General features: G+C 44.1%; 1 protein-coding gene across 1 annotated transcript; it reads right to left on the reverse strand.

The window, feature by feature from the left end:
- Positions 1-8,162: 8,162 nt before the first annotated feature.
- Positions 8,163-156,791, reverse strand: LOC146790040 (alpha-N-acetylgalactosaminidase-like). The gene is made up of 8 exons (XM_085628372.1): positions 156,639-156,791; positions 135,081-135,251; positions 113,063-113,237; positions 80,791-80,968; positions 66,033-66,127; positions 54,404-54,565; positions 43,386-43,583; positions 8,163-10,291 (listed from the first exon to the last, which is right to left on the reverse strand). The coding sequence occupies exons 2-8, from the start codon at positions 135,233-135,235 to the stop codon at positions 10,031-10,033; spliced, it is 1,224 nt and encodes a 407-aa protein (XP_085484498.1). The 5' UTR covers positions 135,236-135,251; positions 156,639-156,791; the 3' UTR covers positions 8,163-10,030.
- Positions 156,792-288,358: the final 131,567 nt, after the last annotated feature.

The following is a 288,358-nucleotide window of genomic DNA, read 5'->3' on the forward strand; positions in this document are numbered from 1 at the left end:
GTCGAAGCCTGTGGGGGTCGTCCGGGGGTTGAAACTGTCATGGATGTCGGTGATCTTTCGGTGAAAGAAGGTGGCAAGGGAGTCGCACAGGGCTTGTGATGGCGGGATGTCGTTGGCGCTGGAGCTGGGGTTGGAGAGTTCCTTCACGATGTTGAAGAGCTCCTTGCTGTTGTGTGCGTTGTTGTCAAGGCGATCTTTGAAGGAGGTCCTTTTGGCGGTCCTGATGAGGTGGTGGTGGTTGCGGATGGCATCTCTGTGGGCAGTGTGGCTGTCCGGCGTTTTGTCGCTGTGCCATTTGTTCTCCAATATCCGGCAGGTGCGCTTTGAAGCTAGGAGTTCCGGGGTGAACCAGCTGGCTCTTTTGCTGGTGTCTCTGTTGGTGGGATTTTTCAGCGGGGCTAAGGTGTTGGCGCAGTCGTCCATCCAGCGTCTCAATAAAACAGCAATTTACAATTAAAACCTGAAACATTTTAAAAAGGGAGTGAAAGAGAATGAGGAAAAAGAGGCATGCGCCTTTATTAAATAACATTTATCGTTCCAGCTCTTTAAAATGTCTGTCAGTAACTTAAAAATATTTTACTACCCTTGATAAAATCATGTTTTTCGCTATTAAGACAAATATTGACCACTTCTTGTTATGCGTGTGTCCCTTACTATAAAACAAAAAGAGGCCTAGGCTAAAATCATCATGCAGCTTCAAGCGGCTTACAAAAACAAAGTACATGGCAAACTTCAGCACATATTAAAATACATCCTATATTTTACTTTTTCCTTATCGGGCTGAAGATTGCATTTCTTAAATTTGGGAAAACCCAATGAAAATTATTTTGCTTTCATTACCTGACTTAATTTCCTTGGTAAATATCTCTGCTGAATCCTGACCTCACAAGAAGAGATCACATAGGAAGCTGCTCTATTTTTGCTCAATTCCATGTAAACCATTTACCTTGAACAAATTAATCACTAGTCTGTTGAACAGCATTTGAGTTGCGAAACACTAGTAACGAAGGACTAGCAAGATCCCTTCTAGTTCAAGTTGTGATTCAACTGATGCTAAATATTTGGCCTAAGAGTTCAGTGCAGCAGAACTGTCCTGTTGTAACTCCAGACTAGAGCTCTTACCATTGCTGTTGTCTTCCTTAAACAGCAATATATTATATGTTTTACCACATTTGCAATATTCTTTTTGAAAAGGCTAAACTCCAGTCTGACTTGTTTGTCACTAGTACGTTCAGGATGATGAAAACATTTCCTGTAGAGATTACATTGTGATGTGTCCAACCATGCATCAAATTTATCAGGAAAGGATATAAGCACATAGGTAAGAGAGTAGAGACATTATAAATGTGTCTTTATTTACTTTCATTATTGGAAGAGCTGTAGGGCTCTCATGATTGGCAACCAGTTGGAACCAAGAGTAAGTCAATGAAGATCTTTTTATTTGTTACTCAGCTTTGTGAAATCAATGGTGGCGGGTGAGAGGGCATAAGATCTGAAATTATTAATATAACTGCAGGTTGTATTAATCAACTCCTGGCCAATAGGCCAATAGCCCCAATTGCAAATTTTCTGGGAAAAATAGAACATTTTATTACAGCTCAGAGGTAACTTATTGGTATCAATATAGACAAGCAGGTCATCTAATGATCTTTGAAATCCAATGTGTTTACCATCAAGAATTGTTGTGTAATCTATTTCCTGAAACAAGTAAAGAACATGGCCTGACTTTTTCACTGGAGACACCTTGGCTTGGCCCAAAGATACACCCATGTCTGCAGCATGAAGACTAAAATGCAAAGGTGCTAAGATGCACCTCTGCGGTGGATCTTTTGTTGGTGAAGATGCGATTGGACAATTGATCTCAATGTCTGTATTTTATTTGAATCAATGTTATGACATGGAGTCTTGATTGCTCTAAGCAGCACTTTCATTCCCCAGGTCAATGGTTTAGGCCATGATAATCATCTGCCCATGCCCTCGAAAGATGCACTGTAGTCAATGAAACAGACAAAAAACTTGGGTCTAATGACATGGGCATAATAGTAGGCAATCATGGAATCGGTCCAGGAATTATCAGCGGCACCGCAATTTGAGCACAATATACTCAGAAAGAAGAGAAGAAGTTTTCGCTGACCCGCTCTTCAAATTCTTCCTGAAGCAATTATGCTTAGGTTTTGTCCTTTACATATAAAAGTGTAATAAACGACAGTATGCACGATTTCAAGTGTTAACTTTTGAAAATAAACTGAGTGAAGTATGAAACCCCTTGAAGAGTTAGTAAAAGATGAGCATTGAAGCACTGATCATATAACATCCAATAACACGGACTGCATTTGAGAAGCAATTTTAAATTAATTTGGCATGAAACTCAATACACAGATCTTGAAGCAAAGATTAATCATGCTCATCGAGACTAAAATTGAGAAGGAAGTCTCCAAAGTGTGGTAACATGCAGATGAGTTTAAACTGGGGTCTACATGCAGCTGCTCAAAATACTCCAACCAATTTTTATGAGTGATGCAATTGGCCGCCTTCATTACATTAACCATGTTTAACGTATTAATGAAGACCCAAAACTGACAAGAATCATTCCTAAGAATGATGGCCATTATTTCCAACCATTATCTGTTTATGATCTCTTGCTTCGCTGCCCAAACTATAGTCCTCCTTCACCTTCCTTATTCTGTACATTCGAACTATTGAGGTGATCGACTGTAACAGGGTACATTCCTCTCTGCACATCTCCCATGATGTAATTTTGGCAATGAGGGAAAACATCTGGTTTTTAAAACTTTTACATTTGTTGGGTTAATCCTCTTTTGTGGGAGAAGTAATTTTCATTCAACCATTAATTATGATACCATTAATAATTGAGTGCTACTAATTGGCACATTTAAGAATTTTTGAAATATAGTATCAATTTGTTTCAGCTTCCAGCATTCTAAAAGCTGTCAATTCCAGAATTCTATTTTATTTCTTTTGTTTACTGGTAAAACTGCATATTAACTTATGCAGCTAAATGGCACCCTTTTTCAAATCTATATTTAACAATTATAATATTGTGAAATTTTCACTTTCATCCCATATAAAAACCACCAGGTCCAGATTCAAACAGAAAACTAGGATAAATAAAACAATAGTCTAAAACAGCAGAGCTTTGAGGACAAAAATATGTGTAATAAGAATGGGGCATCAGCAGTGGTTAATTTATAAAATAATTAGTCTCTGTGCCCAAAGCTATACTCAGAACCCGCTCTCTGCGCTATTAAAAAGGGCAGACCCAATACCAAGTCTGTCTAGTCTTCAGTCCACCTCAGGCCTCTTTAATCCACTGCCAGACACTCCCTGCCCTTTTATCTCACTCTCGCATGTTCCTGGTTTTTCCCTTTTTCATGGTTTGTATGGTTTTATCTTCCTCCTATCACCTTTGTGTGTTTTTTCCATCTCTTGCTCCAAAGAAATGTCTGAAAAGGAAAAAATAGGTGCTGGTTCCCAAACCTGAGTGCCAGTGCCATCCACCTCTATCATATCTGATAGAGTATGCTTGTTAATAGCACTTAAATTTAAAGTATGCAATTTGGTTTAGACCCTACTGTCTGCTAAATCCTTTATTTAATGGGCTTGGGCTGCAGTGGGAATGCAAATTACCTGATTCAAGTCATCCATAAAGTCACTAATATCTTTTTTAATTAAATTTTGAATAAAGATGTTCTGCTAATATCACTTCAAAACGTACATTATTTCAAATTACATCTCTCAATCCTTCAACAGGTGTTGTGTGAATTGTTTCCCTCACTCCTCTATGTGCACTTTGATGTATTTTTATAACTAACCACCAGGACAACCAATTTTGATCCATCTGTTGAGACAGGGCATATCACTTGAATGTGGAGACAAATTGTTGTCATTTGTAGAGATTTGATTTGAAATACGAAGATGGGAATCCCCAAGCTGGCCTACCAAAGCATGTGTCTTTAGCTGCAGGTACCACGTGTTCAAAATATCCTGGTAGCAGTGGTAGGGATTCCACATCCAAGTTTCTTGTAGACAACATACATTCCAACTTGTCAAGAAAGGACATGGTGGTGGGAGGTGACTCAATGACTGAATTTGGCCAGGTTAACAATGGGGGGAGGGTTACCTAACGGAGGGATGCACATGAGTGGGGAGCAAGGGGTTAAAATATAAAACAAAAATAGTATTCCTCGACATGTTGGAACTTAAGTTTCTCATCCATTTTCTACCTATTGCTTTGTGCTTACAGGGCAGGTTAGTTTTGGCTCTCTTTGGTGGAAGGTTTTTGAAGAGGATGCAGAATAACCAGATTGGTTACCTAGAGCGCGAATAGACTGAGGGTGAGGAAGAGAATGAGAGTTATATTAGAATCAATACACACAAAAGAGGCCTGAGGAGGTTTAAAGACCGACAGGGGGTGCCTCCCTTTGTATCTAATTATCAATATTATCCCATATTAAAGGACGGTTTCCCTCACCCACCAGTGGGTGGCATGCTTCATCATCGGTAACCTTCTCGCACTGCGGACATAGTCACAGTGCAGGCTACAACCCCCTGACTGAGAGGGAAGAGTTAAGGGATGTTTTTCAATATAGTTTGGGAGGTATTATAAAACCTTCAGATGAGCCGGGCGTGGAGGGAGAGTGTAGGGAAAGTGAGGATGAAGTTAAAACTAACTACCTGGTATGATGAAAACAAACTTTAATGGGACATCCAGGGGTCAATATTAAAAAGGATGTGGGCAGGAAAATTCAACCGGTCATGATCTCTAGATGGTTGACATGTTTCAGCCTAAATGCCCTCCGTAGAGGTAACAAGGCTTTCTTCAGGACCAAGTGAAGTGTGAAAAAGGTATAAATAAAGTGAGTTTTACCACAATACTAAATCTGGTAAGTGGTATAAAAAGGAAACAGCCAGCTAGTAGGTTGTTAGACCAATTATAATGATTTGCTGGTCAGCGTCGTCCCCGTATTGTCGGGGGAGCTGATGGCGACTCATCCTCGGCGCACGCACTCAAAGTGGCTTCCAAACCATCGGGGCAGATTGCTCCTGGCCAGTTTGTGCGACCGGGATGGATTAGAATAAATAAGGGGGAGTGCTGCTGGGGTAATTATAGAACAGGAATACCATCTATCAGAAGAATAATGTAAAGAAGTGTTCAAGAATCAGGAGTGGGTCCAACAAGTTATATGCAGATAATATGGAGCCTGCCATATTAGTCAGAACAAACTTATTGAACTTCTTGCTTTGGAGGTTGATCAAGGTGGGAAATGGGTAATAAATAGCACTACTGCAGCTTGGGAAAGTAAGCCTGGTAATGATTGTTGGGTATTAGCCACCAAATACGGATGATATAGGCCCCTTAAGACATCTGTTTGAGAAATTATTAGATTACAATACATACATTTTCAGGGAGGAGATTTCAATATGCTGATGGATAAAGTCTGAGATCGCTCAACTAGTTGTTCACACAGTAATAAGCCTAGAATGGCAATAAGGTTGAAGAGTATTATAGAGGATTTGGATCTAGTCGATATCTGGAGAGAGACACGTAGAGGTATTTTCCTTCAACAGTAAAAAATACAGCCATAGTTCTTGGATTCATTATTGGTTTGTCAACCGTAAACCTGTACACCAAGTTAAAGCAGTAGCATAAATACTTCATTTCTTTCAGATCACGCTCTAGTTAGTTTGAAGGATGCAGTCAGTAAAGAAAGTAAGTGTAGTAGCTGGACCATGGAAAGAAGATTTCTTGTAAAGTCTACATTAATCATGAAGGTAAAATCGAATTCTAGACTATGTTGAAATGTACCTGGTAACACCCCTATAGGTATAGTTGGGATTCCTATAAGCCATATATTCATGAAGTTATTGCTGAGTGGCCCAGGAGCTTTTATAGATCATAATGGGCAGAAGAGCAAGAATTGAGAGATAAAAAGGTGCTGTTGGAGAAACAAGTAATTAATACTATGCTTTGTACAGAACAGATTAGACTACGAGAATCATTAGATAGGTATAAATTTAAGTATTAGATAGGTATAAATTGAAGGGCATGATGCAGGGTGCGCGTAAACTGCAAGAAAGAGGGGGAGCTAGTAACCTACAGAAGTCTGACTACGGTAAGAGGTGTGGAAAATTTCCAGCTTGGAAAATCAGGAGGCAGAAAGTGAAGAATAATAGTGTGCAAATACACGATGTGTTGGGAAGATGGTTACTGATGGCATAGAGATTGTAAGAGCCTTCCAAGACTTCTTTCAGGGATTATATAATGAGCAAGTAGGTATTTCAGTACAAGAAAGAGAAACTTGGCAACGTTTTTTTAGCTCTCCTTGTTTTGGATCCTCAGGAGCAGGAAGAGATTGCACAGGAGATTTTAGAAGAGGATATGAGGGTAGCTATAGGTAAGTTAGAGAGGCAAAGCTAGGGACCAAGATGCGTTACAGGGGGCGCTGTAAAAAAATCCAGGGGCATATTTACAAGGAAATAATGGCGAGCAGAGCGGCGGCAAAATTTGCAGTGCGGCACCATTTTCAAAACGCTGGGTTATGAAGTATTTACAACAACTCGGCGCAGCCCTGTGTTTTCCCTAGCGCTAGCGCTACAAATAGCTACCTAGTACTAACACATGCATCCTTATGCCATAGTACAAGGGTGCCTGTGTTTCAGGGAATGATTGTTTATGTGCAGGAAGGGACACAATCAATAATGACAATTTGTTACTTCTATGTGTGCTGCATTCTGCAACACATAATCAATTAATCAGGCAATTGTAAGCGCGATACTCACCCGTGAGGGTCTCAAGGCGGTGGGGGTGGGGGTGACCGCATTTCCGTTCAGTCGCAGAGCCAGGTCTTGAGAGCCTTCCTGAAGTAAATCATCATTTTTTAATGATTGTTTATGTACAGGAAGGGATACCTTCCTGCACATACATAATTATTAATGGTGTTTTACTCTTTCAATGTGTGCCTTCAGAAAGGTAACAAATTGTCATTATTTGTATTTATATAAGACGCAAGTTTAAGGAAAGCCCTGCTGTAAATTTGTTTGGTGTGGATGAAGGAGACTATGGGTATGAACGTGAAAAGTAATTTTGTTTACCTTATTGTTCTAGCGTGCCACCTAATATGTAGAAAATGGATTGATAACACACCACAGAATGTTAAAGAATAGTTGTGATTGATTGAAAAAGTTAGCAAATTTGATAAAGCATGCTTCAGGGAAAAGAACACTGAATTATGTCAGCCAGCATTGGATTGTATTGGATTAGGAAGGATAGCGATTAATAAAGCTTAGTATGAGAATCCGATGATTTCACCACCAGGGGTCCAGGGTCATCACCCTGGAAGCCCAATCCGATTGTCCAAGAGATTATTTTGGAAACTTAAATGAAACAGAGGAGGTCAGCATGCGGAAAGAGGCCATTGATCTCCACAGGTATTTCTGAACATTCCAAGTCCTTGGCAGCTGATCAATGTAGTAGGATCATATTGTGTGCTTTGAGAAAACAGTTAATCAACTGCATTCTTTGTGGTATGGATTGATGTCAGAGCTGCACTCACTACCTCCACATCAAAGTTGTAAAAACTGTCCTTCATCAGCTGCTCTCAACCACAAAAATCTTTGAATAGTTTTCTGCTAGCATAAGAAAAATGTGAATCAGTGACCTCTCAGTCATGTATCAAACTGCTTTGAAGTCTCATGGGTCTAACTGTCATGGCCCAGGCTAGTTACTGGTTGTCCTGAAAGCAGCAATATGTGAAGTAGTGAAACAGAGTACATCATTCCCCACCCCTCTATTTTTACCCCTGCACCTATACGTAAAGCATTCATGAGTAAAATACTACCTGACCCCACGACAGCCTAAACTTTTGCCCATATTCCTAGCCAGTTCCATGTTGCATATTATTTTTTCCTTCTCTTCCAAGTAACCATCATTTTCTTTTTCCTTTACCCATTCTCTTTCATCCTTCTTTCAGTATCACTATCTGATGTCTCTAACCTCTTTTGCACCCTGCCATCATTCCTTCCTCCCATTCTTTATTCATCTACTTTTACTTCTCCCTTATGTCACCTTTCTTCCCCACTACCAAGGCATGAGTTTCCCCAAAGATTCCAGTTTCTTTGTTATACAATTGAAACAGGTCAAATTGTATACATTTTTATTTATTTTCATTGCATTTCAGTGTCATACAGTTATGGAAATATCTGGCAACATTTACATTTTACACTATGATACATGTAAACATGACATCCCAAGCGAAGGCGTTCACCTGAAGTATGAGACCATGCACTTTGATTAATTGACAAATAATTTATTAGGAATTACACTAATTTCTAATGTCCTCTTCTAATGAAAAGGTACATAATGTCTAAAGTAATGACTGCTATTTTAGTACCTAGATTGGCTGTACACTCCTGGACATTGAAAACCCTTAACGAATTTTTGCCTAAAGCCACAAATGCGGTCACTATATAAGTGCTTGATTTGGGCTCCGTGACATCACTGCTTAAACATTCAGGGTATAGATAGTGCATAAATCAAGAATATGAAATGTCATATTTTATAACTTCATTGAGGTCATCAGAAATTATTTTGAGGACAAAGTATTCACCAACCAACGTAATATTTGATCTTCATTCCAAAAATCAAAACCTTTATTCATTATAACCAACAACACAAAGGCACCTTAACCTGACTGACATCCAGCAACTGCCCTACAGTAACCAAGAACAGAAATAAGGCTGAGCCCTGAACTCACGAAAGCACACATGTCCTTTTCCTCTATCTATCATCTGGACTTACTATGACTTTCAGTACGAGTTTCCCTCTCCCAGGCTTGTAATAGTCAAAGAAAGGATTAAGAACATATGTACTCATGTGCATCAATCACTTTTCTTTCCCCATGGAGGCCATGCCAAAAAAGATTGCATAGTTGGGTACAGTTGTGCAATTATGCTCTGAAAAGGAATAACTACTTGTATAGTCATCCAAAACCTAAGAGAGTTTTTTCCGCTTTTTTTGACCCACTATGTCCCTGTAGTAGATGTTTGCTATTGGTAAAGGAATGGGCAGCTCTCTTACAGTTGTATATTTACATACTGAAAAAGGAACAAAATTGCGCTGTATTTTTCAGTATTCAAGTATGAAGTGGTTTTGTTTTTAAGAAACTGACTCTATGGCACAGGAATTGGCACTTTAAAGTAGGATTTCAAGCCAAAAGTAAACACCCACAATCTTAATCCAGCTCATCATTGAATGAGCCTGAAAGAGAAAAGATGTGATTTTCTTTTCAGTGCTTGGGATCAGTGACCCAGCTTTACTACAATGCATAATCAAGGTTTGCTTGAACCACATGGCTTACTGCCATAATGTTAACTCCCAGAATTTATTTATAAAAATAAGAGCCAATACCTTCGTTATAAATCTTTATCACCCTCAATGGATAGTGCAATTCCCTCGCTGCATTTGGGCGCAATTTGATTCTGGCAGAAACAAATCTCCCTGTTTATTGATGTGACTGTTATTACGTACAGTAAACAGTTTCATTTGGAAATCAGTGGGAAAGCGTTAATTGTCTAAGTCTCCCACAACATTTAGGCCATGCAGACTTGTAATCGTCCCAGCCTTACATCTATTAATGGTGGTGCCAGTGATTCCAGCATAATCCCCACCTGACAAACCTTCCATCTCTTGATCAAATTGAAATAGAGTCTTCTACAAAGAAGATCTGTTTTGACCAATAGGCTGCAATCCCAATTACGGGTTAGGTGCATCCAGAAAAAGAAGGTACGATACCACACGAACCTAAGAATGCCCTTCCATAAACTTTTAGAAGTAGCTCATTTTAAATTGTGACGCCATAAATATTCCCTTTCAATTTACTACCAAGCCTATCAAACCCCGCCCAGTATTGGAAGTCATTGTATGACGGATGCTGCAGTCATTGGCTTCATTACAGCACAATAGGTCAGCAAGAGGACAAGTGCAAGTTAAGCCACGGCTAATCCCACCAAACTAGCATGTAGGCACCATAAACAACAGAACCACTCCAGTTGGATTTATGGTTACATCCATGATTGTGTCCATGTTAAATTCTCCCACAGACTCTTTGGCAAAAGCATCATATACTTTATATCCAGTGGTACATTCGGTGACATTGAGCATTGATAAACATGTAGAATATCGCCGGGGTGTCCCATCATTGCCCTTGTTCATGAAGGCCACGGCATACTGTCCGCTCACCAGCTCTCGTTTCCAGACCTCCAGAGGTTCTTTCTATGAAATAACAGAGTATGGTCAGAAAATGGTATTCTGCAAAATTAATCTCCATAATCAAAGTCGCTTTATTGTTTCAGGCGAAAAAATATTCCTTTAGAAGAATAGGAAGCATTCTTTTGAAAAATACACTGTTTTTCATATTTCTCATAAGGAATCATTAAAAGAATGGCAAAATTCATGTAAATGTTATTCTTTTAAGGTGCCATACAAAAGAACACATAAAAACATACATATAATTCCAACAGCAGCAAACCTGGTAATTGTGGGGTAGATGAGTGGGAAAAATTAATTTGGCATGCAGATTATACATGTAATCATCATAAATGTATCACTATTTCGTTTGTAGCTTTCTTGAACCTACACCTGCAAAGTATACACCTACCCACGTAATATTTGATCATGATTCAAAAAATGAAAACCTCCATTCACTATAACCAACAACACAAGGACACCTCAACCTGACTAACATCCAGCAACTGCTCTACAGTAACCAAGAACAGAAATCAGGCTCAGTCCTAAACCCACCAAAGCACACATGTCCTTGTGGGGGGGCTGCACTGTGCCTTTGAGCTGAATATTTTAAATGCCTTTTTGTTTAAAGCCTAATGAATAAACTGCACACAAAAAGATAAAATAACACGAAAGTGTAGCCATAAAGAAGAGACACGGTTTTAATTGGATAAACATGCTTTATGGGAACCCCCGTTTTCCAAAACCTGGGTGGAAATGTCAGCTGTCCTACAAGTAGAATAAGATAAATGCTTAGGAAATGTCCTTCAAAATCCTAATTTAAAAGCGATCGTGAATGAGATTGAAATACATAAGAGCGTTGTGTATTTACTGACAAAAAGCCACATATTCAACAGCTAACATACTGCTGCTTGCTGAACTGTGGGTAAGAGCAGAATATATAAGATCTTGCTTTGCAAAGAATGGTTGCTTTGTATACGCTGACATCACTAAATCTGTACAGCGGCAAAAGAGAAGCAGTGTTTTCATTTTAAAGAAGATATCCAGAGCAGTGAAAAAATCTTTCTCTTTGCCCTTCCCTGAATACTCAGAATAGGTATACTACAATGTTGTCTTTTTTGATGATGCCAATTGGGGTTTTGAGACCTACTGTGACATCATTCATGGGACAGTCCCTTTAAGTATATATTTTAAACAGAAAATACACTGCTGTTAAAAGGGCCCACTTTGTAACAGTGGCGTCTGGTGGAGTTTGAAAGTGGTAGGGCGTAAATTGACAACCCAAAGTGCAGCATGTCACTGTTAGCTTAAGCTGATCAAGGAGTGCTTGCTGGATACAAACCCAAAGATCTCCTTGTAAAAAAGAAGGGTAAAATGATGTATTTACAACAAATAATCAAACAGTATTCAAGAGGTATTTGCGTGGTACCTGATAACTTCAGCAGAAGTGTTTAGTTTGTACTCTGAATCAATTCTGATTTATGCTTGATGTTTCAAAAACCCATGCGCATGTATACATACCTGTAGGAATACAATTATGTGTATATACATACATGTATGCCACAGACACATTCAGTGTACAAATGCCTTCTCGAAGAATAATTTCTTTATACATTTTCCTCAGGTATCCTATATCTCCAAGTTGTCCTGGTTTTTGGCTAGTGTACCCCATCTTTGTTTATTATCGGGTGTTGGGGCTGGCTCACACTGTATCTAGTGGTTGGAGTTCTTGCAGCCATCTGAAATTGACCCATTTAAGTAAGGAGTAGCTTAACCAGTCCTATTTTTCTTTGCATTTCATTGTGCTACTTCCAGCTCTATATTTGTGGTGGAAAATAATGGAAATAAAAGAACTGGAAAAATGTATCCCATCTGGTAATCGTAACAGGTAATCCTCTGATTGATTGGATGCTATGAAACTACCTTTCTGCAGTACTTTGCTTGAAACAAATAACATAAAATGGTGACCTACATTATGGCGGGTGGTTCCATAGGCCAAAAGGTGACCCAATTGGTGTCTGAATTGTTTTTTTCTAATAGCATCACCGCCTCGAGAATATTAATCAATGGGCTCAAAAGCTATGAGATTGCTCAGTGAGTTATGCACCATTTGCTGTGATTTATTTCTGAACAGCAGTTGGTAGGTTAGAATCTTAGAGGGTTAAATAGACTTTACATGAGCAGTAATTCTGATAGCGGAAAATATATATCCATTTGTCTCTGATCCTCATTAAGAAAGAGAACGGCACTCTACGGTGGTTTCCAAAGACGTATTGATCAAGAAATGATATATAATATATCTCCTACTGGTAGGTAGTTATAGTAAGAGGCAAAGTTTCCATAGAAAAAGCATTTTTTGTTTTGCCAATAAGTTTGGCGCCGCTTGACGAATCCACAAAATTTTCAAAAACTTATCCTTTTTGGTTGAGCTGCTGTGTTGAAAGCTTCGGACTGATCCGTTAAGCGTGGGACGAGAAAAAAGGTGGGTCCCAAAACGTGTTTTTCCCATGTTATTTCTATGGGGATTTTTAATTTTTTGAACAGGACTACAGCCCGAACACCTGAATGGAATGACACCAAATTTGGCAGAATGCTAGTTGCTGGTCCAGAAAGTATGCTTTTTGTGATTAGGTGTAATTCGCTTCAGTAGTTTCAGAGATATTTAAGTTTACACAATATAGATATCTGGGAGCCCAACAGCCTACTGAAATTTGACCAGGAAGTGTTGGCAGCCATCTTGGGACTCGGTTGAATCGAGTCCCACAACAAATGTAAAAGAAAAAGAAAAGAGGGCAGGATAGAAACACCCTGAGCCTCTAGGCCGCCCAGGGCCAAAATAAGCATTTATTTTAATAACAAAGTGCGGTCTCCTGCGCTTCGTTATTAATTGGCCCCCGGATGGGGCAGGTCCTGGAGGGTAGTGTACAAAAAAAGGAGCGGGTGCGCACGAGCCCCCCCTCCTGGCCCTTATTTTGCCCCGGTGACCACCACCTCCCTGGGGCTTCGTTGAAATAATAGTGCACAGTTGTCCTCGTGGCAACCCCTGCGCCCTGGGGACCACCACCTTCCCAGGGCAAAATGTGAATAATAATGCAGGGGCCCCCACAGCCCTGGGAACCACCACCTCCCTGGGGCTTCATTGAAATAATAGTGTGGGGTTACCCTTGGGGCAACACCAGTGCCCTGGGGGCAAAATGTGAATTTTGATGCAAGGGGGTCCTGCCTGCCCCCAGCGCAGCCCGGGGACCGCCACCTCCCCGGGGTTGTGCAGTCCAATGGAGGGGGGCCACACGGCCTCCCTCCTGGAGCCCTGGGTGGCCCGGAAACCGCCACCCCCAGGGCCGACTCCAGCAATCTCCTGTGGAGCCCAACCAATAGCAAACTCTGCTCGGCTTCTAGTAAGTGAAAGCAGAATTGCTTTTACACATAGGGAGCAGCATATTAGCAGCTCCCTATGTGTAAAGGCAATGCCGGCTCCCCCAGGAGGCTGGGAATCATCTGGGAGCGCTGGGGCCTTGAGGTTCCCCCGCAGTTCCCAACCTTTAAAAAGTGGGTGCCCTAGGTGCGACCAGGGTACCCACATGACAGGCCGGGCCAGGGGGATGGGGTGCCTGGTGCCGAAATTGGCCCGGGAGTTGGGAGTCACAGCCCCCTTCCTATTTCATAGAGTACTTGTCCTGGAGATGGGATCCCCAGAGCCTAAAACAGCCCAGGGAAGGGAGGGACGTGCAGCACCCCTTCTCTAAAAATAGGCAAAAAAGAAATAAAACAAAATGTCGGCCACTTGCTGGACGCCCAACCCCATCCTCCATCACTCTGAAACGTGCCTCCAGTCTCGTAGCTGGTTGGGGAATTAATTCCACTTTACTCCTCAGGGCCTCAGGACTAAAGTAGGCTTCTTCCCCCAACTAGTAGTGCGCCAGGAGGCTCACTGATTCATAGATCTACACACAAATCCACTCGCTCACCTACACAGCTGATACACCCACTCACTCACTAATACAGCCACTTACCCATACAACCACTCACACACTGAGTCAGTCACCCTTAGAGCTACTCACACAACCAGTCACTCGCCCATACAGTCAATCAAACAGCCACTTATTCACATTCGCGTCTAGACACCTATGGGTATTAGTGCGCTATATAAATTGTTATAACATAACATAACACACCCACACGCACACCCATTTACTTACTCATACATATACTAACACATACTCCCTCCGCTACACAGTCACTGACACAAGCACACACTCACCCATACAACTACTCTCACATTCACTCACTCATCAAAAGTCACTCATATCCCCATCACTCACCTATACTGCCTTTCACATTATGAGTTACTCACCCATATACCACTGACACATCCACTGACTCACCCACACAGCCACTCACATACACACTCACCAACCCATACAGCCACTGACTCATCCACTCACTCATCCATACAGGCAGTCACATACCAACTCACCCACCCATACAGACACTCCTAACTCATACAGGTACTCAGACAACCAAGCAAACACCCATACAGCCACTCACTTACTCACTCACACATCATATAGCCACTTAGACACCAACTGACAGACTGATAAAAACATTCACACAACCAGTCACTCACCAATACATTTACTGAGATACCTAATCACTCACTTATACAGTCAGTCATGCACCCACTGAATCATCCATGCAGGCACTCATACTCCTGTTGATTCACCAATACACCTTGGTATATATGTTTAAAACTCAAACATTTTAAAAACACTCACAGGCACTGGATGATGTTATCAGTGATGTCATCAGTGATGTAATTTGAGATGTCATCAGTGACATCACTGACCATGTCATGAGTGATGTAATATGTGAGGTCATAAGCAGTGCATTGCGGGGGCGCGAGTTATAGTTATCTCAGCTAACTGTAACTGCTGAATTTCACTGGTTTTGTACAAGCCTAACTATAAAGTCCCTGTAACCTTTGTTTTTTTCTGTCAATTGCTAAGGTTTTTAAAATATGAATTCTTAACTATATCGTCCCTGTAACCTTTGCTTTTTTCAGTGATTTTATCTTATTCCTATTTGGCCAGATTCAGCACTTTTGCACATCTAGCACTTTACAGTTGTATTGCATATTTTGCACAATACTTAGCACTTTAACAATAGGCAAATTTGCACAGGAGGCAACAATTCGCTAATTTATGGCTTCAAGTATGATCAAATCAGCAATGCATTTAAGCATAGTTTTTACAGTTAGAGGATAAAACAGCAATGCCAATAAGGACTCACAAACTGTATACATATGAGTTGACTACACGAATAAGCATTAGGTAGGAAAAATGTATTTAACCATATCGTATAGTCAGCAAAAATGGTATACATATTGAGAGTAGATATCTACTTTCATCTGTTTCTAACGTGCTCAGAAGCATGACGCAGAAATCAATGATTTTATTTTATTAATATGCAACAAGTTATGTGGGTGAATCATTGCGTAGAATGTTATGTATTTATACGATGACACTCTGATTGCATATCACATATATAATAATCCAGAGAAATAGGATAGTTTAAATTAAGGATGTATTTTTATACAAATAATTATGTTGACGTATATATATATCTACATATACATATATATATATATATATATTCACTGAAAAAACCATAGGTTTCACACATGTTATAGTTAGCGGACATTTTACTGATAAAAAACCATTGAAATTCCCCCGTTATAGTTAGTGCAGGCAACTATAACTCACGCGACCGCAATCCTCTGCTGATGCTAATACTGTATTTAGACACTTATTTGCCCATGTCTTCTTCCATTAAATTTTAGCTATACACATATTACAAATATTTTTTTTTCATAAAGACACATATGTCATCAGCAGAGGATTGCGGTCGCGTGAGTTATAGTTGCCTGCACTAACTATAACGGGGGAATTTCAATGGTTTTTTATCAGTAAAATGTCCGCTAACTATAACATGTGTGAAACCTATGGTTTTTTCAGTGAATTTGCAATGTTTTTTAAATGCTAATTCCTAACTATAACGTGTGTAAAACCCATGGTTTTTTCAGTGAATTTGTACGGTTTTTTAAATGCCAATTTTTTTTTGTGTTTTTTTGTAAACCTATGTATATATATGTACTATATCCTGCATTATAGAAAGGTTTTTTTTTTTTTTTGCATTTTTTTCTGTGCGCGTACGGTAAGATGACGGTACGCGCTCCGTACGTCATAAGTACGGTACGCGTACGTAATAGGATACGCGTACGGTAAGCTGACGCTACGCGCTCCGCACGTCATAAGTACAGCGCGCTTACGTGATATGTGCGCAACGTACGCGTACACGCGGAAGCAACGTCGCGGTTACGCAGGGGCGTTTAATGCGAATGCGCGAGTGCGTCTTACGTACGCGCTCCGTAAGCGTTACGTTCGCGCATGCGCACTTGTTTCCGAGCGCGTACCGTAAGTTTACGGAGCGCGCCCGGTAGGTCATGTGATCCACAAAGAACACTGTTCATTGGTTGAAATTACTTTCAGTTCCAGAAACTTCCCACAACACACCCATTCCCCTCATTACTGTTTGAAAGAACACTTTTCATTGGTTGAAACTACTTTCAGTTCCAGAAACTTCCCACACCACACCCATTCCCCTCATTACTGCTTGTGATTCTCTAGGAGCAGGAGCTGAATTGTCTTTGGGATACAATGGCAGAACAGCAGACCTCTTCTGAGAGTGAGGCTAGCAGCACCACCATCATCCAGAGAAGGAGGAAACAGAAGAATTCTTTTATATGGGAGTATTTTACTTTTCCAGAGGGGGAGAAAAAGGTCAATGCTCCACTGGTCACTTGCACACTTTGTGACCGTGTTTTATCAAGAGGAAATCCTAGGAAAAAGTATTCCTTTGGAAATCACTCTATGATGAGACACCTTAGGGATAGACATCCCAGGACCTTTGCTCGACATACTGGAGAAAACTCTTCAGTAAGTCACCAGAGCCCAGCCTCAGAAGCTCAGCCGAGTACATCATCGGCAGCTCAGCTGAGCCCTTCCTCTGAGGTGGGACCATCACCTTCTTCTGCTCCTCTGGATGTTAACCCTCGATTTGGGAGGGTTGTAATGAGGTGTATAACATGTTCTGGTCTTATTGTTTTTGGGGAGACCAGTGTTCCCCTTATTAACAATAAGATAGACCAGCACGTTTGTAGACGCTCATAATATTCCCATTCTTTCTTTCCTCCATCCCTCTATGAACCCAACGGCTCTTTTAAGAGCCAACCTTACCTCACAATTTTTTATTTTTTTTTAAGCTTTCCTTTTTGAAAATTTTTTTTTACCGTGCGCGCACGGTACGCGTAATTTCGCGAATTTCGCGGAATTTCTCCGTTTACGCCGTGCGCGTACGCTGCGCGCATTCGGCGTTTTATAAAAAAAAAAAAAAAAATTCATTTTTTGCCCTTGGGGGTCCTTCTAAGACCCCCTGACAAAGGCTAGGGGGTCAGGAACTGTCCAGCCTGCCCCCTTTTCACGTTATCTACCTTTGTTTTACACCCCCTCAGACTGCGAGAGACAAAATGGCGGCCGACACTTCCTGATTTCGACCGATTCGAATGTTTACTAAGATCTAACAACCAATCAGAATCGCGCTCGCGCACGGCACCGTGCGCGTACGGTAAGCTTACGGTAAGCGCACGGAGCGCGCCCATAGATTTATATATTGATTTAAATGCTATTTTCTCAGGACCTACTGAACAGATTTACACCAGACCTACAAAAGGCACTTCCTTGACCTGAGGACTACCTCTCTGCCAAATTTCAAGTAATTCTATTCAGCCATTCGGGCTGTAGCTGTGTCTAAAGGTCCTATGGAAAAATGCATGGGGAAAACGCGTTTTGGGACCCCCCTTTTTTCTCAGCCCCCGCTTGACGAATCCCCCCGAGACTTTCAGGGTAGGAGCGGAGCGTAGCGCCCCACCTATTTTGAAAATTTCGCGAGGATTCGTCGACCGGCGCCAAAGTTATTCCAAATAGAATGTTGCGGATTTCCTATGGAAACAGGGTCCTAACTATAACTACCTACTGGCGACCGCCAGTAGGTAATATATATAAAAAATGGTTGTGCTACCACACAAAATGTGCTAAGTAAATTAATGCAAATAATGTGGGAGAACAAAAGTGAAAAAAAGGTTTAAAAAAAACAAAAAAAAGAAAACAGACCAATTTAGTAAAAATGAGTGCTAGTATGTTTTCCATGTTCACATACCACGCGGGGGAAAGCACAGCAGATTTAAACATGGCAAATGGCTTCCTTTGTAACGAGATCAAGGGTCAGTGGTGCCTAAAGCACGTCTTTTTGAGGAGCATTTGAATAAAAGATCTTTATGCCAAAGATTCCTGTGGTTCGTGGATTCCCTGTTCGCCCGTCGTTGATGTGGAGGTGCGGAGAAATCGAGTTTGATTATGTATATATATATATATATATAATATATATACACATATATATATATATATAACAGAACAGTCCTGTTACCCCTACTACCAAGAGGGGTATCCACAGTACAGGTACGGACTACGACAGCACTCCGCAAGATAATTAGCAGAATTATTTATTTCTTCATAAATTCATTATGACACCACAAAGTTTATTGGACCAGTGTCCGCCCAGACGCGTTTCGATCGCTAACAGCGATCTATGCTCACATGGCGCGCTGTTGACGAATCACTCTAACAATACTGTGTGTGATCAATCAAAAAACATGTGATTGGTCAGGTGATAATGGAAACATAAAAAATGATTTACAGAAAGAGGCTATAGTCAGAAAGTATTAAAACAAGCCTTGGAGAAAGTAGAAGGGATACCAAGAAAGGATATTCTGTTAAAAAAAAAAGGGAATAGAGAGAGCCAAGGCACAGGAAGTAAGGATGATAACCGGGTACAATGCCTACCATGCTACTGTGAGAGACTGCATGAGTAGGCACTGGCACCTGGTCAAAGGTGATACAGTGCTGGGTGCCCTGGTCCCGCGAAAACCTCTCATCACTTTTAGACGTGCCGCTTCAATGAGACAACAGTTGGTGAGAAACAGCCCAGAAGTAAATGAGACAGCGAACTGGCCAGGGTTTTATAAATGTCTTAAGTGCAAGGCATGTAAATATGGAACAAACAAAAAATAGATCCAATTGCCATTAATAAACCATGGAAGATTCCCCGTTTTTATAACTGCAAGAGTGATTTTATTATCTAAGTACTGCAATGTACTTGTCCTAAATATTATGTCGGAAGTACAATCAACATGGTCCATGTGAGGGTCTTGCAGCATTTGTGAGCAGTGACAAACAGAAACAAAACCTATCCAGTAGCCCGTCACATCAATGATGTCAATGCAGGGAGGATAGAAGATTTGACATATTTTGTGCCTAAGTTTGCCTTCACGGTTTCCACCTCTTCTATTTTTGGGGATAGAATCTATAACAAAATATGTCAAATCTTCTATCCTCCCTGCATGGACATCATTGATGTGAAGGGCTACTGGATAGGTATGTGCAATGCATAGTTTTGATACAAGTGTCAAGTATTAGCCAACAATAGTATTGTAAAAATTTCCGTTGGTATTAACCATTTGCAAATTGTTATTAATGACTTGTGGCCAGTCACTTTGTATTTGTAATGTTAGGTTATTGCGAGCTTGAACACAGATAAAACCACGAGACCCAGTTGTGAGAAGTTGGCCTGGTATATGCTGTCCACTAATAAAAGTGGGCACCTTGTACCAGTTCAAACAACCCTTATTGATGATTAGGTTAAAGACAACCTTTATTGAAAGCTATTCTAGTGGTAGCTATGGAGAGCAGCCTTCAGACTAAGTCTCGAAGGTATGTAACGCAGCTTGGTTTACCAGATTATAACCTCTCAAATGACCAAATGAAAGGAGAACCACACAAGGTATATATATATATAAAATATATTTATTTATTACTAAACACTCTATTAACCTCTTTCTGAGATTAGAGAACAAGAATTTTTCCTTTCTTAATACAAATTGCAGCTCCCTCCCTAAGCACAAATCTGATATGTTTGACCTACTGGTCAATGAACAACCAGACACCATCTTTCTTACGGAGACTTGGCTCCATGAGAGTGCTGTCCCTGATGTTGCTGCTGCCCTACCATCTAACTATGCAATAGTTAGGTAAGATAGAGTCACTAAGACTGGTGGGGCTATTGTCATTTTTTTTTTTTAAAAGACTACCAGTGCAAATTTGAAAATCTTTTATTTCCGAACTGTGAGGCAGCCTTATGGTCCTGACCCTAATTTCACCTTCTCTGGTATGCTCATACATCGTCCTCCCGGACCGTCTGCATCCTGGGCCTCTTCCTTCCCCGAACTGATAACTCCTCTGATTATGAAAACAGCCAATTTCTTCAAATGACTTCAATCTACATTTAGAGGATCCTACATGCACAATTAGTACGAATCTCATTTCTGATTTGGCAGCCTTAAATGTTAGCCTAACTAACTCTGGCCCCACGCATGAGGCAGGCCATTTGTTGGACCCCATTTTTTCCAATCTCTCTGGGATTCACTGCTCCCCGGCACTTCCTATATGCTGGTCGGATCACTTTCTCACTAAATTCTATCTGAAACTCCCTGATAATTCTGCAACCACCATATCAGTCTCAGGGACTCTAACTAGAGACTGGAAAAACTTAGACGTTACTACTTTAAACAGGATTTTTTGCTCCCACATGCCCTTTTCCAAACAAATGGTAAACTTGCTTTCTACTTCGGTGCAGAAATGGCTTGTTAATGCCATGGACATTTGCCTACCTCTTTCGAAAAAAAAGGGCAAACAATCACTGGCCCCGCACCTTGGTTCACTGAAACTCTGAAAATAGAGAAGGCCAAATGCAAAGCAATGGAACGCAGGTGGAGAAGGAATTATACCCCCGAATCTAAAAACAGTTACAAAGCAGCCAAAAGAATGTATCATAAACTTTGCAGAACGTCCCTTGCTGACTATGTTTCATCCACCATCTCTGATGCCCTTAACTGTTCTTAAACACTTTTTAGCATGGTCAAGGAGCTCGCAGGCTCCAAAACACAATCTAGGCCCCCTTCACTCAAAAAACAGCAATGTGAGGATCTGGCTACCATCTTTGTTCAGAAGTACGAGAGACTATACCTGGAAATAGTGCGAGTGCAGTCTGATAACCACTCTTCCCCTCTAGTAACACCTGCACCATCTTCAATGGATAACATGCCTCCGAATTAGGATAGGACGTCCAACATACCTTCTAAGCAGTTGGATACATGGCCCCTGTTAAACGCAGCTACTCTAAAAATACTTTTAGACAATATTAACTCTGGATCACCTAGGGATCCTCTGCCCATCTACGTGCTCCAGCAGCAAGAACCACCATCTTTGTCTGTGGTCATGGATCTCCTGAATGTCTCCTTGCAGGAAGCCACTGTCCCGCCTGACTGGAAACACGCCATGATACTCCCTCTCCTCAAAAAGGCCAATGCGGACCCCGATTTACCCTCCAACTATCGGCCCATCTCGCTGCTACCAGCTTTTCAAAGATCTTAGAGAAACATGTCAATGCACAGCTCTCTCTGTTTATTGAACCACAAAGGTTTTTTCACCTCTCCCAATAGGGCTTTAGAGCTGGCTTCTCAAAGGAAACCACCCTGTTGGGGGTAACGGAAAGACTGCGACGTCATCCAGACGCGGGAGACACTGTGGCCCTCATTTTGCTGGATTTAAGCGCAGCCTTCGACACGGTGTCTCACACTGTGCTAATTAAAACTTTAAGATCCTTGGGCATCTGCTGCTCAGCTTTCAAATCGCTCACTTCTTTTCTCATAAATCACACTTTTCAAGTCTTTTCTCCCACAGCTAGCTCCGATATCTACTTATTTGCCCATGGGGTACCTCAAGGCTACATTCTCAGCCCTTTACTTTTTAACCTATACGTAAGACCCTTAGCCGATGTAGCGGAAGAGTCTGGGCTGACTCTGTTTTGCTATGCAGACGACTCTCAGATCATTTTCCCTCTCTCAACGGTGAGAAAACTGAGGGAAAAATAAGGAACTCTGGGGCCCTCAACACTGGCCCTGTGAGATGGTTACTCTTCTCTTACCAATTTAGGGAGAAAGCAGATAGACAGGGGTCCTGATTAGCAGGATCCTAGTCAAACTAAGTCAAAAACCAGCAAAACACCAGACAAAAAGTGGGGGTAACCATGAAGTCAGATTCCACCTTCCTACACCAGTGATTAGTTTATACATACAAGACTTGTTTGAACACGTGTGCATAGACACTTTTTTATTTGTTTTTGTATTACAATTTGGGTATACCAATGCACCAAAAAAAACATGAATATATAAACATGATAAAATGATAAAGAATTTATATATAAAATAATGGAAACAAAAATATGGAATTCAAAAGGTATGATTGCAGATGATAAAATGCATGATATTTATAATTTGTATTTATCATGGCTATACAAAATGTATACAACAAATACAACATTAACTAAGAAAATAATGTAATCTGATGTGTTTGTCAACATACCATGACAGTATTTTCTTTATGTCTATTAGACTATGTGACCGATTGTCCTTGTTTCATTTACTTTATTAGTCACCACAAAGAATCAGCTCGCTGTGTGAACAAGGCAGGGGATCCTGCTGAAATATGTTACAGCCCTGATATTTGCCCAATAAAAGCATATTTTTAAACTGAAACGGCGTCGTTGGAGTCTGGCTGGAAGACTGTCTGTGCCGGAAAAGTCGGAGATATATATATATTCACTTAAAAAACCATAGGTTTCACACACGTTATAGTTAGGAATTAGCATTTAAAAAACCTTGCAAATTCACTGAAAAAACCATAGGTTTCGCACATGTTATAGTTAGTTGGACATTTCACTCGTAAAAAAACAAAAATCAGTGATGTCATTTGAGATGTCATCAGTGATGTCATGAGTGATGTCACTGACCATGTCATGAGTGATGTAATATGTGACGTCATCAGCAGTGGATTGCGGGCGCGCGAGTTATAGTTAGCTGAACTAACTATAACGGGGGAATTTCATTGGTTTTTTACGAGTGAAATGTCCAGCTAACTATAACATGTGTGAAACCTATGGTTTTTTCAGTGAATTTGCAAGGTTTTTTAAATGCTAATTCCTAACTATAACGTGTGTGAAACCTATGGTTTTTTAAGTGAATTTGCAAGGTTTTTTAAATTCTAATTTATGAATGTATTATTATATTTTTTAAATATTTATTTTACAATAAGCTACCTATATATATAGTTATAGATTAACCTTATCCTGTAATATGGAATGGCTCAGTTAAAAAAAAAAATTTGGATAGAGTTGAACAGCATAGTTAATATCTTCTATAAACTTTTAAACACTTTTAATTATTTTATTTTATTTTTTTAAGTGTTTTTGACCGTGCGCGCACGGTGCACGCATGTGTACGTGCTCCGTGTGCGCATGCGTATGTGCTCCACGTGCGCATGCGTACATCGTGCGTGCTCCGTACGCGCATGCGCGTGTGCTCCGTACGTGCACGCGCGCATGCTCCGTACATGCATGCTCCGTACGTGCATGCGCGCGTGCTCCATGCGCATGCACGTGCTCCATACGCGCATGCGTGCGTGCTCCACGCATGCGCTTTTCATTGGTTTATAGTAGTTTCAGTTCCAGAAACTTCTAACACCACACCCACTCCCCTCATTATTACTTCTGAGTCCCTGGGAGAAGGAGCTGAGCAGCTTTTCCAGTACTCCAGTACTTGAGAATGGCAGAGCAGCAGTCATCTTCTGGGAGTGAGCAGGAGACCCTTGTGCCACAGAGACAGAGGAAACAGAAAAACTCTTTTATATGGCAAGTTTTCACTTTTCCAGAGGGGCAGAAGAAGGTGAATGCTCCAAAAGTCACCTGCACTATTTGTGGTGGTGTCTTATCAAGAGGAGATCCTAAAAAGAAATCCTCTTTTAGTATCTTCACTATGATCAGGCACGTTAGAGATGTACATCCTGTGGCTTATGCTCGAGCTGCTAGAGAAAACCCTCCAGCAGCTCAGCCGAGCACATCCGCAGCAGCTCAGCCGAGCACATCATCGGCAGCTCAGCCGAGCACTTCATCTGCGGCGGCAGCTTCACCTGCTTCTGTTTCTCTGGATAGACACCCTCTGTTTAAGAGGGTCCATATACGGTGCAATGCGTGCAATGCTCTTCTCTCTTACGGGGACACCAGCATTCCCCTAATAGAGAGCAAGATACAGCAGCACACATGCGGCACCCTATAATTTTTGTCATTTTTTTGTTCCTCTGTTTCTTAATTAACACCTAACATCTAAACACTTAAATTTGATTTTTAATTATATTTTTTTTATGATTTTTTTTCCGCCGTGTGCGTAACGTGCGCGCACCCCGCGATTTTATAAAACAAAATAAAATGTTTTTTTCACCCTTCATCGTCCTTCAGGGACACCCTGACAAAAGCTAGGGTGTCAGAAACTCTCTACCCTGCCCCCTTTTAACGTTCTCCACTTGTGTTTTTAACTCTCTTCTGCCTCTAAAACTCAAAATGGCGGCTAGGGGTGCGCGCACCGTGCGCGCACCCCGCGATTTTTTGAAATAAAATGTCCTTCAGGGACCCCCTGACAAAGGCTAGGGGGTCAGGAACTCTCTACCCTGCCCCCTTTTCACGTTCTCCACCTTTCTTTTTCCCTGTCACACACACAACACACAAAATGGCGGCCGACACTTCCTGATTTCGACCGATTCGAATGTTGACTGACATGAATCCACCAATCAGAATTACGCTCGCACACGGCACCGTGCGCGCACGGTGCGCGCACGGTGCGCGGCTATAGATATTTATGTGCTTTCAACTGCAATTTTCTCAGGAACTATTGAACAGATTGACACCATATATGCAAAAGGCACATCCCTGACCTGAGGACTACCTCTTTGCCAAATTTCAAGTAATTCTGTTCAGCCGTTCGGGCTGTACCTTCGACTAAAGGTCCTATGGTAAAATGCATGGGGAAAACGCGTTTTGGGACCCCCCTTTTTTCACGGCCCCCGCTTGACGAATCACCCCAAGACTTTCAGGGTAGAAGCTGAGCAGAGCGCCCCATTAGTTTTGAAAATTTCGCGAGGCTTCGTCAACCGGCGCCAAAGTTATTCAAAATAGAATTTTGAGATTTCCTATGGAAACTCGGTCCTAACTATAACTATCTCCTGGCGACCGCCAGTAGATAATATATATATATACACACGCATATATACATACATATATATATACATATAAATATTACCTACTGGCGGTCGCCAGTAGGTAGTTATAGTTAGGACCCTGTTTCCATAGGAAATCCGCAACATTCTATTTGGAATAACTTTGGCGCCGGTCGACGAATCCTCGCGAAATTTTCAAAATAGGTGGGGCGCTACGCTCCGCTCCTACCCTGAAAGTCTCGGGGGGATTCGTCAAGCAGGGGCCGAGAAAAAAGGGGGGTCCCAAAACGCGTTTTCCCCATGCATTTTTCCATAGGACCTTTAGACACAGCTACAGCCCGAACGGCTGAACAGAATTACTTGAAATTTGGCAGAGAGGTAGCCATAAGGTCAAGGAAGTGCCTTTTGCAGGTCTGGTGTAAATCTGTTCAGTATTTCCTGAGAAAATAGCATTTAAAAGCATATATATATGTGGGCGGAGCCTAACCACACATCTCATCCTGAGATCTGATTGGCTGTCAGCACTTCATCCAAGAAGTGTTGGCAGCCATCTTGGGACCAATATACATGATAGCACCTCATTAAAAAGCATTGCAGATAATAGAAGGTTTTAAGACTTTAGTTACATTATAAATCATTTGTTGATGGTACCATACTCATTTTAGGAATTGTGGTATGTTCTAAGGTGATTTCACCATGTGAAAAAGCCTTCTGCTGGGATATCATGATTGAGAGAAAAATATTTTCTCATGCTTTTACCACAGAGGTTTGGAAGGTGATCTATAGGCTAAACTGAGAGCTTATTTTCTGTAAATTCACATTATCTTTCTCAGTCATGTGAGAATGAAGTCTGACATTCTCAGTAAAACATGTACATCCAACAAGGGCAGAGACTGTCAGTTGATTCCTTTGTGTTCTACTGCAGCTTCCCAGAGTGTTCCAAAGAACTACTAGAGCGCTAACAGTCCTACTTATGATAAACGTATGGCACACCTGAAGCCATCTTGCTTGGATTAAAGTGGTAACTCTTAAAACATTTAATTTAAAAAGGAACAAAATGAGGGGGTTCATTTTTCCATAAAAAGTATGATTAGTGCTGCAGAAAGAAAAACTAGGGCACATTTTGACTTCTGAAATCCTCTTTTATTTCATTAAAAAATTCTGACATGCAGACTGAAACATGCACTTTCAATACCAGCAGCAGTTTTCCCTGGTGAGCAGTAGCTTTACTACAGTGATCTAATGAGCAAAAAGAGTGCTAACATTCTGAATTTATGGCAAATGTGTGACACATCTGAATGCCTTCTTGATGGAATCAAAGTAAAAAACTGAAAGTATTTCCTACTGAGGAGACTGCAGTAAATGAGGAAATTAGGAAACTTCATAACAAATAAGTCTCCCAAGATGGCCACCAGAGACAAAAGAGCCCAAATGTAGCCCAAATATCACCCAGATGTAGCCCAAGTATAGCCCAATGACAGAATGTCCCAGAATGTTCTTAAAAACAACTAGAGCGCTTACTGTCTTCATTATGACAAAAGTATGGCACACCTGAAGCCATCTTGATTGGAATAAACTGGTAACACTTAAAACATTTAATTTAAAAAGGAACACAATGAGGAGGTTCATTTTGCCATAAAAATTATGATTAATGCTGAAGAAAGAAAATGAGGGCACATTTTGAGTGACTTCTCAAATCCTCTTCTATTTCATTAAAAAATTCTGACATGCAGACTGAAACATGCACTTTTAATACCAGGAGCAGACTTCCATGGTGCAGTAGTTTTACTACAGTGATCTAATGAGCAACTAGAGTGCTAACATTCAGAATTTATGGCAAATGTGTGACATATCTGAATACCTTCATGATGGAATCAAAGTAAAAAACTGAAAGCATTTCCTACTCAGGAGACTGCAGTACATGAGGAAATTAGGAAACTTCATAACAAATAAATCTCCCAAGATGGCCACCGGAGACAAAAGAGCCCAAATGTAGCCCAAAATCACCCAGATGTAGCCCAAATATAGCCCAATGACAGACGTGTGCAAAACACTTATTATTTTGTGTTTTTGCAGTGTTATATAGTGCAGACTTGTCAGGTATTGGAGTGCTTTACATGAGCATTGGTTACATCACACAAGAACAAATTCATTTTGGTTGTAGACATGGGGAGACTAAGTGATTTGACCAGAATCACAGAATGTCGAGCTGAAGCAGAAACTGCAACCTGGTTCCCCAGTTGCAAAGTCTGCAGTTCCGGAAGTAACACCACATCCTCTCCCCTAAGAGCAACATTTAATCAAGTGGTCAACTGGATAAAAAAACATAAAGATAACAAATAATTTAAAAGTGCTTTGTCGCTATTTGAAAACTCAGAAAATATGTCCTTATTTTAGTCTTTGAGAGCACTAACCATAATTTTGATGCCAATAAGACCCTCTCATATATGTAATTTCTAAAGGAAATGCTCTAGGTATTACAGTTTTGATTACATCAAGATGATGTCAGGCGTTCCACACTTTTGTAATAAATATAGAATGTTAGCAATCTAGTTGTTCATTAGGATACTGTTGAGAGGCAGAGGCCAGGGGCACGGACTCTGAAAATTGAAGGCAGGTAGGAGGGTGCAAAGGCAACAATTTAACCACACTGAGCAGGCAGGAAGGGCCGTGGAAGCACAACAGACTATGGAGGGCAGTGGAAAGGGGGGCAGGGGCAACAAACCAACAATACAGGACTTGCAAGAGAGGCTGTTGGAGGGAAGATCTATTACGGGTCAAGGAAGCTAGGGGCGGTCCCCAGATCCCCGGGAGCCACCACAGAACTGAGCAGGAGAGTGAGTCAGGGACAAAAGGGGCACCTTAATTTGAGCCGGGGTGCCTAGGAACGCTTGCTCCAAAAATGAAGAAAACAGACATATGAGACATGGAATTGGAGGCAGAATACAATGGCAGTTTAATGAGAAGATGCAACTTCAAAGAAACCGCAGAATAGAGACATAAAGTACAAAATACAGAATCCAGATAATCATACAGCTGTCATAATATTCTCTGTATCTCAATTAATGTACTGACAGAGAGAGAGAGAAAACACATCTATAAATGCATCATGAGAAACAAGTTACACCAAGGAAAATGTTACCTAGGAACACTCACGTTTACTCTTAGAGAAAGCATTCCTGCAATTACAATACAAAATCTTTTAAATGCAAAAGTAAAGAGAACAATGGTTAAACATAACATGACATTTCATATAGGTAAAATAGAATAAGATACTTCAAGCAAAGCAGAGCAAGACATTTTAAGCAAAGGAAGACAAGAGCTCCCAGCTCTTGGGGAAAACCTGCACTGCCTGTTAACCTACATAGAGACGGCGAGGTAGTCCGTCGATATCTGTGGGTGCTCCTTTTTATATCATTTTGTGGGCTCCTTTGCACGCTACATCTACCTACGTATGCTACCCAAAAGCTTCGTCTGCAGATTTTACCAGACATTTCGTCATTTACCCACTTAATGCTGACAATTGACTGGGTGAAAAGGTCAGTCTCTCAGGCCAATCGCTTATCGTAAGTTCCATAGAGCAAGCAGAAAATAATGGGTATTGTACGGGAATTCAATATATTCATGTATAAAATCTCCTCAGTTCTCCTAACTTGACGCTCTGCGGTTGCCACTTCCTTAAAAGCGGGAAACCTGCCCAGGAAGCAAGTACCAGTCCAGGATGCAGCCTACTGTATGTCGACAGCTTCAGGGGGATGTTGAACTTTGATACCGAGCACGGAGCACTCGGGTAGGGTGGGGGCTACTAGTTTGGATCAGAAGGCCTCGCAGACCTGCCTTCAGACTGCTATACACTAAAATTGCAGAGCTATGGTCAATTTAACAAAGAGGCCTACATATTGAACAGAAGGGCCTACACAGGGGTTTTATGCTGGCTGAGTGGTAAGGATGTCTCAGGATAATTATATAGCAACACAGGACCCGCTGGTCAATTTAATACGGCCTACAAATGCAGCTGGCAGGGCAAGGACAAGGGTCTCATACTTCAGGTGTGGACAGAACGGGCCAGGGGCCCCCTGTGATACAAAATCTACCCTCCTTCAAGGCTGTGGCAATGTAATAGACCATTGTGGGCAGAAGGAAGAGGCAATGGTAGTACAACCATACATGCCAACAGACCCGATTCAGCCAGGAAACGTCCAATGTTTTTAAGCTCAAATGGGCTTTATTTGATCTGTCTCCTGTCTACAATATCCTCTTTTTCAATGTAACTCAAAGGGGAAAATCAATACCCCAGTTTTTTTTCAAAATCTCCCTCTTACCAAGTTCAAAATGTTCGCAAGTATGGTACATTGGATCATGGAAGGAAATGGGATAGGGACATGGACTTGGATAACAGAGGACAGGAGGGACATGGAGAGGTGCACCAAACTGACCCTGCAGGGCAGGCATCAGGGTTTGCAGCAGCACAATACACCACACAGGGCATGCAGGACGGGAGTGCAGCACAACAATCCATAGAAAGCAAGAGGGAGGGGACAGGACCATGCACATGGACAACAGAGAACAGAGGGGCAAGAGGCAATGGTAGCTAGCTGACCATAATGGACAGACAGGAGAGAAAGCTGCAGCATAACAGACCATAAAGGGCAGGAGGGACGGATCAGGGGCATTACAATGGAACAGACAAGCCAGGAGGGAGGGAGTAGGGCTGGGGGCAAGGGGGCAGGGCAGGAGCAGCAAGATAGCCATGGAGGTCAGGCAGGATGGGCACTAGAAGCAAGACACACCATGAAGAGCAACAGTGAGACTGTGATGGCATACACACAGACCATGGAGGGAAGGTGGGAGGGGGTCAGGGGCAGCTAACTGACCACACAGGGAAGGTGGGAGGGGCCATGGCAGCACAGAAGACCATGCATGGCAAGTGGGAGGGTTAGTGGCAGCACAATGGCTATGATGGGCAAGAAGGAGGGTGGAGGGGCATGCACAAAGGACGATGGAGGATAGAAGGGAGGGTCAGGACCTGTGCACAGACAAGAAAGTTCAGGGGAAGGGACCTCACAACAGACCACACGGGGCAGGCAGGAGGAGCAGTTGCAGCACAACAGACCAGGGAGGGCAGAAGGGTGTGGCAGTACAATGGACCATGTAGGACAGGAGGAAGAGGATAGGGGCATGGCATGTGGACAGGCAGGGTGGAGGTGGCAGGGACAGGTTACAGTCATCTGACAATGCTAGGCAGGTGGGAGGGGAGTGGCAGCTCAACAGAACACTCAGAGTAGATAGGAGTGGCAGGTCCATGGGACATGGTGGGCAAAAAGGATGGAGCAGGGGCATGCACAAAGACATCGGAGGGCAGGGGGAAGGAGAATAGGGGCAGCAAGCTAAGCACAGAGTTTAAGCAGGAGGTCAATGATGGGGCATAGAATTGGGCAATGGAGGGCAGGAGGAGTGGACTGGTACATCATACTAAATTGAGGGCAGTGGCAGCACATCAGACCATGCATGGCAGGAGGGAGGAGGCTAGTCCATGGATTCACACAACAGAGGATAGGGAGGAAGGGGATGGGGCAGCAAGCTAACTGTTCAGAGAAGGCGGGTATTAGGAACTTTATTGTTTTTAAAACATTGTGTCTGTGCGAACTACTTAAAATATGAACAAGTATGCAGCATATTCTCACTTTTATTCAGGAAGAAGAGGACGTTTGTGACTGCGACTCCGGGCTCACTTGGCAGAAACACCCCCTGACCCTCCACCCCCTATCGCAAAATGTAATGCCCGTGAAAAGGGTAGGTGAACACAGTGTTATATAGAACATAGTCCTGAGAGCACGATTGAAAATGAAAACTAGATATAGTGTATGGTATAAACTATGCACCAAAAAGTGTGATATAAGATGAACCGGGCGTGAAATATAATATGCAATACATTGTGCGCAATGACAGATTCATTGGAGAGCGCGAGATAGCACAGGCACTAGCGCGTGCTATGCGATATGCGCCTTGGAGTGTAATATGCACAGGGCAGTGTTGTGTAACCTAACTAGTCTCTAAAGTTGTAATATAAAATATGTGCTGGGGAGTGTAACGTTGCATATGCACTGTGACAAAGATATGGATCCCAGATTGTAATATGTATGGCATAGCACTGTGCGTTATAACATAGGCATCGAGAAAGGCACGTTAGATGGGGCAATATAACCCGTGCGAAGACAAGTGTGGCATGACATATTCACGGGGTGGTGTTACAGTGCACATGGGCTAGAGAGTGTCATAGCATATGCACTAGCTAGTGGAATACAACACAGAGGTGTGTGGCACTCGGCAGGCAATGGTGGGTGTAACACAGCATTGGGCTCTGTCAGGAGCACGCTGTGACTCTCAAGTGATGTTCGTCCCCTTTCCAGAGAGTAAAATAAAAAGTATTACACATCCGGCAGTGGATGTGTGTTTTATTAACCGTGAGGGGGGTTTCTTGCATAGTTTTGGTCGAATTTTTGTCGAATCCCCTTTGAATGGCTTGGTGTGCATGTGTATTAAATGTGCCCGTCAATAGCTACCCATGTTTGTATAAATAAACGACAAGGGTGTCTACCAGGATTAGGCACGGTAGGGCATCAGACATGTCAGAGCTTCACTAGTGGTGTAAATACATTCCACGTGGATTCATTGCATGCATAGTCGCCTTTTAATGAATATCACGCAAATCGTCATGGTGATAGGTACGTACGGTTTGTCCAGCATGTCCTAGGTGTGTCTATGAATATATATTTTTTAAAAATAATAAAAAACAGTGGCCGGCCCTGGGGATTGGGGTCAAAAAATATAATTAGGAGACTGGCCCTGGGGGATGGGGTCATCAGGGCAAACCAAACCAAACAGCCCCCCTTCTTAAAAAACTAAAATAAATAAAAGACTAGCATCGTGCCGGAGGCCATGCCCCCTCCGTGCAGCACTCTGCAAACGCGCCCCCAACAGGCATCTCCAGTATGCGCCAGGGAGCTGCGCTGCAGCTAGGTGTTCTGAGGCCAAGCCCCTTTTTACACCTCTCTGCAACGCAGCTCTGTGGCGCTTACTGGAGGTACCTAGTGGTCTAGTTTGACCCTAGGGACCCTTAGGATTCAAGGGGACTTAATCTCTCAACTTAGAACAGCCACAGGGCGCGTTTACACAGTGGTGAAGGGAGGGGACGGGGCCTGAGGTGACGTGTGCAAACACGCACTATGGCACGTTTTAAATTGGGGATATAATTTCCCTTCAATACTGAGGGCCCCTGGGGGCTAACTAGCCCACCAAGTGCTTCCAGTAAGCGCCACTGAGCTGCATTGCAGAGAGGTGGTCCAGGCCGTGCCACTTTTTACACCTCTCTGCAACGCAGCTCTGTGGCACTTACTGGAGGTACCTAGTGGGCTAGTTGGACCCTAGGGACCCTCAGGATTCAAATGAACTTAATCTCCCAACTAAAAATGGACACAGGGCGTGTTTACACAGTGGTGAATGGAGGGGACGGGGCCTGAGTTAACGTGTGCAAAAACGCCCTGTGGCCTGTTTTAAGAGGTAGTTTTAATCCCCATGCCCTATTATATACTAGGGGCTTACAGAGGAGGTCATGCTAATCACAGGGGGACCCCAACGCAAATTGTTCCCTAGTGTATGTAGGTGTTTTCACTGTATTCTAAGTGTCTTTTAACATAGCACTGGCTCTAGGACTGGTTAGTCAGACTCAGTTACCACCAGTATCCGTCTGAAAAAGTTGAGGGTACAGGATGATTTTGCAACAAGGCTTCTTTCTGCTCTTCTTTTTGTTCTTTCTGCACGTTATCCTTCTTCCTGCACTTATCTTCGTATTTGAGGACTTCTGTTGCTTCTTTCTGCACTTCTTTTGTTTCTTTCTGTGCATTTTTTCTTCTTTCTTCACATGTCCTATCTCTGTAGGCATAGTTAGAAATTAGCATTTAAAAAACCTTTGAAATTCACAGAAAAAACCATAGGTTTCAGGCACGTTATAGTTAGGAATTAGCATTTAAAAAACCTCAGAAATTCACTGAAAAAACCATAGGTTTCAGGGGTGTTATAGTTAGCTGGACTTTTCACTTGTACAAAACCATTGAAATTCCCCCGTTATAGTTAGTTCAGCTAACTATAGCTCGCGCGCCCGCAATGCACTGCTGATGACGTCACATATTACATCACTCATGACATGGTCAGTGACATCACTCATGACATCACTGATGACATCTCAAATGACATCACTGATGACATCACTGATGACATCATCCTTGTGATAGAGTGGCAGACCTCCTCTCACCCTAATATAACCTTTGATACACACATTCAAAAATAGAGACTAAAATTTTCAAAACAATGGACATACTAATACCAGTTACAACAACCTCTTCAGTAATTCTAAGATCCACATACACATCCACTCATTCACCAACAGTCCTATACAGTCACTCATACATGTACTCACTCATCATATGTACTCATACACCTATACATCCTGTTACACAATGCCACTCATCCATAGAGTTACTCACACACATAGTCACTCATGCTAATAAAGAATCAAACATACATTTACTTGCATATACAGTTATACACACACCACCATACTTACTTCTACGGAAACTTACACATACTTAGTCTTTTAAACAATCACTTATAGAAACACATACTTATTCATACAGGAACTCTTTCAATCTCTCACTCTCACATATACTCACATATATACACCAATAGTCACATATACTAGTTTAAAACATATGTAGTTACTCATAAAGACACTATTGAGACAGTCATTCACTCACTAACACACCCATACACACACTCATCCACCCATACAGTCCTGCACACATGCTGTGTTCAACCCATACAAACAGTGAGTCACTCATTCATGCACCTATGCACTACGTAATACCCCCCACCGAAGCATGCAGACACTCAGACTGATACTCAAAAAACCAACTAATAACCTATATAGACACCCATGTAGCTACTCACCAACCCATGCAGCCACTTATACACAAAGTGAGAGACTGATACAGATATTTACATATTTAAACATTACTCACTAAGCCATGTATTCACTATGATACACTTAATCAGTCAGTTACACAATCAATTTTTCAAAAACAAATCATCCATTTAGACACTTATATACCCATTTATTCTTCCATCGACCTTGAGATATACATATATAAAACATATTTAATTTTCAGAAAAACACACATTCACTGGATGATGTAATCAGTGATGTCCTCAGTGATGTCATTTGAGATGTCATCAGTGATGTCATGAGTGATGTCACTGACCATGTCATGAGTGATGTAATATGTGACGTCATCAGCAGTGCATTGCGGGCGCGCGAGCTATAGTTAGCTGAACTAACTATAACGGGGGAATTTCAATGGTTTTGTACAAGTGAAAAGTCCAGCTAACTATAACACCCCTGAAACCTATGGTTTTTTCAGTGAATATATATATATTCACGCACACACACATATGTATAAATATATAGGAGCTTTTTTAGTGCACCAAAAAGATCTGCCATAATGCCCCAGAATTCTAATGTAAGATGTGCACCCTTTAAACCCTTCAGCGCGGCGCGGATTACCGCGCTGTGCTGAAGGGTTCTTGCGCGGGCGTGGCCGTGATGGAGTGGTTCCGTCATCCGCACCGCGCGACCGACGCGCATTACGGAACCGCTCCGTCACAAGCATCGAAAGGGTTAAACAGTAGAATGTTCCTTTGTTTACCTTTAATCAGTAAACAAACCATTCTATAAATGTGCAAGCCAACAGTGTTACTCCAGGATGGCAGTATGTGGTAAACAAGCAATTACAGAAAATATAATTTTGCATTGTATACTCAAGCATCAGAAACTCCTGTCTTAAATAAAGTGATTGTTGCATAGATACATAACTGTGTATATTTATTGGCAAGACAAGGATGCTGCTTATGGTCGTTGTAGTGTCCTGGCCACAGAGGACACAGATGCAGGGTCAGGATTCTCTTAACCTTCTTTATTGCTACCTTCCTTAACTGATTCCTTCTCTCAACTGCCCTTTCCCAGGGCATGACTCCGCCTCCTCCCTTATCCCACCCTCAACCTGCCTCCTCAGCCGAGGAGGTCCTAGTGCCCAATGTTTGAATGCAATACTACAGTAGTGGTGGAAGCTGTTTTGGTATACTTGTAGTTTTCACCTTTTTCCAGCAGTATGTGGGGAACTTTGAATATGTTTTGAGCAGCAGCGTGATAAAGAATCCAATCACACAGGCTTACTTGTGTATATATGCAAACATACAATCTTACATACACACAGACGTGCAGTTTTACACATTTCATGGTAAAGGGTGTTCTACTCTACTTAAAAGTGATGACATCATACAAACACTGGACGGTAAGCTGAGGAAAAGGCAATATATGCTTAAGCAAAAACAATTGAAGACAAGGAAGCAGAGCGAAAGAAGGGAAGTTAAAAAACGGCAAGCTAGAGAGTCGTACTAAAGGAATCCAAACTTCCAGATAAAGACACTCAGGCCGTTGTGTGAAATGTGAAATCCAGCACATTAAATGAAGACATCTCACTGTCAGGATTATTACCTCTAGTCTATGCGTGCTGTTGCTGCAGAGGACCTAACGCTCAGCTTGTAACTTTACGGTCTGCACACTGTTGCAGTTAGCGCTCTAGCCTCCGGCTAGAGCGCAAGGGGGCAATACGCAAGTTGCGCTCACGTCGACGGACGTGAGCGCGTCAATATATAATAAAGGGGCGGGCGAACAGTTAGGCAGTTCGCGCCCAACGGCAATAGCGGTGTGAGTGTCTATTTATTGCGCACCGCGCGCGCCAGGCCTTAGACAGGTGCATGCAGGCGCTGCAGGCCCCCACCCACTACCACGAGGGGAGAAACACAACACTGGCGACGAAGGTGGGCCCCTGCTTCAATTTCAGAGATCTGAGCAGCCCTGGTAACCCACGCCACCGGCCTCTGAGCAGCGGACACACCCCTCGAGCCTGGGAAGGCCTCGCCTGGCGGTGCAGCGCACTGAACCTGCCTGTAACGAGCCACCGGCAAATCAAGTGAGTGGAGGACCACTGTAGTCACGGCAAGCACGTGGGTGGTATTTCGACGCCATAATGAGCGACACAGAACAGGCCGGCCCAGCATCACCCCGCGTCAGGGGTCTTGCCTCCGTTCAGCGAAGCCGCTGACCCCACGACAGCTGTCCCGCGATGGCAGACCTGGCTGGGCAGGCTAGAGAACTATTTTATTGGGTCAAGGGAGACGGATGGAGCAGTGAAACGATCCCTCCTCCTCCACTACGCGGGGGAAGAAGTGTACCTGCTGTTTAAGCACCTGCCTAACACGGGGAACCCAGATGACTACCCGGCAGCAGTAGCGGCTCTGAATGCGCACTTCGACCCCCAGGTCAACCCAGACTATGAACACTTTAAACTACGCCAAGCGAAGCAGCGCGAAGGGGAATCAGTGGATGCTTTCCACACGAGGCTAAGAGCCCTCGCAGACACGCACCTCGTAGAGGACAGGGCCAAAGAAGAGATCCGGGCGCAAATAATACTAGGAATCAGGAGTAAGACGCTTCGAGGGCTGATACTTCGCCAACCCAACATCACGATGAACGAGATCCTGGTCCTGGCCAGAACACATGACTTGTCAGCGGCGCGAGATGAAGAGATGGACCAAGCCTTAGTCAAGGGTGCCGATAAAGGGGTAGATGTGAAGGTAGAAAAGACGGACGCGGTGCGAGCGAAAGAAAGGCCACAGAAGCCCCGGGCCCGGCGGGCCCCGGCTCAAGCCCGGCAGTGTGGATACTGCGGGTATGACGACCACCCACTCAAAGCATGCCCGGCTAGAGGGAAAACATGCACCAACTGCGGCATCGACAACCATTTTGCGTCAGTCTGCCGGAGGAAAGCGCAGAGAAGCGGACTCAAGCGGGACAGGCCGCTGAGGAAGCTGGTGAGACAGCGATCACAAACGTCGCTGTCGTCAAAGCCGAAGCCCAGGAGGGGACAGACCAAGGGCTATCAAGACTCAAGCACAGAGTCCGACGATGAAGATGAAATGTACCTTGTGTCGTTCACCAAGGCCCTAAAGAGTACCAGATGACCGCAGCCACGGTGCGACATACTCATAGCCGGATCGGAAGTGAATGCCGTGATCGACACAGGCGCGTCCGTAACAGTGATGGGTGTACAGCAGTATAACCGCCTCAGGCCAAGGCCTGAGCTCCGACGATCCAAGGCCAAGATATACGCCTAAGGAAGTGACACGCCGCTTCCGCTAAAAGGCAAGATGACGGTAGCGGTGCAGTCGGGACAATCAGAAATTGTCATTGACATTCACGTAATCGACCAAGAAGTGGACACATTGCTCAGCGGGCATGCCGCAGAGGATCTAGGGCTCATCACGTTCCTCCAGATGGTCCAGGACAGGCAAGTCGAAGACCTGTTGGAAACATTCCAAGGCCTATTCTCAGGACTAGGGAAGATCAAGAGGCCACCGATACGCCTCCACATCGACCCCGCGGTACAACCGACAGCCCTCAGGCACAGGCAAATTCCATTCCACTTACGCCCGCTGGTAGAGGAGGAGCTCCAAAGGCTGGAGGAACAAGGAGTGATTGAGAAGGTCACAGGGCCCACAATGGTGATAGCTGAAAAACCACGACAACCTGGGAAGATCTGGCTGTGCATCGACATGCGCCTCCCTAACAAAGCCATCAAACGGGAGAGGCATTTCACTCCGACCATGGATGACATCGTGTCGGATCTAAACGGTGCCCGATGGTTCTCGAAACTAGACCTAAACGCGGGCTACCACCAGCTCACCTTAGCGAAAGAGAGCGTCAGTGGCCAAAGTCCGCAGCTTCCTGTGGATGGCCACTTATTGTGGGAGATTCATCCCGAATCTGGCCACCCTGGCCGAACCTCTCAGGCATCTCACCAAGACAGACGCAATGTGGCAGTGGACCAACACCGAGGAGGCAGCGTTTGAGGCGATCAAAGGGGCACTACTGGACCAAACCACACTGGTCTACTTTGACCCGAGCAAAAAGACCGAGATCCTGGTGGATGCGAGTCCTGTGGGGCTAGGGGCGGTCCTGACGCAAGAACAAGAACCAGGCCAGTGGGTAGCTCTAGCGTATGCTAGCAAGGCCCTCACAGACATAGAGAAACGATACTCCCAAATCGAGCGTGAAGCTCTGGCGATCCGATGGAGCTGCCGTCACTTCCATTTGTACGTATGCGGACACCCATTCACAGTGGTGACAGACCATCAGCCGCTAGTACCACTATTCCGAGGGACAGCGCCACACCCGCCCCCATGGATAGAACGATGGGCTATTGGCCTTCAACCGTATCACCTAAGCGTAGTATATCGGCCAGGGGCTAAAAACCCAGCGGACTTCCTGTCCCGACACCCAGAGAGTGGTAGCAAGCCCACGCCAACGGACAGTGAAGAGGAGGCGGAAGGTCACCTCAACATGGTGGCTGCGCTGACGTGTCCCCGTGCCTTAACTCTAGAGGAGATTCAAGAGGCAGCCGCCCACGACCCAGTAATGGTCAAAGTCAAAAGCACCATCCTCGAAGGCTCGTGGCAGCACTTCCTACAGACAGCAAATTCATGGTCCAACGAGAACAGAGACGACCTCCAACACATGTGGAGAGTACGCCACGAGCTGAGTGTAACCAGAGGAGGACTCATCCTAAGAGGCTCCAGAATTGTCATCCCAGCTGCCCTCAGGACAAGAGCCACGCAGCTAGCCCACAAAGGACACCAGGGGACGGAGAGAATGAAGGCCAGGATGAGGAGAAAGTCTGGTTCCCGAGCATGGACGAATATGTAGATGACACCGTTTGCAGCTGCCAATCATGCCAGCTAACCAGCGGAGCCCAACCACCAGCTCACATCATAACCGAAGAGCACGGACGAAGTCCGTGGGAGAAAATCAGCGTGGACTTCGGGAGCCTGCCAGATGGGCGAATCACGTTAGTAATCATCGACAGCTACTCGAAGTACCCGATAGCAGAGGCGTTGCCGTCCACCGCCTTCGTGCACGTGGGACCAGCCCTGGAAATGTGTTTGGGATGTTCAGATGCCCAGAGGAGCTGCAGAGTGACAATGGGCCCCCATTTCAAGGACACAAGTTTGAGGAGCTCTTAAAATCACATGGCATCCGCCATCGGCGCATCACCCCGCAGTGGCCCCAGGCCAATGGGGAGGTAGAGCGGTTCATGCGTACCATCAACAAAATACTGCGCATCGCTGTGTCCGAACAGGTAGACCCGGAGCAAGAACTGCAGCGATTCTTGGGGGAATACCGCAGCACTCCCCATTGTTCCACCCGCCAGGCGCCCTGGGCCCTAATGTTCAACTGAACTCGCAGGGATGGACTACCAATCGCCCCAGGCTGGACAGCACCGCCATTCAATGAGGAGAGTGCGTTCCGGAGGCGCCAAGAACGCAATGACTGAGTCAGCAAATCGCGAAGAGTCGTGCCACGAGAGATCCACATAGGAGATACGGTGGTTCTAAGAGAGCGACGGCCCGGAGGAAAGTTCAAGACACGGTACGAAAGAGGCTACTGGAGAGTAGTTGACCGGCATGGGACCATGGTGACGGTGCGCCGGGGAAGAGATCTGGTCACCCGGAACATATCATGGTTCAAGGTGGTGAGGAGGCCTGCTGGCGACCGGGAGGCTACGGGAGTCGACGAAGACCATGACTCCGGGGCCCTCCCAGCGAGTGTGCCCAACTCCATCCCACGGGGCAGCCCAGGGACTGATCCGGACAACACCGAACACCCAGGGGGCGAACCAGGACAAGAAGCTGCACCAGCAACCCAAGCCCCGGCCCCTCGGGGGGCCTCAAGGTATGAGCTAAGAGAGAACCCCAGGCCCAGCAGCCGGTTGAGAGACTTTGCGTGCCAAGTAAATGACGCCGCGAATTAGAAGCTGAACTGCCGTCAAGGACTAAAGTTGGAGAGGGATGTTGCAGTTAGCGCTCTAGCCTCCGGCTAGAGCGCGAGGGGGCAATACGCAAGTTGCGCTCACATCAACGGACGTGAGCGCGTCTATATATAATAAAGGGGCGGGCGAACAGTTAGGCAGTTCGCGCCCAACGGCAATAGCGGTGTGAGTGTCTATTTAGACAGGTGCATGCAGGCGCTGCAGGCCCCCACCCACTACCACGAGGGGAGAAACACAACACACACTGCAGGAGCGTGTGTGCTCAATAATGGACACAACTAAAAAAAAAGTTTTGACAGCGTTAAATACATTCATTCAAATTAAAAACAAACCCCCTCCATGGGCTCTGTCTGTACACAGGCAAAAAGGTATTGGGCAGGCAGTGTCAAAGTAAACATGGAAGACGGACTATAAAAACAGGAATTCCAACTAGAACAAAATGTGAGGAGATGACATCATGCAGGGCGTCAGTGTCCATTGCCGAAATATATCATATTCTTTTGGCACCATTCTCATCGTTGATGCAGCCCCCTTTGCTATAATAACCTCGGGCTGTGAATAGGTAAGCCCGGACATCCACAGTGGGCTGCTTTTCACTGCCTGATTCTGCTCATGCTCCACATTAGGGAAGGATAGCCAGATACTCTTAGAATTGCAAGATCGAAGCAATGCATTTTAACTTTGTAAATTAGAGGGGCGGGGCCCCTGCGCCCTAGAACAGTTACCGCCACTGCAATTGTAGCAAGGGAAAGGACTCAATTTTTCCCTTGATCCACAAAGTTGATGATTGAATAACTTTCTGGAATGTGAGTTTGCTTAGAAGGAGAAGGAAACTTAGTTGTGACAATTTGTTACTTGTCCCTTAATGAATGCTAGCACTAAAGGTTTACATGTGCACATAATGTGTGAACGAGTTTAGAGGCATGACATGGACATAAGGTTAAATCATGTATAATGTGAAATTCTGCATTTGCCTTCACAAAAGCACTCACAGAAAGGGGCTTGAACAGTGGAATTATTTGTAAACTGGCCGAAATATTCTAAAACAGGAATAAAAACGATAAATTCAGGAAATATTCATGTACATTTAGTGCAACTAGAAAGCACTGTGCCTTCTTTGTAATTGATTTAGGATTAGGACTGTATATTTCCTTACAACGGAAACAAACTCAATAACTCAAGAAAGTATTCAGAATGACTGCTCATCTGCTCCATCTGGGGAACATTAGAAATTGTGTTTTGGGTTCAAAATGCAAGCTAATTTGGGAATTTATTTCCACTTACAAAAAACTACAAATCAAAATCAGAGTTCTATTTGAGTGAGGAAGCTGTTGAGCTCGAGGCATTTGGTACTTTCTCAAAGAAGGATTTGAAACTTAACTCTCAATTTAAAATGTTTGCTGGCTGACTATCTTACTGGCTTTGCCACACTCTTTTACAAAAGGCTTTCACCAGGTCCTAATTGTTATTTTCCAGTGCCCCCAATAATTGCTGGCTAGATACTTGGCAGGGCCCCATTAAAGTTGTATTGCCCCTCCACTAATCCCTATTACACTTTGTCCAAATTCCCAGTTTGCAGGTTCTGCTGCTGTTCCTGCTGGTGACGGATCATGAGGGGTACGCAGACTAGCAGAAGGTTTGGCGACTTTTTAATACTTTGGAATTAAAGTTGTATTAGGGGCAAAAACGTTGAAATTAACTTTCTCTTTCAAATGAATTCACAAATTATTTCACAAGAGATTACCCAATCAGAGTTTATGTGGAACATAGATAACTACAAAAACTGTGCACTTGATTTGCGACATAGAGATTAAAAGAAGGAAGGACTATTTAAATTGAAATTAATTCCATAAAATCAGTTTGTGACACAGCATTTTAAAATCTTGTCAGCTGGAGGCTTTCAAGTCTTTCTGAAATCCTAAAATATGGCAACGGATTCTAGCATTGAGACCTACAACTTCCATGCGTTACAATCTAAATTTGGAATTCTGCAAAGAGAATTGGGAGAATTTATTGCAAGCCTTCCCAAACTGAAAAGTGCTAATCACTAATGCTAATGCTTTCACATTCCACAGATGCCCCCGCCTACTGATATGGGTGAACCGCTTAGCCACCACCACCATTGTGATTCATCCCTCAACTACATCCTGCAATCACAAAGGGGATACAGTGGGAATACCCTTAACTCGTTCTCCTCCGACTCACCCAATCAATGATATTTACTTCACATGGCCACGTCCAAGGGTTTCATCTTTCCTATAGCCATGTTCAACCTTTACATGGAGTCCCTCGGGACTCCACTCCCTGATAACAGCATCACAATGCACCAGTATGCTGAGGACACAACTCTGCTTGGAAAACTGCACTCCCGCAGACTCCAATGATTCAAACATTGCCTGCATTGTGTCCAAACCTGGATGTAAAGCAGCTAGATGAAACTGAACAGAGCCCGATCAAAACAGAATTCTGGCTTTTTGACAAGAACAACAACATGCAATAACCAGTCCAAACATGACAACGTGAATCTGGATGGATTTAAATCCCAACTTTTCCCCCCAAAGGTAAGACATTCAAATTCACTCTGGACACTGACCCCTACCCTCAATCAACGCATTTCCAAGACAACCAATACACCCTTTCCTATGCCCATCTTACTTCGCCTCAGTCATTCATCATTCACGGAGATTAAGGGAACGTGATTTCTGTGTACCAGTCATTTTCAATTGAAAAGTTTTTTTGCAGATCTCTCTACAGGTAATGTATTAAACTAGGATCAGTTATCAACAGAGCATGAAATGTAAAGTAAACAAAGTGAAAAGTATAATATTTGGATATACTTTGTACCTGAATGATGAGTCTTCCCTGTCTCCCGAGGGAATCCTGGTTGATGTAAAGCAGCAGTCGATTCTGCAGGATGTCGCGGGCACTGCTTGAGATTGTCCTTAGGTCATTCGACATAAAGAGTGGAGCTGCTAGGATGGCCCAAAGTGCCATCTGCGTTTTAGACTGTTCATAGCTTAGGCCGAAGTCACCAGTGATCAGCTGAAAGAGAAACAATATGCATCGTATTAAGTGTTACAATAGGGCCATGTTAAACCTGGATGCATCATTCATGCTGAAAACAATGTCAATTCGATATCTTGGTGACCCCAAGTAACTCTGTTGGATTCACATTTGGAGGATTGGGTCTAGGGCAAGGCAACTCACCTGGCTGCCTAGTATGACAAAATGGCAGCTTTTCTGCATTTGTAGGTTATGTTTTATGGTGAGTGTTACTGGGTGGGATCCTTGCAAGGTATGTAAACACCAACAAACCTCGAAGTGTGTAGATATTCACTTATGTGTTGCACTGAATTTCTGAACATCACAATGTTTCTGGCAATAGTAGGAGTCAGTGTGTTTCCAAGGGGCAGAATAGAGAAGAACACCCCTATATTTAAGGGGAGTGTATAGTGAGTACAGCCTCTCATCGCGACACTATCTCCTCATGGAGAAATTGAAAAAAATGTAAATGTACTAATGTGTGTGGGACATTTATAGAGGGAGACTGTTCCACCAGCTGAGAAACCTGTACCAGTAGGTTTTATTTGTTGACGTACTATAGAAAATCAACAACAATTATAGGTTTGCTTAGGTACAAGTCTCATCTCTTTGGAGTTCCACAAAAGTCAGACATGTGCTTCAAACCTGCAATCCTAAAAGAGCATATTTCTACATCTAACAGCAAGGACATCAAATTGAGGCCCTTTGACTGTAACAGTGGTTAATTATGTGTCACAATGCCTTGCACTGCAATGCACTGTATCAGTGATACACACAATGGTGGTTGACTGCCTACTCAGCAGGTATATAAAGCATGGTGCAGGGTTTTTCAATGGCAGATGCACTTTTATTCTGTCAATCAGAGGCAAAGAAGTATCTCTGGTTTACTTCACACTGTTTAATTTAACGATGTGCGCTGTAAAGCGAATACAAAATAATGAAGCACTGTTCAATCATAACCAATCTTCTAGTGTTGTGCAAGGGCACACCATTACTTATCACTATGTTTGTTTAGTTAAGAGTATATATGGAATGGACTGGCCTGAATGGGTATGAAAGCAGTTGAGGGGGAGGGATGATGCATGTAAAAAGGTAACTTTACATAAAGCATAGCAAACAAAGTCTAAACATAAAGAGAAGGAGATGATAGTTCTATAGTGTGGACAGCTCCTAGTGGGTGATGGAGCACTGAATATTAAGACAAAGGCTCTCATTACAAGTTGGGGTATTTCACCTGGGGCACTTATTTGGGGTGAAGGACCACCCATCGCAATCATGAGTCTCTGGGCCTGGATAATAAGGTCTTGGTCCAGAAACTCCAGACCTGATAATACTGGGCCCAGAGACACTGGGCCTGTTTCTTTAGCTGCAGAGGAAGCAGCATTGCCCAGCCCTAGTCTAAACCATGCAGCATTCTGCGGGGGGTAGATAGTGCTCTCCCGAACCGGCACAAGCGTGCCCTGCAGCGCCCCAAACCCACTTCAACACCCTACCCCGCTGACACTTTCCACCTGCCCAGAGTCAGATTTTTGTGGCTAAATTATTTTAAAAAACTGCACATAAAAGGACACAGTAAATCTAAGTCCCAAAAAATTACTCCCCATTTCTGTGGAAAAACCTTTATGGGCCACAATGTGATGTGCAGATAGCAGCCAGTCAACCAGTATCTCTGCACCAAATTCTAGCCATCTCATAATGAGACCCTTAGAGAAGTAAAACTAATATGTGGTGTAAACATTATGGAAAAGAAAAAGGACACGAATTACATACAGTTCTCATATGCTGTGAATGTACAAGAGCCAGAAAGTGGGCATGAATTACCTGTTACAGGGATTGTCCACAAATGACATTCAGCAGTGGCAGACAGACAAATGCACTACAAGTGACTATCACAAGAGCGTCGTACTTCAGCTCAAAGAACTTGTGGGGTCTTTGTAAAGTGTTCAATGCGGAAACAGATTACAAAGATATATTTAGCAAAAAGTGGGACTTCAACATAGACGGCAATTAGCTCATGTTGCTCTCTTCTGTGAGCTCGTGCTGGCTTTTACTTGCATGCCAAAATGCTATGCGAGGGAGCTGCACTTTCGGTTTCCTGGCCACTCATGCTGTTACAATAACAATGTACCCTTGCACTACTGGCAAATATACTTCTTCCCTTTACACCAGGTAAACACACATTTTACAGCTGAGTTATTTTACTATTAGAAGTACAGTATGAGCATATTTGGGGAGCTAGTGATAAAATAGTGGGTTTAGGTGTAGGTGGAGATTTTAGTAGAGGGATGCTGGTGTACGCTCGAGATTTGCTTAGTTTATGCTTTAGGGTGTGTGTTTAAGCAAAACATGTTTTTTCAGTCTCTATTGTCTCGTGAAACCCACTGAATCACCACCCCAGAGACAGTGGTGTAGCAAGGTGGGGGCAGGGGGGGGGGGGGGATCACCCCAGGCAGCATGAGTTTTGGAGGGATGTATGTCGTTACAACGCACACTTTTACAACGCATGCACTTACAACGCATTTTTTACAACGCAACATCCACTACAACGCATTCCATTACATAGCATGACACTACAACGCATTTTTAAAAACTACCTTTACAACGCATTCCATTACATCGCATACTACCTTTACAACGCATACCATTACAACGCATAATATTAAATTGCATTTAAGGTAAGTATTGGTTAGTATAGGGGTAAAAATTACTATTCTAACTCCAGGGGGTGCAACAGTAGGGTAAGTGTTGGATTGCGTTGTAATGGTATGCGTTGTAAAGGTAGTATGCGATGTAATGGAATGCGTTGTAAAGGTAGTTTTTAAACATGCGTTGTAGTGTCATGCGATGTAATGGAATGCGTTGTAGTGGATGTTGGTGTGGTAAAAATTTTGTTGTAAGTGTAGTGCGTTGTAATAGTTGCGTTGTAAAGGTTGTTCACCGTTTTGGAGGCACGGCTGCCCCCCCTGTTACTACCTGCGGCCGTACGAATCGCCAGCACCCCCCTCTTTTACCTGCGGCTGTAAGAACCACCAGCACCCTCCCCTTACCTGCAACCTAAGGATCATCAGCCCCCCCCAGATTACGTTTGTCGTGAGCGGCAAAAGCAGGGGCCGCCACAGGTGGCCTAAGGCCTACCTACGCCACTGCCCAGAAGAAGTGATCATCAGGTTACTTTCTAAAGCTAGAGCGGTGGCACACGACAAGCACTCTTGCAAAAGCTAGGAGTAGCAGTGGCATGATGATGTAAAACAGTGACATACTGGCAGACATATTAGTAGGGGCTTGCAACGCTGTGATCAGTGTTCAAATTCCTTTTTTGATACTAGCAATTAAATATGTAAAAAATGTTTTTAAAAAGTATGTGCCGGGGCCCCTCTAAGTAGGCTACTGCAGCTTGCACCACCCATTGCCCCTACCAATACTAGTACCAACACAACTACTAACCATCATAGCCTTACAAGTGGGGCTATTCAGATTATTCCAGGCCACTCTAAGCTATATGAATGGCATGGGCATCTGGTATCATTTATTTTGAATGTATATTGGATTATTAAAGACCAATTTATTGTGCTCATCTCAAATCAGACAAACATCCCCACCATGTGCTGGACCATCCCGATTGTCAGGTTGAGAATAAGAAGTAGCTAGTGCAGCATTTCCCAAACTGTGGGTCATAAGCAGATTTTCGGTGACTTGCTAAAGATGCCTTTTCAATTCTGGATTTATCTTGTCACATTTGCTGTGCTTTAAAGACAGAGTTAAAATGTCAGGCTGTGTCTTCTAACAAATTGCTGCTTATGTTTTGTTTACATGGGTATTGGTGTTTACAAACCTTTTTCATTTTGCATTCAAGGAAAGAAAAGTAAAAGTAATGATGTGACAATTTTGCTGGGGTACAGGGTGTGTGGAAGGATGTCATTTTTTGTAACACACAACAAAATGTAAATACCTGTAGTTGAACTGTACAAATTCAGCAGTTAGGAAAGCAGAAACGAAGTACATTTTTTTGTAATTCTGAAGTGTGATGGACACAAAGATATTAATGGGATCAAATTATACATTTTTAATGAAACACGATTTCCACACATTATCGTTAGTGTGCAATATAGTTTTTCCAATAAAACTGTCAAAGCAAATTTAGTAGACATTTACAATGGAAAACGTGCTGTAGATAATTGACAGTGCGCTACCACACGATGGTTTAGTTACATTAAAAAAATTGCCCGCTGTAATGTCCATTGAACCTAGAATGGTTGCAAAACTTTGCTCTACTAAAAACCGGGTTATGGTCCTAAAAAGTTTAGGAAGCACTGTGCTAGTGAGTTTGTTGAACAAAGTCAGAGAACAAGGACTTAAGAGCTTGCGGGTTCCTTAAGTAGTTTGCCCTTGCACAATGCATGTGAACTTCCTGAGATTACAAGGTCATCTCACAGGTATCTGGTGTGTATTGTGACAGACCGCTGTCTCTATTATGTAGGCTTTTCTCCGAGGGACATCTTAAGGTTTTTGGGAGCCCTGGGCCAAGCATACTTAGGGGGCCCAGTTTTGAATTTATGATCCAATTTCAGCTCTTTCATGCCATATTTGGTGCCATCTTTGGACGGGTGACTGACAGTGCACATGCACACTCGTCCAAATTCTAATTATGTTTACATGTAATATTCAAGGATGGAGATGTGGTAACATAGCAACTACTCTGTTAGTACTGCAAATAATCTCTATGCCACTCTCCCATTTCTCATAAGTGCGGTTCTGATTTGATCTTAAAGAAACTTTTTTATAGCTGTTGCATGAAACATCAACACAACATTTCTCTACAAAATGTCTGTAATAGACACTCACACATCACCCACATTGAAAATAAAGCAAAGGGAAACTGCATTTATGAATTATTCAAGGTCATCAGAGCGGAAGTCTCTGCAGAACAGAGCCAGCTCTATCAGGGGCCCCCTGAAAGGCTGAGGCCCTGGGCCAGAGCCTACTTTGCCCATTCCAGAAGGTGATAAACCCCTCTAGGATGTTCTGTGTATTTTAGTTGTAGCTGTCCTATTTTAGCTCTTAATTCCTCTATTCTTCTTTAAGGTTAAGGCACTGGCTGCAGTTTCAGTTTATTGTGGTTTATGAACTATACCACACCATATCAGTTTTTAATTTTAACTACCATAAGTAAGCATTGGCAGCTCGATTTCAGTGTACCTGGATTGTCAAAAGCCCAAAGATGCATCCTTACTATGCTCCTGAAATGCAACAGTACCAGCGGGCCTCAAAAAACAGTGGTAAACTGTACCTACAAAGACAACAAAAATTGCCTGGTACTACAGTCTTTCCCAGGAGCCCAAGATTAAAAAATAAATCCTTAGTTTCAACATTCTGGGTTCTGAAACAAATGTTCATGGAGCAACCTAGGTTTCTGCAAATCTTTTTGTCATAAGTAATTTACTTAGTCTGATCAGAGCTGCTCTCACAGCCCTTGTTCAGAACCTGTTACTGTTGCTATTTTAGACTCTTAGACCCATACTCCAGATCATGCGAGAGAGCTAACAATGCTCGAAAACGTGCAGACTAATGAAAGAATCCTGGGAGAGGTCTCAAGCAAGGCATGCGCCCCTTGTTCAACTGAAACAAGGTAGATGATACTTTATCTGATAAACATTCTTCCGCCTCTTATGTGTTTGATGAGTTCTAATGAATTAAAAAATTGTGTTGTCACAATAAATCTATCAGCCTGTCTTAAGTCTTTGAAATGTCACCATGAGAGTGGCAGACAGGTAGAATTTCAATCAGATCACTTAAAACAACTGACCTTATAAGTGGTTGCTATGTTGAGATGCTTTTGAAGCTATCAGAATGTACAAAGGAGAACCACAGGTTCCACTTTAAAGAAGCAAGCACCATTAATAACAATTCTGTAGCCAAATAGGAACTGAGTAGCGTTGCCATTGCACAAGTTGATTGGTAGTTTGTGTTCAAGGATGCATGTAAATATATGCAAGTGTATTCCACTAGGAACCAGACTCAGACGTGACGTGTGAATGATTCCCAGAGTTACTATTCAAGATGAAAGAGGCCTGTCGGAGAGGGATGACCGTCAAGATGACATGAGAGCTGTAACACAAAATATGCAAATTGGAAGCAGAATTGTCCTTGTATAATCTAGGTGAGGACCATTCTTCAGCGTTAGAAAAGAAAAGAGAGATGATCTGAGTAAGGCATTGCACACTAACACTACAATGTGCACATTCCAACAAATTCTGAGGGCACTGTCAACCCTTGGGAGTGAAGAGCAGGCAAAACTGCAACAATCTGAGATGTGATCAATATTCTGATATTTAGAGGTTTCAGGAAGGGGGAGAGGCAAGAGGGCGAGACAAAGCATTTCTACCGTTCGATATTTCTGGTGCCACACTGAAACAAGCTTACATAGAAAATAACAAAAACATGTCATGAAATACGGCTTACATAGCAGGTAAAAAAACAAGAGCTTTTGCCAACAATTTTCAACTATAATAGTTTTCAAATATATAATGCACCCTTGTGCTCATCAAAATTAGATTAAAACTTCCCGCCCGTAGTGAAAAATAAAATGATAATAACTAGGTTATTATCATTTAATTTTTCCTCTGTACTGGTCTTAAAGCAATTGGGCAATGTTCCTCCGCCTTAGCGGAGAAGCCGCCACTGCTCCTGACTAGAGAATCGATGAACAAAAGGCTCCCACAACCTTGACCCCAGCACCCGGACTCTACCATGTGTGAGTCCTACCTGCTAAGTGGTGGCACCCCAGTGCTGGACCCTTGGAAGTGGGCTTAAAGCTGCTTTTCCAGCCCATCTGTGGTTCCAGTATAACAGACGCATCTAATCTGCTGCGTGGCGGAAACCAGAGCCGAACCAACTCATCCCTTCTGCTGCGAGGATTTTCCCAGCACAAGGACTCTGCATCGACCTCGCAGCCTGTATCAGAACCGGTGCTGTGCAAAGCTTCTCAGATACAAGTTCTCACATTGAAAGTCCTCGTCAACGGGATCTTCAATGATGATGCAGGACCTTGCATTGGAGCTTCACAGCTCCTCAAAACCGATGCATCACCTCCGCTGGTCAACACATCCTTGATGTAGGACCCTGCAACGCTCCGCATCCAGGATTTGAGGTACTCTTGGTCAACAGGCCTAACTGGGTCCCTGTAGCCGGCCCATGCTCCATCATGGTTGGCCTGAACTTGTGACTTTGACCCAGTCTGGTGCAACCTGATGTCACAGTTGGCGCTTTGTGCTTTTTGGCACTGTATTTACTGAAATCTTTAAACTTGCTTATCTCCAGTTATACTAGTCTTGTTTTATTTATTAAAATGTAATCTATTTTTGTAAATGGGTGTGGGATTGTCTTGTGTTGTGTTTTCACTTTAATACTGTTTTAAGTGCTGCATAAATACTTGACAATTTGTCTCTAAGTGAAGCCTGACTGCTCTGTGCCAAGCAACCAGAGGATTGAGCACAAGTTAATTTGGGATTTGCTTGTGCCTCACCCTGACAAAATTGCAGTTTCTGTTCGAGTGTGGTTTCACCAACCTCAACCAGTAACCCAGTTTCTCACATCGGACCATCCAAAAGATTTCTTCATCCAATTGACCAACTTATGTTTAAGATCCAGCGAACCCTCTCTTGTTAACAGCTAATGGGGGAACTTCCTCTAAAACATTTACATAAGGTGTGCTATCAGGTGGCAGTTGAAGGTTAAACTCATTATTTACATGAGTACTTCTAATGGTACCGAGTCTTTGTTGAGATGGCAATATTGCTTCATTATTAGGCCTCCCGAGGAGATTGGGTATTCATCATTACAGATTATACCAGAAGTAAAGATATTGGGATAAGGAGCACTTCCCGTGAAATTATTGGAACCAGTCTAATTGGGTCTAATTGTAGAATGACTTGTGATCTTTGTGCACCAAGAAGAACATGCTGACCGTTGGGCTCCCTGGGTTTGATCTATGTGAGGGGAGATTTATTCACTCATGCTTTAATCCTCTCTTGGATGTCCAGATAAAAATCTCTCAACATTGCCTTTAAGGTTGTAAAAAAAGGATGAGCAATGCTCGATTAGGATAGAACGCAATTAGTCCAATACAGATTTTTCAGGACTGCCCACTTGTCTTGCTTCAGGAAGATGTGAGCTACTGTTTTTATTGACTGATGATGAATGGGGATTTTGCTGTCCTATGCTTTTATGGTTCAAGGGTACTGCCAAAATGTCCATTTACTTTTAGGTGGAGGTGGGTTTAAGCAAGGCTGAGGGCAATAAATGACTTCAATTGTATCAAATTAAGAACTTTGGATGGCACAAGGATTTCTCACGGATATTACATTGGAATTATTAGTCACACACTCTCGATAAGCAGAACAAATGCAGCTTCCCTCCACTGCTGGGCTAGCTGCCATTATTTGAACAGTAACCTCCTTGGCCACAGCTGGAGCTGGAGCATAGGTGCTGAAGGGTGTCAGTTCTCTCATCAAGTAAACTGATTTCCGTATTGATTGCCACATAACTGTAGTGAGATAGTTAGTAATTGAGGATGGTTGAGACAACAGTGTCCTTTAAGGATAGCTGTTTTTATTTTACCCATAAAAATTGATTAAGGAGCTGTCATACCTTAAATACTCGCATTCTCTTAAATAACACTCGCAGCCAGAAGACAGAAGAGGAAAACCAAAGGGCATAGCTCTGCCTCTCCTGGGTAAAGACACCCTGCCCTTGGTCTGGATGGGCGTCTTGTGCAGAGGGAAAATGATTGTGCTTTTTCCCTCTGCCTCCTCCTTATGAGGGATCCCGGAGCTTGAAGTCCGTAGAGCCCCAAACAATAAAACAGAGAGGATGTAGCCTTACGGCTAGAGTGGTCGACCTTGAAGCTGGGGAACCGGGTTCGAGTCTCTGCAACAATGCTCAACATCCTGTGATTGTGGGCAAATCGCTTAATCTCCCTGTGCCTAACAAAAATTAATGTGTCCATCTGTAACTAAACTGGTGCTCATGTAAAGTGCTCTGATACCGAATATCTTCGGGTATAGTTCACACTATCTAAAACTCTTTAAAAAAAAATACATCCTACACAGCAGGAATGATGCTTGCGCTTAATAGCATTGGTGTCAGCACTTTTCTCCTCTGCTCCCTCCTTGTGAAGAATTCTAAAGCTTAGAGTTCGTAGAACCCCAAAAGACAAGACATGTCAAAAAACTAAATTCCACATACATTTAAAAAAATGCATTTTTATTATGCATAATCATTAAAATGTCCACATACTGAGAATTAAAGTAAATTAATTACATTTTGATAAATGCTGTTAGATTAATTTATAAATTAATAAAGGTTGTGTGTGTATATATATATATATTATAAGTAAACAATATATGTTTTATTTTATATCATTTTAACAGTAAATCATTTGTATTTATTTTTGCAACTATTTAAAATAATTGACTTTAATTTAATATAATTTTCCAAGGGGTTTTATTTTAAGTTGCTACTTATTTTCCATGGTAAGTTGTTGCTGCACCAGTGGTTGGCCATGTGTGATACTGGACTAACAACAGGTCTGATTTGGAGTAATTTACTACTGTTTTGGGTTCCTTTTTGGCGGTAATAACTTTAGAAGTGCAGCTTATGAATAGCAATGGCCTTACTCTTTTTTGGGTGGGTACATGTCCCTCCCTCAACTACTCCCTGATCCTCTCTAAACCCCTACTTACTCCTTTATAAATCCTTCCCATTTAGTAGCAAGTATGCCCCTTGTGAAGATCTCCTCATAGACATAATATGAGAAGTAGAGATTTACACTTGTAGGTTAGGGAATAGCATTTTGCAGTACATTTAGTAGTACTATGGAAGTACTACTAAGCGTACTACAAAATGCAGTTTGTGAATAGGCCCCACTTGTGGGGTTTTACTCAACGATGAGTCAGTATAGTGATGGCTCATAAATGCCAAGGTTCTTAGAAGGGTAATTTTAGATACACCCAACTTGGTTCAGTGAAGTCAAGGAGCATAACAATAGTGCATCTACTAATCCTTATCATAGATTATTCTAGAGAATAAAAAAAATGGCAAGTTATTATTTCTATAATAATGACATCATTAGCACAGGCAAATATAAGAACATAAATGCTATTAAATTATTTAACACTGTTTAATAACAGTGTAACAACAGCTTAAATCATCTTATTTGTGGAAATGTACTCAGGGATGTGCATCTCTAATTAATTGCCTTTAGTGAGCGAAGCCAGGGCTTTGGATCTCATTTACTATATTTTTATGCACGGCAGCGGAGCAAACCTTCCTGCTGCGCTGCTGTGCGTCAAAATAAAAGGACAGGGATGCGCCGTATCTGTAAGATATGGGGAATTCCTGTTCTTCTCCCCAAGGCAACACACATGAAAACAGCAAAAACGAGGAGAAATAAAGCATTTCTCCTCGTTTCGCCTGTTTAAGACAAGGTTTTCCCTGGTCTTAATTTTGGTGCTGCCTACTATTTACGCTGCTCTTGTAATTAGGGGTCAGCATCAAAATCAATTGGTGTTGCGATGGAACGCCCACCACAACATCTATTGCCCACCCCTTTCACGCTAAGTTTAGCGTGAAAGGGTGCCTTATTTACAAGGCAGCGTTAGGTCACGTTAAGTGGATTACCGCTGCCTTGTAAATAAGGTAAAGCTCCTATCACCATCACAACGTCACTAAAAGCGAAGTTGTGGTGGTGATAGGGGCTTGTAAATATGCCCCTTAATGTGAGCACTTTATCAAAACATAAGTTTAAATCTATGTTCTTTTACCATATCTGGGTCATTCCATTTCCCTGGTCCAGCTGCAGGCTGCAAGGTATCTTGATTCTTTCCATACCATTCAATAATATTCAGGACACTGTCCCATGAGTCTTGGATATCACCATAGTTCCGCCACATGTTACAGATTTCTCCAAGCAATGTATAGTTCACCTACACAGAAAAAGCATATACATTAACATGGAGTTCTACTTGTTTATGTCAATCACCATACTAAGCGAAACAGCTGGTTTTACTCCACGCCTAAACTTAAATGTCCTGTATTTATTATGAGACAATTTTTACTCTGATTTATTTACTAATTTAAATAATTCTGTAAAAGTAATTAGTAATCAAGCACAGTAAAATTCTGAAATACAAACAGCTGGCAGCAACAATGGTACAATATGTGTAGGAATTCTCTACACATGGTTTGCATAGGGTCAGTAGGGGACATCAGTGAATAAACTGTTCAAAAATAAAGTAAAGCTCTTCTGTCAAGTAAAGTTTGTGAATCAGGTTTGCATGTGATCTAGAAAAATAATGAACTCTAAAAAGTTTTCAGCATTGTGGGTTATCACCGGACCCACATACATGGCATAAAGAACCGGTGCATTGTAGTGGGACCTTCAATAGAAACACTGATTGTACGTTAAATAAGATGTTTCCCTTCTCTTGTTCAACACTTAGGTTAGAAGCTTTTCAGTTTGGTCTTGAAGATGTCATGCCTCTACAGTAGGTGCTTTTGTAATGGAAAGGTGCAGGGGTTTCAGAGCTTAAGAAAAAAATCTCTTGAGAAGACCTGCCTCAGTGTTTCGCATTTTGTACACCAGGCACATTGCAGACACGGTCCTCTTAGATGTGGACATGCATTCTCCTGTAAAGATCTGAAAATTCAGTCTAAGACACTTTGGAGTGTTGAAGTGGACTTCTTTGTAGGCTTTTTCACAAATTTAAATTGACACCTTTCGAAGCCAGTAAAATTCTCTTGATACATATGTCATGTGAAATTTGCAGCCTGTGCCTTCAAACACACGTGCTAGTGCATGAGGAACAGTTTTAAAGAGCTAATCCTGACTTATTGTGGCTTGGTGTCAATACATTTTCATAGTGTATTCTCTTCAGGACCATTACTTGTACCACTGTCTTTAGGTTTTGCTTTGGAATAAAGAAGTTAATTTTCTATCACAACTTTAGTTGATAATGGGCTCCCTTTACAGCATTTTGCATGTGCAACAAGGTAATGCACATACCATGATTAGTCCGACGTTATGTGGCTCAATTTGTTGCACAAATGAGATTGAAACAAAAATTGGTATGCACAATGCAATTTGACTATTATATAAAACATTCAATTGTAATGATCATGAATCTTCTATTAATAGTTTCCAACCGCTCAGTCAACACAATTTTCCTCCTGTAGTGGCATGTGACACTAGGGCTCCAGCAAGGCTTATAAAAGGTTTGTGGCCTACTATGAAGGTACACAGTAATCATGAATATTCACGGTGATCCTGTATGGACTGGTATTTGGAAAGGTTCTGTTATTTGAAGATGCTTGATGAGGTCTGTGGGCCTAAATGTAATATGCTGGTTAATATAATAGCTGTTTGGTCCTTGCAGGTGCAGACAAGATTGGTCAAATAGCAACCACAAAGCGATACATGGAACAGGACCACTCTTCATCAGGAATACAATCAACAAATTCATTCAACAAAGGAACCTCTACTATAGATTGGCACCTCGCATCAAAATCCAACCATACAAGAAAAACACATAGGTGACATATGCGTCTCTGTTCAAGTAGCCAAACTATGAAACCCTTAACCCCCAAACATAAGATTCACAGATAACTAACTTATCTTCAGAAGACTACTCTAGAGTTGGCTCTTCCCCATATAATGACCTTACTCAAACAGAAATATACAGCATATACCTGTGTATATAAACATTTATTTGGACTATATATGGGTACCTGGATATGTGTATTCCTTTGCATAAACATGTATAATAATTATGTTTATAAATATATAGATATTCATTAGTACTGCTTAACACATGCATATTTAACTTATGGTTATATTATTCTATATTTAACAAGTATATAGGTCACAGCATAAATAAGTAAATATTTATCAAAACTATTTATCTACAATTGCTTCACTATTTAATTACAAAAGAATATTAATTAGAAAAACACATACATTTGCTTCTAGTACAGCAACACTTGAAAGTCTGAGTTTATTAAATATACAACTGAAATCTACATATATATCTTCCATTTTCTTATGTATCTCATAGATTAGTACAACATTTGTTTTTATCAATTTGAATTTTACTGCATTTATACATTTCAAATGTGTAAGAAAGAAGACATTTTGAAAAATACCTTCTAAATCATGCCCTAGTAGAGGTACCCACAAATTCAGAGATGTACAAATAACCACTCTCCTAAACTCCATATCTTGTGCCCATTTCAGAAATACATAGGTTTCCTTGATACCCATTTTCACTCTACATATTTCACCATATAAATTTGTCTATAACTTCCATCCTTTAAGAACCTACAGACCATACATATCCCCACAACCAGAAGGGTCTAGCGGACATAATGGTATATTGCTTTTGTAAAATCAGATGAAAATGTTGCCACAAATAGACATTTTGTCCTACTCAATTTCAATATTTTTTTATTTCAACAGCTATTTTTCTTGGGAGAACCTTAAGGGATCACATATGACCCCTTGCTGAATTTGGAATTTAGACTACTTTTCTGAAATCTATAGCTTTCCTGGATCACCCATGGGTTTCACATTGGTTTCTACCACAACCTGGAAATAGGTAGAGAGCACACAAAAAAAGATAGGGACAATGGGCTACCTCTTTGAAAAATTTTAAAACTGTGGTACAAAATTAGTTTTTTTAATTCAGCTCTGCATGTTCCTGAAATCTGGGAAGATGGTGACTTTAGTACAGCAAACTGTTCTTTCATGCCATTTTTAGGGAAAAACAAACACTTTTATCTTGAGCCCTTTTTCCTACTGTTCTAAAAAAAACTCTGAACTTTGCAATATTTTACATAAGTTCTCGATTTTCCTGCAGGAGAATCCACAAACCCTGATACCTTTAGAATCTCCAGGATATTGGAAAACAAGGACGTACATTTATTGTGTCCATAAGTTTTGAGAGAAAGGTCCAGGGATCCTGGTCCTGGGAGATAATACCAGTATGGAACTGCAATAGGGGAGGAGATTAGCTTGAGGCACTGGACCCTTCCAGCCTCTTTTGTGAAACTGAGCAAAGAAAATTTGAGCGTTGTCTCCTCATATCTTTAAGGATTAGTTCTCCCAAAGGGTATCCTGTTTGGTTTTGGTGTATAGTTTGAAAGAAAGACAAAGTTTTTGTATTTTCATTTTTCAAAAGTCTTTTATTAGTTGTCTTCTTGTTTTTATATTATTTTGTGTCCCTGAGTTTGCAACAGGAGGCCAGCTCTTTCCAGGCCCTTGGAGATAAGTGGACTTCAGAGGGGGCAAAGCACACAGCACAGTTCCTCTTCAAGTAAGGGGAACACATGACGCAGCATACAGTCCCTTGGTCCTCTTCCTCAGCAATCACAGCAACTGCGGGTCAGCTCACAGACACTCAGCAATGGCAGCACTGTTCCTCAGTCTTCCTGGCTGTTCTTCTTTGGCAGGGATTCCGTCTTGATAATAAAGTTTTTCCTAATCTAACTTTACAGGGGTCTCAGCTCTAATTTTATACCCCAAAAGTCTTTGTTCTTCCTGTGTGAGGGGTTCTGGACCCAGTCCAAACCAGTTCTGGTTGCACTCTGCCAGTGCACATTTTCTTCCTTTGTGAGTGTGGGCCAGGGCCATCAGACACACCGCAGGAGGTGGAGCCAGCATTGTGTCAGACCCAGGTGCTACTCCTCTCCACCACTTTACATGCAGATGGGTCTATTCAGCCTAGTGATGACTCATCCAGTCTCCTGGAGTCACCCCAGCCCCTGTCACTCACAAACCAGACAGTCAATCCACAAACAGGCAGAGGCACACAGAAAGGCTGAACAAGAAAATAGCCACTTTCTAAAAGTGACATTTCCAAACTTAGAATTTAAAAACCATCTTCACTAATAGATGTGTTATTAAATTCTAAGTTCAGGGATAGCAGATTCCATATGTCTATCTTGCCGTTAATGGAAGATATGCAGGTAAACATGTAACACAGCATTCCCCATGTTATCCTATTGGCAAGATAGCCTTTCAATAGTGAAAAACTAAATTGGCAGTATTTCACTATCAGGACATGTTATGCACACTAGCACATGTCCTACCTTTCACATACACTGCACCCTGCCCAGGGGGGTACCTTGGGCCTACCATAGGGGTGTCCAATGTGTAAGAAAAGGGAAGGGTCAGGCCTGGCAAGTGTGTACACTGGCCAGGACAACATGGCAGTTCACAGACTGCGCACAGGCACTGCAGTGGCAGACCTGACACACCATTTTAGGGCTACTCATGTGGGTGGCACAATCAGTGCTGCAGGCCCACTAGTAGCATTTAAATCACCAGCCCTTGCACACTCAGGGCACTTTATTAGGGACCTACTGGTAAAACAAATATGCCAATAATGGATAACCAATCACAGTAATAATTTAACCAGGGAGCACTTGCACTTTGGCACTGATCAGCAGTGGCAAAGTGCCCAAAGCATCTAAACCAGCAAAATGAAATCCATCACAGTGTCAAAAAAATGTAGGACGTAGAGGCAAAAGGTCAGGGGAAACCACGCCAAGGATGCCAGGTCTAACAGGAGACAACGCTCAAATTTTCTTTGCTCACGTACATTTGTTGTGAATACATAATGTGCAAAAATGTTATGGAGTCCTAAGTGTGAACTACCTCGAAATAGCAAACAAGCATTGAAAATGCAATAGGTCTCAGATTTTATTAAGTTAAAACCATTGGCTTTGCTATACAATACCATTAGCAAAGCAAATGGCTTTAACTTAATCAAAGGCGAGACCTATTGCATTTTCAATAATTGTTTATTGATGTACTTTTTAATTGCCACTAAAGTCCCTCTTTTTAATCTTAAAATGGAAGGAGTCATAGATTGCGAATTGCGATTATACTCCTAGTGTGGAAACTCTAGGTATGCGAACTACACTCGGAACCATTTATCTTTGATTTCATCGAGGAATAGCAGGGTCATTAACTAAAGTAATGTTTTAAAGACATAAAAGAAGGACTGGGTGTAGTTGACTATTTGGAGTGGTACATGGCTGACACCGAAGCAAAGCGTCATATACAAGAACAATATCTTTTCTATAAAATACAAAAAAATGAGACAGAGAACCGGCTACCGTAAAGAAAAATTTACGTTCATATTACATACTTTTATTACAAATAAATAACAAGTTTAGTTTCGTAAAATGTGTAATGTTGAAAAACTTGCATAGACTAAAAGAAAGTCACCTTTAAGCTTATAAAAATGTTTCCTTATCTTGAAAGACGTGACACAAAGGGGGTATTACAAAGGCGTCTCTGCCAGAATAGCCAGTCACCTCACTAAATGTAAAGTACGTACCACTCAAAAATGGCCGCCACGATCTTACTTTCTGATTCACTCAGCCGAAAGTCAAGCCCTCGGTATACAGTTTCATCTACAACATATCTTGACAGGTGCCGGTGGATCACATGTAAAGCGGGGTAAGCCGTGGCCATCTAGCCTGTGACCCATAACAGCCCCCTCTGCAGCGACAGTGACCCGGCCAAGAGCTAAGGCACGTCACAGGAGGCAACGTGTGCGGGACAGAGCATGGAGTGGGGACGGGCAGCCCGTCTTGGGGCTTTGGCTGGAGGCGGTGTTTGTGCACTGCTGCTGGGAGGCATCTTGCTGGTTCAGTTGATCCTGGGATCCAAGAGGCGCACCGGCCGCAAAAAACAAGCATTGAATGCGTGCGTCATCGCGATCGCTCTGAAAGCGTCTACAACATATTTTGACAGGTGCCGGTGGAACACATGTAAAGCAGGGTAAGCCGTGGCCATCTAGCCTGTGACCCATAACAGCCCCCTCTGCACCGCGACAGTGACCCGGCCAAGAGCTAAGGCACGTCACAGGGGGCAACTTGTGCGGGACAGAGCATGGAGCGGGGACGGGCAGCCCGTCTTGGGGCTTTGGCTGGAGGCGGTGTTTGCGCACTGCTGCTGGGAGGCATCTTGCTGGTTCAGTTCATCCTGGGATCCAAGAGGCGCACCGGCCGCAAGACAAAAACAAGCATTGAAAGCGTGCGTCAGCCAGCAGCACTTTGAAAACTCACATACAAAATGTCTTTCCAAGCCAGCGCATGCGCTGGGCTTAGCGAGACCTAAAAAGGGCTTAGCACTGGGAGGCCGTGGGGGGGGGGGCAGCAGCTAAGGGGTTAATAGAACTGTATGTGTACTTCTTAGTAGGTAGATGTACTTCAAACAGATATAAAAAATGTCCTTGATAGTTTTAATGGACATTACAGTAAAATATGATTGTTATTGGTTAAAAAAAAGGAATATTGGCTATATCACCCACATCCAATGCCTTTTTACACCACCAATGTCAAACCTGTAACAAAGAAACAAGTCCAGTTAATGAACATTTTCATATGTCAGTCAGAATATAGGTTTTAAGGGATTTGGGGAATTCTTTCAGGGTTATGGCAAACCACCAGTTCACCACCTCAAATATGAATGAGCCTTCCCGTTACAGAATGAGTGACAAATGCTACACTCTAATACATAGTATAGTTAGTCACCCATTTCTGTAAGGTACTGTAGACAAGGCAAGCGGTCCCACTGAAGTTGCCCTGGTGTAGTGCAACCCATTAAAAATAATTACATTTAATTTACCTCTGTTGTGTGGAAATGGCAGCCTCAGTAGACACCAAACATGCATCATTTATCCTTCATCAGATAATGCCCCTAGATCTATTTCTCTTGTATCCCACAGCTAGCTTCTTAAAAGGATCATGTGCATTCATTACAAGAGTTTTGTATATGTGGAAGGTACTGTAACGTCCTCCCCAGCCCGGGTACAAGCAAATGATCATGCCACACACAAAGCTTGGTATTACACATCTTTATTACTCAGCGTGCCACACTGCGCCATTTAAAAAAAAGCAGGGATATGCCGTATTCACAAGAATATGGTGCACCCCTGTGTTTTTCCTTACGCTAGCGCTAAGAATTGCTGCCTAGTGCCAAGGCTGTCTGTGTTGCAAGGAATTATTGTTTATGTGCAGGAAGGTGTCCCTTCCTGCACATAAACCATCTTTAATGGTGATTTGCTCTTTCTATGCATGCTGAAAAGTGCAGCACACATAGAAAGAGCAAAAACGATAAGAAATAAAAGTATTTTTCCTCATTGCACCAATCTAATGCCTGCTTTTGCATGCCGTTAGTTTTGGGTGCTGCCTCAGATTTATCAATTCTTATAAATCTGGGGAAGCATCAAAAAGCAATTGGTGTTACAGTGGAACTCTCAATCAATCAATCAATCAATGAATTTGTAAAGCGCGCTACTCACCCGTAGGGTCTCAAGGCGCTGGGGGGAGGGGGATCCGCTTCTGCTCGAAGAGCCAGGTCTTGAGCTGTTTCCTGAAGGAGAGATGGTTTTGGGTCAGTCGTAGGTGGGTGGGGAGGGAGTTCCATGTCTTGACCGCCAGGTAGGAGAAGGATCTTCCTCCGGCAGTGGTCTTGCGGATGCGCGGGATGGTGGCGAGGGCGAGGCTGGAGGAGCGGAGGTGGCGGGTGGGTGTGTAGAATGTGAGGCGGTTGTTGAGGTATGTGGGTTCCATGTCATGGAGAGCCTTGTGTGCATGGGTGAGGAGTCTGAACGTGATCCTCTTGCTGATGGGGAGCCAGTGCAGGTCTCTCAGCTGGGGAGAGATGTGGCTGAAGCGGGGGGTGTCCAGGATAAGTCGTGCAGAGGCGTTCTGTATGCGCTGGTGTCTTTTCTGTAGTTTGGCTGTGGTTCCAGCGTAGAGGGTGTTTCCGTAGTCCAGTCAGCTGGTGACGAGGGCCTGGGTGACCGTCTTCCTGGTGTCGGTGGGGATCCACCGGAAGATCTTTCGGAGCATGCGCAGGGTGTTGAAGCAGGATGACGAGACGGCGTTGACTTGCTTGGTCATCGTGAGGGAGGAGTCCAGGATGAAGCCCAGGTTGCGAGCATGGTCCGTTGGCTTTGGAGCGGAGCCCAGGGCAGGGGGCCACCAGGAGTCGGCCCAGGCGGAGGGGGATGATCCCAGGATGAGGACTTCCGTCTTATCTGAGTTCAGTTTCAGCCGGCTGAGCTTCATCCATTCCGCGACGTCTTTCATTCCTTCCTGGAGGTTGGCTCTGCCCGTGGCGGGGTCGTTGGTGAGGGAGAGGATCAGCTGGGTGTCGTCGGCGTAGGAGATGATGTTGAGGTTGTGTTGGCGTGCGATGGCTGCGAGGGGGCTCATGTAGACGTTGAAGAGGGTGGGTCTGAGCGAGGATCCTTGCGGGACGCCGCAGATGACTTCGGTGGCCACGGACCGGAACGGGGGAAGTCGGACTCTCTGGGTTCTGCCGGCGAGGAACGAGATGATCCATTCCAAGGCCTTTCCTTGGATTCCGATGTTGCTGAGGCGCTGTATCAGGGTGCGGTGGCATACGGTGTCGAAGGCTGCTGAGAGGTCCAGGAGGATGAGGGCAGCTGTTTCCCTGTTGTCGAGCAGGGACCTGATGTCGTCGGTGGCTGCGATGAGGGCGGTCTCGGTGCTGTGGTTTGCTCGGTAGCCGGACTGCGAGGGGTCGAGGGATCCGTTGGTCTCGAGGAAGGCGGAGAGTTGTTTGTTGACGATCTTCTCGATGACTTTGGCCAGAAAGGGGAGGAGCGAGATGGGTCGGAAGTTCTTGAGGTCCGTGGGGTCCGCGGTGGGTTTCTTCAGAAGGGCGCTGAGCTCGGCGTGTTTCCAGCTCTCTGGGAAGGTGGCGGATGCGAAGGAGCTGTTGATGATGTTCCGGAGTTGGGGTGCAATGATGGAGTCGGCTTTGTTGAAGATGTGGTGTGGGCAGGGGTCGGTTGGGGAGCCGGAGTGGATGGTGTTCATCGTGTGGGTGGTGTCTTCGGTGCTGACCGTCGTCCAGGTGCGGAGGGTGGTGGTGGGGGGTGCCGGATCGGTGGTAGGGTGCGCGGTCTGTGCGCCGAAACTGTTGTGTATGTCGGCAATCTTGCGGTGAAAGAACGAGGCGAGTGAGTCGCAGAGGTCCTGCGAGGGTGTGATGTCGTTGTTGCAGGCACTGGGGCTGGAGAGCTCTTTGACGATGCTGAAGAGTTCCTTGCTGTTGTGGGAGTTGTTGTCCAGTCGTTCTTTGAATGTGGTCCTTTTGGTGGTGCGGATCAGTTGGTGGTGTTTGCGGGTGGCATTCTTGAGGGCTGTCATGTTTTCTGTAGTCTGGTCGTGGCGCCAGGCTTTCTCGAGGGTACGGCAGGTTTTCTTGGAGTTTTTGAGGTCGTTGGTGAACCAGGAGGCTTTCTTGCTGCCGTGTCTGGTGGGGGAGTTCTTCAGTGGTGCGAGGTCATCGGCGCAGTTGGTGAGCCACTGTGTGAGGTTGCGGGCTGCTTCGTTGGGGTCTGTCGTGTTGGTGGGGGGGTTCTGGCTGAGGGAGGTGGTGAGCTGGTCGGCGGTGATCTTGCTCCAGCTTCTGCGGGGAACCTGTTGAGGGTGGTTGTGGGTCGTGGTTCTCCTGAAGTTGAAGTGGACGCAGCTGTGGTCTGTCCAGTGCGGTGGAGTGGCTGAAGGAGATGTGCTTGCTGGAGGAGAAGATGGGGTCAAGCGTGTGGCCGGCGATGTGGGTGGGGGTGTTCACCAGTTGCTCGAGTCCGAGGTTGGCGAGGTTGTCCAGCAGGGTGGCGGTGTTGCTGTCATTGTTGTTCTCCAGGTGGAAGTTGAGGTCTCCTAGGAGGATGTAGTCTGAGGAGGTAAGGGCGTGCGGGCTGACGAAGTCTGCGATGGCTTCGCTGAATTGTGTGCGTGGTCCCGGGGGTCTGTAGACGAGGGTGCCTCTGAGGGTGGTCTTGGGGTCGGTGTGTATCTGGAAGTGAAGGTGTTCGGCGGCGGTGAGGATGTCGTCGGAGTTGGTCGTGATTCGGATGGTGTTTCTGTGGACGATGGCGACGCCTCCTCCGGCTTGGTTGACGCGGTCCTTCCGGGCGATCTTGTAGCCTTCCGGGATGGCTATGGCGATGTCGGGAGCTGAGGAGGCGTTCATCCATATTTCTGTGAGGAAGGCGACGTCTGGTGATGTTGTGTCGAGAAGGTTCCAGAGTTCGACAGCGTGCCTGTGGATGGAGCGGGTATTGAGCAAGATGCACTTGAGGTAGTCGTTGCTGGAGCCTGGCTTGGTGGGTGCGGTGCAGGATCGGGTGCAGGTGAAGTTGCAGGCGTGGCAGGTGAATGCTCCGTGGGTGCGTTTCGGGTTGGCTAGGTAGCAGGCTGGCTGTCGGCCGGTGTTGAGTGCGTGGAGGGTGGCGGTGGCGTATCTCTGATGGGTTGGCTGGCTCCGGTGGGGTCCAGGGGTTCTGGAGCTGGGCGCGGTCCAGTCGTGGACGGGCATAGACGGGCTTGCCTTTGGCGCACAATCAGTGTGCCCGCTGCGCGTACGCGCGGTCCCCGCCATATATGGCGAAGTGGGAGGGAGGAGCAGCTGGGAGCGGGGCGGCGAATGGGGAGCGGGTGCCAAGAGAAGGGGGCGGGGCCGCAAGAGAGAAGCATCGGGGAGCGGAAGGGGGGTGGAAAGAGCAGGAAGACGGAGCGGGAGAGCGAGGGCAAGCCTGGGCAAGCCTGGAGAGCAGGGGCCTTAAGGAGAGGCGGCAGCAAGAGAGGCCAAGAAGGCAGCAGCAGCAGAATCTGGGCACACGGGGGCCGTGCGGAGTGGAGTGACCAGGTCAAGGAACTCTCACAGCAACACCCATTGCATGCCCCTTTCACGCAGAAAACTGCGTGAAAGGGTACCATATTTACAAAGCGGAATAAAGCCAAGCAAAGTGGCTTAACATAGCTTTGTAAATATGGTACAGGGCATTGTGCCACCAAAGCGTTGAAAAAAGTGACGTTCCGGAGGCGCAATCCCTTGTAAATGTGCCCCATGGTACTTTTTGCCACTATCAAAAGGTTCTATTGTCAGAGAATTACTCCAACTTAAAGAGGGAGCCTGCCTTGATTCAAACCTATGGCTTACAGTCTGAAAACGTGCCCGTTTGTGGCATTTGTTCATAAACCATTACATTGACAAGTGCACCCACCTACACAGACATGTATTTTGTGCATTCCGTAGCCCTCCCCTTTATAATTACCCCAGTTACAGGCTGGGATTGGTTTTAATCTCAGATTTGGAAGATAAATTTGCTTTAGTTTTTATACTGTACCCTGTAGAATCCAGAACTCGAAGAAAACAAAGCAAGACATTTTTAGGTTACTCTTTGAGCAGCAGGTTTCTCAGATGGGTGTGCATGCAGAGAAGGCAGAGTGGCAGCAAACATAAGAAGGCAACACTGATTGTCATGGAGTGCAGGGATTGGGGAGAGTTCTGGGACATGGCTATCACTAATTAAACAACTTATCTGCAAGCAGATGCTGTACCTTTGGTGGGAGGCCGCCTTCATACGCTGGCCAGCTGCACGAGTACAGAATGGGCCGCCCTGTAGCGTTCAAAGCACTACTCATCTTTGGATACCCTAAGAAAAAGGAGAAATTGTGTAAAACAATGTCAAAATAGAATGATGTATAACGAGCATCAGATACCTAGGTATGCAAATCACACATTCCACTGATAGGCAATACGAATACAATATGGGAAGGATGATGCAGAACATATAGAGAGTCATGTAATTCGCAAACACTTCCCCCAGTATATAGGGGATAGGACTGTAAGTGATAAAATGGTGCTTTTGACTCGGTGCCTATATGTGCAGCAAAACACATTATGCCCGATTCGACGATCTATGTTTAAAGAGCTGGATAACTTAAGGCTTGGCCGAGGAAGAGCAGCAGGGAGGGTCGGAATGTTTTGAGAATAGATTGATAAAGAGCTGGACTGGGTCTACCTAATCTTGAGATATACACTACATTGTGGCACAGATGCAGCATGTTGTTAAATGGTGCGAGCACTTAGATAATTGCAAAAAAGTCGAGGCAGAGCTGCAGGTACTCTTCATGAGGGGTGGAAATGTGCCCAAAAGATACATCCATATAGTATGGGAGGCAGCGGTCACGAGAGTGCTGGGACACCCCCCTGTTTCTAGGAGAGTGGGAAACTGAGGCAACAGCGGATTCAAAAAAATAGCAAGGACATGTCAATAGCAAGATGGATTGAAGGGGGATGTCGTACTCAGGGGTCATTGTACCCGGCGGGGTATGAATTCATCTCGCATGTGGAGGCATTGGGAGTGTGCCCCGGACAGTTCTTCAATATGCGATGCTGACCTGGACACCCTGAGAAATTTGGAATGGCTAACCCAGGACCCCGGTCTGGCTTCCCCTGACACAATGCTACACTGGAAACCCTGATACTGGGAGCTGCCGGCTACCATAAAATCTCTATAAGGCCCTGAAAGAAGATAGCAAGAAGGCCCTGAGAAACCACGCAACAGTTCTGGGAGGGTGATTTACAGACAATTTTAACAGCTAGCGGCTGGGACAGAACATGCACCTCACTGCAAGAGATTTGTGGTAATCCTATATTTAAACTGACTAATTTTAACTTGTTGCACCTAACCTACATCGACCCCCCGAAAGTACATAGAATTCATCCCGACATGCATTCCGGAAGCCACATTCTTTCAAATGACTTGGGCATGTGAAACTGATGAGCTACTGGAGGAAAACTACCATGAAAATAAAATCGGTAGCAGGCATTAATATTGAAATGTCACTAGAGCTATGCTTATTAAATATAATATCCAGATCGAAACATCCGGCAATCCAGTTTAACTTTGTACTACTGGAGTTGTTGCTGGTCAAAAGTTGAATACAAAGCAGTCAATCATTCAATCAGGATTTTTGTATAGCGCGGCTACTCACAGTCACCAGTGAATGTCTCAAGGTGCTGCGGTGAGGGCTGTTGATGCAGCGGGGCATGGAGGTTCAGTCAAAGAGCCAGGTCTTGAGATCCTTCCTGAACTGGGTCAGCAACGGGGATTGCCTGAGTGGAGAGGCAGGTCTTGACAGCGAGGTAGGAGAAGGATCTTCCTCCAGTTATGGTCTTGTGAATCTGTGGGTCAGTGGCCAGGGCAAGTTGGGAAGAGCAAAGTTGCATGGCGGGTACGTGGAAGGTGAGGCGGTGGTCCAGATATGCTGGTCCTACATCATGGAGAGCTTTATAGGCATGTGTGAGGAGCTTGAAGGTATTCTCTTATTGACTGGGAGCCAGTGGAGTCAAAGGTGTTCTGTGATTAGGCTTTGGCGGGGGATGTATTGGACCAGTCTGGCTGGGGAGTTTTGAACATTCTGTAGTTTCCTGAGCTGATTCTGGGTGACGCTGGCATAGAGTGCGTTGCTGTAGTCGAGTCTGCTGGTGATGAATGTGTGGGTGACCGTCTTTCTGGATTCTGTGGGGATCCATCTGAATGTCTTTTGAAGCAGGTGGAGCTTGTGGAAGAAAGATGATGATAAGAGTCCAGTATGATGCTGCGGTTACGTGCGTGGTCCGTGGGGTTGGAGGGGTTCCCAGTGCAGCAGGCCACCAGGAGTCATCCCAGGCTAAGGGGGCATGTGCCAGGGTGAATACTTTGGTCTTGTCTGAGTTAAGCTTGAGGCAACTGTTTTTCATCCAGGTGGCAACGGCCTTCAATCAGCTGTGAAAGTCGATTCTTGCAGCTGTGGGTTTGTTAGTGAGGGAGAGGATCAGCTGAGTGTCATTGGCATAGGAGACAATGTTGAGTCTGTGGTTTCTGATGATGACCCAGAGGGAGGCCATGTAGACTTGAAGAGGGTGGGGCTCAGGGAAGATCCCTGGGGCACTGCGCACCTGATCTCTGTAGGTCCTGAGAGGAAAAGAGGTAGTCTGATTCGCTGTGTTCGGCCGGTAAGGAAGGAGTGGATCCAGTCCAGGGCCTTGTTGCTGATGCTGGCGACGTGGAGTCTCACAATTAGGGTGCAGTGGGAGACGGTATCGAAGGCGGCCGAGAGGTCCAGTAGGATGAGGGCAAGGATTTAACAAACAGGGGTAACCCTATAACCCAAGGAACCTGGGAATCAGTATTATAATGTAAACAGTGGTTCCCTAGGGAACCACTGTTTACATTATAATACAGTAGGATGAGGGCTGCAGTTTCTCCATGGTCGAGGAGGGAGCGGATGTCATTGGTGGCGTCTGAAGTTCTTGAGCTCTGTCGGGTCAGCGGATGGCTTCCTCAGCAGGAGGTTGATCTCTGCGTGTTTCCAGTTGTAGGGAAGGTGGCAGTTTCGATAGAGTAGTTGATGGTGAGGCAAAGCTCTGGGGCAATGGAGGTGACTGCTCTATGGAAGATGTGATATGGGCAGGGATTCAAGGGGACACCGGTGTGGATGCTCTTCATGGTCTTGAGTGTGTCGTATGTGGTGAGCGGTGTCAAGTTGAGTAGGGTCTGTTGGGGTGCGCAGGGTTACATGTGGTGGCGACAGGCATTGTGGCAGGGTCTTGGGTGTCAAAGCTGTCATAGATCTGCCTTATCTTGTGGTGGAAGAAGGTGCCAAGTTTGTTGCAGAGGTCTTGGGAGGGTGGGACATCTGTGGTCTCGCTGTTGGGCCTGGCGAACTCCTTGATGATGGCTAAGAGTTCTTTGCTGTTGTGTGTGTTGGCATTGATTCTGTCTTGGAGGGCTGTTTTCTTTGTGGTTTTGAGGAAGAGGAGTGTGCGTTGATGGTGGTTTTGAAAGTTGGGTGGGTTTCCGGGGTTTTGTTGTTCCTCTATCTCTTCTCAAGTCATCTACAGGTGTGTCTGGACTCATGGAGGGCGGGAGTCAACCAGCTGGCTTTTTTGACGTGTTGCTTGCCTGGTTCCTTCTTAAGGGGTGCCAAGGTGTCGGCGCAGTTGGAAATCCATCGGTGGAGGTTGCGTGCTGAGATGTTCACGTCTGTTGATGTCAGCGGTGAGGTAGTGCTGAGGAAGATAATGAGATGTTCTTCAGTGGCCTTGTTCCAGCTACGACGGGGGCTGTAAGGGCGGTGGTGTACAGTGGGAGTGGTGAAGGCGAAGAGCACACAGTGATGGTCAGTCCAGAGGGGTTAGGTGGTGTGGCTGTAGGTGATGCTGCCATGAGGCAGGGAAGATGGGGAGTTGAGCGTGTGTCCAGCTGCATGGGTCAGAGATGTGGCTAGCTGCTTGAGTCGGCGAGGTTCTTCAGAAGGGATGTAGGGCCAGATATACGACCTGCCAAATAGCGCCTCGCAAATTGGGTTGCATTTGCGATTCGCAATTTGTAAGGCACTATTTGGCATGTGCAACAGTGTATTTAACACTGTTAGCGATTCCCAATGGGGTCACAAATTGCAAGGCTCATAAATATTAATGAGCCTCTCGCAATTTGCGAGCCCATTGGGAATGAAAGGCCCTCCCAGTGATGGTGGCCGGCTGGGCTCAACAGACCACCATCAGGTTTTTTTTTTTTTAAATGCAGCCTGCTTTCCTTAAAGGAAAACGGGATGCATTTTTTAAAACGTTTTTGTTTCATTTTTTAAGGGCAGGCAGTGGACCCTGGGACCACTGCCTGCCCTTAAAAAAAATATTTCATGCATTTGCAAAGGGGAAGGGGTCCCCTGGGGTCCCCTTCTCATTTGCGAATGCATTACCACCTACTTGAAGTAGGTGGTAATATGAGAGTGTTTTGCAACCGCAATTGCGGTCGCAAAACATTGGTAAATGGCTTTGCGGTCGCTATTAGGAAGGGGCATTCCCCTTCCTAATAAAGAGTCGCAGAACAGTATTTTGCGAGCCGCAATTTATTTGCGAGTCGCAAAATATTGTATGTACATAGGCCCATGCTTTTTAGCATGTGCAAACCTGTCTATGACCCGTTTGCACATGCTAAAAAGCGTTGTACATCGGGCCTCTAGTGTTTTGATCACTGGAGTCGTCTAGGTGGGAATTGAGGTAGCAGAGTAGGATGTAATCTGTGGATGTGAGAGCCTGGCGTGCGATGAGTTCTACAATGACGTTGGTGAAAGTTGGGCGGGGGCCGGGAGGCCTGAAGATGAGGGTGCCGTGGACGGTGGTGTTGGGGTTGGTCTAGATCTAGAAATGGAAGTGTTCCATGGTCGTTGTTGGGTCATTCGAGTGAGTGGTCGCACGGATGGGGGTTCTTGTGGACGATGGCAATGCCTCTTCCTGGTCGGTCAGTGTGGTCCTTGTGGGTGATTTTGTAGCCGTCAGGGATGGCGGAGGCAATGTCTGGACCCGAGCTGGAGTTGGTCCAGGTTTCCGTGAAGAAATCAATGTCAGGAGAGGGGGCGTCGAGGAGGTCTCAGATTTCCGTGGCTTGTTTGAGGAGGGAGTGCGTGTTGAGGAAGATGCAGTTGAGCCAGTCGGTGGCACTGTTGGTCGGCTGGACGGCGAGAGTAGCTGGCGTGTTGGGGTGGACAAGGGTGTAGCTGCAGTTCTGGCAGGAGAAGGGTCCTTGGGAGTCCTTCGGTGGGACGAGGTGGCACGCAGTATGGCACCCTGTGTTGAGGGCAAGGAGGGTGCTGGTCTGAGAACCAGGGTCCGTGGCTCTGGGTGCAGTCCACGCATGGATGAGTGCAGACAGGCTTGCCTTTGGCATGCCAGTCGCCACCATTAAGGTGTGTGCGGGGGGCTGGACAGCTGTAGGACAGGAAACGCGGGGAGCGGGAAAGGGTCAATGGAGAGGGGAGGGGCAGTAGGGGATCGCAGCGGCAATGCATGAGGAAAAGTGCACAAGGGACAAGAAAAAAGGCAAAAGCAGAAAAGGCTACAAGCAGAAAAGAAGGCAGCAGTGGTGGAAAGGCAAAAAGAGCAGAAAAGCGGAAAATAAGTAGAAAAGGAAGATAGAAGGGCAGTCCAGCAGCAAAGCAGTGACGCTCTACCACTAGACCTCCAGGGATGCGGAAAAGGCTGGAGCCTGCGAGTGGAGGAGGGCCTCGAACTCCTGACAAGAGGGTCAGATGCAACCATGGGGGCAACAGCAGCCACCAGGCAGAGCTGTACAGTGAAGGGAGCAGTCCACTAGAAAGGTTAGTGGACAGTGACAGATAGAATGCTTGAATTAATGTCAGCCACTGGTAATTAAATACTCTGGGCGACATCCCAGTCAATCATTCTGTTGCACAACACTCCACCTCAGTTTGGACCCAGCCATATGCAAATCAGTCTTGACTAAGCTCCAATAGTGATGCATTCCTTTCCCCAGCCTAATCATTTGTCAGGTTGATCACAAAAGAACAAGAATAAAGTAACCATATGAGAAAGGGGAAAGATGCATAGAATCTAAAACGGACTACTCAATAGCATCTAAAACATTGTAAAAGGTTAGCTAGGAGTCTGATAGTGACAACCCAATTCAGGACATTCTGAGAACGTGGGAAAATGTAAAATAAAACTTCAACATAAGCAAGTGTAAAGGAGTCCGGAGTGTATGCCAAAAGTTGTGTTGCATGTCACTGAACCAGAATCGATTTGAAAAGAATAACACAAAAAATGGTACAGAATTGTACAGTAACTAAAGAGGAGAACAAAAGAAGTCAGTAAATAGAGATAGGATGCTGGGGAAGCAAGTTATATTATGCTTATGGGTCGTATTCGAACTGATAAGAACACCTTGACGTTCCTGAATGTTTCTTCAATGTTCACTGTTAAATATTCCTGTGGGAACAGGATTGCAGCAGTAGCAATTTTGTATTTCTTTTCCACCAATGTTAGGTCTATGTGGACTTTCGGAGCTCTTCTTTCTAATGACTACCATGGGAAAGTTTCTCAATGTTTCAAGTATCTAAGGTGTCATTACCTGATTCTGACCATACAATGGTCTTTCAATGGTGGTGTGATGCCACTTCACTGGGACAATATTAAAAACGTTATATAGGAAGAAACCCCAAAGGACAGGCAACACCATACTTATTCTTTTCCCTGTGAGAGAGTATGCTACGCTGATCGATTTTTTAACTATCTTTTACTTTTGGACTGCTTTGTTGATGCTACAGTCGATAGCTGATGGACTGAACCTTATTTGCCGAACCATTCCATTTTTTCATTTTCTATTCCTTTATTTATTCTAATGGACTCGCCCTTAATGGTCTTTAATTTTGAACCCTTTATACATCTTTGTCGGACTTGAGTTGTTAGACAACTAATTATCCTTCTGCCTTAATGGTGGTAGGAGGCTATAACTCTGTAGTTGATTCTGATTACAATCATAAGAGAAAGCCTGCTTAAAAGTTTGGCATTGTTATGCAAGCTGTGATGTTCTTAACTGAACTTCTCAAGAAATTACTTGTGGCAATGAAATTTGAATCTTTAATACAATAACCAAATCATTCAAATATCTGTCTGAGTCTACTATTGAGTCCTATTGGTTCTTCCATTCAAACTGTCCTGTTTACTTATGACAATGTGTTGTGGGGAGAATCATCGAGCTCTGACAATATAAGGTGTTACTTCTTTTGTTTTGCGTTGCTGTTGAAGAGCTTTTGGTCTGCATAATCCTAACTCAACTTAACTTCTTTAGGAAATCGGGTCTTCCTGTTGGTATCTTTTGTTTCTACAGCATGGTTTTGAGAGTGGTGTACCTAAATCTGATTTCAAATTTGTGAATTGGCTGTCAATTAATGGTCCTCATTGCACAGCTAACATGGTGTTTGGTTACCCTAATTTCCACCCCTCCTATCGGCGGAGAAAGATTCATCAGTGGAATGGGAGTGCTGTAAACTGTCTAATTGTAAAGGGCCCAGTATGGATAGAGTAGTAAATGAAGCGTATAATGCCATTTTTACCATGGGAATGAAGGTATGAAAGAAAATCCCAGGTTGGTTTGTTTGCTTCAACTAGTAGGGGGAGCCTCAGATTGCTAATCACATTTCAGATAAATGCACCAATCCATTGATAACCTGGTGTTAAACTTTTCCAGACAGAGAACAACTTTTGCGAGGGTTTGTTCCATTCTGGGAAAGCAGCATTCTGCCTGTGTTATGAATTTGCTGAAGACGTCTTCTCTTTTCAACCTGTGGTGATACCCAGTAAAGTATCTGTTGTAATTTGCCACTTGGTATGTTCCGCTCTCCCCCCCCCTCCCTCACTGCATCTGTAATGGTATGTCTTAGAATGTTGCTGTGAAGGCAGCTTCGGAATGTTGACGGGCTGCCTTCACCTGAGAGTTTGATTACCAGCAAGCTGGGGGTGCTTTTACGCTTCAACGAAATAAAGAAGTTTCACTTACTTGAGTTGCTTCATCACTTCACTTTGGCGACGAGGATGAAGGCGACTGTGACAGGGACAGTGGAGCACCCTTCCCTGTAATTCTTGCTGCTTGCTGGCTCATCACGGTATTTTGATAAAGTGGTGACAGGTGTTGATGATCCCGATCTGTATTACCTTCGTGTATACAACTGTAGCGGAGGTGCGTGTATTGAGGCGACTGGGAACATTTTCAAGCTACAGATTGGAGGTATCGAGGGCAGTCAGCCGGTGTCCATAAGGGGTCGAAGCGTGCCTCACGTGTACCATTCACGCCCAGGTGACCGGGAGTGTAGCGGACACCCAGTTCCTAGCAAGGAGAAAGTTCGGCACTGCTGGCCAAGTAGATGGAGTGACGGTGCCACGTACTAAGGAGCGGAGCTTTGGAAGTCGCACACCTACCCTGGCATCTTCGTTCGCAGCTGACTGGCAATTTGGAAGTTGAACAGCGGTGAGGAGGCAGAGGGTGCTGGGTGTTGCCCGCGCTGCTTTGATGGCGGAAATCCCACCCTGGCTTTTTCGCTCGCAGCTGACTGGCAAGTAGGGAGTTGAACAGCGGTGAGGAGGCGGAGGGTGTAGTGTGTGTCCCGCGCTGCCTTCACTGCGGAATTTCCACCCTTGCATCTTCGCTCGAAGCTGACTGGCAGTCGTCTTTCCCAGCGCCGAGCGCGATGTAGAGGGCGTGAGCTTGAAAGGACGCCTGCAGTGTAACTCCGCACGAAGGAAACGAGCTAGTCGAACTGGTCTCAGCCTTCCTGAAGACACGAGGAGAGGTTTGTCGTTTACCTCAACTTGACCTCTCACAGTGCTCCGGGGATTCCTCAAGTAAACGTTGCCCTCAGGAAGGTGTTTTCCTCACGATTTGTCTACAGAGCGTTTATGCTCACGGAGGGGACTCTGGGTAATCCCCAGCAAGGCAATAGAAAGGGGACTGGTCTGGGAGAGTATTTCTCAGCTGGGAGAAGTTACTAAGGCATTGCACAGTGGTATTTGGGCCAGTGGGGGTTCATTTAGGGAAGTCTGTAGTAGAAAGTGCACAGGAGGTAGGAGTAGGAGACCTCTGCTCGGTACCCTGTCACATTTTTTCCCCTCCCCGCCCCCCCCCTCTTTATCTTTCATTACATCCCAGACACACCAGAGAAACCCGCAGGTAGAGCAGGCATCCGGCACTTTTCACGGTATTCCATCCTGTCCCTCATCTTTAGAGCGGGATTAGGGCCTGGCGGATCTAGCATAGACGTTAGGGTCCACTTTCTATAATGGCAGGGGCAGGTATGAGCCAACCGCCACCATTTCTTAATGAGTTAGGGGAACCAGACATCCCTTGGAAAAGATGGGAAGGTATTTTTAAGTCCTACCTAATAGCTATTGGAGGTGGAAACTTCTCAAAGGAAGCAACACATTCTCTTACATAATTTAGGAACACAGGGTAGGAAAATTTTTGAGGACATAACGGGAAGATTAGTGGATGACGAGGTTCCAGAAGAAGAAGAAGGGGTTGACGTGTATGATTACACATTAAGGAAGTTAGAGGCACATTTCAAAGTAAAATTCAATGTGGTTCTAGAAAGGCACACATTTTTTAAAAGAACACAAAGAAAAGATGAGAAAGTATCCTCATACATAGCAGTATTGAGAGGCATGGCGGCAACATGTGAGTTTGGGGCTCTAACGGATTCCCTTATCAGGGACCAGTTAGTAAAATGCACCAATGAAGAGAAAGTGCAAGAAGAATTGCTCACTAGAAACCCTGATCTTGAAGAGGCGATAAGCATAGCTAAAGGGCTGGAACACACAGCGCATTGTATGAGAGAGATGAAGGTATCAGTAGAGAGTAGGGAGAAAGTCACGACTAAAGAGGTAGGAAAAGAAGAAACGGTGTGTAAAGTGGAGAACAAGCAAAGAGAGGGTGGGAGCAATAGGATAGAAGGTTTAAAATGTTTCAGATGTGGGAATCATAATCATCTGGCCAACAATTGGCGGTGCCCCGCAAGGAATGTCATATGCAGGAAGTGCAACAGAAAGGGTCACTTCGCAAAAACGTGTAATGTTGGTAGTATGAAGGTGCACATGCTAGAACACAATGTTGAGGAGGTGGGGGAGGAGAAGAGTTTTATTTGCCAAATAGAGGATGAGGGCACGGGTGAGAAAACACAGTACCCCACATGTGAGATAAGTCTGGATGGTGAGAGATTTAAAGTGTACGCTGACTCGTGCTCTCCATTTACCCTTGTAGACAAGAAAGCGTTCAATGAGAAAGCACAACATCAGACTAAAGACAGCAGATATAGCGCCATCAGGTTACAATAGAGTGCCCATCCAGTTGGAAGGGATGGTGAGAATGAGGATTGCCTTCAAAGACAGACACACGGTGGGGAAGGTATATGTAACCAGGGAAGGCTCAAGTCTCTTAGGGTGGAAACACCAGAAGGAGTTAGGGATAAAGCTGGATCCCAACAATCAGGAGCAGGTACTTCTCATTGATCCCCCAGGTGCAGGCTCAGATCTGGTAAAAGAGTTTCCAGAAGTGTTTAATGAGAGTCTGGGTGTACTTAAAAATTACATGCATAAGATAGAACTCAGGGAAGGAGCTATTCCTGTGGTGCACAAAACACGCTCCATTCCCCTATTAATGAGGGAACCTTTGAGAATGGAACTAGAGAAATTGGTGGAACAAGGGGTCATACAGGAAATAGAGTGTTCAGCGTGGTTGGCGCCCATCGTAATCACGAGCAAGGAGGGAGGCAAGAGCATTAGACTTTGTGTGGACTTGAGGGCATTGAATGCTAACTTAGTGGTGGATAGGCATCCTCTACCAAGGATACACGAAATGTTGAGCACATTGCAAGGAGCCAAGTTATTTAGTGTGCTCGATTTATCATCAGCCTACCACCAGATCACGCTGCATCCCGAGTCGCAGCCCTTGACTGCCTTCACCACCCCGTTTGGCAATTATAAATTCCTGAGGATGCCGTTTGGGCTTGCGTCAGCAGCTTCAGCTTTTCAGAGAGCAATGCAACATGTGTTGAGAGACTGCCCTAAGTCCATGTGTTTTCAGGACGACATATTGATCTATGGGTCAAGTGATATAGAGCACAACGAAAATGCAAAGAAAGTACTCACAAAGTTGAAGCAAGTAGGCTTCACCACGAAAGAGAGCAAATGTAGAGTGGGAGTTACCTCAGTGGACTACTTAGGGCACACCATCTCAGAGGAAGGGATAAAGCCAAAAATAGACCTGGTAGAGGCGGTAAGGAGAGCACCCACCCCTTCGTGTAAGGATGAAGTTCTTTCGTTCTTAGGCCTAGCCGAATACATGGCCAGGTTCATCAGGAACTTTGCGATTTTAGCTCATCCCCTCAGGGAGATCTTGAAGAAAAACACCCCATTTCGGTGGGAGAAGGACCAAGAACAGGCCTTTGAGAACATAAAAGAGTCAATAGTGTCTGCACCCTTCATTGGCAATTTCGACATAAAGAAGGACACGATAATCACGGCGGATGCAAGTGGCAAAGGAGTGGGAGCCATGTTGTCGCAAAGGGTGGACGATACTGTGAAAGTAGTAGCCTTTGCATCAAGGTCCTTGTCAGGAGCGGAGGCCAACTATTCCACCATAGAGAAAGAGGCTTTGGCGGTGTATTGGGCGATAAAACATTTCAGCTTCTATGTTTGGGGCTTACCGTTTGAAGTGTGCACAGACCACAAACCATTGGTCAACTTGTTTGATAACAAGGCCTTAGAAAACATGACGCCCCGCATTGCCAAGTGGGTGTTAGGATTGCAGGGGTACAATTTCAGAACAAAATACTTACCCGGACAGCAGAATAAAGTGGCAGATTTCTTATCCAGAGCCCCGGTGGAGAGTCGGGAAGAAGATGTCAGTGGCCAGGGGAGTGTCCTGGAAATTAAACTTCCGGCTTTAGTGAAAGAACAATGGGAGGAACAAATGAAACAGGACAATACACTCCAGGAGGTGAAAGAATGGGTGAGGAAAGGATGGCCTAACAAATGTGGAGATCTACCTGAGCACTTACAGCCATTTTGGAATGTACGCAACGAGCTGTCTATAGTGGGAGAGTACCTACTCAAGGCGGGCAGAGTAGTTCCCCCTGAGGGGTTAAGGAAACAGATTATAGACCTAACCCATGAGGGACACCTGGGTAGGAGTCTATGCAAGGCAAGGATGAGAGCTGAATATTGGTTCCCAGCCATGGATTCATGCATGGAAGAGAAGGTGAAGGAGTGTTACGCGTGTGGGGTTAGCGATAAATCAAAAAACACAAGGCGACCCCCGCTTAGTCCTGTGGAAATCCCAAGGTCTCCGTGGGATAAGTTAGGATTCGACATAACAGGCCCGATAAAGGCAAAAGGGCCACAGCAATGGTACTTGTTAGTACTCATCGACTACTATTCTAATTGGGTAACCCACAAATTTGTGTACAACACTAACACTCGAACCATTGTAGAATTCCTAAGCGATGTATTCTCTAAGGAGGGCATTCCATCCACGTTGATAACGGACAACGGGGTACAGTTGGTGTCAGAGGAAATGAGAGAATTCTTAAGAGATATGTCCATCAAACATGTACGCACCCCATTGTACTGTCCCAGAGCCAACGGCAAGGTGGAGAGAGCTAACCGGATGTTGAAGGAATGTATCCAACTGGCGGTCAGGGCCGGGGGGAACATAGAAGTAGCACTAAGAGACATGCTCTGGTCCTACCACACTACACCCAGCCTATCAACGGGTCACACCCCCTTTGAACTGTTGAGAGGAAGAAAGGCGGGTTCAAAGCTAACTCCAAATTGGTTGAAACCCAAGGATCCGGTGAGGGTCAATCCAGATGAGTACAGAGAGAAAGTTGACGCCAGGCAAAGAAGGTACAAAGAGAGATATGACAGCAAATGGGGTGCGAAGGAGAGGTCCTTCAGCAAAGGACAAAGTGTCTGTATTCGAAAGCCTTTCAGCCAAGGGGGCAAAGGGGATAAATACTATGCTCCTGAAAGGATAAGAGAGGTGAAGAGAAATGTGGTCATGTTGGAAGATGGGAGAAAATGGAGCATGGATCGGGTTGCCACAAGCTCAAGAGAGACTGTTGTAGAGGAGCAAAGTGGTAATCAGGACCACAGAGCCAGAGAAAGGGAGACCCAAGAGGGAAGGGGGTTCAGGCTAACCAAACCCCCTAGTTGGCACAAGGATTATAGTAGAGTATGATAGGTTGGGGCCCCACCTGGCCTGCGCTAGGCGGCCCCTGCCACCGGCAGGTTTCAGCCATTGTCTGCCCCTCTATATTACTGTTGTTTAAGGGGGAAGATGTGTTGTAATTTGCCACTTGGTATGTTCCGCTCTCCCCCCCCCCCTCCCTCACTGCATCTGTAATGGTATGTCTTAGAATGTTGCTGTGAAGGCAGCTTCGGAATGTTGACGGGCTGCCTTCACCTGAGAGTTTGATTACCAGCAAGCTGGGGGTGCTTTTACGCTTCAACGAAATAAAGAAGTTTCACTTACTTGAGTTGCTTCATCACTTCAGTATCTAAGACTGCTAAGAAGTTTAATATGCTTTATTTGGTGAGGCACGCATATGTTGATGGGCGAAAACAAGGAGGTCCTGCTGGGAATGGATAGACCTAGGACTATAGATGTAATATATGATACCAGAGTCCAGTAAATGGTTAATGTGGTGCAGAAAAAAGGAAGGGAGGATATAACATCTTTTTTAATTGTATTGAATCCACTGACCATACCCCTCAAAGGATGGACCTACATAATGCCCACAAGGAGCATCGAACCAGTGATGATGCTTATGCCCGTACACAGGAGACCTGGTATATAACAGTCAAACATCTCTTAATGCCTGTGAATGGAGCCCAGCATGGCCAGGCACATCCTTGCTAATTAAAAACAATGATGATTAAGACTGATGTGGTTATAAAGTCCCAACTACTTGCTGGTAATATTCACTACTCGGAGTCCATTGCTTCCTTGGTATAGTCATTGGATTGCCTGCCCTTAACCAAGACAAACATGGTATGGTAATATATAAGAAGTAATGCAAGTCCAGGAGGTCCTACTAGCAAGTAGAAGAGGAAGAGTTCATTTGAAGAAAAAATAATTCTTGGAGCATTGCCACTGATTTTATTTTATAACGGCAAGTAGGTTTCATGCCTCAGGGTGTGCACTCACTTCATGAAGAAAGGACTGATGAGGAAACTTTGAGGTTTTAGTAATGAATATGACTGGCAATTAACTAGTCCACTGCAGGCACACTGTGATGGAAGTCCATTCAGCTGCAGCCCATGGTATGATGCAGAGATAAGAGGTGACTACATGAAGTGCTCTGCAATGATAGGAATTCTTGCCTGGCTTTGGTTTCATGGGCAATTTGAAAAAGTGATTCATGTTAACAACCATCATAAATGAGGACACCACACTCTTTTTACTCGCAATCTATAAACTCGCGCTTACAAGGATCTGGCGCTTGCGCAAAACGAAGTCTCAAGATGTCTCTGCCCTAGACTAGCTAAGAGATTTTAATTTTGATGAATAGCTTGTTGAGAAAAAATATCTTTGGACTCCAATAATGAAATGTAAAGGAAGTATCTGATACCATCTAAACGCTTGCATACTGGGGTTCCGCATTTCTTTAATTAATCACAGATAGTTGTTTTCACATCTTATTGCTGTATACCCTGATTAGATCTTTGTTGCTCTGTTCACATTGAAAGGATTACAAGTCCAGCAATTTGTTTTTTGTGCCAGCCACATGGACCTTTTAGGGCTCCCATAGGAATGGGTTTGATGAAAATCACCAAATGCTGCTATCCCAATGCATGTCATGCCATAAGGAATGCTGGCAATAGCAAACCCATTACCTCAGCACATTAAGCACAGCAACAACAAACAAATATAAATTTCACAAGCATTTGATGTACGTAGGGACATAAATTATAACAGACCTATGGCTTTAACCGATGCATTGGAATAACAGCCATCAAATTTCAACATGTCAACTCCCCATTCGGCAAACGTATTGGCATCGAGGCTGATGGTGTCCAGTGTGGTGCCAGGGTAGCCGCCGCATGTGTAGTTACCAATGTCACTGTAGATGCCAAGCTTTAATCCTCTAGAATGCACCTGGCAAAGAAAGGAATAGGCAGGTTGATTAGTTTTCCAAACACCCTTAAGAACATAATTTTATGGTAATAATACATTGTTTTAAATTGGAACCAGTCATGAAAACACCAATTTCTGCTCCTTAAATGGTAATTTTTGCATTTCAGAACACATGGCTGCACTTCAATGAGCACAACTAAGTAAATTGGTAGTATTTTATCATCCGAACCCGAAACTATAAAAAGGCACAATATCAACAAAAACAATGCAACAGCAATTTAATGGTCTCCTCTAAACAGGGCAAAGCCTTATTTTAAGCCTGTCCTTTTAGTATTGGTAACACAAAGTTTTTAATGGTAATATATTTGAAAGAAAAGTTATATACAAAAAATATACCTGGATTTGGATTTGTGATAGAGGCAGTACACAACTCTGCCCCTCTCACTTATCTCCTTTAACGGTGCACCCAAAATAAGTCCTTAATGTTATGAAAGTCTTAGGAAGCAGTTAACAGCAACAGCAGGTGGGATTGCAAAAAGTACAGATGATTTGAAGCCTTTATGCCAAGGGCCCACATCCTGTCAAGCCGAGAAACAAATATTTCACCCCTTCCAGAATTCCCAGGTGTTTCCGGACCTCTCACCCAGAAGATATCATGTTTTGTGTCTGCCTTTGGATCAGGTCCCTAATCCTGAGGGCATGATTACTTTATTTTGTCCCAGGGTGACCTTTTTGTGACCTGGTTGCAAGAGGCCATAAAGAAATGGATTACCTCTTGTGTGTGAGGCTTTCATGTTTCTGGGATCATAGATACGCTTGGTGGATAATGTGGGCTGTGGTACCCCAGCGGAGAACAGGATTCAGCGGACACTTCCAGGTTCTTGCAGCAAAACCTGTGAAGAATAAAGAGTGTCTGCAGCAGTGGAACTTGAACCATCTACAGAAAGGATCCCTCTTCTTTCCCACTGCAGAGTATTGTGACCATGTACTCTAGTGGACACAGTTGTAAAATGATAATGAAAGACTGGATATTGGAGGGTTGTTGGTTTATGCAGGTTTAACACCCCTCAAATTGGAAGGAGTTGGAAGCAATTTGTTTGGCTATCTTTGGTTTTTCCCTCTGCTGAATGGAAAGGCTGCCTTGGTCTGGAGGGGCAATACAATGGTCAAAGCAAACTTAATCAGGCACGGGGCAACTTGATCACAGGCCATAGCAGGAAGGCCACCCAAGACCTCCACACCAATAGGTATGAAAAAATCTGACAGTGCCTACAGTTCAGTCATGCGGCAAGTTGACGTGACTACAATGAGACAGACAGTCTTCAGGGTAAGGACATGCAGTAAACAGCTATACATAAGCTCAAAGGGCATTCACATGAGAAATGGCAATACCAATATAATGTCCAACTGTGGGCTCACCAAGAGCTTAGGAGACAACAAGTGTACCAAACCTCTAATGCATTTCATCACAACAGGTGATTGAAATGGGGACCATTGGTCCAGTAAAGATAAAGAGCCTGGAAGGGAATAAAACAACCTTTTAGAGTGCCTACTGCAAGGCCTGCTAGGCTGCAGGCAAAACAAACGAAAGGGCATCTAACAGCTTCACCTGTAGGGGAGTGAGTCCTGGGCACCGCACCAGGTGAGGATTTTCTCAGCACCTGGCCTAAATGATTTAATGGAGCAGCGCCCAGTGATAAGTATGATATCCACCTCCTCAAGTGACAAATGGAACACAGTCAATTGCCCTGTTCAATCTCCACACATAGAAGTGTTGTTGCATAGGTTCAGGTGTGTTGTGGAAAAATACATATCCATATCCATATCTATGTATTACATGAATAACACAGTTAGTTCCAATTCTCACCCACACTGTCTCAACCTACTGAGCTATCCCACTTCTCCCTGTATGAATTGCCTGGAGCTGCCAGCCAGGTCCTGCATGGAGCAGCAGCACCTCCTTCTTAGATCGTATTCCAGCCCTGGACCAAGGCTTCTACTCTGACCTTGCTGGACAGCTCCAGCAGCTGCACAGACCCCCACTTGCAGGTCTCCTTGCCTTTTCTGTCTCCCACATTGTTTTAGCTCATCAGGACATTCCACATGCATGGACATAGCTTCCTTCATTTGCCTACACTGTACACCTGTTTCTGTTCATTTCATGCTTGAGCTGCATTTTCATGTTTGCCAATATTTGGCACTGTGCCTTTTTTGTTTATTCTTGTGCTGCAGTTCTGTACTGTATATAAGGCCCATACACTGGTCACTGGAGAAAAAAGTAGCCTGTTTGTATGGCGTGCACAGGGTGCACGCCTGCCTTTCATCCTTGGCTATCCAACAAGCATTGGTACCTTCAAACACATGTTGGCTGTTTCTGAGCCCCTGCTGTGTCCTGTGTCTTCCTTTCATCCCTCCAGGTAGGTGACAAGAGTTATTTTCTGACAAGGTGGAGTGCCAAGCCTTAATGCTGGGGCCCTATAGGGTGTCCTCTTGAAATGGTAGCCTGATCAGCGGACAGATGCTCGGGTCTTCTGGGTACCATATGCTCCTTGACCAATCTGGGCCACCTGGATGACTTGGGCCGGGTCATTCTTGATCTAGTTCAGAACTCAGTGCAATACAGGAAGTCATGCAGGAGCCCCTTGTTCCATTTTAGCTTGAATTTATCTATTAAGTAGTGTTTTTTTAGAAACTCCAAAGCACAAAATTGTTAATACTGTGCATTCTTGGCATTAGCAAAAAGATCCAGCAATGGTTTCCGCCAACGGTGGAAAATGCACTGTATGTATGTATGTATGTATGTATGTATAAAATATTTATAGAGCGCACTGCAACCCTACGGGCATCCTGGCGCTAGCGACACAGTGAAGGGAAGGAGGGCAGGTGATTATGCTCTAGGGAAGAGCCAGGTCTTGAGCTGCTGGCGTAACGATGTCAATTCCTGGACCTGTCTTAACTCCAAGGGGAGACTATTCCACAGACGAGCGGCCGCGGCGCTAAAAGCTCGTCCCATCAAAGTGGATCTCTTCATCTTAGGAATTTTAGCCAGCCTAGCTGCCGAAGAACGCAGGCTACGCGTGGGAACATACCAACTAAATAGAGTTTGCAGCGGTCCAGGACCAAGGTCATGAAGAGCTTTAAAAACTACGCACAAAGATTTAAACAGGATTCTTTGTTGCACAGGGAGCCAGTGGAGTTCAGACAGTGCCTTAGTGCTGGAGGTTATGCGCGGTCTCAGAAGGGCAAGTTTTGCAGCAGCTGACTGAATTTGTTGGAGTCGCTGGATCAAATATCCTGGGGACTCAAGCAGCAAGGCATTGCAGTAATCCAAACGGCTAAGAATAGTACAGCGAACCACTGTACCTCTAACATAGAGGAGAAGCAGTGGTAGGAGTCTACGTAGGCCTCTCATAATCATGTGGCAATTCGAGGCCACTTTGTTGACGTGCGACTCTAGACTCAGCTTCTCATTGAAACAGACCCCCAAATTACGCACAGTCTTCACTGGAATCAGGGGTGTGTCCAAGGGAAGGGGCCAGAAATTAGAAGGCAAGGCTAGTGGCACTTTGCCCACTGAGCAGTGTAGGATCTCAGTCTTGGCACTATTAAACTTCGGGGTCACTGAATACCTGAGACACCAACTCGATACTGGGGGTATGGTGGCATTGATCCTCCTAGACCTCAGTGCAGCTTTCGCCATTGTAACCAATACTACTCTGCTTTGAAGATAGGGACAAATGGGAGTTCAGGTCACTGCCCTTGCTTGGCTGAGATCCTTTCTGCAATAGCCATAATGTCCAGGTCCATACACACCAACATAGGTCTGAACCCCACCATTTAGCTTCGGGGGTTGCCTCAAGGCTCTACTCAAACTCCATCTCTATATAACCTTAATGTTAGACCTTTAGCTGAAATTGTAGAATCTTATGGACTTACTCTCTTTTCATATACAGACAATATCCAAATTGTGGTATCCCCAACAGCAAAGGACAGTTGCAACACAGAAGCCTTAAATACCTGTCTTGTCCAAGTTTCATCCTGGATGAATGCCGATTTACTAAAACTAATTGGAGACAAGGCGGAGGTTCTGATGGTAGGTAACTTCCCTAACCTATTGGGTCCCCATTTATGGCCCATGTGCATGGGTAATTATCCCTCTCCAGTACCTGTTGTAAGAAACCTAGGGGTCAGGATTTATGACAAGCTTCCCATGAGCCATCAGATTAACAAAGTTGCTGCCACCTGCTTTGGCATTCTTAAATGGCTCAGGAAATTTTTGGGCTGTCTTCTGGTGTCAGCTTAGAGGACTATGGTCAGGCTCTGGTCATTCCCAGATTGGACTATGGCAATATTCTCAATCTGAGTGTCTTGAAAGCTCTGCTCAAATGGCTTCAGACAGTACAAAATGCTGCTGCATGCCTTCTACTCCCTCCCAAATTCACTTTTTCAGACAGTTTGCTTTACGCATTACATTGGCTCCCAGTAGAATGTCACATCCAATTCAAAGCTTTATGGTATATGCATAAATACCTTTTAAACACTGGGCCTCAGTCCCTGAGATCTCTAGTGGCTTTGTATGCTCCAATCCTCGCTCCACTCAAGTAATCGTGAGCTGGCAGTGGTTCCCAGAGTTAAGAAATCCTGCCATGAAGGTTGGGATTTTGCATATATGGGCCCTAAACTCTAGAATACCATGCTGCAGAAGCTGAGAGCTTGTAGCTCAATCACAGTTTTCCATACCAGTCAAAGAATCATTTATTTGGTCTTTCACAACCATAAAGGACACAATAAATAAAATTTAAAAAATATCTAAAATCTAGCAAGTACAAAAGTTAAAAGACACAATATTAGTGCAAGTGTACAGTCCCATTTGCACCCTTAATCGCTTAATTAGTGTCCACTTTTCGAAGGAGGGTACCAATCAATGTGAGTAACTTTACCCCTCTGCACATTAAAATGTTTGATGAACCCCCATCCAGCAGGTTACGGCCTGCCCACAAGTACGAATGTTAAATTAATTAAAAATCGGTTTTAATAACGTCCGTCTTGCGTCATTGATAATGGGGCTGACACACATCAGGTGGCATAAGGATTCTTTTTGGTAACCGCATAGGCGACAATTTTCATCTTCATTATTTGCCTTTCCAGGCCGGTAACAAGTCTTTAGAGTTCTGTTCTCCTAATCGGTACTGCATGAACCTCTTTTTATCGCAGGTCGGAAATGTGGTGCTAAGTAGGCTTGAGGTTTAAGTTGTGAATAAGAATTTATTACCGACCAGGCGTGACGGCGTTTTACAAAAGTTTTTTTGTCTTCCAAGATGGACAGTTTCTTCGCAGTAACGTTGCACACTCTGTTAAATGCTGCCCTTTCCATCTTGCAGTCCCATGCCTCCTGGGTTTATAATTCCACCAGAGCTGATCTCAAGTATTCGCCCCATGTTCAAGGATCCAGGTTCTGAGGAGTGGAATTTCCAACATAATTTAACAAAAGTGATTTTTCTCTGGTATTTTTGGTTCTGGAGGCCGAGTTCCATGCGGATCTGAGCTGGTGATGCAGCTTTGGGAGGTTAAAGACTGCTTTATACACCTTGGTCTGGAGCTCATTTAAAATATCAATTTCCCGACCATGCCATATTTCTAGGCCGTAAGCCAGTGTGGGTAATAGTTGTGCTGCCATGACTTTCAGGAGGTGACTATAAGAGGGGCAGCTCAAATTCTTATGCAACTGTTTGTATGTAAAGGTTAGTGATTGGGCTTTTACTCTTATTGCCCTTTTCTGGTCTGTAAAGGACATGCTTCGGCCCAGCGTGATTCCCAAATATTTATATGTGTTAGTTTCCTCTATTTGTTTGCCCTTTGCGTACCATTTATATTTACCAGACCTCGGGCCCGCTAGACGAACTACCTTTGTTTTCTTCTTGTTTATCTCCAGCCCTTGCAAATCAAAGTAGTGTATCAGGTTGTTAATAACTCTTTGCAACCCGATCGAAGTTTGGCTCACGACCACTGTGTCATCTGCATATTGCAGGTACTGTATTGGCTTGTGTGCCAATTTGGGTGGATGCCCATTTTCTTTTGGCAGATGGATGTGTAAATCAGCGAGATACAGATTGAATAAGCTCAGAGCCAAATGCATCCCTGTTTCAGGCCACTGTGTGTGCTCATCTTGGATGACACTCTACTACCATCTCCAAGCTTCACCCTAGCCTAGGTATCGCTATGTAGGGCTATTATGGTGTCGATTAGCTTTTGCGGCAGGCCCCATGCTTTCAGGTTTCCCCAGAGTCAATCTCATGGGACTCTGTCGAAAGCAGATTTTAAGTCCATGTAGCATGCAAATAGGCCGGATTTTTTTCTTATGGTTTTTTCTGTTAGGATTGTCAGTGCTGCCAGGTTCATACTTGTGCCCATTCCGAGCCTAAAACCTGTTTGAAATTTTGGAATTACACTCCTTTCCTCCATCCATACTTGTAATTGTGATAGAATACAGGATGCATAAAGTTTTGCCTCAACATCAATCAGAGCAATGAGCCTGTAATTACCAGGCTCAGTTCTGCTTCCATTTTTATAAATTGGGTGAAATATGTTCCCTCTCCAAGAGTTTGGGATTTTGTTATGGATGTATAGGTGGTTAAAGAGCGGCGTGAGATAGTTGGCCCAGAAATAAGGATCTTGTTTAGATAGGGCATTTGGGAGGCCGTTTGGCCCTACTGCTCCTCAGTTTTCAGTTTTTTAATGATTACTGTTAGTTGTTTTGTGTTGGTTAGAGTATTTGAACCATAAGAGATCAGTTCTTGTTGGTCAGCTACCAGTTGCACGTTTCCCTGGATAGGGGGGTATATGTTGTTTACACTGTGCTTTTCCTCCTGCTGTATTACCGAGTCGATTTCCATCATCTTGTTCTTATCATTTTGTGTGTAGTTGTACAATTTGTGAATATGCTGTGACCATGCTACCTCACATATTCCTGCATTTAGTTGCAATCCTGTTACCTTTGTTGAATTGTTTATTATCCCCCAAAATTCACTGCTTTTTGGCAATTTGCTAGCACAGAGTAGTTTCAGCCAGGGGGTTTCATTATACACCTTTTTTGCCTCCCTACAATTATCTTTGTATTTCTTTCTTATTTCTATGACTTTACTATTGTCTATAGTTATTCCTGTTCTTGCAGCTAGTGCCATAATTCTTACCTCCCTGGCAATTTTCCTTTTCTGATCGCGCAGCTGTATATTGTACCATAGTTCATATTTGTTCTTTGTGTCCTTTGGCGTGCTGGGATTACTGGAAATTTGATTAAGAAACACTTTCCTAGATTCTCCCAGTTTTATACCAACAAATGGGGGCTCTGTGGCCCGATGATGCTTACGTATTTTGCACGGTGTCCATGATTAGGTTTTTTGTTGGTCCCGCGCCACTTTAATTTCCTTAGGTTATTTGTTACTGGCATTTCGGTTAAAGCTGCTGTGTTCCTTTTCTGAGACAGGTCGGCATTTAATGCCAATTCTTGTGGGAGGTGGTCACTTTCCGGGCGGGGATGAATGGAAAATAAATCGACTACATGGAAAAGTTCCTTGCTGACTATGGTATCATCTATGATCGATTGTTTTTTCCCGTACAAAAATGTGATAGCAGTCGGTTTGCCCCCCCTTAGTGTTTCCGGTCAAGATGGTTAAACCCAGATTTTCCAGTTTTTGTTTAAGATCGTTAGCCACTGGCTCGTTTTGACGCTTTTTATTGTTGGAGTTGCTCTTTATTAGGTTGGTGTTGAAATTGCCTGAGATTATCAATTTGCAGTTTGGATGAGTGATTTGCAATGCCTTTAGCAGGTTTGTCAAGCAAGACAGTCTATCCTTCTTCTGTTTTTTATCGGGGTGAATGTATATATTTAAAATCAAGAGCTGCCAGGGCATTTTGTATATTGAGCTTTTGCCTTCCAGTTTCAAGACTTGCAACCAGTTTTCTCCCGTGTCTAGCTCTTCCGATTTCCAATCCAATTTTACAGTAACATATATTGACAACCCCCCCTTGGATGCCCCTATTTGGACGTTTTTTCTGCTAAGACGTGATGTTCTTCATGGCCAATGATGGTTTTGGGTGTCAGATTCCATGTTTCTTGTAGTAAAATTATATTGAATCTTTGGAAGAAGGTTAAGGTCTCCTGGTCTTGTGCCATTTCTCTGAAACCGTGGGTATTCCATGAACAGATTCTTATGTTATTTTCCTTGTGTGAACTTGGGAATGCCTCGGTGTACTGTTTCCTTTTGGAACCTTTGCTTTCATCAGGTTCGTTGTTGGCTCAGGACTTGGGGAACCCATGACAAAACCTGGTATTCTTCTATCTGTTGTTTTGGTCGTGGGGGGCTTAGGTTTGTTTTATTCCTGCTTTTTTCTTGATTTAGATGTTGAGCTTCAGGGGTGGCGTGTCTTGCCACCCTCAAGAATGATTTTGGTCCTGTTTCATTTCCTGTTATTTGTAGAGCTTTAGTTTTTTGTAGTAGTGGATATGTGTATTTTGGGCTTTTTGGATGCGTTAATATTATGCCCCAGGCTTCAAAAACTGCTCTTGTTGAATAAATCAGGGCTTCCATTTCCTTTGACGGTCAGGTTGTACAGATTTCCTTTGGGAGAAATTCTACTGCCAGAAGATCCGTTGATGAGATGTTCCTTAATATTGGGATGCCTTTGAACAGCTTCAATATGTTTCCCCTGTTTAGAATGTCCTGAGTGCCCTTCGTTGGATATTCTGGTGTAAAAATCAGTTTTTGGGCTGACTCTGCTGGGACACTTTGACTGTTTTTGATTTGATTTGTGCTTCTTAGCTTCGTTGGGGATTCACAGTCGAGGTTACCATTTTGGCCTGTGTTGTCATGAATGGCCCTTTCTTGTATTAAAGTGTTCGATTTGCCCTCACTATTTAGTTCTCTTTCTGGGTTAACTACTTTTTCTCTTGTTCCTATCCTTGCAGGCTTTTGCATGGTATTTATTTCAATTGGTAACTTATATATCCTGCCTTGTTGGTCAATAGTGATTTTTATCTGTGTTCCCAGCGTTTGTGCTGTTTTTGTTGATACCCTGGTGTCCTGGTTTGAAGTTTGGTCATGTTGTGATCTTATATGAAGGCTTGTGGCTGCGTCCTCTTTCTTTATTATTTCTATAATTGGAGTTTTAACTTGTGATTCTGTTAAATTTATATGTTCATCCACTTGTCCCGTGGTTACAGCTTTAATTTCTGTCCTCGTTTTCGTGGTTTCAATAATGGCCTTTGCCTATTTTGTTAATTTTGTTACCACGTTTTGGTGTTTTGCTTTTTTCTTGTTCGAATGATATTGATTTGCTTTGAATTGAAATATTGGGGCTTTCCATGTTGTTTTGTGGATTTAGCCCTGAACTGCAGGTGTCTGCTGTTGTGGTATTGTTACAGTGGTTATTAGTTTTATGATTTGGCTGTTGAATAAATAACAGATAGATTTGACATTTTTTCCACGGCGGCTTGTTTACTGGCATTGTGCCTGGCCTTCAGAGCTCGTTTTCGTTGTCTTTTTGTTTGTACGCCGCTTGGTGGACTATTTATGGACATTTGTTGATGAACATTTAGCTTTTTACCTGTACCTTTCATCCTTTTAAGTCCACTACTTCCTTTTCTTTTATGCTGCCATAATGCTGGAAGTTGCACGTCTTCTTTGCTGATCCTGCTACATCTTTTTTGTCGTCTTTTTATTCTATCGTGAAAATACGTTCTGTGTTTACTGATGGGTTGACTACATGTAAGATTTCTGTGAGCATTTCAGAAAGGGACACCAATTTATCTATTATCTGTCCACAACCGCAATTTAAATTTGAAAAAAGGAGAATCGCTAACCGGAGCAACGTTTTTATTTCCTTTTGTGATTTGTGATGTTATTAAGTCCAATTTTGTGTTTATTCCTGTGATATGTACCGCTATCAAGTTCATTAGGTCAATCTGAACTTCTAGTTTATTGGATTGGAAATTTAACACATCTATGGCTTGATGTAGTGTTCATAGCAGTGTATCGCTCCATGTGGTTGTGTGAATTGACTGTGTCAAGCTCCCCGAAATTGGTTCTATTCTTCTGACTGACGAGATCGTAATTGGGGGTGAGAGTGGTTTTAGGCTATCTGTAGGTGAAGCATTTCTGTTGTTGTTTTTTCCCACCTGCTGGTCCTGACTGGCAGGGGGTTTTATTGGTGTGGAGGCAGCCCCCCTTTTCTCCCCTACTTGCAATTCCGGGGGTAAATCGATGTCTAGGATTGTCCCTTGTTTGTTTGTATGGGTATCCTCTTGGGGTTGTGTGTTTAGATCCAATGCTTGAATGAGGTCTGCATTATTTGATATGGAAAAAGAGCTGTTCCACTCGTCTATTTGTATTTTATCTTGGATACCGGGTTTACCAGAACCTCCTTTTTTGTCATAGGTCTTTCCTCTTTCCCCTTCCTTACCCAAGTCAATCGGATCCTTGGGAAAAGGAACCTGAGCAGTCATAACTGTTCTCGCTCCTTTTATGTGTTCCGATTCACGTTCCGCCGCACTAATACTATTTCCTTGACCGTATTTTGTCGGGATGGTATTACTTGTTTTACTTGTGGGTTTGGGATTTCCAATGTCTGAGGACTTGCTTTTTCCCGTTTTTTTTTTTAATTATAGGACTTGGCAAGCTGGGGCCTACATCAGGGAAGGCATAGATTGCAGCCATTGGATCCTTTAAAAAGTAAAACTTCTGATTTCCGTTTTCCCCCCTGAATTTAAAAAGAGCTGGTTCTGGTGTTGGAGCCGGGACCAGCCTCTCTTTTTGCAAAATTGATTTTTCTTCTCTTTTCTTTTTTGAGTTGGAAAGTGTGTTTTTTACGTCTTTTGTGGGTACGCTCTTCCTGGATTCGCTCGGGAGTGCCTGGCGGGTTTTTCCTGATCTCATGCTCCTTGTCACTGTGCTAAAAAAAAAAAACCTGCAATACTGCTCCTCCGTGAAGGCTCTGCTTTTGGTTTTTCGCTTTTGGTCTCTCACTTTCCCTTTCCTCGGTCTAAGGTTCTGCACTTGTTCTCAAACCTCACTGCCACTCCTGCCACCGTTCTGCCAGACTGCCAGACCGGTTAGCCTATCTCCGGCAACGGCTCCTCTCGCTGGTTCTGTGGTGTCAGTTACAAAAGGCCGTATCGTAGGTGGTAACTAACAATGGCTGAGGCAGGTTTGCATCAAAGGCAGCAACTAGTAACTCACATCAGTTACAGAGCAGTTACAGAGCTTTAACTGTCTGTGCTGGAAATACTCAGGTGCTCAGATGCTCAGGTTCTGGTCTAAAGAAATGGAGGGAGGAGGGGGGAGTAAGGGATTTGAGCATGATTTGAGCAGAGAGCAGGGCACACTGACCAACTGCAAGCTGCACCCAACCTGGTTGGACTGCTTTCGCAATCTTGCCGAGCACTACACTTAGCGGCTGCCAATAATGACAGATGCGCTCTCTGCAATCTGGGCACCTCACCTCACCTCTCTCTCTTGCTGTTTGTGGTTGCCGTTGTGGCTCCCCCTGAAGTTGCGGGAGTCGCGACTAGTCGCGGACTCTTCGGCCGTCGCCCTTTGAACCTTGAAAGCCTCAGTAGGGGAAGGAGCAGGGGGGCCCGGTCTGACACAGGTGTTTTCCTCTTGCCGCTCTCTCGCTGCAGCGGCGTCTCTTGCGGCTGCTCTGCTCTGACCGCAGCTACTCTGCTCAGCGGGCCGGGAACCACAGAAAACACGTACCGGATTGCACTCACAGCGTGTTTCACCAGGAGTCAGTGAGGCTATGGAGTTTTTCAGAACCTGCTAAAAACACTCAATGATTTGGGAGTGACTTTTGGGATTACCTGGATTTACCCTATGTTTTCGTAAAGACCTTAGCTCTGGGAAACCTTTTTTAGGTAGCCATGTGCTTTACAAATCATGCATAGTAATATTAAGGAACCTTTATCATGCGTACCGTTACCATGAAAGCTTTTACAATGGAAGCATTTATAACACCACTTTTTTTTTCAAATAAATGTGGTGTGAAAAAATAAAAATAAATTCATTTCCAATATAATTATAACATTAGTTATCATATTTTTAGCAAACCTTTTCGGCTTCAACACAACGCAACACATCACAAAGTCAATGCATTACTTCGAAAACCTATGCAGATTTTTCCAAATTGATATTACCACACAACACAATGCAAAACAGCGCAACCGTATGTACATTTTTTAAACACTATAATAAATTAACGCATCAGAATGCAAATAATCTTAACTCTTCAGAAATATTTCTAAAAATAAAAGTTAAAGCAACATATCACAACACAGCATTAGTCAAAAAGTTTAACTGTATTCATACATAAGAAATCCTGCTTCCTCTGATTCCTACATAAGCAGAAACCCTGTCCCCAACCAAGATGGCTGACAAAATCTGAAAAGAAGGTCAAGCACACATTACCTTTTAACACAAAATTAATTATGACTTTAGTCCTGATTTACTTAAAACAAAAGGTAGATTTCAACAGTTGTTTTACTGTAAATTATAGTTCATCATTAAAAAACATATAAAAAGAAGCGTCAACCATTTTGTAGTTAGTGGCTCACTGCCTTCTGACACAACTACATGCACCAGAGAGACCAGGACAGTTGATAAGAGACAGTACAAAACACTGCCATCTACCTATCAAAGTAAGTATATTACAAAGACTGCAGTTGGAGTTTAAACTGGCCGGTTAATCTAACTGGGTTTTGATGGGCTCAGGTTACCCATTGGCCAGTTGGGAGGACCTTATAACCCTCAACGGATGGTGTTTCCGTCATCGGGATTATGATGGAACTTTCCGACAGCATCTCCATATCGGAAAGGCTGACATGGAACTGCTGTCGGAAATTGCCTTTGAGGGCCCCTAACAGGGCCCCCTTCCCCGCTGGCCCTCCAGTTGAGGCCCTGGGACATCCCTGCACCTTGTGCCTGCCACAAGATGGAGGGATGTGCAAAACCTTTCATTTTACAATGAGAGCTTGTGTTGGGGGCAGTTTCGGACCCCCCTATATTCTCCCATTGTAAAATGGAAGTTTGCAACGGAAGCATGTGTGGTTGCATCCTAATTTGGTATGCGGAACCGCCAAACTATTGGTTGGGTAGTTGCCTCACTGAAACAGTGTTGTGCCAATGCATGTCTGCTTGACATTGTGATGAGGGCCATAATATGCTTAGAAAATGCTATGCATATCATAGAACCATTCATTTTAGGAATGTGTGCTTACTTTTTCAGCTACTGTGAAGCTTGTGAACACACAGCAATTGTGAAGCTTTCCAAATTAAGCATTAATGTAAGTTGAAACACAACATTTTTTTTTTCATTTGCAATTTAATGAGAATATTTCCTCAAGACTAACAATTGTAACTTACAAAAAAAACATGCCAAACTACAATCTACTCATGGTGCGTGCTGGACAGTGGCTAGGAAAAGCAACTTTACGATTCTAACTCTGTCAAGTACTTACCTCAGGGAAGATGCTGAACAGTGGCTTGGGGGGGGGGGGCAAAATTGCTACTGTAAATCAGGTAAGTACCTACCGCGGAGTAGGTGCTAGACAGTAACTAGGGAGCAAAATTACTATTCTAACTTTACCCAGTGCTCACTTCAAGCAAGGTGCTGGACATTGGCTGGGGGTCAAATTTACTATTCTAATTCTGCCAAGTACTTACCTTAGTGAAGGTGCTGGAGAGTGAAAAGGGTGCATATTTAACTTTATTTTCTTAGACCATGAAAACAAACTACACAGCATCTAAAGACTGAAGCATTGCTACAAACCAAAAAGAAAGACTGCAAAGTCATCGAGCAACAGTTAAAGAAAATCACCAAGAAAAAAGTAAGTAATTTAAAAGTCAATTGTAAGCACAAAGAATTGAGAAAGACATACAAAGCAGTAAATATTTAAAATTCCCATTCTAACCTTATAGAGACAAAAAAGAAACAAAACACACAGCAGGCTTGAAAACCTCCTGCACTCCAAAAATACCATCCAGAAAGTTTTGACAACAAGGTAACAAGAAATAAATCACCTGGTAACATTTTTTAAATTAAACAAATATGTACAATAATAACAACTTTCTTTTCACAGAACACAAAACTAACAAAAATGTAATTTCCTCTCTTTCAACAGTGCAATTTAACATTTTGTTTTTAACAGGTTGCATCACTTAACTTTATAATTGTTTTTTGCAGCAGGACCAATTACAAAGAAGAAAATAGACTTCAATATTATTACATTTAACTTCTATATTTTTTCATTGAAAAATGGAAAACCAAGGCAAGCCAGCTACTACAAATCCGCATGCGGCAATAGACTGTTAATGTATGGTGACTACATTTGTGGTATGGAGAAATTAACTGAGCCCAGGAGTCATTGGAGATATGTTGAGTATTTTCCATCTCATTCTAATGGCAGAAGGGTTACTCTTGATGAGACAGTGGTGGAAACCACAGAGCATAATCACTTTGCCTCTGGAATCGAGACTGAAGTTTGGGTAAGTATTCAACAAATAAAAACACTTGTGCCCACTTCCAATAAACCCAGTTTTGAGAGAGGTAGCCAGGGAAATCCGCATGCATGTTGCCAATAGTATGCCCACAGTCCCAAATTTCAGAAGAGTGGATCAAAAACAAAACAGGAGAGTAATCCCTAAAAGTAACTCCTCTTCCCTATTCTGACATCAACATTTCCCCTTAACTTACTTTTTCTTTTACTGATGAACCTTTTTGTACTCCATGATAAAGAAGAAATTCTCTAAAATGAATACTAATCTTTAGTACAATAAATAATACAGTTACCCTGGAGAAAAGTTACATTTGGATGATCAATGGAACTTTCAAATCAACTAAAACAGTGAATAAAAGTCCTCCCTCCTGAGTGTATGGATGACTTCTTCACTTCAATTATACAATCAGAAACGTTTTAACAAAACAAGGAAAAATTGGCTCCACTTTTAAATTACTAAGAAGATACATGGATTGTCCATCTAAGCTGGCCGGGTCACAAAAGAAAACCAAGATTTGCTATTGAATGGTGGAACTGTTATTCAACCTGCTGAGAAGGAGGTGCACAAACCAATAATGTCATAAATGGTTTGCATAATTCATTCAACAGCTCAATAGGAAACACTCACCCCAACCTGTAATATTTGCCAGAAATATTGAAAAAATGAACAAAGCTTTCAGGAAGTGAGGATGGCACAGTCATAGTCAGGTAGTCTGAATTCTTGTATTTCCAACAAAAAGTAAAGAGAATTCTGCAAGACTATTGATAAAAATTAATCAATTCCCATGGGACCTTCAGACTACCTCAACAATATTGCATACATTTTACACCACTAACATCAAGTAATACTTTCTAAGTCTGCACTTCTGTTTTGACTATACAAACAAATTAAATTGGCATTTTTGAAATTATTTTTTGAAAATTAATAAAGATATCTGAGTCCCTAACTGTAGTTATCCACTTTCATCAGCTCTTAGTGATATTTTATGAAACCTCTCACCAAGAGTTTCAAATAGCTCAACAATCTAAAGAGAATAACACAAATCAAACGAAAGCCCATGTAGACACTTTGTGGAAAAATTAAATTTCACTTTCCATTCTTCGACAATCCAAAAACAATGTAATCAAAATATCAAACTACCTGATTTTTAAAAAACATTAATGTTCAAAAAAATGCATTTCCCAAAATGAAATCAATAGAGAAACTGTAAAACAATCCAAAAATCCAGATGTTTTTCTTTAAAGGCAATGTCTTATTCTTCCAAAATAAAAGAATGATAAACAGACGCAAAAAAATAAAAAGTTACTTTTAATTCAATTAGGTTTAAAAAGATTTTTGACAACTTTTTTAAACCTAATTTCAAAAATACCATTTTTCGTGATGTGCGCATACGAACGCAACCTCTATGCGGATGTAAATTTTAAATAATACATTATGTTTTTTATAAATTCCAATAAAGATTACAAAAATATAATAAATGTTTACAAATAAACTTGGTGTGTTTTTTAAATTGTAAATACAATTATTAAAACTGTTCTTTTTATTTATAAAATCAATACCGGTTGTGCTACTTAAAAAAAATATGTATCACCTTTTACATATATTATTTAATTTTAAGTTAAAAATATTTAAATCAAAATATTTTAAATCCATTTTTAGAATTAATACTCTGGTATCTCAGTTGAAACCTGAGTATCACTGCATTTCCCACCCATTACCCCTCCATCTCTAGAATCCCACTTCTAAAACCTTATTCTGACATTATTTTTAAATAATTTACCATAATTATTTTTAAATTATTGTAAATTATTACATGGATTATAAAAGGTAATACTTGAGTAACACAGTTGATACCTGAGTATTAATACACTTTCCCACCCATTACCCCTATAACCATAGCATACCGTTCCTAAAACATTGTGATATTTCTAAAATAATGTACAATCATTTTTAAATTTAAATTGCTATTAAATGGATTACAAATGTAATACTCAAGTATCACAGCTAATACCTGATTAAAAATACACATCCCCACCTATAACCCTAACATCCCACTCCTAAAACTTTAAAAAAAATATTTTTAAATATTTCATAAATAATTTAAATATTATTAAAATGATTTCAAATATAATACCCAGGTATCAAAGTTGAAATCTGAGTATTAATAAACTTCCACACCCATTACCCCAATATCCCTTGCTTACCTCTCCTAAAGATTTATTTTATTATTTTGAAATTATTTTGCATGATAGATATAAATATATAATATATATATATATATAAATATAATTTTGAAATCTATACACATCAAATTTTCAAGAATTGCCCATTATTGCATGGACTTACCAATATACTGATCACTAATGAATGGTAAAGGCATGCGTGGTAAAAGCATATGTGGTAAAGACATATGCGTGGTAAAGACTGCATGGTAATTGTACTACGTGGTAAAGATTGTTTCCCATAACACAGTAACCGTGGAGAATAGTGAAATTTGATGATGGGTGCAACTTTTAAATCAGGTCTCCATCCAGCCACCTCAATTTATACTCCACCCTCCCATTAGTGTACGTTTTAGTTCCTAACAAACAATCTTCAAATTAAACTGAATTTTGAACAGTTGTAAAATCAAAAACAGTGAATAAAAATCCTAGTAAAATATTAGTGAGAATTACAAATTATTATTAGCTACTAAAACATATCTTAACACACAAATTTAAAGATTTGTTGTCACTTTTCCCGAAATATTGGGGACACATTTAAAAAATATCCTTAGCTGAGGATTCTATGTCAAATAGAACTAAAAAAAGCAAACGCATTGTGTTTTATACCTCTTGAGTGTGTGGATGACCTATACACTTTAATTATACAATCAAAATATTTTTCACAAAACAAGCAAAAATTGGCTTCACTTCTAAATTACTTTGAATAGACATGTATTGGCCATCTTAGCAGGTTGGGTCACAGATGGAAACCAAGATTTCCTATTGAAAGGTGGAACTGTTATTCAAACTGCTTAGAATGAGGTGCAAAAGCCAATAATGCCATAGAGGGTTGGCAACATTAATTCAACAACTCAATAGGAAACACTCACCCCAACTTGTATCATTTCCTGGAAATTTTGAAAAAAGTACAAAGGGGCCCATTAGGATAACGGGTGGATCGCCACTGCCGTCCCTGTTGCACACCCCGCCATATTAGTATGGCGAGGGGTACCGCGGCGGACAGAAAGACCGTCCGCCGCTTTTCCGCCGGTCGGATTGCCGGCCGGGTGGAAAAGGCATACAATATGGTGGCGATATAACTATGCCTGCGGTGGGATGCCTTTCCATGGCGGAGACTACACCATGGAAAGGCATGCGGTGAACACTTTGTGGGCCCATTGTGGGCCCCCAGGAGGGGTGGGGGGCTGCACTTGGGGTGTACCTATGGTACCCCCCTACATTGGCATACACAAGGTGGCAGGCATTGTGCGGTGCCTGTCACGTTGTGCATGCCAACGCACAACATGCATCTTTTGCATTGTGGCGGGTGCTGCTTACAGCACCGCCCGCCACAATGTAAACTATGTGAGATGCGACTGCCAGGGTGGCGGTTGCATCCTAATGGACCTAGCGGGACCGGCGCACCTCTGGCGGTCGGTCCCATTTACCGTTACGGTGGCTTTGTCTTTGACTTTGTCTGCACGCCATCGTAATGGGGCCCAAAGATTTTAGGAAATGAGGATTGCATAATCATTGTCAGGTAGTCTGAAGCCTGGTATTTCCAAAATAAGTAAAGAAATGTCTGAAAGACTATTGGCAAAGATTCATCAATTTCCATTAATAGGAGCTTCAGACTACCTGAAAAATGTTGAGCACATTTTACACTAGTAGCATCAAATAATACTCTCTAAAAATATTCTCCTGTGTAGACTATATGAAAAAATAAACTGGCATTTTTTTAATTTTTTTTTTTTTTATTGAAAAACTATCCAAGTCCCTATCTGTCATCTTCTATCTTCAACTCTTGGTGATAATTTATGATATGAACTTCTCACCAAGAGCATCAAATAGTTCAACAATACAAAGAGATGAGCAAAAATCCCCCAAAAACCCAGGTAGAAACATTTTGGGTTAAAAAAATGAATTTCTCACTTTCCATTTTTCTACAATCCACAAATAAGGTAATCCAAAAAGCAATTGTGGTGGCCCATGCTGTCCATTCGCTTCAACACTGTGGTCCTATTACACACACAAAGGGAGATACATACTGCATTCACGTGCCATTATGCTTCACTATACACATCAGTGACTACGGTGGGAGAAATCGGGTCGTTTCTTGCTAGCGTTGTCATTCCTCAGGTGCCACTCGAGCACAGGGAGGAACTCAATTGGGACATATGGTCTTTAAGATTATGGAAGCAATGTGCTTGCTTGCCGCAGGCAAAACCCCGGGACCTGATGGGCTACCGCTCAAATTTTATAAGGCATATGCCTCCTTGTTGGCCTTCTATTACAAACGATACACGAAGTAGTTCAGGTCACAGCTTGTTTTTCGCTCTTGCTCTGTGCTGCTCTGCTCATCTTGTTATCCAAGCCGGGAAGGGACACAGTGGAGCTGGAATCCTACAGGCCTCTCGCACTCCTAAACTTGGATTAAAAAATACCAGCGAAGATCCTGGCCAACAGGCTAGCCCCCATGGTCCCACAGCTGGTCCAACCAGACCAGAATGGGTTTGTGCCAGCCAGGAACACCTTCCAAAACTTGTGGAAGTTTTTTCGGGTGCTGGAATACACGCTACTTACCCACCCCCAGTCTGGCTACCCAGTACCCGACCTACAGAAGGCTTTTGACTCCCTGGCATGGCCTTGTCTATTAAAAGTACTCTTCCGATATGGCTTTATCTGACTGGTTAAACTCCTCTACGCCAACCAGGCAGCTAGGGCTAAAACTGGTGGTCACATATTGGACCCAATACTGATCCAGAGAGGTACACGACAGGGCTGCCCGCTTCTTTTTTCTCTGGCAATGGAGCAGTTGACCCACATTCTCGGAGCACAGGGTCAGCAATGAGGCATATCTCTCAGCAATGGCTTACACTACATCTCTCTTTATGCAGAAGATGTGCTCTTTTACCTTAACAACATCCATGCAGTCCGGACCACCATAGGGCAATTGCTTAATTGGTTCGCTGAGGTAGCTGGCCTTAGAATGAATTAGGCTAAATCTTGCTTACTCCCATTAACTGCCACTACATTAGACCTGGCTCTACATAACAACGGGGTCCATTTGGAATGGCAGCCGGTTACATTTCGGTTCCTGGGTATTCGTATTTGCCATGCAGAAATGGAGCTTATGGGTGGCAACTGACCCTGTGCGGTGTCCACCCTGTGGGCACAAATATCATTCTGGCAGACTTTACTATTGTCCCATTACAAAGATGGTTATGCTGATGCGACTACTGCACTATTTCACCAACTTGCCCCTATATATTAACAAGCCTTTTTTTTGCTCACAGGAACATTTTATCAAGCGTCATATGGCATGTAACACGTTGAAGCGTGGCCCTTGCTAAACTATGGGCTGGGTGTTTTTGAGCAGTGCTATCTGACCTCGCAACTGTAATGAGTGGCGTGCTGGTTCGCTGATTGCCAACTGGAGGATACGACTATTGCCCTCCCCCATGGAAATTGGGGTGTGTACTCTACATCTTTCACCCCCTATCTAGGGCACATATGCATGGACCAGTCTTGAGTCAGTTAGCATGCTGCTGCTTTCGTGGGAGCTTCTTCTTTTCCGCTCTGTGACACCTTACACTTCTGCGCTGACACTGCTTGGTACTCCACAGGGTGATGTGTCGACCTACCTAGGGGAACTGGGTCCCTGTCATGAAGTGGGACTCCACAGCATGGGTGACTAGTATTGGAGACCTCATATCTATAGAGGAGCACATTGCGGATGCTCATCTCCTGCCAGGGCAGATTCTATTGCACACTTCCCTCATCCAGTCACTGGTAATGTAATGGGAGACATCCAGCAAAACCCACCTATGCACCTCATAGTCCAGTACCTATGTGTAAGGGAAAGGGGTCGTCATCTGACACGATGGATGACCAGCTCTCTGCATACTCATGCAGCAATTTCTCTTGCTACACTGTGCCAACACTGGGACACTGATTTGGGCCAATCTTGTGCTGATAAAGAGTGGCAGGAAATATTACTTTACCCTAACCTGGTATCCTTCAATGCTTGCTTCAAATTAATCCAATTTTATTTACTACATAGAGCTTACTTAACCCCCCACAAAACCAATCGATACTTTTACCGTACAGATGCTGCCTTCCCCGGTGCCTCATCCCGATGCAGATTTTTTGCACATGTTTTGGGCGTGCCCTTCACTTACCCGGTACTGCCCGGAATTTATGGCACACTTGACACGGTGTACGGGCCTTTCTATATTGTGCACCTGAGAAGTGTGCCTGCTTGGCCCAATGCACCATACCAAGAGAAATAAATCAGTGGCATGTTTCACAGACCTGGCCCTTATCCTAGCAAAACGCCCTATTGCTCGTAAATGGAAGTCGGCAACCCCCTGGGCACTCTCAATGGTAGCCTGGGCGCAGGCAGACTGTACAGCCTTACATAGAAAGAAAACAAGAGGATTACACAAACACCCCATCTCTGATAGCTGGGACACTCTCCTGGAGAACTTGCACGAGGACCTGCAGGTCAATGATATCCCTCTGGGTGCACATTACTTGTCATCATATCTTATACATGTAGTCCTGAGCATACCCTTGTCTGGGCTCAGTTGTCACATTGTTAATCCTGTCACATGTGGTGGATGAAGGCATGTTATGCTTATTATGATTACAGATAGTGTTTTATGGTACACCTGGCATAAGTAAACTTTGCCCATGTGTAGACTTGATCACTTAAGTATCCTCAAAAATGGTTATCTAACCTTAATTTTGCTCATAATGATCAGTTGTTAATATCGCTGCATTGTATAGTGATGCATTATGCCACCTGATGTGCATATATTGAGCAGTATGCTTTATAAGCTGTTCAACACCACTGTAAATGTCAAAATGGCAATAAAATGATTTTCTTAAAAAAGGTAATCTAAGAAGCAAAATACTAGATTTTTTTTTATTATGAAGAAACGTATGAATTTCCCAAAATAGAATCAATAAAGAAACTGAAAACCAACACAAAAATCCAGAATGTTTTCTTTAAAGGCCTAGTCTTGTGTCAAAATGGAAGAAAGATAAAAAAACACACACTGCAAAAAAATGTAAATATTGCTTTTAATACAAATAGGTTTCAAAAGGTTTTAGACATCATTTTTTGACAACTTTTTTGAACCGGAGTTAAAAAAAAAACACCATCCCTATGTGCGCATACAAACATAAAATGGGGATGTAAAACTGGTTAAAACTCAAATAACATACATTTCTTTAATATAGAACATCTATCTACCTCACTCCACATCTCCTTACAATAAATTTAGACACCAATAGGTTTAGAAAAGTAAATTAAATTGTTATTCCCGGACTGCAGCTCTTCCTTGCTTCTGTTCTCGACCGTGATGCTCCACCAACTGTAGGAACAGAGTGTTTACGTGTAGCTGAAAAAATTCAAACAAAAAAAGAACAATTTCTGCCATCTAAGTCAATAAGAAACCGTGGGGAAAGGTTTTAATTTTACAAATATATCAGCTTATCCTAAAGTTAAAAAATAATAATATGTGTTTTTTTACAAAAGAATGGTGTGTTTTTTCAATTTCAAATAGAAATATTAAAAATGTTGTTTTTATTTAACCCCTTCAGCGCGGCGCGGATTACCGCGCTGTGCTGAAGGTTCCGTGCGCGGGCGGGGCCATGACGGAGCGGTTCCGTCATGCGCACAGCGCAACCGACGCGCATGATGGAACCGCTCCGTCACTCGCATCGAAGGGGTTAAAAATAAATAATGAACTATTTTCAACAAAAGTATAACCTTCTACAAGTATCTTTTCATTTTAAGTTAAAAATCATTAACTCTAAATATGTTACATTAATTTTTAAAATTAATACTCGGGTATCTCAGTTAATACCTGAGTATTAATACACTTCCCCACTCATTACCCCTATATCCCTAGCATCCGGCTCCTAAAAATCTTTTGTGATAATTTTCAAATAATTTGCATTAATTATTTTAAAATTATTTAAATTATAATTAAATGCATTACAAATGTAATACTCAATTATCACAGTTGATACCCGAGTATTAATACACCTCTCCACCTACTACCCCTATATCTCTTACATTCTACTCTGATAGGTTTATTTTGTTATTTTGTAATTATTGTGCATGTAGGAAGGTGGAATCTGACTATATGGTTGCCCCCAACTTTTTGCCTGGTATTTGAATGGTTTTTGACTAGTCTGGCTGGGATCCTGCTATCCAGGACCCCAGCCTATCTGCTTCCTCTCTAAACTGATGTGAGTACCCTAGGTACATACCAATTGGATACTGAGGACAACCTATCAGCCCCTTGTAGATGGTACCCTAGGTACCCAGGGCATGGGTCCCTCAGAGGCCTACCAGGGGCTGCAGCACTTATTGTGCCACCCCTGGGACAGCCATACAAACTGACACCACCAGACCACTACTGTAGTCTGGGTAAGGTGGTGCTTGCACCCCTTACAGGGATAAAGGTACCCTGTATCCCACTTAATACAACACATATATCCTCATAGGTCACCCCTAAGGCAGGCCTTGCTAATCCTACAAGGCAGGGTGCTGAGATATGCGTGAGGGGGAACCCCTACCTGAGTAGGGCCCCTCTGCAACCTTCGTAAAACTATTGCTGGGTTGTTTGTAGTGCAGCCATACCATATACTCTTAACCGCATTATAAGTAATCGCGATAGCGTGATAACTTGAGAGTGGCTGCACAGAACCATGTTGTGTTTGGTGTCAAACATGTAGGAATCATACCCCCAATCCAGCCATGGGACTAAGGGCATGATTCCCCCCTGCTAGAGGGGTGATATGGTAAAAGTGGCAGATTTTAGACACCAATTTAAAAGTGCACACGTAGTACAAAATGGATGCTACCCACCACCCACACGACTCTGGCTGCCTGTTGCTGGGCAGAACTCCAGCCACGGCAGCTGGACAATAGGGATCTTGTTGCAGGGAGGTGCTCCCATCTCCCCAGACAGACTATGTGCATTGGAACTGGGTGGGTGCATCATAGGATGTCTTTCAGACTTGCACGTAGGCTTCTCCAGTGCCTACTTCTGCATACACCGCCTCAAACCGGTTCAGGGACATCCTGTCCCCTGCCCAGGTGGGAAAACACACAAAGGGGAAAGGGTGTAGCCACCCTTTCCCGCCTGAACTCTCTTTGGTGGGCTCTGATTTAGACACTCCCCTAATCCTTGGATAAAGGTGAATGCAGGGACCCCAGAGCCTCAGATTAATCTTGGACTTCACAGACTTGAATCTTCGACTTGCTGCCGCACAGCTGAATGAAGAAATCTCCCTTGGGGTAAATGAGTTAACCCCCTGCTTGACAGGCACCTGAAACACTGCAAGTGACCCAGTTGGAACTCTGCTGCTCCTACGGACAACGAAGACTTCTGCATACCTTGAGGTGGGTTTCCAAGCATCCCAGAGGCCAGTGAGTGTGCACAGCAAAGCTCAGCACCGTGGACCCTGTGGGTGCCGAGATCCCCAATACCCCAGGATACCAGCCACCTCTTGCACAACACACGACCCCGACCAGTGGGGAAGTTGTGCTTTGGCCCATTATTGAGCCAACCTCTCAGTATTATCTGTGCCAAAGATCGATGCCCTAGCCCGCTCCGGCGACCCGTGGGCGCATCTTTACGCACGCCAAATTGCTGCCTCCCGCGGTCCCTTGTCTCTCGACTGGTGGGCCCTAGTGGAGGTCAATCTTCACTTTAAAGGGCTCCCCTGATTGCTCCTGGCCTGCTCTACAGTCTCCTCGTGGGAGACCTTGCTCAGACCTCGTGGGTCTGCACCGTAGCTGTTTTGTGATCCTTGCATGGGTTGCAGTTGCCAAGGCTTAGTGGATCCAATCCGGACACTAACACCGCAGCAGCCTTCATCCTTCGTGGGACAGTTGCCCTCCAGAAGTTGGCCTTCCTTGAAGCCTCCTGGACCCCGTGGCTGATGATCCAAGCTACCCATCTTCCACCTGGAAGCACCCAACATTGAAGGGCTCTTTCTCCTGAGCCCCCTGGTCACTGTGCCATGACCCAGACTCTGTCCCCTCTGCTTTCAGGTCCTTACCTTCAAGATCTACATCTTCAATCTGCACGACATCGACGACGCTTCACGCCAGCAGCAGTTCTTCACCTTTTCCCATTGAAAACGAGATTGCGACCCGACATCGAAAACGACCTATGCACCCGGCTTCCCTGGGGCAGGTAACAGTGGTACCTCGGTACTGTCGTGGGTGTGGGCCCGCCAAGAGCTTAACTCTAAGCTGCTGAACTTGAACTCCTGCTAGAAGTGTTTTAATTCTTGCAATTTCCAACCGCAACATTCTCCATAGGGTTTAATAGAGATCCCGACAGTAGTTTATACCACTGCACACGTCTCCCGTGGGCCCCCATCCTCACTACCTTGGGTGGTTTCTTAAGGGACCAGCGACCCTAAGTGCCCTAGGCACTGTCTGTAGAATTGTCGTGGCTCTTATACCACTTTTTTAATATATGGTTTGGTCCCCCACTGGGGCCCTATGATTCCAGTGCTATTTATTGTAACTATCAATGCTTGTTTGAATTGTATCTTTACCTCCAGTTTCATAAAGAGACTAGTGGGATTATTCTTAGAATAAATACATATATTTGATATATATATATACCTGTGTGGACTACTCTTTCATTTGGTTATTCAAGAGGTTATCTATGGTAAAACAATAAGCTTAACACTCCTTCAAGACTTAGCCTGAAGGCTGCTCTCCACAGCTACCACTAGGATAGCTTTCTTTAAAGGTTGTCTTTTAACCTATCACCATAAGAGTAGAATTGGACTGATGCAAGGTGTCCCCTATAACTAGTGGACAGCATATGCCAGGCCAACTTCTCACAGTGCATATGATATATTAAAAAATATAATAAAGATATCTTTGTATGCATACACATAAGAATATGAATATATTTAAACATATGCACGTCATATTTAAAAAAACTGCCCATACTTACATATACTTTCCAATATACTTACCAAAAATACATGGTAAAGTTGTGCATTGTTAAAACTGTTTCCCATATTGATAGTAATTGAAAGGCCCCGCACTCATCCCCTTTTGCTCAACAAGCTCTGTATTGGAGTAGGAAGTTCTGTTGTTGCCTGGTGGTAGCAGTTCTTGGCTCTTTGGGTGCATTCTCACAGGTTGAAATACGCCTTGAGCACCAGCTGATGATGAAACACTAGGGCACGTACCTACATACAGGAGAAACTCCCAGAATGCTACAATGTAGGGCAGTCTGCACCACCTGTGAGCATGCAGCCCACATCCAGGAAGTAGTAGGTTTGAAGAGAAGACTTAAGGGCTCCACAAGGGTGGATGCAGGTAGACTATGTGCAGTCTTATACCCCAGTCTCTCCTACTCCAACAGGCATTGCACACGTGCTCCCCAAGCACACTTCACAAAAGGGCACAAAGGGAGAAGTGGGTGGAGGGTTGCTTAGGGGAAAAGAGTTTGTTTGAAAATACTGATGACCTCTCCCAAATTCTCCTGGGGAGTTGAACTCATAGGGTCCCATTATGACTTTTGGCAGTGCAGGGGCAGTCGGCCCACCTCCGTCATGCCTCCGCACTGCCAAGAGTCTCGCTGCCACTCGTCTGCCAGATTACAAGTAATTTTGTGATCAGGCGGGCGGGCAGTGTGGCGGTTCCCGTGGCAGTGCCTCCTTCAAAGGCGACAGTGACTTTGAAAAAGGCATCGCAATGGGAACACCACACAGGTTCCTCCACAGCATGTACTGTAAAGTCCATGCTGAGCAGAAACTGGGGTGCATGTACACGGGGGAAGGGCCCCCCCTGAATGCATTCCCAGGCTGAGGGGCACAGGGGGGCCTGCAGGGCCCCCTTTTTTTTTAGTACCACCAGTGTTTTCATGGAGGAAACACCTCCATGAAAATGCTGGCGGTCTTGAAACTTGTAATGTGCATGGCGGTGCCTCAACGGCACCACCTGCATCTTACAATGGCCCTTACTGCCGCACCACCGCCAGGGAACAGTGGTTTTCTGGTGGAGCCAGAAGTCCAATTACGATCCGACCGCCCAACTCGTGATAGGGTATCTGACCGCTGGTGCGGCAGTGGCTGGATCGCCACCACTGCACCACCACACGTCTGGCGGTCCTCAGAATGCCAGACTTATAATTAGTCCCAAAGCACAGTGCTATATTTAATGGAAAACAGATGTGAAGGGGATTCCCTAATTTTTAGGGGCATTACTCCTTGGAGGTGATGAACATTCCGTTTTGAATGTGCATCGGTTCGTACAGCCACTACAAATTTGCTCTTTCGAGAAAGGAAATTTCGCCACTCGTCCAATACAAACTGCAACCTCTACAAAGGAAAAACTATGCAGAACTGTTCATGAACGGGCCATAGATTTAATAACATTTGTGCTCCCACCAATTTTCCTGCAGGATTTGATTATAAGAGAGAGCAATTTTCCAAAAAGGAAAAATATGTTGGTGGCTTCTGGGTTAATTTTAGATAGAAATTATGTTTTACAGCTGGTTGGCAAAATGCACTGTGAAGCCATGATCCAGCGAGACGGCATACGATGAAAGGTACTTTTAATAACATACTAAGTAGTTGGGGCCAACACGTCCAACCACCACAGCAAACAGCCAGCTATGCCTGTTATAGAATCTCAGAATGAGAGACCCACAGTGACATACTGGTATTCTATATAGCGTAGGAACACATCAGACCCTTGCGTCTCAAAGACATTTAAGCATAAACACAAGTACTTTAGAGGACCTCACATTCTCATATATCATCCAGCTTTAAAGAAGTTTCCACAAGTTTATATGTAGGATAAAATATTTGTAAAAATGTAATGTCCACCTCTGGATGACTTGTCTGCAGCAGGAAGAGTCAGAGCTTGATGTGCGGGTTTAAGCACATTTAAGTCCTCAGTCTTTTCTGCCACAGGCAAGTGACTTGAAGTAAATCAACCTATAGCAGGCATCAAAAGGGTACTCAGTTGAAGATGGGACTGGCTAAGACAGGTTAGCTATATACGTGCCAGAAGGTTAATAATGGGTGGTACTAATGCTGTAGTTATGAACAATAGATATATGAATGGGGCACATTAAGTTGTACTATGTCACTAATGGCAGCAGTTATGCTGCTAACTGTAGTACACCATCATCATCATCTTCAAGAGGCAATATTAGTTTAATGAGAAGTACTTCCTCCAGGCCACTTGTTGGTTGCAGGAACGGGCAATGTTTGCCTTGGGGTGATGGACACACGTAATACCCCTTTCTGGGAAGATAAGGAAGTAGAAACAAGAAGCAGAAAATTGTGGTGACTACCTAATAATAATGCACTTTTAGTGATGCCAGTGTGGCTACCACACCCAGTAACGTCAGCAGCACTTAATTGAACTATCAGCCTGCCTCTAAAGGGGGTGGTGCTGCTGCACGAGCAGGATGACGAATACCTTAATGACCGCAGTTAAGTCCATGACCTTGTCTGCACATTATAGGCCTAAATGTTGCTCCACCCACAGAGGTCTCCTCTTAGACTCTAATAAATCTTTTCGAAGGCTTTTTTAAATCTTGCTCTCAGCACACTCATATAGTTGGCCCTTGCGGTCAAATATTATTCTACTTTAACTGATTATCTTACTGATGCGTCTGTGCCATAGAATCCCAAGGCAACTCCTGGTTGCTATGAAGCATTATACAATAATTACAAATAAATACATTTTAATGCCCTGTCTGTAAATCACACCGTTGCAACAGAAAAGTCTATGAGCTGGCCCAAAAGCGACCGCATGTTCTAAAATGTGGAGACGAACCAAGACAACAATAATGGCGCATATCATGCTAAACATCCCATCATCATGCATGATGGTGCTAAATTTAGTTACTGATTCTTGTTATGATTAATCTCAGTATACAAAACTGCTTTAGTTCTTCACCATTAAATAACAGTGAGGGAGCTTAGTTAAAAATATATGGTGTGCTTCATTAATTTGTGGTTAACACATTTACCATATTTTCACAAATATAAACTATAGGGCTCCATTACCTTGCTGCACTGAATGTAAATCACCTTTCAGCAATAGATGAAGAAGCAGAAGCAAAAGGCAGTAGCAATGGTACCCTTTTGCTAGCGTTATAGTTACTATGGGCTTTAATGTCAACAGCACTTAATCAAAAAACCACCTGGCTCTAATAGGTAAGGTCAGCACCAAACAAAATATTTCTAATATTTTGACCTCTGGTTACATAGCTGTATTCAAGAAGAGAACATATCATAAGTTCTGCAAAAAAAAGTACAATAGGAAGTACAGAGAGACTGCTTCCAACCTTTGGCTTTCACATATCTTTTTCACACTTTGCGATTGCTTGGCAGGCTATCCATCATGGCCATGCCATTTTGTGTACGATTATATAGTTCCATTTGTATTTCTATTAACTTTACCTACACAATGACATTTTAAAAGGTGGTTTATGGCTTTTTTGTTTAGGAAGTGTGTAATGTATGGATGCTTAGACCCATCATAAACAGACTAATCACTGTTGCACGTTCATTTCTATTCCTTTGCTGTCATGATAATAATGGATAATATTGAATTTACAGCTTTTTTGTTATCAAACTAAAGATGTGCCTGCCTGTAGGTTTCTTGAAGATGCAATGAAAATGCTGGACTTTTTCTACAATGCAGCATTTTGCTGTTTACAATGCAAAGTCTTTCAATGCCTTTTTAAAGCCCTCTTCCTTGAGGGTACAGTTTAGCTCCTCTAATGCAGTCTGTTCAGCAAAGGGGTCGTACTCCCAGCTTCCATACTGTTGTTGTCCCAGATGTTGCTTTATTATGGGATTATTATTATTCTAGACCAGCTGGGGCAACACACCCAAAGTCCTCCAAGTATTGCTCAACTAATGTTTGATAGGAATTGTGACCTGTGGGAGCATAACTGAATGAATCCAGGGACATTCAATCTCTCCGTGCTATAGCATTGTATCCTTCTAGGTTCAACAGAGGTTTGCCAGATTATGATAAAACAAGATGACCCAATACTTAAGAGTCTAGAGACCCTGTCATGTGAATGGTTAGCATAATTAGACAATCTAAGTGATTGTGACTCACTTAATAATGGGAACTGTACCTTAAATCAAAACAGCTGTTTAGGTCAACAAAGTGATTGGGAGTATGGGTGCCAGTCTACCTCCTGCCTAATGGGCCAGAATACATTTAGCTTCTAATGTGAATTGTGGTATAGACTCAACAGCATTTATTTATCTTAATACTACAGAATCCCAAACATGGTGGACATCATCACTTTCATTGCTGTATGGGATGGAGGCAGCATCTGACTCACCTTCTGGGAGGATTAGTGACCTAAGAACTCCACTGTTCAATGATCATATACTTTGGTTCCCTACACAAACTATCTCAAACACTGTACTTTGGGTACAAGTATTATATATAATGAGCTTAGATAACTATTCAAATAAATAGCTACATGCTTCATCTCATATCCTATCAAAGGACACATTACATAACTCCAAATTAATTGTGTTTTTTCTTGATTCTGATCTGGAAATTATTTTAGTCTTTAAACTCAGTCAAACTAAGTAATGTTGTTCAATCTTCTGTGAAAGGTCATAGTGTAGCTTCTGTGAATATGAAATGTGTTCATCATGTCTGGGGAACATATCTTAAAAACTTTCTACCTGTCATCTGATGGTTTGTGGCTTCATAACACAAAGCAGAGAATCAAGCGGCAGTAGCTGATGAGCATATATTTTTGAGTAGATTCCCCCAAGCGCGGACATCAATGATAATAACTTTTAGGGAAGATAGCCTCTACCTGAGAGTACCATTTGGTCATCCAAGGAGCTAGATCAGCACCACATATGCCTCTAAAGCATTTTTGTGTCTCCTGTAGCCCTCTGGTACCATAACCCTGCTTAGGTTCCAAATGTCTCAAAGAGCAGGTTTTTTTTAATTTGGCTAGGCGCTTTGTCACTCTCATATAGATATTCAGTGTCTCTACGGAGCAGGGTTTGGTCTTGAGGTGCGTTAGCGTCTCTACTAACATGGCTGTCCTCACATGGGATCCCACAGCTTACCTATAAGCATGCAAACATCTACCTCTCAAACAGCTTTGGCTGGGATAAGAGGAAGGCTTTGTCAAGCAATGGTGTTTAAATGAGGATTGGGTAAAAGTAGGGGGCTTCCCTCTTACTACGGAAGTGGCCTCCAGGAAGTATCACCTCGGGAAAGTCACTGCCATGGGATTTCTTCATCTGGGCGACCTTAACTGGACAGAGAGAGATCCAGGTCTCTAAGTCCCTACTCCCATCAACTGATACTTCAAAACAAAAGCTTCACACACACTATCTACAAATGCCTCTGGTTAGCTGTCCAATCAGCACTAAGGGCCTGATTATGATGGCGGGCCCTCCGCCATTGGACACAATTTTCCCCCACCATATTACGATGGTGGGGGGAATCGTTCCAGTACTGTGGCGGTCGTAAAGATGGCTCACCACCATTCCGCCATAGGCAATCATTTCGATTGCCTGGCAGAGCATTCAGCATGTGTAAAATGGTGGCGTGCCTAGCAGGCATCCTCCGCCATATTACGATGCTGGCCGCAACCAGTGTTCCGTGGTGGGTAAACCTCCATTGAAAGGCTGGCGGAGAACGTATTCGGGGGCCCGTTGCGGGCTCCCCTTGTGTTGGGGGGGTGTTGGAGCACTAGGGGGGTACCCTTGGTGTACCCAGGGTACCCCCCTACATTTCCCTACACTATGGTGCCTGCCACGTAGTGCAGGGAAATGCACTACATGCATTTTTCACATTGGAGCGGGTGCTGCAGCCAGAGGCACCGGCTGCAATGGTAAAGATGCAAGATGCAACCGCCACGGTGGCGCTCGCATCGTGATTCTATATGCGGGACCACCACCATACAGGTGGGAGGACCCAAGCACCACAACGATGGTGGGCGGACTCAAGTCCGCCCGCCATCATAATGACCCCCTTAGATATTGACAGAATAATTAGATATTGACAGAATACATAGACTCAGAAGCAGAAGCAGGCTGCATTCATGCAACAAGCATAAAGCTCAGCACAAAGGAATGAGGATAATGAAGTACAAAATCAAATGAAGAAACCCAGTATGCAATACGTCTCTCCCCAGACACCTCCATCATACCTGAAACACACATTCCTATATGACAACGTGTTCACCTGCTACACCAGTGTCATGCTACAATTACATTGTTATCTGATCGATCCAATCATATACCTGAAGATAGGTCAACACATTTCTCTATAATGACAGTTTACTTACGTAGTCCGCAAGGGCTTTCATGCCACTTGGAAACCTTTCTGGATCAGGCTGGAGCCGCCCCTGGGAATCCCTCTCCTTCAGAGACCAGCAGTCGTCTATGCTGACGTACTGATATCCAAGCTCCTTCCATCCATCTTCTGCCATCCGATCCGCCATGCTTTTGAACAAATGCTCACTACAAGGGGGGCAGATGCAAAATGGATATGTGACAAATTGAGATGCAAATAATATGTTCTAGTATGTGAGCTGTAACAAAACCTTACACAGCTCTCCTCAATATCAAACATCCACCCTACCAGAAGAAAGGCTAAACCCCATTACCCCTGGTTTTCTGAGTTGAAATATCTACAAAAAAAAATGCTTTACCTTGAAGTCACATGTGTTAAGAAAGGAGAATTATTTTAGTCTGACCCAGGTCGGTAGGTATCACAAGTCACTAAAGTCCTCTAAATTTTGGGGGGCAGTGAGTAAAATTAAGTCTTGATGCTCTGCTAACAAAGGGCAGGAGTCCATCAAAATTATTTCTACAACGTAAGGAAGAAAGGATGGGATGAATATGGAGTCTTAACTTGTTGTTATGACTGGAGCATGTCCAGCAGGGAGGGGGTGCGGTTATCCATGGATATCAACGGGGGTGTTTGTTTCTAACTCACTCTACCCAGCTCCTTTTAAAACCACTAATTGTCCCATACTAATGAGCCATAAAGGCCTGGTGGCGGCTCATTTCACAGTGTGATGCTCACGAGAAGACCACTAAATGAATCAAGATCTGGTGTAATCTTCAAAGATTGCCTTTAGAATCTTGCCCTTGTGCTCAAGGCGAAAATGTTTAAATGTAGCCATGCTTTGGAAAATCATTTCAGTGTTTTAGAGGAACAATTGCTAAAAAAAAAAAATGCAGTTTGTGTGTCAGTTATGCCGTGACCACTCAAACACAAAAAAATGTATGGCAGGTAAAGACCCCGAGACCAACTAAACCAGTCCACTTCCTTACGTGACATGTTATACTGTAAACAGCGATGTCTTTGAGGGACACCTGACAAGTTGCAATACAGCAAGTGCTGTACTCCATGCAAGTAAACATGTTAGCCGCTGGACACCAAAATTAAAAAAGGTTTATTTATTAATTGCCGTTTATCAAAGTGCAACGCTCTTGCAATACAGCGACAGGACACCAACCGTTGGTAGCAGTGCACTCTTTAGAATGCCAATCTATTCATTCATCATGTGTAAAAAGTGCTCGGCAGAATGATTGAGTAACTACCAGGCACTTTTAGGCTTGCAGTACATTATATGCTTGGTACAGGAATCCGCGTTCTTTTTAGTCCTTTTATCGAACACTTTGGGTTGAAAAAAATGAAATTAAACAGTCCACCTATAAAAGAAAAGGCTGACATGGCACCAGCGTACCACCATGCAGCTTGTGATCCTACATATACTGAAGTAAAGTAACATTGTGATTCATCTTCAAGTACAAGATGCCTATTTTGAATGAAACAACTGCTTATAAAATCAGCTAGAACTTGGCAAGAAATAGGAGAATGGGGAACCTCATAGAGCCAACAAGAATCCCTTAGCTAGACTGCTGCATCTGAGTAAACAAGGTTTCTATTCCTCCTCGCCTGTCTGCGACATTAAGATTGATCTTCCTACCATCCAATTTGCTGGAGAAACAAAAGCCTTACTTCTTGTTTTAAAAGTTTTCTTTAAAACCAACAACATGCGAATAGAATCAAACAACGGTGCATGGTTACTTGCAGATGGTTATGGCAGGCCAAACCCAGTGTGTCATTTGTATTCTTAGAATGACTGACTAAATACTCAAGATATATGTACATACCATGGATTTCACTATATTAACTGCAGATGAATTAGTTGTATGACCCTTGGAGAAAATCAGCGAGTTCTGATGCAACAACGCCCTATGTACGTCAAAAAGCAAAGAAAAAATGTTTCTCATTCTCGGTGATATTATCGACGGTATAAGAAATGGTAAACCTTTAAACAATGTTAACAGTGTGTTGCTGCCATGACTAACATGATGTTCAGCCAAAGGAATTTGTCAATGCGGTGATCCAGTGAATGATGTCAGAATACGTCTCAAAGAGGAAGGGACACCATCAAATATTTTAAAATGTCTATTGGTGTGATTGTTTTTAATGCAGGCCTAGATAAAGAGAACTGTTTTGTCTCTATACAAGATGGCCTCTTTAAAGAAAATGTTTCTCCACAGGACTTACTCACACAGACCAGCCTTCATAAGCAATGCAACCTATAAGGAAACAACTCAATAACTGCCACCATCCCCAACTATAGTGACCTGCTGAATCCATAGACTCTTTATTCTCCCCGGGTTTTGCTTGGCCAAGTTAGTCTTTGTTGTTATTTAACACAAATGTTTACATATAATGCAAGTTTAGGAAGGGTAGACAGAAAAGTTAAACTGCACAATTACATTTCATGGAAGATTCTTTGAGAAGTAATGAATTTGCTCCTACTCTGTAAAGTAACATAGCATAAGAAAATTTAGGAAATGTAAAATCCATTCAGTGACAAAATGTATTTCACAATTAGAATCAGTAACTGGATTATCATGTCCTGTTCGAAATAGGCATGCTCTCACACAAGAGATGAGCGCAAGCTCACAAATCCACTGACAAGGACCTGCAGTGGGTTGATGGTCATTCATACCTCTACACAACTCATCAAAGCACAATCAGCAGAGGAAGTGGGCTGTCTTCAGAAAGTAAAGAGTGAGGCAGAGCCAATGCTTATTTTGTGCTGGTGACTGCATGTGGCGGGCACCCACAATCATGTTTGGGTACTAGGATTTATTTTCCAACAGTCAGCCTTTGAGCAAGCATCAATAAGATAAAAGAGACAGGAAGTGTGGGAGGGTGAAAGAGGCATCAAATGGAATCGATGCTAGACCCCCTTGGTATTCAGCAACCTCAACATTCAGTAACACTTCGGATGACTCTTAAGATAAACTTTGGGTCCATGTCTTTATTTAAAAAAATAAAATAATGAGCACTGAATAGATTTCACCACATAATTCTGACGCCAACGTTCTTTATATATGAACTTGACATAAACTGATAGCTATTGCCATAGTTTGCTGGATGCAACTTCCAAAATTGGGTCATGGCAGATAGTCAAGACCCAAATCCTTCAAGACAGTGTCTGAGGAATTAAAGAAAACTGTAAGAGGAAGTTATCAATTACAGGGAAACAGCTTATGGCATGTACCGAGGACTAGACAGGTCAATAAAGACCCTCGAGGCAGGTGTAGCCTGAACCAGAACAGCCAGAGATAGAAGGATTACTGTGCTACTAGAATATACCGCTCACTATGAGAAGAATGTTTTAAATTAAATATCGGGGAAAAGAAAGGTTAGCTTTGGAAAGTTCGAGCACAAGCCTGTATGAGTCCTTAGTCGTCTTCTGCTGCTCAATTGGGTCCAATTGACTGCCCATTATGCCACTGTACGAAAAATAATAAACTATAATAAGACAGGTGTGCAATAATACAATGATTGGCTTAAAGCTGGTCAGCATTTATGAAAGAGAAACACAGACTCAATCCGAGACCAGCTTCATTATAGGCAGTTAACATGTCACTGCGCTTTGACCATAACTAAATCTGCCTGTGAAGAAACAACATTGTGAGATCAACTGACCACTTGCGCAGGAGCAAATATCGCGTGTACTCAAGGGAGAGTAAATGTTTCACCACTCCTGGTGCCTGGATCACTACCCATATCCAAATGGTTGAACAGATGAGTATTAAAAAGTGTGGCTGCCAGCAAAAGACAGATTAGCTATTTTTCCATAATTTCACTACTTTTTTAACTTTGAAAGTTAAAACCAATTACTTAGTCAAGTCTTTTTTTTTTTTACTACAGAATAGACATAACATGCTAACAAGTTTTGAAAAGCAACTAGAGCTCAAATATAAATCATATCACGTGCACTACTATGACCAAGATACAGTGCAGTACAAGAAAACAACTTCAAAGTACAGGAGTTACACTAAATAAAAGCGTAATAAAATTGTACAATCATGTTGCAAAATGGACATAGACATTCAGAACATATTAGTGCCATCTTTAAATACAATGTTTTGTGAATGTTACACAACTGTTTATGCATGTCGACTGACAAACGGGGCTCATTTTATTTTTATTAAAAAAACAAAATAGCCCTTGAAATGCATCTCAAGAGTCCTAAAAATTCAAACAAATTTAAACATAACGAAGAACCTCAAAATTAACTTCTACAAGATGATTGGCGTTAGGTTTTGGTTGAAGGGTGCCAGATTTGTTTGATTCCTCAGTTTGGTTACAGAAAGTTCCTTGCCAAAGACTCAAACTGTTTTGCCTCATCAGTTTTAAAAAGTATTAAGGGACACATGCAGGCACTGCAGGACGAAGCAGGAGATGGGATTTGTATATAAAATGTAGAAACCTGTCCTGATCACTTGACTTAAGAGTTCAAATGGCATTTTTGGAAAGGCCTTTTCAGGGAAACTTCCACCCATTTTTCCAAGCATTTCATGGAGAGTTCATGAGTTACTGTATCAGAAGCAGCCATTAACTGAAACAGCTCGTGGTTTCTGGTGTGCCCTTTAGAAGGAAACAGGTTTTATACATGATCATGCATATTTATTTAAAAAATTTCTTAAATACCCCCCGACTCCCAAGTTTTTGACCTCTGAGGTAATACACTCATATGGTATACATCACATATATGAACTATACACTCGATACATACTAGAGAAACTCACCACATGTTTTATTCCAAACTCAATGTGACAACTCCACAATCCCAAAACACTACACAGGATTACAGTAAACAGAATTACATAAATCTCAAGTATGTTGCTTGTATATCATATGCTCTGCATTATCTTTTTATTTGTCCAACCTGAATATGTATTTTATCACTTGTATGCTTGTTTGTTCTATTATAAAACAAACACAATTATTAGGAACACACAAAAAGTTTCAGAAATATTGAACATTAACTTCCTTCTATGGGCCTCATGTAGGTAAATAAATTTTACCGTTTCTTAAATACCGAGCCGTACCGAATCGTTAAATTAGAATCGTTAAGTTATATGTAGGTAAAAATTCGGTAACAGTTACCGATTCGGTAACATTCGGTAATCACGAATCGGAATTCACCGAATCGGTAAATACCGAGGTGGTATTTACCGAATCGGTAAATACCGAGGTGGTATATACCGAATCGGAAAATACCGAGGTGGTATTTAGCGATTCGGAAAATACCGAGGATACTACCACCTTCCCTTAACTAAGTAGCTAATATCATAATTATGTGATAATAGAAGGTCTCTTAGGCTTGAATAGGGGACCCCATACCTCAAAAATCAGCTCAGTGAAATCACATCACAGGAGCATCAGGAGCCGTCTCGCAGGAAGGCTCGTCTTCGGTCTGAATAATAAACATGATGTCTGTGATATGAAAAGCACCAACTGTCAGGTATTTGCAGCTGCGCGTGTGTCATGGCTAAATAGTGGGTCGAACAACCTAGAGTGGAAAACATGCATTGTGTAAAATTCCAGACTGTGTGTCACAGCATGTACAGACCAAGGTCGCTGCGCAGAGCTTGGGATGGGAACAACAGAATGCACTCGTCTGAAGGAAGTCTCGAGTCAGCAGTTTATTCAAGAAAGAACATGTAAACGCAGTGTCGTGTGCAAAGACAAAAAGATGGCTACATAACATTCAACGTGGTTATGCTAACTGAACAATGTATGTACGCATTCAGGGAGAACTCACTACACGCCCCCTTGAGCGAAGCAATATTTAATAGGCAAGAAAAGAGAGAACGCAGAGTTCAGTTTCGTCAGAGCAGAACAAGGCGTAACCAATGCAGCGCCAAAGTCCTAAAGTCCAATTAATTGCAGCATAAAATTCCAAAAAACACAATGCAAGTATAGTAAAAAACTCAAGCCGACCATCAGGAAGAGAAAAAAGAGAAATAAAAGAAATAAATGTTGCGCCAGGGTGCTGTCCAGTAGCACAGGCGCAATGGACGACAATCCAGTTAATCCATGAATGTATAGGCAGCATATGTGGCCACGGCTTCCAACAAAAAATTGTTTGCAGGGCCACTAAAAGTCTCAGCCATCCAATTAAGTAAAGAAAAGGAACATACGTGTTCTCCAACCAACGGAGCCTCTAGCACAATCAGAGGGCACCCGGAATGTTCCTCCAAATAGCTCATGGACAAGAAGTCGTAGGCTGCCGCTGAGATGTCCCAATTACCCAGGATACCATGCGCCGCACCACACGCCATGATCCGGACACCAGAACAGGACAACTCGTGAGACACTAAGGGCCTCATCAGTCGATCGAAATCCGGCACCGGAGACACCATGTTGGTCAAGCACAAATCCAGAGGCCATTCAAAGGGACAATCCAGGCAGTGTAATACAGGTTGTACGCAGGTGAAGTAGGAATACCTGAAGGATAATCCATAAGCCAGGCTCAAAGTCGCCAATGGCAGAGTACCATAAAAGTCAAGCATCCTATCACGAAGAAGATGCAGACGGGACAGGTGCTCGTGTGGCACAGAAGGAGCAGCCATTCCGGAGTATGAAAAGGAAAAGCAGCACACCTGCCACTAGCGCCAGGAGCAGCGGGACACCTCCAAAGATGCTCGAGAACAGTGAATGAACAAATGCCGGAATTACACCAAAAATAGGTTGGAAAGAGGTCACGAGACCCGAGCCCACATGTGTAAAAAAATGAGCCAGGCCGGTCGTGGACGAGGCATTGAAAATAGTTTGGATCAAAGAGCCGAAATGCAGGGGGAGGTCAGTATTCAGAGGCGCCTGTACCTCAGTGCGCGTATTAGCAACGTGAAGGACAAATGTTTCACGAGAGGAAGTCAAAGGCACCTGTTTGTGGGACAATAGCGCTCTATTCTGCTCAACTTGTTGAACTCTGCTTTCAAGGTTGGAATCGAAGGCCAGATGGAAACATCCAGCCGCACATGCGGGGGTGGAAGAAGAACAGTATTGCAGCAGACAACTTTATGCGAGACAGTTATGTACGGGATTCCCACTCACATCCCGCAGCAAGCTTCATTATTCAACATTAAATAAATACCGTTTGCAAGCAGAGTGAAAGGAGGTGTAATCACAGGCACTGGGATACCTCGTAGGACGCACGCCAAAATCGGGGCTTGTACATTGCATGCGCCGTGTACTTGCATGTGCCTATTGTCTCATGTATGAATCCTAGAAGTGAGAGTGCTGAAGCTATTATCTATAACGGCTAAAGCCTTCTCCATGTTTGCTTGGTCAATAGCTCTCAATCTGGAAGCCGCCTCACTGTGCGACAACTTGCAGACTTCGTTGGAAATAGCATACGCCCACCTTTTGGTTGTGCCACCCACAGGACCATTCACAAAATCATTCAATTCGGTATGCACATTGATGGAGTGGGTGGACTTCCTGATCCTGTAGATGTGCTCTGTGTCAGCTGGTGGACAGATTGGGATGTGTGTACCATCAATGCAGCCACTGAAATGGGGGAACTGTGCCATGTGAGAAATGTCTGTTTTTGTTTACTGCAGTGCAGCCTGTGTGTTGTGGAAGCTGATGTAGTGGTGCATTCTCTGCATCATGGCATCCAGGAAATTCCTGAAGGAACGGGACAGGCAACTCTGGGATACACCACCCACCGCAGCTGTCACCACCTGATAACTGCCGGATGCCAACAGATGTGGGCTGCAGAGCACCTGCACATGTGGGGGTATGGCGTGCGCCCTTCTTATTGGCTGGTCCAGGAGTGGGTGCAGGTCCCTGATTAAGGCCATGATGTTTTCGGGGTGTAGCCTGTACCTCTCATGTATCTCTGCATCAGTCAGCTGGAATAGTGTGATGCGCTGTCTGTAGATGCGTTCCTCCCGTCGCCAAACCCTCAGTCCTGCTGCCTGTAGATGTAGGCGCCGTGCAATGACGTACATAGCGGGCATGTTGTCCACGCTGTTGCATTTTGGGATTGCTTATCTGCACTGTTGATGGTTACCACCTGCTTTCAATCCGTGTTAATTACCGACTCTTATTTACCGATTTTCTTGGATTTCTTAATTACCGAGTGCTCCTACATGTCATTTTCATTTTTACCACTTCATATTTACCACTTCATATTTACCGATTCGTTAATTATGTATTCGGTAACTCTGATTCGGTATTTTGGAATTCGGTAAATATGAATCGGTATTTACCGCCTCATATTTACCGAAAAGTGGTTTTTGGACTCCTACATCTCACTTGTCTGAATACCGGTCGGTAACGGCATATTTACCGAAAATCGGCCGTTACCGACCGGTATTTGGCTACCTACATGAGGCCCTATATGAGGAAATGAATACCACAAATTGCTGTGTTATTTTTTCAATTATGCATACCATTAACCAAAGTTCGCTTGATCTTCTTGTTTACCATGTAAATGTCGGTAAGGACAACAACCCGCCCACCTACGCAATTGTACGAGCTCATCATTTTTTTTTTTCAACAGGGTCTCTACTTTTTGCTGTTGACAACCCTTTATGGGGCCATTTTCATGATGGACCCTCAAAATGCAAACATGGTATTTTTCAGGGAATTTGTGTTCCTGAGAAGGGGGACACACTCCTCTGCTCTTCCCATCCTGTAGTCGTGAAACTGTATAACCCCTTCTGCGTGGGTCTGGCTGGCTTCTTGGTGTGCTGTAGCTATGGACATTATTGATACCTGATGACATTCACATGTGGAATTCAGTGACTTGAAGCACTTAGAGGCCTCTTTGAGATTCTTTGTTTTTTGTATGCTTGAAAATGTTTGCGAACATAATATGCACTGGAAACATTGGAACATGCTACTGTGATAACTCTTGGCTGGTAGCAAAAAACTAGATGAGTGAAAATATAATTTGAAGGTATGAGGATGCCTGGTACCCACTTTCACTTTTCTTTAGTTTCTAGGACTTGTCTTGGAGGTAATACACATTTCTCCTATCTGAACAAGTGTCTAGAGGGTGTACATAGACAATTGCAAGGTGGCAGTGGCTAACACAATGGATTTCTTGGACAAGACATGGTGTAGCGTTCACCAGAAAAATATAAATGCTCAGAGGAGCTACATTCTAGTTAAATTTGGTTGGTTGGCTACCTGGCTGTGAAGATTACATAAATTTAGATTGACCGAGGTTGCAATTCAACTGTAAGGGCCTGGAAATGTATGCTTAAATCCCCCTCCGGCTTAATGAACATCTCTTAGGCCACACATTCTGAAATTTGCTGCCACTGGTGCTTTCAGAATACAGGGATGAGTGATGCAAATTTGCACATGGCTGCTAACTAGGCTGAAAACTCTCTACCCAGTTGCCCTTGCCTTCTTGGACACCACCAGCCAACTCAACAAGTCTTAAGGGAAAAACACATTGCCTTAAAGCATTCCGTATCCCTCACCAAAAACCAGAGGAGGGCTGCCTCAAAAACCAGCAGCTGCAGGTTCATGTTAGCAGAGTGTCTACTACCTGATGAGCCATTTATACGTACACACCATAGCTTGTGGGACAGACTGCAGTTGTCTATCTTCATCAATGAGATTGGTTCCCTAGTAGAGGAATGCCACCGACCCAGAGGCGCTAGAGCACCATGTTGCAGGCATTCCCATTCTACGGGATCAACACCACCACTACCGCCTAACCCTATGTTGGCAGACACTCTTAACTTCCTGGAACCATTTACTCTTCTTCCCAAACTCAGAGACACTTCCCATTGCGATGCCACGTCACTGTCACACTACATTTCAACTGCCACGTTGTCTGAGTAGGAACCATATGGACTGCAACAATTTTTTCAACCTCTCCATTGTTTAAGTAGCTCCTTTCGAACCATGTTTTCTTGCTTTCAGGAGGAAACAGGATATAATGTGTACAGTCAGGGGCCCAAGTTTTGCCACTGTATCGCAGTACTCTGTACTTTCAACCGCATTTCTACTGTATGGTTATTCTGAGATATTACTGAAGTGTTTGTAATCATATGGGGTCACAACTTTGGTTGGACTGTCACATTTTATTCCAACAGTGTTGTACAGAGACTCAACATTCACACTGCCTCCTCTGAGCTTGGCATTGGCTGCTCTTCCAAGTATTCCTAGAGAGTCAAGAAGCATTGGGGGCCTCAATCCCATAGCAAACAGTGTTCACTGTACTGGTCAATGGTCAACTCCATTACTCTCACGTGTGATGGTGCTTGGTTTCACTGCACCTTCAAGGATTGTGGAAAATTTGACCTCAGCAATGTTCATTTTTAATATTTACAGTGTTAAAAGACCTTTGTGAAAAAGTGGATCATTAGTTGGGGTGGATGGTAGTACACCACAAATAATAATGGAAGTATTCCTGTTGGGTCCACTTCAGATTTGGGATACTTTAAACCGGACCTGATCCCATGGTAGCTGTGAACAGAGCATATAGGCTTAACTTGAGAAACTGTTTAAAGAGTTCGGAAGTACCAAACACTTCATAAGTCAAAAACAAAATACAATGAAAATCAAATTTATATTTTACTCAACAAAATGACAAACAAAATGACAACCAGGAGATATGAACCCAGGGATATGAATTTGTAAAGTTTTTAATTAAAATAGTACCAAAAAGCACAAATCGCAAATTGTGGGTGACTGGTCACTTGACTGGGACAAAAATAACGTTTAAGGCTGACCGAGGAGGGAGCGCGAGTTAGATAGAGAGGTCGGCTTGGTCCTGGTTGAAAAACTACCTCCACATTTAGACATTTTCAGAGAGAGGAGAGACTTCAGAGGGGCAAGGCTGCATGCTGGATCCAAAGGCAAGCTGGATCCAATAATGGACTCATTGATGGTGGACTGACAAAGGACAAGGTTGCGGTAAAGCATTCAACGAAGGCAGGAAAACGTTGGAGCGGAAAAATTCCAGAGTTGGTGCCCAGAAAGTCATTAATGCCAATCAGATGTTGCTAGGTGTTGGACTTGGCCCTTCTGGCAGGTTCACCCCTGAACTTTTTGCTTTTTATTGGTGACTTGGTGTGGTGATTTTTGGTTTCTGCGCACTTTCCCTGTGTCCCAGGGTAAAGTGCGTGCGCGCTCTGAGTGCATGTGGTGAGATAGGCCTGCCCTCCCATAGGAATGCATGGGGAATGTATGTGTCCCTAGTAGTTCCTGATGCGTGGGGTGTGCAGGCCCGAGTTTGGTATGTGCGGACTCGTGGGAGTGAATGCTGCGCGATGATGTGTGCGGCGTGCATGTACCTAGTGTGGAAGTGCCACTTCTAGAAGTGGGCACTTCTGTGTGCAGTGTGTCTGCCGCGTGATTGGCTGGTCATGTCATGTGACGGGCTAGGGATTCCCCAGAGTCAGGATGAGTCACCCAGTGGTGAATGGGGAGATCAGCAGCTAGATGGGTGGGAGGAGTACACCTGGGTCCTGAATAGGACAGGGTTTTCCACACACAATGCTGGCCCAGCCCCCTGCGGTGCGACTGACGACCCTAGCCCTGCCAATGAATAGAGTGAGGGGCTGAGCACATCAAGGGTGCTCCCCAACCAGCTGCGACTGGTTTTCCCCCTCACCCTGAACCCAGAACAAAGGGGTTTGCTGTATAAAAATGGGGCTGTGTCCCCACAGAAACTGTTCTCTGCCAGGATCTTACCTGAGGGGGGCTGCTGCTGCTGCCGCTGGACCAGAGGACCGCCACTTGGACTACCTCCCTGCCTGGAGGCCCAGTGAGCTGGCTCTGGGTCCAGCCTTGCCCCCACCCCTGCCTTGCTGTGTGCAGGGGAGACCTTTGCTGGACTTTGTTGTTATCCTTCTTAAAGCGCTGGGAGCGCTTTATTTGCATCCCTAAGCACCTGGAAGCGCTTTTCTTTCCCCCACAGCGTTTGGATTTGCCTAAGCGCTGGGAGCGCTTTATTTGTGTGCCTCAAGCGCCTGGAAGCGCTTTTATTTGCCTTTTAGCGCTCAGAGCGCTTTATTTCTGAAAGCCGGTGCCCACCCGGCGTTTGCCCCGTCTGTACAGATTCTGAAGTCCCCTGGCAGGTGCCCACCCTGCCAGGGACATTGCCGTGGTGGTTGGCGGGTGCCCACCCCGCTTGTTTGTCTTAATTTCACGGCGGGTGCCCACCCCGCCGTATATTTCATATCGCGAGGGAGCCTACCCCTCTTATTGCCAAGAGAAGTCACCGCCGCGGCCGGGCTCGAAGGAAGTCAGGCAGGCCGGGGGGGGGGACTCCGGGACAACAGGAAGTAGGAGGGCGGGAGCCTACCCCGCCTCCCTTCGTGGACTCGCGACGGTTTGTTTGGCCCCCGGAGCAGGTAGGAGCCGACTCTGCGCCCCGGTACCCTCGCCCGAGAAGCGAAGGGTCCCTGAGGTCCTGGCTGCCCGAGCAGGGCTCTCAGGAGGAAGAGGAGAGCCCCGCCGCCTTCGGAGACGCTAGCACCGCCTCCGCCAGGATCCCGGTGAGTGAGGGCAGTGGTGCTTGAGCCTGTGAGGCTCCGACGGGACAGTGTTGATGGGCCCAGAGCGCGAGTGCGCTCCCACATAAAGGGGGCATTAGTTTGGCAGGAAAGAGCGGCCCCGGAAGGCAGCGGGCCGCTCCAACGTTGCCCCACGCTGGTCAAAGAGCCTGCGAGGCTCCAACACGCCCCCCAGCTATTCCTGAGCCTGCAAGGCTCAGGGGGGCAGCTGCATAATTAGAGAGTCCCCCGCGAGGGACTCCCCCGAAGGCAGTGTTCCCGAGCCCGAGAGGCTCCAACAAGGGCACGCATTGTATATTTCAGAGCCCTAACAGGCTCCAACGTTTGGGGGCATTGTTTTTGCAGAGCCCAGAGAGGCTCCAAGTGCGGCATATGTGTTAAATGGCACCGTGGTGCCCACACTCCTTTTCCCAGCTGCCCAGCACTTAGTGGGCAGCTGCAACGTTTAGGTTGTACATTGTGCGCCTGGCTTGCGCAGCCTGCGCAGTCCAGCCCTGACTTTGTGGACGAAGGGCGTTTGAGCCCCTGAAAGGCCAGGTCGGCCTGGGGACAGTTTTGCTGTGTCGTGCCCTCACCTAGGGTACCTGTTGATGTTTACATATGTATTTTTGCGCCTGCGCAATGCCTTTATGCTATGTTGATTGCTAGCTGTACCTATGCGTAGGGGAAGGTCTTTCCTAGTGTAGGTTGTGCTTTTATGCGTCATGTGCCTTGTGTTTGCACCTCTGAATGTGTTTATGCGTCATGTGCTTTGCTTTACACCTCTGAATGTATTTTATGCATCATGTGTTTATGTGCTTAGACCCCTACAGGTAGAGTGATACTTAGGTGGTTGTTTTTCTCCTAGTACAGGTGGTACTGGTGAGGTCCTGATTCCCTGCGCAGTATTTTCCTAAGGTGGTTAGGGTTGCGTAGGTGGTGCTTTCTGGTTATCAGGAGTTACTGATTGTGTGTTATATATGTTATTGTGTGCTATGTTCTAAAATATTATTCCTACGTTCTAAGTGCTATTTCTACAAAGTGCTAATTCCTGACAGTGGTCCATGTGGCCCTGTCCCCTGTATATATAATCCCTTGTAAATTCTGCCCGTGCCTGTTGGCACATTGTAAAGTGTGTGTTTTCATCTAATGTGTTGTGTATAATACAAAGGTTATATAATACCTTGTGTGGAGTTTCCTTTGTGGTGGGCCTTGGGTGTTGTTGCTGGGTGCGCGCGCAAACGCTTTACACATCGCCTCAGAGATAAGCCTGACTGCTCGTGCCAAGCTACCAAGGGGGTGAGCAGGGGTTATCTTTGGCGTGTAACTCCCCAGCCCTGACTAGAGTGGTGGTTTCTGCCTGGCTTTGGCGCAAGCCTCAGCCAACCAGAAATCCCATTTCTAACATTGGTGATCAGCGGTGGGATTTGGACTTGCGTTTGCGCTGTACAGCAGCGGCAACTGGCCGCACTACAAAACTCTGCATTTAGATAAATCACATGGTATAGGGACTATTGTTCTAAGTTTGTTTTTAATTGTCATTTCTTTGGAAATGTGTTTTTGTGCACTGTGAGTTAGGTGTCCCTAGCTCGGGAGGGTAGATCATCCCCCCCAAGTGCATTGTGTTTTCTGGATTCACCAGAGGGTGGGATCCAGTGGTGGCAGTGTAATAGTGTCCAGTACATTTGTCCCCCGCCCTGCGCCCAGAGTTGGTACCTGTGTCACGTGGTGGTCAGGTTGAGGAATCAGGGGTGGTAGAAACTGCCTTACCAGTCCGAGGGGAGGGTTGTGTGTGGATGAATGGTGTGTGGCACTAGGCAAGTGAGTGTGAGTTCTCTGGGATAGAGAGCTTGCCGAATCCTTTGTGAATTGTGTACTCCTGTGTTAAACTCAGACCTCTAGGTTCCCTGTGTGATCTTTTCTCTAGAACGTCTGCCAGAATGGAGCCTGCTTTTGATCTCAGTGATCTAGTTTATTACAGTATGCAGGAGTTGGAAAGGTTCTGTAGAGAAAGAAACATAGGGGTGAGAGAGTCAGACACTGTGTACGAACTGAGGAACCACATGATTGGATGGCAAGCAGGTGAATGGGAACGTGAGCGCAGTGAGGAAGAAAGGGCCCGGGCCTCACACCTGGAGGGTGGTGGGTCTGTGGGGAGCCCTGAAGATTCAGAAGAAAATGACAGTACCTGGACGCCAGTAGAGAGTGAGGACCCCGTAGGTAGGGAGTCCCTTGCTGGGTCCAGCGTAGGAGATAGCGCCTCATCCCTTTCCCTGTCCCCTGAGCATAGTGGTAGTTTTCTGGATTCCCCAGTGAGGGTGGAGTCCAGTGGTGGCAGCGTTATAGAGTGCAGTACAGAGAGGCCCATTCCCAGTTCCCCGAGTATGGTACCTGTTTCCCAGGAGGAGGAATATAGGTTGACGTTCAGGGCCAGTAGGAAGCTGTCCCACCATTCTTGGGAGGAGTTTTTGGGGGAATGTGATGATGCACTGTAGGATTGGGTAAGGGTAAACACGAAACAGGATTTTAAAGGACTGTATAGTCTGATTATCAAAGAGCAGATGCTCAGTAGTTGTTCTCCAGGGTTGCGCCAACACCTGTTGAGGTATAACTCTTTTTGTCCATTTGAACTTGCAGAGGAAGCAGACCGCTGGGAAAGGGCCAGAGGTTCTCTAGTGTCATTAGTGAGTGATTCCAACAATAGTGGGTCAGAGATCCTCCAGCCCAGCGTGGTGGAGGAGGCTCAGTGTAGCCCAGCTAGGTCCCAGGATAGCGAGGAGGATGTAGGGGCTCACTGCCTGGCTCAGTGGAGCAGGAGTGAGGGGGTGACCGAGGGTCCCCAGACGCCCGAAACCCTGCCTCAGGACTTGGATGGTTTCATGAGGGAACACCAAGTTGGGGACCTAGGCTGTCCTGTTAGTCCACTTGAGGAAGATCTCTTAGTGAGTGGAGGACCTGGAGTGCCTGTAAACAGGGCTCCTGTGGTTCTGGAGTCTGGCAGTACCGCTCCGGTAGGGAGGGTACAGGAGTCCAGCGTGAGTGATTGGGGGATGAGTTCCCCAGTGGAAGAGCCGGTGGGTCAGGGACTTCCCAGTTGGGCTAGGATCCCGTGTAGTGACCAGGGTGACACCACTTCTGTTCTGGGGGATCTCCGCGCACTGTCAGGTGGACAGGGGACGGGAGATCAGCGCCTGTCAGACAGTCGCTCGACATATGTGTCATTTGATAGCCTCAGGGGGAGGGAGTGTAAGTCCCCCAAAGTCCTGGAGTGCCAGGCGATTATTCCACCAAAGGTTCTAGGCCGGAGGTTGGAAGGCCAGGTTCGGGATCAGCCTGACCTGAAGGGTGGGACGTCTGTAATCAGCGTCCCGACCAGTTCTTCTTCCAGAGGTACCGCCCCAGTTGGTAGGGAGCAGGGTTCTGGAATGGGGTGCAGAGGGTGGGAGAGCCCACCTCTGCCCCCGGTACAACCTGAGGGGTTAAACCCTGGGTTGGAATGGCGTTCTAGGTGTACCCCTCGCCAGAGGAGGAGGAACCCTAGGAGAAGAGGTAGGGGGAGGAGAGCCTTCCCTGAGACTCCTGGTCCGCCTGAGGGTGTAGACCCTAGGCTGGAGAACCAGTGGCAGTCTAGTCCTGTCTTTCAGAGAGGAAGAGTGGTGAATGGCCGCTATGTGCCAGGGGTTACTACCCCCCACTCTGTGATTAGGCAAAGACCGGTGGCACCTGGGTGGCCTAGGGCCTGGTCTTGGCCGCAGACAGCTTGGGAGTACCAGTGGGGTAGCCCAGTTGGTCCAGACAGTGGTGTTAGAAAGAATTCCATGGGTTCACCGTGGCGTAGAACCAGAGGGTGTCCCTGCAGTTGCGGGCCCGCGTCCGTGTTCTATCGCCCCAAGCAGGGAAGTCCATCACGGTGGTGATTGGGCTGCCCTGCGTTTTGGCTGGAAGGGGGTTGTGTTGGACTTGGCCCTTCTGGCAGGTTCACCCCTGAACTTTTTGCTTTTTATTGGTGACTTGGTGTGGTGATTTTTGGTTTCTGCGCACTTTCCCTGTGTCCCAGGGTAAAGTGCGTGCGCTCTCTGAGTGCATGTGGTGAGATAGGCCTGCCCTCCCATAGGAATGCATGGGGAATGTATGTGTCCCTAGTAGTTCCTGATGCGTGGGGTGTGCAGGCCCGAGTTTGGTATGTGCGGACTCGTGGGAGTGAATGCTGCGCGATGATGTGTGCAGCGTGCATGTACCTAGTGTGGAAGTGCCACTTCTAGAAGTGGGCACTTCTGTGTGCAGTGTGTCTGCCGCGTGATTGGCTGGTCATGTCATGTGACGGGCTAGGGATTCCCCAGAGTCAGGATGAGTCACCCAGTGGTGAATGGGGAGATCAGCAGCTAGATGGGTGGGAGGAGTACACCTGGGTCCTGAATAGGACAGGGTTTTCCACACACAATGCTGGCCCCGCCCCCTGCGGTGCGACTGACGACCCTAGCCCTGCCAATGAATAGAGTGAGGGGCTGAGCACATCAAGGGTGCTCCCCAACCAGCTGCGACTGGTTTTCCCCCTCACCCTGAACCCAGAACAAAGGGGTTTGCTGTATAAAAATGGGGCTGTGTCCCCACAGAAACTGTTCTCTGCCAGGATCTTACCTGAGGGGGGCTGCTGCTGCTGCCGCTGGACCAGAGGACCGCCACTTGGACTACCTCCCTGCCTGGAGGCCCAGTGAGCTGGCTCTGGGTCCAGCCTTGCCCCCACCCCTGCCTTGCTGTGTGCAGGGGAGACCTTTGCTGGACTTTGTTGTTATCCTTCTTAAAGCGCTGGGAGCGCTTTATTTGCATCCCTAAGCGCCTGGAAGCGCTTTTCTTTCCCCCACAGCGTTTGGATTTGCCTAAGCGCTGGGAGCGCTTTATTTGTGTGCCTCAAGCGCCTGGAAGCGCTTTTATTTGCCTTTTAGCGCTCAGAGCGCTTTATTTCTGAAAGCCGGTGCCCACCCGGCGTTTGCCCCGTCTGTACAGATTCTGAAGTCCCCTGGCAGGTGCCCACCCTGCCAGGGACATTGCCGTGGTCGTTGGCGGGTGCCCACCCCGCTTGTTTGTCTTAATTTCACGGCGGGTGCCCACCCCGCCGTATATTTCATATCGCGAGGGAGCCTACCCCTCTTATTGCCGAGAGAAGTCACCGCCGCGGCCGGGCTCGAAGGAAGTCAGGCAGGCCGGGGGCGGGACTCCGGGACAACAGGAAGTAGGAGGGCGGGAGCCTACCCCGCCTCCCTTCGTGGACTCGCGACGGTTTGTTTGGCCCCCGGAGCAGGTAGGAGCCGACTCTGCGCCCCGATGCCCTCGCCCGAGAAGCGAAGGGTCCCTGAGGTCCTGGCTGCCCGAGCGGGGCTCTCAGGAGGAAGAGGAGAGCCCCGCCGCCTTCGGAGACGCTAGCGCCGCCTCCGCCAGGATCCCGGTGAGTGAGGGCAGTGGTGCTTGAGCCTGTGAGGCTCCGACGGGACAGTGTTGATGGGCCCAGAGCGCGAGTGCACTCCCACATAAAGGGGGCATTAGTTTGGCAGGAAAGAGCGGCCCCGGAAGGCAGCGGGCCGCTCCAACGTTGCCCCACGCTGGTCAAAGAGCCTGCGAGGCTCCAACGCGCCCCCCAGCTATTCCTGAGCCTGCAAGGCTCAGGGGGGCAGCTGCATAATTAGAGAGTCCCCCGCGAGGGACTCCCCCGAAGGCAGTGTTCCCGAGCCCGAGAGGCTCCAACAAGGGCACGCATTGTATATTTCAGAGCCCTAACAGGCTCCAACGTTTGGGGGCATTGTTTTTGCAGAGCCCAGAGAGGCTCCAAGTGCGGCATATGTGTTAAAGGGCACCGTGGTGCCCACACTCCTTTTCCCAGCTGCCCAGCACTTAGTGGGCAGCTGCAACGTTTAGGTTGTACAATGTGCGCCTGGCTTGCGCAGCCTGCGCAGTCCAGCCCTGACTTTGTGGACGAAGGGCGTTTGAGCCCCTGAAAGGCCAGGTCGGCCTGGGGACAGTTTTGCTGTGTCGTGCCCTCACCTAGGGTACCTGTTGATGTTTACATATGTATTTTTGCGCCTGCGCAATGCCTTTATGCTATGTTGATTGCTAGCTGTACCTATGCGTAGGGGAAGGTCTTTCCTAGTGTAGGTTGTGCTTTTATGCGTCATGTGCCTTGTGTTGGCACCTCTGAATGTGTTTATGCGTCATGTGCTTTGCTTTACACCTCTGAATGTATTTTATGCATCATGTGTTTATGTGCTTAGACCCCTACAGGTAGAGTGATACTTAGGTGGTTGTTTTTCTCCTAGTACAGGTGGTACTGGTGAGGTCCTGATTCCCTGCGCAGTATTTTCCTAAGGTGGTTAGGGTTGCGTAGGTGGTGCTTTCTGGTTATCAGGAGTTACTGATTGTGTGTTATATATGTTATTGTGTGCTATGTTCTAAAATATTATTCCTACATTCTAAGTGCTATTTCTACAAAGTGCTAATTCCTGACAGTGGTCCATGTGGCCCTGTCCCCTGTATATATAATCCCTTGTAAATTCTGCCCGTGCCTGTTGGCACATTGTAAAGTGTGTGTTTTCATCTAATGTGTTGTGTATAATACAAAGGTTATATAATACCTTGTGTGGAGTTTCCTTTGTGGTGGGCCTTGGGTGTTGTTGCTGGGTGCGCGCGCAAACGCTTTACACATCGCCTCAGAGATAAGCCTGACTGCTCGTGCCAAGCTACCAAGGGGGTGAGCAGGGGTTATCTTTGGCGTGTAACTCCCCAGCCCTGACTAGAGTGGTGGTTTCTGCCTGGCTTTGGCGCAAGCCTCAGCCAACCAGAAATCCCATTTCTAACACTAGGCATCTGGCTCGGTGAAGATTTCTACCTTCGGACTTGGACTCTCTTGTGGAAGTAGGATTTCCTCAATGGGGCAAGGCAGCAGGCAGTAGCTGGTTGGCATCTAGCTCACCGAAATACATTTGCTGATGTGGAGAAGAACATAGCTTGAGGTGTTACAAATTCAGGTCCATTGGCAATACACACAAGGCACATAAGGTGGCAGGTTGGTTACAGTCCCTCAATGGTTCTCCAAGCAGAAATGTAGCTAAAAGTTACAAAGTCCCAGATCTCTATGTTTAGGCAGGAGGAGTACACTGACAAAAGCCAAGGGTTCCTGGACCTCAGGACAGCATTTGGGGGTCAGCACTCACTCCAACAGAAGACACCAGTAGGGTCCAAGGCAAGTCCAGTTGAAACAGGTCACGTGGGCTCTTTCAGGAAAGTGGGCTTCTTGCAGATTTTGTGTACCCGTAGCTTAACAGGAGGTCAGGCAACTGAACCTTGCAGTCCACTTCTATGTCCGCGATACAAGTGGGAGCAGGTCCATCCATTAGGGTTTTCCCTACAAGTCTCAACAGCTGGTTCAGTCCTTCTTCTGTCTTCTACATTGTCTAGTACTGGTCCCTAACTAACACTGAAAATGTTCTACGTAGAAACCCTAAATACTTTTGCAGCAGTTCCCATTTACTTAGCAGCAAACAATTCCACACTGCACTTCTCTACCGAAAACCAACATGGCAGCCCCCCTCCCTCTGGATTTAGAGCCAGCCTGGCTAAGAAAACAAAAAGGAGGCAGGCCTCAGTGCGAGCTACATCTGCCAGTGACCAGGTAGGCATTCTTTGAAGTTCTAGAATGGCTTGGACACAGCCACCAGGCAATCCTGTTCAAGAAAGAAAGACACCTTCCCCTACCCAAAGGCCTTTGTGCACTGTGTTGGAGCAATCCGCATCTCACTCAATTGGAGCCATCAGGGGTCAGGTGACAACTGGACACAGGCAGGAAAACCTTTTGGGTTTGGGCAGAAACAGATAACTTTCTGAATGTGTTTGTTCCTTAATTATAATATATTATATCACCATTATATTGGATTTTAAATTACTATTAAAATTTGTCTTGGAATCATTTTTCTAACTATTTCCATACAGAAGTTAGCATGTATTACATAACGTAAACTAGTGTGAGCCTAAGGGAGAGTATGCCTAGTCAAAGTAAAAAAAATAAAAATAAAAAAAATGTTTTACATGCCATGGCAATAAAAAACCTCTAAACATCCATGCTCTACTTTTAAAAACCATGCACCCTGCCCCATGGGTTTTTAAGGCCTAATTTGGGGGCGACTTAAAAGTATTAAAAAGGAAGGTTTAGACCACTCTGAAGGTTTATTTTGACAAGTCGAAATGGCAGTTTCAAACGTACACCACTAGGCTGCAGTGGCAGGCCTGGAGACGTGTTGTACCTAGTCACTTTAGTGATGCTCAATAAGTGCTGCAGTCCCCTATTGAAATTTAAATTAAAAGCCCTGGATATACTTTTTACAATATACTAGGGACTTACAGGTAAGTTAAATATGGCAATTAGATTTATACCAATCTGACATGCTTTTAGTGGTCAGCGCACATACGCTGGGCACTGGTCCATCAACCAACAAAAGAACCTAGCAAAAGGGTGGGGTGAACATGCAGAAAGGAGCATTTTCTTACACCATTATCTCCAGGCCACATTTCATCCCAAACTGAACTTCTTAAATTTGCTTTGGGTTACACATGCAATATCTGGACATATTTGTTTTTCAGAGTATACAAGAAAATGTTCAAGACAACTCGACGCCAACCACTGCGGTGCTGCCATATAAGAAGAGATCAATGGAATAACTGGTTGGTCTGTTATTGTCCCAGAGTTCACTTATTTTAGTTGTTCGATTACAGTGAGTTAGGAGTGTCACATTCTGTAGGTGCACAGGAAGGAAGTAGGGAGGGAGTCTTTAGGGATAGGAAATCACACCTCGTTTAGTCACAAATGAGAAGGGCATGTATTCTGACAATTCGGGCAGGCTTAGAACTGACCTGAGCATAGTTACAACACCGACCACTGGATGAAATGCCACAAAAAGATTTTATTGCCACTTTTTTTGCACTGAAAAAACACACACAGCCACCAACAGATAATCAAGTGAGGGCTCACACATGCAAGTGACCCGGTGCCAAACATTAATGTAGGACGGCAAAAAAACGACTATAATTCCAAATAAACACGAATATAGACAAGCAGATAGATATCAGCGTGTAAAGGTTTTATTTGAATTTCATAAAAAATGTAAAAACAAAAATATGACTTGTATATCAGTTTGCGTTGCTGTAAGCAACCAAAAATCACAAAAAAATCTCCCCTAGGTGAACAAATAGGTAATTACCGTGCTCAGTGTCTGAAACTATGTGCCACTCACCATCACATGCATCAACTACAAAACCTCAAGATTCGGATTTGAAAAAGGCGGGGCGTGAAGATAATTCCATGCTGTTAGAAAATGCATACTTGCTCGTTGTGTGTGTTGTTCAACTAAGAAAAATCAGAATTTTCAGAACCACTCAGTACTTGGATCCACAACCCTAGCACTGAGTTTTCCGATGACAATTACATTTCAAATTAACTTCTTTTTTCCACGAAGACTATACCTGATGCAGTTTTCAGGATCCCTCTTGCAATCGGTGTTACACCTGTAACGCTCCCACGACATCCAGCCCATTGGTGGAGTTCGAACCAGTCCATTATCCAATGAAAAGCAAGGCCCAGCCAGCAGCAGCAGGGCAGTCAGGGAAGGCAGGAGCATCACTTACAGAATCGTCCTAGGATGGGAAAAGAGATAATGGGGCACAGAGTTTTTGTTTATGGTCAGAGCAGGTGACATACATACCTGATAAGACACCAGGGCAACTTAATCTGAAATGCAAAACCATGAATGATGTAATGGATGTATGACGTTACAACGCATACTTTTACAACGCATGCACTTACAACGCAATTTTTACAATGCAACATCCACTACAACGCATTCCATTACATCGCATGACACTACAACGAATTTTTAAAAACTACCTTTACAACGCATTCCATTACATCGCATACTACCTTTACAACGCATACCATTACAACGCATAATATTACATTGCATTTAAGGTAAGTATTGGATAGTATAGGGGTAAAAATTACTATTCTTACTCCAGGGGTGCAACAGTAGGGTAAGTGTTGGATAGTATAGGGGTAAAAATTACTATTCTAACTCCAGGGGGTGCAACAGTAGGGTAAGTGTTGGATAGTATAGGGGTAAAAATTACTATTCTAACTCCAGGGGGTGCAACAGTAGGGTAAGTGTTGGATAGTATAGGGGTAAAAATTACTATTCTAACTCCAGGGGGTGCAACAGTAGGGTAAGTGTTGGATAGTATAGAGGTAAAAATTACTATTCTAACTCCAGGGGGTGCAACAGTAGGGTAAGTGTTGGATAGTGTAGTGTAATATTATGCGTTGTAATGGTATGCGTTGTAAAGGTAGTATGCGATGTAATGGAATGCGTTGTAAAGGTAGTTTTTAAAAATGCGTTGTAGTGTCATGCGATGTAATGGAATGCGTTGTAGTGGATGTTGCGTTGTAAAAATTGCGTTGTAAGTGTAGTGCGTTGTAAAAGTTGCGTTGTAAAGGTTGTTCCCCGATGTAATTAATGTAATTACGAAATGTGTAAGTGTGTACTCTAAATTTTCAGGTGCTGAGGGGTAACATTTTAATAAGCAGTGAAGTAGAAATTGCCATGCCACGCTTTCAAAATTAAGGGCAAATAACTTTCATGGTATGCTTAGTTAGCACTTAAAGTAGGGGTGACTTGCATTATTCCCTCCCACTGCTGCAGGCAGAGTTCCAACCCAAAATACAGTAATGCTCAATTTGTAGCCAGCGGTTGCAGGTGGTGGACACCGGCACTCTTCTATACAGCAGGGCTTATTCGTTACCATCAGTTTTTGACCCACTGAAAGACAGACAAATGCCAAAAAAGGAGAAATGACAAGATTGGAAAAGAGAGAAAAAGGAAGAAAACGGGAATTTAAAAACAGCTGGATAAAGCCAGAGACAGGAAGTGTCGATTGGGGACCAAGGGCCAGATGAACGACCCTTTTTTGCAGATGCAAATTGGAGATCCTCCGTTTTGCGACAGAAAAAAAGGGTCATGACATGCACAAATGCTATTTTGCTAGTCACTGACTCGCAAAATAGCATTTTCCAGGGACCACTGCCTGCCCTTAAAAAAATGAAACTGAAAAGTTTTATTTTAATTTTATTTTTTTCAATACATCCCGTTTTCCTTTAAGGAAAACAGGCTGCATAAAAAAAAGACTGCTTTATTTCAAAGCAGTCCCAGAGATGGGATCATTTTCATATAATACAGGCTGTATATATGTGTTGCTATAACTCAAATATTTTGTCTTCAACTGGTCACCGTAAAAGGATGAAATACTTGTGTTCCTCACTGTACCTCTTGTCGCTCTTGGCTGGAGAAATTGCTGTTGCGGTTTGTGGATTTGCCCAAAAGAGGGTTTCTGTAGCTGTGGAGGATGAGAAACTTTATGGTACATATTAATGGTTTTTCCTGTCTGATGTAGGTTGGACTGAGGCCCTTCTTACAGTGACTGTTTCCATCCAGGGAGGCTATTGCGATCTTCCACCCTCACCCGTCTGAGTCACAGATTATTCCACTGGCGCTGTTCAGGGCTTCTGTCCATCCTCCTATGCCTTGTCAGGGATTGCCTTTTTGATAGTACTGTGCTCTTCCTAGGCCATATGCTAGTATATCAGAGCTATCACACTGCAGCATGCATGACTCTTCTTATTTATGCTTTCTGTTTCTACTAGGCTTGATCCTGACAGTCTCTTTCATCCTGTTAGTACCTGGTCTCCTTGTAAATGGGACAGATCTGTCCTCTTCTCACCTTTGGTTGCTAGTCCCTTGTCTTTCTATTCTTTGACATTTTTAACCTAGTGTTTCACTGTGCTAGTTTCTGTGGTGTCTCATCCCTTCTCATGTTGTGTACTCGCCGTCGCTCGCTAATGTGTCAGCACTGTGCCTCTGAATGCTAAATAAGCAGCTCCCCTGGATCTAGTAATAACAGATACGCTTACCCGCGAAGCTCACTCATCTGCATTGGAGGGGAGGCATTGAGTAGAAAAGGTGTCCTATGGTATTGAGGAAAAACCCTCACCTTCTAGGACAGGCCCTGGCACCTGATGTTTCTAGAGCAGGTCGGCCTACTCATGGTGTGGACCGGTATCTAGACCATCTTTTCTGGTAACACCATGGCGGAGCATGCCGGATCTAGGCTTTGAACAATTGTGGGAGCAGACTGGGGAAAGAAGGGAGTTGTGCAGTCTCCCTGCTCTTAGAATTCACTGCTCAGCCTTCCAAGAATGTATGTGCAGTGTACCATGTGAGCGACTGTAGCCATAACCCAGTAGGAGGCCTGAGGTACTGAAGTCCTTTACCTGTAATCCCTTAACCAGGGCCGGCCTTTAGCATGGGCAAGATGGACCCAGGCCCAAGGTAACAAAATGCTGAGGGGTGGACTGAACTGTGTGCATTAAGGTAATGCCAACAGCAGCACCCCTGGCGTCTTGCTCCCCCCTTGTCCATGTCCCTGAGCGCTTGTTTCTGTCTGATTTGACAGTAAGTGGTTTTAGACCTTCGTTATCATACTGTGGGCTCTGTTTTTAACACCTCATAGCCCCCTTTCTTGCCCTCCCTTCACCATCTCACCACTGCTGACACACATCAACAAAACCATCCTCAGTGTGAGGCAGCGAAGCTACGCTATGGGTGATTTAGGTGAGCTGGGAGAGGGTCCAGAGATGTTTGTGTTTAGGGGCCAGTCACTGCTCAGCCAAGTACTGACCAGTGAATTCAAAAAGGCATCTCTGCTGCCTCATTCAATTTGCTAACAGCAAGGACACCAAATTGCTCTCTGCCCCAGGTGCTATCTTAACAAAGGCCTTTAACAAACCTGTCTAGGATATGAAAATCACACAAAGTCTCTTAGATATTGGTTTGGGCATAGTTACATGGAGGAGAGAAAACAGCCTTGGATTGAAATAGGGTGTAAACTTGAGCGTTTTATACGTCTCATCTACAGTGGGGAAAGGGCATAAATCGCAGGTCTTCGCCCAAACCAAGGCAGCCCTATCATTCCTGGACAGCATCAATTCTGGCCAGTCATGATGAAATAACACAACATTTCTTAGATATTGGTTTGGGAATAGTTACATGGAGGAGAGAAAACAGCCTTGGCTTGAAATGAGGTGCAAAACTGGGTGTCACTTCTTGGGTGGTTTATTTGTCTCAGCTACAGTGGGGTAAGAGCATACCTCGTAGGTCTTCACCCAAACCATGGCGGCTCTATCATTCCTAGACAGCATCAATTCTGATCAGTCTTGAAAACACGACTTGAGGCGCTTGATAACGGTGGTGTTGGTGGTTGAAACCTCCTATGGACCACTGTGCCCCCTTGTGGGGGGGGGAATAATAGACAGACAGGTGTGATTAGTTGTTCCCTTCTTATTATCCTCCAGGATCTCTTCCTTATAATATTATGTGGCTTTCCTTTATTTTCTGGCCTTTTAGTCTCTCAAGTCACAAAGCTATGGTAAGAACTGAGTGAATATTCTTTTGTAACTGGCTTTCGGGCACCAATACTTGTTTGAAGCATTTACAGATTATGGCTATAGCCGGGGTCTCATGATTGTAATGCAGGATTGAAAGTACTTTTGCTTTGACTTCTAACAAAAAAAATATGTTAGACAATCAAGTGCAAGAGGGGGGTGTTATTTTTATGCAGTGATCCACACTCTTTCAAAATGGCTGCCGCATAATGAGTCTCAGTACTGCTTGGTCATCAGTGGAAAGCATAATGAGTCTTTGGTTCCACTTAAATGGGCCTAGTCAGAACTCTGTTACTTTGTGGCTAGGTTTGCCCTTTATAAACCTAATACACAGATAATCTGGCATCAAAATAATTCACTCCACTTTGGGCTTCTCCTGCCATTCAATGTCTGCCCCATCTTCTGGACTCACCCCCTCAGGCCCCTTATGCAGGCCCCAGTGATTTCCAGATTGTACTATGATAGCCTGTTGTACACAAGCCTTCCTGCTGGCCAGTATTCGAAGCCCAGTGGTTTACCTGTGAAAGCTTCTTTCTTGCTCCTTTGTAGCAAAACTACAAAAAATAACCGAAAGCTGCAGCATTTAACGAAACACCACTAGGTTTTCATTATCTGGATGAAAACAAGTAAAGACCGTAAACTCCTTATTTTCAGTTCTGCATTAAATCGAAAAAATAAACTGCACATTTAGCAGAACTATTGGTGATAAACTGAAGTTTGTGGTCACCCGTGTTTTCAGACTGCCAGAATGAGTAATGGTCACCTGATCACCCACACAATGAGTCTCTGGTGAGCACATATTTGTTGGCAGCATAACTGAACAATTATTGGCACAAGAGCGGTCAGAAAGGGCAAGAATCACTGGTGCAGAACCATCTCAATAGCACAAGAACTTGGTTCAATATCTGGTACGCAAAATGACTTTCAGGACTATAGAAACAGTAAAAAAGATTTTTATTCTAATTATCTACTTTTTAGGTCTTGCTAGCGAAAGATGTAGCTGTTTTCCTGGGCATATGTGATGCAAAAAGGGAACACAAAGAGATTTTCGCTGTTGATTTGCACTGTGAAACGTTGTTGACATTATTTCGTGCATTCACTGCTGAAAACACCTGTGTAACATCACTATGTGGGTGACATAAAAGGGAGAAAAGGTGTCTGGTTTACTGGACCCGCACACCCTTCATCTCTGTGCTGACTTCAGAGAAGAGCCCACTTCCACTCTCCAGACAAGATAAAAGAGAAACTTTCCACATTTAATTCCTTCCCACGTTGCCAAAATTATAGGACATTCCGGTGAATCACAACCTAGTGGGACTGAAATAGTGTGAGGACAGGTGAATCTGTATATGTGTTAATATGAGTGTCTATAAATGCGAGTGATTGTGAATGTGTGTCAAAGAGTGGGAACGAATGAGCGTGTGAATGAGCCCGAGTATGTTAAAGTGTGGGTAAATGAGTGCATACATTTGTATTGATGTACCAGTTGAGTAGGTGTGCCTTGCTGAGCGTGTGAATATGTCAATAATTGAGAAGGTGTGAATGTGAGTACAGGTAAGTGATAGAGAGGGTAAATGAACATGTTTGTGGATAGCTGAGAGCATGAGAGTACAAGAATGACAAGGAATGGATGGGTCTGTAACTATGTCAACAAGCATATGGAGTGCGAGGGCAAATGAACATGGATTAACGAGTGAAAGTTTGAATTTGTAGATGGAATTTAGGTATGCAACATTATATCACACACTTTTTGAAAGGGTGTGCACAAGAGCGAGAGTAAATGAGTGTGTGACTGAATAGGAAAATCAATGAATGACCTAATAAGAATGAAAGGGTGCACGTCTGAATGTGTCTATAAAAGAGTTGTAAAGGAGCCATGAATGTGTGTGAGAGTGAGAGTGAGTACACTTGTGAGAGTAGGAGGAAAGGACATGCAGCTGTAGGGGAATGAACCAGCAAGAGTGTAGTTCCATTTTCTTGTACAGCTAATTAAAAACCCTAATAAAAAGTGCCGGTCATTGATAAAAGTTCAAACAAATTTAAAACAGGGCATGACCATCCATTGTAAATGCATTAAAATGACTGCCGAATCCGTAGTGGAGGTCTGACCACCGCCGCACTGAGGGACCGCCTGCAGTATTACGACTACGGTGGTCAGTCCACCACAGACCACTGCGGCTGCCTGGGATCCAGGATCCCGCAGTGTTTGTGCAGCAGTCTGAGGCAGAAATATGCTTGCAGTGCCACAGCAGCACCACTGAGCATATTTCGAGTTGCCTCACCACCTCCCTTTTCATGGCGGTGAGCCCGCCATGAAAAGGGTGTCAGTGAGGCAACTAAGGACCCCTGCCGCCTCAGGACCAGGGGGGCATGTATGTCACACCATGCAGGAAGGTGCAAGAGGCGCTCTGAGAGCAGCTGTCTGCATCGTAGGCTCTTCTATGAGCCTACCAGACCACCGCTGTCAGACCGGCCGGCCGGCCAGACCAGGAATAAACCCCTGATCTGGTCGGCGGTCGCATCACAGGTTTGTTGCACCATCTGTTCTAGAACCGCCAAACTCGTAATCAGACCCTTAGTGTTACAGAGCCATAGAAAGTGCCAAGTGCAAAGTATTGTGACACTATGCCGTACCTGTTAGCAATGACTTAAGCATTTTTACAGGAAGTTATTCTTAGATTGAGTATCTGAAGACAGCAGAATAGGAGAAGAGTGCAGGAAAAAGTACAGAGTGCAGAAACAGCATAGGCTGTGCCATGATTGTTATAATTGGCTTAAGCATTCTGCGTGGCATTCTTTCTAAGGTCCAGAATTAGTTAAAACCTTAAAAAGGCAAAAGTGCAAAGCAAGCAAACATTATTAGTCAAATGCATAACAGCAGCAGGACTTGTGTAAGTGCAAAGGTATCATGCCGCTGTGCCATAGTTGTTTTCGTTAACTTGGGCATTTATACAGAAGGTATTTTCTCATCACATAAATAACTTTATTTCAGAATTAGCCATAAAAGTAGACAATAAATATATATATTGCATATATACAGTACCGTGATGATAACAGCTGATCATATAAACACTTATTTGTGTCCATGTCAAGCAACAATTAATATTCGATTAGAGTAAGACATTACAAGCAGCATTCACTATAAAATATAATTTTTAATTGCTATAAAAGATATGGACAATCAGTTAAAACAATTTTGAACCCTTAGGATTACTTGGCAGCAGTGTTTGCTCTCCTTTTCGCTCACATCAGACCCAAGAATTTTGCAACAGTGCATAAATACAACGAAGATGGGTCTGTGCGTAGGATTCTCAAAGCTACAAGGTAGCTACCTGTACCTAGCTACCTACACATTGGTGCAGAAGGTTATTCTTAGATCGAGTATCTGAAGGCAGCAGGATAGGAGAAGAGTATAGGAGAAAAAGCACAGTGCAAAGCAGCATAAGGCTGTGCCATGGTTGTTATAGTTGGCTTAAGTATTCCACATGGCATTCATTTGATGTACAGAGCAATTGGAAAGTGCAAAAATCAATGGATTGTCCCAGGGTTACTTCAGATGGTGAGTAACAGCTATGCAAAGAGGTGAACAATTTTTAAGATGAGGCTCTGGAATCAGAATGTTGTTAAAAGTGGAACTCAATTTTGCAGCAACCGTCTGGAAGAACTTAACAGGCTTGACATTTAGGGCCCGATTCCAATCTCGCTCGGAAAGCCCTACGGCCGACTCGCATCCGTAGAGCTTTCCGAGCGACTCGGGCTCCTGGGCTCCGAGCGACAGAGTACGATGCGCTGACGGACACGGATCGCTCGGAGCCCCATTGAAGTCTATGGGAGCCTGGTGTACGTTGCGTACATAGGCTTCCAAAGACAATAAACGCACATCTCGGACATGGGCACCCTCTGTCGCGGGGACGCCTTGGTCCCACCCGCACCGTGCATGCACGTGTAGGGGGACCCTTGGGAGGCCCTTGGGTCCCCCCCAGAGATAGAGTCATAGGGCCCCGGGTGAAGGAGGGCCCGCTACCGACCCACGAAGTCCGCTTCCCGGAGCTTTTTCAAGTCGGAGGCGCCGACTCGAGCCAGCTGCTCGGTGCACGCATCGTACTTGGTCGTCCGGTAATCCCTCCCGTTGCGCTGTGCGTGTCGGCCATGGCGGAGTTGTCCGGAGGGAATCGCTGACGTGTACGAGTCTCACGGAGCGCGAGGCAATTATCGCATCGCACTTGCTCGCTCGTACAGCTGTACGAGTCACGCGGAAATCACATGTACGACTCAGACTCGCTACTGATGGATGCCGTCAGGAGCGCTTCCAAGCGAGATCAAAATCGGGCCATTAGTGTTGTGTTTTCAGGGTGTATGTGTGTGTGAGAAAGATGCTGGAGGATTTTTTTTATTTAGCCTATAGACTGCTTTAGCTGTCTCACCAGTACTGTTTTCCAAAAAAGAATAATAACTGTATACATAGATATATGATTTAGTATCTTTATTGTACAAAGTGATGTCATAGAAATACCCATATTTTACAGGGACTAGTGTAATATGTTTTTTATAATCACACTAACACAATCACAAATCACTTGCATATTATCAGCTTTGCTGGAGCTACTAGGATTATGTAAAAAGGCTACCTAAAGGTAATCTAAATTATGCAGCATGAAAAGGAAAATCATACAGCACATTCTCTGACAGTATTATTTGATCCATTTGCCCTAGAAACAACATTTTTTGTACAAATCTTTGAATTATATGGCAAACCCATAATTATGCTGGAAATACCAGAGCCACATAGGTCCTCTTGCCCTCTCCATTTTTCACTGTTAGCAACAATTTATTTAGGAAATGTAAAGAAAACCTAAACTAATTCTTATATGTGCCCTTTGTTAGCTGTACTTTGAAGAGAATAAAGCTATTTTTGAATTTTGAATTTGGAGGGAATTGTGTTTTTAGGACATCTATCCCGAAATAAAAATGTAATATAAAAAATGCATCACAGGCAATGTGTAATATGACCCTATATGGCTATCTCATGTTTTGGTGATAGGTATGGAAGGAAGGAAGGAAGGAAGGAAGAAAGGAAGGAAGGAAGGAAGGAAGGAAGGAAGGAAGGAGAAACACTCATACGACCCCGCAGCCAAGCTGTCCTACAGAAAGGCCCTAAAAAACTTCCATAAACTCAAGCGTAATACTATGTGAGACTATTTCACTCACAGGATCAAATTAGCTGATAATTCAGCAAAAGCATTATTCAAAATTGTTCAATGTTTCACTAAACAGGCAGCTCTTGATAGTGCCGCGATTCCCTCCCCCTCCCTCTGTGCTGGATTGTCAAACTATTTTCAAGACTAGATTCAATCTATCTACTCAACTTTCCCTTCCAAAATGCCTCTGCTTGAGCAAAACGCTATCCCGGATGGTCTTGAGGCATGGTCCGATATCCGTCCACTTCCACTTGAAGTTTCCCTAAAAAAACTGTTGGAATGTAAATCAGGCTCGTCTCAATGCCCCCCTGAACCAGATCTGAAACTTCCATGCCACTGGAATCAAGCTATCCTGGCTGAAGAGGGGTGAAACCCCGAAACCGGTCCTAGGATGCTGGTTTCCAGTCCAGGGAGGACCTAGCTTGGCAGTTCGGGCTGGACTGTTCCCATGAGGCACAGGGTCAAGACTGATTTGCATATGGCTGGGTTCAAACTGGAATGGCATGGTGAGCAAAACAATTATGGATTTAGGCCCAGATCTCTGTACTGGGGTGAATGTATGACATTGTTCTGCATTCTGTCCATCAACTGTTGTTTTTGCATTTGTCACCCCGAGTGGGACGGGTATGCTCAGACGTGAGTCCCGTGCTCTCCATGCCACCGGAATCAAGCTATCTTGGCTGAAGAGGGGTGAAACCCCGAAACCGGTCCTAGGATGCTTGTTTCCAGTCCAGGGAGGACCTGGCTTGACAGTTCGGGCTGGACTGTTCCCATGAGGCACAGGGTCTCCATGCCACTAGAATCAAGCTATCCTGGCTGAAGAGGGGTGAAACCCCGAAACCGGTCCTAGGATGCTTGTTTCCAGTCCAGGGAGGACCTGGCTTGGCAGTTCGGGCTGGACTGTTCCCATGAGGCACAGGGTCAAGACTGATTTGCATATGGTTGGGTTCAAACTGGAATGGCATGGTGAGCAAAACAATTATGGATTTAGGCCCAGATCTCTGTACTGTGGTGAATGTATGACATTGTTCTGCATTCTGTCCATCAACTGTTGTTTTTGCTCTTCTCTGAGTTAAGGCATTTATCCAGCAGCTTGAAAACAGGCATTCCTACTGCCTATCCTCAAGAAATCAGGCGCTGACCACGCAGAACATAAAAACTTTAGACCCATCTCTCTTCTGCTGGCTCCAGCGAAAATTCTTGAACAGATAGTTCAGAGTCAACTCTCGGAATTCCGGGAATCTAACAATCGATTCCATGATTCCCAATCCAGCTTCAGAGCAGGATAAAGCACACAAACTGCACTCCTAGAAGTGGCGGAGAGTATTCATGAGACCATTGACCAGGGCAACACAGCAATGCTAGTGCTGTTGGACCTGTCTGCGGCTTTCGACACTGTGGCCCATCCAATTCTTCTGGAGAGACTTAGTCACCTGGGAATTCAGGGCACGGCCCTGTCCTGGATTCAGTCCTTCCTAGAGAACTGTTCACAACAAGTTTTTTTGTCCTCATTTGTCTCCTCCCAGAGGTCCCTTGTATGTGGGGTCCCCCAGGGATCAGCTTTGAGTCCTCTCCTCTTCAATGTATACCTTTCCCCTCTTGCAGCCTTGGTCGAGTCCCTCAGGGTGAAGCTGATCTACGCTAATGACACCCAGCTTCTGTTCTCTTGCAAAGAACAATTGGAGGCTGCCTTTGTCAACTTTAGACGGTGTCTGTGTAACATGTCGGCTTGGATGACCCAAAATAGCCTAAAGTGGAACTCGGAGAAAAACGAGGTGCTCTTCTTCAATCAATGAGCCCCACCACCCTCTAAACTCTGGTGGCCACAGGAACTTAATCCCCCACCTGAGCCAGTGGACTTGGTGAGAACCCTGGGGTTTAGATTTAATAATGATCTGTCTTCTAAGTCCCAGATTCTGCAAGTCTCCTCCTCTTGCTTTTTGAAACTGCGAGCTTTGAGGAAGTTCCTCCACTTCCTCCCGCTGGACTGTTGGAGGACGGTAGTCCATGCCTTGGTCACAGCTCGGCTGGACTACGCAAACGGTCTCTATTTGGGACTTCCAGCATATCTGGTACGCAGACTGCAAATGATTCAGAACACTGCGGCCAGACTGATCTGTAAGGTGCCCTTCCGTCACTCCATTGCTTCCCACCCGAAAAGCCTTCACTGGCTCCCCGTCAGTAGGAGAATTGAATTTAAGGCGCTCACTCTGGCTTACAGAGCCACTAGGTGTCGAGGCCCAGCATACCTGAGAGTCAGACTTCAACAATACCAACACGACCGGGCCCTGAGATTTAACCACTTGAAGTTTCTCCCTATTCCCCGCTTCCGTAAGGCTAGGGTAGGTGACAGAGCATTCGCAGTTAGGACCGCGAAACTCTGGAATGCCATGCCTCTCCCTCTACGATTGACGGAACCAGAATCAGCCTTCAGGCGAGCTCTAAAAACCTGGCTCATAAACCGTTCCTAATCCCTCTGAGTGCCTCTGTGTGATTCGACTGCCTTAGCGCTGGGACACCTCCGTGGGCGGTAGCTGCGTGATCTATAAATTTCTAAATAATAATAATAATAATAATAATAATAATACTAAAGGAAGGAAGGAAGGATTTCCAAGAAAGAAAGTGGACTCCGCAAAGAGCAAAAATATATTTTCACTACAGTGTTTCGGCTTCAACCTTCCTCAGGTAGTACCCATTTGGGGCCAGATGTTTGGCCATTAGACATTGCAACTTGCAATTTGTGAATTTTAGCGATTCACAAATTGCGGGTCACAATCTCTAATGCACAACATTGTCTGAGACACTGTTTGTGAATCCCAAATGGGTTCCAAGGGACCTGCCTCTTTAATATTCATGAGGCAGGTCGCAATTTGTGACCCATTAGGAATGGCTGGCACTCACAAGTGTAGTGGCCTGCTGGGGTCAGCAGACCACCATATTGTGACTGCCTTTTAAATAAAGCATATTTTTTTTATACAACCTGTTTTGCTTAAATGAAAATGAAAGAACTAAAAAACGTATTTATATGAAAAGTTTTATTTTCATTTTTTTTAGAATGGGCAATGGTCCGAAAAAATGTTGCTGCACCCATTCACAAAGAGGATGGAGTCTCTTGGGAACCCTTCCCGTTTGCAAATGGCTTACCACCAACTTGAAGTTTGTGGTAACTGCAAATGTTTTGTGGATGCATTCCTGGTGGTGAAACATTTCTACATACCAGTGCAACTCACTATTAGGAATGGACGCCCTTAACATGCCGTTTCCTAATAGCCACTTGCAAACCCTATTTTGCGAGTCGGCAGTAGATTATTGACTCGCAAAATAGGGTTGGTACATCCCAAAAAGCATTTTACTAGTCACAACAGCCCAATGTGCCATTTGCGATGGATCAAATGCTTTGTATATCTGGCCTTTGTTTTCTTAGTGAGTGCACAGCTGAAACGGATGAAATTTCCAAAAGCATGGTTGGTGCACATTCTATTTGGAATGTTGAATCAATTCAGTCCTAAGATCTCTTCCGCTATGCAGTAATTGGGTGGTATTGTCAGTGATGTTTAGTTCATCTGGATGCTATAATTTTCAATGGTACACCGAGAAGTTTTTTCTGAAGACCAGTTATTCTTCCTTCATTACATGTCCCACAGGAAAAAAAAGAAATCGGACTGCAAGCGATTCACAAAGGTAAAATAGTTGGCTACAGTTGGTCTAGTTTCTTAGTCATTATTGCTGATTTGTTATTTCTGAATCGTGTACAGAGGTCATTCACCATTTGGCCAACAAACGGTTGTTTTATGGCTTTAGCATTGAATCACGTCAATAATGTGGGCTGATCAGCATGTAAGATGCTGTCCTATGCTATAAATTCTCCTTTAATCACAACTTATTACTTATGATGTTTGTAAAAGATATTCACATCAGATGCACCTTTGAGAATCAAAACAGTGAACCCCTGCATTTGTAACAGCTTGTTTGAGATCAGCTCTCACAATAAGAGCTTGTAATTGAGAGCTAAACAATAACCAATTACTGGTAGTTTTTCCAAGGGAATATTTAATAAAAAGGGAAGTGTTTTTTTGCATGATGTTTTCGGACTTAGGAGCTGATGGTTGATAATCAACTACAAATTGAATTTGTTAATATTGTTTCTTCTGTAGGCATTCTAAATATGTGCTACCCTGGGTAACTGCTAAAGATATGTTAATTTTTAGTTGTATGATAGGCAGGGGATAGCCATTTAATACGATTAATCTAGCAAGCACCTATAAATGTTCTTTCCAAGATTCTTCATTACTGCAGATGCATCTTCTTGTGAGTGCTGGGCTGTTGATGATGCTGAGTTTAGTGTGGTGTGGGTGGCATGAAATCCACTAGCTACAAATGCCTACACGCATGGGCTTTGTCACATTCTTCGACCATCTGTGTGTTCAAGTGTCACTCACAATTTATATTCTGCCACTAAAGCTCACAACATGGGTCTGTGAGTCAGCCCCTGTCAACAATTGTCTCTCTTTACCTAGTGACAGTATTTCACTTGAGCACATCCATCTAAAACGTAGCTGCTTCAGTGCCAAAGCTGGAGGACAATCTCTCCTTTCATTACAATTTTCCCCCATTTAATTTTTGCGATTGGACTTCGTTTTTTTCCCTTTTTGTTTACAAACACTTGCAATCAATGAGACTGGCTTGTTTACTTCTTCAAATGTTTTAACCCCTAAAGCCTTTTGCATAGGTTTGCAAGTAAAATAAAAAGTAAAATAAAATAAAATAAAATATTGCAATATTCCGAGGCCAGACCTACTGGCTTGATTGAAGCTTGTTTAAATAGTGCACACAATTGTCTGTACATAATAACAAACACTACGAACATGAGAGGAAAAAAAGAAGGGGAAAAAGAGTAGAGGCTGTTTATGCTGGCTGACTTGAGGATATGGAATATGCACTGCTCAAGCAGAAATTAACAAAGAATGTTATCCTTGGTTGCCCTGCCTTAGGAGTGGGTCTGGATTGTCCCAAAAATGATTTTGCAAGAAAGTATGAGTACCCCCGGTGCATGTGGCATCAAAAAGGCACCATGCACCAGGTCACCTTTTATCCTGCACTGATTCATGACTGTACTTAAACTTTCACACAAGTATGAGAGAGTGCTCCTATATACTGAACTACTCCAAATGGGTTTGCATATAGCATGCTTGGCATCCACATTTCTGCAAGTTGAGATGACTGATTCATTCCAAAAAGATGTCTTCATGATTTGGTCTGCACGCTAAACTAATGCAATGTGTTTTAATGGGCAGTCGCGGGTGTGAGAAATTCAACTAAGTTATTCTACTCTTCAAAATGGATACCATAATTGCAAAATGCCTTCTCCAGGTGAGATGATTCACATTTCCAATCATTCTCTACAAATGGTGCATTCCCTTGCTCGCTGTGCCACTGGATTTAAGCTTGCCAGGCTGATGGGGGGGGGGGTGAAACCCGAAACCGGTCCCAGGAGGCTTGTTTCTGGTCCAGGGAGGGCCTGGCCTGGCAGTTCCGGATGGACTGTTCCCATGGGGATCAGGGGTAAGACTGATTTTCATATGGCTGGGTCCAAACTGGGGTTGCATGGTGAACAAAACAATGATGGATTTAACCCAGATCTTGACTGGGGGATAGTGTTTGACAAACTTCAGCACTCCGTCCATCATCTTGTTGTGCTTGCTATGTTTGCCCTGAGCAGCCAAGGGTATGCCCAGACATGGATCCCTTGCTCGTTGTGCAACTGGATTCAAGCTAGCATGGCTGATGAGAGGTGAAACCCCGAAACCTGTCCCAGGATGCTTGTTTCCAGTCCACAGAGGACCTGGCCTGGATGTTTGGGCTGGACTGTTCCCATAGAGTGACAAGTTCATGCTCTCTGTTGTCAAATAAGTCCTTGTGAGTACTACCAGTGATTACATTGAGCTGTGAGTCAGCCCATTGCTTACCATTCTTTCCATTGAGTGGAGTTCTTGTCAATCTAAACTGCTTCCATCTTGTTTTATGAAGTTCCTTCCCTTCTTGTATTTGTCCCTCGTCTGGAGCACAGCTTCTTTACCATCTTTTTATGACTTGCACCTTTCCACACCCCAGGAAACTATTTTTTCATTTCTTTTTAACACACCATGGGAGTGCACACATTTTCTTGCTCTTGCCTCCACTGCCAGCTTTTCTCTCACATACCTCAAACATGCATCATCATGCATGCGCCCTTATGTATCATGATAATAGAGAGGCCCAGCATGATGATTTATATGTGTGCGTGTATCATCGCACGTGTGCGTATATGGCATGAAGCCATTGCAATTGTTAGGTCTTGCCTAGGCAGCGCTTTCACTGTCTCTTTGAGACATGCTGTATTCAGGATATAGGCATTAAGCTCCGCCCACTTTCTGACCATCTTTTTAATTGGCTCCTGTTACTGTCCTTTGTAAATGGTGACTTTTCCTAGGTCAATAGGCTTAGTAGTCCCTCCTTAATAACACCTTCTCTTTTGTTGTAACCTCCCATGAGTACTTCCCCCGTTACATGTGTTGTTACACAGTATGTTTTATTTACAGTCTGTGGGCACTATTTTCTTAAAAGACTTTCTCTTACCTGCTGTTGCAGGCAGGACACTCTGTCTTGCAACTGCTTGTTTTGCAGTTGTAGCGCGGACCGCACCCTATTGCAGCGCTCTATGTAAACACCAATTTTCTAGTTATAAAGTGTCAGCTTGCCATGCTTGTTCTTTAATAATGGTGGCCACGCATACCTGCTGTTGCAGACAGGACACTCTCCTGAAACTGCTTGTTTTGCAGTTGTAGCGCGAACCGGACCGGACCCTATTGCAGTGCTCTACGTAAACACCAATTTTCTAATTATAAAGTAGCAGCTTGCCATGCTTGTTCTTTAATAATGGCGGCCATGCATCTTTTTGTTTGTTCTGTGCTCGCCGTTTTTTTTTTATTTGCACTAAATCTTTATCGATAACGGCTGGGTTTATTTTCTTTTGTTGAGCGCGGCTCACCTAACTCAACGCTGATGCCTTTATTTGCACTGCTGCCTGCCGCGCTTGAGCTTTAAAAATGGTGGCCGTGCATCTGTTTTGTTGCGCGCGGCTTGCCTAACTAAACGCTTGTGGCTGTACGCTGCAATGAGCCACAGCACAACACAATTCACAGCTATGCTACAGCGAAAACACAAGTGTCCAGGCAGGGCGCACGCGCTGCATTGTGGGAAGGAACACAGCTCCAAAAGTGTGCACCCTGTGTTTAGATGAATAAAACAGGGGTGTGCGCTTCTCCAAAGAACACAGCACCACTCTGCTTTTGCAACCACATCCAGACTGCAAGCTCCTGGAGCCACGCTCCCTAATACCATGCAGTGCATGCAGGCCCCCGGACACCTGTGGTTTTTTTGCTCTGGTAAGGGCGCAGCAGTTTTGAATGATTTGGCACTCTGCCCCCATACACAGCCCATGCCAGATGTCAGAAAACCACAAGCATTTGCCTGCGCATCCCCCATTTCCTCACTCACCAACTGTTTACACTAATTAGCATTCCATGACAAGGAACTGGGAAAATTCCTCCACTGTCTAAACTCTTTAAGTACCTTGCCCATGCACTAGCAAACAAGTGGCATTGTTTCCTGCTCGTCAGAGGCGTTCAGATGGCATCTGTGTTGTTCCTTGCAATTCTCTCATGCTTGTTTTTTATTAATTGGAAACATACTTTATGAACATACTTTATCCGCGCTGTGCTCATTTCATGAGGGATGCACTTTGTTTTCCTTTATTTCTTGTGTATTTTCTGGCTTCTCCATCCCACTTTCTCTGCTCTCCCTCCCCCTCCCTTCCAATCAGTCAGTGGGCTCCAGCCTGGCCGGCCTCACAGCAGAGCAGCGGAGCCAGGCAGAGAGGTAGGGTTGTGCTGCTGCCTGTCTCAGAGCATGTTTTACTTACCAGCTAACACAAACAGCATTTGTTTCCTGCTCATCATCAGAGGTTTTTGAAGGGAGTCTGTTCCATGCGCTTCCCCCCCTCCTGTCTTTCTTTCCTGCTCATCAGAGGCATTTGGTGGGTGCCTGCTCTGTTCTGTGCACTTCCCCCCTCACATTGCTTGACATTGTTTGACATTGCTTCTTTATGTGCGCAACAAAGACGGTGGCCTAGTTTTCACTTGAATCCGTAAACTATAACATCCTATGAGCCAGTCATGACAAATGGACTGTATCAAAATAATCATACACTCTCACATTCTTTTGACTATCCTTCTTTTGCATGTGTCCTAACGGCTAGAACGATGAACCTCAAAGTTGGGAAACGGGATTCAAGTCTCTGCAGGGACGCTCACCATCCTGTAATTCAGGGCCAATCACTTAAACTCCCCGTGCCTAACAAAAAAAATTATATGTCCATTTGTAACGCAGTTGGTGCTCATGTAAAGCGCTCCGATGATACATTTGGGTCAAGTTTGCGCTATATTAATCTCCCCAAAAAAAAGTATTTGCAATGCAATAGGTCTCGCCTTACTGTAAGTTTAAGCTATTGGCGTTACATTATTATTTTCAATGCCAATAGCTCAAACTTTCTGTAATACAACATATCTTGCATTGCAAATGCTTGTTTATTTTACTGCTCCAAGAAGGTGAATGCTGGTTTTGGTATGATAAATAAATAAAAAAAATGTAAATCTGCACAAAAGTGCGTTTTGAAAAAGAAGCAGTCCAGCAGCAAACCACGGCTACTAAGCCCTTTAAAAAAGTATTTTATTTGTTTTCTTAAGAAGGCAAACAACATGACAAGATGTAGGACAGCTTGAGATGGAGAGGGGGAGGAGGAAAAGCAAAAAAAGACAATAAAAGCAATGGATGACCTGTGGTAGTGGAGGAAACAACACAGAGTGTGAGTGGTGCAAATGTTTGAGGGAAAAGCAGCACATGAAGTAGAGAGTAAGAACACACATGTAGTCCCTTGGACTGCGGAACGAAGCAGTTCCCTGAATGCAAACAGAGTAAGTACACAAGTCTTCTAATTAAAACAAATAAAGAAGAAATGCATTTGCATTGGCACAAATAAAAAAGTGATGACAGCCATGGAATAAGAAGCGGAAAATGAGTGACGAGGACGAAATCCAATGCAAAGCAAGGGGCAGGCCCGAATGGCACTACACATATATAACTTAACAAATTAGTGAAAATAGGCCTTCAACAACAGCAGCTAATAGTGTCTGTAGGTGAGCCCTAAAAGAACACCTGCACACCTCATGGTCTGTGTTTGGTTTGGTTACTACACCACAGTCTTAAATGCCCAGAAACATGTATTCTGGTTTAATATTGGTGTGCTGCTCTGGTCCCTCACTGGAGGGACACAAAGAAACACAGCCAAGAGTGTACGCTTAGAAAGAAAGTCTGCAACTCCTGCTAAGTGGAGTGATGAGAGTGTGCTCTGTGTAACACAAGAATGATCATAAGGTCAGTTCGACATGAAAGGCAGTCAGCCTAAAGACATCTTAAGGATTTGTGAGTCCCCAGGCAATATTTATTTTGGGGCCACTTGTTTGGAAAAACATTTAGGGGCCGAATCCGATCCTGTTCGTAAGGGCACCGAACGCGATCTGGCCGGAAAAACTACGAGCCGTACGCGTGTTTTCCGCCCGACTCGTACAGCTGTACGAGCAGGCAAGTACGATGCGAGCTACGTGAAATTCACCGACCGAGTCGTTTCCAGGTCCAAACCGCTCCGTACGTTTCGGTCGGAAGCCAACCGTGGCGTGCAATGGATGCGATTTACGACCGAGCCAGTACGATGCACGCGTCGGACAGCCTGTGTGAGCCGGAGTGTCCGGCTCGCAAAACATCTGGCTGGTTGCCTCTGGGGGTCCGCGTCGGACCCCCTGTCACCCGCAGTCCTACGACTCGGACACATGGGGAGACCCAAGGGTCCCCCCAAAACAGGCATGTGCGGTGCGTATGGCACCGACGCGTACGGCACCGACGCGTACCCACTGTAGGGGGCGCCCTTGCACGAGACGTACCCTTTCAGTCAATGGGAGCCCATGTACGCGTCGTACGACCGGCTCTCATTGACTTCTATGGAAGTCCGACCGAAACGAGTCTGGCAGCATACGGCCGCATCGTACTCGCTCAGTCAGACTGCAGGACTCCGGCTCGGTCGGAAAACACTCCGGATCTGGCTCGGTCGGAGTGCTTACCGACTCGGATCGGAATCGGCACCTAAATGTATTACCCTCTGTTGGCTCATTTAAGTCCTCATGGTACCAAACAATATTGAATAATCTGTTAAACCTTCAGAAATGGGTAAACGTAAAAACAGCAGGACGGTCAAGGTGCCTGGGGTCTGCCAACCAAATAGTACCAAGAGAAAGCTTGAACAAGCATTAATAAAGCCATTTGTTTTTTAATCTGGATCTAGATTTCTCTGACCTCAGTGGCAAACAAGCGTGTTACTCCCAATGGAGGCAAAACATGGTATTGGTGACTTGCTAAATGTTTAGTGGACTATTGTATAATATTAAAATAAGACATATGCACATAGCACTTAAAATTGTAGCTTTAGTCACCGATTACTGAGAAAAAGAACAGCGAGGTATATAGAGTTAAGGTGGTGAGGAAGACATTATGAAGAGAGATAAAAGGTTCTGTTAAGCATGCTCGTCTGTCATATTAGAAAAAGAAGCAGTTTTTTTATGGGCAACGTTATTATTGGAAGACTTTTAGCAATCCTATTTACTTTACCGGGGCCCCCTTGGAAGGTGGGGGCAATGGGCAATTACCCACTTTGCCCATGCCTTTAAAAGCAAGGGAGTCTGTGACAAGACTTTAATTGGATTTCAAGCCCAAAGAAAGTATGTTTTCAGTCAACAAACACATACCACCTTTTTGTTGAAACTTTAGAATCGCACACAGATACGCTTTTGCATCTTGAGATGCCCGGGTAATTGCTGTTGTATGTCGCACATGGACTACTTTCTTTTCACATATGTTTAATAAGTCACCAGTTGTGGCTCCTCCATTAGAGCTGAGGAGTGTTGCCCCATTCCTAAAAAAACACTGCAAAGTTGAAAAATAAAATCGCGATAGAAGTCATTTATTACCATTTTATTTTTTACTGCTTCCAAGCTGAGCATCAGAACGGGGCGGGGCCTCCACTGCTGCTGACTGGCTGCAGGGGAGGAGTGATGCACACTTCAGTTTAACGTCCACATGTGACTTTGGCTGACTGCTTTGCGACGGCTAGCCTTACATGCCCTCATCAATCCAAGCTGTCTTAGACAGCTGGGTAGAGAGCAGGCACAACCCCCAGTGCCTGAGGGAGAGTCAAGCAAATCCGCTCCAACCAATTGTGACGATTCTCTCATCCTGCTTTCAGCATGAGAGAAGCATCTGAAGTGGTTAAGGGTGTTGGCTCTGAAATGCCTCACTCTCTGATTGAAGAACACCAAGAAGGACCGCGAGTCAGTGGATAAGTACATTTATTTTTAAATGTATGACCCACTGACAGGGGATGTATGACGTTACAACGCATGCTGTCACAACGAAAGTTTTACAACGCGAGTGCATTGACAACGCAGGACATTACAACGCAAGTCTTTACATCGACTTGCACTAGATGGCGTGCTAACATTAAAAAAGTGTAATTTACTATTCCAACTCCAGTCCAGGTAACAGTAGGGAAGGTGTTGGGATAGTAAACTACACTATTTTTAATGTTAGCACGCCATCTAGTGCAAGTCGATGTAAAGACTTGCGTTGTAATGTCCTGCGTTGTCAATGCACTGCGTTGTAGCAGTTTCGTTGTAATGGTAGTGCGTTGTAAAAGTTGCGTTGTAAAGGTTGTTCCCCCTGACAGGCCCTTTTGGGAAGCTCTCACTGCCTTCAGCCACAACCCCAAAGCTCTTAGTCAGTGGTTTGTTATAAACACCGTTTATAAAGAGCCATGATTGAGAGCTTTGTTGACCCTATAGGCATTCTCACTGTCTCACAGTGCCTGACTGTGGGTCAAAATGATGTTTACTCCACCACTTACGCTTATTTCACCAGCCGCCACTGTATTACCCATGCAAGTTACACTGCTGCTCGTAACACACGTGCCTTGAAACCATCAAGAACATTTTGCAAGCACAGAAGTATATTACGAGAGCAACGAAGATGAAATAAGCCTTTATATGGACACTAACTACAGATGAAAGTACAGCAGTCTGTGGGACCATAAAGTGATGCAAACTTCGAGGGAATATTTTTTCACTCTCACGAGTAGGCACTCGGCAAAGTGTCCGGATCGCCCAGTTCTACACCGGATCCCGCTTTGTTACTCACCGCCGACGTTTGAGCTGCGTGTGCGCCGGTACGGTGGCTGCGTCCCAGATGTTCCGTCAGCACCCTCTGTTCCTTCTGGAGTCGCTGGCTGTGAACGCGGCTTGTGATTGAAACTGACCTGCCGCTCGCTTCCTGGTCACATGTCTCGGAGTCACCTGCCTGTGTTTTCGCCTTCGAATCCGCTTCCTGCTTGGAGACTTCGGAGGTTTCTGTTTTCATATCTGTTTCTTTATTTTCTTACTTTCCCACTCTTCTAGACATGTTTATTTATATGGTGCGTTAAGGAATGCTGTCAGAATAACTGGCGGCCATCGAGGGGCGGCACCTGCAAGACCTGTTACATTAGTTCAGCTTTGTGCAATTGAGAGTTAAGTGTCAAATACTTCTTGGAAAAAGTGCCAAATGCCTCGAGCTTCACAGATTCCTCAGTCAAATAGAACTCTGATTTGGAGTTGTGGTTTTATGTAAATTCCCAAATTAAGCTGCATTTTTGAACCAGAAACACTATTTCTAATGTTCCCCAGAGAGTGCAGATGAACTGTCTTTCTGAATACTTTCTTCAGTTATTGAGTTCCATTTCCATTGTAAGGAAATTTAGAGTCCTAATCTTAAAATGCTGCATTTTGCACGAGGACAGCAGATCGCAGACTTTAGGCCTGCTTAGTTTTAAACCTGGTTTCGTGCTCATTTTAAGTGCACTATATAATTTTACTGTTAATTACCCTTTCTGTAACTGCTTTTGTGAAGGCAAATGCGGATTTTCATATTATACATGATTTTAACCTTATGTCTATGTCATACCTCTTAACTCATTTCATTCATTATGTGCACATTTGATCCTATGATCCTAAGATTCATTTAAGGACAAATAAAGAAATCGTCACAGCTAAGGGCCTCCTTCATTACGATCTCAGTCAGAGTTTCCTCCTCCCAGCTCAGAATCGGGACCAACTGACTCGCAGACGGCGGTTCTGCCTGACTGATTAGTATGCGACCAAACACTGTTCGGTCGGATTCCCATTAACTCTTATGGAAGCCCGTGTTCCGCCCGACAACTCAGGCTTCCATGGGGAAATGGGAGGGGGGTGTGCGGAAAACACTGCACCCTGTCACAGGCATGTGCCTGCCACACAGCGCAGAGTTTTACGGGGGGGTCCCTTAGGTACCCCCTCGGCCCCCAACGGGAGGCCGCAGGATGAAGGGGGCCCTGCCCAGGGGCCCCAAGAGTCATTTTCTGACAGCCTTTTTGTGATGGACAGGCCTACTCGGAAAGGCTGTTCGAAATCGACACTGTTATCGCTCGGTCGGAAACGCAGTCAGTAAAGCTGTACAATGTGGGTCTGACCGACACAAATTCTCCGAGAGCCGGTTGGAACCAATTGAGAAAGACCGTGCGGTTTACAATTCCGACCGCAAACATTGTAATCGGTCGGTTCAATTGTAAACCGACCTAGTCGGTTGGAAGGGTTCCGATACAGTCTAGGAGATTCTGTCAGGAGGAGGCTTTCGCCTGACATCATATTCGACCCCTTGGTTTCCTTCTGCTTCCAAGCAAAGCCACATTCCAGAAAGTTATTCATTTATTAGCTTTGTAGCTCAAGGGGAAAAACACATCTTTCCTGCTAGCTATAATATGGGCTGTTTTAACAGCAGTGTAATTCCTGTTTAAAATATTAACTTAAAGGGACTGTCCCATGAACGATGCCACAAGAGGTCTCGAAGCTCCAAATGGCCTCATCAAACAAGGCAACATTGCAGAATACCTCTTCTGAGTATTCAGGAGTGGGTAAAGTTAACGTTTTGTTTTCTACTCTGGCTGTCCTCTTTAAAATCAAAACACGGCTGCTCTTTTGCCACTGTACAGATATAGTGGTGTGAGCATTTATAAAGCCGCAGTTCTTTTTAAAGCAAGATTTTCTATGTTCTGCTCTTACTCACAGTTCATCAAGTAGCAGTATGTCAGCTGTTGAAAATCTGGTATTTGGAATTAAATACCCACAGCTCTTATGTATTTAAGCAAAACCAAAGGGGATGATGGACGGAGTGTTGAACATTGCAAACACTCACCCCCAGTCAACTGATCTGGGTTTAATCCATCATCATTCTTTAGCTCACTCCGCCACCCCAGTTCAGACATGGCCATATGCAAATCAGTCTGACCCTGTGCCTCATGGGAACAGTCCAGCCCGAATTGCCAAGCCATGTCTTCCCTGGACCGGAAACAAGCATCCTGGGACCGGTTTCGGGTTCATAACCCTCATCAGCCAGGCTATCTTGAATCCAGTGGCAAAGTGAGCAAGGGACCCACGTCTGGGCATACCCTGCCAACTTAGGGCGAACAAAGCAAAACCAAAGGGGATGATGGACGGAGTGTTGAACATTGCAAACACTCACCCCCAGTCAACTGATCTGGGTTTAATCCATCATCATTCTTTAGCTCCGCCACCCCAGTTCAGACATGGCCATATGCAAATCAGTCTGACCCTGTGCCTCATGTTGTTTTTGCATTTGTTGTTTTTGTTTTTGCACTTATGTATTTAAAGCGCCTGCACGATGGCTTTGAAATTTGAGTTTTGATGGACATTTCCTAAGCACTTTTCTCATTCGACTTGTACGACAGTAGACATTGCTACTCAGGTTTTGGAAAACACTGGTTTCCATATGACATATTTATCCATATAAAACAGTGTCCTTCTTTATGGCTGTACTGTTGTGTTAATTTGTATAATTGTTTGCAGTTTATATATTGGGCTTTAAATAAAGAGGCATTTCACACAGACGTGTTGGTTCATCAAAGCTACAAACAAAATAGTGATACATTTATGATGATCACATGTATAATCTGCATGCCAAATTTATTTTTCTCGCTCATCTACAAAACAATCATCAGGTTTGCTGCTGTTGATTTTATATGTATGTGTTTTTTGTATTGCACCTTAAAAGAACAACATTTATTTAAATGTTACCATTCTTGTAATGCTTCCCTCAAAACCATGTTCTTCAAATGGAATATTTGTTGCCTGAAACAATAAAGCGACTTTTGATTATAAAGTTGAAATTTGCAGAATACCGTTTTCTGATTTTATAGAAAGAACCTCTGGAGGTCTGGAAACACGAGCTGGTGAGCGGACAGTATGCCGTGGCCTTCAAGAACAAGAGCACGGATGGGACACCCCAGCGATATTCTACATGTTTATCAATGCTCAATGTTACTGAATAGACCATGGGGCATAAAGTATACGATGCGTTTGCCAAAGAGTTTGTGGGAGAATTTAACATGGACACAACCATGGATGTAACCATAAATCCAACATAAGTGGTTCTGTTGTTTATGGTGCCTACATGCTAGATTGGTGGGCCTAGCCATGGCGTAACTTGCACTTGTTGTTTGCTGACCTATAGTGCTGTAATGAATCCAGTGACTGCAGCATCCATCATACAATGGCTTCCAATATTGAGCGAGGTTTAATGGGGTTCGTAGTGAATTTAACAGTAATATTTAAGGCATCTCATTTTAAAATGAGCTGCTTCTAAAGGCTTAGGGAATGGCATTTTAAGGTCCAGGCGGTATCATTCCTTCTTTTTCTAGATACATCTGACCCATAATCGGGATTGCGGCCTATTAGCCAAAACATATCTTCTTTGTAGAAGATTGTAATTCAATTCGATCAGGAGGTGGAAGGTTTGTTAGGTGGGGTTTATGCTGGAATCACTGGCACCACCATTAATAGAGGTAAAAATGGGATGATTAAAAGTTTGCACGTCCAAATGTTGGGGGAATCTTTGGCAAGTAAAGCTTTCCCACTGATTTCCAATTGAAACTGTTCACTGTACGTAATACCAGTCATATCCATAAATCAGTAGATATTTTCTAGACTCAAATTGTGCCCAAATGTAGCAAGAAAATTGCACTGTTTATTCAGGGTGATAAAGCTTTGTAAGGAAAGTCTTGGCCTTTGTTTTTTTAAATAAATTCTGGGAGTTAACATTAGGCGTTAAGCCATGTGGTTGAAGCAAACCTTGCCTATCCATTGTAGAAAAGATGGTTCACTGTTTTGCACATATTGGTGAGACTGATCCCAAGCACTGAAAAGGAAATTGCATCTTTTCTCTTTCAGACTCATTAAATGTAGAGCAGGAGAACAATTCTGAGTTTTAACTTTTAGCCTGAAAGCCTACTTTAAAATGCCAATTCCTAAGTCATATGCAATGAAGATGAGCAGTATGCCGTTAGACAGAAGGAGCCAGGAATACTGCCACCTATATAACCCAGCTGAGGGATTTCAAGAAAAAGGATAAAAAGAGGCGCTCAGCCTTTCGAGTGCAACATGGAAGCCTCCCTTCCGTGCAGGGTCTATCTTAGACCCCAGCTGTTAGGTCAACGTCTCTAAAGAAAACACGTATCCACAGAAAGATCATTTGGCCCTGAAGAAGACCTTCCACCAAAACACCGCCAAGGTCCACACCTGAAGGCCGAAACGCATCGGCGTACTATATTTAAAGGTCAGGAGTCCAGTTGAACAATCCACAAGTGCACACAAGGCACCTAGTAGAAAGCGCAAGGAAGGGCGCACTACAAATTAACCACTAAAACCTCTGACCTTACCAGGACCACAAAATAATATAAGTACATGAAAACGCGAGAGGACATAACGTTACCTGGTCCCAGTACAAAATAAGAATTGGACACACGACACCTCGCAAAAGCAACTTTACAATTTGTAAAACTCTGAAGTAAAGATCAAGAGTAACACTTGTTAGTATAAACCACATATGTGTTATGCACTATGATATGTCGCACTGTATATGGAAAGTGTGTTCACGTTAGTCATGTTGTCACCCAATGTTAGTAACTGATGGAATTGACCATTCGTCTTGTGTCTGCGTACATTGTTACAGTGAATTATGTTTACATTTTACATTTTAGTTTCGGTAAAATGTGGTAAATGGTCACATGTCTAAGTCAACGTCCATACAGTATAGTGTTTGTATATATGCATGTTTGTATTTGTCTATGTGATAATGCGAAATGATGATATAAAAAAACTTTCAATAACAAGGAATCAAAAGAAGACCTAGTGTAAGAATGTTTATTAATTAAGTTGGGTTGCAATCAATAATTTGTAAACAGGGATCTGTATAAATCGTCTAAAACTGTACCAGAGTAGGAAGAGTTCAATGATAGATCCTGAGTAGGGATATTGTTATAGATCCCGACTCTATAAATTATGGTAATTTATGGTCAGGGAGGTAATTCATTGCAGAGACGTTATTTTGATTCCAGCCTCCTCAGCCCATAACAGAACCACTCCCCTTTAGGAGACCCAATTTCTAAGTCATAGACATAGGGGGTGATTAGGATGACGGGCAGGCGCACCCTATCAGACAACAAGACCGCACAACTTGCTGTTAGCCGTCCCGTCAACCTTATTAAAATGTGACCGCCTCCAAGGCGGTTACTGCCTATTTCTTGTATTAAGGCGGGTGCTGCGTGCTGCAGCATATGCTGCAGTACAAGAAATAGACAGGGAACATATCCCTGCACTACATGGCAGGCACCATATGGTGCCTGCAACATGGTGCAGGTATATGTAGGGTAAACCAAAAAAATCAAGGGTTAGGGAGCAAGGGGGGTCCGCTATGGGCCCCCAATGTCCCTTTCCACCAGCCTTTCCATGGTGGGTGAACCGCCATGAAACAGCTGGCCGGGAGGGACATCGTAATCCCTATGGCGGTGCCTGGTAGGCACCACCACCATTGCAGGGATTGCAAGACCCTCCGCTGCACCGGCCGGCTCAAGGATCCCGTCGGATGGGTGGTGGTCGGTGCTTCCGACCACCATCACACCACCCGCCATTGTAATATGGCAGGCGGGAAACCTGTCTACGATGGTCGGTGAAACTGCCACCGACGGGCTGTCGGTGGCGGTCTCACCGCCATCGTAATCGGTCATTTAGTTTCTAAAAAACTAAAAAGCTATGTACTAGAATACTGAAAAATACAGTTCAATTCTGTTCTTTTCCAGTAAGTAAATATGCACCTGTAAGAGAGCTGCCCCATTCCTTTACCTATAGCATACATCTACTAAAGAGACATAGTAAAAAAAAAGCGGAAAAACTCTCTTGGCTTTTGGATGACTTTACAAGGGGTTATTGCTTTTCAGAGCATAATTGCAAAACTGTACCACACTATGCAATCTTTTTTGGCATGACCTCCTTGGGAAAAGAAAAGTCATTGATGAACATGAGTACATACGTTCTTAATCCTTTCTTAGATTTTCCCTCTCCCAGGCTTGTAATGGTCAAAGTGAAAGTTACATTAAGTCTAGCTGCTAGACAGAGGAAAAGGACATGCATGCTTTGGTGGGTTTAGGGCTCAGCCTGATTTCTATTCTTGGTTACTGTAGGGCAGTTGCTGGATGTCAGTGAAGTTAAGGTGTCTTTGTGTTGTTGGTTATATGGCAAAAATATGTAAAAGGGTTTTAAATGTCCGGGAATGTACAACTAATCTAGGCAGTAAAATGGCAGTCATGACTTTAGGCATTATGTACCTTATCACTGGAGGAGGACACCGGGAAATCGCGTAACTCATAATAAATTAATGCCTTTTGAATAAAGCATTATATTTTTTGTCCATGAATCAAATTGTATAGTCTCTTATTTCAGGTGAACTCCTCCGTTTGGGATGTCATGTTTACATGTTTCATAGGGTAAAATGTAAATGTTAGGATATATTTTCATAACTATATGCCAATTAAATGCATTGAAAATAAATTAAAATGTCGACCATCTGACCTGTTACAATGATATGAATATTGTATGGTAAACAACCTTTACAACGAAACTTTTACAACGCACTACCATTACAACAAAACTTTTACAACGAACGCGATGTAACCACGCGATGACATTACAACGCAAGTCTTTACATCGACTTGCGCTAGATGGCGTGCTAACATTACAAATAGTGTAGTTTACTATCCCAACACCTTCCCTACTGTTAAGTGGACTGGAGTTGGAATAGTAAATTACGCTTTTCTAATGTTAGCACGCCATCTAGCGCAAGTCGATGTAAAGACTTGCGTTGTAATGGCTTCGCGTGGTTACATCGCGTTCGTTGTAAAAACCGCGATGTAACTGCACGCGTTGTAAAGACTCGCGTTGTTACGTCATACATCCATATTGTATTATTCACAAAGTGCCTGGAGTCTTTAAGGAAACACGTGCCTTGAGAGTGGGAAAGAAAGGTGATATGTAAGGATGAAGTAAAAGTAGAGGACTAAAGGATGGGAGGAAGAAATGATGGCAGGGTGCAAAAGAGGTTATAGACAGCAGATGGTGAAACTAAAAGGAGGATGAAAGAGAATGGGAAAAAGGTAAAGGGAAAAGAAAATGATGGTTGCTTGGAAGAGAAGAAAAAATGAATAGGTGACATGGAAGTGGCTAGGAATATGGACAAAAGTTTAAACTCTCATAGGGTCAAGTAGGATTTTTCTCATGAACGCTTTTAGTACAGGTGCAGTGTTAAAAATAGAGGAATGTGGACATGTGCTCTGTTTCACTACTTCACGTATTTTTGACACCATTAATTGACCTGTGCCACAGCAATTAGACCCAGGAGACATCAAAATAGTTTGATTCGTGGCTGAGAGGTCACCGATTCACATTTTTCTTTTGCTAGGAGAAAGCCACTCAATGATTTTAGTGGGCGAGAGAATTTTTGTGCAACTTTGATTTGGAGGTGAACAGTGCAGCTCTGAAATCACTCCATGTGACACACAATGCAGCTGATTGACTATTTCCTCACAGCACAACATGATCCTACTTCATCGATCACCGCAAAGGGCTTGGAATGGTCAGAAATGCCTGTGGAGCTCGATGGCCTCTTTCCACATGCTGGCTTCCTCTGTTTCATTTGAGTTCAGTGCTGCCTGCAGTTGCAGTGATTGATACATTTTGAATTTCATTGAGTCAATGCGATACTTCTTGAAAAGTTATTCAGTTTTTGCTTTTGGTCTGGTCTCACTAAGACCACTTCTTTTTTCTTTTATGTTTCTTTTGTGGCTAAGTGGTCAGGTGGAGACATTAGAAGGCGACTGGTGCAAGTGGGTCTTCTGCATGCTAAATCTGATTGAGATAGGCCTGTTGGGTTGTAGCGACTATCACAGAAGTTGCGGAGCATCATATGCTTCTGTAAGTGATATGATTGGCTACCTACTCTGAGGTCCATTTATTTTCATCTTGACCTTGAAAATTCGAATAATCTTATTGTATTGTGTTTGTGAAGTTGTAAGATATAATTTCTGTGCTGCTTTCCTTGTATCTGGGTGGAATGATTATATAGTGAAGGCTCCTTTCCCATAGCCTACCTATTCTAGGTGTCCTAGTTACATTACACTGGTGGTGTCTAAGTTGGGTAGACATATGGTCTAAACATTCACTTCAACACAAGTACCATTACTTGTACATCCCAAAAAACTCAAAAAAACCTCTACAACCACTACACACCAATACAAAGAAACAAAGTAACTGGAATATTTCTGACATCAAAGACAACCTGGTATTGCGCACAACTAGAGGTTGTTCACAGAGGTATCCTCACCAGATTTGCAAGTCTTGCAGTCTGAGACTGACTAGGGTTTCCATAACTCAGCCAAACACTACACCTGTCTGAAGGCTCCAACCCTCAGGGTGACAATAACAAGACACATAGCCAGTATACAGTTCCCATATAACATAATGACATCTGCACTCCACCAACATAGAATACATCTATTTTTTCAAGAAACACTCAGATAATGTTGTTTAGGGAGCTACAGCAATTACGTGGGAGTCCCAGGATGTCACTCCATGTGTACATTTTTCACCTTGAATTTCTGATTTTTAAATCCTCTTCCATGATTGGCAGTAATTTGAAAAGCAACTAGCCCATTGTGGCAAAACAATAGAAGACCCAAAGCGGGCTTTAGAGTGGCGGTAACTCTTTTGAAAATTCACTAGCACATGATCTGAGAGTCAACGCTCATAGACCAGGTCTGAGAAAGAGAGACCAGCTAAATCCAGCTCCTATAATATTCCATCAAGATAGAGAAACTGGGTGAAGCTGGCTGCCTTCCCCTAGGGGAAAATAGGTAGCACCCGAAGAAACTCTGAGATATTGAATTCATTATCCATCCTTTCTTGAAATATAGATGGGATGCAGCATTTATTGGGTTAATGAGATGTCCCTTCTTGACAGGTTGGGATGTATGTTGTCTACAAGAGACTTGGCTGTGGAATCCCTACCACTGCTACCAGGATATCGTGAACACTTTGTATCTGCAGCCAAAGACAGGTGCTTTGGTAGAACAGCTGGGGGATTAACATCTCTGCATTTACACCCTAATCAATACAAATGACAACAGTTTATCCCCACTTTCATGTGACTTATTTATTTATTGGTTTAAAGAGTTTTATAAAGTGCGAACATGACGCTGGAAAGGGTATCAGAGCACTGTGCAAAGGAGGTTACATGGCAAGAGTTTTAAAACAAGGGTGTGGTACAACACAGAACACACAAAATTAACTAAAATGTTACAGCAGGTAATACATCACAAGCATTTGCAATGCAATAGTTCTCGCATTTGTTGCAGTTGGAGCTACTGGCATTGTAAATGGCAGTGTTTTGTATCAATGTTTTTGTTTGCAGTGGAGTGATTATTTAAAAATTACACACTATACCATATTATAAGCTATTCTAGCAACTGTACAGTAAAGCGATGGCTATTTTAACGTAAAGGAGTGTGAATGGATGAATAAAAATACAAAAAACAGGATCTAAAAATTTACGATGGAATGTATAGCAGGGGACAGGGACTACCGATCACAACAAATGTACTTGAAGTGATTGGGGCATCATATGCAATAAAAAAATCGGTAGTACAGGGTGCCAGCGACGTTTGTGCAAATGTTGTTCAGCTGGTGAAGTGGTCAGCTCTGTTTGCAGATGCAAAGTGGTGAAAGGTGAAGTATTCAGCTCTGTTTGCAGGCACAAAGGGATGAATGGTGAAGTGGTCACTCTCTTCAGCGGTGAACATGCTCTTTACTGTTGCTCATGGGCATCAAGAGACTCTGCCAGGTCTAAGGCATTCCAGAGACCTTATATGATGGCTGGGGTTTGTAAATGAACATACATTAAACACCACTAAGAGATGAAGCGATTTCTGCAACATCACATGATTTTTCTCCAAAATGTGTTTTTTCAGTTTTACTTTTTGGATTCCAGGGATGCTCTGGCATAAGATTCCCGGTTCCACCATGATTAATTTGGTACAGTAAATAAACACAATAACCAAAAATACTCTCAAACTGCAGTTTAACGGAGACGTGGTTTTCTGTGTAACAGACAAACGCCTGACCATGGTCCCAGCAGGGGCAGGTGCCACCTAATCTAGAGACATTTCTCTCACAGGAGTTGTGCCAACTCACCTGCAGCCAAAGCTATGGGTCACGGGAAAATGGGATGGAGAGTAAGGGGGGTACAGGGAGAGAGAGAAAGGGGGCACAGGGAGAGAGAAATGGGGGCATGGAGAGAAATGGCGGACCAAGAGAGAACGGGGGAAGAGAGGCTGGAAGGGTGAAAACGAAAGGGAGAGAGGGCACTAGTGAGGGGGGTAGCGGAAGGGGAAGGAGGTGGACAGGTGATATACATTTTAAAAAGCAGGTCTTTGGCAGTAGGTGATGACTGCTGGCAAGGACCAACACCCGGAAAGGAGGTTTGACATCCGAGCCCCCACTATTATAATGTGAAACTATCATGCAACTACAATATCACAAAAAGGTGCTAGTTTTCCAAAGACACATGACCCGCCTGATGTACACACTACAAGATTCTTATAAGTCCCAAGAACATAAAGACAAATTCATCTGGTACATTGGAAAAAAATGATACTTTTCAAATAGCCCTCCGTATTAAATTTGCTCCATTTCTACGCTCGGTTAACAGATATAACTACTACCCAATCAATGGTATTCAATTGATCCACCTCGGAAGAATGAAGGCTGAGGCAGACTTGCCGGGAGTGTAACCTCTGCCCCTTACAAGTGTACGTCTCACTGAGCCCTTCTGCCGGTATTGTGTTGGACAGCTGGTTACAATTCGATCAGTTGAGCCCCTTATGTGTAGCCTTTAAACAGAAACACAGCAAAGCCCGCTTTTGTATTCGCCAGATAACTAGGAAAACCAGCTATACATGAGGCGCGAGCAGCAACCGGAGTCACAGAGGTAGAGAGACCAGCCTTGGCTCCGCCGTTATGAATAACTTAATATCCACGTACCTACCAAACATGAATGTGTCCTTCTATAATGGATGTGGTATACATGTAAAGTGCTCCAATACCTACGGATTGAGTTTGCGCTAAATAAAAAAAACTAAAAAATAAATACAAACACCTAACAGATCTGTTCCAGGTCAGGCAGCGGAGTCATAGTTCGCCCGACCCTTGTGAAGACAGAGCAGCCGTCCCTGAAAATCAGCAGGGCAAGGGCGAGGATGTGGTCCGTCGGCTAAACTGACGACTTTGGTGCTGGAAACCAGAGTTTGAGCCCCAAGGTCGCATCAACATCCTGTGATTCTGGGCAAATCACTTAATCTCCCCGTGCCTGAATGTGTAATGTAAATACGGTGCTCGTGTAAAGCGCTCCAATAAACTTCGGGTCGAGTTCGTGCTATATATATGCAAAAAAAACAAGTGCAAAGGCAAGTAACAGTACAAGGACATGTCGCCAGCTAGTCACATGCACTCATAACCACACCTACAGGCGACGCAACAGAACAGTGAACCCATCCGCCCAACACCGGACATTTTGCAACTTGCTTTTATATGGTGTACGGATAATTATACATTTGCCACACTTGCCTCATACCATCATCTCCTGCATATTTTTCCTTTTCTCGCATAATTTAGCCAACCCTGCCAGTTATACTATAATAAAGTAAACAAACTAAACAGTTCACAGAACTTACCCCAGTAAAACAAGCGTCTTCAAATAGGTCGTGTCTCCAATGAATGTCGCTGATTCGCCTTCTTTGAAAATGTTCAGTGCTGCACGTTTAAATAGAGCATTGGATGCATGAAAGATATCACTAATAGCACTAAGTAAACAAAGTAATTGCTAAAAATGTCCTAAAACATGCCGCCCTAATTATCGCTTGCCATGCAGCTTTTATGACTAACGAAGGCGTGGCGGTGGCGCCAGTAATACGCCTGCTCCCGATCACAACACAGAAAGTGAGAATTATCACAGCATGAGACCCCACAGTAATCATTAGCACAGCATGTCGACAGGCGCCCCAGGCTGCTGGAGCACTCAACTATAATTAATGCGCAGCACGTCTTCCGGAGACGAGCACTCAACTGGAATTAACGCGCACAAGCTGTTCCACTGTGAAGCGTGTTCACAGACCAGAATCAGCTCGTGCCCAGACCAGAATCGGCGCAGCACGTCTTCCGGAGACGAGCACTCAACTGGAATTAACGTGCACAAGCTGTTCCACTGTGAAGCGCGTTCACAGACCAGAATCGTCTCGTGCCCAGACCGGAATCGGCTCGTGCCCAGGTCTGTCTCCCTTGGGAGTAAACACGGCAACAATAGTCTCGTTGGCGGCAGCGCTTCGCACTGCAATGCCAGCGAGACCTAAAAAAGGACCTTTGGAGAGAAAACATAACAAATTTAGAGCGATCAGAAAAAAGATTGTCAAGCTGGCGATGGAACTAGATTAAAGATGGCATCAGGGCTATTACAGTATATGGTCGTTCAATATTAGCCACTTGACATGTTTTTTGAAAGAGGTAGTCGATGGGTTGGATCTCATCTCGGGAGGAAGAGCATTCCAAATTCTAGGAGCAAGCCCGAGAAGGCACGGTGAGAAGGCACGGTTGTAGGTTCTTTTCTTATTTAATTTGGGTGGTTTCAAAAGTAGAGTATCAGAGCTTCTTAAGTTCTGACTCGAGCCAGATAGACAAGGTGTTGTAGTGAATAGCTCTGTACGTCAGGCAAGCAATCTTGAAGCAAATCCTTGCTTCAATGGATAGCCAGTTAAGCTGAACTAAGTCTGGGGTGATATGGTCATGTTTTCTATAACACCCGCACAGGGCCCACTCCTGGATGGCCTGCCAGCTTCCTTACATACGTATTACCAAAAACACAGCCAACACCAGTTGTAGTTTGTTGGGGTCGTTGTTGGCCGCAGTTTTATTACCATTATATATAAACTCATATAAACTCATTTTTCTGTCCCCTGGGCATAACGTTTCGTGGCCAGGGTCATAAATCATTATCATGGCTTATCATAAATCATGTGTCATACATCATCCGTGTGTCATAAATCATTTGTGTCATGACAGCCCTAAACTGGGCGTCATAAATAATTACCGTCGTTTGTCATAAATCTTTTGTCATAAATCATTGTGTCGGTCATAAATCATTTATTTGTCATCACTTATTTGCATATCAAAGGACTGTACATCATGTGTCATAAATAATGTGTGTACCATAAATCATTTGTGTCATGAACAGCCATAACTTGGACGTCATAAATCATTTGCGTTACATTGTCGTAAATCATGTCATCCTTCATTCTTGGTCATAAATCATTTGCTTGTCATACCTCCTTTGCATACCATAGAATCATGATTCACCATGACAGTTCGATAGTCCGCTCTCTTATAGGCATATTTCCTTTCTTGCCCCTTTTGGGGTCCAACTTGTTCAGTTGGTTTCCACGCCCCTTTGCGTGTGGGGGGTAGCCTTTCCCAGGAGTTTGGCCCCAACTCGCTACCTTGCTAGTCTCTTTTTGTGCCCTGCCATCTGGCTGGGTCTGGGCTGTGAGCGCAGTCTACATTTGCTACCCCCTTATGTCAGGTCTACTCACCCTGCTGTACGGCATCCCAGAGTGAGTGGCCCTCCTTCTACACACCGCCCTGTCGGTGTGCCTCCATAACCATCCGCTGTACCTCTCTTATCCGCCAAGCCACCAGGGAGGCTTACGTCTTCCTGCGGCTCCCCCCTCTCTGTGACGCTCGTAATTTAACTTCTGCTGCTCTTTATTTGCAGCCTGCTGTCAATGGCGTGCTCTACTCCTGTTCACCATTCAGCTTCATCAGCATCGTCTCAGCTCGCCATGGGCCATACATGAAAACGGTCAGATGCAGCTTATGGGAGCCTAATACGCACCCAACGCCAAATAACCTCATCTACTTCACCACTGCCCCTTACGGGCTCCCTGCACTGACTCACCGGATATCATCTGGAAGCTGGCCTGCTGCCCTCATCCTGCCATATATGCCGCTTACTCCTGCACGATTATTCAATGCGCATGTGATGTGCAATTGATCACCAAAAAGAAAAACTTGGACTTCAGCGAGTGTCTTGTGGGCTCTGGTATCTCTCCAGCTGCTTGTCCCTGTGTGCTGCCCCATACTCCTAAGCAAGAACCTATTCCTTGGATTCCATCGTGTATGGCTTGTGTTATGTAGAAAAATGGCTGCCGGCAAACTGCCCCCTTTAAGTTCAAAGTAGCATATTGGCAAGTAACCGTTGTGGTACTGTCCTATTGTACATTTTCTTTACATCCTGTCCACTGAACTGTCTTTTATTTCTTACTGTGGGAGGATGAAATATCGAGTTGGACCTGCCGGTGGGGGTGGGAACCCCCGGTACGTACCACTGCGAAACCAGTAACCCGGATTAGTATCCGCCAGGCTGGAGTACCCACTCCACAGTACTTATTTCTCACTCCGGGGGATGAAAACCGGGGTTGGTGCTGCTTAGGGCACATGCCTGTGCGTATGTAAAGCTTGTTACTTTGTTCCTGCCCCTCTGGATGGGCACCCCTCGTGGGCCTTTGACCTGATTGCTTATGCGTGACATTTTCTTAATTTCAGAGTTCAACGGGCTCTTGGGAGGGACAGCTTTGGATTTCGGAATTAATTTTGCTTTCTCCCATACACCTCTACTGGGTTCCTAACCATGCCCGGGCACCCTCCTCCAATTTCTAATGTGTTTTTCCCTCCATCTTCAGGGGAAGTTATGTGTGTTTTCGAATATTGAAACACTGCAGCAGTTCACTACTATTACTGCAAATAATCTCAGTGACACCCTTCCATTTCCCAAAAGTGGGACCCTGTTTGACCCAAAAGAAACCTTTTCTTAGGTGCTGCCTGAAACATTAACCCAACGTTTCGCTGCCGAGTGTCTAAGCTGGACTCCCATGCAAAAGGCAAGCAGTCTATAACAAACTGTTTAAAGGACCTTGTACTACCGCCCTAATCAGACGAATAAATCCTTGTCATCACCAAGCTTCAAGTGATTCCATTAATTAAAGCCAATACTAGCGCCCAAGCGCCTGTTACATTTGCTGGTTAACCGGCTGCACCTATTTGCATTTCTTTCAGGAAGGCAAGCACCCCGGCAAGAGGGGTTGTTCATTGTTCACCTGTGTGTCCGTCTGTCTTTGGTTCCACAGGAGTGTCCCTGCCTGACGTTCAGCTGAAGCATTTATTTGCCGCCCCGGAACTGGTTGTCTTTTCATAGAAATAAGAAAACGGTTTCCTATAAATTTGCAAATTATGGGCACATCGTGCCCCTCCGATCCAGACTGCTTCGCCCTCTGTCTGTAACCCATACTTACAATCCCCATAGCATTGTTGCCCCACTATTTAAATTAATAGGTTAACTTTGTTGACAGACACGTGCGACTTTGTGGCTGGTCTGAAATTCGCTTGTCATCCATACAGGTAGGCAGTATAGTTGGAGGGTACTTGGTTGAACCAGCACAAGCTCTGAATTTAAAATGTAACACAATTGATTGGGGCTCTCTTTAATAACAAGAACTGATTGAACCCCAATGAACCCTTTTTGCCACCTTGGAACCATGAAAGTCTGGGGGGGGAATACTGTGGTACTTTAAATTTTCGTTCTCAGGGTAATATAACAAAGAACTTGGCAAAAGAAGCTGAAATAGCAAAAGACATCTTTATTAAACTCAAATGAGTGAGACTACGTCACACAGAAGCCTTAGCAACTGAACGAGGCAGTCTCCAGAACAAAAAACAGTCGTCTCTTTTATACAGAATATTACGCTTTGGGCAACACTGCCCCTGTTTTACAAGTGGTCATTCACATATTTTCGCTTCAAAGAAGGAACAGAGTTATGATGACAATCCCACATTTCAGCTCGTTCAGCCCACTATCATTTAACCCAGCAAGGCTCAGAACCCTCATCAGATATCAGCAGACCCCAATAACACGGGCACCTCCTGCTCGTAAAACAAGCCATAAAGTAGGAAACAGAGTCAGGTGTGAAATAGCTTAGTCAGAGATCGTGTGGGAACAAGGACTTTATGATGTGTGAGCCCTGATGCTAATCACATTAGGCCGCGGGTAATAGGAACTGGCCGGACAGGATTGACCTTGGGCAGCGGAGTCAGTTTGCACAGGTCACAGAGAAGTCACAGAAGGTGTACGTGTCCTTTAGGCCTAGGCATGGCCTCAGAGCGCAGCCTATGTGAGGGCAACCACAAAATGGCTACTATTGTATAATGGAACCCACGGATACAATATGTAGTATCGTATACACGGTGAATTCATCAGTAAAACATGACGAAAACACTTGTACATACCGCTTTTGTCATTTGCGGTTCGTTGACACCAAAATAGGCATGGTGGGGCCATGCCTCCAATGTGGTTCCGAATTTTACAGTACCACAGACCCTCCTTTTGCCCTTACATAGGCAATAACTATACTCATACTAATCTTATCCAGGTTTACATTCATCAGATCATCAAGATGTTGCTGATGGAGCAAAATCCTAGTACTTGGTAACTCTCTCTGGACAGGTCTCCTTGAACATGAAGAAGCTCAAAGGCCACATATGGCAGGACAAAATAAGGAATACCTCTATCTGTAGTAGGTGGCATAAGATCTCAAACCCAACAATTAGTGATGTTCACTACTAACTAGTGTTGATGCAGAAGCTGTACAAAAGAATTGCTTACGAATTCTGATCTTTCATCCTGCTCATGTTCAGGAAAAGGGTGAAAAGAGTGCAAAGAAACAGTAGTAGGAAAAGACATAGGTTGGGAAGCGGGTGCAGAAGTCAATTGAGTAGAGAAAAACAATCCCACCCATAAATGACAACGTCATGTTTAAAAAGACACTAGAAAACACGTTATTAAGAACATATAGACAACGGCAGAAAGTAGTGACCACTATTACAAATGAAATACTAATTTTTCACAACCCTAAGCAAAAAACAAATCCCAAAATTATCTAGTAACATTTTTAGGGCTCCTATGCATTTCAGTAATTCTTGTATGTTCAGGTGAAACAGTGGTGACCCTCATCAATGCTCTAAGGTGAAAAGGGGGTACTCTTTCCACAGAGAATGGACTTTATTCTGCTTTTACTAAACAGAATAGTACTTTAAAACAATGCCAGCAAAACAATCAGTCTCCTAACACCTACTCTATACAATCACACGGAAACCTCTTGTGAAACCAACTATGCCCAGAGTCCGTTCAAAAAGCCTCTCTGGCAGGCTTCTATTGTCCATCAAATCTTCTTTTGTTGTTTTCTTTCGCATGGGCCTCTTCATTCAAGCCTTTCATGAGAAAAGTACTGCTTAGTTGGAGTGCCCTCCTGGCAAACACCCACAGCTCACTCGAAAGTCTCAATGTCTCAAGGCAGTGCACCAGTGTCTCTCCTCTGCGGCAGACACTACAAATAATATGCTCTTCATTGGTCATGGGCACAGATCATCTTGTGCAGACCCGGGACCATTCTCAGGCTCCAACACTCATCATTCGGTGTCAGAGGACGCTCAGGCTGCTCTTTCATGGGCACCAGAATGTAGTGCCTTTTGTCAATCTTGGATCCGCCGGTGCACTGCACTTCCATTGGAGCAAAGGAAAAAGAGGGGGTGTGTGGCCAAAAACTCAGGCCAAGGGGCTCAAGGGACTGCACACTGTCAGAGGTTACCAGCACATGACAGGCGCTCTTTTGCACTGAAATTCTGGTTCTGTGGCAAAACCAGCTCCTCCTTCTTTTCTGATGTTGAACGCCTTCTGATGAAGCAAGTGCGATGCTTTAAACAGTTCATTGTATAACAAGGGGACTGCAAACAGGTGGCCTGCGGTCTTTCAAAGGAGTGGCCACACGCCATGGGTCAATTTTGGTCTAGAATACACTGTCATTCTCAAAAAGCAATACAAATATAAAGGCAGTAGGCAAAACAGTGTCTCTAATTTTTCAATTGGGTTTCCGTGTGAGAGCCTCCATCATCTAAGGGTAGATAACTACACGAGAATTCTATCTAAATGGATGTCTTCACATATGGTGGCATTGTCTAATGGGGCAAACACATTTTTTTTCCTCAATGATTTCATCTAGGTGTTCCTAAATTCCTTATCTAGAACATCTCAATAGAGAAATCACATGGTACAGATTATCATGGGCATGTAGAAAACTTTCACATCAGGTGCACTATGCAATACACAGGCTAATAGTCAAATATGCAAACAAAAGACAAGAACTAGAGGGTCCTGATATTTGCATGATTAGAACACTTCTGATCCCACCAAAAATTAAAGCAGCATGGAGCAAAAGGGTAAAAACCACATTAAAAATAGACATTGAAAATTCGTCATGTTCAAAAGGGTAAACGTAAAATATCTCCTATTGGTATGCAAAACTTGTTTTACTATAATATTGAGTCAGTTAACCAGTCTATCGCTACCCTGACAGTCAGGCTGGAAAACATTGAAGCAGGCCTAAGGAAAATTCTTGAAAACCAGTCTGGCCATACAAAAGGGAATTATACATAACATGGGGGTCCCTGGTACATCACTGCAGTCTGGAAGTGTGTACCTGAACAATACACCTACAATAATAAATGGGCTGACTGGTGAAAGGAATACGGAAAAGGGAATTGGAACTAGGACACAACTAAAATCCCCAATAACTAAGCATGATGCGACATCGGTCAGGGGAGAAGCAACAAAAGGGAAAAAAAAATCTACAGGAAGAACAAGAATTTACTTGGGTGATAGTCAGGCATGTGACACAACACCAAGAGTGCGGGTGATACACAAAAGGCCAAAGTTACACAAATTTTAACTCTACCGCTGGCGACTACACCATATACGATACTCCCAGGTAATATTCCAGTTCCTTCTTCAGGGAAAAATGAAAACCTGTTTTTTCTTTTAAGGAACAAAAGCCATATGCTACTTAGAAAACAGAACATCATTAACTAATGTAATATAGAAATTAGGCCACCTTGAGTCACAGATCTATAATTTCATCCTTAGGTCCAACCAAGGATACATATAAATGTAAGGCCGCCTGTTCCTTTAAGGGAAGGGGCAGTAACGTGACTAACTACAGGTGACACACTTTGATCCTGTATATCTCTTTTATTTTCCTTCAATGCCATTATAGCCAAATAGACATGCACTGGTGAAGTGTTGTCTCTCATGTTCACAGCATGAAATATCCTTAGCTGTGGAATTTAGTAACCAGAACAAGTTCAACCAACTGTTGCGTAGCGATGGGCATCGTCATGACCATCCCCTCACAACACAGGTAACCTTGTAATAGTATCAAAAGCAGCAACAAAAAGAACAAAAACATGCATAATAATAATAAAAAAAAAAAAACGCACAAAACGTCAAGCCATCAGATATACTTGCACAAAAGGCATAGACAAAACAATAGCATATGTGAATAAGCGGTGACACACAACACCATGTCATGTACTTTTATGCACTGTACACCTGCAGCCCAAAATCCAATATTTGGGCCTGTTTAATTTGTCAGGTTTAAAATCCTTACCCTCCTTTTGACAGCAGATCACCAGGCAATGGAAATCTGCTGTCAAATATAACTTTACTGTCTCTCTTCTAACATACAGGACCAGCAAGAACAATTCATGATAGGACCAAATACACAAAAATAAATTTCCATTACTTAACTGTTACCCTCTTGTCAGTCCTTGCAACATCAAGCCACCGTAGTTTTACCTTTCTAAAAGTAAAAATCGTTACACTGACATTCCATATTAATTTGGCACCTACAATTTCCACTGTGAAAAAGAAGTCTTAATTGGCAATTCGTTCTCACTTAGGCATGTAGCCTCCAAAATTTCAGAAAAGGGCTGCATCTTATTTTCTGTCTAAGACTTAATGCAACACTTCGTTTCCTGTCAAATAAAAGCAACTAGCAGGCATCATTCTATTTTTTTTAGAGCGAGACACAAATGTATCAGTTCTGCAAAGCATTTAGCATGATGTTGGGACTTTCAAAGAAACCCTTTTTTATATTTTCCCTTTGGAATTAAGTTCTTTAGTTTTATTGATGTTCTTATGGAGAAACCAGAAACCCCACCTTTAGAGGCCCGTGTAGCAAGGTCATTCTGCATTCCACAGAGACACGGCCCTAATTTAAAAGGTCATAAATGTCAACGTGGCAGCCTACTCCATTGTTTATGGGAAAACTAAAGATAGCATCTCAGCAGCGTGACTTGAGCCAGCCTCTGCAGCTCTCCTAGCCCCCAGCTTCTGCCACTCTGAATTTGTCAAAGCCAGAAGGCCTTTCTAATTCCTCCTAACTTGCAATAATTTACTCTATTTTGAAAAATAATTTCTCCTTTTTAGGCGCTAAAAAAAATTATCTCTATTCCCAGATTATTAAACTACATTTACTGTGAATAATTCACAAAACGTAATAACACACATACCAGTTTTTAAAATAAATGCTCGTTGCAATTTTATGCAATGGTACACATTTCATCAACCTTAAATTAATGAACTTCTCAGTAGGCCCAGCTGAAGTTAGAACCTTCAACCCTGATATTAAAACAAGCCGTTGTACTGGCACATTGACTCATTGAATCATAAGAAGGCACAACCTGTAAATATATATCAAACCTAAATGTATGCATTTACTGAAGCCTGAGACACTTTAAAAAGTACTCTGAATGAAAGAAAATGCAGTTTAAACAGTGCTATTACCCAAATTCGACTTTGATATTTTAGGCATTAAAAAACGAATATCCTACAATTTTCTTGCATAATATGCATTACCAGAATGTCTATTACATAACCCATGAGTCAGGCATTGGAAATAATAACTTATACTTTATAAAAATCAGCTTGTTTGCGCCTGCGCCAAGGGAAAATTATACACACGAGTGCTTGTCATTTTAGTGATGCAACACAACTCAAATCAAATGTTAATGCTAGGAGGTCATAGTATGAGTATTAAGCTTTATAAATATTAAAAAACGATTTTGAAAAGCACTTATTTTTTTAAAATATTTTTCCATGTTAAATAATTTTCTTTAAAAAATAAACCACTTATTCGTTTTTGTGATAATTCCACATATAAAAAAGCAAGCTGCATCCCTTGCCTATCATTTTGGACACATTAACTCACAAGCCTAAGCGCATAAGCCCAACTTGAAACGCGTCACATTTTTGCGCCACTTTCATTTAAAAGGACGGTTATATGCAAAATTCCACCCGTGTTTAACTGGGAAAGTGCTGGCTGAATGAACATTCCTATCAAATATACTGCAGCTGAAAAGTTTGCCTGTGAACATCTAATACAATGCATCTAAGAAAAACGCTGTAAATTTATTTATTTTTGCAAAAATAGATAATTTCGTTTTTGGAGCCTTATTTATATCTATTGAATGTGTTTTCTAATTTTATCCTTTAAGCATTTAACGGCAGTTTGGTATATGTGCACAATTGCTCATTCTATAAATTAAAGAGCAACATATAGCTATTTTAGCACATCACACGGTTCATTTCTGGATTTTTTTCTAAGGTTCTACTTGATATTAATTAACCAACATTTTACTTAACAGACTGAAAACATCAAAAGACCCACAAACACATATTGAGCTCATTTTAGACATAAACAGAAAGGGGTCAAACACACAATACAGCGCGCTTTAGCCATTTTTCATAAATAGCGCCGTCGCAATTTACTTACAGAAGTTGCACTAATGAGAAAACCACATAGACATTTAAACACACAGTTGACTTACAAATCAATACTCAGGACAGAAAGAAAGAACAGCTCACAGACTATACTTGAACCAAACCATTTGCAAATACTAGTTGTAAGTCATATTTACAAGAAACGCTTCTCAATAGTGTTCCAAAAGGCTGCATAAACAGCCCAACAGACTGATGTATCTCCAAGAAGTAGTGAATGCGCTCAATTCACTAGTTTTGGCTAGCAGAACACCAAACAAAATCGTTCTGCATATCTTTATTCATAAAACTACGCAGAACAAAGTATCCTTGTTTTGTATTATGTCATATTTTAATTCCCCGGGGATACAAAATCACCAAGGAAGAAATATGTTTTTTTAATCTAACCTATTTAGATATTTCCCACACTATGATACCTTCCAAAAAAGCAACACATTTTTCCATGTGAGCTTACAAACAGGCATGCCAAAAATACTGCGGAAAACGCAAGTATTATAATCAAAATGGTGCTTAAGGTATTTTTCGTACGTGCACCGTTCAACTAAACCAAATGGAGAAATATCTCCTCATTACCTGCCTACACAAATTGCAATTCGCATATCCAGACCTATACAAACCAAAAGTTGGCCAACACAAATTTCAAAGTTCCAAAGCTACATTTCCAAATTTGCTAAGATCAGGCATCTTATAGCTCACTAATCTAGCTTCAAACTTCAAGGGGTTATCTCTACCAATACACTCGCAAATATACGAGACCCTTGGCTATGGTAAATCAAAAACCAAGAAACCAACCCCTCGGCTTTGGTAATTGCGATAACCACATCAAAGACCCAAAGAACCAAAGGACTGGGAGCGACCCACTTATACTTAACTCCTACTTTTACTAATCCAAATTCTAACTGTCAAGTTCTACATGACCTAACGGTCTTTTATAATACACATGCCAAATTGGGTTCTCAGTCAGGTGTGACAGCAAATGGAGGATCAAAATCAGGAAGATCAGAAATATACTGGGCTGCAGAATCAAAGAATCTCCAGAATCCCTGCGCACAGAGTACCTTCTTGGTAGAATCCTGTTCTGCCCTCCTCAGTAGATTTCAGTCTCCTGACAAGATCACTCCCACACCGCAGAAAGTCACTTCGCTGATGAGCCACTCTGTTGGGCGCCATCTGTGGTACTTTAAATTTTCGTTCTCAGGGTAATATAACAAAGAACTTGGCAAAAGAAGCTGAAATAGCAAAAGACATCTTTATTAAACTCAAATGAGTGAGACTACGTCACACAGAAGCCTTAGCAACTGAACGAGGCAGTCTCCAGAACAAAAACCAGTCTTCTCTTTTATACAGAATATTACGCTTTGGGCAACACCGCCCCTGTTTTACAAGTGGTCATTCACATATTTTTGCTTCAAAGAAGGAACAGAGTTATGATGACAATCCCACATTTCAGCTCGTTCAGCCCACTATCATTTAACCCAGCAAGGCTCAGAACCCTCATCAGATATCAGCAGACCCCAATAACACGGGCACCTCCTGCTCGTAAAATAAGCCATAAAATAGAAAACAGAGTCAGGTGTGAAATAGCTTAGTCAGAGATCGTGTGGGAACAAGGACTTTATGATGTGTGAGCCCTGATGCTAATCACATTAGGCCGCGGGTAATAGGAACTGGCCGGACAGGATTGACCTCGGGCAGCGGAGTCAGTTTGCACAGGTCACAGAGAAGTCACAGAAGGTGTACGTGTCCTTTAGGCCAAGGCATGGCCTCAGAGCGCAGCCTATGTGAGGGCAACCACAAAATGGCTACTATTGTAAAATGGAGCCCACGGATACAATATGTAGTATCGTATACATGGTGAATTCATCAGTAAAACATGACGAAAACACTTGTACATACCGCTTTTGTCATTTGCGGTTCGTTGACACCAAAATAGGCATGGTGGGGCCATGCCTCCAATGTGGTTCCGAATTTTACAGTACCACAATACATATGTTCTAATCTATACCTTAACATCTGCATGCCGTTCTTTGACAGTCAATAGCTCACTGTATACTGCCATTAACCAACCAGGAAGTCTCTGACCAAAGTGGTAGCACACTGGCCCGCTGACATTGCATTCCCTATTTGGATCTGCATGGTACATGTTCTTTGCAGCAAGCATATTAAACCTCCGGGACTTGCTTACCACGAATAAAACAAAACTTCCCTGATTCAAAATTCCTAATACACAAGACTCTGATCTCGCCAAAACGTTAAGCACTGGAGTTTTCTTGCATTTCAATTGTTTCATGAAAATTGCTGGAGGACGGGAATGCGGCAGCATGGCTTTTAATCACAAAATAAACAAGCAAAAACGGGTGCCCCCATGCCAAGTCTGCAGCCGCTGCGGTCGGACCGCCCTGGAGCCGGCCCTGAGCTGTAAAGCATGCATTCCGATCTTACTCTCTGTAGTGTGCGTTCTAGTTCTCGCACGCTGCGTGGTTACGCAGCGCGCGAGGGCAGAACGCGTGTGAGGCTATGCGCATGCGCGAACAGCGGAATGCGCGATAGAGCAGAGCCGCGGCACGGAGCAGGGAGTGTTTGCCCGGCGCTCTTACATGTGTACATCCTAATAAATACCTGATTGTTCCTACATCCCTGCATTGGTGTCTTCTATATGTGGGGGCTACATACAGCATTACAGTGGCGACGAGACTGGGATTCTGCCAATACAGACAGCAGAAGGATCCTGACCTACTGACCAGGAGCACAGGCGAAGCAGCATTGGCCAGCCAAGGGGGAAGACAGGAAGAAGAACTATCCCAAGGAAAAAAAAACACATGAAGAGCGTGGCAAAGGCAGCAAATAAAAGGTACAGACCACGTGCAGAGGCCGATATAAGGCGCACAACCGCAAGAAGCACGCGAAAGGCCTAGTCGGAAGAGGAGCGACAGCAGGAGCAGGCGCAACCAGAGAGAGGGGACACACCAGACAGTCCGAGAGGCCCAGGAGCGGCGCCAGGACGGAGGGGAGAGATGAGCACCCAAGGATCCTCACTTACGGCGCTAATACCGTTTCTGCCAAGACCAGGAGAACCCCAAATGAAGTGGGAGGATTGGCGGGAATATTTTAAGAACTACCTAGCGGCCCTCGAGGATGAAAACGGAGAAGAGTTCCCCAGCACGAGGAAGAAAAGAATACTCCTGCACAATTTAGGCCCGGAAGGCATAAGGGTCTACCAGAATCTGGTGCCGCAACTCCGGCAAAATGCGGACGATGACGTATTTAAACACGCCATGGAGGACCTCGATGCCCACTGCCGCCCGGCGGTGAGTGTCTCGATAGATAGGTACAACTTCCAACAGAGGAAACAAGAGCCGGGAGAAACCATCGATGAATACGTAGCGGCCTTGAAGAAACTGGCGGTGACATGCAAATACGGAGCTCTGCACGATGAGTTCATCAAGGACCAAATCGTCATGCATACCACGAACAAAAGCGTACAAGACAAACTGCGGGCGAATAGCGAGGCGCCACTGAAAGAAGTGATTGCGATGGTGAAGAAGGCGGAGTTGACCAAACGGTGCGCGGAGGCGGAAAAACGAGAAATGGTCCCCAAAACCATGGTGAACAAATTAGATGACGCAGAAGCACAGGGAAGAAGCAAACAACCAGCCCAGGAGAGCAGAGGACCCTCGAAGTGGAAAGGGAAGACTGGACAAACGTGGAAACCGACTAGAGACAACAATGGAGCTTGCTACAGATGCGGCAGCCCGGCACACACAGCTCAGGACAAGAGATGCCCAGCGTTCCGTGCGAAGTGTATGTTCTGCGGCATAATGGGCCACTATGAGAAAGTCTGCCGAAGGAAGACGAAGAGGCCTGTGGTGAAATATGTGGAACAGGAGCAACGGGAAGAGGATAAAGAGCAGGAGGAAGATGTGGAAGTCCTGTGTATCAATGAGCAGGTGCTGGGGATAGACGGGAAGAGAACCCGCAAACCCCAATGCGACATGAAGATTGGAGGGGTAAATATCCAAATAGTAATAGACTCGGGATCCCCGTACACCATCATCCAGAAAACGGTATGGAAGGAACAGTTTGAACCCACGTTGGGAAAAAGGCTGGAACCACCAGACATTCGCCCGGTGTCGTATACAGTGGAACCGATACCCATGGTGGGGTACAGGAAGCTGACCTTTGAATTCTGGGGAAGACAAGCCGAGTGCAAACTATACGTAGCGGAGAGAGGCCCCTCCGTACTGGGATGGATGGACCAAGGGGATCTAGGGATCAAACTAGACCCGGGAGGCGACACACAAGTCCTCATGACAGCGCCAGGGAGCTGGCCGGTACTGGAAGCGATGAAGCATAAATTCCCGAAAGTGTTTGGAGGAAAGGTGGGGAAACTGGAGAAATTTACACACAAGATAGTACTTAAAGAAAACTCCAGTCCAGTGTCCCACAAAGTCAGGAACATACCCCTAGCGGTGAAAGACGCGGTGCAGACGGAGCTACACAGGTTGGAGAAGGAAGGGATAATAGAGCCGTTAGACAGTGCGGAATGGCTCGCCCCCCTAGTACTGGCGATGAAACGAAATGGGAAAGTCCGTCTGTGCGTGGACCTTCGAGAACTAAACAAGTGTCTCATAGTGGAGAAATTCCCATTACCTCGCATTGAAGAAATGCTAGCCAAGACCAAAGGGGTAAAGTGGTTCTCCACCATTGATCTAACGTCCACCTATCATCAGATAGACCTACACCCGTCAAGCAGGAAGTTGACCTCATTTATTACACCCTTTGGGTGCTACCAATTCCGGAGAATGCCATTTGGCCTCGCCTCCGCAGCAGCGGTGTTCCAAAAATTGATGCATCGTCTGTTTCAGGACATCGAGGGCGTCCAGTATTTTCAGGATGATATACTCGTGATGGGAATAGACAGAAGAGACCACGATGAGAGGCTGGAGAAAGTACTCAGAATACTAGAGGACCAAGGCCTGACCGCGGAATGGGAGAAGTGCAAGCTGGGAATGACATCGGTCACATATCTGGGGCACGAGATAGGAGGACACGGCATCACCCCAAAAAGAGCAAACGTGGAGGCGATATGCAAGGCGACAGCACCCAACAACAAAGAGGAAGTAAGGTTCTTCCTAGGGATGGCAGAGTATTACAGCAAATTTGTACCCCACTTGGCCACCAAGACACATCACCTTCGACAACTAACGAGGGACAAAACGAAATACAAATGGACGGAGGACACACAAAAGAAGTTTGATGCCCTGAAGAAAGAGATCAGTCAAGCGGTGCCTTTGCAAGGCCGGTCGATTCTGACGACAGATGCCAGCGAAAAAGGACTAGGGGCAGAACTCATGCAGGAAACTATCACCCACTGAGCAGAAATACAGTGTGATTGAGAAAGAGATGCTAGCTGTGGTGTGGGCGATGGGGAAATATCGCCAATTCCTATGGGGCACAAGATTCCTGCTTAAGACGGACCACAAGCCTTTAGCCAAGGTACTCACCTCAAGCGATCATGCTGGCGCTACACCCCGCATAGCTAAAAATGACGCTTAAACTGTTAGAGTACAGATATGACGTGGAATATATTCCGGGGACGAGGAACAAGGTGGCAGACTATCTTAGCTGAGCAGCAGCCATGGAAGGTGCCCCGGACATGACCCCCGAGGAAGACGAGATGATGGCAATAATGGATGATCCGGAAAGGGTAATAAGCAAACAAGACTGAATACAGGCGAATGGAGAAGATGGGGACATTTGCAAGGTAAAGGAAAACATAATAAGAGGATGGCCGGAGAAGAAACGGCTAGGAGAGGCACTCCGAAAATATTATGAAGTACGTGAAGAGTTATCAGTAGGGAACGAAGGAATATTCTTGTACAGGAGAGACAAAGTGGTTCCTCCAGCCGCAGTGGTTCCCCGATTAATCGAAATGCTACATGAAGGGCACTTAGGAATAGTAAAATCTAAGGCGAGGGCGAAGCACTTGTACTGGTGGCCAGGAATGGATGCTCAGGTGGAAAAGCAAGTGAGAGAGTGCAACCAGTGCCAAGGAGCAGACAAGACGCTGGTTCCCCTACGGCCAGCGCTGTGGAAATTCCCCGTACCAAGTGGGCCATGGGAAGATGTGGCGGTGGACATCCTGGGACCGGTGCTGGACATCCACGGAACGCTCCAATACCTCTGTGTCCTGGTCGACAAGTATTCCAAGTGGCCGGAAATACACATACAGGAAGAAATGGAAGCAGAGACGGTGATAAAATTTCTCACTTCGGTCTTCCTAAGGGAAGGAATCCCCAGAACGCTGCTGAGTGACAATGGACCCCAATTTAGATCTGAAAAATGGAACAAGTATGCAGAGCGAAACGGGATCAAATTGCTGCACACAGCGGTGTACCACCCGTCGAGCAATGGACAAGTAGAGCGCTTCAATAGAGTGCTAATGGGTTCCATTCAAGCAGCTATCATGATGGGGAAGGACTGGGAGAAAGAGATACAGAAAACGGTGCGGGCCTACCGCATCACCCCCACGGGGACGGGGTACAGCCCCTTCCAAATCCTAAGGGGGAGACACCCCTTCACCAAGGACAACGTCATGTGGAGGGAAAAGACAATAACGAGCAAATGGTCTCCAGCGGTAGTACAACACAACCTGGAGAAGGCCCAGAGAGTGTACACGGAGTACTACAACCAGAAACGCCACTCTGGAGAAAGGGGAGTGGGTGAGAGTCAAGTTAGCAGTTCGAAGGAAGAAGGGAGACAGCAAGTACAGTCCCCCTCTACAGGTGGAGGAAGTATATGAGAGAGCCGCCCTACTCAGCGATGGAAGCGTGTGGTCCCACGACCGTATGGCGAAATGCAACAAGATCTTAAAATGGCCAGAGGAAGAGAACGAGAAAGTAGTCCATGAGACCTACACTAAGGATAGCGAAGGAAGTCAACTCCCGGAAAGAAGAGGCACACCAGAGAGAGAGTACAGTGGGGAGCAGGGAGACCAGGGGACGATGGAAGTGGAAGTGCTACCGATGGAGGAAGGCCACAGCCCGGACAGAGCGGAGCGAGGCGATCCCCGAGGCATGGAGGGGAGCCCAGCTGTAAGCAATGATCCTGGTAATCCCGGCACCCCGGTAAGACGTACCCGAGCTGGCAGAGTGATTGTGAGGCCTAGCCGCTTCAAAGACTTTGAACTAGATGGAGGGAGTGTACCTTAGAGACTATGAGGACTACATGTTATCAGGGCCATGGAAAAGGAGGGAGATATGTAGTGTGCGTTCTAGTTCTCGCATGCTGCGTGGTTACGCAGCGCACGAGGGCAGAACGCGTGTGAGGCTATGCGCATGCGCGAACAGCGGAACGCGCGATAGAGCGGAACCGCGGCACGGAGCAGGGAGTGTTTGCCCGGCGTTCTTACATGTGTACATCCTAATAAATAGCTGATTGTTCCTACATCCCTGCATTGGTGTCTTCTGTATGTGGGGGCTACATACAGCATTACACTCTCGGTAACTACTCCAGGCAAAAAGCATTTTTTTTTACACCACGTGCACGTTCATTATTTGCAGACGATATATTTGTACACCAATTTATTTTCTCCTCACGCGGTCGGGCCCGAACCCACGACCTCCACCTTCAAAGCCTTCCCGCTTATCTCTCATACTAACGCCGCTTGGTCTCGCCCAGCTGGTGCATATTATAAAGAATATATTCTTGCCTGTGGGAAGCATAAATAGACACTAGAGAAAATGTGCAAGGCCTGTCTATAGAAATTCAAGCAGAACTCAGTGGAGAGGCTGCCCCAGAGCACACTGTATGTGGAGAAATCCGGGGGTTAAAGTAGTGAAAACCGCATCGCGGAACGTCAGAAGAGGGCGTGTCTGTCCCTGTCACGGGATCACGGGATCCACACCCCATGACCCACATAAGTGGCTGCAGAAGCGTACCTAGGTCTGTCCGTGGGGGGCTACCATTATAATTGTGCCCAGGGGCAGAAGACGTCAACTACACAAGAAGGGGGTTTCAAAAGACACCTGTCTCCTTTAATTTGCAGAAAGTGTACACAGCAGGCGCTTTTAAATAAATGCACTGTAGAACTTGCGCTTTCCAACAATGGCCTGTGTCACCCTCACCTATCGAGCGTGGGGACGGACCAAACCTCTCGGCACTGACCTTGGTCCCTGGGCAATTAACCTCCATGAAAGCCCGAAGCTTGTGATCTTTATCGTGCCGGAATGCAGTAGATTTGTATAGGGTTGCAGATAGAGGTCTTGGAAACTACTTGAGCAGGGCTACCCAGCAGGTTATTTTTGGTGATCTAGTGCGAACTCTATTTGAATGCCTTGGCGCGCTTTATACGGGCCCAGAATCACCGGCTGTTTAACAGCGCAGAGACTCGACCTGCTTCCCCCTGTTCTATCTTCGGCCTCACTGACCGTAGACTCGCGTCCTTGATCAATTCTGATACCAACGATTTAGGAAAGCAACATTCTGCAACGGGGTGACTTCGTACTACCCCTTTGTCTACGCCGGTTCAGACCGGTGCGACTGAGGAGTCTTTTTTTTTTTTACAAGCGGGTCTGTCCCCACAGACCCCCTCAATGTAGCAATGGCAGCTGTTCAGGCCGTTTCGGGCGCCATATTTGTGAGGAACAACCTCTCGTAAATCCCATCATTTGGTGCCACCCTTTTTTCTGCGCACTGACAAATGCCTTAATGTTACGGAAAAACCGTCTCGTGCTCACCTCGTGATAATGCCACCATCCTCGGGGGCACCGTCGCCCGCTCCGACCCATCCTGCAGCGCATGATCCGGCCACCATCCCGCAGACAGGGACACAATCGTTTTTCTTCTTGGCTGCGCGTTGACTCGATGTGCCACTGTAGCGAGCCTGCCGTCTGCTGCCTTGTCGACCCTTAGAGCCCCTTTGGGACATGGCTTGGTAGCTCCAGGCACCGCCGTTCTGGATCCAGGTGCAGGTGCCGTCCTGCTTATGTTTCCGTCGCCTCGCCAGCGTCCCCGCTTTTTTCCTAGCACGTCACCTCTTCCACGTTCCTTCTCCTCCCCATGGATGCTGGTCGACTTCTTCTCCCCTCTGCTGGGATTCCTGATGGCGGCATTTCTTCCTCACGACAGGGAGCTGAGACTCAAAAATCCTTCTGCGCCGCTCCCCAGCTCCACGATGTAGTGATGAGCTGCTGTACGGGGAGCGGCGTCTTATAATCCTCCCACAATTTTCCCGCCATGATCGGGCGGTTTTCTGCTATCGGGGGAGGGTCGAACCTCACCTGGCCCCCCTATTGGCCAGGCGACTAGGCGCCTTCCTGGCACGAGTTTTGCCACAATGGAAGCACCCCTTCTGCTTCGGGGCGCTTACCAGCAGCTAGAACCGGATCCTTCCGGGTCCCTGGCGTCTGTTATGGCGCCAGCCCTCAAGGCCCCCTTCAGGGGCGGCCTCTGCAACAACCTGTGATGAGTCTGGCCGACACGTTAAGGGTGGCTTTAAGCGGAAACCTACAAGGGTCACCAAACCATATTCCAAGCGTGAGATAACTAGGGATTGGACAGCTGTCTGAATGTCCTCAGGAGGCAATAATGGCTTCACTTTCCTTAGGGTGTTGAGCTGATGATTGGCACCCCTAATAGTGGCACTAATGTGAGCTTACATGTTTAGGTATTTGTCCAGGGTGATGCCTAAAGATCTAGCAGAGTCAACAACATGCGGGGTGTAGTTGAGTACCGAGAGTTGTTTAGTCCAGTCTTGGTTAGAAGCCGAGTGGTTGCGGGGGGAAATCAGAAGGAATTCTGTTTTAAGGGAGTTTAGCAACAGATGATTATGTGTTAGCCTCTGTTGTGTTTTCCAAAGTGCATAATTAAGAGTTTTTATATCGTCAGGAGAGGAGATCTTCAGATAAAGTTGCGTATTATCAGCATACATATGGTATGGAATGTTGGATTCGTTCAGAATGTTGGTAAGAGGTTCCATAAAAAGGTTAAACAGTGTGGGAGAGAGTGCAGTACCTTGAGGTACTCCAATTGTGACCGGGGTACTGGCCGCAAGTGATTGGTTAACTTTGATTCTTTGGGTACAGTTATGTAAGAAAGAAGCAAACTAATTTAGGACAGGGCCCTATAACCCCATCCTGTGTTGAAGAATAGCAATCAGGTTTTCATGTTTAATGGTGTCAAATACTGACAACAAGTCAAGCAGGATCAGAAGACAGGGGACATTTTGATCAAGGGATCTCAAAGCGTCATCAACTATGTGGGTTAAAGCTGTTTAAGTGCTGAGCCCTGCTCTGAAACCAGACTGGTAAAGGTCAAGGAGCTGACATTTTTCGATGTGGTTGCAAAGCTGTGTGTGAACACATTTCTCGAGTAATTTCGCTAAAGTCATGATTCTAGTGATTGGACGGAAGTTAGTGGGATCCGTTAAGTCAACATTAGGCTTCTTATGGATGGGAGAGACTTGCCCTATGTTGAGGCAGTCAGTAATCCTCCCCTGTACAAGATATCCATGAATAATCCGGGTCCAGAGTGGGAGAAGGGCTGAATTGAGATCTTTGAGAAATTTAGCGGGAAGACGATCTTGAAGTGGTTAGAGGGTTTTAGAGATGCCAGGGAGAGTGCCAGCTCAGCATCATCCGGGAGCAAGAAGGAGTTCCAAGAAGCATTGTTTTTAGGAGAGCCTACAATGGGATGTGAAAAAGCAATCTCTGCCTTAGGTACAGCCACTGATATGCCCTGTTTCAACAAATTGGTCGAAATTGGTTGTCCAGGTGGTTGGTTATATTAGTACATCAAAGTCAACATAAAGGAGCCAGGGAATCAATTTGCATGACGTTTGTGAAAACCTCAAGAAATGTAATTTTAAATGATGAACTGCTTGAAGTGTTAATAGCAGGACATTTTCATTCAAATTTCATTTTAAAAGATGTTAGTGACACTATGGATGACTGGGATCATGTAATCGGCAGTCCCACTGCGGCCCCAGCCTCTCAAACAAAGGATATAGCAGACAGTAGAGTCTTAACCAAATTCAATACTTTAAGTGCCATTAAAAAGCTTGGTCCACCAAATTCCAGTGCTTAATTTGAGCTGATATTTGCTCGTGGGCAGCACCAGCACTTATTTCTGGGCACCGGCACTAATTTTTACCTTTTAAAGCATTGCCCAAGAGGAAACGAGGGAAAAAATACTCAAAGGTTAAAGGAGAAAGAGAAACATGGACAAACTGTGACAAAGGTAGAAAACAAGAACATGTGAGAGTGAGATAAATGGCAGGGAGTGTCTGGCAGGCATTAAAGAGCCCTGAGGTGGACTGAAGACTACACCGACTTGGTATTGGGCGCACCGAATTTTAATAGCACTGAGCACGGGTTACTGAGCAGATATTTGGGCACTGGCACTAATTATTTTAAAAAAAACATTGCTGATACCCCATTCTTGTTACACAGGTTTTTGTCATCAATGCTGTGCTGTTTTAGACATCTATCCTTTTTTTCTGTTTGAATCAGGACCTGATGGTTTTCACATGGGATAAAAGTGATCCCTTCCCAATGCTATTGTTGTATAATATAGATATTAAAAAGGGATGCCCTTTAGCTGCAGAAGTTAATATAAAGGTTTACCAGTGAACAAAAGGATAAAATAGAATTCTGGAATTGAAAGCTTTTAGTATTCTGGAAGCTCAAACGCATTGATACTATATTAAAACAATTCTTAAAAGCTCCAACTAGTAGCACTCAATTCTTCATTTTGTCATAATTAATGGTTCAATTATAATTAATGCTCCTAGAAAAAAATGCCTAGCCAAACAAATATAAAAGGTTTAAAAACACAGATTTTTTTTCTCTCATTGCCAAGATTACATCGTAGGGAGATGCGCAGCGGGGAATGTACTCTGTTACTGTCAATGCCCTCAATAGATCACATGTACAGAATAAGTAAGGTGAAAGAGGACTATTGTTTGGGCAGCCAAGCAAGAGATCAAAAACCGATAATGGTTGGAAATATTGCCCATAATTCTAAGGAATGATTTTTGTCAGTTTTGGTTCTTCATTAATATGTTAGGCAAGGTCAATGTAATGAGGGTGGCCCATTGTGTCACTCATAAAAGGTGGTTGCAGTATATTGAGCAGCTGTATGTAGATCCAATTTTAACTCATCTGCATATTGCCACACTTGGGAGACTTCATTCTCAATTTGTTTGGGTGGAGATAAACAAGTTTTGTTGAATTTTGCATGCAAAGTACAAAGAAGGCATGATACCATTCAATAGAAAACTTGGGGAGAATAAGTCCCCATTATAGAATTACAATCTCTGTACCTAGTCTACTACTTCCCCACGCCCCAGCGTCACCAGTACAGTCAGCAACAGAGGACAAATCGTCAAATTTTACAGATAAACCATAGTATTCCCAGCCTTTGCCACAGACTTTATTCTCAATTTTTGTCACGATGAACATGATTCATCCTTGCTTCAAGATCTGTGGGTTGAGTTTCATGCCAAATAAAACTAAAAGTGCTTCTCAAATGCAGTCTGTGTTATTAGATATTCTATGATCATTGATTCATTGCTCATCTTTTCCTGAGTCTTCGAGGGGCTCCATACTTCACTCAATTTTAAAAAAAGGTAACCCAGAAACCTGTGAAAACTGTCCTTTGATTGCACTCTCATATGTAGAGGCCAAAAGCTAAGCAAAATTGCTTCTGAAGGAATTCGAAGAGTGGGTCAGTGATTGCAAACTTCTTTGGCTCAGACTGAATTGCACTCAAACTGCAGTACCACTGATAATTTTGTGACATTTTCCACGATTGCCTATGATTATGCCCATGTCATCAGAACCAAGCTATATTTCATTGACTATTTAATTGACTACAGTGCAGCTTTCGAGGGCATGGACAGAGGATTGTCATGGTCTAAACCACTAACCTGGGGAATGATAGTGCTACTGAGAGCAATCAAGATTTCATGTCATGACATGTGGATTCAAATAAAATGTGGGAAATGAGATCAATTATCCAATGGCATCTTCACCTAGAAAGGATCCACAGCAGGGATGCATCCTAGCACCTTTGCATTTTAGTCTTCATACTGCAGACAAATATATACTTCTACATCACATGCGTTTACAACGCATGCGATAACAACTCGGTCGTTACAACGACCACGTTGTTACATCGCAGTACCATTACTACACAAGTCGTTACAACGACTTGCTGTAGGGGGCACTGGATGTTGGAATAGTATAATTTACTATTCCAACTCCAGTGTGTGCAACAGTAGGGAAGGTGCTGGAATAGTAAATTATACTGTTCCCTATCTTAGAGCACCCCCTACAGCAAGTCATTGTAACGACTTGCGTAGTAATGGTACTGCGTTGTTACGCATGCGATATAATGGCTGTTTCCCACTGCAAAAACACACAAATAATCCAAGGTCTTAAAGAAAAGAGATGTGTCTCTAAAACAGGTATCTACTGCAAAAGTGTTAAGATAGAAAAAGAAAGCAAAAGAGTTGTGTTGAAAGAGAAATGAACCTTCATTGTCTCAGGATACCCATCAATCGTCAATGTGATCATTATCATCATTTGGGTTATCCAAACAACCTCCAGTTGTCCTCTTGATCATAGAGGAATGCCAGGTTTATTGTGACCTCTTTCTGGATCATTCACAGAGAGAACAGGGAGGAAAAAGGACAGCAGTAAAGAACGTTATCTGCTCTTTTGTAGAATCACCATCTAAAGTGAATAAGTGCAGTGCAAAATAAATAAGTGATTAAAAAAGAATTCGCAAGAGAGATGCAATTCTCATCAAATGTGTAATGTCACGTGCGATCCTTCTTAAAAACAATCATCTAGCAGTGTCAGAGAGCAACTGCTACCACTGGTCGACATGTTTCAGGCGGCTGGACAAACTGTCCTCGGCTTTCTTCAGAACCTTAAGTTTGAAAAAAACTGTATTCAGCTACTGCAATCGCACCAATGTAGGTTGCAAAAAGATATATAATTTTTCAACATACAGTAAGGATTTATACAAACTCCTCTGTATTAACGTGAAGTTCATCTGAAAAACACAAGCAGTGACACCTGTCATCACAATTTGAAAATACAAAAAATATATGAAATATATAACTCAGATGTAGTTATATGCAAATAATACTCTTCTATATTATCGCCAAAGAGTAATGCTCACCCGTAAAATATAGGGGTTAGACCTCACCTCACCGGGAATCAGCTCCTGTCAATGAGGCCCCACTCTAACAAAATAACAAGCCAAAATAAATATAAGTCATTTATAAATGTACTCCACATGTCTCAATTTAAATGGCGACTAATCTTACTCTCTCATGTGTAATTACTTAATGAGAGAATAAGGAAATTTGAAAATAAATTAACAAAACTTGAAAAACCTCTATCTACATCAAGCGTCATCAGCATCAGGTCTATAAGAAGACTGTCAGTATTCATTAATGCATACGAAACAATGGAGAGTAGATGCAATCTTATCAGTCACACACATCTCATATGCCTCTTGTTGTGATTTTAGAAGTTTGACGCGTGTTCTACATGAAAACTAAAATGTCTCGCTACGTCACCTATGAACTATTTTTATAGAGGCATATCGCAAGTAGTGCTCAAAATAGCACAACTCGTAAGGAGACGTTGCTTTAGATCCTCAAGAAAAATGCGCGAAATTCAAAACATTAGAGGCAGGTACGGACTGTCTTAGAATGCACATACCAAGCACATATAATGTAAATGTTCGCTATCGAGTTAAACGGGTGTATTCAAAACAATTAAAAATATATATTATCAAAAATTAACATCATAAAGAGTTCAATGACAGCTTCCAGCGTGTTCCTACCTGTCCATCGTTACCTCACGTCACGACTGAGCTGGAAATGGAGGTGACGGACCAGGAACTCGGTCGTTACAACGACCACGTTGTTACATCGCAGTACCATTACTACACAAGTCGTTACAAAGACTTGCTGTAGGGGGCACTGGATGTTGGAATAGTATAATTTACTATTCCAACTCCAGTGTGTGCAACAGTAGGGAAGGTGTTGGAATAGTAAATTATACTGTTCCCTATTTTAGAGCGCCCCCTACAGCAAGTCGTTGTAACGACTTGCGTAGTAATGGTACTGCGTTGTTACGCATGCAATATAATTGCTGTTTCCCACTGCAGACATGAGTGTGTCTTTGGCCCAAGCCAAGGTGTCTTCAGTGACAAAATCCAGCCACATTCTTTACTTTTCACAATAAACAGATTACACTGCGATTCCTGATTGTAAACACATTGGATTACAAAGATTATTGGATTACCTGCTTGTCAATAGTGACACCAATAAGCTGCCTCTGAGCTGTAATAAAATGTTTTTTTAAGTTAAAAATTGGGGCTGCTGGTGCATTGGCCAAGAGAAGAGTCATACAATCTGCAGTTATAATAATAATTTCAGATCTTATGCCCTGTCGCCCGCCACCATTGATTTCACATAGCTAAGTAACAATTAAAAAGATCTCCATTTACCTACTCAATATGCCAACTGTTGTGAATCTTGAGAGCCCTACAGCTCTTCTAATAATGAAAGTTAATTAAGACCAACTTCTACCCTCTATTACCTATGTGCTAATATCCTTTCCTGCGAAATCTGATGATGGTTGAACCCAGCACAATGTAATATCTACAGGACATTTTCCTGAACGTACTAGAGACGAACAACTCAGACTGGAGTTCCACCTTTCAAAACAAAATCTTGCAGATGTGGTTAAACATCTAATAGATTGCTGTTTGAGGAAGACAGCAGCAATGGTAAGAGCTCTAGTCTGGAGTTACAACAGGACAGTTCTGCTGCTCTGAGCTCTTGGGCCAAATATTTAGCATCCATCGAATCGCAACTTGAACTAGAGGGGCTCTTGCTGGTCATCTGTTACAAGTGTTGCGCAACTTTACAACAGACTAGTGATTAATTTGTTCATGGTAAATGGTTTACATGGACTTGGGCAAATTAAAGATCAGCTTCCTATGTGATCTCCTCTTCTGATGTTAGTATTCAAAAAGGATATTTAGCAAGCAATTTAAGTCAGGTAATGAAAGCAAAATAATTTACATCTGGTTTCTATTAATGCCTTTTACCAAATTTAAGAAATGCAACCTTGAGCCCTATAAGGAAGAGGTAAAATATGGGCTATGTCATAATGTGTGTTGAGGTTTGCCATATACTTTGTTTCATAAGCCGCGTAAAGCTGCATGGTGAGTTTAGCTTGGGTCTCTTTTTTGTTTTATAGTATGGGACACGCAGATGAAATGAAGTGATCAATATTTGTCTTAATAGCAACAAACTATTAATTTTATCAAGGGTTGTAAAATATTTTGAAGTTACTGACAGACATTTTAAAGAGCTGGAAGGAATGTTATTTAATAATGGGGGTGCCTCTTTTTCCTTCTTTTTCCCTTTCATCCCCTTTTTTAAATGTTTTCGGTTTGAATTGTAAATTGCTGTTCCGGTGATTCATTATTTTTTAGATTCTGTATATCTTTTAGGGCAGGTAATACTGCTGAGATTTTGATGCAAGTGGCATGATTGTAAATAATCACACAACAAAACTTTAGTTTAAATTTCAATGCACACATCATGCAACTGTAAGACTATTGGCTCCTTACACCTGTAGTTCCTAGAAGACTTTCCAGTCTTGCACAAATGCAATTGCTTGGGGGTACATAACATAATCGAACATAAACCAGACCTACAGCTCCTTCCTCAGACCAGCAATGCAATACAACAGACACCAGAAATCAACTGGCAGCTGTACAACTGAATGTCCCACCACACATGCAGTCCCACCATACAGAAGACACACAAGCCTTTGTGACACCCAAGGCTAGGGTCATCATGCCTACCCTGGATATAACATGACACATCAAAGCAAGTGACAACTGCCCATAATTCAAAACCACTTCAAGTGTGAGTAACAAACACCAAAGGTCAGTCAAATTGACTCACTCACTTGCACATCACTTTCCCCAACAAATATCTTTGCCCCACTCATGAAGTATACAGCATGCACAAAGTATGTGTTCATCAATGTCACAATGAACATGCAACACAAAAGTAGAAAAATACAACACATGTTCTAATGACACCCATTGACCACACGAGGTGCACTACAGATCAAGTACTTCTGACTGCACTGCTACACCAAACATTCCTGAGCACAACCATACAATTACTTCGAACCTGCACAAATTAAGCATTGTTCTTTAGGTATATTAACATCAGCACATATAATAACATAGTACCTTGTCAATTGTTATAAAGACACAAAAAAACACATTTTACATAATATCGGATGCCCCAAATCTTCTGTACCTAAAAAGATACAGCTTGATCTGGTAATGCTAAATTCAAATTTTGTGTCTATTTTCTAAAATGGGCTTTGTAGTTGCAGTACTGAATCTTAAGTACCACTCACCTCATCCTATTCCTTTGCTCAAATAGAACTGATTTTGTATGTCTATTTCTCTCTTCTTCATCTAAGGGGTGGAGTGGGTGTTTCTCAATTCTCATCCTGGAAGTCAGTACTTTCTTGTACATGTACAGTTTCAATTGGCCTAGAACCGCTGCCCATCTTTCTTGCAAATCTGACATTTGCATTGAGTCCAGTTTCTCTATGTCCTAAACCAATAGTACTTGTTGCTTAGTCCTGGGATTCAAATTGATTCCCAACTCCACTGATGTCTCCTACACCACATATAACTTAATGCCTTTCACTCTCTCATTCAATGTAATCTAAACTCTGCGAAATCCCACCATATCTAGGCCCTGTCCCTCACAGGTTTCTTGACTGCTATCAGATTTTTCCATTTTTTCCAGACTGAATGTGTTTCCAATTTTTTCAATACATTTCTCCTTCTTAATAATTGTCCGGGGAGTACCTGAGTCAGCCATCACTTCAGCTCCGACTCATTGAGCGGTACCACACACTGGGGGTTTCCGCAGCGTGCCTTCCAGCTGTGCATGTTTTTCCCCCATGATAAGACAAAACCATGTTCCTTTAGAGTTCCCTCTTAATTCTTGTGATCCTCTTCTTCCATACTTTAAGAGATTCAAGCTACGGTCACCTTATTCCTTTGCCCACTGTCCCAGACGCTTTACTCATTCTTGCAAATTATGCCTATTTACAACGGTTTTTGCAGCCCTTCCCCATTGCAACTCAACAGTTTTTGGAATTTTCAAAATACAAATTGGTCTACATTTCAAGCACATATTACTTTCAGTGGCGGTTGGCAGGGAACGGAGGTGGTGAGGCAGGGGGAGTATGGAGGGGATGGGTAAAAACATTTTTAAAAAACACTTACCTTTTGTCGGCTGTCGTCTCTCCTCTATTGCTCCTCTCCCTGGTGAGTCCCAGAAGGAAAAAGCACATAGGCTCCCCAAAGCCAATCAAAACACTGCAATGCAGCGTTGTGATTGGTCTGATCGCTGTAGTTCGGTGTTCAGCCTGGGACAGGGAGCCTGTGTAAGTTCCGCATTGGGTTTTGCATTACAGGCTGGTGGGGATCATGCAAAGTGCGCATGACTGTTTGGCCATGCCAAGACTGCTGGCCAAACAGTCATGCACACTTTAGAGTGCCACCACTCGACCCCCTGTGACAATAGTCCTTAGCCGCCCTAACCCAACCCTGCAAAAGACCTGCAAAAGCACAAGGATTTGGGTAACAAAGCACGACTCCCGCCCCTTCAGAAATATTTTACTCTTTTTTAACAGAGTGAACTATAGCTACACACAGTCACTGCAGAAGGTTCATTAACCTTCGGAGCAGTTGTATGAAGATTAAAGCTTCTGACCAGTAGATTGAATACTGATCCCTGCAGCGACTGCATTTTCTGCCATTTTTCTTTCCAGAGATATCTGGATCTCTGCAACAGGCACACTAATCCGCTGTGCTATTCTACATGTATATATGCTTGGATTTATTCTATTGTGGTGGTAAAAACATCATAAATAACAATCAGATTTACCCAAGGCATGGTTCTTAGCAGTGTGAAAGCTCCTCTCCAGGTCCATGGATTCAATTACATTTTCTTTCCTAACTATTTCAAACAAAGGTGCAGTGCATACCGCAGTTCAAGGTCACAGCATTATCTATATGATTAGCAAACTTTTGTCACGTGCCACATCGCAATAAGTTATGGAGAAACAATGTAATCCTTTGAGTACCCTTTTCATGGATACTTGGTTCCACTTTTCGAGGCATAACATTCATCAACTATGTTCTTATACAAAATAACATCTCCTGTATCCCTCTCTCTCCAGGAGACACCTGACATTCATAGCACAAAATATAAAGCACAGTAATCTAAGTATTTTATAAGCATTGTTTTTCAAATGTTAATTTACTTGTCTAAACTAGTGACTTAAATCGATGTCAGTACCAAACATAACCAGTAGATGTCACCCGAGGAGCGTGGGATTTCTAATCAAAAGCAAGCTTGGTGAAAAGAATCCACTGCAGTTTCGAAACTCTGCTCTCCTAATTGATCGGACCAAAATGTCGTTCACCTCCTTTCACATAAGGGAAGAGAGGGTTGAGAGTAATCAGGAAAGAGTCCAGGGCCGGCTTTAGTGCTGGTGGCGCCCTGTGCGACAATTTTTGTTGCCCCCCCCCCCCTCAATGACCACCTCCACCACGGATTCTCTCACTAGCACCCTTTAACAGTGACCAAGTCACCATAACCACACTCTCTCAGATGCATTGAATTAGTTATATAGCGCCACTCATACCAGTGTAGGGTGTCCGAGCACTTTGCATCACACAAACATTACACAGAGACAATCAATCATGCAAGTGCAAATCAGTGTATAGGAAATGTTACTTAAGCCAAAGGAGTGAAAGTGTAGGAGTCACATGTCACCCATACTGGTAGGCAGTATAGTTTAAGAGTGCTTGGTGTGGAGAAGCACAAACGCAGAGTCGAAAAAGAAACAGCATAGTTGGGAGTTTTCTTTAATAATAAGAATCGATTTCTAGCCAAATTAACCCTTTTTGCAACATTAATCTATGTTCTAATAATGTATACTTTGCAGTGTGTATGCAGTTCTGGGATGAAAGTTAATAGCTCACTGTTGTATATTAGGACTTTAAGTTATAAATTGCAAGTAACAAAAGGATGTATCTTTTGAAAGCAGTAATCTGCTGACCTGTTTACATCATATGCACTCTGTAATCTACTTGGTACCAGGGCCGGACTGGCCGCAGCAGGCACTGGGCAATCCCCCGGTGCGCTGCACGGGTTGGGGCCGGTTTTGGGCCCCTGGGGGCCGTTTTCGTTACAGGGCCGTTTTTTTGCGAAATCGGCCCTGTTACAAAATCGGCCGAAAACCGGCCCTGGCAAAAAGCTCGGAGGCACCCCCTCTCCCCCCCCCCCCGAGGGGGGCCGGACGAGCACTTTGCCAGGGCCGGTTGTGGTTCCCAGTCCGGCCCTGCTTGGTACACGTTCTTTGCAGCAGGCATATTAACTCTCTGCACTAACTTCACCTAAGTCAAAACCTCAACTATACAAAACGCTGATCTCTCTACAGGAAGATAATTAATCACACGTGTTTTCTTGACATGTATGTGAGGCCTGGTATTTGCAGGCGGAAAGAAACGCTGCAACAGGTGCTTCAAAAGCTTAATAAACTTTCAAATGCGGCGCCCCCAGGAAGCCAGCACCTGGTGCGGTGGCCCCGGTCGCACCGCCTTAAAGCCGGCCCTGAAAGAGTCCATATGTTCACAAAATGTGAAGGAAAAATATTTGTCAGGAGCTCAAAATGTCACAATAATTCAGGCGAAGTGGCCAGTCATTACTTTCTTGTACATAAGCAGTTTCAATTGGCTAAGAGCCGCTGCCCATCTTTCTGGCAATTCTGTACCCTGCAGGTTTTTTGACTGATATGAGCCATTTCCATTTCTTCCAGACTAAGGGGCAGATTTACATTTCCTGGCGCATCCCTGCAAATCATCAGGGATGCGCCAGGAAACTTGTGACACGCATCTCAATCCTTGCACCACCACGGATGCGCCATGGCGCAAGGAAATGCAGATGCGTGTTGCATCTGCTGCCGTAAGGTTGGCGCAGTGCTGGAGTTGTGTCGCGGGCGCGACGCAACTCCAGCACTGCGCCATCCCTGCCTATGTCTAACATGGTGGGTCAAGCCTCAAGGTTTTGACACAGGGGGGGTCGGAAAAGTGACTGAGTGAAATCTTGTAGATTTCACTCAGCCACTTTTCCGAGGCATTCCTGCACTGGAACGCCCCTGCGCCAAAACGCCCACATGAAACCTGACGCAGGTTTCATGTGGCGCAGGGCTTTACAACGTGATGCATCTCCCTAGATGCGTCATGTTGTAAATACCCCGCAGAATGGCGCTGGCTTTACGCCGGCGCTGCATCACAGAAGTGACGCAACGGCGGGGCAAAAGTGGCGAACGGGGCTTGTAAATGTGCCCCTAAATGTGTCTCCAATTTTTTCAATACATTTTTCCTTCTTAATAATTGTCCTTGGAGAACGAGAGTCAGCCATCACTACGGCTCCCACCCATTGAGCGGTGGGAGCTGAAATCAGGGCTCAGTGTAATCAGGAAAAGACCCATATGTTCACAGAATGCGAAGGGGAAATATTTGTCAGGAGCTAAAAACGTTGCACAATAATTCGGACGAAGTGGCCCAATTACGACAAACATGCCAAGAAGGTGGCAATGGACGCTTTAATGAAACCTGAGAACCAGTTGTCGAAGTTGGCAGGATCGGCAGGACACTGCGTTCCCGTACTTCTTTTATTCAATAGATTCCGTCCCCTACTTTTTTATTTTAAACATTCATCCCAGGACGGCAGATATAGCCAAGGCCTGCAGAGAAGGATGGCGTTCATGGCCATTCGGGGACGGGCGTGGGGGGCGAAGAAGGAAAATTGTTTCTCCTTTTTGCCCAGAGAAGACAAGGCCAGTATCCGCTTCTGCTCTGCCACTGGCAGCTGCCCCCTCTCTTTCTTCCTCTTATTCCCTTTCTGTCTAGCTCCTCCCCACTTACTGAAAACCATCACTTCAAGAAACGGTTCTCATCCTCTCCTTCCTCCTTTCGTTTATTTGTTTCCCTGTGAAATGGATCCAAAAAAGAAAACTACTTTGGCAGTCTTATTCTGACATTTTTTTTTCCACAGTGTAACCTTGGAAATAAAAGATTCTAAATATGAAAAATAAATTTAAAAAACAAACTAAAGCAAGACAGAGCTGTCCCAAAGTGGCCAGACTGACTTTATTCAAACCCAAACAAATTAGCGTCACTTTACACAGTTTGCCAGTGAAGCGCTACTTTTGTTTTCTTGTCTTTCTTTGAACAGCATTGTTTCCCCAGATGGGGAACAGCACGAATCCTGGAGGTACTGCAATGCCTCATTGATGGGTTAGATTGGTAAACAAAATGTGTACTACTTACGTTTTGTAAGGATATAAGCAAAGGACATTGAAATGGGTCCCTTCCAGGCCCTGTAGTCATGTCCTTAACTTTTCAGGTAAAACCACTCATTGATTTCTGAATAGTGAGTGTAAAAGCGTTATGGGAACCATGTTGTTCCTGCTCACATTTCACATGCTTTACTTAATCTTGCATTCCCTATGAGTGTTTGTTTTTTCCAGAAAGTTGGTATTTTTTAGGCAGCATATTGCTCTTGTCTAGTGTGTAATTTGAATTGAATCGCATTCAGGTGTTTATAGAAGGGCACAATTGGGTTGTAGTTGAAGGCAGTGGGAAATTCTCTCAGTGGGGCAGTACGGTGTTCAGTGGGGGAGAGGATGTGGCAATATGGTCAGAGCTGCCAAATTTGGCACTGGGGAACCAGGTTCGGCCTTCATGACCAGCCCCCAGACCCCTCTCCTGACAGAGCTTTCCCATGCTAGGCCTTAGAAGGGCCCGCAAGATCTTAGGAGCCTAGGTGTCTTAGCAGCTGCAGGTGGACTCTAGCGGTGGCAAGTGTGGGTTAACCTTGAAGGCCTGTCCACCACAATCCATACAGAAGTTCACCTCCAGTCTTGCGGGCAGGCCTATGAAGCAGCACACCCTAGTGCAACACTGACTCTGTCACTGAGGTCACAGGACCCTTGAGAAGGACTTGCTCTGGAGTGGTGCGACCGGTGTCACTGCTCCGGGCACTGACTTCGGGTGGGGGTGTTGTGCTTGCAAGTATATTATGGTTTTACAAGCACTTGCTACCTCCTTCCTGGCCTCCAGCAATTTGTGGAAACAATAAAAATGTCATGCTAACCCTGGTGATTATTGTTCTTCCTAGAGAGAGAGAGAGAGAGAGAGAGAGAGATCAGAGTTTTGTCTAGTGGAAGATTTGACTCATGGAAAGATAGCACAGAGGGTTAATGTGCCCGCTGCAAAGAACATGTACCATGCAGATCACAAAGTACACATAATGTAAACATGTCAGTGAGTTGCTGCTTTTGTCAGAGAGATCCTTTTGTTACTTGCAGTTTAAAAGTTACAAATCTAACATAGAACAGTGAGCTATTAACTGTCATCTAAGAGCTGCATGCAAACTGCAAGGTATAAATTAGAGTGTTATGTTTTTTTCCCCCTGTCTTTGATTATCCTAATGTTGCAAAAGGTGTTAATTCAGATGGAAATCAATTCGGATTATTGAAGAAAACCACCAACTATGGTATTACGTTTTAAATACTCAGTTTGTGTTTCTCCAGAACAATCACTATTAAACTATATTGCCTATTATTATGGTTGTCATGTGACTCCTACACCTTGTAATCATTTGTCTTATGTAACATTTCCTATACAGTGATTTGCACATGTATAATTGATTGTCTCTGTGTAAGGTGTGCGATGCAAAGTGCTCTGACACCCTACACTGTTATCAGCGGCACGATAAATCAAATTAAATGCATCTCAGAGAGAGTGTAGTTATGGAGACTTGAGGGGCACTGTTACAGGGTGGTAGTGAGTGAATCCATGGCAGAGGTGGTCATTGGGGGGCACCAACAAATATTGTTGCACAGGGCGCAGCTGGCGCTAAAGCCGGTCCTGCCCTTGAGGCCAGTCCGCCTCACCCATTTGTCCCTCCATTGGCCTTCTTTCAGCAGCAGTTGCTGCAACTCAATAGGGATCGGCAATGCAGGATTTGCACGCACACCAAACTAAGTTTGCAAACTTCACAGTCTCTCTGCTTCATGCACAAGGACTTTTAACATGTGCTGCCTGCTTTGGGGGCACTGGAATTATGAAGCAAAGGAGGGCAAAATTATGCTGCAGTGTTAACTAAATTATGCAGCAAAAAAGGCTGCAGCATAATGCAGTATACTTTCTGATATTTTATTATTTTAACATTTAACACATGCTAACAGTCTCTGGAAAGATTTTGCCTTATTAGTACCAGTGTAACATACAAATACAGCAGTGAGAAAGGTGATCAGTCAACCTTTGCGGAGGGCTGTCCACTTCGCAGCATACAAGCCACGTTTCTTTGTACTTCTGATCCGTTTGAGATACAAAAAAATTATTAGTTAAAATTGTCAGATTATGTAGCAGATGTTGTGTTATGTGTCAAATATGGCAGAGCCATAATTATATAGAAAACATTTTCAAACTAGGATATTTTGCTATTCATGTTTAAACTCCTCTTGTGGAAAAAAAGGAGGAGGAGTGCTGATGACAAAAAATCCATGGCTCGGAGATAAATGGCTAATGCTTCCACTTTTAAGCGTATTTGGGACATTCTGTGATTGGAAACATATCCCACTTTGTGAATGTATTTTAATGTCAATAACTCATATTAAACCTTAAATAATCATGTGTATCTAGTGTTTGAATTAAATAACATAATAAGCTGTAACTGGTCAGTGAAATGCCAAACAAATACCAAAAAATTGGGATGTTTTTTTGCAATCTGGCCACACCTCTGACTCCGCCCACTGATCCAATCCTCTGTTTATTCCCGCCCTCTGATTCTCCGTCCACAATTCCCCTATTTTTTCCCTGCTCCAACCCCTACTGTGAACATCACACAAACGCAAGAAACCTGGCCAACGCCTTACAGCTTATAAAACCTCATTATCCATAAACATGCCTCACCAACCCACTTAATGGCTAGAGCGGAGGACTTTGAAGCTGGGGAACCAGAATCGAGTCTGACGGGAGGTCTGAAGATCCTGTGATTCTTGGCAAATCACTCCCCATGCCTAAAAACAACATCTGTGAGGCAACTGGTGAACATGAAAATTGCTTTGATGCCTTCAGATAGAGTTTGCACTATACAAAATGGCCACAAAAAAATCCCTGAAATATTTTGCCTCAAATCTACAACACAGCATCCTATGCCCTAACACAACCTATCAGGGCCAAACATATTTATTTTTCCCTGCCTCAGGCTGTTCCCATTTGCTTCCTTCCAGAACCCTTGTTATTAAGATCCGTTGTATTATGTAAACGGGGTATAAAACACAATTTTCCTGATTCCTGAAGAATAGCTCCACTTCAAAACAGATATTTGGTCTTCAGCAATAGAACAACAGGCATAGAATGGACTACTTTTTAAATAACTTCTTGATCCCCATGCTGCTCATTTCAAACCTAATTTTGATGCATTTGCTTTTTGTTCTGTATAATGCTAATTGACTGTTTTGTTTACATCAAAGTTAATACCAATTTAATGGTACTTGATTTATCAAACTTGGAAGACTGTAGGGATCATTTGGATCTGCCAGGATTTTAATTTAAAATCTGCAATTCACACAGATGCCAATGGAAAGCACTTAACTCGTCAGGCCTCATGTGTGTGCTTGGAAATAAAATAAGAATTATCGCTTTTAGCGGCATCTCATTTATACGTACTCCCATTATGGCTTTGAATTTTATAAACCATCTGTCTAAAGCAGAGATATCAATTTTGTAAAATTTACAAGAACATGCTATTTAAATGCTACTGTTTTTCCAATCGATATTTTCTGTCGCTAGTTCATATTTTGACATGTGTCTTTGACTATTTTATCTTAGTTTAAAATAAATATTCAAAGCCTTAACGTAATGTCACAAAAGTGGGGAAAAAATCTTCAAGTTTAACTGATCACTAGTGGTAATAGTGGACAACAAGCTAGTATCTTGTATGTATTTATTGCATGTTCTCATACTACTGAAAACAAATTATATCTGTAGTATGATTTTTAGGTGTCGTATTCAATCTCATGTGTTCAATACGGACACACACACAGACACACATATATAACTTTGCACCCGTTTGACGAGTCTCCAGGAAACTTTAAGACCTATTCTTCCTTCTTCATTGACGGATGATGGCACATTTTGTGGTGATTAGTTAAGGGGTGCTAGCATATTGCATAGACTTTTTGTATTGGACGTAATGGCAAAATGACTGAACGGAATGTAATGAAATTTCAACGCAATGTACATTAGTCTATGTAGATGGTTCTTTTTGATATTGGTGTTTTAAAGTGCCAAAAACCTAGTAATATATGTAGCACAATACTACTAAAAGTAGCAAGGAAGCCCAAAAAACAAGCTGGACTGTATATGTAAAGTTTCAGATTTACTAAATGAACAACTGAAAGACCAATTTATGGTCCGTCACAAGCTAATGGGAACCAATAAACACATACATAACAAATAGAATACATCTTCACCTTTTTTTTTTATTTCTTTTTTTTATTTCTTTTTACCCCCTTTTGTTTTGGTAAGGATAAATACAGACATCTTAAGATGACATAATAATACATAAAGTTGGCTAAATGCAGTTACAATAAATATAATACACATGAAACAAAAACAATATATACAATCAAACAGATCTCATATACATCAATGGGAGACAGATCAAAAGAAAGGGATTTGGCCGATTTCGGTTCCTAATTAACCATGCAACGTATGATCAACCCAGATTATTCTTAAATCCATTCTGTTATGGGGGACCATATCCTGGCTCCCATTACTTTTTTCCTTATATCCTTAGTTTTATATATTGAGAATTCCAAGTTATACATAGCTAAAAGCCTTGAGTGCCAGATCACAAAGGTCGGGGGGTCAGGACTGATCCAATCCTTAGTGATGCAAGCACGTAGCACCGCCATACAAATAAACAGAAAGGATTTAGTGGGTCGTGATCTTGTATGTGGTACCGTATCAGATCCAACCCCAATCAACAGCAGTTCTCCCGTTATACAAACAGAGGCTCCCATGATTATACCAGGAAACTGCTCGATTGCACCAATAAATACCCCTAACTTGGGGCATGAAAAAAACATATGAACAGAGTCAGCTGCAAAAAGGCCACATCTTTTACAGTTAATCCCCGCAGTGTCCCCCATTTGGAAATCTTGCTTGGGTATAGTACAAATCAAACAAGGCCAGATAATGCTGAGCACGCATCCTACCTGTCATCAAGACTTGATTAGCAAGTCCTAAAGATTCCCTGATAACAACCTCCTCAACCCCAAATGTCCTTTCCCGCTTCTCCTGACATAGATCTACATCGTCTGGGAATATCTCTAATATCTGAGCATAAAATTGGCCAATAGGTGTTTTCCTCTTCATATTGTCAATAAGCCCAATCTGAGCAAACTGATGTTCCAATCCATACCCTTGTTTAGTTAGAAAGCTTCGAATTTGGAGAAATTTAAAAAAATCTTGTTTAGCTAGTCCATATTTCGCTTGTAGGTCTGCATATGACATAAGTTGACCTTCTTCACATAAGTCACCCAACCTATAGATTCCCTTTAATCCCCATCTATAAGCTACCTGATCGCAAAAAATTAATGGGAGAAGCATAGGGGCTGAGAATGGGGTATAGTCATTAAGCTTAGCGATACCAATTTGTGTTCGACTTGTCTCCATACAGAATAGGCAGCACTGAGGACTTTAAATCTCGTTTTCTTGAAATAACTTGGTTCTAGAATTTTTACTAAACAATCATTAATCTCCTCCCCCAGCCCAAATTCATATATCAGCCAGCACTGGATTCATATTTAATTCTGGAATATTCCCAACTGGAGTTGAAATTTTGATTCCTAAATATGTAACTTTTGGGACAACAAACACTTCAGCCGGAGGATCACCACCCACATAAAGAACCTGGGTTTTAGAGATATTTAATTTATAACCAGAGAAGCTACCGAACTGATTTGCCAGTGAGTTGATCGCAGGTATTGCCGATCCTATATCTTTTGTTAGGACAACAATATCATCGGCATAGGCCAATGCTCTGTACTTCATAAGCCGTAATTGAACGGGTTCTATATCTGTATGTTGATTCAATTTATTCAGAAAAAAAATCAATATATAAAGCAAATAAAAGAGGAGAGGAAGGGCAGCCCTGCCTTGTACCTCTACCTATCTTAAATGAACCGGATTCCTGACAAGAGATTCTAATATTTGCTTCCGGAGTGATATATAATGCCTGAATTGCTTGCCGAAACTGAGGACCAAAACCCTTTAAACTTCCAACATATAAGGCCAGGAAACCCTGTTGAATGCCTTCTCGGCATCCAGCAGGATTACCGCTAATGTGGTATCAGTTGCCTGTGCCCAATCCAGGAAAGAGATCACACGTCTCACGTGATCTGTGGTATCTCTGCCAGGGATAAACCCGTGTTGGAAGTTAAAAACAAGCCCCGATATAACACCAGCTAATCGAGTAGCTAAAATCTTAGAATAGACTTTGCTATCGGAGTTAATTAATGATATAGGTCTATATGAAGTAGGCAGCAATTCGGGTTTATCCTTCTTCAAAAAAACAATAATAGTGGTTTTGCACCAAGACGACGGCACCCTTCCTCTTTGAGCAGACAGACATAAGGCCAAAAGTTCAGATTTTAAAACTTGGCGAAAGGTCCGGTAAAATTCGAGAGGGATACCATCGGGTCCCACGGCCTTACCTACTGCCAATGATGTCATTGCCATTTCCACTTCATCCCACGTGATATCCTCATCTAATGTTTCCATCTGATCATTTGTTCGTTTTTTAATATACAAATCGGAGCGAAACTCCTTTAATTTCTCTTCTGCAGCTATAGTAACATCCGATGTATATAACTCATAATAGAATTTACTGAACACATTAAGCACTTCAGCTGGAGTATCCTGTACCTGGCCAAGAGAGTCCTGTATCCTATTAATCCTATTAGCTACTTCTTTCAGATGTAATTTGTTTGCTAATAATCGACCCGAGTTCTCACCAACCTCATACAATTCAGACTTATAGATAGCAATCTTAGAAGCTAATTTCCCAGCAAAATTTTGGTAGATCTTCATTTTTTGAGAGGCAATATCACTAATAATTTGTGTCGTGTTTTGACCTCTGATTACCAACCCCATAAGTTCAGTTTCTAATTCCCTTAGCTTATTCATCCCCAACTGAATTTCGTCACGAACCTTCCGCTTTTTATTGATAGAATAGCTTAGCATTTCTCCACGAACTCCAGCCTTGAATGCGTCCCAAACAATAGAATCTGAAGTGGACCCATTATTATTTTTAAAGAATTCAGTAATCCATTTACTCATTTGTTCACAGTAAACAGGATCCGACAGCAATTTTCAATCAAAAGTCCAAATTCTTGGTAGACCACGACATCTATTATAATCCATATCTAGCACAATGGGATTATGATCTGATATGATTTTGGGCCAAATGTGAAGCCTGGCATTTTTAGCTTTCTCGACTGTTAAGAAGAAATAGTCTAGGCGCAGATGTTTCCTATGGGGTGCAGAATAAAAGGTTGCCCCCACTGCTCCTTTCCTCATGACATACCATGCATGGACTAGCCCAAATTCTTTAGCAATCCCTCTAGTGGCTTTAAATACTTTAGTCTTCTTCCCAATATATGATTGGTCGCTATTTACGTTAAAGTCACCTTCCAAATGAAGGTTATAATCCCCACACATAAGTAGCGGTGATGGCCATGTTGCAAGCTCAATACTAAGAAAATATAGCATGTCTGGGTCATCCAAATTCGGACCGTAAATTGAACATATCATCATTGGGACACCACCTACCCAGAGTTCAATGATAACCCACCTACCCAAAGCACCTTCTTTAACACGCTTACAAACCCCCCAGCCAAACTTTTGCAAAATTGCAACCCCTCTTGTGGTAGAGCTTTGTCGAGTACAGCCAAGTACTTGCATGCCTAGATCTTTTAAATATTTCCAGTTGTTTCAAGAAATGTGGGTCTCCTGTATGCACAGCAAATCCACCCGCATAGTAGTTAAGATTTGTGCCATAATCCCCCTTTTTTTCCTGTCATTAAGACCACCAACATTCCATGAACATATTGAGAATTTACCAATCACAGTAAGGCTGTGGACAAAAGGGACAGGTCAACCTTTGCTTGCTCTCTATCCACCGTTTGTAATGCGATTTAACAATTGATATATCACATTTCACAAATTTTATCACCACAACATTAATACCAAACACATAGCCAGCCAAAACTGCCCTTGTCCTTACCCTACCACCCCACCCACCCCAGCCACCCCAAACCCAACCCACCCAACCCTCCACCCAAAAGAGGCATAAGGACTGAATAGGTCCTTGCTGATGGAAAGAGAGGGTTACTCACCCACCCGTCCCCCCCCGCTCCCTCCTAGGAGAAAAAATAGATGAAAAAAAACGTGAATTTAGGATTCAAACCACCTTCTGAACAGCAACAAAATCACCAACATTTGCTCCTACTAGATAGAGGCTAAGAACTCTTTTGCAGCCATCTCGGAGACAAAAAAAAGTGGTTTGTCTTTAAAGATGATTTTAAGTTTAGACGGGTTGAGGAGGAAGGCCTGTGCGCTTTTAGCTTGAAAAAGTGGAATCAATTGGCGAAGGTGCCATCTTTGTTGAACTGTAGCCTGACAAAAATCAGGGCGAACAAAGAATTTGCAACCCTTCCCACTTCTTTTACGATCAGGCCTTGCTAGGTCATATAAAGCCTCCCTAACCAGAAAATTGTTCAGACATATCAAGATAGCCCTAGGCTTCCTATCAGGACCCACCCCACCTCCCCGCATATGAAAAGGAAATCTATGGACACGCTGCAGTTCCAGGTCCCACTTCCATTGGCTCAGATCAGGAAAAGCCTCTGTAAATAAATCAATAACGAACTGCCGTATATCTTTGCCCTCCTTTCCTTCTGGAACGCCTAATATGCGTAAATTGTTTCTTCTTGCGCGATTCTCTAAGTCAGTGAGTTTCCAATTGATATCGTCCTTTACAGTTTGTAATGAGGTTATACTTGATTTCTGCTGTATTATCTCATCCTCAATCATTGATATTCTTGTCTCTGCTTCCCCTATCCGTGCGGACATTTCTGTACAGGATTTTATTACCCGGCGCACAGTATTTTGAAGTTTGCGGACTGCGCCCTGTGTACGCAAACCTTCTGCTTTGGTCTCGATGAGTCATAATAGCTTGATAAATGGTGCTCAAGGTAATTTCATTTTCAGCCGGCACCTCGGAACCCTTCAATGCTCTCATTCTCGGAAGAATTAGACGGCTCTGACAGTGAGTAAAATTTGCCACCAGGATCTCCAGAGTCCAGATCTTTTACCGGCGCTTTACCTCCAGTCGCGCCACTGGGACCATGTTCTAATAATGTTACTTGAAGATCATCACAGGCCAAGTCTGTAGGTGGTAATAGGGCTATAGTATGCTGAGATTGTGAAGATTTACGCCCGCTAAAGGGTATATTATCTTGAAGTGTATCCACTGCCATACATATGTTATTATGAGCAGAGCCCAGTGAACAGGAGATTCCCCATTAGCTGTTACTGCCGCCTCCCCTTGTTGTGTTGATAGCACCGGGATCTTTTCTTTTGTGGCGAGACTGGAGGTAAAGCGCCGGTAAAAGAGCTGGACTCTGGAGAATGAGAGCATTGAAGGTGACTGGCCTGAGGAGAGTAGTGGGGATAGGACCGGTTTACAAGATGAAGAAGAAGATGAAGAAAATTTGGAAATCTCTGGCGCTGGAACCGTACGGAAAACAAGAGATTCTTCCAAACTAGCCTCTAAGCCAAAGGAAGGATGCACTAAGATTGGGTCATTAGTCTGGGATTATTCATTTTCACCACAACTTGGAGAGACTAATGGTGGTCTATTAGGATTAGGTGGCAGTAGTATCACTGCATCCCAAGAATACATCTTAATCTACATGAGTTTTCTTTGCTTGCTCTCTAGATCACAAATAAAGCTGCCCAACAAGCCAAACAATAACCATCTTCCTTATGCACTTCTGTGCAGCAAAACGGAAAGGTGACCTAGCAGTGAGCTACACAACCTACTATATGGATGACATGATAATTGTCCACTAGGGAAAAATAATATAATCTCAGTTTTTAGAACAACAACAATTGACTTTCATTCACTTTGGGCTTCATATGTAAAGCTACAACATGAACAACTAAAAGACACATTTATAGGCAGTCATTTAAATCTGGTAGACACTCTGTAGTAATAGTTAAGATTCCCAGAGATAGGAATTCCTTTGTTTTATTTTTGCTCCCTAATAACTTTCCATCCATTTGATGATTTGTGTCAAAACTTTACTGAATTATATCATTATCTGCATTTAGTGATGATGGAAATGTTTCTGGTAAATTGTTTAGGGGGTGCAAAGATAACAAGCATCGATAAAGCATTGGTTTCACCCATTGTTAGAAATGGGATCTCTGGTTGGCTAAGGCTTGCACCAAAGCTAGGCAGAGACCACCACTCTAGTCAGGGCAAGGCAGTTACACGCCAAAGTTAACCCCTGCTCACCCTCTTGGTAGCTTGGTACGAGCAGTCAGGCTTATCCCAGAGGCCATGCGTAAAGCATTTGCGCACGCACACAGCAACAACATCCCAGGCACACTACCAAAGGAACTCCACACAAGGTTATATCGAAAATAGCCTTTGTATTCTCATAACACATTAGAATAGTAAACATATAATATACATGGTGCCACCTGGCACTGGGTCATATCTGCAAGGGATTATTTACACCTGACAGGGCCAACTGGACCACTGTCAGAACCATCACAAAGTGAATTTAGTAAATGTAGAACTTCTCATAAACATAGAACACAACCAGTAACTACCGGTAACCACTGTACTCGGCATCAGCCCGTAACATAAACCACATTATGCACAGTATCCCATTAGGCGCAAATTACATTCTGCGCCAACCTCACCAGCATAACACACAATATGCAATTCTCTCACAAGTCTAAACGCATTAGACCCTTTCCTCCTAAGCATAACTCACATTAGGGCATAATCTCAGTGGAACATAATCTCACCAGCATAAACCATAATCTGCAGAACAACCTCATAATCATAAAACTACATTTAGAGGTATAAACCAGGGTGCATAAAACATAGTACATACATTACATTTCCGATCACCACATAATCACATTAGGGCTTGGCTCAAACGCCCTGTGTCCAGAATGTCAGGGCTGCTGCCTAACAGCTGAATCCAATTGCGCCGTAGCGCAATCCTAAACGGTGCAGCTGGCACTAAGTGCTGCACAGCTGTGAGGACCAAATGTGGGCCCTGGGCACTCACTATGCCCTGTAGACAAATGTGCCCAACGTTGGAGCCACACGGGGGTCTAAAATAATCATACCCATGTTGGAGCCACACGGGGCTCTAAAATAATCATACCCCTGTTGGAGCCACACGGGGCTCTAAAATAATCATGCCCCTGTTAGACCCACGCAGGGCTCTAAAACAAAACATGCCCAAGACGTTGCAGCGGCCCGCAACTGCGGCACCACTGTGAAAAATGAGCACCACACTGGGGGCGGGCACCGACCATATGCCTTAACACACCCCCAAACATTGCAAGATTCTGCCCCACTCACCGGGCTGATTGGAGACTTCTGCTACCCAGCGCGGAGGGGCAGGCAACGACAATGTGCCTCGTGCTCCCTCTGCACCAGCTCCACTCACCGGACTCCTCTTGCGGCGGCCTGCGGGGTCGCTGCTTGCTCCGGCTGCCTCTCTTCACCCGGGCCCCCTCCTGGGACCCAGAACTCCTCTCTTCTTTGGCTGCTACCGTGGGGCTCTCTCCAAGCATGGGAGCCCCGCCAATGAACCTTCGCCTGGCCTCACCTCACTTCACCCGGGCCCCTTCCTGGCACCCAGGATTATTCTATGGAGCCCACGAGGCTCCGCCGGCACTTCCTTTCAGGCGCCGGGGCTCCCCACAGCTCACGGGAGCCCCGCGTTGGCCCACAACGCTGGCGCCTCTTCCGGCTCTGCCGCAGGCCCTGCCCACGTCACAGGCAGACTTGTCTGACTTCCAGGCGGCCGTGGCTCGGGCAATAGCGGCAATAACTTCTTCGGGCGTAATGAGGGGTAGGCTCGCTCTAAATTCCAAATATACAGCGGGGTGGGCACCCGCAATTACGCACAATAAGCGGGGTGGGCACCCGTAATTTGACAATAAGAATAAGCGGGTGGGCACCCGCAGGAACTCAACAATGCGGGGGATTCCTTCTAAAAGGGATCGAAGTGCTCCTTCTCAGCTGCAGGGAGCACGGCTCTATGAAAAGCGCTTTTAGGAAATAAAAGTAAAGCGCTCACAGGGCACTAGGGAGCCATAGTCCAAGGAGGGGGTAGAGCACACAGGGCCTTCAAGCAGGGAGGCAGCCCCCATGGCGGTCCCTCCTGGGCCCCAGCAGCAGCAAGCCCCCCCACTCAAGTCAAGTGAACAACAACACATGTGGGGTCACAGCCCCTATATTTATATGCCCTTCTCCTTTGTGTCACAGCACAGGGCTTGGGGATACCAGTCAGAACTGGTTTAGGGGAGCTTTGGAGCACTTTGTTTTGCCCAGCTCCTCTCTCCTTTGTCAGGTGGGGGTTCAGGGATCAGATGCACCACAGGGGGCAGTGCCAGTATTGTGGAGGGAAGGCACAGTCCAATTCAGGTCCCAGGTGCAACTCCTCCCTCCCATCTGCATGCAGATCTCTCTATTCACCACTGGGTTGAGTCCCCCTGTCTCCTGGAGCCACCCACACCTCTCAGCTCCTGTCAATCACAAGCCAGACATGCCATTCACATCAGGCAGGCAGGCACACACTGGTGCCCAACCAGTCTCGGTAAACCCCCCTCCCCCAAACAGGTAGTAAAAAACCTTGGGGTATGGCTTGACTCTTCCTTAATTTATCGAGTCCAAACAAAAAAAACGGCCGGGACATGTTTTGGACTCCTCCAGGGGCTCAGACCCCTGTTGGGCCTTTTCGATGCCTCAACCTGTCAGGTCATCATTCAGGCGACGGTTTTGTCAAGACTCAACTATGCCTGCTCCCTTTATTTAGGGTCCAACAAGGCGGAGGTCTTGAGGTTGCAAAGAGCACAGAATGCAGCTGCTAGAACACTCTTAGGTCTTCGCAAATTCTGCTCCGTGTCTAATGCTATCCGCCGTCTGCACTGGTTACCGGTGGCCAGACGCATTGAATTCAAAACCTTATGCATCGCTTTCAAGGTTTTGAAGAAGGTCACGCCACCCATTCTGGCTGATCTCCTGTTGCCTTATGCCCCCACGCGATGTCTCCGCTCACAGGGTCAGCATTTGGTGGTGGTTCCCCGGCCCCGTAGAGCCCGGGCTGGTGGCCGCTCTTTTTGTTACAAAGCCGCCACCCTTTAGAACTCACTCCCTGTGCAGATCCGTGGCCTTGAAAACTACTTTGCATTTAGAAAGGCCATCAAGACCTACCTTTTCCCTGCCCCCTAGTCTCCTGCATGCTCTCTGCTGTGTTTGACTTTCCTGCATTAGCGCCGGGACGCCCCCTTCCTGGGGCAGCTGTCGCGCTCTACAAGCTATGATAACATAACATAACAGATGCCATTCAATTTACATTTTGGGCATGTGCAGGGAAAAGCTGACAGTTCCCATTAGCCACAAGGGGGTGATGTGAGAAGACAGCCATGCAATAATGCCCATTTCCCTGTAAGTGAGTGTGCCCAAACAATATATGTATGGACACCACCCCATGAATGACTTCAGTGTGTCTATCTTGGCCAAGGACATATACTGTGGGGAAGAGGTAAGCCTGTATGGCTGGGGGGTTCATCAGGACAAGTAAGACAACTGGCCTCAATGGAGTTGCAATGTACAGAGTGCAGCCGGTCTGTGACCCAGCAAACCTGACCAGGACAAAGGCATTGTTGGACTTGGCCCTTCCTGCATGATCATCAAACATTTAGCCTTCCTACTACTACTTGTAACAATGTACTCTTATGTTACAGCTGGACTCTGCTCTCTTCCACATATAACCAGTGGTAAAGTGCATGTGCCCTCTCCTGACAACCTGCCTATCAGTAGGCAGTCTCTGCCTAGGTTGAATTTCTAATCTGCTCAGCATAGGAACACTCTCCGAGTAGAGCTGCACTGCAACAATTCCAAAGATAGATAGATAGATAGATAGATAGATAGATAGATAGATAGATAGATAGATAGATAGATAGATAGATAGATAGATAGATAGATAGATAGATAGATAGATAGATAGATAGATAGATAGATAGATAGATAGATAGATAGATAGATAGATAGATAGATAGATAGATAGATAGATAGATAGATAGATAATTGTTGAAAAACTTACATTGGTCCACACTCTCGTCTTCAAACTCCAGGGGAACAATGGGATCAGGTCCAAATGAAAGTACACATACACTTATATCAACACACTTGTGAATTAAACTAAAAATGTGTATCAAGAAACTTACATTAACCTCATTCGAATACAATAATGAGACCTGCCTAATATATAAAACTCATTACCTTTAAAATGTGTTAAAAGCCATTTCACTATACTTTATTGTGCATACATAAGTACATATGTTATACTAAATACACCTTTGACATATTGGGGTAGAGGAACAAACATTTGGGCGGGCTTAGCCTCACAAATACGACACTAAACAGCACAACGTTTCTCTTTGTAATTTACTTTCCAGCCTAAAAATAAAGCACACCCGACCAAGACAACGCCGCTGAAAAGGCGTTAAACTGAGAAATGTTTTAATTTCTTTGTGCTTTTCCGGCTTTGCATGCGTGCTGCACTGTACAGCACACTTACAAAGTGCAAAGTGTAAAATGAATTTGAATGCCAATTTCTAAACATTTTAAACAATACGTTGCAGTAGATGCTTTCCACTTTAACCTACCAGATTGCACCTGATTTTAAAGTACTGTTCTTAATTAATTACCAATGCCGCAAATTTTGAGTTTTGACAATTCTGCCTTTATCTCATAAGGCACTAGGGGGCATATGTATCAACCGATTTTGTATTCGCAAACGCTGCGACTCGCAAAAAAACAGCGTTTTTTGCGAATACAAAATCACAAAAGGAGATGTATGGGGCATTTCAGCCTTGCAATCTTAAGGAATCGCTAAATTAGCGATTTCTTAAGTTTGCGTAAGCATTTAAGAAATCGCAAATTGTGATTTCTTAAATGCAATGTAACACGCACCCAAGTTGTGCGATTTCTCCTTAAGAAATCGCAAATTACCACCAACTTCAAGTTGGTGGTAAATTGCGATTTCTTTGAAATATGCACTATTTTGCATATTTCAAAGTGCCATGTGGTGCACATACATGCCCTTAGGGCATGTATGTGCGCCATATGTGCACAGATGCTGATTTCAGGGGTGCATCAGGGTGTCATCATGACACCCTTGCACCTTTGAAATTATTCTCAATTTGCGATTAGCAAATAGCGAATCGCAAATTGAGAAGGACTTTCCATTCATTGCTATGGGCCTCCTGGCCCATAGGAATGAATGGGAAGGTATTCCTTAATTGCGATTTCGCAATTTTCTAATCGCAATTAAGGAATTTTAAGAAATCGCAAACGTTTTGCAATTTTTTAAATACATCCCGTTTTGCAATTCTCAAATAGCGATTCTCAAAAAATTGCTATTTGAGATTCGCAAATGGAGATGTTGATACATATGCCCCCTAGTACCTAGTCAGGGATTCGCTCACACTGCACGGCGTGGGGCGAAGACAGACTAGGGGCGGGGCACTGAACTTGGAGGCTACCCTCTATTGTTCAGGCACCCAATTAGCACATTCCCTTAAAAGCATGGCCACAGCGCGGACTCGCTAGGCTAACCAGCCATAAGGTACTGTGACATAGTTATCGGTGGTGGGGGGGTAATTTTAGACTGATTTATTGCCTCAACACAGGAATTTCTGCTTACGATTATGCAAGTTGTAAAATGAATTTGAATGCCAATTTTTAACAATTTACAACCAAAAATTGCAGTAGATGCTTGTAAAATTTACCAATCAGATTGCACCTGATTTTAAAGTACTGTTCTTAATTACTTACCAATGCAGCAAATTTTGAGTTTTCATCGCTCCGCCTTTTTCTCATAAGGCACTAGGTACCTAGTCAAGGATTCGCTCACACTGCATGGTGGGGCAAAGGCAGACTAGGGGTTAGGCAATGAAATCGAAGGCTACGCTTTAGTGTTCAGGCACCCAATTAGCACATTCGCTTAAAAGCATGGCTGCAGCGCGTACACGCAGAAGACATAGGGTGGCCAACTGGCATGGGGGCAAATTCAGGACGGTGAGTGTAAAAGTTCAGGACAAAGGGTCGAAATTCAGGACAAAAATTTAGGACAGGAGGTCAAAATTCAGTACAAAAATTCGGGAAAAAGGTATGCTTTACAGACACATCAGTGGATGTCATGCAATAGTATATAAATAAATAGGCAAAGAACATAAGTACAAGTCACTTCTCCTGCCCTGTCACTTTTCCTGCCCCATCACTTCTCCTGCCCCATCACTTCTCCTGCCCCATCACTTTTCCTGCCCCATCACCTCTCCTGCCCCGTCACTTCTCCTGCCCCATCACCACTCCTGCCCTGTCACCTCTCTCTTGACCGGTCACCACTCCTACCCAGTCACCTCTCCTGACCTGTCACTTTTCCTGCCCCATCACTTCTCCTGCCCCATTACCTCTCCTTCCCTGTCACTTCACCTGCCCCATCACCACTCCTGCCCCATCACTGTTGCTGCCTGGTCACCACTCCTGCCCCATCACTTCTCCTACCGGGTCACCACTCCTGCTCTGTCACTTCTCCTTCCCGGTCACCCCTCCTGTCTAGTCACTGCTCTTGCCCCGTCACTCTCAGTGAACAACATTGGCAAATTACACAAGGCAGCAAGTTCCCCACATTACTCTGTTTGGGGAAAGCTCCTCTGTAATCACTAACTATGATCTCACTCACACATGATATGCTAAAGCAGACGGTGCATTGGCATTCAAAACGAGATAATCAGCCTCAGTCAGAATGACAATGGGCCTGTCCACAGCCTGTGCGAGCTCGGTGAGGGGCTGCTGCAGCCTCTGGAGTTCAACAGAAAAGTGTGAGCTGGCCCCTGAGAACTTTTAATCTCCTGAGACTTCTTGCAGTAAAAGGAATGATTAAGGATAACTGACAAGACATAAAAAACAACGGACGGTCCATGAAATTTACGGACGGTTGGTCACCCTAAGAAGACGTCTGTAGCGGGAGTGCCACGGCCTAAAGCAAGCCCGTCTGCATCCCGACCGCAGCTAGCCACGCTGCTGGTGTCAACCTAGAGGTAAGACCCCATATTCATTATACTGCAGTAGATCTCCACAGATTAAATCCCAGCACAAAGCATTGCAATACTTCCATATTCTCAGACTGCCTAGGCCCTGGTGGTTGCTAAACCTGTCATCATCCCTTCACCCTTTAAATCTAAAGATCCAGGACACTAAGAAGCCACCTACAACCCACAGCAAAATTAAAGCTGCTCTAGTTAATGTGTGCTCACTTCCCAAACATGTGCTGGACATGTTTAATGTAATTGAAGAACTATTGGATGTGCTCTTTATGACAGACTTGGCTTACAGAGGACTCATGCCCTTACTTCCAGTTAGCACTTGACTTACAAAGGACTCATGCCCTTACTTACAGTTAGCACTCCCCATCCCCCCTACGCCTGCTGGCACATGAACAGAGAGAGCACAAGGGGAGGAGGGGTGGCAGTCAGTTAAAAAAATTCTCTTAAATTCACTTCCTTTACAGTGGAAGATTTGAAAAGTCAGGAAGCTTTGGGCGTTGTTATATCTCCTCCCACCCAATTCTTTTTAGCCGGCATTCTGCTCTAAAAGGCCCCAGGGCCTGCTGGAGACTTCTTAGAGTCACTAACCCAGGCAGTGAGCCTTAAAGCACTCAGCTATGCCAATTTTACAATACTAGGAAATTTCATCATTCAGCTGGATACCCCAGCAGTCTACAGAGCCGGGAAGCTGAGAGAGATACTAACAGACATCACTCTTTTGACAACAATGCTGGGACCCACACACAGAGCAGGACACAGCATTGATGCTATCTTCTCAAACTCATTGATTGAATACACAAAGCCATTTGAGCTAACCTCGTCAGACCACTATTTGTTACCCTTTATATGAGCTTGCCCATCCCCCAAAAACTCGGGTTGAACCACATCCATTCCAAAGACCCTGAATTGGAATAACATAGATATATCTCGCCTGAAGAGAACCCTTGAAGCCACTAAACCCACACTTTCGGCAAACACTTCAACAGATGGGGTTTCGGTAAAGGGCTGGCTTTCACAGGCAGCTACTATAGTAGCCCCGAGGGCAAAATCCAGGGTGGCCAAACAGTTCCAGTCTGCCCGATGGGTTGCACCTTCACTCGCGGATGAGAGGAAAGATTGCAAAAAATTGTAGCGCATCTGGAGAAAACACTATAATGAGGCCGACAAGAGCCACTACAAAAGGGCCATTAGTATATACCATGGCAATCTAAAAGCCGTGCAACATACTTTTTACATCAACTCTATTGAAAAATAACGCAAAGGAAATATTCAGCATTGTCTTCAATTTCATAGGCCCCAAACACTCTGCTCCCCCTCTGGCGACTAGCGCAACTCTATACAAGCAGTTGAGTAATTTATTTGACAACAAAATACAAAACATTCAGGACACTCTAATACTAAAACAAACAACTCTACCTCAGACCACTACCTGCCACCCACCCCCCCCAGGGCACTTACCAAACTACATTTATTTAAAGCCCCTTCCATCCCAGAACTGGAGAAGGCCTTCTCTAAAATCCGATCGGGATCGCCACAAGATCCAGTACCACCTCAAACCTTGAGATCAAGAGGAGATATCATTTCACCCACCTATCAAGAGCTCTTCACTTCTTCCCTGCACTCCGGCATTGTGCTGGCTGAATGGAAAATGGCAAGTGCCCTGCCACTGCTTAAGAAACCAAACGCTGATCCAGAAGCACTCGCAAACTTCAGACCTATATCACTATTACCAGGTACACAAAAAATAATCGAAAAAGCAGTCAGCACACAACTGATGTCCTTTCTAGAATCTTCCAACCTTCTGCACCCCCCGTCAGTCGGGGTTCAGAGCCCTTCATAATACTGAGTCTGCCCTGATGAAATTACAGACCCCAAAAATTTGCTCTAGATGAAGGACGCAATGCCACCTTAATCCTTTTGGAGCTGTCAGCTGCATTCAATACGATCTGACATGAAATCCTAATACTAAGGCTCGCCCACATTGGTAAGACAAGTACTATCCTGGCTACAATCCTTCCTCAAAAATAGAGAGCAGGTGGTGTGGATCAAGCCTTTCCTCTCAGAAGCCAAAACCATCATAGTCGGAATGCCTCAGGGCTCTGCCCTGAGCCCCATGCTATGTAACGTCTATGTGACCCCTTTGACATATCTGATTGAAACCTTTGATGTTCAAATAGTCTCCTACTCGGATGATGCCCAACGGGTATTGACTTATAACAAGACTGATGAGAAGGCCAAAACTAAATTCTCTGCATGCATTACCGCAGTCACTAGCTGGCTTAATGCCAACTCGCTGCAATGTAATCCCAACAAAACTGAGATCCTGCTCTTCGGTAAGGACACCCTGGATGGTTGGCTAGGGGCCAGGCCTTCCAGCTGTGGGCCCCCCACAGAAATGGCCAAAAACCTTTGGGTACTGATGGATACCCAGCTTTCATTTGAACCACAGATCGCAGCAGTAATAAAAAATACTTGCTGGATCCTGAGAATACTATGAAAAGTTCTCAACTCCTCCCATGGGACGTGCAGAAGACGGTGGTACAGGCACTGACCCTTTCCATATTGGACCATTCGAACGCCCTGTACTTAGGCATTCCAAGCTATTTGATGAAGAGATGGCAAAAAATACAACACATGGGAATACAACTGCTATTCAACCTCCCTAAGCACACCTCTTTGACTCCCTATTGCAAACAGTTACATTGGTTACTAAAAAAAAAAAAAGAATCATTTTAAACCCTTAACAATAGCCCACGCTGCCTTTTACAAAACCGGTACCCTTCTATATCCAAAAGAGACTTGTCAACTACTGCTCTCAAAGATCCTTTCATTCACAATCAGCATATCTGCTGGCTATCCCTGCCACAAAGAAAAATAAGTGGGGTGGCTCTGTCTGCTCAGTATTGGTGGCAAGACACTGAAACAAGTTACCACTTACCCTCAAATGTATTGCTGACAAAAACATCTGTTCTGGAAACAAATAAAAATGTACCTATTCCAGGACTAGATGTCACATTCCTTACAGGGCAGATAGCCTAGCGCCGGGACAGTCTTGTAGTAGTCGTGTGCTTTATAAATCCCATAATTCAATTCCGTTCATTCATTTAGGCCGAGGGTGCATTCCATGGGTGGTACATGGCTGTTTCCATGCTACTAGCTATGCCTTTTGACGTAAAACCCTTTTTACAAACAATAGTAGACAAGGTTTTGCACCAAAAGTTAACACTATTTCAAATGAGGCATTAAAAGGAGGAATGCTTTTACTCCTTTTTTTCTTACTTCACATGTGTGCTGCACTTTGCATCACACGTACAAAGTGGGAAAAGTTTAAAATTAGGTATAAGCATAGTATTTTGTCCAGGCAGGGTTCGCTTCCTCTACAAAACCTATGCTAGACTCACACACACACCCTTGCACTACAGCACGAAGGTGTGTGTGTGTGGCACTCAGAAGCTGAAATCAGTGCCGGCGCAAGGGAGAGGGGAGGAGAGAGCCATATCTCTGTAGATATGGTGCTCTCCTGCTCGCTCCCTGTCAAGCAGTGCAGCATTTTTGAATGCTGAACTACATTCTATGACTTTTATTAAAATATGGCCCATTATGTTAAAAAATAACAAAAATAATATTATCACTTGAGCTTTTTCCACATTTTATGTAGGACACAGGTCTGAACATTAAACTTTTCATATGTCAAAGTCTTCATATACCTACCCAGAGGTCCATTTACTTCTATTCCTTAATGATGAAGCAAATCATTTCTACGAGCGTTGATGTCTGATCAGTGATGTTGTATTTGATGGACCGTTTGCTCAAATCCAGAGGCTTCACTCACCCGATAGGCAAGTCCTTGCCACCGACCTAGTCTTTAGCGTAGCAGATATCCTTGCGCCACACGTCCTCCTGCTTGAAGCATTAGCAGTAGGTGCCATACAAGATAATACAGCAACACACAAATTACCTTGGCATTAAAAATCTTCCTGAAGTTGTTGCAGCTAGCACCTTCCACTGCCTTATCCTGATCTTTTGACATCTCCCAAAATTGTGTAGGAGGACACCAATGTGTCCCAAAACAATAAAGTATAAACAAGAAATCTGTCTGGCATTTGCAGGAATGTGATATCTGGCCAGTACTAACCCTCACTTCTCCAGTAAAATACAACTTTCCTTCTGTTCTAATCCACTATGTCTAATACAAGGCATGTACATGCACGCACGTCCGTAGCGTAATGACGACATACGTTCACATCGTTTTTTTTTTTTTTTTTACTATCTTGTGTTAGTCTGTGATTAAATGTTACGCATAAAATCTAACTTCTGAGCAGAAAAAGCTAAGACGTTATATGCAGTTGTGGGCATGATTATCCCATGCTCACACCATATCTGTCCATCACTTTTGTGAGCTGAGTAATGTAATTGTGCATTATACTCAGATCCTATTCCTTGTTTCATGTGCAGATGGATTTGTTAATTTTGGAATGTATCTAAAGTGTTGCATATTCCTCAAAAAGGTCATGTTTCCGCTAGTGTTAAATCAGTGACATAAACACAAAAAAACACATTTACACCATGTATAACACAGGATTTGACACAATGGTCCCAGCATTGTCAAATGCAAAAGAGAGCACTGTAGTGTTGTTGCTGAGGCACTAGGCATATACACTTCTGTTTTTAAATCTCCATATATAAATTTGGCATCCTTAGAAAGTGGGACCTTAATGAAACATTTCTGCTTGCACATTTGGCCAGCTTGAGAAATACCTGCTTACAAACATTTTCCTTGCAGCATGGTAGCATCACAAGAACATCATGTATGAGCTATTTGTTTTGTGCGCCAAGTGTGTTGTGTAAGATTGTCTGCTCGTTGTGGGCCCTAGGTGGATAGGATAAACAGGATGCTACCGGACCACAGCTCTGACATTGTATGTATGTTTAATGTGTAACATTTAAACCACATGTCCCTCAGTTTAGGAGGGGGGCACTTAGACAGCATTGATGTGGGGACTTGATGCCTGCATTTGAGGCCAGCTGATTTCCATCCTTATCCTGAGATGGACGGCAACCTGCCTGTTACCTGGTTGCTGGATGAGACATACACATAGGGAAATGGTGGAGGTTGCCCACTCAGGAGGATCTTGCAGATTGGCACACCTATACTCCTTAGGATAGGTTACATAGGAGTAGAATTACATCTCATGCAATGGCATGATGGTAGATGTAATACACTCTTATACCTGCTGCTCAGCCAGTGTGACTGTGATGAGAGAATGATGATGAGTGGAATGTTGGTGAGTGTTTGAGTCAGTTGGTGGGTGGGCTGAGCAGTAGGAAGGCTGCTCCTGGTGGGGAAACATCGTTTACATCGCATTCAGTACAACACGATGCTGTTACATCGCATTCGTTACAACGAACGCGATGTAACCACGCGATGTCATTACAACGCAAGTCTTTACATCGACTTGCGCTAGATGGCGTGCTAACATTACAAATAGTGTAGTTTACTATCCCAACACCTTCCCTACTGTTAAGTGGACTGGAGTTGGAATAGTAAATTACGCTTTTCTAATGTTAGCACGCCATCTAGCGCAAGTCGATGTAAAGACTTGCGTTGTAATGGCATAGCGTAGTAACATCGCAGTCGTTGTAACAAATGCAATGTAACTGCTCGCGTTGTAATGACTCGCGTTGTTACGTCATACATCCCTCCTGGTGGGGCTCTACTTAACATGATATCTTAAATAAAGCTACATGAAGAAACTACCTGGACTGGACCATCTTTTATTCACTACATTTTAGCGACGATTTGGAGAAAATAACCTGCGTGTGAGAAAGATTACCTGTACCTGAGGTGAAGATACTTCAACTATAATACTGGAAACCACTAAGCAAATTTGAGGTAAAGAAGCTTGAAATCTGAAGGAAAAGAACGCCCTTGCTAGCCCCACCAGTGTCCTTTACTACCTGGACAGCCTGCCCAGGGCGTTTGACCTTCCTTACATCTTGGCACTAGGCCGTTTCCTTCAAAGTTTGACAGCCTTCAGAAAAGTCATTGAGTGGCTTGAAGTTGACCGGTCTGCAAACAATCTACTGTAAAGCCTGATATCATCTGGTATTTTGAGACTTTTGTTGTTGACCGCATTTCCAGCATCCATTGGGTTATACTTACATCTTTATTTTAGCAGCGACCTGCAGTGACTGTCGGAGCATGAATCTGCATTTACAGACACTGGCAAAGACATCAAACTACCCATCTTCAAAGTTTGTCAGCAAGCACTCCATGAATTGAGGCTGTACTGATGTAGAATGAATCATCAGTTCCTTGCTGCGTGTGCTTCATAAAGCGAAGGGAGTTCGTGGATAGTCAAGGTAGCGCTAACCTGTGAGGAGCCGGAAGCCGCACTTTGACTTTATCTTCGACATCGGAAGCTGTTTAGATAATTTTTAATGTGCCTAACAGAATCTCCACCGTTGTGCATTGGTGACTCTTTGCCTTTTATTTAAGGATTGTTGTCGGTTTGCCATTACCCTATGCGGCATTTCAATTGGCGCTGCAAGCCGCTGCATTTGAGTGGGCTCTAAAGAGCCCAGTGTAAGCAGCAGTGCACTCACACCTTACTGGAGTTGCTGATGTCGCATGAGGCCCTTGCATAATTATCGGCTGGAGTGCCAGCTGTCCTATGACGTTGTGATGTCCTGCGATGTCGTAGGAGCATGCACCTGTCGTGAGCCACCGACGCTGTTCTTCCCTGTGTGCCGCAATCTTGGCTGCCCGAGGTTTCCCTTCAGGCTGCAGTGAGTGGGAGCTGCCGGAAATGCCTGTGGTGAAGATTGGTTGTCAGAATTGCTGCAATTCTTGTTGACTGAGAACCACTTGAATAATCCAAAAATCTCCAATATGATGAAGAACTTGAGTGCAGTTGTTTACAGCTTGCATTACCGAGACGCTGCAACAGAAAGGGATCATTGCTGAGTGTTCGAGCATAACATTATACTTATTAGAGGACTAAAGCACTTTAGCTATCTGGAACTGATCAACACCGTGTGGGTGCTGGAGTCCTCCATCAGCAATTGGCGGTAGTTTATCTTACTTGAGGGAGTGTGAGCTGAAGCAAGTTCTCCTTTCCATTCCTTCTCTTGTTCGGGCGAACAGAAGGAGTACAATGGTGATCTTGTTCCAATACTAGTGGGTTCGGGTAAGACATCGCTCATCAGGGCTGCTTCAGTAATTATGCTGGACTATGTTCTGGAGCTGTTCTATGTATTGTTATCTTGATTCATGCTGGTATACTGTATGTCTATAAGTATTTTTATGTTACAGTACCAGGATGCTGCTGGTTATTTTGCCGGCTTGCCTTTTATTTTTGATGCTGCGTACCATGCAAACTGAGTATGTGCCGCCATGTTGTGATATGCCTTGCCACTTTTAATTGTCATGTTATTACTTGCCATTCATATTTTTCTGTTGTGTACTGATTTTGTGTCATGGGTCGTGTACCCTATACATTTGTTTACCTGAGAATGTGTGTTGGGTCATGTACCCTATACATTGCTATTTTCCTTACATTTTGCTGAATGTTGAGTTGTGCATTTTCAAATGTTCCTTGTGGAGCTCCTTTCCACACATACCACCCTCACTTCGGGTTTGGGTGGAGGGCTATGTTAAAGCCAGATTAGCTAAGAGTGTGCACTTGTGCTAGTGTGTGCTGTGTTCTTTCACTACTTATTTGGGTGTTACGTTGTGCTTGTGATCGATGTTCATATGTTTTCTGGCTTTTTCTAGTATGAGTGTTTTTCCCTAGGGATTGCTGTTTCTTCTACGATTAGGTTGAGTTGTGAACTTTTTCATGTTCCGTCTCAAGCCCCTTTCACACGTACCACCCTTACTTCGGGTAAGGGTGGATGCCATTTTTTCATGCCGTTAGTTCTCTGTGGAATGATCTTCCACAGCTTCGAAGTTTTTGTCAGAATGGTTTCCTACCACGTCTTCCAGTCGGTACTCTTTCTACCTCTTGTTGGCCTGGCCAGCCAGTTTGTTTTAGTATTGGGGTTTAGTTTGTGTTTTGTGGCATGGTAGCGTGTGTGTTGTCTTGGTTTGGTTTAAAGGGAGCATGTGATTTGTTATTTTGCACAGTAGAAAGGGAGAAGCGGGGAGTGTAGTACTGCTTATGTGTTACAGAATTGCTGGATTGCGTGGTGTGTTTACTTCTTCCAAATATTTAATCCTGGTTATCTTTTATACATGTATATCACCATCAGTACATGTATGGCATTGCATTTGCTCTGATGCCCCCGTGTTGCATGTAATTATTTTATTGTCACCTTTTGCATGCACCATTTATATTGTGATTCTTTTGGAGTTGATTCTCATTTGTCTAAAGAAAGGGATATGTGTTATACCTGCTGCTCAGCCAGTGTGACTGTGATGAGAGAATGTTGATGAGTGGAATGTTGGTGAGTGTGTGAGTCAGTTGGTGGGTGGGCTGAGCAACAGGAAGGCTGTTCCTGGTGGGGCTCTACTTAACATCATATCTTAAATAAATCTACATGAAGAAACTACATGGGCTGGGCCATCTTTTATTCAATACATGAACCTGTTCACAATTTACAAGTTCTGGTGACTATTTTGCATCAAAGTCATGTTTCATTGCAGACCACCTGTTTGACACAGCTTTAGCATTGCCTCCTCATGATACAATTGAAACACTGCTTGTGTAATTCTTGCATCTCTTGGCCATGCCTGAGTTACAAATTAAAGTGTACTACTTGTTACCATAATATCTCTGAGTGGGTAAAAGAGTGTTCATTTTAGGAGGTTGCTGACACTGTCTGGTGGCTGTGTAGGTGTGTGGGTGTGTGGGTCAGATGGGCTACTGTGAGCTAAGCAGGGAATGAGGCAAACATATCCTGATGGTATATGTGGAGGTATTCCTCATACTTCAGATGTTTGTGTTGGCCAACATTGCACACTGTTCCTGAGAGTAGTATGAACCGTACATCAGCACTGAACAACATTCCAGGGGAACAACCCGTAAGAGTGCTGTCTGTGCAGGCTGATCACGACATTTCCTATCAATGGTAAGAGTATCCTCACATCAACCCTAACACACAGTATCAGACTTCAAACCCTGGTCCAAGAACTCTACTCCTCACCACAATGTATCTAACCTGGAAACAGTACAATAGAAGATAGGCCTCTTCCAGCTTTTTGAAGAATGTGTTTCTGCTCACTAGTCAGTCCCAGTCCAGGGCATCAGTAACACCAGCATGGTGCAAATTCCATAGGTCTCCTACCCTTGTGCACTTTGCAGAGCTAAGCTATCCCTTCTTTCATTGTCCACTGCAACACATCTGTTCTCCAGCCCTCCATTTGGTGAACCTCTGCATGCTTTATGTGCATCATGTTCAACACTTGGCAGGCACAAATGCTAGATGATTGATCCAGCTGGTGATTTTGTGTTTAGTAGGTCTTGCTAGATGCCAGAGGACAAAACCGAGCCATGAGGGTCAGGGTACAGTTCATAACTGCTACAATCAATAGGTGCACCTAGGCATTCCAATTAAGGGTAAATGGAGGCAATTCCATAGCATTATAACATGATCTCTAGTGGTAACACAACTGCGCTGGCAACCAAATGAGGTTGGTTGCTTATAGAGGGTAAGCTTCTGGAGTGTAAGGTATGCCCGTTGAGGAAGTTGATATGTATTATTTGCTAACAGCAGCTACAAATGAATTTGATGGCCCACCTCACACATATTAGCACAGTCCAGGGGGACCCCATACGTCCTCTTGCAATGCCTTGTGTAATCCCGGGAGCAGAAAGTGGGTGTTAGAGGTGTCACACAAGAAGCCGCTCCAATGGAGCAGCTGAGACTCCACATCTCGGCCTCCCCAGATCATGTGCGTAGCTGCAATCAGGACACCATATAGCAGGAACAAACCTAATTCTGCAAATGGTTGTTGAAATACATCTGTGTATAGTGGTTCTGTGGTGGAGAATTCAGAGTCCCTCTACATGTTGGCCTACCCTCTCCTTTGCATCCAGAGGCTCATTCTGCAGCTCCGGTCTCTCCGGGTGCAAGCAATCTAGATCCCTATGGGTCAGATCATGAACAAGAAATTCTCACAATAGGGTATTACAGACACATGCAGACTCTGACAAACAGTTAACCCGATTTAAACTTTGAAGTCTTCACACTTCACATGTGGAGAGAAAGCTGAGCCAGCACACTCATCAAATAAAAGCTCACTACCCTCGCTTAGTGGCAAATTTACAAACCTCTTGCTGCACTTGGGGCGAGAAAGCAAATGACACACAATTGATGGACGGAATGCAGAACAAATCAAAACATTCACCCCCAGTCAAGAGATCTGGGTTAAATCCATCATTCTTTTGCTCACCATGCCACCCGAGTTTAGACCTGGCCATATGCAAATCAATCTAGACCCTGTGCCTCATGGGAACAGTACAGCCCGAACTGCCAAGCCAAGTATTCCCTGGACCGGAAACAAGCATCCTAGGACCGGTTTCAGGGTTTCACCCCTCTTCAGCCAGGATAGCTTGATTCCAGTGGCACAGTGAGCCCAGGACCCACGTCTGGGTATACCTGGCTCACTTAGGGGGAGAAAGCAAAAGATACACAATTGATGGACGGAATGCAGAACAAATCAAAACATTCACCCCCAGTCAAGAGATCTGGGTTAAATCCATCATTCTTTTGCTCACCAATGCCGCCCCAGCTGCACTTGAGCATCTCTTCTTGTGATGCTCCGACTGCAGTATTCACAAACTGATATCTTATGAGGCCAGTCAAAGCCACTTTGCACGACTTAGAATGGCCTCATAGAAATGAAATAATGCAAAGCAGGGCATAATGCTGTGTTTACTTACTCTGCGCTTGGGAGCAGGTCCATGTGGGTTGGGGTGAGTTTCCCTATGCAACACCACTGGAATTTGACACTTCCTAAGAGCATATACACCTGGGGAAAGTGCCAAAACCTTACGCCTCCTGAGGTGAAATGTAACAAGTAGATAAAGCTTACGTTTTCTTCATTTTTTTAACTGTCTATGTGTGGTATATTCCGTGGAACACATAGAAAATGGAAAACTCCTCTTAGGATTTGATTGGTGCAGGAAGGTGGCCCTTCCTGCGCAATATAACTCCTGCAGCCAACACAGGCTTAGCCAGGCAAAGCAGGACCAACACAGGAGGAAAGGACAGGGGTGCACCGTATAGCATAGATACAGTGCATACCCGCCTTTCAACTTTGGCATGAGGCAGTGCTGAGAGCTGACTTGCTATGCTGACCTACAACAAAACCCCATATCTGAGGTTATAAGTGACTTTCCTACAAGGTAAGTTAGATAGCAGCAATGCAGTCCCACCAGTTACAGTGGTCAGCCTTCAGGAGAACCTGATACACCACAATCGTATCTATTTTGTCTTTAAGGGCTTCCTGCCAGTCCCTAATGGCCAATGGGATAGAGTCCGACTTGTCCTGTAGGACCATTACTTAATCCATGAGTGAGCTGGGCTCCCTCACACTTACGGCAGATATTTTGGGGACCAAACACTGGGTTCAGTTTTTAAATTAGCATTTCAAGGTCGCTTAATTTGGGCCAATACTGTAGCAACTTTACTTAGTACACAAGGTTTAGCTTCATAAACGATGGGCAGTTGACTGGATTTTTCAATCTAGCACCATTGCAACAACCCCTTTGCACCAAGTAAAGTGAGGAAAACATAGGTGCAGCATTACAATATGAGACCACTTTGCATCCCACACCAACATTTGAGCTGCACTGTGGAGTTAGTGAACTTTGGGGCACAGGTTAGCATCACAAAAATGTTACACAACAGGGCACAAATGAACCCCCTTCTGTCAGCCAATTGATATCATTGAACATTCGCCAGCCTTAGTGTCACAGCTTCTTGTGGAAGTATTTTAATGATGTTGATTTCCTATTCCCCATTTTGCTTACACATTTTTAGGCATATTTCAGTTAGTGATGACGTACAACAAATTTGTTTCATATTCCCTGAACTTTTTATTTTTTCCAAATCTCTTGAAAGTAAAATGTTACATGTGTTTGTAACTTTATTTCTTGACCATTAAAGCTACATTAGCTGATCAAATAGAGGCCATTAGACCAGTAGAAAGTATACTCACATACACATCTGTATAATCTATATTGCATGACACTGTATGCACAAAATGTGTAATGTTAGGACTATTAACAAAACTTGATGTGGTGTAAGAAAATCCTTTTCTCTTTTGGGCATATCGACACAGTTCAACTATGCGCTTCAGGACAGAGGCTATCTTTTCAAGTAAAGGCAGTAGTAGTGTATTTTGTATTGTGATATGTTTGAAATCACCTCTAAGACCAGTGACTATTTCCAAAATCTTCTTTAATGTGTTTTACATCTCCGCATTGTCAATCTGTGCATGTTGAGTGTCACTTCTACTTTATCCTCATGCTCTGCCGCCTGATATTTTTGCTTCCTCTTTATTTTCAACAACATTTTTATAGGTCCTCATGGATGTCCATGAGCGAAGTATCCATACTTTCCAGGAATGAGTATAATCCATCAATTTTGTTTGGCACTAGCAATAATGACTTTAAACATTCTGTTACCTCCTTCAAATCAACATGTATTGTACCTTGCTCTTCTTTCACTACGTCTAGAGTTTTTTCTTAAGTGCTGTGTCTGCTGGTTTCAAAGGCCTATACATCCACATGTACTGTTGATCGCTGCCTCCGTTCTGGTTGCAGTAGTTGATGCATTGTAGGACAAGTCTGAGGTGGTCTGTTTTTGACCATCTGTCACTGCTTCATGCATGTCTTCTAAGTCTTGCATCTGTAAATACAGTGTTTCGTCATCAAAAGATGGTAATGACATTTCTCTGTTGTCTCTTCCTTCTAAATCAGTTGTAAGGTTCACTTGTGAAGGGTCGGGATCTGCACATACGTACTGGGAGACAAATATGAATATGCGTGAATATGTATGTACAGGAGATCTCATTATTTGTGTATAAAGAAAAAAAAAACATATGTCAATCATTCCTACAAGAGTTATTACGTTTTAAAAAAAAACTTTATTACAATCTCAGAGATTCAAAAAAGTACATCACAGCACAGGTTCCATTAAACAAAAAAACAATAAAACCATAGAATAGATCTTTAAAAGAAGGATTATCAGTACACAAAAATACAGCAATTCATTACCCAATAAGTACAAAATCATGCATAAAAGAGCAAAGTTCAAAGTGTTAGCTTCCTCAGCCTGATCCACAAAGCATACAGAAAATGAGAAATACCGAAGACTATCAATCTCCGGGTATCCGTAGACAGCAGCCTCAGGATTTCAAGATAATGACCCAGACCAACAGCTCTACATAATGGTACTATCTCAATAGCGCATAGTAAGGACAGAAAAAAAGTAAATGGACAATAGATTTTGTTGAGGTTCTACACGCAGGGCATAAATCAGCTACAGGTGGATACATACACCATCGTGAGCAGAAAAGATTAGTTGGGAGGGTCTTATATCTGAACTGCAAAAAAAGCTTGCGGGCCATAGGAGGGGTAATTTCATCTATTGCCATTTCAAAACATGGGACATGTTTATAAGTTAAAAAATCTTTGGTTAGGCCGGAGACATGTTCTGTCAATTCCAATTGTACTATTTTTTCCCAGTACATCTTTTTCAGCTTATCTCTCGAGAAACTGCTCATGGTTCCTGGGCTAGACCAGAAGCTATCCATCCCCAGTTTCCCTAGTAAATCACGCAAGTAGGAAAACCACCTTATAGATGCAGCCTGAGGAAATCTTAAAAGATCCCTTAGGGCATCACAATAGGGATCCAGCTCCTCTGTCGTCCATTGTCTAAACCAAAATGATAATATTTTGCAGTTTGCTTTATGCTTTAGTTGCTTATGAGCAATATCAAAATAAAAAGGAATCAGAGGGGAACTACCAGGGAGATCTAAAAGTGATCTTAAGAATCGGTTTTCAACTGTAGTCAAAGAGGCCAGAGAACGAATACCCCAAAGTTACGCCCCATAGAGCACACCGCCCAACAACTTAGTATTGTAAATTTGGAGAGCGGGCCTATTTGCCTGGATACTGTCCTCCTGTGTATCTTATTTATGTGTACACATTGATGAATTAGTTGGAGTTTTGATTTTTCTACCTTTGGACTCCAGCTAACTGAAGGTGTAAGATGAATACCCAAGTAATCAAAGGCTTCAACCTTTTCCAGTTTAGTGCTACTGGCCCACATTGGTCTGGTCTTTGCTACACTTTTACCTTTATCAAAGATCATAAATTTGGTCTTGGTCTCATTTAGGCTGAGCCCTCTTTCATTACAAAACTTTAAAAAATCGTTTAAGAGTTGCTGCAATCCTTGGGGTGATTTGGGAATTAAAAGAGTATAGTCGGCAAATAACAGTGCTGGTACTCTACCTAGCCCTATTTTTGGAGCGTCACAGCCATCTTTATCTAAGAACTCAACCACTCCATTAATCCTAGTCTCACTCCTCGCTTGACAGGAAAGGTTTCAGTGACTTGACTATTGGCACCCCATCTAACCTGTGCAGAATTGTCTGAGTGCAATCTAATTAAAATGTTTAAAATGTTTTTTGGGACGCCCATCTCCAATAACACCCCCTATAGTTTCTTTCATGGAACAAGATCGAAAGCTGTATGCAGATCCACAAAAGCCACATAGAGCTTTCCACCTTTTACAACCACTTTCTTCCAATGAATACAAATCAGTTGAAACACCTGGTCCAGCATACGGATTTTGGAACTAAAGCCTGCCTGAAAATCACTTAGAATCTGTGCTTCCCTTATCCAATTTTGGACCCTTCCTAAGATCTGCTTGCAGAATTTTTTTTGAAGGGAATAAATAAGGCTGATAGGCCTATAATTCAATGGAACAGATCTGTCTCCTTTTTGAAAAATGGGCACTATTTCGGCTACCTGCCAAGAGGAGTTGTTATTACATTAGGACTGTGATGCTAGATGATGCAATGGTAATGACATTCAACTGCCTCAGATAGGAAGATTTCCTGTGACCTTACACGGTTCAAGAAGACTACTATTTGGAATCATTAATGCCAGGCACATGCTCAAATTACTGAGTTTACAGTATGTTTGTGGGTAGTGATGCAGAACCTGAATGATATTTGCTGACATGTCTGACATTGGAATTGTCTTTCATTGCTTCAGCCATACCTGGACACATTCATAGGTTACTTAACACATGTAAACATGTGATGCTTTGTTCACCCAGTCAGGAATTACTTGCAGAGTACACTTTCAGTACATACCTATCTTTTCTAGTTTTCAAGGTGTGGGGCACTGTAACCCACACAGACAAAGTTGGACAGTGTTATTGTTAGTATTGGCTTATTATATTGTACTGTGAAATATCCACTCAAGTACAAATTGTATTCTACACTCATGCAGACACCCTTGCACTATCGTGCCTCTAAAAACTTAGGCCCCGATGTTCAAAACTGTCATGGTACGCAGCACAGCTGCAAAATTACGCTGTATTGTGTTGCATGAGAGGAAGGGAGCAGGAGATAGCCATGTTTACAGAGATATGGCTCTCTCCTCTTCTCTCCCTGGCACCAGTGCAAATTGTAACTGCTCTGGCCCAGGCACAGACCTTTGCACCACAAGGCAATGGTGTGTGCCTCAGTCTACCAAAGGTTTAGTCCTGGAAAGGTACCCTTACAGTACAGAATACTGCACTTAGACAGTCTTTAATACTTTTTCTACTTTGTAGTGTTCTGCACAGTGCAGCACACATGCAAACTCAGAAGAGAGGAGAAATACATTTCTCCCTTTGACACCTCCTTTTACATAGCATTACATTTTCACACTAAACCCTGTCTATTTGTTTGTAGATAGGGATTGACATCAAAAGGCATGGGTGGATGCATGAGAGCACCTATGTACTACTCATGTGACTTTCCCTTGGTGCTATGTTACACAAAACAGTTCCAAACTTGTTTAGTAAATTAGGAACAATTACATTTTGTGCTGGTTTTCAACACTTTTGTAACACTGCCCAGCACAAGATGTTTGGTAACCTACACCCTTAAAATCTTATCCAACATACATATACCATGCATGCATAAATACCACTGTGATCATTACACATTTTCAATATGGCTGCATGGACCATGAGCTTTTTGTCATCCATAGAAATATGTGATATGTTATTCTTTAACATGACCTTCATTTTCCTCCAGCTCAGCAGTGTCTGGGCCTTGTACCCCACCAATCAAGTCAGGTGCTATTACAACCGCAACTTGTTTCCCCATAGGTTTGAGCTCAATGATGTTTTCAGGTCCACCCCTAGTTTTCAGGGCAGAATGGCGATTACGTGCTAACTTCTCTTTTGTAAAGCATTTGATGTCATGCCATTGCATTATACACTCTTCAGCTGTCCTGGAGGTAGGCGCCATTGCATTTATTTTGGCTACTATGGAATTCCATAATGCATTTATTTTTTGCTTGGGATATTTTCATATTCACAAATAGTTGGTGTTCATGTTTGCTGACCTCGGCTATCAATATTTCTCATTCCTCTGGTGTAAATCTTTTTTTTTTTCTTTTTCTTCCGTTTTCCTGTGATCCTCCCAGGGAGATACTGGTAGCAGGATCCTCTTCTGACTGTTATATTACAGGATTGGGTTGTGGGGCAAAGTTCTCTGCCGTTTCATGTGCTTGGACTTCGACCCAAATACGCTGCATCCTTTTTGTGTTTTGCATTGTTTTTTAAGGATGTACAAGACTTATATATGTTTTGCGCTGCGATGCAAGATTATTTTTGGGCATGTGCTAGTCTAAGATGCCTCAAGTTGTAAAAGTGATGAAGCACTATTTACTTTCTCGCAGGCAGCGCTAATGTTTTTTGATGCAGCCCTAATTCAACTTGAATTGTGAAAATCTGCCCTATATCTTTATTGAGTAATGTTAGACATGGCATCTTTTGGCGTGTTTACCCTGTCTTTTTGCTTCTGACCTCCTGGCTTTGGTGGTACTCTGGATATTGTTTTTGCTGGTTTAGTGTTTCTGCGCACTTTAATACTGCTAATCAGTACAAAAGTGCAAGTGCTCCTGCTGTAAATTGTGTTTATGGATTGCCGTTTCCATATTTGGCTTATTTGATTTTCTATTAAATCCCTAGTACAGTGCACTGTTTGCCCAGGACCTGTAATTCAAATGCTACTAATGGGCATGAGCACTGTTTGTGCCATCCACACAAGTAGCTTTTCAATGGTGTCTCAGACTTGCCACTGCAGTGTCTGCGCCCACTTGGGAGGCCCTTCCCTTTGCTTCCATCTAAGTCACCCCTAAGGTAGGCCCAAGGTTGCCCCATGGGCATGGTACAGTGCATTTAAAAGGTAAGACATGTAGTGATGTATTTTATGCATGTCCTAATAGTGAAATACTGAGTTTTTCGGTTTCACTATTGAAAGGCTATCTTGCCCATAGGTTAACATGGGAGCTGCTTGGTAACACTTTACATAGGTAGCTTGCCAGTGGGAGCTGATAGGCATTTAGAGTTTAGTATGCCTCAACTCAAGCTTTAAAAATACATCTTTTAGTAAAGATGATTTTTGTATTATGTGTTTGAAAATAGTGGGCATTTTCTTGTCTAACCATAATTTGTGGCTCTGCCTTTTGTGTATTTCCTGTCTGGGTTTAGAGTGACAGGAGTAGTGGATGTTCATTTCCACTAGTCAGACACAAGGGGGGAGTGGGGTTGAGGTGTGTTCTGCCTTTCCTGGGTGACACATAGCCATGCTGAATAGACCTGGCTGCATTTAGAGTAGTTGGAGGAATTGACACTTGCACCTGAGTGGACTGTGGCTCCCTTCCACAAAGCTGTCCCACCCTCCTAGAGTGAACCTGGCCTGATCCAGGCAGAACTGGTTTATGTATGCCAGTGGAACTTTGTTTGTGCCAACTTCAAAAGGGAATTTGGTATAAATATTGAGGCACTGACCGAGAACTCTTTTGGATCAAGAAACCGGTCAATAAGAAAAGCTGGAGAAGCGTGAGGAGAGACTACCACTTTGTTGTGTGCATTGCTGTGTTGGCCTACAGTAGCTGCTTCTGTCTCGGGCAGTGAAAGGACTGGACTGGACTTTCTGCATCTGTTTTCCCTGAGTTTCTCCAAGGGCTTGAGGTAGAACTTTCCCCAAATCAAGAAGTCTCAGGAACAACAAAGAATTCAAGTTCATCTGCTACCAGCACTGGGAACTGTGTGTTTTGTGCTGCAACAGAAGAAAAAGCAACCCGACGCCGTCAACGACGCCACTGCCGGCTCCATGACCAGAAGACACCGCAGAAGGCACTGCCGCACTTTGCACCACGACCCTGGTCTCACCGACGCTCCACTAAACCGCTCCGTACACCGTGATCTGTGGACTCCACTCGTAAGTAAGTAAGTAATGGATTTTGTAAAGCACGTGAATGCCAAGGCATCTTTGCGCTAAGTACAGCATGTAACATGAGATGTTCCAGGGAGGGTGATGTATCATATTACTTTGACGGGAATAGCCAGGTCTTAAGCATTTTCCTAAACAGGAGTTTGTTAGGTTGTAGCCTAGTCGTGACCAGCAACGCATTCCAGAGCTTAGTCGCCCGATAGGAAAGGCTTCTTCGCCCCCATCTGGCCCTTCAAATTTTGGGGACCTGAGCTAGTCCTATATTGGTAGAACTAAGGTCCCGCCGCGGGATGTACCATAAAAAGAGTTTCTGCATGTCCGACGATCCCCTACCATACAGTGCTTTATGCACAAGACACAGAGCCTTCAATTCAATGTGTTGCTGGACCGGTAGCCAATGGAGCTCCCCAATGTTGTTAGGGTGATATTTAGGGATGTTGAGCAACACCAACGCAGTGGCGTTCTGTAAGGACTGAAGTTTTACTAGTTGCCGTTTTTCGATGCCCAGAAAAAGCGCATTGCAGTTGTCAATTCTGGAAAGAATTAACGTGACTACTACAGTTTTTCTGAGATCCTGGGGAATGATAGGCACATTTTGGGCAGAAAAAGAAACATGAAGAAGTCAGGAGATTGATCTGACCTGCAGTGTTTAGCAGATCATCGAACAGGACTCCTAAGTTTCTGATCTTTACAATAGGGTCGGGGCAATGACCTGCCTCTACTGGCCACCATAACTGGTTCTACAGTGTTGGTCCTTTTCCAAACTCCACAACCTCTGTTTTATCTGTGTTTAGTTTAAGGTAATTCAGATGCATCGTGGAGAACACAGAGCACCATCCCGCTTCGCACCGCAGCCCTGGTCTCACTGACGACACTGCTCCACGCTGACAATGACGCCACTGCCTGCACTATGGTTTGGGGGCACCGCTTGTAAGTTACACAATGCACCGCCCGACCCACACCTCAGCCTTGGCTCACCAATATTGACGCCACTGACTCCAGTTCGTCAGCCGACAACAGTGCCTCAGCAAAGATGATGCTGCTGCCTGCACTGTGACCTGCTAGCACAGCAATGAGCACTGTCCCACTTCACACCGTGGCCCTGGTCTAACCAACACCACTGGATGCCATCACCAACCGGCTGCTTTCACCAAGACCTAAGGGCACTGATGCACTTCGCCCCACAGCCCCGATGTCCAGATCATCATTCACAGTAGGTGGCACAGTCTTAGATTTTGGTTTCAGAGCAAAATCTCCCTCCTCCAAGATACATACTCCCTCCCTTTCCAATCTTTCAACTACAATCTCTTGTTCAATATCACTCATTGCTTTTCCACACACACATATATATATATTTTATTTTTTTCACTAAAACATATAAAGATTGCAGGGATGTTATAGTTAGGTTGACGTTTTACCTAAACATTTCCTTAGAGCATTTAGCAGTTATATTTATAACTATAGTAATACTTATGTTAAGAAACTATTACACGTGGCCTAAAGTTACTTAACAAAACCGCTGTGCACTGTGGTCTGAAAAATCATCTCAATTGATATGTCATAAGTGTTGGTTTGAAAGCTATAAGTCAGATGGTATAAGTAATGTCATATGCAAGGGTACAACCAGTGCATTGAGAAGGCGTGAGTTATAGTTAATATAGGATGGTGATGAGGTTAGGACACTGTGTGCAAAGCTGGGTGACTTATAGCAATTTCCAGGTGGTGTGTTCAGTTAATATGTAAATTATCAGTAACACTGTGTATGTAGGTGTGCAACCTATAGCAATGTTTAGGTGGTGTATAAATTGTAAATTAAAGTTATAACTATAACTTGAGAATTTCTAATGGCTGTATAGTTTAAGTATGGTTTGTATGGAAAGAATAAATACAATTTTCCAACCTATAACTGATTTGTAAGCATTGTTTTTTTCATGAAATTTCAAAGGTTTTTAGACTTTTAATGAAAATGGGCTTCAAATTGTAGCATTGAGTGTTATTAATTAGGATATAGCTCATTGGAGTGTCGTGCAGTAAAATGAAGGAGAGTGTCATACAGTTGAGTGTCATAGAGTGAAGTATTGTATAGTAGAATTGAGTGCAGTGTAGTCGAATGTAGTGGTAGAGTAGAAAATTGTGTAGTAGAATGGTGTAGATTGGAGTCAATTAGAGTGCAGTAGTGTGTTGTACAGTGGAATTGCGTAGAGTGGATGATGGACAGTGGTGTAGAGTGAGGTAAAGTCTCATACAGTGGTGTAGAGTTCAGTGAAGTTAAGTAATGTAGTGTGGAGTAAAGTATGATACAGTATATTAGTGTTTCAGAGACTAGAGTGACAGGGAGTGAATTATATTGTAGATGCATAGTGTATTTTCGAGTGAACTCTTATAAATTGCAGTGGTGTCTCATACAGTAAAGTGGAGGGCTGTCTCGTACAATATTGAAACGTGCAGTTTAGTGGAATAGAGTGTTATACAATGGGGTGTATGGGAATAAATTTGACTATTGAGTTAGACAGTGTAGAGTGCATGGATAGAGGGAAGCAGAGTCACGTAGAGTGTCACAAAGTGCAGTATATGTTTATAGAGTGCAGTTCTAGAGAGGGTAGCAGAGTATCATACAGTGAAGTTGCGTGGAGTGCAGTGGCTTTCACTGTATTGGCGTAAATTGGAGTACCAGACAGTGGAGAAGCAAATATTGGAAAAGTGTACAGTGGAATACCATATAGTATAATAGCATACATTGGAATGTAGAAGACTAGATTGACAAAAAGTCGAATAGCGTACACTGGAGTGCGTAGAGTGGAGTGCCATACATTGGAATAGCAGTACAGAGCAGTGGTGTATAGGAGAATAGAGCGGAGTGGAGTAGCATACAGTGGAGTGGCGTACAATGGTGCGGCACAGACTGAAGTGGAGTAGAGTGCAGTGTGGTAAAGTATAATGCCATATAGTGGAGTGGCATCCAATGGAATAGCGAAGAATGGAGTGTCGTAGAGTGGTTTGGTGTACATTAGAGTGCCGCACAGTTGAGTGGTAATAGTGGAATAGCATATAGTCGAGTAATAGACTCTGTTGCCTTTGCTGTTTTGGAGCCCTGAATTACCGCCTGCGCTACAGGAGTAGCAAAACCACCTTTACCCTGCGCTGCTGGATCGGCTAGGACGCCGGGAAACACCGCGGGAAACACCGCGTGGCCGCAGAGGAGGGTGAGGCGCTGGCCCCGGGACTGCGAGGACCAGCATACAACAGCTCCAGCTGGTCCTCTTCCCGCGAGAGCCGCGCCCCCTCACAGTGCCACGCCCCCAGCCAAGCCCTGTAACATCTCGCGGCACCCGCTTCGCGGGTGCCACTCGTAATAGACTCTGTTGCCTTTGCTGTTTTGGAGCCCTGAATTACCGCCTGCACTACAGGAGTAGCAAAACCACCTTTACCCTGCGCTGCTGGACCGGCTAGGACGCCGGGAAACACCGCGTGGCCGCAGAGGAGGGTGAGGCGCTGGCCCCGGGACTGCGAGGGCCAGCATACAACAGCTCCAGCTGGTCCTCTTCCCGCGAGAGCCGCGCCCCCTCACAGTCCCTCACCCCCACAATCCATCACATCTTAAAAGCGATCCCCGGTACGCGCATCGCGGGACGCGCGCGGGTCGCAACCCGGGTCGCAGCCCGGGCAAAGAGCGGGCCGTTTGAGGCCGTTCGAGAACGTGAGAGTCCGGTCCGGCCCACCCCCCTAAGCTCTATATTTTGGACATCCAAATACAGGTATCTATCACTTCTCTGACCTCTCCTACAAGCTAACAGTCGCCACACAAAGTTCTCCCTATAATCACTCATCGGAAAATGAATACGAGATCTAGCAAGCAAAAGAAACTTTAAAAAAACGGGATAGGAGAAAAACTGCTAGGCCCAATGGATGATTTTCTCGCCAAAGCAAATACATTCATCGACCAAAGTATAAGTCTAATTGAGGGGAGGGTTTCAACCGAACTTGCAATCGCACGTCGATCCTCAATGGGACTATTAGCAATCGCAAGAACTCCAGATATACAGTCAGCGCCAACCCAAACCTCTGTGGCTGCAAACAGACTTAGCCTCCCAAACAATGTAGACCTTTCAGCCTCCCAACTCTCTGTAACTTTCACAGAAAGTGACCTAGAAAAAACCCCAGACAGCTTCCCTGATCCAACCCTTGAAGAAGTAAGGCAAATGAGAGGGAGGCGGGAGGGAGCCATAAAGAAAAGGAATGCTAGGAAAAACCCAAACCACACTGAAAATACTAAAGCAACTGAGCACATAGTTTTGGCTGGTGATACAAACCCAGCAGTATTACCCCATCACTCTGCCCCCCCAACTAACAACGTAGTAGTAATACACCAGCCACCACATGACCTTCAAGATACCTCTATTCCAGATCCCCCAAGCCCACAACAATTAGGCAAAGAAAGAGAAGCAGCGAGATTAATCAAGGAGATAGCTTCCCTCCTAAATTCCTATATTCGCCCTTTAGAAACTAGACTTAGTAACATCAAAAATTTCCGGTTCTTTTAAACCTATACCCCCACAAGCCCTTCCAAAACCAGCCTCAAATCCCACGACCACTCTTCCTATACTTAAGAAACCTGTAACCTTACCTCCTCCGCAGACCAAAAAACAACCCACAGTAAAACTCCCTACAGTACCAAACCCTCCCACTGCACAAAAACCGATCCCCAAGCCCCTGACCATTCCCCCACAAACTAATTCCCAACCTACACCAATAGTAAATACCCCAATCATAAGCACACCTGCCTCTAAAACCCCTGTCACAACAAACACAAATCCACCAGAACAAAAGGAGCCCCGAAAGGGACTACTGATCAAAGACCTACTTTAAACATGCCACCTGAGGCATGTCCATACGTGGTAGTCATGACGGGGGTCCCCGAACTTACAGGTGAGGGGACGGAACCCAACTGGTCATTGAAGAACAAAGTCCAGTATTGGCTGAATACAAACCGCCCCGTCCCGCCACCCTGGAAAAGCAGAATAGCATCAGTCTGCAGGACCTCGTGGGTGGGCCATAGGAAAAAAACTATCCGGGGAGACTGCGTTGTAATCACGTTTGAGGACCCCAGTATAGCTGAGTATATCTGCTCCTGGGAATACAATAACACCACAGGGGGGATCGCCACAAGATCTTTGTCATACTTCTACCCAAAAAGATATAATAACAACAATTACATACGTGACACTGATAACATCTGGCGGAAACCTATTCCACAGCCGTGGGAGCTAGATGTCGCTGGACCAAAACTACTGCCGCGACATAGTGACCCTGATAATCCCTGGTGGTCAGTAAATCAGAACCACCAGCAAAGAGAAGTCCCGTGGCAGATTATGGGCCCACAAAATAGACCTAGAAACTGGGAGCAGTGGGAGAGACCACCCCACCAACTATACGGACCCAACTATAGAGATACCATCAATGGGGAAAACTGGCCAGGCATACCGACTATGAACCGGTTCAGCGGCCTGGAAATGGTCAATTGACCAATAATCAAATCCCCGGAGCCCCCACAAACAACCTTGGCCCCATCCATCTCCACTCCAGCCCCTTCACAAATGAAAATCTTAGCCTTAGATAACACATCCCCACAGCTTCCTGTGATCTTTTGGAACGTGGCGGGTCTCCGAAACAAAATAGAGGACGGTTCGGCCGCTGGTTTCTTGAAGGACGCCCAAATCATTTGCTTACAAGAAACCTGGGCAACGACGCCCCTACACCTTGAGGGATACAGGACATTTACATCCCCCGCCCTTCCTAGCATTTCAGGTAGATGTAAAGGGGGACTGGTAATCTACCTAGCAAATACAATTTCTGACATGAAGATCATCAAGGTAGACCTATTATCAAATTTCCAGATCCTCACCTTCATAATTGGGAAAAAACTCTTCATCACAATAATCAACTTATATAACAACTTAGAGGATGACAACTTCTTGAACGTTCTTTCCCTAATTCAAGAAAAAATAACCGAACATTGGCACCCCAAACAGAAAATCGAAAATGCCCATATAATTTGGGGAGGAGACTTCAATCTACATCCCTGCCCCAACAACGACACCTGTGGAATGGTGGATGAATATGAGAACTCCATAGCCCACTTTATCCATTCAGGAGTGGGGCTAGCCATGAACAAAATACTTTCCGATCTGGATCTGCAAATTATAAACCCCATCCAACAGTCAAATAACAATCTAGAACCCACCTACAGAGGAAGGGGCCACGAGACCACCGTTGACTACGTAATAGTCTCAGAAGGCCTCAAAGATCAAATTAACAATTTTAAAATTTTGGAAAACAATCTTAGTGATCATTCTGCTCTAAGCCTAAACTTTCAAACAAATCAACCAAGAACACTGATGGCAATTATAGCAAATACTCTAACACAGAACAGGCTAGAACTGGGCAAAAATAATGGATATACCATAAAATGGGAAAAAGTGGATCCCAATATTCTCACAAAACGGTTAGTAAAATCTGCCTATAATAACATTTTGATCTGTCTCGACCCTCATGCGGAGCCGAATCAAATCTTGGAAAACTTCAACACAATAATAGAGCAAGTCAAAAAACTGCTAACCAAAACACCTAACCAAAATAAAACAAGCTCCATAGGTTGGTTTAACCGAGACTGTACCAAGGCACAGACCAACCTGAGGAAAGCTCTCGGAAATCCAAATAGAGACAAAACAAACATCCAAGCTCTTCGACGGGAGTATAACACTGCTAGAAAAGCAAGGAAAAAAGAACTGAAACAATCTTTGTGGAACGCTCTGCACAAGAGTGCACATCTGAAAGACAGCCAGGCATTCTGGAAAATAGTTAAATCCCCCTTGCTAACGGACCCCAACGGCCCAAAAATAGACGTGGCCATCAACGAGGATTCGTGGGTGGACCACTTTTCAAAAATCTTCAAATTGACATCTACTAGTGAAGAACACCATCCTAACATCTACCCAGTAGTTTACCCAATATCAATGGATGTTGAGCTGCAGGATTTCGAAATGGCGTTATCTTTAAGTAAGAGTGGGAAAGCTCCCGGCCCTGACGGGGTCCCAGTCGACTTATTTAAACATCTTCCTGACCTCTGGGTACCAATACTCACAAGAGTTTGCATAGCAACAACGAAACTCGGCCTGTTAGAGTCATGGTCATCTTCCATCATGCTCCCAATCTTTAAGAAGGGGGACCGACAAGACACTAAGTGCTACCGACCAATCTCGCTCCTCGACTCCTTGGGCAAAGTAGTTGGCAGAGTCCTTCTTGAAAAGCTACAGCAATGGGTAGAAGACAAAAACATCCTCTCGGACTTACAATTCGGGTTCAGGGAGGGCTTTGGAACTGTCGAACAGGCCCTAAATCTAAGCTTGTTAACATCAAAATATACCCATGCTAAACCTGGTCCCATCTACATGGTATATGTGGATTTATCCTCCGCATTCGACTGCGTTTCGCACGCGAAGCTCTGGTCACTGCTGAGCGCAATGGGGGTAGACCCCCCTCTTTTGGACTTTCTGAGGGAGCTATACAGTGAAGCCACGGCGAGAGTGAGGTACGGGACAAAAGGAGAACTGACGGCACCATTTAGGGTAGAGCGGGGAGTGAGGCAAGGCTGCGTCCTGGCCCCCTTCCTCTTCTCTTTGTACACCAATGGCCTAGAAGAGACTATGTTGAGAGGGGGGAGGGACCTCCCTAGAGCAAAAGATCGCTTGATCCCCGCGCTGCTTTACGCGGACGATGCAGTCATTTTAGCACGTACCCCCATCGAACTGCAGAAATCTTTATCTAAATATGCAGACTTCATGGGTGCCTTGGACTTGCACATTAACGTCAAAAAAACTTTTGTTATGGTAGTCGGTGGATCAAGAAAAGTAACTAAGTCCATCTTTCTGAAAGATCAAAAAATTGAAAAGACCTCACAATATCCCTACTTAGGCATTATGATCGATGACGCCATAAACTGGAAAGCGGCGGTTGAGGCCAGGAGACATCTCTTCAAACGAGCGATCATGGCGTTGATGAAATTCTCCAATAAACTCGGGAAAAGACCACCAGTAGAATTGCTACAGATTTATGCTGCGAAATGCCAAGCCATCGCACTATACGGTGCAGGGATCTGGGGACATACACCCATCGGCTCTATACAAAAAGAGGAGAATATCTTCATGAGATTCCTTTTATCAACTCCAAGAGGCACCTCCACCTATGCCTCACATATGGAACTGGGAATCCCACATATCGAAGATTTAATGAAAATCCAACCTCTTTTACTTTGGAGGAGAGTTTGGTTGTCGGAAAAAAATAGCCTGACTAAAAGCATTCTACAGGACACTATGGATTTGGACTACGCTCACAAAATAGCCTGGCTCTCCTATGTAAGACATTTTTTTTCCGACCTGGGTCTACAAAAATATTACCACACGCCAGAAAATTTGAAAGAAATATCCAAAAAAGAACTGAAACTAGTTGCGCTGAGCCATTTGGAATCCCTGAGACTGACTTCGCTGATTGCGAAAAAATCTGTTGCTCACGCAATTATGACACAGCAGTCCCCGAAAATTCAGTCATATTTGACTTTGGAGATCACAACATATGAAAAGATGCTCCTAACAAGGTTCAGAATGAATCTCTTCTTCAGACTAGTGACATTTCCTGAAAAAAATAACTTGGAATAATCAGATGGATCCGTGCCCATGTGATGATCTTTCCCAACAGTCCACCATGCACACAATATTGTTTTGCAAGTTTTTCTATACCCACCGAAAAATCTGGCTAATCCATTTACTAAAAAAATGGGGCCACAGACAATGCCGTCCAGCTATGCTGGCACTTCAAACTTTGGACTCCGAATGTACTGTTTACCACGTACTGAATTTTCTAAAGTGTATCATGAGGCACAGAAATAACCTGTAAAACAGAGGACTAATTTGCATACCATCTAACTGTTTGCATTTTCACTTTTTAACTGTATATTCAACTATACTTTTTAAACAAACTTTACTGTGAATATTTGTATGCTATGATATCTTTTATGGTTTTGCAATGCTAAAAAACCGAATAAAGATTAAGATTATTATTATTATAAAGTCGAGTAGTGTATGGTGGAGTTCAGTATAGTAGAGTGCTGTAGACTGGATTGGTATCCAGTGTAGTTGTGTACCGAATACTGTAGTGGTGCACTGTGGAGTAGGGTAGAGTGGAATAGCATATAGTGGAGATTAGTCCAAAGGAATAGCATGGAATGGAATGGCGAACAGTAGAGTGGCATAGAGTGAATTTGCGTACATTAGAGTGTCATACAGTGAAATAGCATAGAGTGGAGTGTCGTAGAGTGTAATGGCATTTGGTGGAATAGCGTTCACTGGCGTGGCATTCAGTGGCATCAAATGTAGTCGAGTCGCGTACAGTGGAGTTGCGTACAGTGGAGTAATGTACACTGCAGTGGCATACAGTGGAATATCATAACACTGAGTGGTATATAGTGTAGTGCTGTACAATGTAGGGGGGGATGGATGTAGTTGAAATTGTGGAGCACTATAGATTTTAGTGTGCAGAGTAACACAAGGCTTTGACTTTCTCTGCATTGCGTTTTTTACATGTACCAAGCAAAGCAGAGCAACCTATGGTGGCTTTACATAGTTTTGTAATTGTTGCATAAGTATTGTGTTGCTCTTTGACACTATGTCTAAAGCAAGGGTAACGCAATAGAATCCAAAATTTATCCCCAGTGATATATTGTTCCTGGTATGCTGAGGTAAGTTAGTGGTATACCATGGTACATAGCGATAACAAGCCAGTGTATAATTGGCCAATGTCTGCCTTTACAAATTTAAAAGGAAATCGTAATGTTTTTAGTAGACTTTTAGATTGACATGACTTAAGGCCTGGAACATAGGTATGCAGTAGGTTTTATTGATGTTCCCCACCCATTACCATTTTCTTACAATGGAAATAGCTATGGAATTTTTAAAACAGTTTTCAATGTATTTATTTACCCGTTTACACACAGCCCCTTGGTAGCACCTAGCACATACCGTGTTTTTTTACTAAGTTAAAATCATTTTTGTAATGGTTCCAAGTAGTGCAGTAAATTTAAGGTATTGCTGTGGTAATGCGTAGACTTTCTTTTACATAATGAAATAAGTAACAAAATTGTAAAGACACTGTAGTTCACTATATTTGTGAAATATTGTGTATTATAGTGTTTTTTCAAATTTTATACAGATATATTTTTTTAAGGTACCACAGTACTTTCTAGGTAGTACCTAGGTAGTGCCTTTGTACTCTGTAATATTTTTAGGTAATCTATAGAAACATAATTATATTCAAATATATAATAACAGTTTAATTATGATTAATATAATATGTCCCTATATTTAAGGCTCTAAGCTACAACACCAGCACAGCGGCCTTAAAACAACATGGCTGCCTTCAATTTTAGTTAAGACAGTCCTTATCCAGTCAGATAATTACTTGTTATCACTATGTAGCTCTGTACTACCTCGAAACAACTGCGCCATCACTAATCACTAAGTTTAAAATGCTAATAACTCTAAAAGCATTTTTAGATGAAACCACAAAGAGAATCATCTGCAGACCAAAACATAACAATCCTGACAAATTTCCTCCAAATACGACCGACGGTTTTTCGCACTATGTGAAATACAAAAGTCTATATAAAATGCACTAGATTTTATTTTAAACATTTTTATTGAATTTCATTTTATAACAACAAAGTTACCCCTCCTCCCTCCCCCCTCCCCACCATTTCGAACAAGGTACAAAATTCAGAGTTTCCCAAAACACAAAAAGCAAAGAAGACTGTGGAGAGTGTTAATGCATACATTTGGTAAACAAGAAGAAAGAAAAACAATAGCTCCAATTTGTTTGACCTTTCCCTTTGGAAGAGAAAAAAATAAATATATATATATATATAATCCTAAATAAACTTGGACAACCATTGTATCAATGGATCCCATATCAACATACCTCTTTTGCACTTATTACGCCCTTTTCTTTTATATATGGCTACCTCTAGATTGCATGTTGCTAGTAGGCGAGCCCTCCATTGCTGAAACATCGGAGGGTTTGGATCCAGCCAAGCTGAGGCTATACAAAGCCTAAGGATAGCCATAGCTACAAAGAACAACCCGCATACGCTTTTAGGACGAGCACAATCTGATATACCCAGCAATATTTCCTCTGTAGATATATAGATATCTGTTCCAGATACTTCTGAAAAAAACTCGGAAATCTCCCTTATTAGATTTGACAGGACATTGCAGGAGGCAAACATATGGACACTATCAGCCTCAAACAGTGAACAGCGTGGACATGAAGTACCTTTCCCGGTCCCCCACTTGGCAATTTTCTTCGGAGTATAATACAATGAAAAGAATGTTTTATAATACTGAGCTTGTAGTTTAGCTGACATAAAGCTGGATTGTGACATTTCAAAGGATCGAGCAGGGGTTTGGGGTGAAACAGTTAGTTTTGTCTGCCATGTCTCGAACTGTTTCTCCATATCGTCGGAACCCAAGGAGTTCAGAGATTCGTAAATCTCACCTATAGTTAGAGAGGATCTTTTACAAATCCGGTCTATAATTTGCGTAGGGTGAAATTTCTCCCTAGCCCCCCCCTTTATTAACAAAAAATCTCTAACCTGCAGGTATTTAAAAAAATCTCTATGACAAAGGTCATAGTCTCTGCATAAATCTTCAAAGGTCTTCAAACCTGCTTTATTAAAGAAACAGCCAAGCTGTAGTATCCCTATTTGAATCCACCGATTCATACACCTGTCGTCAAATATCTCAGGAAGATCATTATTTTTGGAGATAGGGGTGTAGAATGTTATGTTATGTTATGTTATTTATTTGTTAAGCGCAAACAGCTGCCCCAGCAACGGAGCGTCCCGGCGCTGACCTAACCAATACCAGAGGGGAGGGGGGAACCAGCAGAGAAATTAGATGACAGAGAAGAGATGGGTCTTAAGTGCTTTCCGGAAAGCGATCAGATTGGTTTGGGCACGGATGTGTGGCGGCAGTGAGTTCCATAGCTTAGCTCCTAGGACTTTGAAGGAACATCCACCCTGTCTGCAGAGCTTAATTCGGGGGACCATCACGAGGTGTTGTCCCAGAGAACGCAAGTTGCGCTGGGGCGTGTATGGTGTCAAAAGTGGGCGTAGAAGTTCAGGGCATTCGGATTTGAGAATCTTAAAAGCCGTGGTCAGGGTTTTAAATTGGATCCGAGATTCCACAGGCAGCCAGTGCAAATTGCGAATGGTGGTTCTGGCAGAGCACCTGCGTGGGAGACCAACCACAGCTCTGGCGGCCGAGTTCTGGATACGCTGCAGTCTTGCAAGTTCAGTTTTGTTTGCTCCTAAGAGCAAGACATTGGCATAATCTAGCCGGGCAAGAATCATGGCTTGCATGATGAGTTGACGGGTTTTGGAGTTAAAGAACCCAAGTATGGGGTAGAGGCTCCTCATGAGACCCACACACGTGGCTGCCACTTACTTTGTGTGGGACTGAAAGTTAAGTGAGGGGTCGAGCCAGACTCCTAGGTTTTTGAATGAGAATCGTCCTAAGCCTAGCAATTTGCGCGAACAGCCCCATACCTTATAAATACCATAAATACTCTTGAATTTTATTTTCTTGAAGTAATTATCATTCATATGACGCCACAAGCATCCTTCAGAGCCTCTACCTAATATGAGTGTTTGTGGACTAGGTATACTATCGCCTATGGGCTCTACGGAAATAAGAGCAGAGCAGTATCTCAAAACCGTGGCCCAATAGTACAATTTAAAATTAGGCATTGCCATCCCCCCTCTATCCTTTGGGAGAGTGATGTATTTTAAAGCCCGGCGTGGATTTTTATAGCCCCACAGGAATTTGGAAAATAAAGAATCAATAGACCGGAACAGTTGGGGTGGAAATTCTAAACAAATGGCCCTAAAGAAATATAAAAATCTGGGGAGATACAACATTTTAATCACATTAGATCTTCCTCCTAACGTTAAATGAAGGTTATTAAGACTTAACAGATCTTTCTTTGTACGTTGCATCAGAGGCTCTACATTGTCCTTAACTATATTATCCACGTCTGCCGATATGCTAACGCCAAGATATATAGCTTTGTTAATAACTCTAACATCGTTCATCGTTATCTTGTCATTAAGAATAATCTGCGTTTTGGTCTGATTTAATTTATAGCCAGAGACTGATCCAAAAAATAGGGCCTCTTTCTCTATCTCAGCAATTGCTTTACTTGGATTGCTAGTGACTATGGCAATGTCGTCTGCGAAGGCTAGGGTTTTAGTCTCAAATTCATGTACGCATATTGAAGGGATTAATAAATTTTGCTCTAGCCTCCGAATAAACGGATCAATATATATCGCAAACAGAAGGGGAGAACATGGACACCCCTGCCTTGTCCCCCGTGTGATGGTTACTTTGTCTGATAACATCCCATTTATTGCCACCCTAGCGATAGGTTCAACATAAAGCATTTGTATTGCCTTAATGAATCGTTGACCAATCCCATAGTGTAACATTGCGTGCCAGAGATATTCCCAGGAGACCCTATCAAAGGCTTTTTCGGCGTCAAGTAATATGAGGGCCATAGGGTCTCCTGTCACCTGGGTAGAGTCAAAGAGAGATATTACCCTTTGGACGTGGTCAATTGTGGATTTCCCGGGAATAAACCCATGTTGACGTTCCGATACAATCTTGTATATGATGGGTGCTAGTCGGTTAGCTAAAAGTTTAGAATATATTTTCGAATCGCCGTTTATCAATGTAATAGGACGGTAGGACCCAGGTTCTAAAGAATTTTTTTTTTTTTTTTTAAAAACAATGATTTTAGCGGAGGACCATGAAGCTGGTGGTTTTCCACCCTCGAAAATATGGATAAAGAGTTCCTGCATAATATCTTTCAATTGTAGTGAGAATTTGACATAGAATTCTGTTGGAATACCATCCATGCCAGCGGCTTTCCCTGCAGTGAGGCTTGTCATAGATAAGAAAATTTCCTCCCAAGATGGAATACTATCCAAGCTATCCTGATCCTCTTTTTCCAAACCTGTTGATGCATTTAAGTTTAGATATGTCTCTGCGCTATTTGTTTGATTTTCTGTAGTTTCATAAAGATTCTGATAAAATTTTTGAAAAACCTTTCTAATCTCGGAAGATTCAGTTTTAAGGCCAGATTCTGGATCTAAAATCTCTTTAACAAGATTAGCGGTATATTCTTCTCTAGTGTGTATCGCCACTTGATGGCCAACCTGTTCGCTCCACTCATAAATTTTCTCTTTGTGGGCTGAGGCTTTAGCAACTGCCTTATCTGTCAAAACATCGATAATCTGTTTTTTTGACGGCAGCAACCTGTTTTAATTTATTCTCAGATGAATCCCTATCTTGGATAGCCTTGGTCAGCTCCTCTTCCGCTCTAGCCAACTTACCCTGGAGTGTTGTCATTTTTATTCTGGCCTCCTTATTGGAGCGGAAAGAGAACTGCATTGTCTCTCCTCTAATTCCAGCTTTAAGGGCATCCCAGACCACATCGATTGTTGTACTACCAACATTAACCTCGAGAAAGCCTGCTATCCATTCTGTCATGTGTTGATAAAATTTCTCATTCCCTAAGAACGCTCTCTCGAAAGTCCATGTCTTCGGCTTGTTTAACCCCTTATTCAAGCTTACTACAAGAGGATTGTGATCCGATAAAATTCTAGGTGTTTTTACAATTGTGCTACCAGACCACAAAGTACTAGACATAAGTATATAATCTAGCCGGACAAGTCGAGAATGTGGGTATGAATAGTATGTAAATCCCGGGTCCCCAGGGTGACCGTTAGGCCAACAATCAACTAAGCCATGCAAAGCACACAAATTTTTTAAGACCTGGTAAACTTTTGGTTTCCGCCCTGTATATCTAAAATCTGGGTCTGACAACCACTCCCCTGGTAGATGTATATTAAGATCACCACAGACGATTAGTGGAAGAGGCCACTGAGATAGTTCATTAGTCATCAGAAACAACACATCAGGGTCGTCACTAACGCTTCCATAGATAGTACACAGTGTCAATTTACTTCTTCCAGAATCGTAATGACACTCTGTGATAGCCCACCGACCAAATTTGTCCGCCAATGAACGTATAAATTGAAGATCCCCCCTTTAGCCAAGATTGCCACCCCCCTTGTTCGTGCCCCTTGTGATGAGGCTGTAATCAATTGGTACCCTAGAGTTTTGAGCAAATATTGTTGTGATCCTTCGACATGTGTCTCTTGAAGGCATAGGATATTAGTGCCAATCCCCTGTAGCCCTACCGTTACTCTCTGCCTTTTCTTGATATCGTTGAGGCCACAAATATTTATAGTGGCAATTTTTAATTTAGCCATATGATTAATTGATCAAATGATTCTGTACGGAAAGGAAACGATGCTCTCCCCACATGCATGCCTCATAACAAAAACTAACATAAAATTTTTTAAGTCTGTCCTTATCTTGCCACCTACACTCTCTAATCATCACATAGTCATTGTGTTTGGAACCCCCCCTCTCTCTCTCTCCCCCCCGTACTGATACCCCCACCAAAATGCACTAGATTTTAAGTGTGTTTTGGAACCCCCCTTTTTTCTTTGCACCCCCTTGAACAAACTTCGCTAAACTTTCAATCCTCCACCAATCAAAAGGGTGCAATAGGTCTGCATGGTATTGCGGGCCTTCATCAAATGAGTGCAAAGTTATTAAGGGACAAAACCTGAGGAATACCAGTAGGTAGTTATAGTTAGGACCTAGTTTCCATTGGAAAAGCATTTTATGACTTGCTTATGTCTTTGGTGACGTTTGATGAATTTTTTTTTTTTTAAGTGCTGTTGGGTCTAGCTGTGCATGGAAAAATTTGGGGTGATCCATCAAGAGTGTTTCCCAAGTTAATTCCCATTGGGATTTTGAACGCAACTACAGCACAAACTGCTGTGTAGAATTACACCAAATTTAGCAGAGCGCTAGCGCTTAGTCCAGAAAGCAGGCTTTTTTTATTTGGTGTAAATATGTTCAGTAGTTTCCAAGATAGTAAAAGAAAACCAAATGTGTATATCTAGGGTGCAGAAACCTCAGAGGATCCAACAGTCCCTGTGCTAAAATTTGATTGGCTACCAACACTTCAACCAGGAAGCTTTGGCAGCATCTTGGGACTTGGCGAGTCCCAAAAAAAATATAAAAACAGAAAAGGGAGCAGGGTAGGAATACCCTGAGCCCCTAGCCTTGGTCCTTAAAAAGAACAAGGGTGGTCTCTTGTGCTTCCTTTAAAAGAAAAGCCCCCATGTGGGCTAGATCCTTGGGGCATGTAGAAACATTAAAACAAATTTCGGAGGAGGATGCAAGGACCCCCTAGGGCTGTTTTAGCTCCAGGGACCACCACCTCCCAGGGTTTTATTTATATGTTGGAGGGGGCCACGTAGACTGCCCTCCCTTGGGCTTTTTTGAGCCCTGGAGACTACCTCCTTCCCAGGGCTTTTTAACAATAGTAGACAATAGTAGACAATAGTAGGGGCACGTGAACTCACCTACAGGGGCTTCAATATGCCCCGGGACCACCACCTCCCCAGGGCTAAATAAATACAAAAGGGGGGCCATGTAGACCCCCTTGGGCCCCGGAGACCACGACCAACTTCCAGGGGCCAAATAACTTTCAAAACTGGGAGGGGGCATGCGGTCCCCCTCCAGGGCTGTATACAGCCCCGGGGACCACCAGCTCCCCAGGCCAGCCCTTGCATTCCAAAAAAGGGGGAGTGCGCGATTCCTCTTCTGGAGCCATTAATGGCCCTTCAGACTGCCAGTGTCTGCTTCTGCTTTGTCCCTGGATACCATCCCCGGAACATAGCAAAGTAACTCTGCTCCTAGCAAGCAGGAGCTGACAAACTGCTCCCACTTGCTGGGAGCGGGGTTTTATCTGTTTACCTGCCCTCTGTCATGCGGGCAGCAGCTCCTTGCATGCAGAAGCTATACTGGCTCCCGCTGGAGGCGGGAAGCCAGCATGGACCGCAAGGGCATTCAGACTTCACCGTGGTCCCCATCAAAGGACACTGGGTGCCCTGGGTGGGCCCAGGGCACCCAGATAGATATTGCTGGCACCCGGGGGTGGGGTCTCTGAAGCCAAAATCGGCCTGGGGTGGTGGGGGGACACGGCACCCTCTCCATTGAATTTTGGCTGGGCCCTAGGGGATGGGGTACCCGAGGCTGAAATCAGCCCAGGGAGGGGGGCTGCACAGCCCTCTTCCCCCAATAGGTTTTGGCCTGACCACGGGGGATAAGGTCTCCTGGGCCAAAATCAATCTCACTTTGAATTACCCTGAGTATGCAAATGCACAAAATCATCTGCAAGCTCTGCCCATTTGACCATGCCCCTTTTTTCCTTCACCTCTTTGTAATCTTGTTGTCTTCTCTTGATGAAGATTCACGTTATCATAGATTAATGGATGAAGACTCTTGAAGAACCATCACATTTCCAAAATTACATGCACACAAGGTCACTGGAAACATTTCCCCATTGTCTTTTATTTAGCTGTAGTGTAGAATAGGTATGAGGCATTTACCCAATGATGTAACACTTACCAATTAACCAAATAAAAGTACTCTAGTTGGGTAGACATTTTCGGACAAAACTGGGGACTCTTCTTGGAAAAAAATAAGGTTTTGTTCTGGTCATGGTGCTGATTTCACAGAATTCAAACCTCTATGAGAAGCACTTAAAAATATAAACATAGCAGTTGCCCCGCTTGAAGCTCCACTTCAGTAAAGCACAAACAATGCTAACATCTTGGGCTTGACGAAGACAAAGCAAGTGCATTTCCTCTCGTATTCCACATTACAATACTATATGAAATCCTTAATGGAGGAACTGCATCATTGATCTATTGGAGCGCAATCTGAGGTGTAGTGACTGTGAGGAGTGGTTTCTTTCTTGTAGTCTCCTGGTGACAGCAGGACCATGATTCTCCCTTTTAAATACCCTAAGTATGTGAATGCCCCGAATCTAAGTTAAAGATCGCCCCAGTGAACCAAAACTAATATGTGTGACCACGTTTGGTACTCATGCCAATTCTGTTAAAAGAATAGTCAATAAACATTGGAGCCTACTGAAAGGGATCTCAGGTCTTGAACAGGTCTTGAACAGGTCTTGAACAAAAACCAATGTTTGCCTTTAAAAGGGGCACACATCTACAAGACCGTTTGGTCCATGCCTACAATACTAAGAAAGATAACACAGTAAACAACATGAAACAATTGATATCTTTGATATGACATCATAAATGTAACATGTGTCTGGCATGTAATACCACCCAAACCACTAAAACATGTGTTATTAACGATATTCTGATCACCTTGAAGTCATTTTCTAACTGTAATACTACAAATGTGGTATACTGTATTTGTTGCCCATGTGGTTTACACTACATTGGGAAAACAGTTTAAGCAGTTAAGAAACGCATCTTACAACATCAATCACGCATAAGATGCAGAGTTGAAAATGCCCCTTTGGTTGAACACTATGTAAATCATGGTCACACAGAGAGAGAAATGTTGTGGTGGGTAATTGAGGTCATTAAACCCACCAAAAGGCAAAATAATATGGAACAGATACTCTCCCTAAAGAAGGAAGGTTAATCTGCTGTACTGATCTGGTGAATAGAGGTCTAAATTCAGCTACAGAATGGCAAACATTAGCATGTTTACGTTTATCTTTTCCCTCTAAAAAATGAGTTTTTTTCTTTGTCTGAATTTCCTTTCAGCAATGTGAACACTATGTAAACTTTGGTTATATACATCTAGAAATACCCTTCTGGGTGATGAAACTCCTTAAATAGCATGGAACAAATACTCTCTCTTCAAGAAGAAAGGTTAATCTGTTAATCTGATTTAGTGAACAGAGATCTAAATTTAGTTACAGACTGGCAAACACTAACATGCCTACGTAAGATTACATTTTTCTTGTCTAATGAAGAATGGGGTTTCGTTTTGCCTAACTTTAACTCCTCTTAGTATTATATAAAAGGTGAAAATATATGTTTGTAGTAATATACACTAAGTCCATTATTTCAAATATTTATAATTTACTTTTTAAGATCTACACAATATGGACCTCTGATACGCTATATATGACACCAAAAAGGTTGGACACCTCCAGTTTTAATATCAGTTTATGATCGCCGACAGTTATACAGTGACGTATATATACTTTCACTCTAATTCATAACCATTATATTATACATCAACTGGTTTCAACTTTTTCGTAACAACAATTAAGATTGTAAATAAGATCACTAAAGTAATAATGAAATACGATAATATCTTGTGCAAAATATCGTCAATAGACGGTGAACAGCAGAATGAATGATTAGCTGTAATCACATATTGACCATTCCAAGATGGCCGATAGCGTTACATAGACTAACACGTGAGCACGCAACCTACGGATGCTCTAAACGGGTTCGTCCTTTGGCTGTGTTGGGAGTGCTGTCCCGGTTGCCTGTTCTTTTCCAGCTGCTAACTCACCGCCTCGCGGCCCCCGCTCCGCGGGGGCCGCTCACAGGCTCAAGACTGTGTCAGGGTCCTGGTTTTTTTGGTCCCCTGTTGTGCATAGGAGCACCAACGCGTCTACTGCAACCACCTCGCAACACACAAGCTCAGAGGCGGGACTGCGAGGACCAGCCTGCTGAGCGGCGCTGATCGGCCGCAGCTGGTCCTCTTCCCGCCCCCTCCTGTCACTCCCCTTGATAATCTGCCAAAGCCACGCGCACGCGGGACGCGCGCGGGGCAAGGGCCGGGGCGAAGACCGGGCAAAGAGCGGGCCGTTTGAGGCCGTTCGAGGACATAGAGGACTGGCCTGGCCCACCCCCCTTGGTTCTTGTTATCTGACTCGTCCCTTTTCCACCAGTAAGTACATTGTGGGTACTGCAATTCAAATATATCATGAGTACACGGGGCAGTCGCAGTAAAACTGCAATGGGGCTGAGTAAGCCCAGCGGGACATTGGATGATTTCCTTGTTAAGACTAATCTAGCAATTGATGCTGAAATCACTAAAATGCAGAAGAGGGTGTCAGTTGAGCTTGACGCGGCACGTAGGCTTTCCCAGACCTTTGCTAACTCTAAAAAATCTTCCCTAGGGAAAATCGCGTCTGCTGCATCTCCACAACATGCTTCTTGCCCTCCCCCACTGATAATCCATGCCGATGTTCACCATGCTCCCCCACCTCTTTCCCTTCCATTAGAGTCTATACCCACCTTAACTACTGTGCCCCCCAAAACTTTCGAGGGAATCGCGCCCACTGGACCTGGAACTGCCATTGTCTTGTCGGATAGCCCTGACCCCCCTGACCTTTCTCCCCCAGTAGCAAAAAATAAAAACAAAGATGGCCCAACTCTAAAAAAGAAAAACAATGCAAGATCTGCTTATGCCCGCAAAAAAGAAAAAATTGCAAGGTTGCAGTTCTTTAATAATAGGCAAACACTACCCACCACTGGGGAGACCATACAAGCGCCAAATTTGGTTAACCATCTAATAGGGGGGGACAGGGAACACAGCAATCTTAACGTAGTCCTTGACCCTATTCAAGGGCCTCTCCCCACATATGGTGAGAAACCCAAAGAGGGAGGGCAAAGTGAGCCAGGGAGGGATAGAGACAAGGGGGGTGATGACGAAGATTTTCTTAAGTTAGTCTGGGGTACATTAAAACAATTACTGTCACCTCTGGAACTCAGACTCTCTCGTATCGAGAATAATCTCCTCGAGATGGATAAGACCTTAGTCTCCCTGGCCACCCTTAGCCTAAAACAACTGGAAGCAACTTATCCTCATATTGCTGAGAGTACTCCTCAGGAGAATGACGATGGTATTCACCCGGCTCCAGAAACTAACGTTAGTTCCCTTGCCCTTGAAATGCTACCTCCGGTCTTGTCCCTACCCCCACCAAAGCCAACCCCAATACCCAAACCCCGCTCTAAGCCAATCGTTCCCTTTCCCCTAATACCAAAAATCCCAATACCAGTGGCAAAAGGCCCCGAGAACCAGACCTTACCCAACCCTATCCCTAAGGCTGCCCACAAGCCCAATAAGACGAATATCCCCCCTACTGCGCGCATAACGAACCAGTACCATGGCCGCCAGAACTTTCGTGGGGGCTACATTGATGTTCCTCCTGACGCCGGGCCCTACGTCGTCATACTGGCTGGTGTACCACCACTTGACCCGCTTTCTATGGAGACCCAGTGGTCCCTAAAGAATAAGGTGATTCACTGGCTCAACATCAATAGACAGCTCCCCAATACTGTTAGGACTAGGGTTCTAATGGTTAGGAGAGTGCCATGGGTGGGTCGTACCCATAAATCCATCCCTGGAGACTGCATAGTGGTCTCATTTGCAGACCCTCACACAGCCCAGCATATCACTATATGGGATTCACAGGATACTGACCAATCTATTGTCACCAGACCCCTCACCTTTTTCTATCCTCCAAAACAGACTGTTGAGCCACCTGGGGCTTGGTCAATAGCCCACAATCGTAGATGGAAAGGACATGGGGATGGTTGGCAACCCTTTAACAACTGGTGGGAAGGAGCACCCACTATGAACAGGTTTGAATGTCTGGATCAGGTGGATTTACTGGGAATTAGTGTCGCTCCAATCCTTACCAATGCCCAAAATCCCCTAACGGAAACTGTCCCGAGTGAAAAATTAATGCCCATACCCCAAGTTCCAAGTCACATTGGGATAGACCGAAACCCCCCTGAACAGCACCCTCTTACTGCACAGGTCAAACTACAGGCAGACCTTGCACACCTGCAAGTTCGGATAGGCACAACGGGGAATGCAGGGCATCATCCACAGGAAATTAGAAACCCAATGCACTCTCTCCTTTCTTGGAATGTTGCAGGCCTCGGTAGTAAGATCACCCACAAACCTTGGCTGGAGATTGTGCAGAAGAATGGCATCCTATGCCTACAAGAAACCTGGCTTATAGAGGAAGTGCACATGTTGGGCTATCGAACCTTCCATTCCACAGCTGTACCATCAGCCCAGGGTCGCAACAAGGGGGGCTTGTGCACATACATATCTAACGCAGGGGATGTAAAAGTTTGCGATTTCCAATCCAATCAGTACTTCCAAATCATACTACTTAAATGGGGCACTTCGCAAAAGGTGATTCTTGTGAATTTTTATAATAATTTGCCAATTAGTGAGGTGGAATCAAATTTGAATATTATGATCCATCATATTCACAAACTGAGAGATCAAGGTTCGGGGGATCACATAATGTTGTGGGTGGGTGACTTCAATTGTTCCGTCTGTCCGTCTTCTGAGCTAGGTTTGTGCGGCCTGTCAGATCTCGGGGAGGACGGTCCTCTGCACTTCTCCCACACCAACATGGGGTCTCTTCTTAACAATGTCATATTTACCTTTGACCTCACCTTTATTAACCAGGCATGCTCCCCCCCGGTTCCCTTTGCCCCAACGTACAATGGAAGAGGTTGTAAATCCACAATCGATTTTGCCTTGATATCACCCACCTATCCTGACTTTATAACCTTCTGGGAAACGGGGGATGACCCCATGAGCGATCATTATCCCATCACCTTCGGGGTAAATCTCATGGAGGGCAAAGTAAAGGAACCTAGTAGGGTTCTATATCCATTTGAGGTTACCCTATCTAAGACCAATGGGTATGTAATTAAATGGGAGATGAACCCAACATCCTTCTTTCAAAACTTCCTATCCTCTTGCTCCACGGACATACTTGCCTGCTTAGAGGAAGATACTGACCCAAAGAGCATCATGGTTGCTTTTTCTAACATTCAGCGCCATATAAAAAAATGCACTGACTAGGAACTGCAAAGACAAGGGGAGGCATACTCGTGGGTGGTTTGACTCTAGATGTACATCTATACTGAAAATCTTAAAGAAAGCTTTGTCTGCCGACCCAAAAGATAGAGTTCAAATTCGTCAAGCGAGATACGATTATAAGCTGGCAATTAAACAGCGGAGGGCGAAACTGAAGCAGGAGGCCTGGGAAGCTTTGGGGGAAGCCGCCAGGAATAAGGACAGCAATGCCTTCTGGAAAGTCATAAGATCTGTTTATAACTCAAAAGACAGAGATAATTCTGTAGAAGTGGCTATAACGGCTGAGCTCTGGGTAGAACATTATGGTAATCTTTATTCCAACAACACACAGGGTAATGCCCCGAACCCATGCAAGGTGAATTCACCCCCAGATAGCATAATTCAGGATAACCACCTAACTGTCTCCCCAGCACCTCCTTACCCTATTGAACTGGTATTTACCACACTAGAAGTGGAAGATGCCCTTAGAGAAAGTCCTTTAGGTAAAGCCCCCGGCCCTGACCACACCCCAGTGGATCTCTATAAATCAGAACCGGACTTCTGGGTTCCCTTGTTAACCAATGTATTAAATATGGGAAATAAATGCGGTTTTATTACCACCTGGTCGGACGCAATCGTAGTCCCCATATTTAAAAAAGGGAATAGGGACGACCCGGCTTGTTACCGGCCAATATCGCTATTGGACGGACTCATGAAAGTTGCTGGCAGGATTGTCCTTAAGAGGATACAACACTGGGAAGAAGAGAAGAAGGTTATCTCGGAGTTCCAACATGGGTTCCGAAAGGGACTAGGGACATTGGAGCAATCCCTAAACTTGCCCTATTAGTCTCTAAATATACGCAGGCCAAAAAAGGGGACCTATTTGTTACCTTTGTCGACCTCAGCTCCGCATTCGATTGCGTGGACCATGCGATGCTCTGGTCGACACTGAAAGACATCGGAGTGGACTCAGCTATCCTCACATTTATCAAAGAACTATATAGAGAAGCGGGGGCCAGAGTAAGATTTGGGACCCAGGGGCAATGTTCACAAAAATTTGCCATAAACAGAGGGGTGAGGCAAGGCTGCATACTTGCGCCCTTGCTTTTCACATTTTACATAAACTCTATCGCTGAAAGCTTAATAACTCTGTCAAGCGATTATCCGGCTGTTAATGGTAGGTCTGTACCCATTCTTTTATATGCCGATGACGCGGCAATTATGTCTAGGACAAAAGTAGGTTTGCAGAGAGCAGTAAATGAATTTTCATCCTACATGGGTAAAAGAAATTTAAAGGTGAATATTTCCAAAACTTTCTCAATGCCCTGCTCCCAAAAGAACAACAGACCATCATGCTCAATATATTTAGATCAGCAAAAGATTGCCATCACAGACACTTTTTGCTATTTGGGCATTGTGTTTGACAGGTGGGGAAGGTGGAAACACGCAGTGTCAGCTAGGAAACTCGCCTTTAGCCGTGCCATAGGTGCTTTAAGAACCTTTGCAGCCAAAATTGGGGGTAAACCCATTCAAGAAATGTTACAGATCTACCGGGCAAAGTGTATAGCTACGGCCACATATGGCGCAGGTCTCTGGGGTTTCGAGAATGTGTCCTCATTACAAACTTGCGAGAATATTTTCATCTGTTACTTACTAGGTGTGTCCAAAACCACGTCGACTTTTATGACTCACATTGAGACCGGCGTCAAATACCTTAGCGACATCATAAAAATATCACCTTGTTTGCTCTGGCATAAGATTTGGACCACAGAGGAGTGCAAATTGAATAGAAATCTCATAAAAGACTGCATGGCTTAGGACGGTGTAGCAAAAGTCAAGTGGCTGCGATACGTACAAACGATGTTCTCTAACATTGGACACTCTGAATTTTACGACGAACCAGAGACCCTACAAACCTTGACTAGACCGGCCCTTAAAAAACTATTATCTATACACTTAGAGAGTGCTAGATGGGACACTGAGAAACTTAAAGGCACAACCCTGAGCTATCAGCAAATCACCCCTACTGAAGGCCTACAATCTTACCTTGGGATTGAAAAAGCACCCTATGCTCGCATGCTTTTAACTAGGCTGTGCCTAGGGATTTTCTTCCGCTTGGTCACTTTGCCGAAACAGAATGACTGGGCCTCATTGAAATTAATATGTCCATGCGACGACCATTCAACACAAAGTAACATTCACATCATGTTCTTTTGTAATCTGTATACCAGCCCGAGGAAATTATTTCTTCTACCCTTACTTAAACGCTGGGGGATAAGAACATGTAAACCTGCATATTTAAAATTTTTGCTTTTAGAAGATGTGGATGTCATCTTTGCTGTTTCTCGCTTCTTAATGTCAGTGATGAAATTTAGAAACTCAATGAGTTAACTAACACATGTTAATATTGACTGATTAGTGTAAAACGAGGCCCCTCATCCAAATGACTGCTGTAGATTTTAACTTTTGGAGAAATGTTTTATCCATTTTTGTAACTTTGTTCATATGAAAACTGTTCTTAAATTGTCTGCATAAATTGTATTTGTATGCTTTTATGATTTATTGATAAATCGAATAAAGCTACCCACTCAAACTCAGACTAACACGATTTCTTTCTAGCTTCACCTGACAACGCTCCGCCAATAAAATTGAAATACAGTCCGCTATTGATCTCCAAACAAAAATGCGACGCGTGTCCTTGACAGGGTATAAAAGACAAACGATTATAGATCTAGGTTGATGCAGATCCATTTCGAGAGCACCAGAATTTTGCAACTAGGACGCATATGCGCCTCGCATTATCGGGTATGCTATAGCTATAATCGTAACAATTTTTAAATTGACCATCAGGCTACACTGTAAACATTTTTGTGATGCCTGCTATTTTAAAATCTCCTTTACAAGTTGTTTGTATATATTTTCCAGATTGACTCATAATCCGTATGTTTTGAGAACATAAAAGTTCCATGACTAGGACGTAGACGTACTGCGTATAAACTCCGCGATAAGGCTCTAATTATCAGGTATGCCATAGAACCTAGCGTAACGGCTATTGAACTGATTCTGAGGCTACAATGTTAATATTGTGCCATGTCTGCCACTCCAAAACTATTTTTATAAGTTTGCTGTAAATATCTTGTAGGTCTGTCCATAACGGAGACGCCCCGCTGTGATATTTTCTTTGAGGACCTGCGGTGATAACACGGTTTTTGCCATATTATTAGTTTGAGATGATCTTTTGGACATCTGCGAAAACAGGTATTTTGACTTAAATAAGTTGCCCTCAATATCTCAATTTTGGTAGTTGTGAATATACAAATATGAAACATCTATTATCTCTCTAATTAGTTACCTATCAAAAGAATATTCATATCGCAATCCATCATTAATAGTGTGCATCATCGATTAAGACTATTCCAACTGACCTCAGGCAATTGAATAACTGAAGAGATTTATTTCCTTGAAGCTTAAGATAGGACAAAATTGTTGATGAAATCTAATGCTATATTCAATCTTCGATATAATTAGACAATTTTTTCAAATGTGTGCGTTCCTAAGGGAGAATAAATTACCCCTTTGGACTAACCCATATGACGAAGAATAGAATACATATCATATGGGACTCATAATACAATTTAAGGTATAATTCCTTCATGGTGACATTATTCCTACATGTCTTTCCTACACATAAAGAAAAACCTTTTTTGTCCATAACTGAATAGTAATTTTATAACTATTGCTGGAAGTAAACTACAATTTAGCCCAATGAACACTTGTTCTGTTGCTATGCCTTTATAAATTTATGATGTGAATAGGCTCTATAAAATATTTGACAGTCGAGAGATGATATGCGAAAGCTCACTGCCCTTCTATAATTAAATGACATATGGTTAATGTTGGGGGAGATTTATTGTTGAAGTCTTATCTAAGTGAATAAATTGATATGCTTTTGTATAATAGATAGAATGTAAATATTTAGATTGATTGTCCTGTTGAATTCACTGCTGAACGATATTTAAAAAACCAACTATTTAGCTTTGTAAATTATTCCACAAGGAATCAAACTTGAATAGGACAACGCTGTATATATGCTATACAAATCTTTTTAAATTATGATCACGGGTGTTATAATTGTTTTTTTAACTTTAGTACAGAGATAGTAACATTTCTCTATTCTGTGTTTTAATAGGGGTCATCTATATAATACTTAATAGTCCTGAAGATGGTCTCATTGATGACTACATAAGAGACCGAAACGTCGACCTAAGACACTTTTTCAAAAATTCATCTATATAAGGAAAAGTGTAAATAAATGTGACATTGTAGGACCATTGAATTATATTGTATCTCCTCCTGTTACATTGTCTATGTATATTTTCAGTACCCATATAACTATTTTGAAAAATATTTAAAAACTTTTTCTTTATATATACCTGTGTCTGTTTACTTTTTTATTTAAATTGCTTAGCTGTGATCGATATTGTTTAAAATGAAACTTAAGAATTAATTTACTAATAAGCCATTGATAAATGCTTATACTGTATTATGAATTTGGAAAGATATGACTGTGTATTCTGAATAAATCCCTTGACGGCACCTTTACCCATCCATTTAATTTTGCCCAGGCCCTCAAGGGTAGATTGGGTTTTCCCATTGCATTGAAACACCAAATCTATAGCAGCACTCACATACCCAACCTTAGACATACACAGGCACTCACACACCTACTCACAGACCCACATAGGCATCTACAGACCCACTCACAGGCCCACACAGGCACTCACAGAAACACACAGGTACCCACTCACTCACATAGCTACTCACACACCAACTCACAGACCCACATAGGCATCTACAGACCCACTCACAGACCCCCACAGGCACTCACACACCCACTCAGACACTCACTCAGGGACTCACAGACCCACTCACAGGCCCACACAGGCACCCTCACACTCACATAGCTACTCACACACCAACTCGCAGACCTACACAAACACTCACATACCCTCTCACACAAACACTCACAGACTCATTCACAGACCTACACAGCCACTCACAAAGGTGATAGGTTACAGTTAGGATTAAAAAGTTTAAAAAGCATCGAAATTTACAAAACAAAACTAAGGTTACAGAGACGTTATGGTTAGGAAATAGTATTTAAAAAAACCTTAGACATTCACTGAAAAAAACAAAGGTTACAGGGATGTTATAATTAGGCTCAGATTTCACTTGTGCGAAACCATTGAAATTCAGCAGTTATAGTTACCTGAGCTAACTACAACTTATGCCCTCACAATGCACTGCTTATGACCTCACATATTACATCATTTATGACACGGTCAGTGACATCAGTCATGACATCTCAAATGACATTCATGATGGCATCATCCACAGAACCACTCATACCCCCACACAACCTCTAATACATCCACTCACACAACCACTCACATACTCATTCACAAACCCATTCAGCGACCCACACACACCCACTCACTCAATCATTCAACCACTAACACAGCCAAATTACCTGCCAGTCATTTACTCACCCACTCACTCATCCATATAGCCACTCACATACCTACTCATTCACCCATAGGGCCACTCACACTAGCATTCTCTCACCCATAGAGCCACTTATAGAGCCACTCACTCACTAATGTATCCCCTCCCACAGCCACTCATTTATCCATTCAGCTACTCACACATTTGTTCACTAGTCCAGTTAACTACTTATAAACCCATTCACACATCCATACATCCAGTCACACACCCACTCACTCACTTATACATTCAGTCACAGACACTTCCTGTGCAAAGCAGGCACTCACTTACCCATACATCCATTCAGTAAGCTAATAACTAACCCATACAGATACTAACACACAACCACTCACCCACCCATAGAGCTACTCACACAGCCACTCAGTCACCAAAACACCCACTCACACACTCCTCACCCATATAGCCACCAAGGCAGCCAGTCACTCACCCATATAGCCACTCACACAGTCATTCACACACCCATTCGGACAATTCACACACACCCTTATTCACTTATATATCCACTCACACACATACAGCACTCAGACACCCATTCCCACACTGATACACACAGTCACACACTCACTCAGCTGACATATGTTAGAAACAGTATCACTCTTTGCTAGTTTAGAAAGAGTATTAATTTAACTTATAGAGTAGCGTACTATATCTCGTTAATTCTCAGAAACATTTATGAAACACTTTTACTCTCTGGGTGATGTCATTAGAGATGTCATCAGTGATGTCCGTGACGACGTGAGGTCATAAGCAGTGCAGTGTGGGGGAGTAAGTTATAGTTTGCTCAGACAGCTGTAACTGCTGAATTTTAAGGGTTTTTTGTTAGTGGAATCTGAGACTAACTTTAACGGCCCACTAATCTTTGTGTTTTTTCAGTGAATTTCTAAGGTTTTTTTAATTCTATTTCCTAACTTCAACGTCCCAGTAACCTTTGTTTTTTCAGTAATATATATGTACACTGGCAATAAAATCTGTGGAATTTGCAGGTATCCTGAGTGTGCGCCTACTTGGTTTTTGCAACAAAAGAAATATATATATACTTATATTTTATAATATATATCCATTACCTGAGATTATGGTAATCCGAAATTATGGAGGGGGGGTGCCTGTAGAACACATTGCACCACAAATATTGCCTGCGTGCATCCAAATATGTCTCAATCTCTCAGCCATCTCAGATGTAGCCCCTGTAACCAAATGATTTCTTCCAACACTGTCTTAAACCCACACATGACAAACCAGACCTGACCCACTGCAAACACACAACCCAGCAATTCTTTTCAGGACTTATACTAAAAAATATGATATAGGTTGAAAGCACCCAAAAATGTAAATAAAGCTATGTTACCTCAATGATGCTGGTGATGTTTGACCAGCGATGTTGTACCTGGTGGAACGTCCACTCAAATCCAGAGGCATCACTCACCCGATAGGTAAGTCTTTGCCACCAACCTTGTCTTTCGTGTAGTGGATATCCTCAACCCACACGTCTTCCTGCTTCAAGCATTTGCGGTAGGTACTGTACGACATAATACAGTAACATACCAATATCCTTGGCATTAAAAATCTTCCTGAAGTTGTTGCAGCTTGCACCTTCCAGTGCCTTATCCTGATGTTTTGGCATCTCCCAAAACTGTACAGGAGGTCACCAATGAGTCCCAAAACAAAAAAAAAGCATAAACAAGAAATCTGTCTGGCACTTGCAAGAACGTGACATCCGGCCAGCACTAACCCTCACGTCTCCAGTAAAATACACCTTCCTTTCTGTTCTAATCCATGATGTGCAAGATGAGGTATGTAAATGCGCGCATGTCAGTAGCACGATGAGGACATACGTTTGCGTCATTATGGATGGGCTTTTTACGATCTCGTGTTACTTTACGATTAAATGTTACGCATAAAATCTAATTTATAAGCAGAAAAACAAAGACATTACATTCAGTTGTGGGCATGATTTTCCCATGCTAATACTATATCTGTCCATCACTTGTGTGAAATGAGTAATGTGAGTATGGATTATACTCAGATCAAATTCCTTATTTCATGTGCTGATTGATTTGTTAATTTTGGAATGTATATAAAGTGTTGCATATTCTTCAAAATTTCATGATTCCACTAGTCAGTGGCATATACACAAAAAACACCTTATACACCATGTATAACACAGGATTTTGCACAATGGTCTCAGCATTGTCAAATACAAACGAGGACACTGTATTGTTGTTGTGGAGTCCCCAGGCCCATACACATCCATTTTTACATCTCCATATATAAATTTGAAATCCTAAGAAAGTGTTACCTTAATGAAACATTTTTGCTTACACATTTGGCCTGCTTGAGAAATACCTGCTTACAAACATTTTCCTCGAAGCATGGTAGCATCACCATGAACATCATGTACGAGCACACTGCTTCACCTCCCAGCACAGTTCACCCCTTAGCATTATGGTAAATGCAATTTTAAATGCTTTCTTGAGTTTTTGCTGAAGTGTTTCACCAAAGTTGGTGCAGGTTAGTGCCTTCAATCTCTAGACACAAGTGTTTCTGGATATTATCCTGCATCAGTAGAGATAAATAACGAGATTTATCTGGGGTTGCTGAGCAAGCTGCCACAATCCTTTCAGGTCTCAGTACCTCTCACAGGCCAGGGGTGACTCCTCCACGTGGGCGGAGGAGCGTCGCCCACTGCTTTTTTGTAGTGCGAGGAGCAGAAACATAAAATGGTATAAATACCATTTTATGTTTCTGATTCTTGCACTGTGAGAAAGCAGAAGAAGGGTTTGGTGGGGGCGGACGAGTCGGGGAGGAGTGGCTAGCCCAATGTTATGGGTGCTGACTGTTTGGTTGGCCCCAGGGCCGACCAAAACCAGTCATGAGCACTCTCCTGTTTTTTCCCTGTAGGCTGCATGCAGCCTGCATGGAGAAAACGGCGTTCCCATGGACGCCTGTATGGACGGCGTCCTAGCCAATAACAATGCTGCCATTCCAGCATTATGATTGGCTTAGGGGAGGGGAGGGAGGGGAGGGAGGCTTCCTGCGCTGCTTCCTGTTGCAGAGATGACTCAGGACCGGACCAAACCAGTGAAGGTAAGTTAAGGTTCTGTTTTTAAATTTCACCCACTCCCCAGCGACTCAATCCCTGCGCAACCCCCCCTCCCACAAGTCCTGCCAACCACGACTGTAATCAAAGTACATTAAAATGGCGTCTGTGAAGAGGGGGAGGGGGTCAGAGAAGTGGCCTTTGTAGAAGCTGTTTAAAACATAATTATTGTTAACACGCTTAAATAATTAACAATTGGGGCCAATAGATGATGAGGACTGGCAGACTGCATTGATGTCCCCTACAGAGGCAGCCATAAACCATCGTTTTAGGTTGATCCAACTTAAGGTGTTGCACAGGACACATTTCACCGGGGTATCACTTGCGAAAATAGGATCCAGGCAGGACACACTCTGTCTACGCCACTGTCACCAAGTGACGACATTTTACCATATCCTTTGGGAATGCTCCCAGATATGACCCCTGTGGGAGAGCGTAACAGACAAACTGCAAGATGCGTTGGGGAAACAGATTACCCTGACACCACGACTGGGGATTTTGAATATTTGGGAGCCTACTGATTTAAAAGAAATAGAACAGCAAGTAGCCACCCTAGGATGCACGCTAGTGAAGAGAGCAATAGCTAACAAATGGGGTGAACCAAATCGACCATTGACAATAGGTTGGGTGGCAGAGATGGACAAATGGATGGTTGCCGAAAAAGATGTGTATTAAGTCCAGGGGCTGTCCCAAAAAATGGGACAAAAAATGGGGCAGATGGAATACATTTCGGGGGGAACTCTGTGTTTCACCTTCGGTGGAATTGGAATTGTCAAATAGGGGGGACAACGAACGCGTACGAATCGCCTAAAATATTGTGCAAGATAAATGCTGATGTATAAATGTCTTATCTGTAAATGTACGCAATCTGTGCTTTTAAAAGTGACTAGTATGATTTCAATAAAAATGTTTAAAAAAATAATAATAATTAACAATTATTATTTATTTAAACCCATTCAGAATTATCTGATTTCATTCTACTGATTCTTCAGTGGAGCGCGCAACATGCTGCCTGACTCCGTTTATAAAGAAGTCGAACTTAATAAATGGATTCGGGCAGTGTGTTGCTCGCGCCACAGAAGAATCAGTGGAATTAAATAATTTTAGTTTTCGATTGAGTTTTTCATGGTTAACTATTTAAATGTGAACGCGAGTGCATGGCAGTAATTAACGCAGGGTCCGCAAGTTCCGACGCGACGAGGTGTGCTAAGTGCGTGCATGAAAAACTTAAACATTTGGTGGTGGTGTGTGAGCAATACAGCTGCAAATGTTTTCTTTTTTCCATGCAAACACATTATATGTGTTGCACTCTGGAGAGTGAGAATAGAATGAGTTGTAGTAGTGACCGGAGCAATACTTCGAGGGCCCATGCATGAAAAACTAAAGCATTTAGTGGTGTATTACTCACACACCACCAAATGTTTTCGTTTTTCAGGGTGTCAGTTCACACAGAAAGATGAATATAGCCTGGGGCCAGCCCTGAGTTAATTACTTTTGTAAAGTAAACCCCCATGTGAGTGTTTTCCCTGCACATTGGGGGATCTTTATTTGTTTTGCTTTCTTGAGTCCGCCAGCATGGTGCCCCCGCCCCCTTAATAGGGCACAGCTCCGGATTAGAGTGACCAACTGTCCGTAAATTTCACGGACCGTCCGTAATTTAGACCTCACGTCCGTTGTCCATGAGGATCCCTTTTACGGTCGCCTTTTGCTCATGATTTTGGGCATTGCAGGGAACAGCACTGTTCCCTTCAATGAAGCCTCAAATCCCTGATGGGGCCGCCTTGCACTCCTCCACTGAGCACAAGAGCATCCCCACCCGCCCATTGTCATTCTGTATGCTAGCTGATTGCCCCAAAGAATGACAATGGGCCAGTCTGGGCTGTAAATCATGTGGTGGGCCTCCCCCAGCCTCCGTCTAGGGCAGGGCATTCTGTCAGAGAGAGGAAATGTGCAAAAACGCCAATGCTGCTACATGAGAATCCAGTTAAAGAAAAGAAGCTGGTGAAAGAAGATAAAAAGAAAGGGCCAGTGTTTTTTCACAGTCTCGCCATTTTAGACCTGATGCATTTATAATATTATATTCAAGGAAGCCATGATTGCTGCTTTTTTATTTATGCAACTAACAACCATTGACAAAGCCAATTGATCTGGCTTGTAACAGGTGTAATGTTACTTGTTGTGTGATATATCTGGGTGCAATGATGGAAGAGGCCAAATACCAGTCAGGTGGTACACTATACCAAGCACAGATTTTTAGCTTAGGTGTTTTAAGCCACGCCCTTAATTACATCAAACACCCCCTTTGGAGAGACCCCCCAGTTTTTTCATCCCACGTAAAGCCCTGGAAACAATCACCATGTCACAGTCAACTCATGGCCTGGCACTGTGCATCATGCATGACTCATGACTCAGATTGCCTATGTGCAAGGGAATAGTGAACCCCACCCCTTGCTTTAGGAACTACAGCAAGGGTTAAATTCTTGATGGGCCTCTTCTGTCTACAACTCTGCAAACGCTCAGCTCATAATTAATATGAAAAGGTGGGTGAGTGAGTTAGTGAAGGGATGGGTGGATGGCTGGATAGATTAGTGAAAGGGTGAATGGATGAATGAAAGGGTGAATGGATGAATAATGAGAGAAAGGATGGATGGATGAGTGAGTGGAAGAATGGATGAGAGAAAAGGTAAAAAGATAGATGTGTGGGTTGAAGGGTAGATGGATGGGTAAAAGGGTGGATGGATGAGTGAAAGAATGGATGGATGAGTGAAAGGTTGGATGATGGGCGAGTGAATGGGTGGATGAATGAGTGAAATGATGGATGGATTGATTAATTGATAAGTGAAAGGGTGAATGGATGGGCGGATGAGTCAAAGGCTGAATGTAAGGATGGATGAGTGACTGAAAGGTTGAAAGGCTGGATGGATGAGTGGTGATAGGGTCAATAGATGGATTCATGAGTGGATGAGTAGATGGATGGGTGGAATGAAGGATGCCTAAGTGAAAGGGTCGATGGAGAGAAAAAAGGGAGGATGGATGGATGACTGAAAGGGTGAATGGGTGGATGGATGAGTGAGTGAAAGGATGGCTGGATGGGTGAAAGGCTGGATGGATGAGTGAATGGCTGGATAGGTGGAAGAGTGGATGGATGAGTGTACCGATGGATAAGGTGAAAGGGTGGATGGATGGATAACGGATGGATGAGTGAAAGGGTGGATGGAGGGATGGATGGATGAGTGAAATGATGGATAGGTTTGCAAATGGTTGAATATGTTTGGATATGGATGGGCTTAATTATATACTATTGTGCGACCTCCTCTGATGTGTCTGTAAAACGTAACTTTTATCTCAAAGATTTTGTCCTGAATTTTGACCTCCTGTCATGAATTTTTGTCCTGAATTTTGACTCGTTGTCCTGAATTTTTACACTCGCCGTCCTGAATTTGCACCCATGCCAGGTGGTAACCCTACTCCGGATGCATGAAAGGCTGCAGCCTCCTTGGTTGATGGGCCTCCATTTTTGCTAATGGGCATAGTAGTAGTTGGTGTTAATAAAATCATTGCAATTGACTGATTGCTTCTCTTTTTTTCCCACTGCAAAACCGAATTAATTTAATGACTTACTCCCCCTCTTATACATCATCATCGCTTTAGTAAAAATGGCAAATTTAACGTAATTTTGTATTTGCCTTTACCGAATAATTAGTGAAATTACTAGAGGCTCCACTTAATAGCAGGGAACTACCCAGAGTTCCCTACTGTGCTGTGCATTGTCGCATTAGGTGAAGGTTTTGTATTCAGATAGTATGCTATGATTTTCTGATACCATACTGCAGGCACTCTTCCAGTCACCCCTTCTGCTTGTTTCTCCTCCTGCCCCATGTTCCACATGCTAATAGCCCCACCCCCTTCGCTCATCCGCAGCATGGACTGCCCGACGGCTCCAGTCAGGTGTCCAGTTGCTTTAAGTAACTGGACCTTAAAGAAATGTTCACCAAAGCACGAGTTGGAGTGTTATGTTGGGTGACTTACTGCAAATAAAAAAAATTAACTCTATCTACTGCAGGGATTTCTGTCTATCAAATAGTCAGGGAGCACCATTTACTTTTATAATATATTCTAAACAGAAACAGGAAGATGGGTGTGAGAAGTTGGCCTGATGTATGATGTCACTAGTTCTAGTGTACACCTTATATCAGTCCAAATACCCTTATGGTGATTGGTTGTAAAGTCAACCTTATAGACCAGCTATCCTAGTGGTAGCATGGACAAGAGCAGTCTTAGGCTAAACTCTGAATGGCATGTGAAGCCAGCTGTGATACCATATATAATCCCTTGAATACCAAATGAAAGGACACCACAACAGATATATATATAAAATAAAGTGTATTTATTCTAGTCAAACCCTCAGCACTCTTTATGAGATTAGAGGTAAGTACAACACAGTCTTATTTATGCATACATTAAGTCACACAGGTAAGTAATACAGTTAGGCCCTAGGGGCCACGCAAACCATATACTAAGTAAGTTGTATAAGGACCACTGTCACGGAAATAGGGTAGGCCTAGGCCTAGGGAATCGCTGGGGCTACACTATACTACCAAAGGTTAGAAAGTGGAAGGCCCACGGGATTCAGGTGCAGAGTGGAAACACTCACGCGTAATGCGTAAAAGTCAATAGCAATAGTACAGTTTAGAATTAAATAGATTTAGGACACTTCCGGAGTAGCTAGGAAGTCGAGACTGGAAAACTAGACACTAGGATAGTCACTATCCTGATGAGCACCGGAGTACCCAAGTTACCTAGCCCACAGGCTGCGGGTGCATAGGGGTGAAGTTGCGTCGGGTTTCGTCGTCGACTCCTATGGATGCCTGAAGAAAGATGCTGACAGGCAGTCAGTGAAGAGTGTCCGGTGGATCCCAAGGCTGGGATCAAGAACAGAGGAGACCTGCAAGCAGAAGGGACAGAGTCAAGGTCACTAGCCAGTGACCACGTGGAACCAGGAAGGAACCAGGCTATGTCGTGAAGATTGCAGGTGAAGGTGAAGCTTGTCGCTGCAGCCACGAGGACCAGGAAGCGTCGAGGACGACCAGGACGAGGAGGCGAGCTGTCCCACGAAGGCTCTTGCTGTCGGCGGCGTCGAAGTTGGATTAGGACTCACCAAGCCTTGGCAAGCGGAACCCACGCAGAACGAAGGACTTGCTTCTGGTGCAGACCAGGAGGGTCTGGGATGCTTCTCTTTTTCAAAGGAGCAGGAGCCAGTCTGGAGGAGCCAAACCAGCGCTGAAGATTACGGGATGCGTCGTCACAAAGGCCACTAGCCAACGGGCAAGCAACCGGACAGACGCGGCAAGCAAGAAAATGCAGAAGGGCCCCACGCAGGACTCGTGGAGTGTGGGGGGCTGGTCTTCGGTGCAGATGGTGCTTGGGGTTGGGGCTTCTCAATCCCCGGTGCACAACTTCGAGGGTGCCTCAGAAGCTGCGCTTGAAGATACTAGCCACTTTTCCCAGGTAGCCGGTCCCACGTCTCTCGCCGCCTCGACGGATCTCAGCTCTGCTGTGGATGTGGATCAGGGTCGGAGAAGTCTGGAAGTCAAGGCTCTGGTCGGGCTCTGTAGTCGGTTCCTCGTAGAACTTGGGCAAAGCAAAGGGTAGTCTCTTGATGGTGCCTGTTTGCACAGGGTAGCCACTCCTTGGCCACAAGGGAGATTCTTCAGTCTTCTTCTTTCGTCGAATGTCGAAGGTCCAGAGTTTCTGTTCAAGTTTGCAGGTTCAGGATAATCTAAAGTCTTGAGGCCCAACTCCCACTCTTATACTAATCTGGGGGGCTGGGATACCTGCTAGGTCACGCCTTATGGGTGGGACCTGGGAGGGGGGTGGTTACACCCCCTTCCCTTTGTCCAGTTTCGCGCCAGGACTGGGGCTGGAGTGCCCCAGCACCGGTTTGAACTGGACTATGCACGGGACACCTTGTGTGCCCCAGGCATGTCTCATTCTATTCATCCCTCCCTGCCCCAATACACTAAGGCCTGTCTGGGGTGGTGCTCGCACCTCCCAAGGCAGGAAACCTATTGTCCAAGCCTCCCTTGCCGGGATCACTCCCAGCAGCAGGAGGTCAGACTCGTGTCTGTGGCAGTAGCATCCATTTTGTGATGCTGGGGCTCTGGTTAACTTTTAACCGGGTAAGTAGGTTACAACATGTCTTCTCCCTCTAGAAGGGAGGGATAATATCCTCATCCCCAGAAATGGGATGAGGGTATTATTCCAAAGTGTTAGACACCTTACACGACATGTTTTGATAAAGCCAAACCATAGTTACCATAACCGTTTAAGATTATAAGGCACTTTAAGAGTATATGGTAGGCTATATCATAGAACAGCTATAAGGACATGGTTCCGAAAGCTGCAGACAGGCTCAGCTCATGCTAGAGCACCATCTCACATGTTACCAAGCACTCTGCCTCCAGGATTGTTAAGGCCTGCCATAGGAGTGGCTGATAGGTACACATGTGTCTATATGTAAGTTAGGTATAGGAATACTACACCTAAGCAAGGGGTGATTACACGACCTTGCCCCAGCTGAGTGACCAGCCAGTTGTGTCATGATGGAAGGCCAGGCCAGGGGTGGCATAATACATGCTGCAGCCCCTGGTAGGCCTAGGGTACACCTATGCCCTGGGTACCTAGGGTACACTGTACAGGGGCCAATAAGGTGATCCTATTCCAATGGGTTATGCACCTAAAGTACATAGTATCAATTTAGAGAGAGAACAGCAGGGCTTTGGGTCTGATTAGCAGGCCCACAGCCTCATCTAAGTCGAAAACCAGTAAAGCAAAAGCAAAAAGTGGGGGTGAACATAGAAAGCAGACCCTACTCTCCTACACAACCCCCCCCCCCAAACTTAGGGACATTAAACTAACCTTGACCAGTTGAGTCTTCATGTTCTAAGTGGAAATATCTGGAGAGTCCATCTGCATTGGCATGGTCAGTCCCAGGTCTATGTCCCACTGTGAAGTCCATCCCCTGTAGGGAAATGGACCACCTAAGAAGTTTGGGATTTTCACCCTTCATCTGATTTAGCCACAAGAGGGGCTTATGGTCTGTCTGAATCTTGAAGTGGGTGCCAAACAAGTATGGCCTCAGCTTCTTCAGGGCCCAAACCACAGCAAAGGCCTCCCTCTCAATAGCTGACCAACGTTTCTCTCTAGGGGTCAGCCTTCTACTTATAAAAGCAATGGGCTGGTCTTGACCATCTACATTCAGTTGTGAAAGAACAGCTCCCACACCTAACTCAGAAGCATCTGTCTGGACAATGAACTCTTTGGAGTAGTCTGGACTTTTCAGAATAGGTGCACTGCACATTGTCGTACTTTAATATTCAGGACCGCGTAGGGGACAGGGCCCTACCCCTGTCTATTCCGGTATTGGCGAACCGCAAATGGTTAATGCGGTATGTACAAGTGCTTTATATAACGTTCTAGCTATGAATGCACTATGTACACGCTATTTTGCATCACTACGCGGGTTCCATCTTAGAAGCGGTGGCCATCTTGTGATTGCCCTCACATAGGCTATAATGAAGCAAATACGGGCCTCTTAGAGCACATGTGCCTTTCCTTGACTTTTCTGTGACCTGGGCAGCTTGGCTCCGCTGCCCCAGGTCAATCCGGTCTCACGAGCTCCCCTTCCTCCGGCCACCTGTGATTAGCATCAGGGCTTGACACACCATAAAGTCTTTTTATCCTACACGAGCCTCCAGCTAATCTCTTTCACACCTGGCTGTTCTTGCTTTATGGCTTGTTTCCCAAAACAGGAGATTCTCATGTTTATTAGGGGCCTATCGATATCTGATGTGGGATCTGAGCCTTACTGTGTAAATAATTGCGGGCTGGCCGAACTGGAATGTGGGATGGTCATCATGACTCTGCCTTTTCGTTTGAAATGTATACATGTAATGGCCATATCATAAACCTAGGAATGTATGCCTGAGGCAGGGAAAACCGTATTTAAGATGAAGTCCGTTTCTATGATGGGGCAGCAGTCTCCTGAGAACCTACACGCTGTTGTACTTCTAGGATACCTGTAATTGGTCTGCAGCCAATAAACGATCTTTGACTTCACCCAGAAGACTCTGTGTTTCTGTAGGTCCGGAATAGGGAGAACCCAGAAGTCATAGGGTGTGTTCCCCTGCACCGCTGGGCTTAAAATACCCAGTACTTCAACATGGCCTGCTTCAGGTCATCAAATGCTTTTTGACAGCTTACTGTCCACTGAACTTTCTTTGGCATCTTCTTGGAGGTCAAGTCATTAAGTGGTGTCACAATGGACCCATAGTTCTTAACAAACTTTCTGTAGTACCCAGTCAGGCCCAAGAATGCTCCGACCTGAGTCTGGGTAGTTGGAGGAGTCCAGTCCTTTATGGTCTGGATCTTGCTCTCCAGTGGTTGAACCTGACCCCCACCAACTAGGTGGCCCAGGTATACAACCTTGCTCTGCCCTATCTGGCACTTAGTGGCCTTGATAGTGAGGCCTGCCTTTTGCAGGGCCTCTAAAACATTCCTCAGGTGGACCAGGTGATCCTCCCAGGTGGAGCTAAAGACAGCAATATCATCAAGATAAGCTGCACAATAATCATCCAACCCAGTAAGGACTTGATTCACCAACCTTTGGAAAGTGGCAGGTGCATTCTTCAAACCAAAGGGCATTACCACAAATTGATAATGTCCTCCTGGGGTCGAGAAAGCAGTTTTGGCCTTTGCACTCTCAGCTAGTCTGATTTGCCAGTAGCCTGCTGTCAGGTCAAATGTGCTGAAAAACTTAGCAGCTGCCAGTCTGTCAATGAGCTCATCTGCCCTAGGTATTGGGTGCCAAATGCAAAAACAACAATTGATGGACAGAATGCAGAACAATGTCATACATTCACCCCAGTACAGTGATCTGGGCCTAAATCCATCGTTTTTTTGCTCACCATGCCGTCCCAGTTTGAACCCAGCCATATGCAAATCAGTCTTGACCCTGTGCCTCATGGGAACAGTCCAGCCCGAACTGCCAAGCCAGGTCCTCCCTGGACTGGAAACAAGCATCCTAGGACCGGTTTCTGGCATTTCAGCCGTCTTCAGCCAGGCTTGCTTGATTTCCAGTGGCATGGAGAGCAAGGGACCCACGTCTGGGCATACCCTTCCCACTCGGGGTGACAAATGCAAAAACAACAATTGATGGACAGAATGCAGAACAATGTCATACATTCACCCCAGTACAGTGATCTGGGCCTAAATCCATCGTTTTTTTGCTCACCATGCCGTCCCAGTTTGAACCCAGCCATATGCAAATCAGTCTTGACCCTGTGCCTCATGGGAACAGTCCAGCCCGAACTGCCAAGCCAGGTCCTCCCTGGACTGGAAACAAGCATCCTAGGACCGGTTTCTGGCATTTCAGCCGTCTTCAGCCAGGCTTGCTTGATTTCCAGTGGCATGGAGAGCAAGGGACCCACGTCTGGGCATACCCTTCCCACTCGGGGTGACAAATGCAAAAACAACAATTGATGGACAGAATGCAGAACAATGTCATACATTCACCCCAGTACAGTGATCTGGGCCTAAATCCATCGTTTTTTTGCTCACCATGCCGTCCCAGTTTGAACCCAGCCATATGCAAATCAGTCTTGACCCTGTGCCTCATGGGAACAGTCCAGCCCGAACTGCCAAGCCAGGTCCTCCCTGGACTGGAAACAAGCATCCTAGGACCGGTTTCTGGCATTTCAGCCGTCTTCAGCCAGGCTTGCTTGATTTCCAGTGGCATGGAGAGCAAGGGACCCACGTCTGGGCATACCCTTCCCACTCGGGGTGACAAATGCAAAAACAACAATTGATGGACAGAATGCAGAACAATGTCATACATTCACCCCAGTACAGTGATCTGGGCCTAAATCCATCGTTTTTTTGCTCACCATGCCGTCCCAGTTTGAACCCAGCCATATGCAAATCAGTCTTGACCCTGTGCCTCATGGGAACAGTCCAGCCCGAACTGCCAAGCCAGGTCCTCCCTGGACTGGAAACAAGCATCCTAGGACCGGTTTCTGGCATTTCAGCCGTCTTCAGCCAGGCTTGCTTGATTTCCAGTGGCATGGAGAGCAAGGGACCCACGTCCCTAAGTGGGATGGGTATTCCCAGACGTGGGACCCGTGCTCACTACGCCACTGGAGTCAAGCTATCCTGGCTGATGACGGCTGATAGCCAGAAACCGGTCCTAGGATGCTTGATTCCGGTCCAGGGAAGACATGGCTTGGCAGTTCGGGCTGGACTGTTCCCATGAGGCACAGGGTCAAGACTGATTTGCATATGGCCATGTCTAAACTGGGGTGGTGTAGTGGGCAAAATAACGATGGATTTAACCCAGATCTCTTGACTGGGGGAGAATGTCTGCATTGTCAGCATTCCGTCCATCAATTGTTTGTTGTAACGCTTTTCGCCCTAAGTGGGATGGGTATTCCCAGACGTGGGACCCGTGCTCACTACGCCACTGGAGTCAAGCTATCCTGGCTGATGACGGCTGATAGCCAGAAACCGGTCCTAGGATGCTTGATTCCGGTCCAGGGAAGACATGGCTTGGCAGTTCGGGCTGGACTGTTCCCATGAGGCACAGGGTCAAGACTGATTTGCATATGGCCATGTCTAAACTGGGGTGGTGTAGTGGGCAAAAGAACGATGGATTTAACCCAGATCTCTTGACTGGGGGAGAATGTCTGCATTGTCAGCATTCCGTCCATCAATTGTTTGTTGTAACGCTAGGTATTGGGTGGGCATCTGTCCTAGTGACAGCATTGAGACCTCTGTAATCCACGCAAAACCTCATCTCTCTCTTACCATCTTGGGTGTGAGGCTTTGGCACAAGGACTACAGGACTAGCCCAAGGGCTCTCTGAAGGTTCAATGACTCCCAGCTCCAACATCTTTTGTACCTCAACGTTTATGCAGTCCCTGACATGGTCAGGTTGCCTGTAGATTTTACTCTTCACAGGCAGACTGTCACCAGTGTCCACCTCATGGGTGCACCAGTTTGTCTGACTTGGGGTCAGAGAGAACATATGTCTGTAGGACTGCAGAACTTGCCTGCAGTCCTGTTGCTGATGGGCAGTGAGGCTGTCAGAAAAGACCACACCATCAACTGAGCCATCATCAGGGTTCTGAGTCAACAGGTCTGGGAGAGGGTCACTCTCTTCCTCCTGCCCCTCATCTGTAGCCATGAGTAGCCCCATGTCTGCCCTGTCAACATATGCCTTCAATCTGTTGACATGAAGCACCCTGTGGGGGCTTCTGGGAGTCCCAAGGTCCACCAAGTAGGTGACTTCTCCCTTTTTCTCAACAATAGTGTGGGGTCCAGACCATTTGTCTTGGAGTGCTGCTGGGGCCACTGGCTCCAACACCCACACTTTCTGTCCTGGCTGGTAAACAGTCAGTACAGCCTTTTGGTCATGCCAAGCTTTTTGGAGTTCTTGGCTTGCCTCAAGGTTTTTGGAAGCCTTCTTCATATACTCTGCCATCCTGGAGCGGAGACCAAGTACATAATCCACTATGTCCAGTTTGGGTTGTCTGAGAGGTCTCTCCCATCCTTCCCTCACCAAACACAGGGGTCCTCTTACAGGATGCCCAAACAAAAGCTCAAAAGGGCTGTAGCCAACCCCCTTTTGTGGGACCTCTCTGTAAGCAAACAGAAGGCAGGCTAAAAGGATGTCTCATCTTCGCCTAAGCTTGTCTGGTAATCCTTTTATCATTCCCTTTAGGGTCTTGTTGAATCTCTCAACAAGCCCATTGCACTGTGGGTGATAGGGTGTGGTGAACTTGTAGTTAACACCACACTCCTTCCACATTGCAGTCAAGTATCCTGACATGAAGTTGGCACCTCTGTCAGAAATGACCTCCTTTGGAAAGCCCACTCTGGAGAATACTCCAAGCAGGGCCCTTGCCACAACAGGAGCTGTTGTGGTCCTCAGGGGAATAGCTTCTGGATACCTGGTGGCATGGTCCACTATCACCAGTATGAATCTGTGCCCAGATGCTGTTTGTGGGTCCATTGGTCCTACAATATCTATGCCCACTCTTTCAAAGGGGACCCCCACCACAGGTAGTGGTATGAGGGGGGCCTTTGTGGTGCCACCTGATTTGCCACTGGCTTGGCAGGTGACACAGGAGCGACAAAACTCCTTGGTATCTTCTGACATATGGGGCCAGTGAAAGTGAGGGACAAGCCTGTCCCAAGTCTTGTTCTGGCCTAAATGTCCTGCAAGGGGAATATCATGGGCCAAGGTAAGAAGGAAGCCTCTGAACTTCAGTGGTATGACCAACCTCCTGGATGCACCAGGCTTGGGGTCTCTAGCCTCTGAATACAGTAGCCCTTCATCCCAATACACTCTATGGGTACCTTGAGCATTCCCTGCAGCCTCAGCAGCAGCCAGCTGTCTGAGGGGTTCAAGAGAGGGGCAGTCTAATTGAGCCTGCCTCAGATCTGCCCTTGAAGGTCCCCCTGTCCCAAGAAACTCAACCTGATCAGGTTCAAGTTCTTCTAGGACAGTTCCTTCAGGGCTCTCAGAATCATCCTCCTGGGAGGGCTGATCCACCACCTGAGGCAGGGGGGAAGGCACAGCCTTAACCCTACTGCTCTTTCTCTTGGGTTGTGACTGGTCCATAGTTTCAGGATCCAGCACTTGTTCAGTGGTGCACTTTTTGGCCTGTGACCTGGTCACAGCAAGGACATGTGCATCTATCCCCAGCATTTCTGCATGGGTCCTATACTCCACTTCAGACCAAACTGAAGTTTCAAGATCATTGCCCAGTAAACACTCTACAGGAAGGTCTGAACTAACAACAACTTTCTTGAGGCCAGTTACCCCTCCCCAGGAGAAGTTAACAATAGCCACACTATGGGAGGTAGTGGCATTGCTAGCGTTGGTCACTAGGTAATTCTCACCTAGCATGATCTGTCCAGGGTCCACAAAAGCAGGTGTCACCATTGTGACACTAGCCCCAGTGTCCCTGTAGGCCTGAGCCATTCTTTGGTTGATAAAAGGAGTCTGTCTGTACTTGCCCAGGCTACTGGGGCCTACAGTAGAGGACAAAGCCAAGTCCCCATCACAGATCAGAACAGCCTGAGTAGGTATTCTGACTAGGCCAGAATCCTCCTCAGTTCCCAGGGTTAACCCTACTACACCCTTTTGCTGGGAAACACCACTTACAGCTGAACTAGGGGGTACAGTTGCATTAGGGGCAATGGTGGCTGGGGGCTTATCCTTTTTGGTGCACTCACTAAACCAATGTGAGTTGAACTTACAATAGTTGCACCATGGTTTCTTTTGGCCTTCTTTCTTTTTATCCTTTTTGGGACCACCCTCCCCCTGAGCCTTTTGGGGGCCTGGTGAAGACTTCTGGTCTTTTTGTTTCTGATCATTACCCTTCTGGTCTGCCTTTTTCTGATCACCGCCCTGGTTCTGGTTTTTCTGCTTAACTCTAGTCCTGACCCATCTATCTGCCTTCTTTCCCAATACTTTGGGAGAAGTCAGATCAGAATCAATCAGGTGTTGATGCAATAGCTGGTTTTGACAGTTGTTAAGTATTTGTTCTCTCATGATCAAATTATACAATCCTGTATAGTCCTTAACCTTACTTCCCATTAGCCAGCCTTCCAGAGCCTTAGTGGCACAATCTACAAAGTCAGTCCAGTCCTGAGTCTGTGTCTTCTGGGTATCCCTGAACAACAACCTGTATTGTTCAGTGGTTAGGCCAAACCCATCAATCAGAGCGCTCTTCAGGACAGTGTAATTATCTGCATCCTCATCACTAACTGTGAGGAGCTTGTCTCTACCTTTCTCAGAGAAGGAGAGCCACAAGATAGCTGCCCATTGACTTTGGGGTACCTGCTGTACTTTGCAAGCTCTCTCCAAAGCAGTTATCCATTTGTGGATGTCATCCCCACACTTGTAGGGAGGGACAATCTTGCTCAGGTTTCTATTATCATAGTGCCTGTCTCTATCCTTAGGGATATTGCTGCCACCAGTGGGTTCTGACCCACTTAACTTTTGCTCTCTAGCCAGAGCAAGCTTCTCCTTGGCAAGGGCAAGTTCTTCCCCCTGAATCCTCAGATTAGCTTCCCTCATTCTGGCTTCATGTTCCTTTCTCTCAGGGGAAGTCATTCCCCTGTGAGAGGAAACACTAGAGATGCTAGAGACATGGGAGTGGATGGATTCCCTTGAAGGGGATCTGTCCTTCCTGCTTCTCTGTGTAAGCCCACTTGGGGGTCTGTATAGGGGGACCCCATGCAAACTCCCATGTAAGCTTAGGTTAACCTGGCTAAGTCTTCCTACTTGGCCCTGGCTGTCTACCTCTTCATCTGAAGTCCCATCTGACTCATCTGTGGTGGGTAGACCCTCCTTTGTACCTAGGGTACCTGCCTGTGAGGCTTTAAGAGCATCATACTCCTCTAGGAGTTGTCTTAACTGAAGGAGGGTATGGTTTGCACCCTGTTTTATTCCTCTGGAGGTACACAATTGTCTCATCTCCTGGAATGTTAGGGTATCATATCTAGAGGGGGTCTTCTGCAGACCTGACCCTCCTGAGAGAGCATCTACTTGATCTCCTCCCAGAGACATGATCTAGTGAGGGTGTGGTGTGTGCACCTGCCTACACTAGTTGTTTCTACTAAACCTCTCTGGTAGTTGTAGTCAGGGTGTGTTACTCCCTTCAACCTACAACTACTTAAGTCCAGTAGGACTTAAGTATTATAATCTATGTTATATGTACCTAGACAATATCTGTGTGATCTTTCAATTTAGTATCTTTAGATTACAATGGTATTACAACAGCAAGCTCAGATCCCAACCGCTGCTCACCAATGTGAGAAGTTGGCCTCATGTATGATGTCACTAGTTCTAGTGTACACCTTATATCAGTCCAAATACCCTTATGGTGATTGGTTGTAAAGTCAACCTTATAGACCAGCTATCCTAGTGGTAGCATGGACAAGAGCAGTCTTAGGCTAAACTCTGAATGGCATGTGAAGCCAGCTGTGATACCATATATAATCCCTTGAATACCAAATGAAAGGACACCACAACAGATATATATATAAAATAAAGTATATTTATTCTAAGCAAACCCTCAGCACTCTTTATGAGATTAGAGGTAAGTACAACACAGTCTTATTTATGCATACATTAAGTCACACAGGTAAGTAATACAGTTAGGCCCTAGGGGCCACGCAAACCATATACTAAGTAAGTGGTATAAGGACCACTGTCACGGAAATAGGATAGGCCTAGGCCTAGGGAATCGCTGGGGCTACACTACACTAGCGTTAGTTAGGAAGTGGGAGGCCCACGGGATTCGTGTGCAGAGTGGAAACACTCACGCGTAATGCGTAAAAGTCAATAGCAATAGTACAGTTTAGAAAACGGTAGATTTAGGACACTTCCGGAGTAGCTAGGAAGTTGAGACTTGAAAACTAGACACTAGGATAGTCACTATCCTGATGAGCACCGGAGTACCCAAGTTACCTAGCCCACAGGCTGCGGGTGCATAGGGGTGAAGATGCGTCGTTTTCGTCGTCGACTCCTATGGATGCCTGAAGAAAGATGCTGACAGGCAGTCAGTGAAGAGTGTCCGGTGGATCCCAAGGCTGGGATCAAGAAGAGAAGAAACCTGCAAGCAGAAGGGACAGAGTCAAGGTCACTAGCCAGTGACCACGTGGAACCAGGAAGGAACCAGGCGATGTCGTGAAGATTGCAGGTGAAGGTGAAGCTTGTCGCTGCAGCCAGGAGGACCAGGAAGCGTCGAGGACGACCAGGACCAGGAGGCGAGCTGTCCCACGAAGGCTCTTGCTGTCGGCGGCGTCGAAGTTGGACTAGGACTCACCAAGCCTTGGCAAGCGGAACCCACGAAGAACGAAGGACTTGCTTCTGGTGCAGACCAGGAAGGTCTGGGGTGCTTCTTCTTTGCAGAGAAGCGGGAGCCAGTCTGGAGGAGCCAAACCAGCGCAGAAGATTTCAGGGTGCGTCGTCACAGAGGCCACTAGCCAGCGGGCAAGCAACCGGACAGACGCGGCAAGCAGGAAAATGCTGAAGGGCCCCACGCAGGACTCGTGGAGTGTGGGGGGCTGATCTTCGGTGCAGATGGTGCTTGGGGTTGGGGCTTCTCAATCCCCGGTGCACAACTTCGAGGGTACCTCAGAAGCTGCGCTGTAAGTTACTAGCCACTTTTCCCAGGTAGCCGGTCCCACGTCGCTCGTCGCCTCCACGGATCTCAGCTCTGCTGCAGATGTGGATGAGGGTCGGAGAAGTCTGGAAGTCAAGGCTCTGGTCGGGCTCTGCAGTCGGTTCCTCGTAGAACGGTCGCAAAGCAAAGGGTAGTCTCTTGATGGTGCCTGTTTGCACAGGGTAGCCACTCCTTGGCTACAAGGGAGATTCTTCAGTCTTCTTCTTTCGTCGAATGTCGAAGGTCCAGAGTTTCTGTTCAGTTTTGCAGGTTCAGGATAATCTAAAGTCTTGAGGCCCAACTCCCACTCTTATACTAATCTGGGGGGCTGGGATACCTGCTAGGTCACGCCTTATGGGTGGGACCTGGGAGGGGGTGGTTACACCCACTTCCCTTTGTCCAGTTTCGCGCCAGAGCTGGGGCTGGAGTGCCCCAGCGCCGGTTTGAACTGGACTATGCAAGGAACACCTTGTGTGCCCCAGGCATGTCTCATTCCTTTCAGCCCACCCTGCCCCAATACACTAAAGGCTGTCTGGGGAGGTGCTAGCAAGGAAACCTATTGTCCAGGCCTCCCTGGCTGGGATCACTCCCAGCTGCAGGAGGTCAGACTTGTGTCGTGGCAGCAGCATCCATTTTGTGATGCTGAGGCTTTGGTCAGAGGCTAACAGTTGAAGTATGATTTTAACATGTCTTTCCCTCTAGAAGGGGGGAATAATATTCTCATGTCCAGAAATGGCATGGGGGTATTATTCCACAGTGTTAGACACCTTACACGACATGTTTCGATAAAGCCAAACCATAGTTACCATAACCGTCTAAGATTATAAGGCACTTTAAGAGTATATGGTAGGCTATATCATAGAACAGCTATAAGGACAAGGTTCCGAAAGCTGCAGACAGGCTCAGCTCATGCTAGAGCACCATCTCACATGTTACCAAGCACTCTGCCTCCAGGATTGTCAAGGCCTGCCATAGGAGTGACTGATAGGTACACATGTGTCTATATGTAAGTTAGGTATAGGAATACTCATTCCCCTGTGAGAGGAAGCATTAGAGATGCTAGAGACATGGGAGTGGATGGATTCCCTTGAAGGGGATCTGTCCCTCCTGCTTCTCTGTGTAAGCCTACTTGTGGGTCTGTATGGGGGGACCCCATGCAAACTCCCATGTAAACTTAGGTTAGCCTGGCTAAGTCTTCCTACTTGGCCCTGGCTGTCTACCTCTCCATCTGAAGCCCCATCTGACTCCTCTGTGGTGGGTAGACCCTCCTCTGTGCCTAGGGCACCTGCCTGAGATGCCCTAAGAGCATCATACTCCTCTAGGAGTTGTCTTAACTGAAGGAGGGTAGGGTTTGCACCCTGTTTTATTCCTCTGGAGGTACACAAGTGTCTCATCTCCTGGAATGTTAAGGTATCATATCTAGAGGGGATCTTTTGCAGACCTGATCCTCCTGAGAGAGCATCTACTTGATCTCCTCTCAGAGACATGATCTAGTGAGGGTGTGGTGTGTGCACCTACCTACACTAGTTGTATCTACTAAACCTCTCTAGTAGTTGTAGTCAGGGTGTGTTACACCCTTCAACCTACAACTACAAAGTCCAGTAGGACTTAAGTATTATAATCTATGTTATATGTACCTAGACAATATCTGTGTGATCTTTCAATTTAGTATCTCAAGATTACAATGGTATTACAACAGCAAGCTCAGATCCCACCGCTGCCACCAATGTGAGAAGTTGGCCTGATGTATGATGTCACTAGTTCTAGTGTACACCTTATATCAGTCCAAATACCCTTATGGTGATTGGTTGTAAAGTCAACCTTATAGACCAGCTATCCTAGTGGTAGCATGGACAAGAGCAGTCTTAGGCTAAACTCTGAATGGCATGTGAAGCCAGCTGTGATACCATATATAATCCCTTGAATACCAAATGAAAGGACACCACAACAGATATATATATAAAATAAAGTGTATTTATTCTAGTCAAACCCTCAGCACTCTTTATGAGATTAGAGGTAAGTACAACACAGTCTTATTTATGCATACATTAAGTCACACAGGTAAGTAATACAGTTAGGCCCTAGGGGCCACGCAAACCATATACTAAGTAAGTGGTATAAGGACCACTGTCACGGAAATAGGGTAGGCCTAGGCCTAGGGAATCGCTGGGGCTACACTATACTACCAAAGGTTAGGAAGTGGAAGGCCCACGGGATTCAGGTGCAGAGTGGAAACACTCACGCGTAAGGCGTAAAAGTCAATAGCAATAGTACAGTTTAGAATTAAATAGATTTAGGACACTTCCGGAGTAGCTAGGAAGTCGAGACTGGAAAACTAGACACTAGGATAGTCACTATCCTGATGAGCACCGGAGTACCCAAGTTACCTAGCCCACAGGCTGCGGGTGCATAGGGGTGAAGTTGCGTCGGGTTTCGTCGTCGACTCCTATGGATGCCTGAAGAAAGATGCTGACAGGCAGTCAGTGAAGAGTGTCCGGTGGATCCCAAGGCTGGGATCAAGAAGAGAGGAGACCTGCAAGCAGAAGGGACAGAGTCAAGGTCACTAGCCAGTGACCACGTGGAACCAGGAAGGAACCAGGCGATGTCGTGAAGATTGCAGGTGAAGGTGAAGCTTGTCGCTGCAGCCACGAGGACCAGGAAGCGTCGAGGACGACCAGGACCAGGAGACGAGCTGTCCCACGAAGGCTCTTGCTGTCGGCGGCGTCGAAGTTGGATTAGGACTCACCAAGCCTTGGCAAGCGGAACCCACGCAGAACGAAGGACTTGCTTCTGGTGCAGACCAGGAGGATCTGGGATGCTTCTCTTTTTCAAAGGAGCAGGAGCCAGTCTGGAGGAGCCAAACCAGCGCTGAAGATTACGGGATGCGTCGTCACAAAGGCCACTAGCCAATGGGCAAGCAACCGGACAGATGCGGCAAGCAGGAAAATGCAGAAGGGCCCCACGCAGGACTCGTGGAGTGTGGGGGGCTGGTCTTCGGTGCAGATGGTGCTTGGGGTTGGGGCTTCTCAATCCCCGGTGCACAACTTCGAGGGTGCCTCAGAAGCTGCGCTTGAAGATACTAGCCACTTTTCCCAGGTAGCCGGTCCCACGTCTCTCGTCGCCTCCACGGATCTCAGCTCTGCTATGGATGTGGATCAGGGTCGGAGAAGTCTGGAAGTCAAGGCTCTGGTCGGGCTCTGCAGTCGGTTCCTCATAGAACTTGGGCAAAGCAAAGGGTAGTCTCTTGATGGTGCCTGTTTGCACAGGGTAGCCACTCCTTGACCACAAGGGAGATTCTTCAGTCTTCTTCTTTCGTCGAATGTCGAAGGTCCAGAGTTTCTGTTCAAGTTTGCAGGTTCAGGATAATCTAAAGTCTTGAGGCCCAACTCCCACTCTTATACTAATCTGGGGGGCTGGGATACCTGCTAGGTTACGCCTCATGGGTGGGACCTGGGAGGGGGGTGGTTACACCCCCTTCCCTTTGTCCAGTTTCGCGCCAGGACTGGGGCTGGAGTGCCCCAGCACCGGTTTGAACTGGACTGTCTCATTCTATTCATCCCTCCCTGCCCCAATACACTAAGGCCTGTCTGGGGTGGTGCTCGCACCTCCCAAGGCAGGAAACCTATTGTCCAAGCCTCCCTTGCCGGGATCACTCCCAGCAGCAGGAGGTCAGACTCGTGTCTGTGGCAGCAGCATCCATTTTGTGATGCTGGGGCTCTGGTTAA

This window comes from Triturus cristatus, chromosome 10 (assembly GCF_964204655.1).
Source record: "Triturus cristatus chromosome 10, aTriCri1.1, whole genome shotgun sequence".
NCBI lineage: Eukaryota > Metazoa > Chordata > Amphibia > Caudata > Salamandridae > Triturus > Triturus cristatus.

Coding starts and splice junctions, on each gene's coding strand:
- LOC146790040 (XM_085628372.1), bottom strand. CDS start 135,235: ATGCTCCTGCCTTCCCTGACTGCCCTGCTGCTGCTGGCTGGGCCTTGC. Junction 54,566..66,032: donor AAGGCGGCCTCCCACCAAAG/GTACAGCATCTG, acceptor TTTTCTGTGTAG/GTGAACTATACATTGCTTGG. Junction 43,584..54,403: donor AATGGAATGACCCAGATATG/GTAAAAGAACAT, acceptor TTTCTCTTTCAG/CTGATCACTGGTGACTTCGG.